The sequence below is a fragment of the Aulonocara stuartgranti genome, assembly GCF_965226115.1.
Source record: "Aulonocara stuartgranti genome assembly, chromosome: 7".
Taxonomy (NCBI): Eukaryota; Metazoa; Chordata; class Actinopteri; order Cichliformes; family Cichlidae; genus Aulonocara; species Aulonocara stuartgranti.
This window is the reverse complement of record NC_138945.1, coordinates 26,756,945-27,045,302: the sequence shown is the minus strand read 5'-3', so window position 1 is coordinate 27,045,302 and position 288,358 is coordinate 26,756,945. Positions and strand designations below refer to the sequence as shown.

General features: G+C 39.5%; 4 protein-coding genes and 1 long non-coding RNA gene across 11 annotated transcripts; 3 read left to right on the top strand and 2 right to left on the bottom strand.

The window, feature by feature from the left end:
• Nucleotides 1-29,307: 29,307 nt before the first annotated feature.
• sfswap (splicing factor SWAP) lies at nt 29,308-85,112 on the top strand. 3 transcript variants are annotated; one of them, XM_082542408.1, is made up of 19 exons: nt 29,308-29,711; nt 31,190-31,353; nt 41,437-41,568; nt 44,039-44,115; nt 46,976-47,201; nt 47,387-47,487; nt 48,310-48,448; nt 51,495-51,747; nt 52,057-52,209; nt 52,382-52,475; nt 57,841-57,907; nt 58,726-58,829; nt 58,954-59,083; nt 62,038-62,234; nt 70,502-70,911; nt 71,786-71,917; nt 72,911-73,051; nt 74,740-74,812; nt 84,427-85,112. In XM_082542408.1, the coding sequence occupies exons 1-19, from the start codon at nt 29,518-29,520 to the stop codon at nt 84,490-84,492; spliced, it is 2,853 nt and encodes a 950-aa protein (XP_082398534.1). In that variant the 5' UTR covers nt 29,308-29,517; the 3' UTR covers nt 84,493-85,112. The 3 variants fall into 3 exon arrangements, with proteins under 3 accessions (XP_082398534.1, XP_082398535.1, XP_082398536.1); XM_082542409.1 differs by having other exon boundaries at nt 29,310-29,711; nt 51,498-51,747; XM_082542410.1 differs by having other exon boundaries at nt 29,596-30,771.
• Nucleotides 67,336-69,316, bottom strand: LOC309711882. Its single transcript, XR_014278127.1, has 3 exons — nt 69,029-69,316; nt 68,742-68,829; nt 67,336-68,034 (listed from the first exon to the last, which is right to left on the bottom strand). It is a non-coding gene; the product is annotated as an uncharacterized lncRNA (long non-coding RNA).
• A 23,939-nt stretch (nt 85,113-109,051) lies between the features above and the next one.
• On the top strand, nt 109,052-112,185 carry LOC309710698 (uncharacterized protein). The gene is made up of 5 exons (XM_082540395.1): nt 109,052-109,127; nt 109,378-109,481; nt 109,873-110,614; nt 110,913-111,131; nt 111,781-112,185. Exons 2-5 carry the CDS (start codon nt 109,385-109,387, stop codon nt 111,977-111,979), a joined length of 1,257 nt encoding a protein of 418 aa, XP_082396521.1. The 5' UTR covers nt 109,052-109,127; nt 109,378-109,384; the 3' UTR covers nt 111,980-112,185.
• A 120-nt stretch (nt 112,186-112,305) lies between these two features.
• On the bottom strand, nt 112,306-118,966 carry LOC309710697 (G2/M phase-specific E3 ubiquitin-protein ligase-like). Of its 5 annotated transcripts, none has more exons than XM_082540390.1 (14): nt 118,833-118,962; nt 118,320-118,512; nt 118,127-118,239; nt 117,266-117,575; nt 116,949-117,028; nt 116,723-116,778; nt 116,584-116,611; nt 116,477-116,496; nt 116,040-116,129; nt 115,633-115,943; nt 115,301-115,488; nt 114,791-114,963; nt 113,359-113,574; nt 112,306-112,869 (listed from the first exon to the last, which is right to left on the bottom strand). In XM_082540390.1, exons 2-13 carry the CDS (start codon nt 118,510-118,512, stop codon nt 113,361-113,363), a joined length of 1,776 nt encoding a protein of 591 aa, XP_082396516.1. In that variant the 5' UTR covers nt 118,833-118,962; the 3' UTR covers nt 112,306-112,869; nt 113,359-113,360. The 5 variants fall into 5 exon arrangements, with proteins under 5 accessions (XP_082396516.1, XP_082396518.1, XP_082396520.1 ...); XM_082540392.1 differs by having other exon boundaries at nt 115,633-115,691; XM_082540393.1 differs by lacking the exon at nt 112,306-112,869 and having other exon boundaries at nt 113,453-113,574; nt 114,861-114,963; nt 118,833-118,961.
• A 53,312-nt stretch (nt 118,967-172,278) lies between these two features.
• On the top strand, nt 172,279-282,562 carry mmp17a (matrix metallopeptidase 17a). Its single transcript, XM_082542414.1, has 10 exons — nt 172,279-172,777; nt 239,815-239,947; nt 241,622-241,757; nt 256,809-257,095; nt 267,828-268,004; nt 268,533-268,635; nt 269,822-269,904; nt 271,791-271,943; nt 272,094-272,351; nt 280,512-282,562. The coding sequence occupies exons 1-10, from the start codon at nt 172,643-172,645 to the stop codon at nt 280,835-280,837; spliced, it is 1,791 nt and encodes a 596-aa protein (XP_082398540.1). The 5' UTR covers nt 172,279-172,642; the 3' UTR covers nt 280,838-282,562.
• Nucleotides 282,563-288,358: the final 5,796 nt, after the last annotated feature.

Here is a 288,358-nt window from a genome sequence, read left to right as displayed (position 1 = left end):
AAACAGCTGGTACTGGTAACCTGATTAAGAGGTTCAAGATAGCATCTCGTGTGAGGATTGTAAGAGTGAGACAGGGATTGGAATGATAAAAAAGAAAAGATAACTAGAATGATAAATGTCCCGCAGTACTGCTATTTGGTTCCTAAGTCCTTAGGTACACACAATTGTACACATGTTGGTACTGATAACCATGCTGAAGGGCTGTACACAATGAAATAATAATGCTTGTGCAGTGGATTTTTCACAAGATGAGGTGAACAAAATTTAAGCTCATAGCATTGTGTTCCAGTTACTCTCCTTGTCTCATCTTCATCCCATATCTCTCTGCCGTCCCTTCATGCTCCAGATTAAGCATGATTGCTCTCGCCCTGCTTTTCATCCTTTTTATGTTGCAGACTTCACTGTGCTCTCAAGTGTTTATGGAAGCTTCAAAGGATAGAGATCTTGATAAAATAGGGTGTGTGTAGCACAGCTGACTTGTGATACACTGATTATTTAAAAAAAAAACAAAAAAAACAAGAAAGATTTTTGTGGTGCGTGTGCAATAAATAACAAATTAAAGGAAAGAAAATCCCCTAATCCTACATTGAGGGAATTTGGTGATCAGCTTTGGTTATCTAGGGCATTTTGCTGGCCTTATAGATTCTGAAACAATCCAAACTATTTATGATTAGTTGGGCATGACGAGGTGATATGGGGACAATGTATTTATTGTACAGCATAACATAAAGATTTTTGTGATTTAGTCTTCATATGAGGACACAGGGTCCTAGGAGGTTAGGACAAGGCTAGCCTATAAAAATTTCCTACATTGGACATTAAAAACAAACTACTGCAGGCTCACTGAATGCAGGGAGGTGTTTCTAGAGCAGTGGTTCTTAACCTGGGTTCGGTCGAACCCTAGGGGTTCAGTGAATCTGTCTCAGGGGTTCGGCAGAGCCTCCGCCATGATATGCATGGCTCATTTTGTGCACCAGTAAAAAAAACATATGTCTTGAATTTGAAAAAAATCATATTTTATTTTTCACTAAAGAGGGGTTCAGTGAATACGCATATGAAACTGGTGGGGTTCAGTACCTCCAACAAGGTTAAGAACCACTGTTCTAGAGTTTAGGAGCTATAAGCCACAAGGGTATGGTCTCCTCTGGATTTAACATAAAAAAAGAGAGATGGACATTTAAAAGGTCTTAACATTGATTAGACTGGAGAGGCTGACTCGTAAGAAGGTCTCAGAACCTCTGCTAAATAGATGGGCAAGGCCACGTAATTTCTGAATTCATTTGGAAGAAAATCAAATGGAGCCAACAGCAGGGGAGATATGGGATGGCTGGGAACATCAAGAAAGAAACTACCTCTGACAAAACTGTGACAATCATGGCATTCATGAGCTCATTCAGTATCCAAAACCATGTTTGGGCAACAAACTGGTTGGGTCCACACTGGTTGTACTATTGCAAAAAAGATGCATCCCCAACCATCTGTGGGAAAAATGTATCATTTAATATCTTTTGATAGTTTTTAATCAAGCTTTTTTACTTTCCTCCATGTGTGACACTTCTGAGTTGTAGGGAAAGATAATCTTCTCCTCCACATTTACAGTATACTGATGACACTCAGGTTTATCTTGAAGTCTGGCCATTTCTGAGTGTTGAACTCGCATAAGAATCATCCTGTAGAGGTCTTGCTGTCACCAAGCTTAAGACAGCTTAATAATTTAAAAACTCAGAACAATTTTCCGTCATCCTGTATGCCTCGCGAAGGCTGTACAAAATGATTCCCTGGGCAGACTTGCCAATTAATCAAATCCTTCTACTGAGGTCTGCTCATATTTTTGTTAAGAAATTATAAGACATGTCAGTCAGTCAAGGGAGTTATTCACGCTTCGATTCCCACTGGACAAGACTTCAAGCTGTCTACACTTCCCTCTAAGCAGCAGCTAAGACCAGCAACTGCTTCAAATCGTGGCTGACAAACTTCTACATTTTACAAGAAAATAAGATCACATTGATCTTGTGAAAATCATGGTTTGATTTCGTCATATTACTTTCCAATTTTTAAGTATGTGGGGTTTTTTTTATTGTTGCTCTGGTTTCTTCCACAATTTCTTTTTCTACTTAAATTAGTTTATCATACCTACTTCAGGGGGACTGGAGGAAAAATGATAAGAGGTAAACTGTTTCTTAATGGTTCCCACTGCAGTTGCTTGATTTCACAAATAGAACATACCTTGGGAATTAACTGTTGCTTCATGTCCTTCATTCAAAAATAACCAGTAAAGCTGTGCCAGATTTTTGCTGGCACAGAAAACCTCCATGAGTTATTCATTCCAAGATCGTTCCTCTGAAGCGGTGAATCATAATTTTACACTTCAGTGGTAGAAGGGATTTTAACAAACCATCATCTGCTTGATGGTAGGCCGATACTTACATGCCAGCCAAAGGTAATTTACAAATTAGCCTAAGCTAATTATCTCCCTGTGTTTGCAGGTGAGCTCCCTGGTGTGTTTATTCAAACCTATGTTTTTGGCCATTGTTTTGCTTCATCTTTGTTTTCTGTTTGACAGTTCAGCTCTGCCTTCGCCATATCCAGGTCTTCTTGTAAGCAACCAGATCCTATGATGGCATAATGAGACTGTGCTGGCCGTTGACTTAAAGTGAGTCTGGAAACAGTAAAAAACAACAGGGAGGGATTGGGGTACAAGGGTTTTGTGTCTCTGCGTGCCACCATGTTAGTTCCTTAGTGACCATGATTATTCACAGTTACAGTGTGGTAAAAAAGTAAAGTAAAAAAAACACCCACCTACCTGCCATACCACTTCTAGAATTATTTAAAAAATAAAATAAAATAACAAAAGCTGAACAAGAAATAAAGTGCTGTACACTCAGTGGAACCTTTTCTTAGGTCTACTTTGCTAGTAAAGGCTTTGACCTTCTGCCATATCTTCAACCAGAGTTCTGAAAACACTCTTCAGAGATTTTGGTCCATATTGACATGACAGCAAGACACATCCAGGTACATCCATGATGCAAATCCAACACACACCAAAGATGCCCTATTGGATTGAGACCTGGTGACTGTAGAGGTCATTTGAGTACAGAATACAGTAGTTATTGTCATGTTGAAGAAATCTGTTTTAGATTATTTCAGCTTTGAACACAGTGCTGGAAACAGCCATCAGATGATGTGTGTACTGTGGTCATAAAGAGATGGATATGGTCAACAACAATAGTCAGGCAGGATGTGGCGTTGAAATTATGCTCAATTCATACCAAAGGCCCAAAGTGTGCCAAGAAAAATGCCCACACTCTTACACGTCACCTCCAGCCTGAACCATTGATACAAGGCAGGATGGATCCATGTTTTTATGTCGTTTATCCCAATTTCTGACCCTACCATCCGAATGTTGCTGCAGAAATCAAAAATCATCAGGCAACATTTTTTCCTATTCTCAACTGTCCAATTTGTTCAGCCTATTCAAACTGTAGCCTCAGTTTCCTGTTTTTAGCTGACAGAAGTGGCACCATGTGCGGCCTTCAGCTGCACATCTAGTTCAGTAGCACATGTCCTTCAGCAACGTGTTGTGCAGTCAGAGATGCTCTTCTGCATACATTGGTTGAGTTACTGTTGCCTTCCTATTATCTCCAAGCAGTCTAGCCATTCTCATCTGACCTTTGCCATCAAGAAGGCATTTTTCGATCTGAGAACTGCTGCTCTTTTTAGACCAATATCCGTAGTTGTGGGAGAATCCCACTAGATCAGCAGAGTTTCTAAAATACACCTTTCTTTGCCATTCTGTTGTTTAGTAAACTTCAGCAGGCTGTGACATTGCCTACATGCATAAAAGGATTTAACTGCTGCTATACAAATGGCTGATTAGATATTTATATTAACAAGCAGTTTAACAGGTGTGCCTTATAAAGTGGCCAGGGAGTGTAGAGTATAGTGACGAAAGATGGTGGAAGTAGCCCCCTTATCAGTAACAACTGAATGTTGTACTCACAAATCAAACCTGAACTGCCTTCTGTGTGCCATGTTCAGTATGTTCAGGATACCAGTCCAGTCAGCATGTCTTTTCTCACAGTCCTCATAATTCTGAGGTCCTAAGACATGGATTTTGAAATGTTTGTGCACCTCACATAGTCAGCATATAGTTAAATGTAGGAGATATAGTTGAATGTAGATGACCATGAGCATCCTAATATTGCATTCAGATACATCTGAGCTATCAATGTAAAAAAATTTTTAAAAAAACCCACAAAGAAAACCCCAAAAGTAGATCTGCAAATGAAGCTGGTACTTTTACGCAGCAGGGGTTGCAGAAAGAAACTGAATGCCATGCTCCTAATTGCTATTTGTACATTCCGGTATCCTGTCAGAACTTTAAAGATGAGAGAAGGAACTCTTGTTAGAGTTGCTCCTTGCCTCAGCTCTGGCAAAACAGCTATTTCTTGTCGACATAACACACAGTGTGTCAGCATGGGGATCCCCCTAGACAAGCAATTTGAAACTCCACTATGAGTTCAACCTGACGCTGAGAGCCTTAATCAGCATTGTTTCAAATCTTCTGGCTAAAGCTCGAACCTAACTTATGCCAGCTTTTCGAATATGTATCATCCTGGAATCAGGTTATATGGATCCCCACCCCCCACTGGCCAGCTACAAACTTATCTTGGAATATATAATATAAAACTCAATGTTTTAGAAAGAAACCAAAAGGACCATAATAAATGAATAAAACAACAAAGTACTGCGAAAAAACACAGTTGGGAAGACCTCGTTATTTATTTTGTAACCAGCAATTTAAGTTATTTAAGTTAAATTTAAGTCATTTTTAAAAAAAAAGGGGGGGGGGGCTAATAATATAAGCAGAGTGCTCTGTCCCGGAGGGGTTTGAAATCTATAAACTTTTTTCTCACGTCCCTTGCCTTTATCATATGATGAATTACAATGTAGCCACTTGTCTGAAATAAATAATAAATAAAGTGGCTGAAAATCAATATCTGCCAGAAAAACACCACCATTTGAACAAGACTACAAACAGAAATGGTTTTTGAAGTCTCTGGATTCAGCTGGAGAACAAAGAGGCAGGTTGAAAAATAAAAACCAAATCCCAATTGGGCTGATTAAAAGGTCCAACAAAAAAGTTCACAATGTTATGAAATCCAACACTCCAAGAAACACCAAATCTATCTGGAAAGCAGAGGGAATACAAACATGGGAGCACAGAAGATTCAATGACAAATGGTGGGGCGAAATTGTCAAATTTGCTTAGGAAGGTTGCTAACTGAGTGAAGTGACCTGACAGTATCTATGTGGCAGCCACAATGACAACAGGTCAGCTTCTTAAAAAAATGTTACCTTGATTATCTGCTTCTGCATAGAAGGAATTCAGGCTGTCGCATAATTCGTAGGGTAATTTAAAAGAAACAATCAAGATAACTCACAAGTGGCAGAACATGTAAAATGTTAATAAATATTTAGCTTTTGGCAATGATAGGTGAAGGGCTCGAGAGGCTAAACTGAAGATATTCTGTGAGTATGCATGTTCTCTAGTGTCTCGCGCGAGTCTCTCAAATGTGTTACATTTGTATTTTTTATTGTTTTGATTTGTGGTCTCTTTTCTTATTTTCAATTTCTATGCTTCATTGTGTACTGTGTTTTATTATTAAAGTTACAGTCTATGAAATCTCACCACTAGGTGTGGGTAGACTGCAGATTGGAGTCTGTTTTCTTATCCCTCCCAATTCAAGTGCATAATCCCTATAATGGCTGCTGTGGGACAAAAAACTCTGGCTGTTGTTCTTTGTAGTAAGTGTCAGCTGTCTGTCTGCTGTTTACTTCAGCTGTCAATATTGCCTCTTTTCCACTTGCCACCTTTTACCTGGAGATGTTTGAAGTGCTAAGGAAGAAGATGACATTTTTTCCAGAGGTTGATTCTATTGTCTCTTTCCTCTGCATTTTCGCTTTTTTGAGGGAGGCTACCCCTTCTCAGATGATAAAACACTAGCATGATTCTTTTTATTTTGAGTCTAGAGGTGCAGACACAGACTAAAATTTGCCTCCAGATGCATACCAGTTCTCTTCTCCTTTGGTATGGCACGTATTTATAGCTTTCTCTAGCCACATGCCGTTAGGCAGAATGGGGATATCCAGCTCAATCACTGTATGTAAGATGACAGGGGAACATGACAGCTTTCACTGCTATTATGTATTTTTAATAGAATAATTTTAAGTTTATGAGAACACATCAACACACACAATAAGAAAACAGATAAATGTGATCATAGCGTTATTGCTTTTATTTTTTTCTTAAAGTTCTTATAGGGGTTGGGAAGCGCATCGGTAACTGGAAGGTCGCCGGTTCGATCCCCGGCTCTCTGTCCTGGTCATTGTGTCCTTGGGCAAGACACTTCACCTACCGCCTACTGGTGTTGGCCAGAGGGGCCAATGGCGCGATATGGCAGCCTCGCTTCTGTCAGTCTGCCCCAGGGCAGCTGTGGCTACAACTGTAGCTGCCTCCACCAGTGTGTGAATGTGAGAGTGAATGAATAGTGGAATTGTAAAGCGCTTTGAGTGCCTTGAAAAGCGCTATATAAATCCAATCCATTATTATTATTATTATTATTATTATTATTATTATTATTATTATTATTATTATTATTATTATTATTATAGATAGCTCAGTAATATTGTCAGTGAGAATTATTCTTACCAATATAGTTTTGAAGTGAAAATCTATGGAATCTTGTATCTGCCAGTGGGGACAAAAGGAAAAGAAAAAAGTTTCCTGATTAGCAGAGCCAACTCACAATTTTGAGTTATCTATAAATTTTCAACTTCATTTTTTTTTCAGTGACAGAAACATGTTTCCATTAGACTCTTTAATGTAGATGCTATGCAAACTTTGATTTGCATTTAAAATGTGAGATATAACCAAGAGATCTGTTTGGACTGTGACAGGTCATGGTCTGCGTTCTTTAGCAAGATTAATACCTCATTTTAGTGTTCAAAGTTGATATTAAAGTCTTTTTCATTTTAAAATAAACCATGTTAAGATGTTGCTGTAGTGCATACTACTGGATCTAACTATCATGAAGCCTATTCACAGGGCACATTTTGAATGCTTTTTGTAACCTGAGGTCAACTCTACACTGTGTGCAATATGAAAACACAGAATGTCGTGTCCAAAATGACAGAGAATAAAGACATGGCAATCTTGTAAACATGTTGTATACTGTGACTTTTCAGAAGAAAAGAAATCACCGAACCGCTAGTAACTTTTAGTCTATGTTTTAATGGTGATATATATCACGGGTATTATATCACCCTACCCTTCTTTAGACATTACCACAATAGTTCTCTTTTCATTTTGGATTACATATTAACCTGTGGAAGCAGCAACACTGTCCCTATTTCTGAGCAATTTATCAAGACTGTAATGGTTCCTGGTATTTATTCAGATACACTAAGAAAAGGATTTGACTCTTCAAACAGGTTTTTGTCCAACACGCCTAGGCTGCTTATGTCTTCCAATCATTAGGTAAACTAGAGAATTTCATTTCATTGTGCAACAGTGAACAGAGAAGAAAGCGAGAGCAAGAGATTGATGGAGCATTGATATGCTGCTGATATCAGAGGGGTTTTTTTAGGAAGCCTAGGACCAGAGGTAATAGTAACACTACCAGTTTATTAATTCTGTCTGTTTTACAATTGACTGCTTCTGAGAAACCTCCAGTAAACAAAACCAAAATGCAATTTAATCAGAACCTGTAGGAATAGACTTATATATCATAAGTCGTTTTAAGAATTCCTTTAAACATGCAACTTCACAAATGCATACAGCAAAACTTCCAATTGTGTTGCAAGTGAATTATTCATTACAAAACATGTGATGTATTCCTGTTCCTTCATTACCGAGTAGAACCGCTGCTCCTGCACATTAAATTCCAGTCAAAGACACATTAACATTTTACCACCTACAAATCCTCAGTGTATTTTTTTTATTCAAAAACAGACCCTAATTGCTGCTCTGTGGGGCAGACTTCTTACTGTCTAAGCTATCTCACTCGAGGCTTCCACCAGCCCTTGGCACAGAGGGAGATCTGCTTTAAAACAGAACTATTAAATGAGATGCTTATTTTGTCTTCCGGCATCCTAGGGAGGCACGCCACCGCATGCTGCTCCCCAGCTGCACAACTCAGTTATGCCTTTCTTTTGCAACACGAGGAGTAGCTGTTTACATTTTGACATCTAGTATAGATTGACACAAGTTATGGGATTTAAAAGTTGCACAGAGGGCGTTAAGAGGTTTAGCGGTAGTTGCTGGTATATATGAGGCTGGAAGTGACATGAATATTTAGAAATGTGTCTGTGAGCATCCATTTGGAAAAGGCATGGGTGGATGCATCCAGATCCTAATGAAGGATTTTTCTTGTGAAACAGAGCAAGACTGTGGCTTTGTGGAAATCAAGGACCTAGTTCCTAGAATGAACTGCTTGTTCAGCTAAGATATAAGAACGGAGGTAAATTTTTTAAAAGGTTGCTATCTTGGAAGACTGAAATACAAATTAGGAAATGTTAAGCTCACCCTCACATTTTGAAACTGTCTCATCTGGCTTTTAGCTGGGAATGTTGCATACCAGTTGAATTTCTTGTCTGTGCTAAGAGTCCTAATGTGTAACCCATTCTCTGACAAGATGAAAATATCTTGATAGTCACAGCATAAGGAAGTAGCTAACTCAATATTGATCAAAATTAGAAGCTGTGTAAGAATGTGACTAGACAGTGACTATGTGCAGCAAAGTTTAACATATGCTGATATTTCATTTAAAATCATACCCATCACCAAATGAGAACAATGAGGCTACATGCCAATCATGATGAACTCACTGTGTTATAACTGACACCACAGGCTCATTTTTATCTGCCAGTCTGACCCAGTTTTTGAACCATCTCTGGCACTCACTTATAAATGTTTGATTACGCCTGCAGAAAATTTACATTGTTCTTATACTGTCAGATATGTAAAGGCGTGTTTTGCACTGACAAGCTGAATGGGCTTGCAAGAAAGGCAGAAGAGATGCAAAACTACAAAACAACACATCATCACAGCTTAATACTTCGAGTAAACCAATTCTGCCTGCAAAGACAATAGACATCCCATGCTGCACACATTTCTCTGGGCCTCCATTGCTTTGTTTCTTTTGTTGTGCAGGTTATTGCATGCAAAATCAATAACTGCTTTCAGACACTGTTCATTAAACTGGGTTTCTTCACAGCTCAGCGAGAAACAAAGTCATCTTTTTATTTTGTATTCATTTGAGGGTGCGATATCACAGTGCCTCAATTGCCAAAAACCATCCTATATATTTTATTCATATAATTAAGTTTTAAAGCCAACTAAATCTCATATTGAAATAGTTGTAAGGTAATGTATTACAGACTGCTTGCTCCAAACCTGTCTTTTACAGAAGCTCATTAAATAGATGCAGTGGAAACATGTTTGGGGTTATTAGATAGGTAGTTGTTTTTGACAGTTTTGACAGTGCTGCTTTTTGATGTGCTGTTGATGTGCTTCTCCATCAGCAGGATGCCAGGAGAGTCATGAGTGTCTGTGTGTGTGGAAACTAGATGGAGTGCTCTGTACTGTAGCTCCTAGACCGAGCATTTCAAAGGCTGACAGCCATCATTTTGCTTAAACTGTGAGACAACTCAGTGCTCATGTGAGCACAAAGTTGAGTTACATGTGTGCGATGAAGCAAGTTGTCCAAAGACTATATATAGCCAGTAGTTGTGGCTCTTGCATATGAGCCATCGATCCATAGTTTACAGTCACGTGACCAACTCACTACCTTGGCAGGTCGGTCACATGTTGTAGAGAATCGCTGACCTAATACTGCTGCCAGGAGGAAAGCTTTCAAAGTATGCATTGTGCTACCGGGCAGATTTCCTCCTGCCTCCAAGGTGCACCAGGGTTACAGTCTAATAGTCAAAAAATGACCTCCCCTTCCTATCACTTTTCTTTGACTTCCGTGGAAACATCACAACTTCAAGGGAGCATGAGTTTAAGGTAAATGTTCAGAAGTTTGTTTGTCTTTTTTTGGGGGGGGGTACAACTGTACCTCTGGCCTTGTGTCCTCTCCCTTGTTCCTGTTGTGGAACGGCTGTGTGCAGGCAGGAGAAGGACCCAAAGTGCAGACTCCGGAGACAGAAAGTAACTCAAAACAGGACAGCTTTAATGCTGAACTCAAAAAGTAACAAAACTGAGAATCCAAAATAAACTTACACGGACAGACAGAACACACATACAGCAAGATGAGGGTAGATCGCGACACTGACAAACTGAAACACAAGGCTTAAATACATAGAGGGAGCAATCAGGGAATGGGCAACAGGAGGGAGACACAGCTGGTAAACTGAACACACTGAGATAAGACAGAGACCTTCAAAGTAAAACAGGAAACACATAACACAGACTGAACAAAAGACACAGACTCACATGCAGGCACTACAACAGAGGGAACAGAGACGTGGGACCAGGGCAGACACAGACACTGACTGGACACGGGGATATAGCGGACAGGGGAGACAGCAACTAAGGATTACACAGAGTCAAACCATAAGACATAACTCTAGCAAAGAAACCAAAGACTAGAAATGATAAATAATATAATAAACCCAAAAACCCTGGGTCAACGACCCAGGCATCCTAACAGTTCCCAGTGGATCGTACACCGGCAATCCATCAACTAATCCCCTCCCCCCCTAGCAACATATAAAGACTGGTGTACTTTCTGTCAAGTTGTAAACTTCTACTATCCCATTCTAGTTCATGTATGTCTTTAATTTTGTCTTTGATTTGGAGCACTTACAGTGGTCTCTCTCCACAGCCAGCCACATTTTCTTCAAACAGTTCTCTCTGGGAACTAACTTCTGGGATTCTCACCTTCCTGCTGACTCACTATCGCTTCATGCCATTCATCCCCAGACTTCTTACTGGTCTAACCTGACTCTGTACAGTCTGTTGTTTTCTTTTTACAAAAACAAAAGAACAACAAACAAAACAACTTTGAGCCGTGATTCCTGAATCTGTAGTCTTCATTATGCTTGAGGCCACAAGTTCTGGCAGAATTTGTCTTCACACAATAATAAGATACAGGTTCAATTTCAGGATCTCAGTTTAACTTTAAAAAGTATTTTGTATTTATCCATCCTACAAAACAAAAACAGGGCCAATTATATGCATTTCTACAAATCTAAATGTAAAGAATTTTCACAATCACCAACAATTTTGGGTTAATAATGAACCAAAAAGACGGTGGCTGCAAGTAACCAGAGTCAAGATTTTTGTTTTTCTCTTATGCTACCATAATAAAGTCAAATTTAAAACAGACACTCATTTTGCAGAAAATAAATAAAGTACCGTGCTGGAGAAGTTTAAAAAAAAAAAATGTATCCAGCTATGTTGCATGATGATGAAAGATGCTGAAATAGTTTATTGTGTATTGTGCTGCTATATATAAACAAGGTGCACTCATCTTTTCTAAGTTGGCAGGATTTAAATCCCATAAACTTCAGTGAGGCTGTTACTATGGAAACTGAATAACATGCACTTACACAAACATCTATGTGCACACAAGCTGACAGGTTTATTTGCTTTATGGGAACATAGCTCATGTTGTGATTTCAAGTAAGTCACAATGATTGATCATAAAGACAATGATTCACAACATTGCAAAGCTTAGAAGAAAATCCAAGTTTCATTTTCAGGTATAAATCCTTCATAATAATTAGGTAGTTGAACATCTATTACTCAGTATTAAATCTGTAGTTTGTTCATGGACCTTGTGAACACTTGTCAAGACCAACCTACTTATGACATTCAAAGCTTAAGTATGCAACCATTCTTGCTTATGCAAGATATTACCATGTGCAGTTCACTGCTAAACCGAGCATAGATTACATTTCTCTTTGGAAATGTAAATATATTATGTAAATTAGGCTCCTGAAATCGCTCCAGCAGGTCTTATGATGATCTCTTAGTGGTGTGCCACCCACAAATACTAGTTGTGTTCACTCGGGCAAGCAGAAAACAGTATTGATTGGAATTTAACCAGCTGATGTCTTAAAATTGTTAGTTTGGGAATCCTCAGAGAGAGAGAGAGAAAAAAAACCACAGGAAAGAAAACGATTTTGGATAACATATATGGTAAATTGTATGCCTTGAGAAATTTGACAGTTGAAATTTTAAAATATTTTGGGTTGTTTTTTTTGTTCTATTGGCTTCTTTTGTTGTTGTTGTTTGGAGGGGGTTAATGATGTACTGTTTCCAACAAGTTTAACACAACACGTATAACTGTTGGGGTGTACATCTTATACAATTTTAATGATGGCAAAGAATAATGAAGCATTTGTTAGAGTGGGTATCCGTTATGCTGTATGTGCTTCATAAATGTTTCATGATAACAGCAAAGCTTTGAGAAAGTAATAAACACAGCACTCATTTAAAAGTAAAATATTAATGTCTTTAGCTTTGCTATCTCTCATTACTTTTGTTTTTTTCCCACACACAAAAACAGATGGCAATCACATTTCCATAACACATGGCAATGTTGAGGTAATTTGAAGTCTTAATTACACCTTCAAAACAAATTAAGGTTCTCATCTGCATTGGCTATGCTCCGGATTGAGAGGTGAACATTAAAATAATATATATATAATTATTTAAAATGCAACTGCACTCTTCCCAGATCTTCACCTGTCTCCACCAATTCCTTTCTGAAGAATTGTAAAGTACTTCTATAGTTATCCATATTGGCTATTTGGTGATAATTCCTAAATTAAACAACAAAATAAATCATTCATTTAATAAATGTAACAACAAAACACTCACTACACCTAGAAATGGACTGAAAAAACTCTTGACAAGGATGAATGCAAACAGGTGAGAAGCTTTAAAACATAACCTGTTTGAGAAGAAAGAAGAGAGTTTTTTCATTTTGGTACATTTTAATTGATATTTACTTTTAGATTTCACTAGATTCTGCCCCCTCTCCCCTCTCTCCTCCACGGTCTCACTGAACTCTGTCACACACACACAAACACACACACTCTCTGACTCACTCACTGGCCTGCACCAGTTACCAGTCACTTTGTGGAGCATTGGACTGCCATTACCTCATAAGACTTTGTTGTTACACTTTCTCTTACCGTATATCACTAAATCTCCATTTGCACTATTTGCCTATTTGCACTACTCTGCCTGGTTTACACTCAATGTCACTTACCCATTATATTGTATATTATATAGCTTTCTTGTTATATGTAAAATTGTATTTATTTAAATTTTTACTTTTTAATTATTTTACTTGCATTTTTAATCACTTTTATATTTAAATATATTTAAATGTTCATTTGCTATTTATCTAGGGATTGAGAGTAACGCAATTTCTATTCTCCGTATGTCCTGTACATGTGGCAGAATCGACAAATAAAGTTGACTTTGACTTTGACTTTGAGAAACTTGCCTTGCTTGCTCTGATGAAATGCCACTGCTATAATGTTTTGTGCATTTGTATACTTCTATAATTTGTACATTTCTTGCTTGTCGAGCATATTTTGAGAGTTCTCAGTGTAAGTACTAAACTTACATTCACCAATGTAGCAGAGGAAAATTAATCTTAGCATACATAACTTGAAGTGTTTTCTCAGCTGTCCTGATCTAAGATGTATTACTTGTCAAATATAGGGTGCATACTCATCACTACTTTATGCTAGGCTCCGGGTCTGCCAGCAGCCTCCCTGTAGGGACTTACCATATTTCCACTGTTTGGTCACTCATTCCATGTTGATACTTCAATATTTACACTGACATTTAAAAATGTAATACATTTGTGATTCTTATATCAGGAAACAATATCATTGTCACTGTAAGTGTCCTAACATATAATTCAGTGCTAATTGGAGAGTTGCTTTTGAAAGCATCCAAAAAATAGAACATGTATACACCTCATAATTCTTACTGTAGAAAATGCAGAATGCAAAAACATCTAGCTGCTCCCTTCATCTCTTGTAGCCCACAGCAGATGCTCCTCTGTTGCCTGTGGGTCCAGTGGGGACTTGGGAAGTAGGATCATTCAGCACCATTATTTTTTTCTTCTGCTGTTGTTTTTGCCTACTTTTCAACTTTCTTCAAACCCTTCACAGCTGAGGTAAAGTGTGGAATCATATCCTCATTATTGGCTTGTCTATATGGTACCTCACAGCATCCTGCACCAATCCACACAAGTGATAATTTCACACAAACTGCCAGGGATTTAAAAAAGAAAAAAACAAAACAAAACAAGACACAATTGTGAGAATGATTGGATGATTGGAGCTGGAGGTTTAATCCTTTTGAAACATCTGTTCCTATCAGAACTCCTCCAATAGAGGCAGAAAAATAAGTTGACTACATTTAATTAAAAATGCTTTAACTAAGTTTTTTGTATTTACTCATTTTCTTTAAATCAGGGGTCCCCAATCCCAGTCCACGAGGGCCGGTGTCCCTGCAGGTTTTAGATCTCACCCTGGGTCAACACACTTGAATCACATGATTAGCTCATTACCAGGCCTCTGGAGAACTTCAAGACATGTTGGCTGTATCCCAATTCAGGGTCTGCAGCCTTAAAGGCCGCATTTTAAGGCCGATTACGTCACAGCGACGCGACGAAGGCTGTCCCAATTCGAAGGCTGCTCGAAATGCGGCCCTCAAATGTGTCCTTCATTTCCCTGAATTTTAAGGATGTGGCGGTGTAGACTTCGTGGCCCAACATATCCCAGAATGCATAGCGCGGCGGTGGGTTTGGATAATTTTACTGAAACAAAACGGTGGATGAGGGGCGCCCGAAGAGTAAACTTTAAGTACTGAATATTATGCCACTTGTTTATGTGCAAATGTTTAATAACGAAGAACATTAAAACATTACTGTTGGCCACATGTCGGCAAAGTTATGTGACATTAGTGACGTTTGTACTAACTTAAAGCCTTTACTTTAAAATATACGCCGTTCAATAGCTGACCTTAATCTTACAGAGAATGATCAAAGCTCATGTAGAAACAAACAAACAAATGAACAAAAGATTTTCTCCTTCATTTCTGTCAAACAATGCTGTATGAAACGTTTCCAGCTGTTAGTATCATGGTTGCTAGGCAACCTGGGCAGCGCGACGGAGGCTAGACCGTCCCATTTCACAAGCCTCGCACTTCCAGCCTTAGTGGTCTTTGAGTACGCGGCCCTTGTGGACCGTTGAGGCTGCGTACTTTAAGGCTGCAGACCCTGAATTGGGATACAGCCATTGAGAAGGTAATTATCCATTTAAATCAGCTGTGATGGATCAAGGACACATCTAAAACCTGCAGGGACACCGGCCGTCGTGGACTGGGATTGGGGACCCCTGCTTTAAATGCACATTTAAACATATTCGTGAAACATTTAAAAGGCTTCTTTTATTTATTTTGACACACACTTTGCGTTTATTTTCTTCTCCTTTTATTGGAAATACAAGTGCATGTACATGCATATACTGGTAGAGTATTTAGATATTTGCAAATTTTAGTTCTTCCACAAATGATCAAATGCTCCACAGAGTACCTTTTAAAAGCACCCCGTGTGGTCACCAATGGTGACCCAGTACTGTTTACATGTTGTTATCACACTATTCCACTAAAGAGAGTAAATCACACCAATAGGGATCCTGCATATTTAAAACTTCAATTTTTTGATGAAGAGGGAAGTGTCACAGTCTGGCTGTGTTGTAGGCAGAGAATGGACTCAAACACAGGACTCCAGAGACAAAATGTAACTGACAAAGGCAGCTTTATTGCTGTATTCTCAAAATACAATATGCAATAACTCAATAAACTGGGAAACTCAGAGAAATAGATGGAACGCACGCAGCATAATGGAAGGTATGACCACAATGTGTCAGAGAACAGAGAGAAACTGAGGACTTAAATACACACATGAGGCAAGGACAGAGTGGAGACACCTGGGGAACACAGCTGAACAGAATCTAACTAATGAGATGGCAGGAAGCAACACCGAACACAATGCAGACAAGAGGAGGGACTATCAAAGTAAAACAGTCCGACAAAATAACACTGAGACAGAAACCGAGACTTAAGACGTACAAACTAGATACGGGAAAAAGGTAAACAAACACAGAGACATGACTAACTGCGGTGAGCAAGACTCACTTGACAGAACAGGGAGACCAGACAACCACAGAGACATGAAGGAGGAACAGTCAGGGACCACAAACGGTAACATACAAAACCTAGAAGACTAACTGAAATATAAGCTAACTACATATAGAATATAATAAATGTCAATGGAAACCCTAAAAACATGTTAATTTACAATAGAGCTGAACAAAACATAAGTGATTCTAAAAAATAAGAATCACCAAAACCCAAGAAGAACACAAAGCCCTGGTCCCAAGACCCAGGGACAGGAAGTACTCAGCATGTTTATCAAATCTAAAGAAAATTCATCATTTTGAGTAACACTTGAAATATAAAAATACAAGATTTTTTTAACACCTTTCATTTTAAACCATTTTATGTCCTTTGTACATACAATGTTATACAAATATCGACATCTTGCATAAAGTAAAGAGACGGCAACCTTTGTTACTCCATTGCAAGAACACACAAAGTGAAGGAAAATATGCTCGCACTGGACACAAAGCAATTGCCATCCAATTGATTGGTTCTAAACAAGAACCTTATTACATCGGCAATATGATCAAGTTGCAAAAATGTACTGGAGTTATTCAGTAGTTTCTTTTTAGAATATTTCACCCTTGGGTACAAAACATGCTTTCAAGCCTGTCACAAGAAGATGAACCAAATTAATTCTTCAGCTAAATATTCCCTACAGCAGTGGTGGCAGCAGTGGTGCAGAGACACCATATGCTGACTTCTTTATACAAACAGTGTAATTGAGTGTAGATGCAAGACAATAAATCATTTTTCATGACACTTTCAACAGGTAGCTATCTGGAGTTGTTTAGGTGGAGGCTCTTTCTTTGTGTGTTCTCAGAGGAAGTAAGCCTGTAATGTTTATTTTATTGGCTCCAATTACTTCCAACTTATGCGGCTGTGGCTGTACACTGCTTCACTACATTAATAAGCTTTAGGTGTTAATAGAATTGGGGAAAAAGCCCTTTACTGGTGTTTTCCCCCATGTAATCCACAGATGGAGTAACTGTGTTGGTGGTAGTAATTGCACTGAAAATAGTTGCTTCTAAAGATGTCATTGTAAATCAGTAGCTGCATTTATTATACAATATCAGTACCCAGTTAAAATGACATTGGGATGAATAAATTACTTGCTACTGCTAACTGAAGAATAAAAAAGGACCTTCAAGAAAAATATCAGCAAAGATGAGCAAAGTGTCAAATGACACATGAAAAAGCTTAATGCAGGGAAAAAAAATTGTAGCTCAGAAATTCAGTGACAAGAAAAAAGTCACATTCAAAACTATATGCTTTTCAGTGTCAACACTGTGTGGGTGTATTTTGATCAGTTTTTACTGACAACATAATTTCCTTGGCATCACAACAGCTGTCATAAGTTTCTCATAGAGTGGATCTCTGGCTTGTTCCTCGAAATACTGGTCATCACCCTCACCCACCAAGGCCTTGCAAATTTTAACCTTATGAGAGTTCCACAGACAAAATACAAATACAGAAAATACTCTAAATGACTGTTCAGTTAATTCACCCTTGTATAATAGGCAGTATGGTAAATGGCCTGTATTTGTATAGCACCTTACTAGTCCCTATAAGACCCCAAAGTGCTTTACACAACCAGTCATCCACCCATCCACACACACATTCACACACAGTATCACGGTAACAGTTGTTATTGTTCCCATGTAGGACATGCAAAAATATAATTATTATGAATTTTCAAGCATTTTTTTTTTTTATTAAGATGCTAAATTACAGTTATTTACTTGTATTCCTCAACATTATTTTTAGTGGTCAAATGTTGTGCTTGATATTGTGCTTGTTTAAGGTGATTTTCACTCAGATTTGGACATAAAAACATGAATGATGTCATCTTTAGTTTTAAACTTTTAAACTTCATATTTGACAAACATGATTGTGTTCTCTTGCTTTTATGACAGCTGCTACAAAAAATCTTTTCAGCATTGTATTTTTTAGGAAAATGAGAAATATGTGCACCAATTTCTTAAAATGTGCAAAAAAAAATGATTGAAATACAGTAAAAAAAAAAAAAAGGCAAAAACAGGTTTTGTACGGTTCTAATGAGTTTGAGAGTCAATATTTTCATGTGATTTGTTTAAGTAGGCTTGTTGAATAGGTTTCAAGTCTTCCTGCAGGGCATTCAACCCAGCAATGTTAGGGTCTGGGATCTATGACTATTCCACTGTGTTTTTTTTCCATACAAGTTTTTCAAGTTGAAAAATGAAGCTGTTGCCAAACAGCTTTCCCGTATTGGTATTGCAAGGTGAATCAAAGTCTAATACTATTATTTTGTGTTCAAAATTCAATCATTTTTGACAAGATCCCCGACACTGTTGGCAGAAATGCAGCCCCAAACCATGACAAAGCCGGGATTCGTTCTTCCTCACTTGCTAACTTGCTCCATATAAAAACAACAATTTGAACCAAAAATTTCAAGTTTGGATTCATCGCGTCCTAAGACATGCCACTTAATTTCAGACCGATCCTTCTGTAATTTAGCATACCTCAGCCTTTTCTCACTCACTGTATTTCCCTTTCTTAAGAATTGCTTCTTGAAAGCCACTCTTCCACTGATGAAACTTCAGAACAACTAAAGGGTCAGATGTAGCTCTCAGATCCTGTTTCAGGTCTTTCCCTCTTTCTAAAATACTTGACTTTGACTTGACTTTTGATCTCTACTTGTCCAGTTTCCTCATATTTTTTTAAGGATACATTGCAATCTGAGGCCATGGTTCTCTGCCGGAAAAGGGTGGAGTGCCCACTCCGGGTCGGGGATGAGTTCCTGCCCAAAGTGGAAGAGTTCAAGTATCGCGGGGTCTTGTTTGCGAGCGATGGGAGCCGGAGATCGACAGACGGATTGGTGCTGCGGACGCTGCACCGGTCCGTCGTGGTGAAGAGAGAGCTGAGTGTAAAAGCGAAGCTCTCAATTTGCTAGTCGATCTACGTCCCTACCCTCACCTATGGCCACGAGCTGTGGGTAATGACCGAAAGAACGAGATCGCGGATACAAGCGGCGGAAATGAGCTTCCTCTGAAGGGTGGCTGGCCTCTCCCTTAGAGATAAGGTGAGAAGTTCAGCCATCCAGGAGGGGCTCAGAGTAGAGCCGCTGCTCCTCCACATCGAAAGGAGCCAACTGAGGTGGTTCGGGCGTCTGACAAGGATGCCTCCTGGGCGCCTCCTGGGTGAGGTGTTCCGGGCACGCTGACCCAGGACACGCTGGAGGGATTATATCTCTCGGCTGGCCTGGGAACGCATTGGTGTTCCCCCGGATAAGCAAGAGGGGGTGGCTGGGAAGAGGGAGGTCTGGGCTTCTCTGCTTAGGCTGCTGCCCCTGCGACCCAGCCCCAGATATAGTGGAAGAACATGGATGGATGGACATTGCACACCATGCCAAGATATTTGATACACAATTTTCTGCTAGTAGCTCAGTGGTGCACAAATACAATTTTTAATGTCTTTCAAACTAAGTCTTTGGCATTTTTAATGGATTCATCTGAAAATGGAGTTTAAAATTGGTTCTTTGCTAATCTGTCATGTGTAGACACAAAACGGATCCATCCTTAAGTTAGATGCCTTCAGAAAGCCTGAAGTGATATTACTCAAGAGCACTTTAAAACATTAAAAAGCATCTGTAACATAAAGAACAGACAGATGGCTCAAGTTTTCCAGCCAAATTTTGGGTTATTTAATGATTAGATGAGTTAAAGTGTAAACTATAGGTCGTTTTCAGTGTTCTGGTACCATCTGGACTATATTGGATTGGTGGTAAACTGTGGTGTCAAGAGTCAAGGGGATCAGTTTGATTTTAACCTAATGATGCTATTTATTTATATATTTGGTCATTAATTAAATTCCACCTTTATAATAAAAATTCTGCTGTTTAGTTATTGAAAAGCAACCATGATAGCTCATGTCTCATCTGTTTATAGAATGCAGTTGGTTATAACCTCTACTCTACCGAATCTCACATTACAAATTATTTTGTGACTTATTTCTAAGCGAGTCAACGTCTGTCTCAAAATTGTATATATAATCAGGCAATGCAACACCTGAAAAAGCTATGATGTCATGCTACTTAGGCATGTTAATTAAGATGTAAATGGCATTAAATGATATTATACTCAATGATATCCAGTATTTGAAAAATGCCCCTTCTCTGCCCTTCAGTGCTCTCTCTGTCAAAGACTGTCAAGCAGCTGCAGTTCCATTAGACTCCAACCAAGCCCAGAAGAAGAATGAGCTCTTTTGCTGTGCCCTGACCACAGCCCAGTCAGAGCCACTGAAGTGTCCTATTCATCATTTGCTCAGGGATAGACACACAGTTTTTTTGGAGATTTCCCCACAGAAATACTGGGTCACGTCTGAAAAGTGAATTTCAACAGTATCTGTCTGCTGCTTTGTTTGCCTCCAACCATTATTTGGTTTGTCCCAGTCTGGTGAGCACCTTTTGACACCCCCCAAGCCTCTCAGTTAGTTTGTTTTTGCTCTCCTTACTTTTCTGTCTGGGTCATTTATTAACATTTTCTATGAAATGGTCACGAAAATGCAGTGTATTTGTTTGTGTACAAATTGCGCTCTCTTTTGTCATTAGAATCAGAAAAACTCCAGAACTGACCTGTTTTATGTTTACACCAGGTATGTTTTTCAGATTTATCTAAGGGGAGTGCCTATCCTGCTACCAATGAAAACCAAGTGGCAACAGCTGTTTTTGACCAAAACCATGACAATAAAATGTGGCATTTTCTATGAGGATTGACATTTTTTTAATGACACCATCAATACATGTATGTATCACACTTATGCAATTTATTACAACATCAGGGTGTTGCTAAAGTAAGTAAGCTTAATCCTTTGGGGACCTTGAATGTATGTGTGTACACGGTGTCACCAGAGGTGTTTTGGTCACTGGTACGTCCTATCATCAGGTGTCTTTGACCTGTTGCTCAATAAGCTAAATGCCTAGGCCTCGTGAGAGGATCTTTATGTCCAGAGACAGTGGCCAGGATAAAATGCACTTTACTCCTCACTAATTTAATCCTGCTGAGAGCTGTTGTCATGCAGCATTTCACTTACTCATGAGAAAAGGCCACGGGAGAAGGTCAATTTACGGAAGGGGAGGCTGCATTGATTTTTAAAATGTTACTTTTAAATAGTAATACATTTTGACCAGCCCCTAAATAAAACTTCAGAGTTCATGTCATGTTGTCTACTGTGTATTAGCAAAAGACCAATCTACTCATGGATCATGTTGATGAGATCTGTAAATTTTAAGCTAGAGAGCAAAGTCCTACAACGTGGACACTCTCTGTTACTTCCCGTGGCGGCCGTTACTCAAGTGGATTGATCCCCAGCTCCTCTAGTCAATGTATCAATGTTTCCTTGAGCAAGATACCAAATCCTGAGTCGCCCCAGATCCATCCGTTGGAGGGAATGTGCATATGAATGTTACGTAAAAAGGGAATAAGTATAGATAAAAGAGTTGTGATTGGGTGCATGACGATTGCAGTAGAAAGTGCTTTGAGTGCTCAAATTTAGTAGAAAAGTGCTCTGAAAGTACCGGTCCATTTATGAAAGAGTCTAAGACTAAAAGAAACATCAATCAATTTCTGATATACAACTTGAAGTCATAATCATTCTAATCAAATTCAGCACATGCAGACCTTTGATGGATCTTCTGTGCAATCTCATAATGTTCTTTTTTTTTTATCTCATTTTCTGTGGGTTTGTATCAGCACATTTGCTTAAACGCATGTGTTTATGCACATCCTGAATTACTTAAAGACAAATCATAAACACTTTGATGCCAGACCTTTGGTGTCTAATAAAAGCTAAAATCTGTCTTAGGTAAGACTTAATCACAGCATTAATCTGTCAGATAATGTGAACAAAGCAGGTAAACAGCCCTGAAGGTGCCAAACTCAAAATATCTCATTTTCATCATTTTCACACATAAAAAAATCCTGACTATCAGGGTCTCATTTTAGAGCGCTATAAATATTTAAAAAATAATTTCATACTTTGGTTAATCCCACCTGGAAGGGTTTGCTCTGTGTGAAATAATGGTAAGAGCCCAGGGGTCCCATTAGGCTTCTCACTAATCCCAATAAATCCACTTGCCACTGCAGCACAGTCCAACTTTACTTGTTTTGCCTCTAAATAACAGTGACAGCTTCACCACCAAGACATTTGTTCTTGATGCCTCATGCTTTGTTCAACCTGTCACCCATGAAGGTGATTAACTGGATTGATTGCACAATTTTTGACATGAAGAGTAAATGAGACGTGGCGTGTCTCCTCTCACTGAATGACAGTCCATGAAGCAGGTGATAAGAAGAGCCAAAGAGTCATTTCTAACAGTGCTGTCTTATATCTGACACCAGACTAGACACCTCGCAGCAGTTGGCTATAGTCACTATATCAGTCAAAACTATCCCAGCTTAGTCACAAAATGTTTTTTCTTCTGCAAGAATAAATTCAACAAAACCCTTTTTTTAATGCCAGGCTGTCAATGTTTTTTTTTTTTTGTTTGGTTTGTTTTTTGTCTCCAAGTGATTTTTGACATGCTGTGCCAATCATAACAAGAACTAAACAAAGTGTCTAAATGCTTCAAGATTTGCATTTTTCATTCTTGCTGCTATACAATTCCTTGACGCAAGAGGTTATGGATTTCACTGTGGGGAATTAGGAGACTTACATTATTCTCCACAAATGCAAATCTTTATAATATGACAGTTTAATCTTCTCAGAGAACTATCCAACAAGATTAAAGACGAAACTTAGATCATTCAGCGTTTCTCTAGGTTGTTGCCCCTTAGTCATTCTTACAGCCAATTACTGAGGTATCTTCCCTGTTGTTAATAGTTACCCTATTTAGACATATTTTCTATCAGTATTAACTATTAAATGCTTTTATAATTCCACCAAGTTGTATTTAAACAAATCCATAAATTTGCATGGATATATAGTTATAAAGGCTCTGTAAGAACATGCACCTTAATAGAGCGAAGAGCTTGCTTTACTTGGCAAGTCATGAGAGTATGCTAGAATGTGCTTGTGAAACTTTTTTTTTAGAAAGTTGTTCACATAGCATGTCCCCAACAGGGCCCCAAACATCATGGAGACAGTCTCAGATTACATTACATGTCACATAAGCAACTGAGACGGACTTAATCCACAGAAGAACTGTGGCAACTTTTTCAACACTTAAAGATAATTGAGAATGTGTGCAAGTGTGCTTTAGAGAATTGATTTGATTGATTCTGTTCCTTGTTTTTGTTGCACTCTGTAATAATTTTTTAAACTGCTTTTACACTTTACTTTTAGTGCCTTTTGCTCTCTTTCATTGCTCCCCTGTTATTTTCTGAAATGCCATTTCTTCAGTTTTCAAGGAATAGCAGTAATAATAAAAATTACACTAATTCAAGCATGTAATACAGTCCTAAGTACAGACATATTAGAAATCAGTCGTTTGGTAACATAGTTTGAAAGTGTGGCAGATTTTCTGGTCTTTCTCTTTTAAAGCTGCACAAAATTGAACTCACTTTCATATTCCATACATATTAGAGGAGCGGACACATCACTTATTTAGAAATGACTAAATGATTAGCGGTCAGCACAAGATATCGATCACTCCTTAAGCCCCGAAAGCAATGAAGCAATGTGTTTCACTGCAGCTTGCTTACAATGGTCACTCAAATCTGCAGGTTAGAGTTTTCTTTTGCGTGATTTGCACATTTGCAAGAGAAGGCAGTAGCATGATATGTCAATTTTAAAATTGAGAAGTTTTTTTATTTACAGTAGATGATAATTGTGTTGATACAACATTTCTATTCTTTTGCAGTACCATATAATGTTACTTGTAAACTTTTGCATTTTCAATCTATCACAACAGGAGCAGAAATAACAAAAAAAATAAGTTAGCATTCAAATCATTGTAAAAATCAGTAATAAGATGTACTAAACGTTCTGTTACTAAACTGCAATAGAAAATCTATCCAAATATAGCAGTGAGCAGAAATAAGGAGTCATATTTACACGGTAGCAGTAATTGAATCTACACATTTTTCAGCTACTATTGTTTTACCTCAGTTGAGTATTTGTGTTAAAGTTAGTTGTTTTAAATATTCATACCACTGACTTTGCTCTTACTTGTGTTTTTCCCTACTGGACAAGGTTCTATTGCCTGGGAAGATTCTTTCACTGTTACTTTTAAAGCCCCTGAGATTTACAACATCTCACTTATTTTTGGTGTAAGTATGTATTGACTGCCTTTGCAGTCACTAACTTTAGTCTACTAAAAAATTTTTATTTGATTATTGTGCTGAAATATGGTGACCTTAATTTATTTTATATTTTACTAATCTTTTTCTTTGCATGTCATTGCATCTTTACTTTAATGATAACTACTGTCATTAAAAATAAAATAATACAAAATTAAATGAATTCATTTGGATCTTTCTTCCAGTTAAAATTACTTTTTTAAATGCCTGCCACATTGATTTGCTGTCAGTGAAGTGATGGATGCTGTTGTTTTATAGGGTTGCTGATATTAGAGGCAGTTAGTGTAATTTGTCTTGCTCTCTATTCAAAATTACCCACCCTCATTATTTTGATATTGATGGTTTTGATCATGTTATTTATTGTTTCTTTACCAATTTTACACTTCTTTATACCCCTCTAAAATTTGGAACAATGTCTTAGATGTTTACAGTGATGTGTGTTTATTGCAGAATAATTATATCTTTATTTCTATTAATAACAGAATTTCATATTCACTCACTGAACACTATTGGGTACACTTTGCTACTACCATGTTGAACCGTGTCTTCTTCATGGCATCAATTCATCAAGGAAATGAAAATATTCCTTTGAGATTTTGGTCCATATTGACATTATAGCCTCACATTGTTGCTGCTGATTTATTAGCTGTATTAGGGAGATGCTCTACTGGATTGAGATCTGGCACTGTAGAGGTCATTTAAGTAAACAATTGAACTCACTGTCAGGTTCAAGAAATGAGTTGGAGATGGTTTAAGCTTTATTTGATTTTTGGTGCATTATCCTGCTGGAAGCAGCCACCAGGATATGGGTACATTGTGATTTTAAAGGGATCAACATGGTCAGCAACAACATTCAGGTACACTGTGGTGTTTAAACAATGTCCAATTGGTTCCAAGGAACCCAAAGTGTGCTAAGAAAATATCCCACACCTTTACACCACTCTGTAAACCATTGAGATGTTTGTATGGGAAAATCCCAGTAAACTAGCAGCTCGTCTGGCACCAACAACATACCCTGCTCACGATCACTTAAGTCACCATTCTTCCTCATTCTGATGCTCACTTTGACCTTCAACAGGTATTTTGACCACATATACATGTTTAGCCAACCACAGCTGCATTAACAGGTAGTTAAATAGGTATACATCACAAAGTGACTAGTGGATCTATACTAAATGCATTACTTGTTCCATTTTGTACCTGATAATACAGCATAAAGGGAATCTCAAAAGCTGACCTCTTAGGAGGTTAAATCCATAAGAGTATAGGAACTTTGTTACCTAGCTTAACCTTAGCTTGTTCTCTGGCTGTTTTTGCATATAGTGTCCTGTGTGTATTACATTAAAGCCAAGTAATTAAGAGTGGATTAAATGGTAAATGGTCTGTATTTGTATAGCGCTTTACTTGGTCCTAAGGACCCCAAAGCGCTTTACACTATATACAATCATCCACCCATTCACACACTGGTGATGGCAAGCTACAGTGTAGCCACAGCCGCCCTGGGGCGCGCTGACAGAGGCGATTAATGGAGTATTTCCAAATGTGCACAGACCCCTGTGACTAAAATCTAATAAATAAATAAAAATGAAACTTCTCCAGATCAGTATATATAATATACACAAGTGTATCCACTGCAGCCCTCTGAACAATGCTCTCTGCCTTTTTTTTCTCTCTCTCTGTCCTACTTTTTTTTTAGCCTCTACATCCCTGAGAACCTATGGAGAAATGTTAAGAAAAACACACACAGAAGCTGTAAATAATAGAAAGGACCAATACAGTCTTTGTGGCAAGAGCTGCAAAGTAAATGCATCTCTATTGTCTTTGAATGCTGCAGTATAAAAGCTCAGAAGTGTACTTTGTTAAGCTTACTGGACTGCTTTGATTGTCTGTGATAAATCATCTGACTATAAACAAACTGTTCATCTTAAATAGTAAATGATGTATAATAGATGGACACAAATGAGTATGTCTCATCCTCATACTTCTCATCCAGGGGCAATTTTAGCCTATTTTTGGGGGTGCTTCAGCAAAATGGTTTGTTCCAGCCCACCTCTCCCCTACTCTGACTCTAGCGCCGTTGCTGCCAGAGCGATGGTGGCTGAGACGCAGCGGAGCGGAGGTGGAAGTGCCTGGCTTAAAACAGGACATATTAGCTGCATTTAACCTTCAGTTACTCTTTATATAGTTAGGTAGGAGACAGACCATGTTTCTTTTTAGCTGAAAAACATTACACTCAGGTAACCTGCAGTGTTGAAAACTTGTTTTCCGACGATGTTTGCTACCCTACAATCTGTCCTACTCTGTAGTAAAATCAGCAACATTTGACCGTCCTGTTGCTCCCATTGAAATTTATACAGCCTATTTAAAATCTAAAACTTAACATTGTCCGTAGCCTACTGTTGTTACCACTGTCCTGTTTGAAATGTAATGAGAGAAACTGGTTACTTTGTCATATGTGCATGTGCTGATATTAAACCCAAGGTACTGACTAGCTAACTGACTGGATGCCCATTAACCTTATAACTCCTGGTGTGTGTGTGTGTGTGTGTGTGTGTGTGTGTGTGTGTGTGTGTGTGTGTGTGTGTGTGTGTGTGTGTGTGTGTGTGTGCAGAGAGACAGCCAGCTTCATAATGGATATGAGGATGTTTTTTCAAAAAAAGGAGAAACATTCAGGTAAAAGTGTAAGATCAAATGATCCGTCAATAAAGGATAATGTTGGATCAGTGTTTCAATATTTATATCCTTTATTAGATATATATGTGGTTTGGTTATTTGCCTTTTGGTTGAAAGTACACTGAGAGAGGACTTTTTTATTAGTGATCTTAATAGTATTTTTTTTTAATCTAATTGAATACAATCTATTTGTGTATGATTGTCAGTCCAAAGAGGGAGAGAGGAAAGAGGGGAACCTGAGGAGTACAAGATCAGGAAGACCCAGGTAAGAAAACAGACAGGGAGTACTAACAGGCATAACAGAAACTGTTAAACTGGCAAAGAAAAAACAAACAAACAACTAACTAATCTGAAAAACAAACTGGGTTGTCAGCCCTGGCACTGCATTAGTAATGCAGTTCAAAATGGTAATGCAGCATTACCATATTGAACTTCAGTCAGAGGAAGTCACGGTTGCCAAAAACTTTTTGAAGCTCAAGAGTGAGGCTGGTGCCATCCCAGATATGTTAACATTGTACAATCTTCAGGATAATCAGATCTTCCCCACACTGAAAACTGTTATTCAGGTTGCCCTAACAAATCCAGTTAGCAGCCGTAGCTGTGAAAGGTCTTTTAGTGTCTTGACTCAGCTCCATACCTGGCTGAGAAGGACCATGGGTCAAAGCAGACTCCAGCACCTGGCTGTGATGTCAGTTGAGAAAGAGATGCTTGAGAGACTTGACCACCAAAATGTGATAGACAGATTTGCCAACCTCAAGGTGAGGCGACATAGGTTAAAAGAAAAGCAAAGATCTGCAGAGCCATAGGAGTATCTGCAGTAAACATCTTTTCATACATTGTATACATTGTACCATAAGCCAGGGTGTCTCCATTTTTCTAATCTTTTAATAATAATTTGTACATTTCAAGGACTCTTCTATTTTTGGAGTGTATTTTTTTATGTATCTGTATTGTATTATACATACACTTTAAAAGTGAATCTCTGTCCAAAAAATGCACTTAGTTTACTTTTTACTCACTATGAGCATCATTCATTATTCTCCTGCAGTAATTAAGGTTAGGATATGTTTTTTTTTAAAAAAAAATTCCAATCCATTCTTCTTTAGCAGCATTTAAATAACCTTTATCAGATTTGATGGTTTTGTTACAGACTTAAAAAAAAGTGTTTTGCTTTTCTTTCACAAATGTGGGGATTAAGTTGTGTTAAAATGTACAAAACAGTGATGTCATGTTTTGTGACGAGGACCCAGGCACAGAGAGACTTGATGAATTTAAGAATTTTATGATATAATAAAGAAATTTGCAGACTTGCACAGAGAGGGTAAAATTATGATGACTGATAATGGAGATGAAGACAACAGACGATGAGGACAGGGAGGAACAGGGGTTTAAATGCACCAAGGAGACAGTCAGAGGGAACTCGGGACAACTGGAGACATTTAAGGATGCAGGGACTGACAGAGACAGGGAAGAAGTCTCATCGTGACGAGTAAAGTTTACCTTGCCTGGATGGGCAGCTCTCTGGGTGCTCAGCACCCCCAAAGCTCTGATCCTAGAATTGTCCCTGTTCTCATCACAAAGTGCTTGACATCTCACTCATAATTCATATGTAAAAGATGTCTCTAGTAAATCCTTGAACTACTCAGCATCATGTGATTTAATCAGGTTATGCAAATCCAAATTCATTAAACACCAAAACACATGGCTTGCAACACAGTTTTCAAATTTTTTAATTAATATATTTTAATAGCTTTATCAAAAATAATTAACAGCCTGAATAATTACAAATCTTAAACATCCAGCTGTGCTGTCAAATCCACTTTAAGATTATGATAAAAATGTTTTGTTTCCATATATTTAAAGTAACTAACTGTTGAATTACCTTGAACACAGGAATTTATCTGTTGAACAAAAGCTTAATATAATAGGGTATTTCACAGCAGCACTTTCGATAATTTGGGAACCACAAAATGTGGTTTATATACAGAGTACTTTAAAGCAAAAAAGTATAACATAACAGTGGACATGTTTAGCTACACATTAGGACGTTTACTTACTGAACATTAGTGTAAACTTTAACTGTGCTCTCGTGAAATTGTCGTAAGTGCCGACCGGATACACAGATGCATTTACTCACTTTTCAACATGGCGGCTCTTGGCGTGTAGTGTTTTGTTTTGGTGCAAAATCCCACGGATTAATGTAACATTTGGAGGACCTGGTAGCCACCTGGTAAACAAAAAGCTATCACGATACCGTCATTGTTGTTACGTCCTTTAAGCTAATCTATTCCTTCGACTATCTGGGAGATGTATCGTCGCGGAGCGGCAAAGAAAGACAGCAAGCCGGTGAAGAAGGATGTGAGTGACAGTGATAAATACGCCGATCTGTTGGTTTTCGGCTATGCCTGCAAACTCTTCCGAGACGACGAAAGGGCTCTTTACCATGATCACGGAAAGCATCTTATCCCATGGATGGGGGACAAGAGCATCATGATTGATAGGTCGGTTGAACAAACTTAGACCGAAACATTATGCTAACAATCTCTCCTGTCCGCTAGCCTGTCTCAAAATTCAAGGGACCACGTTGGAGTTGTTGCTTGTTGAAGCTTGGAAACACCTGCAACTCGCGACGATTGTTTTATTTCTTGCCTCCTAACGTGTCTTGTTGGATGTCCTGAACTAAAAAAGAAAGAAAATTGGGGGGAAAAGAAAAACACCTGGTATCTAAAGTTTCTTCGGTAACATGCTAACTTGCAAATGCCTGTCAGTCTTTGCTAATGTTAGCCATGACTGACCTATTTATGCTTTTTGCTGTCAAGTTATTATACACTCCAGCTTACATTATAAGAGAACATTGGACAAATGGATTGAATAAAGTTTATTTGAGACTGGTTTAAGACCACATAGGCCTGCATAGTTCGCGCTAAATGTACCTCTTAAATTGGCAATTGCAGTAAATATATAAAAATACTCAAGTTATCTGTGAAATCGGCTTTGCATCTTGGCATGTTATGAGAATTTCCTCTAGAAGCTTTTTTCATGCTTTACACATGAATAATATGTCTAAGCTATAACATGTCTTTTTCCTGTTCTTTTCAAACGGACGTTTTCTAATATAAAGTGGTGAAGTCCCTACAAAACTTGGTATTTTACTATGCTTTTGTTTGCCAGAGCAAATTCTAGCAAAGACAAAAGTTACTGTCATTAAGGTGATTCAGTGTATCATTTTGACTAATTTTTTCCACCTTTTACATAGAAATTGTCCTTGTTGCAAAGTCATTGTAAACCTCCTTGAGTCTTGTATTTCTTTAAACATATTAAATCAATTGAATCACCTTAGTGTTCAGACCCAACTTATGTTTCATTTGTACAGCCTTTGTTTGTGTGTCTTTATTACATAACCCAGTTTTTCCACAGCAAGGTAGGCTAAGGGGTCCTTCCAAACCCCGAATGCCAACCTCAGCTCCAGATTTCTTTGTCTTCATGAAGAAACTGCAAGTGAGAGATGGCGTAGAGGGACGAACCTTGGAAAATGTCGTCCATTTGGGTTCTTACGGATAGGTATTTATGTGCTCGGGTTTGTGTGAATGTAACTTTCTTTGCAGATTTAGAAGTAATGATGAGTGTTACAGGGGATTATTGAACCCTGTAAGGTAAGAAGCGAGTTGCTTTGTTTGTCTTTTTTTTTCTTTTTCATTTCTAATGTTGTTGGCCTGTAAAAACAGGAAGAAAATACAGACAGAAAACTTGCTAGGTATATCAGAGCTCTATCCAAAATAATTCCCAAAGACTTAATTAGTATCATTATTGTGATGTATCCATTTTGAGAAAACATTCATGGAGGACTTACAGAGGTAGACCAGTTTTATATCTTTTATATTGTGGGTTTTAGGTTTTACAACCTTGGTAAGTAGGCCCATGTTCTGTATGAAAAGTTTTGTCTACTTCCTTTTCTCTAATCCTTTTTATCATCCAACAGATATGATGGACGTGGTCACTTACATGACCTTTCAGAGTATGACAGTGGGTCATGGAATACATCCTACCAGCTGTCAGAGGAAGAGGCCAGGATTGAGGCGCTCTGCGATGAGGAGAGGTACCTGGCACTGCACACTGACCTGCTGGAAGAGGAAGCTAGACAAGGTGAGCAGGATGCTCGTTTAAACATTTAGCAGTAATAGTTAAAAAAAAAAAAAGAGTGATATTAAAGGCAAGGAAAAATAATTTCAAAACATCTTATATACCTTAAATCTGCTGGAGCTCTTAAATAGGATATCATGACCTTACTTTCGTAATCTGTTTTCAAAAGCTGACTTTGTGTCAGTAGCTCAAACTTGTTTTCCGTTTGTAGTCAGGCCTTTTTAATAAAGATGTAGTTGCATGGGCTCATATGTCAGGGGATGCTCACTTAACAGCATTTTTGCTGTCTTCATCTTTTGCTCCAGTAGAAATTTTAAGGTAATGTCTACTGCTTCTTAGGATTTCCCATTTGTGATGAACACACTGACATTTACTTATTGCTAATGCTGGGCAGACACTGTGCGATTTTCTTTTTTTTTCCAGTCGCACGATTCAGTTCCTGCTCAAACTCAAATTGGCCCATTTTGAGTCCTACGACCGTTTTGGCGATCGGCCCGATTTTGGCCTTCATCGTGCGTCGTGCATCGTGTAGTATACGTGGGGTAACGAGAAGCGATTAACACCTCACGACCAGCTCCCGATCATCAATCGCTTGGTCGTGAGGATTTCAAACCTGTTTGAAATCCTCGCGACCGTCGTGAGGGTGTCACCGCAGTTTCTCACACTGCGCACAGCAGTGCAGCATGTGATCTGGACACAAGCGATGGAGGCACAAATTGTAGAACTTTGGAAAGCTCATCCGAGCCTTTTCAATGTGGCCTCACAAAATTATCACGACCACAACAACCGTGAAAATAGTTGGATTTACACTGCTGCTCAATCACAGCTGCCTGATCAATGTTTTTCATTAGCAATTTAGCAAAGTTGATGGTGGTGGTGTGTCTGTGTGAGTGAAAGACAGAGAGGGAGAGCGAGCGACAGAATTTCTGTTATAACCTTCATTTTATGGACGCACAGTGTGAGCACTCAGGTCGCATCAGAGCATCGGACCGTATAGTGTGAGACCCTGCATCGTGTCCTATGAACTTCTAACCCCTGCGAGTCAATCGTGCCGTTTGAGCAGGAGCTGAATCGCGCCACTGAAAAAATCGCACAGTGTCTGCCCAGCATTAGTTACAGCTTGTTGTCAATACGCTGGGGGCAGAAATTAAGTGATCCTCTGCTGAATTTGTAAATTTGTTTGCTTCCAAAAAAATGAACAGTCAGGTAAACGGGTAGCTTGATTTTAATGGAAATAAACATAATATCATCCAAAACTCCAGGGAAAAAAGTTATAAATTAAATTGCATATCACTGAGTGAAGTAAATATTTGATCCCGAAGCTAAATATGACTTGTTTGAAATACCTTGTTGGTAAGCACAACGGTAAGATGTTTTTTGTTTTTTTTTTGTAGTTATTCACCACATGTGCACACGTTTCAGGAGGGATTCTTTGTTGAAACGCTTAAGTCCTTTGGCTTTAGAGTTGGTGTTTGTCAACCCAAACCTTCAGCTCCCTCCACAGATTCTGTAGGACTCACGAATGGCTGGTCCTATCCATGACCTTAATGTGCTTCTTCTTCGGCCACTCCTTTTTTGCCTTGATCGGATGTTTATGGGTCATCGTCATGCTGGGAGATCTATCCATGACCCATCTTCAGTGTTCCGGCTAAAGAAAGGAAGTTCTCATCCAAGATCTTATCATACAGGGCCCCGCCCATTAGCCCCTCAATGTGGTGAAGTCGTCCTGTACCTTTAGTAGAAAAACAGCCCCAAAGCATAATGCTACCACCTCTGTGCTTGGCTGTGGGGATGGTGTTTTTTGGGTCATAATCAGCATTTCTCTTTCCCCAAACGCTGCACTTTGGGTTGACCACGGCACTTTCTCCCAAGCCTTGGAGATGTTCACTGGCAAGCTTAAGATGGACCATCGCACGTGCCTTCTTTAGCAGGGGGACTTTGTGGGCTTTGCAAGAATAATTGATGCTCATTTGATTTCTTTCGAGAGTTATCAACTTCTCATCAAACAGTTTGCTCATTCCAGCCTTATGCAGGTCTATGATCTTGTCCCTGGTGGAAAAGTAGGAATGAAACAAATTGAGTATCTTCTGTGTGCTACATGGACACAGTCTGTGGAAGCCAGAATTCTTGCTGGGAAGGAGTTTAAGTCTCTGGCTAGAACTGAACCAATGATCTTGATGTCCTTATTTCTACTGCGACACTTGGATGGTTGAATCAGAAATTGGTGTAAACATCATGAAAGCTTGGATCCATTACTTTTGTATCAGCAGTTCAGGCTGGCGGCACTGATGTATTGGTGTGATATATTTTCTCGCCACACTTTGGGTTCGTTGTTACCAACTTTAAACAGCAGAGCCGACCTGAGTGTTGTTGCTGACCATGTCCATCCTTTTATTACCCATCTTCTGATGGCTTTCCAGCATGATGACGCATGTGTGTCACAAAGCTCAGATCACCTAAATCTTATTTCATTAGCATGACAGTGAGTTCTTTGCACTCAAATAGCCTCCACACTCACCAGATGTCAATCCATTAGAGCACCTTAGGGATGTGGTGAAACGGAAGGTTTGCATTATGAAAAACTACTACAAACTTAGTAGGTTAATGTTTATTGCTGCTTCTGTCATGCCTGTCATATTACACTAATTCAATTTATCAGGTCCTCTTTTGAACTCGTGTCATGCCTGTCTTGCTTTTTCACAGTTTAGAAATCTTCACTCTCTTCAAAGGCAGTCTGTGACAGTGTTTTAATTACTATCCAGTGCGTTTTAATTTCAGGCATGCATCATCTTATGAGACATCTTCTGCAGACTGCCACTGCACATAAAACTTGGATTTTATCCCAACAAAAATTGACAAGTCACATTTGCTAAAAAGTTTAATCTATGCTTCTTAACAAAATCCCTGGATTTTTTTTTCCCAGGCCAAATCTTCAGAGTAGAGTGACGCCCCCTTTCTAAGGCCTTTTCAGCTTTTAGACTCTTAAAAAGGGCTGGCTTTAACTCTTGAGTTGAAGAGCTGCAATTTCTATGGAAATCACATTTGACTCATCTAGGATACTTGCATCTCACTCATTTTACATAATATAATGAAGCTGGCTGTTTTGATGACAAAGCATCCTTCCAAAAGACAGACGTAATGACTAATTGAATTTAATAAGCCACAGTTTTAAGTGAAATATGGTCTCTTTTGCTCAAACTGACAGGTCAGAAGGAATCAGCTAATGGTTTGTGTAAAACACACACACACTGCAGAAGGTGGATCTTGCAGTCCGGTTTGCCCTTGAATTTGGAGATCTGACCCCATTTTGCTGAGGCGATTACCCATCTGTCCACTTAAGGGGCAGTGGGAAGCATAAGAAATATTTATAGAGTTCAATGAATTTCAGTAGAAAAGGGTTGCCTACAGGGTCCAACATGCATACTTCCTGTCCCCTTTTATATATTACATTGGTAGCATTATAACTATTTGTATATCATAATGATCATGAGTTATTTGAGATTAGAGCAGGGCGATATGGCCAAAAATATTTATCACGATATATATTTGAAAATTTGCGATAACGATATAACTGACGATATAATTGATGCGAGACAAAATACAACTCCACAACATTACTAGCGCAAAAAGACAACCTTCCATTTATTTTCACTTAAACAAGAAGCTGGTTTTTATGTACATTAAAGCTTTATAAAAATGTAACAGTGCAAATGCAAATTCCTTGCTGAAAGTTTAACCAAAAGGCATTTCCAGTAGAAATGGGCTGACATATCCTGAGCATAACCATGTATAATATCCACTGAAGTTAAAAAGAGGTGCTTTGCAACATTAAACTGCAGTGTGCAGTACGCATTTTTCGGACCATAAGGTGCACGGGATTATAAGGCACATTAAGCGAAACAAAGCAGTCAGATAAATCAAACTTTATTCAACTCATTCTTCTTGCTTCCTCCACTTCTGTACCATTGATTCATTAATGTTGAATTCTCTGGCAGCTGCTCTATTCCCATGTTGTTGCAGTATAGTAATGACTAACCTTGTATTGTGGATGGATCATCTCAGTTGTTCTCCTGACTGAAGTTTGGTCCGTTTACAGCATCCTGCCATGCGACTGCATTTGTCTCTAACTATCAGGAACCTTAACGTTAACTTTTATAAGTGGAAAAGTGTTAGTGTTCGTCCTCCAGCTTCACTGTTTATGTTATGCTAACATAGCTGTGTCGCTAGCGATCACATAGCACATCATTATATACCAGCTAGCCCAACTTCAGTAACCTTACAAACGTCATTGCTGTTTAGTTTCCTGTCTTCATTTATGTTGGAAGTGATAGCAGAGCTGTACGTTTGATTTTTTTCAGAAATCTCTCAGTCAGAACATGCTATATCATGCTAAGGTAACTAGCAAAACTAGCGAGCTAACTTCCGCTAGCTTCCTGCTAACTTCTAACTCCGTTAAATGTAATAAATTTTGTTTTCATGGATGCCTGGAAGTTAAACTTCATAGTTACACCTGGTAAAGCAGCAATGCTGATCGTTTTATTAAAGATGAAAGAATTTAGACAGTTTTTAACTCTCAGTGATGCTGCAGTGTTGTTTGACCTGAACGATACGGAGTTTAGGACCCAGATTACTCCCAGATTTAAGAGCATCTTAGTCCGACAATAACGACGGCCGCTTGCATGTTCTGCAAAAAAATGTGCTTTGTCGTGTATCTGAAGGACAAACACCAAACCAGTTCCACATCACTGAAGTTGCACCATTTTTACAAACCAATTCTGGTTCATCTGTTTCACTCAACAATCAGCCATGTGCGTATGAAAACAAAGGCACTGCGCATGCGCGTTTTACTCATATTCTATCGCGATATTTCATTTTCCTATCGTTGCCTAACATTATACCGGTATTACCGTGAACGGTATAATATGGCCCAGCCCTATTTGAGATTACATATATATATATATATATATATATATATATTAGGGGTGCAACGATATTCGTATCGATATTGAACCGTTCGATACAGTGCTTTCGGTTCGGTACGCATATGTATCGAACAATACAACATTTGTAATTTATTTTATCAATTTTCCTTCTGACGATGCTGTCTGTGTTGAGCGCTCAGTGAATCTGTGTTCGACTACTCCGCCTAGGCTGCACTGTCGAGCGCAGATCCACTGAGCGCTCAACACAGACAGCATAGTCAGAAGGAAGAGCGCAGGGCAAGCTAGCGAGACAGAAGTTAAGCTCTCCTTGCAACAGGCAAATTGAACGTCATTCAGATCTGGCGTTTGGAATTATTTTGGTTTTCATGTGACGTATGACCCTGAAGGTAAGCGAGTCATGGACTAAAGTAAAACAGTATGTTGAATGTGCCATGCAATGCTCAATTACATTGGTGTGAACTAGTGTGTTAGCGCAGTTAGCTCGTTAACGTGTTGGCCGTCTAGCCCCATGCACGGAGTGATCGGCGGTAGCTCGTTAACGGAGATTTGCCGTGTTGTGGCGTTAAGGTAATTTCAACGAGATTAACCTGAAAGCACTAGTGGGAACACAACGAATATGACTGCACATTTACGCCGACATCATCCTAGTGCAAAGACAAGTGGAAGCAGACAAAAAAAAGCAAGCATGCTACTAACTTTAGCCGAGTCATTTAGACAGCTGTTAGCACATGATTCTCCTTATGCTGCTGAGAATATAGCCCAGAAGAAGCGGATAGTATAGCTTTTATTTTGGAAAGAGACATTTCTCTGTAATAAACTCTCTTTTCCAAAGATGAGTGATTCCTCAATCAGATACAGGGCTTGCAATATCGCTAGCCCGACGTCCCGGAGCTAGCGATTTTTTCAGTCGGGCTACCAAAATCTATCTCTTCCCTGCCCGTCGGGCTATTGTAGGAAAAATATATGTCAATGCTTTTGCATTCTTTCGGAAATGTAGCTGGGTAATTATGTCATTGGCATCGGTGAGCCACTGTCAATATGTGACATATTGAAGTCGCGTTTGAATTTGCGCTTGTTTTTTTGCTTTCACTTTGCAATCGTGCGAACTGTGTATAGAGAGCGACAGCACTGATCTGTGAGTGATGATAATTTGTGCACCAATTCCTCTGACATCGTCTTATTAATCGTTAGCTTACTATGCAAACATGACAAGTGAAATCTCCCGCAGCTTAAACATGTGAGAGGTTGATCGCGCAGAGAATCGCTGAGCTTATGTGAGTGAGTGTGTAAAAGCATTTCAGTTCTGCTGAGCCAAATAAGACAGGTCAGGGTGAAGAAGTGACAGCCAAAGAAAAGCTTACCACAAAACGGAGAAGTTATGACAAATCAGACTATAAGGCAAAAAGAAAGTGCAGCTTTATGGTTTCATGGACAAAAGAATTTCTGTGGCTGCGATATGACGAGCTAAATAACCAGGGCTGCACATAAGTGGTCCGCAGGTGCGCATTCGCTGTCAAAATAAAAAACACGCACAAGGGTTAGGGTTAAATTCAAAAACTGTACTTTTGAGTTAAAATATATATTTATAATTTTAATAAATGACAAATTAAAAATGCATGAACATTTTTTTGTATCGAAAAAATATCGAACCGTGACACCAAAGTATCGAACCGAACCGAACCGTGAATTTTGTGTATCGTTGCACCCCTAATATATATATATATATATATATATATATATATATATATATATATATAAAAAATACAGAGGCTACTGAGAAGTACAGTCCTTCAACAAGCCATTTGTGCACTGCTTGCCAGCTGTATGTATGTATAGGTTGTTGCTTTCATCTCGGAGTGGAGTAAACGTTCTTCAGTGGCTTTTAAAATGCAATTTAGTTCATATATTTATTTTCTGGGTGAAAAGCAACCAAACTAAGGGAAGATATGTTAAGTTTTCAAACCAGAATAAATAAACATTAGGCTTTAAAGGACAATTGTAAGAAGAATTTTGTGAGCCTGTGAGCCTGTTAAAGTTTTCTATATATCTGCACGAGTATGTCCTAAAAGTACACAAAAACAATTAACAACAGTATCGTACAACCTTACGAAAAATATTAGCTCGTTTTGAATTTGATGGCAGAAAGGCATCTCAAAAACGCTGGGAGAGAGGACACAAAAAGCTAGAGAGGACACAAAAAGCTGGAGAAGTAAGTGGTACTAAAAAAAAAACAGCTGGAGGAACATTTTGCAACTAATTAGGTTAACTGGTAACAGATCTGTAGCATCGTTGGTTAGAGAAAGAACATCTTAGAGAGGCAGGATTTCTCAGAAGTAAAGATGGACAGACATTCACCAATCGGCTGAAAAACTCTCTACAAATTGTGGAACAGTAATGTTGCAATGATGTCTCTTAACATAAAATCATAAAAGACTTTTAAAATCTTATTATATACGGTAGATAATATCATTATGAGAATCAGAAGAAATCTCTGTGCGCAAGGGACAATGCCAGATATAAATAATGGATGCCTGTGATCTTTGGACCCTCAGGTGCCCCTGCATTAAAAATAGACATGATGTTAACGTGATCCGGAAATGCTGCCATCTCCCCTGAGCCTAAACTCAGTTCAAATGGACTGCCAGCATTCAGTCCAAAAGCCTGTATCTCTGAAGGGGGCGGCTGAGTTGACATGTTGCACATCTGAAAGGCACCACCAGTCTTGGAAGTTATATACAGGTTTTAAAGCAAGATACGCTCCCATCCAGAAGATTTATATTTCACCAAGACATTCCTATAGCGCAGACTGCATCTATTACAATAGCATCGATTTGTAGTAGATGAGTCTAAGCGCTGAAATGCTCTGTTTGCAGTCCAGATGTTTCACCAACTGAAACATTTAACGTGTCATGAAATGGAAAAAATACAACAAAGATGATCCAGGACTGTTGAGTTTTTAGAATCCTCTATCAGACAGGAATGAGACAACATTCCTCTCAGAAGTCCGACGGTCTGCTCAGTTCCCAGTTGTTTACGGGCTGCGTTAAAAGAAGAGGGGATGCTGCACAGTGATAAACACAGCCTGACCCTAGCTTTTCTGATATACGTCATTTCCATCAAATTCAAAGTGACCTTGTTTTATTCTTAGGCAAGGCAAGGCAAGTTTATTTGTATAGCACAATTCAACAACAAGGTGATTCAAAGTGCTTTACAGAGACATTAGAAACAAGAACAAATAAAAAGCATGATTTAAAATTGAATAAAACAAGCAAATAAACTAACTAACTAATTAACAAACAAACAAACAAACAACAGTATATAAAATCAAAACAGATAAAATCAGAACAGTAGATAAAATCAGTAGTTAAATGTAAGTTTTGAAATTTAAGCTTAAAGTGTGGATTTGGTGCTTTATTCAAATGCAGCTGAGAACAGGTGAGTCTTCAACCTGGATTTAAATAAACTGAGTGTTTCAGCTGATCTGAGGCTTTCTGGGAGTTTGTTCCAGATATAAGGAGCATAAAAGCTGAATGCAGCTTCTCCGTGTCTGGTTCTGACTCTGGGAACTGATAAAAGACCGGATCCAGATGACCTGAGGGATCTGGATGGTTCATACTGGGTCAGGAGGTCATTGATGTATTTTGGTCCTAAACCATTCAGAGCTTTATAGGCCAGCATCAGAACTTTAAAGTCTATCCTCTGACGGACAGGCAGCCAGTGTAAGGACCTCAGAGCTGGACTGATGTGGTCCACTTTTTTGGTCTTAGTGAGGACTCGAGCAGCAGAGTTCTGAATGAGCTGTAGTTGTCTGACTGATTTTTTTAGGTAGACCTGTAAAGATGCTGTTACAGTAATCAAGCCTACTAAAGATGAATGCATGGACTAGTTTTTCCAGGTCCTGTTGAGACATCAGATCTTTTATCCTTGATATATTCTTGAAGTGATAGTAAGCTGACTTTGTTATTGTCTTAATGTGTTTTTCTAAGTTTAGGTCTGCATCCATCACTACACCCAAATTTCTCGCCTGGTTTGTGGTTTTTAGATGTATAGATTGAAGTTCTCTGGTGACCTGTAATCGTTTTTCTTTGGCGCCAAAGACTATTACCTCAGTTTTGTTTTTGTTTAGCTGGAGAAAATTGTGGCACAACCAGTCATTGATTTCCTCAATGCATTTACCAAGAGCCTGTACAGGGCCTCGGTCTCCTGGTGACATTGTGATATATATTTGTGTGTCATCTGCATAGCTGTGATAGTTTATTTTGTTGTTGTTTATAATCTGTGCCAGTGGGAGCATGTAGATGTTAAACAGAAGGGGTCCCAAGATGGAACCTTGGGGAACTCCACATGTGATACTTGTCTGCTCAGATGTGAAGTTACCTATTGATACAAAGTAAAATGTAATATTTTCTCAGTTAAAACATCTGATACTTTTTTATATTCTATTATTAATGAAATATGTGTTTATGGAAATTACAAGCTATTGTGTTCTGTTTTTATTTATATTTTATATAACATCCCAATTTTGGAGGGCAGTTGGGGTTGTACTCACTCCAATTCATCTTTTACCTTTCTTTGTACAATTGATTTGTGTGCAAAAGGTACCTTTCTTTGTGCATGACCAACTCTCTCATGAGATTCAGCTCAGACAAGCATCCTGACATTTTCTTTTAGTGTTCCTTGGTGTTATTCAGAATTCCCTTTTCTTTTCTATTAATGATGGTCTGTTGTTTTGGCCCAAGCGTGACACACAAAGATCCATACGATGACACTTCTAACCCCCTCTGTGTTTCAAAGATGGGAAGCAGGAGGTTCTACCTTACCTTACTACCTATGCAGTAAATAATGCAAACGAATGCTTCTCATTTAAACCACAAAGTTTTATTTTGGTCTCATCAACACACAAGACAGGACTGCGTCATTGTTTTGTTTAATTTTTCATCCACTACACGTCTGTATACTGTATATCTAATTAAAACTGACACAGTATCAACTTAAAAAGAGTAACATTCGTTATCTTCACAGATAGATGTCCTTCATCAAAATCAAAAGTCATCATCAGTTTGTGCAGACTGGTTTAAAGTGTTCTTCAACATTGCAGTCTCTTTTTTTTCCCTGATTATGTGTGTTTCCTAATCCTTCACAGAGGAGGAGTATAAACGTCTGAGTGAGGCTCTGGCTGATGAAGGCTCTTACAACGCCGTGGCTTTTAAATACAGCGCTGACTACTATGACCCCTCTCAGCCCACTGAGGAGGAGGATGCTAACAAGGAATCAGGTGAGAACTCGTCACAACTTCCCAGAGTAATGTAGTTACCGTGGGCTCTGTGTCACGTCTAGAATTGTAGTTGATTGTGTGTGCTGCAGTCAGCTGTGAAGAACACAGCAGCTCTTTCTGATATATAACATTTACAAAAACCAACTTTTTTTAATCCAAACAGCCATCTGCCCATTCATACACTTGAGGCGTTTGCTGAAGTTTATTTTTTGCCCAAAAAAAAGCTCATGACAAATGTGCAAAAAATTCAGTATTGCACTAGAATATCACCTCATGTAATCACCTCGCACCATCTGTGTTACTTTTAGTCCTCTATCTGTTTGTGACTTCTTGTTATGACTTATTTTGTGAGGAGCCTTCATGGATTCCCTGCTCCCTTGTGCAAACCTTAACCTCCTAAGACCCGAACTCTTCCACGGCATGCATTTTTGATTTCTCTTTGATATTTGGGCTGATTGGGACCCAATGAATGTAAAAACAAAGAATGACCAGATTTTTTTTTTTTTTACCTGATTTTTGTTTCTAAGAAAAATGAGAGCCACATATGAGGATATTTGTTTAAAATTTTGATAGAAGAGTAGCAGCATAATGTCCTCGTAAGTGGATCTCAGGCCCTTGTAGAGCAAAATTGAGTATTTTGGTCTAAATAACCCAAAATGTGATGTCCACATATGTGGACGCCAGGTTAAACTAACAGTCTTTTTCCCAAATGTCATCTAAACAGACCCTTTGCCCTCCAACACACCCTTGTCATGTCTGGAATGACTTCCCAAACATCCTCATGCTCAAGAAAAAAAAAAAATAAGACTGCTTCCTAAAAGATAGACACTGACCCTGACACAGTTACTTCTGCTTTAAATATCTGATATACACACAGACTAGTTAAGCAGACTAGATGCCTCTCTGTGTCTCTGGTGAATTTGTAGAGCTGACCCCATGGTATTCAAACATCTGCTAAAGATTCAGATGCCTGCAGAGGGTGACTTCGTGGAAAAAGTCAGAAAGGTCTCACATTTGATCTAGTTTGAGTCGAGCTCTATTTAAACTCTGAAACATTAATAAAAAAGTGGTCAAGAACTTCCCTCTTACCAAAGAGAGCATTAGCGCTTAAGGAAATATATCACAGTAATATACCAAGTTCAGTCATTCAGGTAAGGAAATCCCAAACAGTTGATTGTGTTTGTGTTGATTGTGTTTCAATGTGAGAAACATTTCGTCACTCATCCAAGTGAGTTCTTCAGTCTCAGCTGACTGCAGGTTTCCCAACCTTATAAACCGTACAGTTCCATAATGACTGAAACCAGCCCACTGACAAACAATGGGCTGTGAGGTCAGTTTCATGACCATTGATTAACAGCCACCGATCAAAGACCATTGATCAATGACAAATGGCCATGATTACCACAAAGAGTTGGCTGATCAGTGGTTTCACCTGCAGTCAGCTGAGACTGAAGAAGTCTCTTGGATGAGTGACGAAACATTTCTCCTTCTGAAAACGCTACGTCCACATGAACAGAATCAATTTTTTGGATTTATATTTCAATTATTTGGTTCTGATTGATAGCCAAACCAGAAGGTTAAATTCAGTACAGTTTATTACGTGTTCTGTCAAAACATGATAAATGCGTCTTATTGTTAGCCTCTCTGTTAAACCCCACACCAATCATTAGCCAGTCATTTCACAATATACCAATTAGTTTAACATCCTGTCAAAATAAGGAAGCTAATTTGAATAAGCAGTATCTCTTTGCTGAGGTTATTTAAATAATTCACTCTGTCTTCACTGAGTAGCTACTCTGTAGTGTGGCTTTAAATAAAGACAATGCTGGACTTCCCATTAAAAATGATCCGTTTCAATGGTTTTTATTTTAATGTGTAATTACCAATGAGATTTACTTTATATAAGATTTAAGAACAAGCTATATTATAAAGTTGCAAGTAGTTTAACCCTGATAACAGTGCTATTATATAACTATATTGAACAGTATTGCTTTTTTATTGCTTTTACTGTATAGCCCTTTATAAGCCTGTCGATTACATATTGTTGCCATGGCACACCTTCCACATGCACCCAAGTGGAATCCATAAGCATTGCTTTTTTTCTTTTTTAATTGCTTCAGAGATGCCTTTTGTTAATATAAAGGACCCCTTATTGGAGCAAACTCCCTACAGTACCTGGTTAAATATTTAAGCTCGTTTCCACCTGACCTGTATGTTGTCATCAAGATGAAGGTAAAGGCTAGAGTGCTGTTTTGCTTTGATGTATTTGTGTAGTGGGGAGGTTGGTAGAGGGCATGAGTTTCATCCATTTTTAAAATGTTTTAGGAGTTCAGAAATAATCTTAATGTTATTGCTGAACTGGGTAGATATAAAGTGGGGTTTGTTCGTTTTTTGTTGCCGATGATTGTCAAAAGTTAATCTGTTTATCGGTATATTTATTTTCCATTCTCATGTCCCTTCATTTGTGTAGAGGAGGCAGAGCCTGAAGAGAGTGAAGAACCATTCGTTGCTCCCGCAGGGCTTTCTATCCCTCCTGATGTGGAGTTGGTGAGTGTTAGATATTCTGCTTCGTTTCTTGAAACTCTGACTTTTTCTGTCTTTTTAGGTGGATCTTTAAATGAGTTCAGTTCATGCTTTTCTTTTTCTCATTCTCATTTTCTCACAGACCAAAAAACCATTTTCAAAATCCTATTATCACAATATTTAAAAAACAAAAATACTGTACACACTTAACAAATGCTCGCTACTTTCACAATAAGTAGTGAGCTCACAGATGATGGCGTGTCAGAGTGAAAACCAAGCTGGGGTTAGGTTACTTTGCTTTAGAAAACAAAACAAAATCAGAATACTAGCTAATGTGATGAGCTGGAAATGTAATTCATGTGCCGATTTGCAACCTTGTCAGACATGCTGATCATTCGCTTTTGTAGATGATCGAGTGGTGGTCACTTTGAATTGTATCTCCTTTTCCTTCATGAAGAATAGGCTGGTGCAGCCTGTGCTAAAGGTGCTAATAAAGAAAATACTGAAGCGCCTTTCTTTTGTATTCAGAGAATTCAGCTGCCTCTTATTATGGCTGCCACTTACTTACTAGTTGAAAACACTTCAAAATGAGAAGTGTGCCAAGCTTGTAGAATCATTCCCAAGAAGATTTAAGTCTGTCCAAAATCCTTTAACCAAGTAATATGGGAAGGATCCGAATACTTCATATAAAAACAAATTCAGGCATTTATTTTCAGTGAATAAACTAACTATGCAGAAAACTTAATGATCTGTAGACTTTCAAAATGAGCTGTATGTACAGTGTGCTCTATGTTTAAATGTGATGTCACGACATTCTACATGTGTCTTAACTATAGATTTATGTTGTGTTGTCTGCCTTTGTTTTTGAATCACAGATTCAAATAATTTCTATATAACACGCAAACCAAAGCAACAGAAATGACTCTGCAATAAGTTGAAAATCTGTGAGTTTCACAGGGGTTTGCTGAAAGGGGATTTTGTCCTAAAATTGTATGGCTGTCCAGCCTTACTCTGAGGCAGAATGCCACATAGTTTTTGTTTGTGAAAAAACACTTCTGTGCCAAAAGATAATGTTTCACATTGACATACCATCTAAAGAAGGAAACAGTTGAAGTAATAGAAAAATATAAGATTTTCTGTTGCTTTGTTGTGTCTTATATCCACGGCCAGAAGCCTGATGATTCCCTGTAGCCACTGTCCTATGCAAAGAGAGTCGGTCTCTCCTGCCGTTGTACACAGATGTTGAGAAGTGATCCATCCCACTTAGGAATTAGTGACAGTGTATAGGGAGAGTCTTTTTATGTGAAAGCAACGAATGCGTTTTTCCTGCTTTCCTTCTTTCAAAGATGAATATAAAAGAGTCATTCTCCCCTGTCAGGGATTAACACATGTCGGGAAGCATAACACCTCCCTAAGGAAATGCTACGGCAAATGTTGCATGTGAAAAAAGGCATGCTTTAATGCCAGTATTATACCATGGTGGGTATATGAGAATCAAAACAACCTTGTGTTTGCATATATACAAACACAGCATAGCTGCTGCTCTGTATGTTTTGCATATATTATCAATCTCTACTCCTTGGTTTGTAGGGAATATCACCAGGAGAAGCCCTTGAATATTGGGCAAATTCACAACACAGCCTGATGGGATTCTAATATTTTCCTGAAGGATAGATAAATATGTCTGTGACACACTAAAATAAGAGCATGGCTCAGTTTGACGTGCCTTATTTCTCACAAGCTTCTTAATGAAACTATTCAAGGCCTGGTTCAAAATTATTAAGCTGGTAAAATTAAATTATTCATATGCTATGAAAAAGACATTTTTATTATAGCAGCTACCAGTCCATTAATTGGATTAGTTCTGTTTTAGTAGTCTTAAGGTGGACTTTTGCCACTTTCATTCGCCGTTATTAATTATTTTATGATTATTAGATTTGCCCTTGTTTTCACAAGTATAGCTTAATAATAGGTAACACTGAGAGAGAGCAGAGCAGTTTACCTCAAAAGGTCCTTGGCCAAGGATGTCTTTGAGCATTTTAGATAAGGTCAGGGTGTCACATTTTAGTACAGCTCTAGTAATAAGTACAGGTGCAAATTAATCTCTACTCACTAACCTTTGTTAACTGAGAGACAATATGGTTGGAAACATTACATATTACTTTCACATTGGCATTCCTAATGGCTATTCTTTGGGTAACAGTGTTGTAGAATAATAGGTGCGAGACACCATGCTCTTCTCTTTTTTTATGAGATAAAATAAGTACGTAAAAGTTCCAAACACCCTTTTCCCTTAATTGCTAAGTTCGTAAGTGGAAGTGAGAAGGGATTGTGTATGTCAGAAAGTCCTTGGCAGCTTAAAAGATAATAATGATCTGTTTTTGTTGGACGCCAGTCTTTTTTTGGCAGTGTTTTGAAAGGTGGTATTTATTATGACTTTCAACTTGATGGGATATGTGTATTCTTTGGAAGACTGCTGCACTTCTCTGTACTCTCTAGGTATTGGCAAAGATTAATCATTGAAAGCACACAAGGCGACCAATAATGAATGAATAATGGACCATTTCTTGTTCCACTGATTTCCACCCCATGTGTATTTTCAGAATTAATGTCATCACAATGAGCATAAGAGTGCTGGGCATGAAAATGTTTCTGTAACAAAATTGCCTCTGTTCTTGGTGTACTGTGTGTTGCATCTTAATGCCCCGTCTGTGGTGCCGATGCTTATTTGTCACAAATTTTTCACCACGTGTCTTAAAGGAGAAAAGTTTTCTCCTTTGCAAATTGAAAAAAAAAAATGTGTGTTTTTCAGAAACTGAAATATAATAATAGAAACTGTCTGCATTTTTAAATGCAATTTCTTAATTTCTTGACTCTTTTGTAGCCTGCAACCACCAAGACCCACAACATCATTGAGAAGACGGCCAACTTTGTCTGTCAGCAGGGGGCTCAGTTTGAGATAGTGTTGAAAGCGAAGCAGTCTGGTAACTCCCAGTTTGACTTCCTTCGTTTTGACCATTACCTGAACCCTTATTACAAATACATCCTGCGGTCCATGAAGGAAGGTCGATACAATGTTGCCTCTGACAGCAAGAAGGAGCAGTCGCAGGGTGAGTTACAGAAAGCATTCACTGGATCCACCACATTGCATATGCATGTGTCTCGTACGGTAACTAATGTGTAATTGTTAGATTGATCACAACGTATAAGTAGACAAACAGTGCGGAATACACTAAAAACATTCATTATTGGCAATAATTTGTTTCATCTGTACATTGTTTTTTTCGTTCTGCAGAATCTGATTCTGATGATTCAGATGATGATGGAGATGGGAGCTACCTCCATCCCAGCCTTTTTGCCCCTAAAAGGAGCTCTCGCCTGGAGGAGCTAATGAAGGTATTGTAAATTTTTTCTTTCTTTTTTTTCTTATAGTAGAAAGTTTTCCACAAACAGGCTTGTTACCACAGAATTCTTTTTAGGTCGACTGGAATATTAATAGGAGAAATTTCTCAGCCAAATATAATGCTGATATTTTTCTGAAAAGATACTCAAATGTTGAGCTGCATAATTTTATTTGTGAACATAAGTTAATGTTTTGGGTGGGGTTTTTGTGGGGTGGGGGGTGTTCTGTAAGACTGATCCGTTTCTAACCAGTAGCACCATCTGGCATCTAAAATTGATTTACATGCCTTTAATGCAACCCAAGTCTGTTACTGAGACTAATATCTTAGAGCTTTACTCTGTTTCCCGGTCTTCATGCTACTTCAGTTGTTAGTGCTTTCATGTGCCTTGTCATTAGAGCCATTAGTCTTTGTGCAGCAATAATGGGAACATGCCTCTTTAAAGAAACATAATGAGCTTCTTTTAGTAGAAGCTGCCTAACAGTTGTCTCCCATCAAGAGGGATTCGTTATCAGATTTTCCCCTGTAATTTTCTACTGAAGACTCATATTTTAATGTTTAAGGTTTCATGGGGTTAAAGCTTAAATCTTGTAGACTTGTAATACCACAATAAGGACGATTAATGTGTATGATTTGAATAATGCAAGATATTTAAATACATGCCATTTTAGAGGGCTTTGAAGATATTTTAATGCATTAAATGCTCCTTTCTCATGTAATGCTTGCAGGAACTCAAATGTTTTAGTATCGCTTTGCAACAAACAACATAATGGTGTGAAATGTTATTTTCACCAGACTGGCCTTTTTTGTCTTGTAGCCTCTTAAGGTGTTGGACCCAGATCATCCCCTGGCAGCACTAATTCAAAAAGCCCAACAGGAAAGAAATGGGACAGCAGCAGTGGCAACAAACCAAGAGGAAGCTCCAGCTAGTCTACCAACACAATACAGCGCCGACCGTGAGTAGAGTCATTCTGATAGAAAAACGCATTTTGACATTTTTAGTTTTTCAGTCATGGTCTTTACATGATGGGTCCCTCTGTACTATTTTGTTCAGCTTTTGTCTTATACACTGCCAGTTATTCATCAAAACTCCCTTCAACAAATACTGAGTGTAGTCTATCATTGAGGAAAATGGTTTCCAGTCTCTGCAGCGAAGAAATACTGAATTCAGTGGGTTTTTTTCCCATGGTAGGCCAAGCGTACTAAACGGTTAACCTGACCTGAGCCAGTATTCAGATCCAGAAAGACCTTTGGCTTGGGGTCATGACAGGCAAAGAGATCGAAGGCTTGATAACATGATAAACGTGTACTGCAGTGCTAATCTGGGTATCAGATGAGTGTTTGAATGAACTGTTTCACATGTGATTTTAAAGTGATTGCTCAGACTTCATGTATAAATAAACACAGGGAGATTATATTGTTCGATGAAATCCTTATCTTGCCAGATTCCATTAAAAAAATTTCTACTATAACAAAATAAAAATTCTAACAAGATAAAAATAAATAAAATGAGTATCCTAGAAATTTAAAGAATAGTTCAAGTAATGAATGTGCAAACAATGAAATGAGTTAAAGAGTTTTAAAAAAGCTCGAGTTGTATTTTTTTTTTTTAAATACATTCACTCTTTTTTAAGTTAATCTGATAACGTCTAAACATGGCTTCGTGCTTGAATGCCACCCTAGTTCACTTGACCGTCAGGTCAGAGCATAATGGGATTTTACTATAACTTTCAAGGTAGCACAAGACTTGAATGCATCCTGTGACTTAAACTGATGGTTTTCTCTTGATAACACACTCCAGTATCTTGAGTTTCAGTTCTGATTAAGATCCTTCTTTTAGATGATAGCAGTAATGTCAGGGTGAAAAAAATCTAATCAATTTCTAATGTTCGATGTTCAAGGTCTGAACATCAAGACTTTTCCATATTTCTGCGCAAAACATCAGACTACTGAGGATGTTATTACGCCTAGCTACGGGTATTCAAATATAATATTAAAAAGAGGGATATCTCTCTGAATTTAAGAGCGAACATCCTTTCATTGGGTGATGTTGTGCAACAAGTCTTTTGCATGTAAGGGTGAAAACCCCAGGCAATCTGTCAAAACGCCTAAAAACACTTTCAGTTTTCTTGATAGAGAAAATTGGATATGTCATTAAAGTCAACCAGCTTAGTGACTAACGTGTTAATATATCCCAGCCTCCACTTTGACACTGACCATTTATTTTGTCCTCGTCCCTTTATTGCACATTCTTCTTTCTTTTTCAATAACAGTCTTTGTGATATAAACCTGCTGATGACTGAGAAACTTTTCTTGGACAGGGGCCACACATTGACTTTTATAACCCAGTTGCCAAAATAGCTGGAAGTCTTTGTAAATTTGCCAGTGATTTCAATTCTGTATTTATTTAACAGTAGTACGATGATGCAGTACAGAATTTTGACAACACTCTGGGAACATGGAGACCAGTTGCTATCAATGCTTTCAGTTGATGACACTAAATGGGTGTCGTGGCTGCACAGCAGGCAGGCCAGTTTAGTGGCTGAACTATTTTTCTGCAGAGCCACCCTAACCTGAATATGTACCTGTGTAACCTGTAAGTTGGGACTAGGTAAAACAGTTAGAGTTCTGTCTGCAGATGATTAGCAAAAAATGAATTAATTAATAAAACTGGCTAAAAAGTTTTATTGTTTTACATTTATTTTTGCAACAGATCTTTTGTGGAGTTATTTTTCTTGTTTTTAAGTTTTTAATTAAGGTCCTCTATAACATTTGCTCACTGTTCAGTTCAGTTCAAGCTAAGATGACTGAAACGGCTCACTAAAAAAAAAGTAAAACTTTGAGTTTTTTCGATAAACCTGATGCAGGATTATTAACTGCAGATGCCTTTGTATATGGATTGTTCGAGATCTCTCACATGGTCCAATCGAAATAACTGCATGTTGATTGTTTAGTGAACTTATAATGTTAAAAGAAGAGATTATTTGACTTTGACAGAAGTTCCTTAACACTGCGTTCTTTTTAAGACGATCAAGTTTTGGTACCTTTGCAAAAAGAGATTTCTGGTCCTGCAGAAGTCTGTGGAAAAACATGCATTTGTGATTACCTCTATAAACAATTTAAATTCATTTGAATTTCACATCAACAAATACATAAAATATATAGATACCTTTTATTTATATAAAAGGTGAAAAATGTTGGTTTAGAAACAATTTAAACTTGAAAAACACTCTTGCTGTGATCAGGAGGCTGTCTTTCTCCACCTCTCCCATTTTCCCTGCCTTGAAAATCTTGAAAATGTATCAGTTATTTAAAGGTTTACCGAACAAGCCTGGTGTGACAGTTTCCATATTCAGTTAGAGGTGACTTTTGTCTGACCTGTGGTTGTTATTTACCAAGGTTAAAATGAAAAGTTTGCACAATTGAGTCTGAAATGAAATACTTCATCATGTTAGAATCTATTATAATGCCCCATCAATTTATATAAAATCTCAACAGCTATTTCACAGTTCTTCACACTTTTCACTTTAGCTGCACATGAGGTGGACACAAAACAAGTGCTCCACACTCAAGGACAAGTTGGCTGAGTGGTTAAGTGTATCCTAACTAAAGCAGAATCTGGTTATCCTCCTAAAGTTATTATTTATTGGATAAGTGTGGAAATGGTTTGAATTAGGTCATGCAGTTTGGTCAACAGGTGGCAGCATTTTAGCAGTGAGTGTGTGAGGATGTTTTCAGACGTGTGCTGCTATTTAACTTTTAATAGTTTATATTTGCATACCAGCGAAGCTTTTCCTGGCTAAATAAATGTTCATATGACTGGCTACAGCATGTTTGGGTATAAATGTGAAAGTTGTTTCTTAACAAAGAGGCATCAACTTACAATATATGATATATTTAGTTCATTTTGGTGGGGGTGTTGTTTCTGTTTTATCACACACAGTTAAATAGTTTCTTGGAGGCATGTGTATTTGATCTAATTCCTGCCTCAATTGTTTTCAGCAGCAGTGTACTATGGATATTACATGCTGCCAGATGGATCGTTCTGCTTAGCTCCGCCTCCCCCAGGTATAGATGCCACCTCATACTATAATAATATGACCTCAGCTGTCATGGCACCACCTGCTTCTACCGAGGCCGTGGCTAATTTGGGCTCTGCACCCACCCCTGCTGAAACTGTCACAGTAGCAACAGCAGCTACAGCCCCCACTCAGGACTCCAGCTCTGTTCCTCCAGCAAGTGTACCAGAAATCAGGTGGGCTCTGACACTGCATGGAAACGCTTTTCACTTTTCTTTATGGTAGCCTTGACATCAGTTAGTTTAATTTTGCCTTAATCAGAAATGATTAAATGTGTTTTCTTTAAGAACCTTGATCAAGCATAATGATGACTGTTATTTACCCAAAAAGCTAAGTTAGTGTTTTGCTTATCTTGTCTGAAGTTACATTTTAAATTCAATTATTACATAGTGTATTTAAATACAAGAATGAAAATGATGCCATATTAAAAGTTGAAACTTTCAAAGATAAATTGTATTCACATCTTAAATTTCCCCTCCAAACAGTTCAAAAGCTGAACTTCCAGTTTCCACCCCATCAGCAGCAGCCATCATTCCCCCACCACCCGACATCCAGCCGGTCATAGACAAGCTGGCTGAGTACGTTGCAAGAAATGGTCTGAAGTTTGAGGCGAGCGTCCGGGCCAAGAATGATCCGCGGTAAGTTTTCTTACCAGAAATAAACCTGCTGTTCCAGTCAGGTCTCACTTTAGGAACTCCTGTTAGTAATTTTGCCATCAGATATGGCATAACCTCTTTATCATCCCCCGGCTCATTTTTCTGAGCGCTCGCCTCTCATCTTTGTATGTTTTCTTCTCTCTGTGCACTGTAGGTTTGAATTTCTGCAGTCCTGGCATCAATACAACACCTATTACGAATTTAAGAAGAAATACTTCATGCAAAAGGAAGGAAAAGGCTTGCCAGAGGTAATATAAGCATTGCGCTGTATACATTATGCTTCTGTGCGTATTAATCTAACTCTCTTTATCTTTCTTTGCCATTTAACATTAATGTAACAATGGTTCCTTCAATCAAAACTTTAATTACTTATTTTTTTAATACCCTGCAAGGTGTGTGGTTTGGTTAATGGTATATGTACATTTACAGACATGAAACTTCTAAGTATTAAATATTGTTCCTACATAATGAATAATAATGAATTATAACAGTTAATAATGACTGCACTGAAGCAGTTCTCTCATTTGCATCACTGCTACAGATCCATAAATGATCAAGATTACTGCATAAAGCCCTTAAGAGCTTAATAAAGCTGTGGCTCACAAGCAGCGGTGCTGTCATGGACACTGACTAGAAGCAGTTTTACAAAGACTGTGAAGAAATGTTTCTTACAGAAAGATCAGTGTGACTAATTTTTCAAAAATCACTGAACCAAACCAATGGAAAGTTTTTAAATTTCATCCAGAGCGACGACATTAAATGCACAATAGAAAGTACCAAAGAAGACATTATGTGCTAGAGTAGGGACAAATGCTGCACAAACAAAATAAGATTGATAATCAATTAATCAGACTTGACTTTAAGCGAAATCTCCTCAGTATGTGTATTATCATTTCCTTTTTCTTATTATTTCTTCCCCATGTATTGTTGATCTTAGAATTTTCAGCTGCGCTTGAAGGATGGGCTCCATATGTGATATTTTTAGTCTGTCTTGCCCTCAGTGTCTATAAAATCTGCCTGCAGATCTAAAGTTAGAGCTCTGGGGAGTCTCAGCTTGTGCTTCTTGATGTAGTTCATGGTTTTCAGGTATGCTTGGGATTATTGTCATCTTATTTGTAGTTTCTTTCTTAAATTAATGCTTTTGCAACTTTGAAATTAGTTCCTTTTGTTGCGTATCCACTACAGATATCTTTAACCAGAATTTGGAATTGATAAATGAGGATAACGCAGGGAACAAGGAAGAGATTAAATGACAAGAGGTGGATCCAGGGTTGGACCGTGGCTCGGGGGGTTGGGAATCGCATCTGTAACCGGAAGGTCGCCGGTTCGATCCCTGGGCTCTCTGTCCTGGTCATTGTGTCCTTGGGCAAGACACTTTACCCTACTTGCCTACTGGTGTTGGCCAGAGGGGCCGATGGCGCGATATGGAAGCCTCGCTTCAGTCAGTCAGTCTGCCCCAGGGCAGCTGTGGCTACAACCGTAGCTTGCCTCCACCAGTGTGTGAATGCGAGGGTGAATGAATAGTGGTATTGTAAAGCGCTTTGGGTGCCTTGAAAAGCGCTATATAAATCCAATCCATTATTATTATTATCCAGCCATCCTACTGAGAAGCAAAGTAATACACTAGCTCAGCAGCTTAACTTGTCTTTCAGTCTGTACCTTCAACATTTCTAAAGCTCAAAGTTTTGCTGCTGAGATAATCCCACCTGTTACCAGAAATGTCTCCCATGTTTTAGAAATTTGATTCACTTTGAGTTCATCTGGTACTTTACAGCAATCAAAAAATAAGATATTAAGTTGAGTTACTAAGAAATTGCTTAACATGCTCGGTGTCCCTCAGCTTGGGAGCTTTTCGAGTTTCCGAGCCGAGCATTGGTGTTCTCTCATCTGTTTGTAAGTCAGATCGCTACCAGTCCATTTTTTTTTTTGCTCCCGGGAGGTGCCTCTGTGATGTCAACAGTGAAATGGATGGATGGAGAGATCCTTCATACGTATGAATACATAAGCATATTTCATATACTATATATTGGCTTTATGTCAGAGCTAGAAAGAAATGGTAAGAAGTAAGTGAATTTTGTAAGGAGCGATTTGTTTTATGTCAAATCAAATTTATTAGCTTGTCAGAGTGCAAAGAAGTGTGGTCCATTATGACACAGCACAGGCTGTTTCAACAAGCAGTGCTTGGCTTTTTCTATCAGAAAATCTGTCTTGTGTTTATTTTTTGCTGGCTAATGGGATGAGGTTTGCTGCTCTCAGTCAGTGCTATTATTTGTAGTTTCATACTTGATGAAAAAAGTTAATGTTGCTTCATATAGTATCAATAAAATGTTTAATATTTGAAATTTTCTTCACTTTATTAGTGTATAAATATAATTATATTAAAAGGAGTTTTTTTGGTAAATAGTCCAAACCTTCCTCACACTTTTATGTTGATATTCTAGGTTGAATGTGACACCTTCTGAAAGCCCAAGCTTTCAATATTTGAATGGATGCTTTCATTTTTGCATCAGTTATAGAAGCATCTTATAATTTTAAAAAATAAATACGTAATAAAACATTGGAGTATCTCAGTGACGGTCTAACTGGGATTAGAATTTGCACCATGAACAGATTATTTATTTTTTTTGAAATAAAACAAAACTGAAGTCAGATTTGTAAGGATATTATATCAGGGTTACAAGCTGACAGGTTGAATTTACGCATAGCACTTGACACATACACATGTAAGGTCTACAGCACAGCTGTTTTCATTCCCTCTGATTTATATTAACCATGATTTAATCAATTTTGCGCCTCAAGTACAATGTTCTGTATTTGCTAGAAAACTATAATGTGAGATTAAATTCATTTAATTTTCAAAAACAAAATGTCACAATAGCTGTGCCTATTTTCCAATTTACTTTTATATTGAGTTGACAGTTTAATCTCAATAGGGGCTAAAGTGTTTTTTGGAACAAGTCAGAGAAATGAATGAAAGCAGGGACCTCAATCTATTTCGTTTGGCAAAGGGTCAATTGTAGGCTGTGGGAAAGTATGAAAATGTGTTGCTATAAAGCTCTATGAAATCCAACCAAATTCCTTGAGTAGCCCAAGTTTGGAGCGCTGCACCAGAAAAGGAAGGATTATTACCCTTTTAACTGTTCTGTGTTCAAGAGTTACCTGCAGATACGTTTACTTAAGGACGTAAAAGCTAAGTTAAAGGTGTAATTGTGAGAGCAATCAAATTCCTGCATTTTACAATTGAGGTTATTCCAGAATGTTTTAGTGTGCTTCTTCTGTAAGCTTTGACTTGAAAGTTGTTTTTTTTCCCCTAAGATTTATTCTCTGGGCGTTTCACAGTGCTTTGACTGTTGAAAGCACTGTTCAATTACAGCTGAATAGTAGATAGTTGCCTTTGAAGCATGATAAAATGTTTCTCCTGAGGGTTTTCCCTCCTGTGGCATTGGCTTCATCATCAATTTTCCATCTCATCCCATCAGTAGTTTAAATTTGGGATGGCAGCTAAGAGCACTTGGTCCACAGGTATTACTACAGAGGGTTTCTGTTGATCTGGTCTGTGCACACAAGCCTGTTAAAAAGGCTTTGTGAAGATACTCTGTTGATTTGAGTAACAGACCAAACAGAGGAATTTTAGAAGGCAACGTAAGGGTGTAACTTCGATTCTAATTAAGTACATGGGAGTGAAAACGGAGAACGAGAAGTGAAATTAAACTTGTAAAAATGATATTAATTGATCTTGAGTTATAAAAAGTTATCATTCAGAGAAATGAGTGCTCAATGAAATGCCTAACTACTTAAGGTGTATCAGTTAATATTCAAAAATCTGTTTTTAATTTTTTCCTGCTATAAAACAAAAAGAAAATGTTCGTTACAGTTTGCAGTGCAGAAGGTTATGCTGTGATGAATACAGCTTCGGAAGTTGATAGAAAAATTGAGGAAATTAAATTACTATTTATCTAATGAAATAAACTAAAAATAGTTAAAAGTGAATTCTTTGTTAAATCACAGGCTTTGTCTTCTAATTTATCTAATTTCTTACTATAATTTTTTTCCTAACAAAAGTATTTGAAGGATATGAGTCAACAGTGTCTTTCCCCCTCAAACCATATTCAAGGACCAATGATTTTCCAGTAAGTGCTGTGTTCTCTAGTTAGATACAAGAGGTGCTGATGTTGACATGAGTGCAGGAACAAACTCTCACTTATCTTAGGGGACTACTGCTGCACACAAGTTAATGATTTCCTTCTTCTTATGCACTTGCTCAGTGGGAAATAAAAGTTGACATCTCATCACATTCCCGAGCTATTGTCAGTGGTATCCTTGAGCTACCTCTCATTCTTTTATATTTTGCTTCCACGAAATCAGACTTTCTTATAATTGTTTAATGTGGTCTTGAGCAATAGTTCTGCAGGCTGTCTTTGAAAGCTTTTCTTCATGCACTGGCTACCCGACCATTTTCAAAGGAATGTTGTTTTTGGTTTGTTAAGCCACTTAACACTGACCTATGAAGCATTCAAGCATTAAAAAAGGCACCTAACTCAAAGGATTAACGAGTTTTCTGTCTACATATAATAGACGACTTCAAAAAAGAGCCAGGTTTCAATAGTATTATAAAAGTAACAAGATGATTGTCATGAGAGGTCCTGCAGTGAGTATCTAAAGCCGTGTATAAACTGGTAGCTGCTCTGTCATGGTTTGGAGCTGCATTTTAGCCAGTGGTGTTGGGGATCTTGCCAAAAACTGAATCATCAACACAGAAAAATACCATCATACTTTGATCCACCGTGCAATACCATCTGGAGAGTGTCTAACTGGCAACAACAGCTTTATTTTTAATACTGACAATGATCCCAAACACTGGACAGAAAAACAGGCCAGTCATGGATCGGGCTCCCCAGAGCCTGGACCTCAACAGAGAACAGAACAAAAGACAGCCAACATCCAAAGAAGAGCTTTGAATGTCCTGCAAGAAGCCTGGAGAACTATTTCTAATAACTACTTAAATTATGTGGAGAAAACGTAATGTGCTCTTTCAGACTTGTCAAGTTGGTTTTACTTTATAATACCCTGAAAAAAAATAGTTAGCGCACTGTGAAAGTCCCTGCAGATGGATAATTACAATAATTATACACAAGAGTTATTGTTTCATTGGAAACCACAGGAATGACTCATTCAGTGATCCATGCATCATTGAATTTATACCTTGACTATAACATACACCAACACTAAAGGTTGGTTCTTTCAACCACCCAGCCAATTAAATATTGTTTACTTGTACCGACAGTGGATAGATGGTATATCTTTTAAAAACTTTCCCAGCACTAACTTTTTTTTTTTTTCATTGTGCTGCTTTACATCAAATCTACAGTATCTTTTATAAAAATGAAGGCATGCAAGTTCCCAAGAAATACCATTTACAACACCATCTGTCTCGTGTTCTACTGGTTTACCCATAACGTGGACTCATTGCTGAAAAATGCAACAAGGTTTAGACATACAGAATTTGTGAAGCCTCTGGAAAATGTTAATGGCTTAGCTTTTAACATTTTAAAGAAAAGCAGGATGATCCTTTTCTCATTTTCTCTCCTTATTCTCTCGTGCTTCATCATCTAGAGCGAAGAGGTAGAGGATTCTAAGCTTCAGTCAGACAAGGCAGCCAAGGAGTCCAAGTTGACAAAAGGTAGGACACAAACTCATGCAAAAATAAACTCATTCTCAGATTGCAGGGCTGCTTGCACTTTTTGTTTTTTGTTTTGTTTTGGGCGTTTTTTTTTTTCTCCCTTTTTTTAAATTTATTACTTCAGTGAATGGGATGCAAAGCCTTTGGGGAAATATGAGTATATTTGCTCTGGTGTGCATGTGGATGTTTGTATGTGTCATATGCTGTTGTCTCTGCATTGCCGCCTGTGAGTCTGTTGGTATTTATGCGGGCAATTTCATTTGGTAATATCAGGCCGGAAATGGCTATGCAAAGATGAAAGAGCCTGCTTACCACTACGCTGGCGGGAGCCGTAAACATGCACGCATATTCAAATTAAGGCCCGCATTCACAGACTCCTCAGACGCAGTATATCAGGGTGCACGCAAGGCAAAACTAATAACTAGTTGGATTAGTTGCACAAGTAAACTATCCAGCCCTCCACAATAAGAATCAGGATCTTGTATTAAGGTTATGTGGGGGAATGGGAAACAATAGATCTCTTTCATCTCCAGTAGACCACAGATATTTGATTATAAAATGCTACCTTTCATTGTGCATGTCAGTCTTTCTCATGTTCACCTGTCTTTCTGTGCTCTTATTGTCTGTCCCTTATTTTTCAAAAGTCTTTTCTCTCCTGAATGTTTTCCATGCTTCACTTTTCTTTTTAACTTGGATTTGTCAAGAAAAAAATCCAGTTGTGCAATGTTTTTTTTTTTTTTTTCTCCAATATCAACTCACCTGAATCCTTTTTGGTCTTTTCTCAAATCATTTTAACTCGTGTCTTTGTGCCATTACAGCCTCTTTTGCGCCCATCTCTTTTGCCATCAAGGCAAAGGAAAATGACATGCTGCCACTGGAGAAGAACAGAGTTCGACTGGACGATGACTCGGATGAGGACAAGGTCTAGCTCAGCTTTGTCTGTTTATTGCACTCACTTTAGATCTTGGGGTAGTTTTTGCACATTTAAAACTCATTTTTGTTTTAGTACCATTTTTAAGAATAAGTTCTGATGTGTTTGCTTGAAGTTGTTGGAAGAGGAGGGGCTGGAAGCTGTGATGGGTGGAGCTGAGATGATTGATAAGGAGCCTCCTCCAGTCAGCGTACCAGAAGAGAAGAAACCCACCCTCAGTTTGGAGGAGTTAGAAGCAAAGCAAGGTAAAGGTCTAAAAAAAAATGATAATGCAATGACTGTATGAAAGCTCTGTAGCTCTTTAAATGCTAATTTTAGCCATGTCTGCAACAGAAAGCAGTATAAAATATATTTGGAGAATAATTTTGGACAAGTCATAAAATATTCTCGTGCTCTCAAACTGCCCCACTGCCTGTACAGTTGATAGGATATTGGAAAAACGGGATGATTTCCCCAGCTCGATGACGATTTAATGCAGGCCTGCTAAAAGTGAGGTTTTTGTAAATGAGCTCAGCTTCCAAGTGATTTCTCTCACACCTTCTGGCTTTTTGGGAGGGTTGGTAGAAAATAAATTTTAAAAAAGAAGTGAGAAGATGCATAAATCCACAAAAGTCTAAATTATGAATTCCCTTAACAGGGTGTACCCTAAGGTAAGAATCTAGCTATATAGTATAGTAAAGTGCATGATATACATCTCCCCCAAAGGCATAATGGAATTATAGATATAGAGTGTCATCATGCTGGCTCAGCAAAGTCTTCCAACAGAAAATATGTTGCCTAAAATATAGAAATACTGCATCCTAATGCATACACAGAAAATCCCCCCTTTGTTCTCCAAGAAGTTTACACTGTGTGGTCCGATCAGGGCTTTGATGATAGTTTTTACAGAATGTTCTTCAAAAACGATTGAAAGATTTTAAAAATCAAAAGAAAAGAATTTGCCCATTAAGTTTTCAGGGTTAGTCACATATTCAAAAACTTTTTATCCACTCGATTATTTATTTTATCTATTTTAAAGCTGTATCGTTTATTTATGTATTTATGAATTGATTTTATTGGAATCTGAAAACAGATTGTACTTGAAGTTCTTTTGTTTTTTTGGTTTTTTTTAATCTTGTTATAATTTGCCAACTTCAGAAACCTGCAATCGGTGCCTAGCTTCAGCAAAACTGGACACCTTCCCTGATGACTTAAACCTGTGTTATTAAATGTCTATCTCCGTGCTTGTCAGAGAGATGTGATTGACATGCCGGCCTTTTGCCAGTTAATGCCCAACAGACATCTACGTCTGTAAGAATGCCGCATTGATGTCTGATGATAGAGAGCAAGAGTAATAATCTCTTAGCTGCAGAACGGAGCCTGAAACGATAGACGGACAGACAGTCAAAGACAAATGTGTCACTTTTCAGCATCAAGATAGTTGACCGGTGCCGTTTAGGTTCAGTGGAACACTCTTTGAGTGTGATGGCCTCTCCTGGAGCTGACAGACAAAAGAGAAAGACTAGAAGACCCTAATAAAAAGCTGACTGAATTGGTTTTGCTGTATGGCAAAGTGGCTGTCAGTCAGCAGGCCTAACTTGATCAGATAGGAGAAATGGTGGCAGGCTGCAAAACACTAATCTGTGTTGATGGCCTGGAACAGCGCCATCATGTCCGGTTTTTAGGGAGAGCTGCATAAATTGTTCAGACTGCCATCATTTTCGACTAAATGTGTGTGTTTTTAGTCTTTGTACAAACACAATTTTCATTTCATTATTTTATTTCATTCACATGGAATTGGTATTGACTAAAGATGGTGAGTGCACCCCAACACTCAAAAATGCAGCGTAACCCATTTTGTGCTTGATATGAATGCAGTAGTTGCTGCTAAGAACGGGCTCTGTGACGAACAAGAGCGTGTGGGGTAGAAGAAAGAGAATTTTTCTCCACTTGAGGTACTTTATTTGAAATGCCCGAGGAAGGTGTTTGGCAGAACATATCGATTGCCGAGACATTTCTTAATTTGTTGGAGGAAATAAAAGATGACCTGAAGCCTCCAGCTAGGAGAATTCAGGAAATGCCTGCTGCCTCACTTTTTGGGCTTCTGGCTCTTTGCAAGAAGTCAAGAAAGGCTTTAATAAACTTTTATTTTAACAGTCACAAGGCTTCATGTCAACATTTTAAGCGTTAAACCAAGAAAAACAGTTAAAGGTAGATCATGTTTGACGGTTTACCTGATACATGACTGAAACAACGACTTGACAGAGCTCCAAATGATGAAGTGGAAGTAAACGGAAGTAAGGAGTTTGGTTTAGTTTTATTGTTCTATTACATTAGTCAAATGTATCTATAAATACAGGAGTCAGATTGAGGCTAGGCAGGACTATGTCAGTGTCTAGGGTACCGATTCTGCTCCACTTGACTGTTGTTCATTGTACTCAAATATGATTTGCCTTAGCAGCTAGCCTATTTTTAACCCCAAAGAGATAACAGTAGACCCAGAGGTTGCATATGATGAACTTATACAACTTGTTTTCCGCAAGCAGTTGCTTTTATACTGTCTTGTCTTCCCTATTTTTTATTTTTTTTTGCTCGCTCATGCCGTTGCTCCCTGTGCCCCATTACATTAGCTGTGCTCTTCTTACCTATGTATCCCCTACCCATCTGTGTCACTTCATCTCCTTTCCTCATCTCTCAAACCATGCATTTTGTTCCACTCCCATTGTCAGTTAGATGCCTGTCTTCTCTTCTCCACCCACGTTCCCTCCTACTCTGTACAAACCTTGAATTGCATGAAATTATGCATCATCGGGGATTTCGTCGGGCCTTATCTTTTAGAGTAGAAACTTTGTCAGTCTTCAGCACTTGGAAAGTCAGAAAAATGCCAGACATTACCTTAGTTAGGGCAGAAATGTACTCTTAAAGTCTTTGCTTGTTTTTCGCTTCACAAATGTGAATTTTTCCCCGCACTGTTTGTCTCTTCATGTTTCATTCCGTGTCTCTCTGCTCTCTCTTCTTTTTAATTCTTTTATTTCCACAGGGAATTTACTTGTGACCAGAACAAGCTTTCCTTTTCTCTCACTTTTCTCTCAGAGCAAGTCAATCCTTTGTTCCCGCCATTTAGTAGCTGCATATCTGGCAGTGAGAAAAACAAAAAAGGGACAATGCCTGCAATCCAACCATGTCTCCTGTGTTTACCCTCTCATCTCTCGTCACTTAGCTAAGCAGAAACTGGAGGATCGTCTAGCGGCGGCAGCCAGGGAGAAGCTGGCCCAGGCATCTAAGGAGTCTAAGGAGAAACAGCTACAGGCAGAGAGGAAGAGGAAGGCAGCACTCTTCCTACAGACTCTCCGCAGCCCATTCGCTGGAGAACCTGAGGCAAAGAGAGCTGAGCTAGATGCATGTGCTCAACTCGAGGTAGGTACATGGTTGCAACGGTTGCATAGTGTTCGTCACTGTGTGTTTCTATTTTTAACAAATGATAGTAAGTGTAATATGAATCATTATTCATGTTACACATGTCTACATTAACTCAAAAACTAAAATGGCATAAATATAGTGGGGCACATACCCACCATATGTAGTCACCACATTTTGCATGCATATTTACACAGCCACGAGTCCTAAACTAAGCTTTGTTATTCTTACTCAAAGTGTGGGAAATGCTACTTTCTTTGCATTTTGTTCTAGAGTCCTTGGTATAACTTTATAAATGACTGTGGTGAAATTGAATTTCTCCTCAGTGAGCCTTTCAACCCCAAGAACACTGTACCAGCTCTTAGGCGTGGTGGTGGTAGCATCATTCTCTGGGGTTGTTTTGCTGCCAGTGGTATTGATACATTGCACAAAGTGGATGGAGTAGTGAAGAGAGACGACTACCTCCAAATTCGTCAACTTCACCGATAAATGGTAGAAACACCAGTATCAGGTGTTCCACCATAACAATGATCCCAAATATACATCAAAACTGATTTTGGACTGTATAAAGCAGGCCTTCATTAAGCTATTGGGATGTCCTTCCCAAATCCACAACCTCAACCCTGTTGAAAATATGTGGATTGATCTTAAAAGCTGGGCCCGTGCTGAAAAACCAACACATTTCGATAAACTCTAGCATGTAAAGTGCTTTGAGGGGTCCCGAAAAGCGCTATATAAATGCAATCCATTATTATTATTATTATTTATGTCAAGACAAATAATTTAAAAATCCAAAATACACAATACAGTACAAAATGCACCCAGTTTTTTTTTCCTAGTCATTAAAGCTGTCTGCTGTACACTCATTCCAGCCGGGGGGAAAACTGTTAAAAAAGAATTAAAAGCCCAAAATTAGGCTGACATACATGCCTGTGATGAATGTATGTAAATTTCTTAATGCAGCTGTAGTTACCTAAATTGTTGATTCCCTAAAATGTTTATAGACTCCAATGGAGAGGAGCAGAGCCTATCGGCATATCCCAGTGTCACTCTAAAGATACAAACTGAATTATAGAAAACTTCTTTTCTTCACTCCTTTGTTCTATTTCTCAAATCTCCATACCTCATGTAGGGTACGGAGATTCTGTTTTAAAATTCTCCTTTGTGAAGTACTACGAAGGTGTTGCAATAATGCAAATTTTTAAAGCCTTTTGTCTGTCACAAAAAGGCAGCAATACTTTATAGTGTAAATAAGTCTCTGATAGTGGTCATTTGATGTGTAGATTGCCTGTCTGTGTGATGGATGTTGCATGTCAGCTCCTCATGTTAGCCCAACTGATTTGTGGTGAACTGGAATATTGCCTGTTAGACCAGGTGGCAACGGACAGCCTGCTGTCACTACTGTGCCAGCTCTTTCTTTCTTTACCAGATGTTCTCCGTCTTCTGCAGTGGCTATCAGAGCGTAAATATCCTGAGGAAAGAGTCAGGCCAATAGCCTACTGTAAATTAGCTGTGTACTAGTTAAATATTTGAAAAAAAAAGGTTGAATTTTGTGTGTATTCAGTCTTCAAAGTATTTTGTTTCAGTGGTGGGAAAAAGTAGTAAAATCTACGTAATGCTGGTATGAGGTACACATTGAATAGGACATTGTAAAAAGTCACACATCCTCAAGGCAGACAGTAGTGCAGTGTAATTGTTCGAGTCAATAGGTTTTTCAGTTTCTATTAAAGCTTTTTGCAGATTAACCCCCTTTAAGTAAGACATGTTCACCAATTTATTAATTTGGAGAGTCACTTTGAAGAACAAATTTTACCTGAATTTGTTGCAAGTGTATGGAAATCGAAAGGGATTAATGTGATTAACACGAATTGTTGTGAATATCCTAGGGGCAGTAATTTGGAGGGTCACAAAGAAGGATCATCCACTAGTACAATTTGGTGGAACTCTTAGTAGCTTTGAGGACAGATGTGATTGCTGATGCGATGCAAAATGAGCTGACTTGGAACTGTTGATGTAAGCGCTCCATGTTTCCCATAGTACCCATCATGTTGATTATCCTGCAGCAGTGTAGTGGATAGTGTAAACTGACATGAGTAAACAGATCCCGCTGGCTAAGCGTTTCAGGCCCAGGCAATTTATCCTTTTCCAAGTGACACTTTCAGTGTTGTGATTTGCTGCCGTTTTAGCCATTTCTTATTACATTTTGGCTGAAATGGTGACGTGGTGGATATGTAGCTTTGTGTTTCCTGCAGATTGATATACTCAGAGATTGGTGCAGATTCAGTCTGGCTTTGCTTGTGTCATTTATCTGTTCAGCTGATTTGGTGTGTTAATTCTGTACACTGTAGCTTGCTATCACCAGTGTGTGAATGGGTGGATGATTGTGTATAGTGTAAAGCGCTTTGGAGTACTTAGGACCAAGTAAAGCGCTATACAAATACAGACCATTTACCATTTTATTTCAATTCAGCTGCTCTTACAGCTTCATTCGAACATGTTAGTGCTAAAGATGGCACCTTTTGGTTCTGTTGGTAAGAGGAGTGAAATGGAGGGCAATAATGAAGCAGTGATATTGTTTTCGGTCCCCTAACTGGCTACCAACAGTAGCAGATAATGATTGCTCAGTAACTGACAGCTTAATATACGACCATTCTCTGTGTAAGAGCTCTTCTCTGTTGGTCACATGGTTTAGGTGATAAATGCTTTCTTTATTATTATATACGAGGTCATTTTTAGTATACGAGAAATCTCGAAGACTTGGAAAATGTAGTTTCCCTTTGCTTCTGTTCCTTTATGCTCCCAGGACAGTACTTTTCTTTCCCGCGCCTCTTACTGTCTGAACTTCTATATCTTGCTAGAACAGGTGTGAGAGGGCAGACGTTTTGTGTGCCTGGTGTTGGGATAAGCCTCCCATATGCCAATCCCAATTTGAAACCATCGTTTCTTCCTATCATTTCATTATCTTTCCCTCAAGCTAGACACCAGATTGGGTGTAAAAACTGCAGTGTAATAAATATCCTCCATTTCTCTGCTTCTGTCTGTTTTAAGACACTTCTTTTCTTCTGTCATGAGCACATTTTCTTTCTATTTTTTTGGCTTCTTCTCTCATGTTGTTTCATCATCATCATCTCTCACCCCATATTTCTCTTTGTCCCTTTCTCTCTGTTTTCTTACAAATTTTAGCAGATGGGTGAGGGGAATTAGATCCATGAGACAGCTCTGTTGATACTAAGCTGAAGTTGGAAAAATTTATTTGGATTGCTTTATTGCAGAGCTCATAATCTTTTTTTTATCTCACCACATAAAGGATGCCGTTTGATGTTCTTTTTCATCCAGATGCCCCTTTAGTACCAGGAATATACACAAATTTAAAATTGGCCGTCTCAGGAGCAATCTAAGACCTAACCCTGTTAGATAAAGTCTGTCCTTGGAAAATCTATTGCTATATTTAATCCGCTGATGGACTGAAGCCAGTTTTTCAGTGTGAATCCAGCAGCTGACCAATCTAAAATGAACAGACTGACTCACACTGGGGTAATTAGAGGCACTTTGCAGCTGACAGTTGTAACTCAGTGTGTAGCCAGAGGGCTGCACTGTGTTGTGTAACCACAGTTTTCCTTCTGTTTTAAAGGAGAGAATATGAGCAATAATTTCCCAGGAGAGTAAGAAACTTTCACTTTTCCTGAGCCAGCCTTGTTACAATCCCTTGTCCCTTTCAGTGTGCATATGACTATTTATAGTACCGTCTCTAAAGAGAGAAAAAAAAAACCCTCAAGTACATTTTTCTTCTTCACCTTTTGTGATTTTAGACACTGTGCAGCTGTAGGCCTTAGAGCAGAAAATAAGTCAAGTTAGAAAATTAAGAAAACAATCAAATTTATCTAAAGCATTTTTAACCACCATACGTGAATACAGACTAGGCATATTTTACCCTTATATTTCCCGTGGTAGCTCCGCTATCTATAGCATAATATAGTGTAATGCAACCACACCTCCAAAACGTTTGTGTGACTGTGTAAATGTGGATAAAAATAAAATACAATCATTACTTACAATATAAAACAGAGAATATATCAAATATTTCTAGGAGTATATGTCCTTTTTCTTTTTCTTGTTTTTTAAAAGGGCATATTAAAATTGATGGCAGCTACATGTGTCAAAAAACGTGGGACAAGGCCACTGTGTAGCAACCCCCCCCCTTTGAGAGAGGCCTATTGTCTCATTTAGGGCTGCCACAAACGATTATTTTGATAGTCGACTAGTCACCGATTATTTTTGCGATTAGTCGACTAATCAGATCATCATCCACTGGACGTAAAACTACAGCTTATATAACTATCATTAGCTTACAGCTTTAAGCTTTTAAGGTGCTAACTAAAAATAAAGACAAGATGATAGTTTATTCAATTTTAATGAAATTTGCAGATTGTTTCGGTAAAGTTTAATAAACTCCTTGCTATCTAAAATATAACAGGACACCAGGGTATATTCTACAGCATCTCACACTTCTGATAATCAGCTGTCTGCTTGACGTTTATTCAGCTGTCTAAAAACTATAACTTTAATCTCAGCCAAACCGATTTACTCAGGAACAAATAAAATACTAAAAAAAAAAAAAAAAAAAGGCCAAACAACAACATTTTTAATTTATCTAAGTGACTCATATATATTTAACCTGAGTCGCGAAAGACGGCGGTGGGTTTGAAAACAATTTGCCGGGAGTCCGGTGTTCTCACAGCGCTAGTGACCTAGCCCCCGGCTAGCTATCGAGCTAGTGGGTAACAGACGTCTCCGAAAACTGAGCCGATATTTGAGGTTTACACAGCTACATTCTCGCCTGAAAATATGTTAAACGTTTATTTTGTGACCCAGAAAGAATAATAAGAGTAATATTAAAACTAACTAGCTACCGCCATTGTTGGAAACTAAGCTGGGCCGCGCTATGAATTCTGGGACACAGCTACTTCTTCTTCTTCGGGGTTTAACGGCAGCTGGAATCCTTGTACATGCAGTGCTGCCATCTTCTGTTTCAGTCCGTTATTACACTCTTAAATCCTGCTATTATTCCTGCGTCTTTTGCGATCTTACAAAGCTTCAAACCAGAGGAGGAGCCAGACATTTGAAACACCCGGGGCTTAGCCCTAAAGGGTAGTATGCATGTGGGATTTTTTTTTTTTTTTTTGAGGGGGGGGGGTGTAGAAATGACTGAAAGATTAATAGGCTCTGTTTTGAGTTTTGTTCAAAAAAGAATGACTTCATATAGGGAAATATATATATCACACATGCAGGACACCTTAAACTAGTTTTTTAATTGAGCAGCAAGACAGAACGAAGTCGGGGCTGTATCAAGACACAGGGACTAAACCCCAATTCAACCAGACCCAGAACTGATCCAGAATTAAAACAGGACTACAACAGTTCAAAAGCAGGATTACTGAGGACTTAACCAAGACATAACCACAATCAGAACTAGATGATAGTAGCACTAAAAATCATCATAGACCTGCACTACACTTATTTATTTAATTCTACCAAAGTACAATATTTAGATTGAGAAAAGTTTATATAATTATTTAGCCTTGTTGTGCAAACAAGCCTGCAGAACTTAATAAATATAGAATTTGAAAAATAGCAAACCTAAAAAGAAACACTAGGTACGAGATACATGAGTACCTATGATACAGTGATACTTTTAGTAAGCAACCATTTGACTAACATGTGTGTCTCACCTGCTCTTGTTCATCTCTGTTCTGTCCTCATTCTCCATCTCAATCTCTGTTCCTCTCTCTCCCTCTTTGTGCTGACAATCATCAAATATACAGTTGAAACCAGATATTTACAAACTCTTCAGATCAAAACACAAACACTTTTTTAATTGTAACATCAAATCAGACTAAATGTTTATTTTTTTAGATTGATAAATATAAAAACATATTTGTTAACTTTAAGAGTAAAGAGAGAAACTGTCTGTGTTTTTTAATTGCAAATGGCACCAAATTGTATTCAAACTGAGCCACACTTATGGAGCTCCACAGTTCTTTTCCTGGTGTTTTGGTTGATATCTCTTGATTTTCCCATGTCAAAGAAACAGACTCTGTGTTTTGCCTTATATGCATCCACAGCTGTGCCACCAGTTTACTCACATGGACTCTACTAACCTATCAGAAGCTTCTTCAGCTCAGAATGGAATCGTCTGGAGTTTCTTACTAATTAACAATAAACTTAGTGTACATGTACTCCTAAATTTAATGAAAGTGATAAAAAATAGACAGCTCTGTCTCTCTTTATTCTGACATTTAACTAATTCAAAATATATTTCAATATTTATCTAAAACAAAAGTTTACTCTAAATTGATGTTGTACAGTAAAAATGTTTTATGTTTTCTCCCTAAAGTGTAAATATCTGGTTACAAATGTGAATATCCTGCTGTGTACTGAAATCCCTCTTGTTTTGCATAGAAATATACTGAACAACATACAAAGCATAATATATAAAATAACATTTACCTGAGTTTTTTCTTTGAAAGAACCCTCTAATGTCCATTCTTATATTTCAGTACATAACTGAAACCGAATTAGTCGGGGAGGGTAAGAACTGAAAATATGAAATAAACACACGCAAGCTAAGACTCTCTAAAAAATAGCATTTGTTCGGCTTTTCATTTCGCCATTTGTTGATTCACTTGAAGAGCAAGTAACGTAATATTGGTCAAGTGATCAGTTTCATATCAATCTTTCGTGATGCACCGTCATATTTACATTATTTGTACGGTACGAATGATTTGCTTTGGTACCTGCTCAAACTTAAGCTCTCCTTAGTATGGCTGGCTCCGTCTCTCCAACAGCGCACTCACGGGCAGCAGCTCCCCCCGCCCCCTCGCTCAGTCGCTTAGTGCCTGAGCTTGGATCATACCAATATCAGGGGGGGATTCACGCACAGTCGTAAATTCCCACAGTGTGCACTATGTGCTTCGAATATTGTGTGTACTTTTTGTTTTATACAGTTGTCAGCCAGACATCTAACTATGAAAAAATTACACTCCAAAAGACCCCGGGCTTCTGACAAAACAACCCGGGCTTAAGCCCCGTAAGCCACCCCCACGCTCCGCCCCTGCTTCAAACGACACGTCGACTATTAAATCAGTCGTCGACGATTTTGATAGTCGACGTAATCGTGACTAGTCGACAAATCGTGGCAGCCCTAGTCTCATTGTTGTCTGATAGTAGCCAACTGCTCAACAATTGTGGGACTTCTGGGATTGTAAATTTAGTGATACAACGAATGCTGTCAGCTGGTCCAAGGTGTGGACTGCAGGCAGCCATGCTGTTGGAATAGATGCAGTATGCGGTTGAGCAATGTCTTGCTGTGAAAGGCCTCATCTAGATGTAAATATGGAATGATATGAAATATGCAACACCTTCCCTGAAAAAGTTGTTGTCTGAATTGGAGCATATGTTGCTCTAAAACCTGTATATACCTTTGAGCTTTCATGGCACCTTTCCAGATATGCAAGCTACCATCAGAGATGCAGGCTTTTGAACTTTGCTTTGGAAAAAGCCACATCCTCCCTCTCCTCTTTAGTCTGGAGGACGGAGCATTCATGTTTTCCAAAAAGACATTTCACATTTAAATTAATTTGACCAACAGTTTTCCACTTTGCCTCAGTCCATTTTACATGAGCTTTAGCCCAGAGTGGCATTTTTGGTTCATGTTTATCTGTGGCTTCTGTTCACGATAAATCTTTCACCTGCATTTGTGAATGTCACGGTGAGCTGTGTTCATGCAGTGATTTCCATAACAGAATTATGCCTGTTTTTAATGTAGTACCACTCAAGGCCCTGAAGATCACAAGCATCCAATACTGATTCCAGGAATCTTTTGATGTTATATATTCAAAGTCTTCAGAGTTGTACAGAGAAACATGGATTTTAAAATAGTTCCACAATTTGTAGACATATGTGTTTTGCAGATTGGTGAATCTCTGCCTGTCTTTTAGAGAAACAATGGCTCTCTAAGATGCTCGTTTAATACCCGGTTATGTTACTGATCTGTCACCAGTTAACCTAATTACTTGCACAGTGTTCCCCCAGCTAGGGTAAACACATTCCAGCCAGGGTTGTCCATTGCCTTCATCTTTTTAAGTAGACAAGCTTGTTAATTGTCCACAATATCAGATATAGGAAGGTACTGTGCATGTGGGGGGAAATAAACAACAAAATAAAACTGACGTTTGTTTGCTCTCTGTCCTCATTTTGTCTTTCTTTAGCTGCAAGAAGCTTTTTCTGCTTTTGTGGATCCTGCACCTCCTCAAGTATCCCCTGCACCACCTGTTTATGCTCAGGATCAAAGATTGTCTGTGGAGAACCATAGAAGCCACCACAGCAGGGAGCCCCCATCCGTCTCGTCATCATCTTCCTCGTATATTACCTCCTCCAAAGGTCCAGAACGCGACAGAGATCGCGACAGAGATCGCGACAGAGATCGAGATCGAAACAGAGATCGAAACAGAGATCGAGACAGGGACAGACAGAGAGACAGAGACAAGGATAGGAACAAAGGGAGAGACAAAGACAAAAAGAAGAAAAAACACAAGAGGAGGTCAAGATCCAGGTCAGCATCGAGATCAAAGAGCAAACACTCCCTTCCCAGTGCCTACAGGAGATCCCGCAGGTCCAGGTAAGACGCTCCCACTGAAAAGTCAGCCTTTTTTTATTTCTTTTAATCCACCACAAAAAAGTCAGAGTGAATGCAACAGTGATGCTGCTCACTCCAGCCACAGGCGGCTGAAAAGAAGCTTCTGTTATTTCTTTTTTGTCATTATGTTTTGCTTTGAGTTTATGCTGCCTTTCTACAGATTTGTGGGGTTTGGGGATTTTTTTTGTTTGTTTGTTTTGAGCAAGGTAACTGAACTGAGAGGTTCAACTATTAGAACATTGTGATAGGAAAGAGACGCACACACACAGGCTGTATTCTTAATCTTATCCTGGTTGTTTCATTTTCCAGCCTTGCTATGCTGTGTTTGTAAATGGCATGCATGTTCTGCATATTAGGCAGTGGGACAAAATAAATTTGACTGCCCTTTATGGAAAGAAATCTGACAAGGTTATTAATTTCTTAAAATATTTATGAATACTTAATGCTTTTCTGCCTAGTTAAGAATAAAAGTAGTATTTCCATTTTGTGAGTCCTTTTATATAACTTGTATTAAAGTAATGAACTGAATAATGATTTTTTTTCCTGTTCAGTTCCTCAGTATTTAAACAGTGTTTATCTGTAAATTGCACCACGTTCAGGTCTTCCAAAAGTTTACTGAAATAATTGAAAGTCTTATTCAAACCTATCTTTTCTTCATTTTCAGTTGTGCAAAGCCCTCATGTCGCCTTTTTTTTCTTTTTCACTTTAACGCCATTAGGCTTATCATTTTGTTTTTGCCTCACTCTTCTCCTCTTTTTCTTTATTTCCAATTCATTTGCTTCTCTCTCATATTCTGCCTTCTGATATTTAACGATTTCTTCCATCTTTCATTCTCTTTGTTCCGCTCTCTGTCCAGATCCCGTTCACACTCCCCAGGGAGAAAAGACAGAAGAGGCAACTCATCAGAAAGGAGACGCGAGGAGAAAGAGCGGGAACACCATCATCCCAGCAGCAGCTCCAACTTGCCCAGGGGGCTTTCAAGATCCAGGTAAATCTAACAGCAGGTGTCTTCACAAGTCATAGGTCCTCACATGCAGCTTTGTTTTCACACTAAAAACATTGATTTTTGCTGCCTTTAAAGCTGAGAAGGGGCACTAATGATGCGACTCTTGGGTGGTTAGTCCATATTTTCTTGATATTCTTCAGTTTTCTTTATTTTTACAAAAGCAGCGGGGGAACCGTTATCAGTGTTCAAGGTTTTCCATGTGTCATTAAGGCCAACTTCATGTAACTCGAAGACAGTTTGATTCCCCAAAAAGGGGAGGGCATGAGGAAGTTTTGGCAAATGCATTGCAGAGTTCATCCCAGTAAATATAGTTTTGTCTTTATAATTGTACAACAGTCGCTTGATACCGACAGATAAATAGGCATTGTTACAAAAAATAAAAGTACAGTCTTTTTAAAAAAAAATATGCTCACTAGCGTTTCACTGCTTTAGGCACTGGGCAGCCTCCTGTCATTGATTCACCTGGGAAATCTGCAACATACCAAAGAGTCTCTAAAGATTTTTAAGGCATCCGTCCAAAAGAAAGAGCTGAACCAGAAACAGACCTCTCATCACGATAATGATGAAAGAATGAAGCCTTATGAAATGGACTAGTTGTTACCACAAGGCAATACTAATATTACAATATTATAAACAAACAACAGCACAAGCAAGAAAATCCTCAAAAATCTTGTAACTGAATGAAATTTGCAGGGAATTGTTCAAACCAGAGTAAGAGACTGGGAATAACTATGCAAAATGCCTCTTAAATAGAGTTTAATTGGCCTGTGAAGTTAAGGGTGTATATTACAGCAGTTCATATGCTCAGTTAAATTATAATTAAAGACGTTTATTTTGTACATTTTGTTTTGAGTACACCAATATTTCATGCAAGGCTTGGCAGATACAAACCACCACTGTTTATTGTGCAGTGTTAATATCTGATTGAGACGTTTTAGTTTTTAGCTCCTGCTGTGCTCTTCTTGCGTTTGTCAGGTCTCCTCCTGAACAGCAGAGGAGCTCCTTGGCATCCTCAGGACAGATGCAAATTGCGGCCTCCTCGTTCTCACCATACTCTTCACCCGGCAGAGTTTTGTCTCCATCAGCGAGCCCCGCCTCCAGCCTGGCTCACTCAAGGTAACCCCTCCAGACGCTTGTCAATAATCCAGCTTGCATCCAGCATGTAGATGTAAATGAAAGTCTCTTTACTGAAGGCTTAAATGTTTTGTTTTGGGGGTTTTTTGTTTTTGTTTTAGCTTCAAGTAAATGAGAAGATGTATTCTTGCATTTAAATCTCTCTTATTTGCAACAATAGATTGTTCCTTTAGGTCTGATAATCGAACACTCCAGCTGCTGCCGATTTAAGAACCTAACAGAGGTTATGCTGATGCACTCTTTTTCACTGACTAATGTTTAGAAATGTTTATTTTTATGTTGTTGTAGTTTTTTTCTGTTTCTAAACTCCTTCTACTGAACAGTGTTTGCTCTCCTGATATCACAGCGCACAGCTTGGGTCTTTCAGCTTAAAGGTCACAAGGGCAAAAGCGCATTAATGATCTTGGCCACAGACTTGATAAGACTTGCAGTTGGTAGTCTGCCACTTTAGCAGCGTGTTGACTTTTCAATGCAAGAAGACTAAATGTTGGCCAGGCGCACTCTGTTCACTTCAATATCTTACTAAAAGAGAAGGACTCATTATGAACTTGTGGCTTGTTGGTAAATAGAGCCTGTTAATTACAAAATAACAATATTTTAAATTCCACCTCTTTTATTTCCAAAGTTTTATTGCAAAGTTTCCAGATTTTAAGCGTCATGCCTTCTAGCTGATACCAACCAGTGCGTTTGTGGATGTTCACTTGTTTTGTAGTTTAAAAGTTTAATTTTTCAGTCTTTAGTTTGTGTAACCCAGCATAACTTTTAAAATCTGCCGTCATTAAAAAACAGGCTTCTGGGAAAACAGGAAACAATGTAAATATTTTTGACTTCTGCAAAATTGGAAAAACACAACAGTTCCTTTTATGTTCAAACTGAAGTATTGCATGCACCATAATTTAATGTTTTTAAAAGCTCTGCTTAACCAGTATATCAGCCGTCTCATGTGCTTTGTTATGAAGGAGAATGCTTTTTCTTCCATAGATTTAGTAAATGCTCGTCTTTTCATGTGGGGCGCAATTATCCTGGCAGATGCAGGAGTCATTCCAATAGAAGACAGTCTTTTGTTGCCCTTCCTTCCTAAACTGTGGGTGAAAGCATGAAAGGTTTTGCTGTTTACTTTCTCCGGGGAAAGGAAACTAGATCATGATGCCATAATAACAGCGGGAGGGGCAGGTAGTACTTTATACTGAGTGCCGTGCACACACACAAACGTTTGAAATCTTCCATCTTCGTGAGAGGAAGAAAAGCTAAACTTTTTATCATGAGCAGCGGTCTTTTCTGCAGTTATGTTCACCTGTTGTGTTCAATCAACTTGTACATGATTTGTTCCTTTTTTTTAATCTCTTGATGAATTATGAAATGCTGGACTGTAGAGACATTTAAGCTTCGGAAGGAGCCGTGAAGCTGAACTTGAGGCCTGAAATTTGTCTGCATGATTAAATACTCTGTCTGTGTTTGGTCTTTTAACTCTAGATGGAAATTTCAGTGTTACAGGACACTTCTTTCACCTCTTTCCTTCCTTCCATCTTTTCTTTCTATCGCTCTCAATGCCTGTCGAACTTTGGGCATTTCAGAGAAACATCATAAATATTGAATATTCTCTCCTGTTTACATGATTGATTTTATGCTTTTTGACTCTTTTGTGTCCTTCTCCTCTGTTTTCTTTTCAGGGGTGGTTCTCTGGAGAAAGACAAGGCAGTGTCCTCATCCATAGTATCCTCTGTTCAGTCTAAAATAACTCAGGTATTGTTCTTTGCTCTTATCCCAGATGCATCCCCTGCTGAACTTTTCCATCCCATCCAATGAAAGTACTTAGTGGTGTTCTTTGTTTCCATCATGCAAAGAGGAAGGATGGAAAGTGCTGTTCTCTTTCATACACCAAAATATAGCTAGTTTTTAGAGCTTTTGACTTGAACTCATTTTATATTTATCCACTTCTCCCGGTACCTTCTGTGTGTTTTTACAGCACGTCGGTGTGCTATATTTGTTTGTTTGAACCATGGGGAGGCCGATGTCTTACATTTATATGTGGTGCAAATGTGATAAAGCTGCACTCTGTATTCAGTGGCAGTGTAATCCAATCTCATGCATCATCCCTGGAGAAAAACTGCCGGTCTGATTTTGTTTCTTGACAGTTTGAAACTGTTGTTAAGAAAACTGTGCGGACTCCAGGTTCACTCGGTTTCAGCCATATTGAATGATCATCCGCAGCAAATTGAATTTGGTTCGTTGCCACCGAACGACCGATATTAAACCGTCATGATTTTGCTTGCCTCTGGGACTTGTCATCAATTTTGATTTGGATAAAAATGTAACTTAACATTTCTCTCATAACCTTGGAAGTAACACTTGTCAAAACAAAGCGGTGAGAACGGATTTGTAGATGGCCTCGATTTGTTAAAAGTGTCTGCTAAGTTTATAGTCGACTGATGGTTGACCGGTTGATGGCGCAGGTTTCTAATAGTGTTTTGTTGGATAACATTGTTGAACCGTGTTGCTGAGGTCTTGTTTACCACTGTTTGGGGTACATGTGCTCTTATTTTAATAAACAAACAGCACTTCTCATCGTGGCAGTGGATCTTGGCTCCAGATTGCTTGGCACTAAACGACACACGTGATGTGTAAATAAGCGAGTGTTTGCTAAGAAGTTGCCGCTTCAACTTAAAAGCTGAACCTTGTGTCAGTTTTGCTTCTCATCACTTCTCGTCGTGGCAGTGCATCTTGGCTCCAGATTGCTCTTCGGCCCAGCGCATCTCATCCTGGGAGCGCAGGATGAGAAGTCACATTCCCCAAATTGCTTAAAAAAATTAATTGTCAGGCTTTTCTTTTCTGTTTTAATAAAAAACACCCAAAGAAAACTTACTGAAAAGGTTTGATTGGATAGTTGCCACTGTCGTCATGCCCTAATGCAACCCATAGTCTCCTGTTGAGTGATGAGCACAGCATAGACACTTCCAGCTGTAAAATTACAGTAACTGCACATAGAGCTCTGCGTGTAGCCGCTTTCTGACAGTTGACTAAACCAAATGTTAAAATACTGTGTGTGTGTGTGTGTGTGTGTGTGTGTGTGTGTGTGTGTGTGTGTGTGTGCACGCGCTTGAGAGAATTTTACATACTGCTTACATCAGTGCCATGCATTTAACAGTAATCCAACATTTGCATACAATTGTTTCTGATGCAGCCTGATAAGGTGGCACTGACATGGATTACAGCAGCTATCCTGTAGTTTTCTAGACGGGACAATGCCAGTTAGTCCACCCTTTCATTTTGTGGCTGACAAATAGGCTGCATGGCTGAAAACTCTGCGAACACACACAAAACAACACAACAGTAAAATTAGCGCTTGTGCAGCATCTCAGCATTCCCAAAAACTGATGGCGTTGTGTTGCCAGAACAGTTTCCGGCTCTGTGCAGACTGCTCATGTTCTTCCAAGACAAACTCTGATTACTGGAGTTAAAAATGTCGGTCTTGTTTTATGCAACGGGGTATTTGTTCCTCAAGCTGCTGAAGCACAGAATGCCTCAAAATATAAAAGCACATCGTAGCATCAGGTTCTCCTTTGATTTTGACAGTGAGAGGCACCTCCAGACCAAAGGAGAACCAACGTGTTTATTGGTGTCACATAATTATTGCTGTATTGTTATAGTGCGTCTGGGTCATATTGGGCCTGTTTATCAGAATCAGAATCAGAATACTTTATTGATCCCTGGGGGAAATTATTTTTTGTTACAGTGCTCCATTTTAAACCAACATTAAGACAAGACAGACAATACGCTAACTAAGAATAGTACAATATATACATATATATACATACATACATACATAAGTCACTTATAAATAAATATTTGGAAAAGAAACATGTGTAGTTTAATGTAGATAAGTGGCAGGCTGTGTTGGTGTTTTGTCTCATTTGGGTGCGAAAAATGAAAAACAGTTGCATCTGAGTAAGTGCTACACACCCGTAACTCACAGTGTAACCTCACACACGGCTCGCCAATAAATTCTGACCCCGGCAGGCACTGTCCTTGCCTGCATGTTTTTAAATTGCTATAGACAATTTATAGCCACTATTTTGTTGCTTTCAGAAGTGCACCTCAGATTAAGTGCATTCACGCGTATCACTTCTACAGACGAAGCGTTATATAATCCACAGAGATCATTGATATTCTTAAACACTGTCTTTATTAATGTCTGTTTAATGATTCTCCTTAAAATTGTTGTAAAATCCACAAAACAAAAGTGCAAAAACACGAGCAGTTACTGTTGAGTCCTGTCAGTCCTCATTTGGACATTGTGCTCATTTAGATTCATATTTATTATGTAGCTTTTATCTCTTTCCTGAAGCTTCTTTGTTTTGCTCCTAATCTACTTGTATTTGACTGCTGTTGAAAACCTTAGGAGAACTTTGAGAAGCCTAAAAATGTCTGTACGTACTTTGATTTTTAAGTCTACATCACCATAAACCTCTCTGATTAAATGTCAGTAATTTAATTTATACTTGCCTCTGCAATGCATTATTTTGATACACGGATTCTCCTCCAACTGAGCGAAATAAACCTAGCATGCAGGTAAACATAAAGTGTCAAACGTGGGAGTACAGCCCTGTGCAATATCACCTAAAAGACTGATTATTCAGAACTGTGTCACCTTACTGGGAATGTGTTTCTCTAAGCTGAACAGAGCGTTTACTCGCATGTAAACTTGGATCTTTTATTTCTTCCGTACTTTGTTTGTCCACTGACTTTTCTTTTTCTTTTTTTAATCGTCTTTCGCATCGATTTTTATGTGGCGCCAAATCTGGAGAAGTGTTCTGCCATTATTCATAAACAGTCTGGAGGGTTTATGTTGCTCTGCCTTTCTTTAAAATCTTCCAAAGGTATATTGGATTGACATTAGGTGACGTACTTAACCACATCACAGTGTGTCTGCTGTGTGCTTTAGATTGTTATCATGCAGGACTATTCCTCTGTTGCCGCGCTTCTGGAGGCTGGAGGTCATCTCGTCTGACGGGAGTTTGTCATATCCTCAGGCATTCACGGTGACATCTGTGTCCTCTTCCAACACTTTTTGTGTCCGTGCAGCCCATCTCATCTTTATTTCCACCTCCATTCTTTACTCTTATGACTATGCATTCACTGTGGCAGTCTTGGGCAGGTTCATGTGTAGCCTGCTGGATTTCATCTAGGGCTGCCACGATTAGTCGACTAGTCACGATTACGTCGACTATCAAAATCGTCGACGACTGATTTAATAGTCGACGTGTCGTTTGAAGCTTTGTAAGATCACAAAAGATGCAGGAATAAGTAGTAGGATTTAAGAGTGCAATAACGGACTGAAACAGAAGATGGCAGCACTGCATGTACAAGGATGCCAGCTGCCGTTAAACCCCGAAGAAGAAGAAGTAGCTCTGTCCCAGAATTCATAGCGCAGCCCAGCTCAGTTTCCAACAATGGCGACAGCTAGTTAGTTTTAATATTACTCTTATTATTCTTTTTGGGCCACAAAATAAATGTTTAACATATTTTCAGGCAAGAATGTAGCTGTGTAAACCTCAAATATCGGATCAGTTTATCAAGACACCACATATTTTCAAAAGCGCTCCGACGTTTTCGGAGACGTCTGTTACCCACTAGCTCGAGTGTTAGCCGGGGGCAAGGCTCACTAGAGCCGGTGAGAACCCCGGACTCCCGACAGATCGTTTTCAAACCCACCGCCGTCTTTCGCTACTCAGGTTAAATATATATAAGTCACTTAGATAACTTAAAAATGTTGTTGTTTGGCTTTTTTTAGTATTTTAGTTGTTCCTGAGTAAATCGGTTTGGCTGAGATTAAAGTTATAGTTTTTAGACAGCTGAATAAACGTCAAGCAGACAGCTGATTATCAGAAGTGTGAGATGGTAGAGAGTTTACTCCGGTGTCCTGTTATATTTTAGATAGCAAGGAGTTTATTAAACTTCACCGAAACAATCTGCAAATTTCATTAAAATTTAATAAACTACCATCTTGTCTTTATTTTTAGTTACCACATACCTTAAACACTTAAAGCTGTAAGCTAATGATAGTTATATAAGAGCAGATTCATGCTGGTGCAATAAGCTGAACGCTGTACGTCCAATGGATGCATGATCTGATTAGTTGACTAATCGGTGACTAGTTGACTATCAAAATAATCGTTTGTGGCAGCCCTAATTTCATCAGAGGAAAATATCAAAAATATTCCCATTTGACTGAAGGAGGTGCTCCCAGTGTCAGTCAGGCTTCTTTTCTGGTACTTTAGCAAAGTGTAATCTTGCACCTTTATGTTGAAGAGCAAATGGTATTTAGGGGGGGGGCACTGTCCATAGAAGCTGATGTTATGCTATTTTCTTCACACTGCCTGAGCCAACACAGAAGCTGTAATTTCCAGCGATAACCCCTGTGCCCAGGGTAAAGCACTTGTCCGTCTGTTTTCAAAGATGTGCAAGTAGTTCAGTGTGTTTGGCAGCGAACAGCCACTCTGATTCTGAGTGGGACCATGGCTTGTTCTCTACCTCCTGATTATTGCTTCAACTGTGTTTAATATTTGTTTTTCTAATGTATCATTAGTCTCCCTGAAGAACTGTTAGATCAGTGATGATTTTAGACAGATGCAGCCCATTCAGTGCTTTTTCTCTTTTGCATATAAGTCACACTTTAATAGCTCCTCTTGTTAAGGTCATGCCAAGCATGTCAGTTGGTCCAGACTCTCCAAAGCCCCTCTGTGTGTGTGTGTGTGTGCGTGCGTGCGTGCGTGTTGTGTCCTTTTTGTATGTTTTGGTCAGCAGAGTGTTTTTCGCTGTGAAACTCTCCCATGGATGCCATTTTTACCCAGGCTCTTTCTTGTTATGAATCGTGAGCTCTGACCTTAACTGAGACAAGCGAGGCCTGTGACTCTTTAGATTTTGTTCTGGGCTCTTTTGTGACCTCCTGGATGAGTCCTCGATGGGAAATGAATTTTAGTAGGCCGGCCACTCCTGGGAAGGTTCACCACTGTTCAAGGTTTTCTCCATTTGTTGATAATGGCTCTCTCTGTGGTTCGCTGGAGTCCTAAAGCCTTAGAAATGTCTTTGTAACCTTTTCCAGACTGATAGATGTCAGTTCCAGCTGCTCCTTTAGATCATGGCATGATGAGTTGCTTTTAGGATCTTTTAGGCTTTACTTTGTCAGAAAGGTGCTGTTTAAGTGATTTCATTATTCACTAAGTCTGACATTAATCAGTCCTGGGTGTGGTGAGGGAAATTGAACTCAACTTTGCATAAATGTGAGTAATCATTTAATTCATACTTTCACAAGAGGATAATTACTTTTTTACACATGGCCAGGTAGGTTCGGATTACTTTTTTCCCTTTAATAAATAAAGTCCTCATTTAAAGCTACATTTTGTATTTACTCAGATTATCTTTGCCAAATATTATAATTTGTTTGAGGATCTGAAACATTTTTAGCGTGACTAAAAGCTTTTTTTCACCTCACTGTAGGTGTAAAACTGGACACGATATAAAAAGATGAGCCTAGAGCAGAGTCAGGAGTGAATGGGCATGCAGTTTCACATCCAATTTTAAAATACTAAGACAGCGATGGTGAAAATGTTTATCTTAAGGATTCAAGGTGGTCTTCACAAGTCAGCGGTTCACATCACGATATCCACGCCATTTAAAAGGCGAGATACTCTTTTTCCGGTTGTGACTAATGCATTAATTAAGCGGCGATACAGTTTTAAGTCATTTAATAAACACAGCGGTGCTCTCACATGTATTGAATACTGTACATACTAGACAGCATCTTACAGTGAGGCTGCAGTGTGCTGGATTTCTAGAGCTTCTGGGAGTTGATGTAATGCAGGTCGATACTGTTGCCTCTGCGTTCACACTAACTCTTCTATGAACACTGGAATAACTTCAACTGAAGTGAAACTAACTCGCTCACCTGGCCGTGTGTGTGTGTTCCACAATGAACATCTCTTGATTCTTCTGTCATCAGCAACAACAAAAAAAAAAAGTCCTATTTCAGTTTCTTTTTCATTATCTCGTAGTCGCTTCTCCCACCTTCATCTCAACATAGCAACACAAGCTAGCTGGTGGAAACATGCTGCTGCAACATGCTCTGATTCAAAACTGCTAACTACTTATACCCCATCTGTGATGTTTTACAAACACATCTTGAATAATTCAGCACATCCTCATCTGCCTAATGGGCTCTGCTTCCCTCCGGGTGCCTAGTTGCTATTTGCTTCATTCCAGCTCTTATTTCTCTCGTGTTTGTCTGTATTCCTCTTTCTTCTTTCCCGTCTTCCCTGTTGCTGTACATTTGAAAGATACTTTGTTCACCTTTACAGTGAACTGCACTGGGACCGGGAGTGTTTTAAATTAGGAGTGTGGGTATCTCAAACACTGCATAGTTTCTTAGGGGGGGGGGGGGATCTAATGACAGAAAGGCAAATCAATACATGTGGCTGCTACATTGCTCCCTCAAGATTTTCCTAACAGTTTTTTTTGTTTGTTTAACGGTTGTTGCCGTTAAAAGCAAACATGTGACACCCTTATTTCTGTAATCTCACTTCCTAACTTGACCCACTGGTTATAGTTTTAAAACTGTCTTAAGGGCCCAGTGAGAGTTATAAATAGTGCTTCCATGTTAGTTTTTTCAGGCCTAGTGTTTGTAAAATTAGGTTTCAATCCTAAACAGGTAAATGTGGTTAACTGACAGCATACAAGGAAAATAGTTTGTCCTAATGAGGAAAAAAACCCAACATCCCAATTCAGTGAAAAAATAAAGCTGTCCTTGTAATGTGTGACATTTCCTTTTGTTTAATTTCATGACAGGATTCTGGCACAGCTTTATCAGACATACAACAGAAAGGCAGGCGTGATATCTGTTTGCTTCCAAACAGTCTCACATTGTTTTCTAAAGAAGCCGGTCAATAATAATCGCAGCCACAATCTGATTTCCACCCCACACACAACAGCAAAACCGTCTAAATAGAGGCCGTGTTCTTTAGCAGATGAAGGTGTGCACCTCGCACGATCTATTCCTTCAATTTCCCCACTATTACCAACATACAAATGTTACGATATCACAAATGTTCACATTTAATACTAAAGCTTCCTGTGGAAAAGTTTTTTACATTTTTGGTGTAATTTTGCAGTCAAATAAGGAAATACTGTGCTGTACTTCTCAGCTTAAAGCCAGACGGCATTTAAAAGCACAGACACACAATTAGAAAGTAGCTTTGTAGTTGCGTTGTGTAAAGCGACCAGTGTGTGTCTTCAGGCCTTCTTATAGAACAAAATGAGTGGGTGTGCGTCAGAAGTTAGTCAGGGTGGTCTCTTCCTCTGCTGGTACCCGTGTAAAAACCCAAAACTGTTCTAGTGGTTATCAAACTGTATCTTTATTGATGTATACTGAGGTGCGGGGAGGTCGTTAAATGTCGTCTATGTTGGTGTAAAGTGTATATGTGGTGGGGTTGTGGAGTAGCAGCTGCCCGTTGGTCTTTACTCCAGTGTAGATGAGACAAATATAATAAAATGATAAGGACTTAAATTATGCACAAGTGTGGAGAAAAAAAACATGCTTTTCTTACAGGTATCCCTGTTCATTATTACAGAGGTATAAGTACAGCTGGCAATTTAACTGTCACACTCAACTAAAACTCCAGCATCAAACAAAAAGTCGAATGTGAACTTTATGAAAAGTTTCAACATCAAACTCAGGTGTCTGTCTTTAATTAATTTAGTAATAGGAAAGCGTTCCAATTAGACGACTCCTGCTGGTTAAATTTAGCTTTAGATTTAGATTCCAGATTTAAACATGCCACTGCTGACTTACAGTGACGCGAGCAGAGTGCTGTGTCTCACTGATGCTGAGCAGCCTGCTGGTTTTTGGATGTTCTCAGATTTTATCTTTGTAATTTTTTTTTTCTTTACAGAACGTGGGGCAGTGCAGGGACTGTTTAGGTTAATACTGTATCGACTGTGTCTGGGATAGGCTCCAGCCCCTCTGCGACCCTGAACTGGATGAGTGGTTAAGAAAATGGATGAATGTATTGATTGTTTACTCATGAGCAAACTTTTTTTTTTTTGGTCCCAGAAGTCATGCAACATGGTCTCATACATGACGACTGAAGTGCAGCACGCAAAGACCTCCAGAATTTAGCTGCACATTAGTTAGACGGGACACTTGTGGCTGTATTTAGAGCACACGTCCAGCCACTTGATGATAATTCTGAGCGTTGTCATTGTGCGTGTCCGTTATCTGTGTATATCCGAGAACATCAGGGTTTTGAGAGAAACGGCCTTTAGAGCGATTTGATATGACAGCTTTCCCCCCTCTTGTGATTATAGCTGTTAATTCGTCTCATCTGTCAGGAGAGCTCGAGGGTGGATATTTGTCCATGCGTGCATGAATCGCTCGTGCACCGCGATGCAAATTAACACTTCCTATTCTGCAGCGTAAGCACTTGCCCCCGTGGTGTGCAAAGTTTACATTTCTACCTGAAGAGTGAAGGAGGAGAAAGTGGAAATGAAAAACTGCTGTTTGGCAGTTTCTTCCACTTTGTTTCTGTTTCCCTGCTGTGCACTCTCGTTGCAACTTCCTATTAATTATATTGTTTTAAGTAAATAACCTGTTTACAGTTGTCAGGGATATGTGTGGGTTGGCCGGGGAGTTCATATATGTGTTTTCTAATTGCCTTTAAGGGGATTCTGTTGTTAATCTTTTAAAATGTATAGCAGTGCAACAAAACTTTGAGGCTGGTGTAACATTTCAGTGACTATTTATACATTCCTGCATACTCGTTTTCTTCCTTCCTTCGCTTTTTATTTCTTCTATGAAATGAATGAAAGTGTTGCCTTCATTCATCCCACACGCAACAACAAAAAAACAAACGGATGAACTTGTGTGTCTGTCAGCCGCATGGTTGATTCTCAGTGGGAACACCATTACTAGCAGCTCTTTCGTACTGCAGGGAATAGTTTGCTGAAGAATTACAGGAGAAACTATTCCTCTTTAAGGAGAAGTAAAACACTGTGACAAGAAAAGAAAAGCGTTGGCAGATCTACTTTTTCCATTTTGTAGTTCTTTCAAAATAAAGTGCTTTGTTTTGTCCCCTTCCAGTGCAGTGTGTTTGCTCCGCTCCTAAATTTTGATCGGTTCTGTTTGATTTAGTAGATCTGCTTAGATCAAACTAACTGACTACTAGTTGTATTGTTATTATACCCACCGAGGCATGGCATATCTCTTGCCATGCCAGTTGCAACATTGTACTGGGGGTCTTAGTGGGAAAGCTGTACATTAAAACTCATCTCATGTTTTGTTTTTCTCTCTCTTCTTCTTTGTGCAGGATCTGATGGCCAAAGTGCGAGCCATGCTTGCCACCTCCAAGACCTTCCAGCCTCCCAATTCTTAAAAAGGACGTTGCTTTCTTCTGGATGTGACAACTTTTGCCTGCAGGCGAGTGGTATTCTCCGATTTCCCGGAGATTTATCTGGCCCGCAGCTGTTTCAGAGCCCTCTGTTTATCCATGATTTATCAGTTCATCAAGAATTGAGCATCGACAGTTTCAGTTTGATTGTGTTACGTCTTGTGCCAAGTCGTAAGTGTGAAGTACGCTGAAGTGAACCCTGAGCACCTGGTTTCACAGCCGGTGTGAGAAAACCGCTCATAACACAGGAGATTAAGTCACAGCTATGTTTTTGGTGCACGGAGAATCAAATGTGAAATAATGTTTGCCTCCTGTTTTGAGATGCTTTTCTCCTACGAGTCACTCTTTGCAGCATCAGCTGCAGGAAATCTGGAAGCTCTCCTTCTATGAAGGCTTATGTTTGGATAATTTAATTTTCCCATCATTTTTCCTCATTTCCTTTTTCTCTTCAGCGCCTACTCTACTACCTGAGAAGTAATTTGTTTTTACTCTGTCCATCAGCTGCAATGTGCAGCCTTTGAATTTTGGTTCCTGGTTTGTACTGTAATGAGTAATGCAGAACAACTTTCTAATCCAAAATGAAATAAAAGTTCTTTTATGATTTACGTGTGGCCTTCAGTTGTTTTATTTTAACAAAAAATAAATAAACCGTCAGGAGAAGAAAATGGATACAATGCAGGTTGTTATAGTGCATTAGATATTGGAAAAATTGTACTTGTGGCTAAAAAAAAAAAGATTACATAATTGGAACATGAATATTCAAATATAAAATGATTAGAAACTAATGATGCATTCTCAATCATCCAGGAAAGTAAATCTCCAAAAGTTGATTCTGTTCATCTGGACGTAGCGTTTTGTGGGAGAAACGTTTCGTCACTCAACACAGAGCGAATACCATCCCCACTGACACAGCAGCCAGGGAGGCAGAAGAACAGCACATCAAGAAGGCCCTGAGTAAATGTGGTTATCCCAGCATCTAAAGGAAGCTCCAGCCAATCCAAGAGAGAAGGACAACCGCTGCCCCAGCAAAAACCTGTAGTGATCCTGTATGTGTCCGGAGTATCCGAGCAGTTGAGACGCATTTTTTCTAAACACCGTGTCTCTGTGGCTTTTAAACCCCAAAACACACTGTGCCAAAAATTGGTCCACCCCAAGAATCGGGTCCCCCGACGCAAACAGAGTAATATAGTGTACGCTGTTAAGTGCCAGGAGGGTTGCCAGGATTTATACATCGGGGAAATCAAACAACCTCTGGCGAAGCGGATGGCACAACACAGAAGGGCTACCTCGTCAGGCCAGGACTCTGCAGTCTATTTACACCTACAGGCCAGTGGACACTCTTTCAAGGATGAGGATCCTGAACACATCCTGGACAGGGAGGAACGCTGGTTTGAGCGGGAAGTCAAGGAAGCCATTTACGTGAAAAGGGAAAAACCATCTCTGAATCGACGAGGGGGCCTAAGGGTACATCACCATCTTACAATGCTGTGATTGCAGCCGTTCCCCAACTCTCTCTGAATGGTACTCATGGCCATTGATCAGTGGTCTTTGATCAGTGGTTGTTGATCAATGGTCATGACAATTTGCATAATTAAGATTAAGGAACTGACCTCCCAGCCCATTGTTCCTTCAGTGGGCTGGTTTCAGTCATTATGCAAATGTACTGTTTATAAGATTGGAGAAACAGTCAGCTGAGACTGAAGAAGTCACTTGGATGAGTGACGAAACGTTCCTTCCACAAAACGCTACGTCCAGATGAACAGAATCAACTTTTGCAGATTGCAAACTAAGTAGAAGTGTCATAATTTATTCTTAGGATGCTTTCCCTCTTCACCAGCTGGGATAATGCCCTTGGTATTTGTTTCAAAAACACTTAAAATGTGTTTCACAGAATTAACGAAGGGAAAAAAGACAAAAGATCCATAGTGACATGACATGTATTATTAAAAAACAAAGCCAGTCTATTTCTATAGAAGTAAATTAATATATATAGAGGGAGGGGAAAAAATCAAACTGGAGCTTATCCCACAGCAAACCCTCAGCACAAGTATAACTCCCCCTTTGATTTAAGCACTCTGCACTCTGGAACCTCTGATGGTAACTGATTCTCTGATCTGAGGGGTCTGAGTTCAAAATAAGGTGGTTGATCAAAATCTGAGTGTCGAGATATAAAGTGGAGTCGTACTATGTAGTGATCAAAAGTGATCAATAAAATTTGAAACTGGATTCTCTGTGAATGGGAAGACACTTCTAATCGCCACAAACGTGGATTAGACGTGGTATTTGTGTGTGTCTGTGAATAGATTCTGTCTGTATGTTGGAGCAACACAACCTCCTGTGCACGTGTATCATACACTGAACAAAAATATAAACGCAACACTTTTGTTTTTGCTCCCATTCCCCATGGGATGGACGTAGAGACCTAAAATTCATTCCAGATACACAATATAACCATCCCTCCCAAACAGTGGTCACAAATCAGTCCAAATGTGTGGTAGTGGGCACATCTGCTATATTGAGATAATCCATCCCACCTCACAGGTGTGCCACCTCAGGATGCTGATCTGACATCATGAGTAGTGCACAGGTGTACCTCAGACTGCCCACAACAAAAGGCCACCCTGGAATGTGCAGTTTTTTGCGCTATTGGGGGTCTGGGGACCCAGAACCGGTCAGTATCTGGTGTGACCACCATTTGCCTCATGCAGTGCAACACATCGTCGCATGGAGTCTATCAGATTGTCAATTGTGGCCTGTGGAATGTTGGTCCACTCCACTTCAATGGCTGTGCGAGGTTGTTGGATATTCGTGGGAACTGGTACACGCTGTCGTATACGCCGGTCAAGCACATCCCGAACATGTTCAATGGGTGACATGTCCGGTGAGTATGCTGGCCATGCAAGAACTGGGACATTCTCAGCTGCCATCTGCCCTGAACAATGTGAACCACGATTCATCCGTGAAGCGCACACCTCTCCAACGTGCCAGACGCCATCGAATGTGAGCATTTGCCCACACAAGTCTGTTACAGCGACGAGCTGGAGTCAGGTCAAGACCCCGATGAGGACAACGGGCATGCAGTTGAGCGTCCCTGAGACGGTTTCTGACAGTTTGTGCAGAAATTGTTTGGTTGTGCAAACCAATTGTTCCAGCAGCTGTCTGGGTGGCTGGTCTCAGACGATCTTGGAGGTGAACCTGCTGGATGTGGAGGTCCTGGGCTGGTGTGGTTACACGAGGTCTGCGGTTGTGAGGCCGGTTGGATGTGCTGCCATATTCTCTGAAACGCCTGTGGAGACAGCTTATGGTTGAGAAATGAACATTCAATGCACGGGTGACAGATCTGGTTGACATTCCTGCTGTCAGCATGCCAGTTGCACGCTCCCTCATTGCTTGTGGCATCTGTGGCATTTTGCTGTGAGACAAAACTGCACATTCCAGGGTGGCCTTTTGTTGTGGGCAGTCTGAGGTACACCTGTGCACTACTCATGATGTCAGATCAGCATCCTGATGTGGCACACCTGTGAGGTGGGATGGATTATCTCAATATGGCAGATGTGCCCACTACCACACATTTGGACTGATTTGTGACCACTGTTTGGGAGGGATGGTTATATTGTGTATCTGGAATGAATTTTAGGTCTCTACGTCCATCCCATGGGGAATGGGAGCAAAAACAAAAGTGTTGCGTTTATATTTTTGTTCAGTGTATATGTAGCAATGTAATAATTTCCCCACGAGTCAAATGTAACCTCAAGGGACGAATGAGTGCTCTGTCTACATATAACAGGCAACAAAGAACCAATTTTAAATTGTATTTTTACAAACCAATATCTTTTGTTACAGCAGCCTGTCACAAAAACACATAATCTGTCACCATTTCTTTAGTAAAATCTTTGAAAAATGTCAAAGCTAACACAGTTCGACAGGGATAAAATAGTGGTTTTGCAACAATAAGGTGATTACACAGAGCCATTACCCAAAAACTCAGCATATTTTAGCTTGCTGTGTATTGTGTACTTAAGATACTTGTCCTCCACTTGTCCGCCTGGAAAAGTGGAGGACAGAAGAAGTGTCAGGCCTGAAAAAAGTTGTCATTGTCCAAATATATGTGAACCCAAGTTCTTTTTGTTTTTTGTTTTTTACCTGTTCACTGAAACATATTTCAGTTATAGTCATATAATGGACATGGTTATAATGTGTAGACTCTCGGCTTTCATATGAGAATATCCACATTCAAATTGGATGAAGGGTTTAGGCGTTTCGGCCCCTTAACATGTGCCACCCTCTTTTTAAAGGGACCATAAGTAATTGGACAATTGACTCAAAGGATATTTCATGGGGCAGTTCCTTCATTATGTCATTATCAATTGAGCAGAAAAAAGGGCTTGAGTTGATTTGAGGTGTGGTGCTTGCATTTGGAAGATTTTACTGTGAACAGACAACATGTCAAAGTGGCAAAAACTGCAGTTTGGTACAGCTTGAGAAAACAAGAAAGACAGGAAGCACTGGTGAACTCAATAACACAAAAAGACCTGGATGTCCATGGAAGACAACAGTGGCGGATGATCTCAGAATCATTTCTATGGTGAAGAGGAATGCTTTCACAACAGCAAACCAAGTGAACAACACTCTCTTGGTGGTAGGCGTATCGATATCCAAGTCATAAAGAGATTACTGCATGAAAGTAAATACAGAGGATTCACTGCAAGGTGCAAGCCACTCATAAGTCTCAGGAATAGAAAGGAAAATTGGATTTGGAACAGCTCATGATCCAAAGCACATCACATCATCTGTAAAACACGGCGGAGGCAGTGTGATGGCATGCATGGCTGCCAGTGGCACTGGAACATTAGTGTTTAGAGTGTTTAGTGATGACGTCTCACAGGACAGAAGCAGCCGAATGAATTCTGAGGTGTTCAGAGACATACTGTCTGCTCAAATCCAGCTAAATGCAGTCAAATTGATTGAGCAGCGTTCCATAATACAGATGGACAGAGTTTAAGACTTCGGTCTCATTGTAAGCAAAGGGTTTTCAGCCAAGTATTAGAAATTGTCATTTTTATTTTCAGTTATTTAATTTGTCCAATTACTTAAGAGCCCCTGAAATGAAGGGAGTGTATTCAAAAATACTTTAGTTCCTCACATTTTTATGTAATCTTTTTGTTCAGCCCCCTGAATTAAAACTGACAGTCGGGAGTTCAGCTGTATCTGAGTTTCATTTAAAATGGTCATTGGGGCCGCAGCCAGTGGTGTTGGAGATCTTGTCAAAATTGAATTAAACGAAGGTCAAAAAGTATCATCAGATTTGAAGTTGCAAAACCAGCTGCAAAGAAAAAAGCACAAACACTGGAACAGTACCAGTCATGGATTGGACTTCAACATTACTGAAGCAGTGTAGGATCATCTTGACAGAGAACAGAACGAAAGGAAGCCGACATCCAAAGAAGAGCTTTGAATGTCTTCATGAAGCCTGGAGAACTATCCCTGAAGACTTCTTGAAGAAACTACAAAAGAGCTTCACTAAGAGAGTTCGGGCTGTGTAGAAGAATAAAGGTGATCAAACCAAATATGGACTTTCAATCTTGTTAGAATTGTAAAAATATTTTTTGCCTTGTACACTTTGCATTTTTCTAGAAAAATACAAAGACATTTGGGGTGGCACAAGACTTTTGCACAGCACTGTATGAGCAGCAACTACCAACAATCAATTTCAGCTAAGAAAAAGAGCCACGGTGGTGTTCTTGTCTCTATATTGATTGAAACAAACCACTGAACGGCGTGGCTGGTTAGTATGTCACTTACTGCATGAGTGGAATTAGTGAAACAAGTCTGAAAGTTTGTTAGAGCTGCCTTAGCTTACTGAAAACACATCTTCAGTTTGATCTGAATTATCTGATATCAATCAAAAAGGAAAGGTCCCACCACTAAGTACTACAAAGTAATTTCAGAGATTTAAAGTATTTATTTGTCGACATTTATAACAAAGGAATGAAATGCTGTAATTGTCTGTGTGTTATTGGGGATTAGGTGACATTGTTAAACTAATTAAAGCAGAGAAACAAGTAATTCTAAAGGGGTTTTGTTGTGACTCCCTCTCCATTAAGACAGACAGGTGTGCAAAGCTCAACAGCACATTTACCCCCTATCTAAGTCTTTCTCTTCTTCTCTTTATTTGGGGTGCCCAGCTTATAAGGAAAATAAAAAAGATTTCCTGCCCCCAAGCAATAACCTCTATTGACTGCATAAAGTTTACTGTCACAGCAGCATTGCAGCATAAACCTTGAAGACTGTTGATTGCCTCATACCCTCCAGGCAGCTGCTGCGATGGCCCTTGCGACCCAGTGCTCACTTAAACCAGGATGCAGAAATTGTTGGTAAACTCCAGCTCGAATTACTGGGGTGCGAGCGCTGGCTCACCGGTGATTAAATGTTCTGAACCATAATCCATTTAAAGCCATGTCTTTAATCACTAAAATGTAAAACCTATTTTCAAACAGGCAACTAATTACAAAATCACTGATGCTTCTGTTTGTTCTGCTCACATTTAAAGGTTTGCTCCAGCAGCCTGAGCAGAGCGCTGCAGAGCCCTGCAACGCTGTGGCAAGGTGATAATAATCCATTACATTAACTGTGAGTTACAGCTGTGTGCCAGCATGGCAGTGTTTTCAAGTTAGGCACACTTGAGGGATATTTAGCGCAATAACTCAGATGACCTGACGCGATAGCATCTGGAGGACAAAACTTCTTCAGTCGGAGAAACAAAGTGCTCTGCCATCCAAAGTCAGCATGTTCCTGTGCTCTATATGCACCATCACACACATCCTTAGTGCTCCTGCTGATGCAAAATCTCTACAGAGAGCAGTTCAAAACCTCCTCTGACTGCATTAATACTCAGTTCTGCCCCCGTGCCACCAGGGAAACTCTACAGAAACATAACGAGAATAAAGGAAGAGCTGCTTCAAGCCTCCGGCCGTGAAAATGTTTCCTCCCTTCAGAAAAACATGAACAGATGACACCGACACACTTTGCTTTTGATGGTTTGTTTGTTTTTTTCCCTTCTATAGTAATCCCCTCTTATGAGCTTACCTGTTGTCATTTCCCTATTTGGTATTAACTCTGCTTCCTGCTGTAATGCTTAGATTATTAAAGAAGACATGTTACCACTTCACCAGTGTCAAACTATTACAGTAAGCATTGATACTACTGACTGCATTATCTCTTAACTTGTATCCCTGCTCCCTTTATGAAGTCTTAAAATGTATTTCAGAGAAAAATCTACAGCAAGCACTTTTAAGGGGGTAGCTGTAGCTGAGGAGGAAGAGTAGGTCATCTACTAATCCACCAACTAAAGGTTGGTGGTTCAGTTCCTGGCCGCTTTATTCTCCAATGGGTTTATTGGAGCAATAGCAATATTTTCTAAAAACTTGTCCCTTTAGTTCAAGCCCAAAAATGCTGGAAAGATTTTGCATGTGTTCAATCTAACTTTAGCACTCTGCTGTCCAAAGAGGGCTCGGGGGTGTTGTTATGTTTGGTCTACTCAACTGGAACTACTTTGTCCAAGTTAGTTGTCCAATTCAGTTCAGTTCAGTTCAAGTCAACTCTATTTATATAGTGCCAAATCACAACAACAGTTGCCCCAAGGCGCTGCATAAGGTAAGGACCCTGCAATAATACAAAGAAAACAGATATACCCAACAATCAGATGACACCTCCGACCCCAATCTCAATACTTACTATTTAGCATATAGACAATTCATATACATATTTTTTCATTGAAATAATAAATGTAAAAATGTAAATACATCTGCCAGAGTAATATGACTCAAAACTTTTTCCTTCCAGCCTCTGCTTCTATCTGGTCGATAGAGGTTTTTAATCACATTTGCATTGCATAATGGAAACAGCAACAATTGTCTCCTAATGAAGTTAAAAAGCTCTTAAATCTTTCTCTGCAAATGAGACTCTTAAAAAAAGGCAAAAATAATCTGTCGATAATCAACTAAATTTAATTAAAATCACGAGTGTCTATTGAACACAAAGTCTTGCAACCCAAATGTTTATGGGTAGAAATAGATTGGAAGGAAATTGCTTCTCTAATAACACCATGTATCCAATTATGTTGCAGACTTTTTTTTATCTAATCATATAAAATCTGTAAGGAGTGGGGTTGGAGGGGGGAGAGTCTCACACAGTTAAGGCAGGAAATGTTTTACAGCAAAAACAGCAATATAAGAAGAGTTCACATAATTTACAGCAAAGTTAATTAAATCCATTCACTGATGAAGTTGGTAATATATTTAGCATATTGCAATAGCTAGCAATATATCCATCGATCACTACAGTTAACATTCACAGAGGCTGTGCCATGCTGCAGGGAGTGAAAGTGGAAGGAGACATTTGTTTCTGCCATCAGGCAACAATGAGCTGCAGCATCTCAAGACTGGTGGGGTCATGTGGTACAGACTGACATCACGCTGACATGCTCTGGTAAGAAACAAACCTGAACCCACACTCCACTTTTCTTCTTTTTCTTCTTCTTTTTTTGCTTTAAGGAACTGAAGCCAAACATTTGATGGAAAAAGTCAAAGGAGAACAGCAGTAGGTACTGAAAACTAGCCTTTTTTTTTTCCAAACTCAAAGGTTCTTTATTGATTTGAAACTAAACCTTTAGCTGAGTGCAGAAACGTTCAAGTCAGGTTCAAAAAGAGATAGTGGAACAGGTCCAAATGACGGACTGCAGTATGTCAGTGAAGTGTGAGCCTTAAGTCAAGTTACAAGTTCTTCAGTCAAGTCTGAAGTCAAGTGCAACCCCCTTTGTGCAGACATGAATGGTTGCAGGTGAAAAGACATCAACACCACACTTGTTATAAAACATATCGCTAAAATACAAAAGGCAGCTTAACTGCTCTGTCTTCTACACTATTTGGGGAGTCGTGATTTGTGATCACATTCTTTTATACCGGATCTAATCAAATAAAGATTTAATTAAATAATATTTACCTGAAGGTGCTCTCACATAATAATATGTGGAAGTGGGAAATAAGTGGGAACATATATCATTTTAAGAAAAATGTTTTGAATTTGATGGCAGCAGCAACTCTTGAAAAAACATTGGACTGGGGAAACAAAAGGGTGGAAAGTAGAAAAGTGAAAAACTTCTCTGGCCAAACAATTTTTTTAAATTCTTCTTTTGGGACATTCCTCTCCCAAATGTCCAGCTGCTGGTCCCTTTGGTTCTCAGATGTTTATGGACTTTTGTTAAGAAGAGAGGATCCCAGTGGTGACAGTGGTAAACCTTTAGGCATGTCCCAACAGGTGTAGGCCCCATGACGGACTGGAGACATGACAGCTTCCAACTGGCTTGGAGAACACCTTGCTGTCCTCCAAATTTACCTTGTCTCAATTTCTGCTGCTTCATCTAGATGGGAGAGTCAGAATTTGATGTAAACAACATGAAAACATAGATCCATCCTGCCTTGTATCAACAGTTCAGACTGCTGCTGGTGGTGGTGATGTGTAGGGGATATTTTCTTGGCGCACCACAGCCTGCCTGAGCATTGCTGCCAGTCATGTCCACCCCTTTAGACTGCTTTCACCAGTTTCATCTGTACAGTTTATAGAAGACAGACAACAATCAAGGCAGAACCATAGATTTGGCCCATTTCTCAGATGAATAACGAGACTGTTTGTTACACGGTTGAATGATCTAGAACTGTTTTCCGTGTAAATAAACTACCATGTAAAAATAAATGCATTGGGGTATGACTGAACTAAAGTCAGTAATAACTGATAAATAATTTAAACTCAATTTTTGGCATTCTATTATTTCTATCAGCAAGTGTCTCGCCTTGATTTGTACAACACACAGGTCAGAATTTCAGCAAGAAGTTCATCTGGCCAATCCAGTGTGTGTGAAAAGACACTTATTTTATTATTTTGGTTCTTTATCTGTCTGCACAGCTGCGCTGCCTTTGATAAGGAAGGCGAGTGATGCCTTATGCAGCATTTTTCAAGGGGTAATTGTACGCTGCCACTGAGGAATAGATAAGTATGAGTCAAACAGAGTCTAGTGAGGAAGATTTATGTGAGGGATGAGCCTGTATCCCTTTATTACTAAAGCAGATAGTCTTATAGTGCTTCTAAGCACGTATAAAGTTTTGGTAACTCTCAGCTCTTTTGGCCTATATTACAGATGTCAAAAAGAGACAAGAAACAAGTTGCTGATACTATAGACTATTTCCCCCTCATCTTATGCCCTTATTTACTTTATATATTAGCATCTTACTTTCCAAACAAAGAGGTATTGGTTATTCTGTAGCAACAGTCACATTAAATCACAGCAGAGACCAAGTAGAGTTAACCTGTAGTTAACTCTCATTCTGTTAAAAGGCTGCAAAAATCATGAGGACTGGGATGCATAAGGTCTTCTGGACCTCCATTCTTCTCCTTGGTGTCACATTTAGCACTTTTTAACTTGGATAATTAAAGTGTGGACTGTAAGGCGTGATAAATAGCTGGAATAAAGTGGCAATACGTGTGTCTTGTATGTGGATGTGTCAGGTTTTCTTTTTTTGTTTGTTTGTTTGTTTTTTTAAAACAAATAATATGATTGCAAGTAAGTGATAAATTCTGCTTAACCAATAAGACAATCATGAGTCAACAGGGGTTTGTGAACTGCAGAGTGTCTCCACAGCGGAAACGTACTGCTGGTACATCAGAGGAACAGCTCAGTATGAGCAGCTTGGAGACAGATTTAGAGAGGAGAGGCTGAGAAGGTGTGGGCATGTGCAGAGGAGGGCTCGTGGATACATCGGGTAAAGGATATTGAAGACGGAGGAAAAAAGGACCTCCACAGAGAAGACTCATGGGTGTGCTGAAGGAGGACGTGTGGCTCGCCGGTGTGACACAAGAGGATGCTAGGGATAGAGTGAGATGGAGCTAAATCCCTAAAGGGATCAGACAAAAGAAAAAGAACTGCAAGTGCCCATGACTTTATGTAAATAATACACCACAACTGCCATACATGTGAGCCAGTGTTGTGTTCGCTGACTTCTGATCTGCTTTAAATGGTCAAAAATTCATCTTGAAATTCAAATGCAGTATTTTTGATATTTTTATTTCTTTACTTAGTGGTTATAATCTAACCTTGTATAGCCGGAACTGTTTGATAATTGACAGAAAATTAACATTGTTGGAAACTGGAGTGTTCATTGAACCATCCATCCATTCACTTCCGCTTCTCAGGGTCGCGGGGGGCGCTGGAGCCTATCCCAGCTGTCATAGGGCGAGGGGCGGGGTACACCCTGGACAGGTCACCAGTCTGTCGCAGGGCCAACACACAGGGACAAACAACCGTTCGCACTCACATTCACACCTAGTGACAATTTGGATTATCCAATTAACCTATCCCCACAAGCTGCATGTCTTTGGACAGTGGGAGGAAGCCGGAGTACCCGGAGAGAACCCACGCAAACACGGGGAGAACATGCAAACTCCACACAGAAAGACCCCGGCCTGATGTTGGAATTGAACTCAGGACCTTCTTGCTGTGCGGCAACAGTGCTAACCACCGTGCCACCGTGCTGCCCTGTTCATTGAACCTTTTCACACATTTCAACACATTTTTTTTTTTAACAAGAAATTGTAATAATGTAAATTTGTTCATTGAACCTTTTCACAAATTTACATTATTACAATTTCTTGTTAAAAAATGTGTTGAGCAATTTATTTAAGCTTTTCAGGGGGGAAAATCACACTGATGATGCAGAGGTCTCAAAAAGCTGCAAAAACTCATGTATCAAATATGATATACTGGACGTTACAGGATTAAAAACAATTATGATACCCCACATATCCTTATTGTAATAGTGGGATGGATATGAATACTCCCAACTTATACGTATCAAAGTTTGTGAAGGTATTCATTGCATCGCATTTAAACTCAGAGCAATTTTTTAAGGATGTGAGGGTTTGTATTTAACGAAAGTGTTTCAACTTAAACTTTAAAGTATAAAGTATTTTATTTAATAATTTTTTGGTATTATATGTGTTTTTTTTTTGGTCTTTACACCTCACCAACAAGTATGAATGACGAACATACAAAACACAAAGCACAAAACTCCAAATACTGGCAGATCAATTGTGATGTCATGGCTGGCAAACTTGTGACTTACTACACTGGCACTCATAAAGCACTTTGTAGTGAAAAGAGGTCCATTATCTCTGGGCATCAGATCCCACACATGCCATCTTAGAGCATCAAAGAGTGACAGTGGAAAACAGCAAAGCAGTCATGGCTTATGACCCTATGAGCTCATTTTGAGACAGATGCACAGCAAAGGCACAAATCTGAAGCTGTTGCTCTTGGATCAGAATATTATGCTCATTTTTTTTTTTTTCAAACATCTGCCATATTTAGAGGACAATGACAAACTTTCAAAAGCCTTCAACCTCACAAAAGGGGCAATACTAAAGTCTTATTATCATGACACATTAGTGCCAATAACCCATCAAAACAAAAACAAACAGGTCAATAAGTCATTTAAATAGCTACTCCAGTCTGCCTGCTCAAACCCCTGTCAATGGTGGCCATAATAACCACAAGACCTCAGCCAAACATTAAATCACAATTTTATATGTAATCAAATCAAGCTCATCACATCTGCACTGATTGATTCCAGACTCGATTACTGCCTGGCATTTGCAATTTCATTAACTCATACTGGCAGAGAGAGACCGTGTGTGTGTGGGTGTGAGCAAGACACTGAAGCAGGATGAGAGTGTGTGCAGGACAAAGTGACTCAGGCAAGCAGTTAGAGAGAAACATGAGGGCAGGGGAGTGATTTGTTTGCTTTACGGGACCTGAATGCATTGTAATTCAGTGAGACATGTGAGGGAAAAGGGAGGAGGAATAAAAAAGAAAGTTGGCGGTGAAATGGAAGTGTTCGATCTCCAAGTGCATTTCATGTCTATATTCTTAATTTTATGGTGAGCATTAAGATGATTCAGTCCTCAAGCAACCGTGACAGGAGAGAATTTGACATGGCACTGATGTACCATATGACTTTCTTTTTTCTGCGCTTGGCTATTTGGTGTTTAATTTTAAAGAAATACTGCAGTACTTTAGTGTAATCATGGTTCAAAGTTCCAATATATTTCAAGTGGCTGTGACAGATGTGGTCTGACCACCAAGTAGAAGGAGCTACAGCAGAGTCAGGACTCGGAGCACCTTGGCCACAGATCCAGACAGAGACACAGTGGTCTAATTAAGACATGTGGCAAGAAGAAAGAGAGCAGACTGGCTGAAATCCCAGTGGTAAACACGGTCGAGGATGAGACAGATGTAAAGATTTTCTCTGTGTCTGTTCATATTCTATCTATCTATCTATCTATCTATCTATCTATCTATCTATCTATCTATCTATCTATCTATCTATCTATCTATCTATCTATCTATCTATCTATCTAATTCTACAGTCTGTTGATCGCTGTGGAAGCTGAAAAATCAGAGACTTCTTTAACGTCCCTCCTTTCCGCCTTGTTGCCACTGGACTTAAATAGACCACTGTGTCTCTGTCTGAGACAAAGGTGCCCTCGCTCTTTGCTTCATGTAGCTGCTATAGTGAAGGCGGTGGTAGTGGGGGCTTGAAGTCTGTCCCACTTAAACCGAACAGAGCAGACGATCTGCTTCATGGCCCCATCCGATCCACTTAATGTGATTACTGTCCTAAATGCTTTGCCTGTGTTCAGCGAAGCTATCCTGGATATCTTTTCATTACAGCTTGAGCTAAAAAAAAATAATCTCATTTTAGTTAAAATGCATTGATCTGCTGCAAGTTGCCAGTGTAATTAACAGGATTATTAAAATGATATCTAATTGTTGGTTGAACTATCAGCATTTAAATGCAACAAAGAGAGAACTGGTCAGTCTTGTTTCAGTCTATGTGGATTGACTATCCTTCTGGGGCTTGTTGTAGTTTGTATTCTACAGTACCTGTATCTGTCTGGGGCTCTGCAGTAAGCTACATGTTTTTAAGATGGATTGAGTGGACAAGCTGATGGCTGACCGGTGCCAGTGTGGCATAAAATTTCATTTGTGTTTCTCACTAGATACGTGTTTAACTTGCTTATGCACGTAGAAAATGCCTTCTTCCTTTCTCATCTTGCACCCTTTTATTCGTTCGCTCACCCTCGCTGGCTCTAATTTTCTTTTCCATCATTCTCTCGGACATTTTTCAATCATGTTGTGCACTGAATGACAGAATGGTTACACATAGAAAGATCATAACCAAACTGAAACTTGGAAACAAAAATACAAATATGTACTTGTAACCAAACATCATCCAGTCGAGCCTTCCTCTTGTGTTTGCATTACATGGCTTCGGACAAAATATAATGGGTTTTTGGTCTAACTCAGCCGTCAATCACTCCTTCACGAGCCTTCCAGTATAGGCCTGTCATCAGTACCAGCTCGATTCCTGTGTTATCTTCATCCCTTATCATTTCAGCTGTTCCCATCTGCTATCTTTTGCAATTGTCAGAAATTCTTTTTGCCTGATTTGATTTTGACGTCCAGCCAATCTGCAGACACTCTGATTTTGACCTACGTGTCTGGTCCCAACTGTTGCTGTAAATTGCCTGTACATCCACCTGGTGCGTACCAGCGCCTACATTCAGGTCCAAGTACCTCTTGCTAGTTAACCCACCCTGACCTGAGTTACAGCCAATTTTGGAGAACAGACTGAATAAATTATATTCCTTTGGGTAATTTTTCTTTTAAAGCACACACGTTTATTATCTGTGACAATGGTGAGTCCATCGAAAATGAGAATAACTCAAACGGCACAGTAGAAAAATGACCCTCTGCACGTTCACTACGAGACACAACAAGAGAAAAAGAAGTGCAATTTTAACAGTTTGTCTCAGTTTTTGTACGTGATGAAGAAATGCTGCTGTAGTACATGAAAGAAACCTGTCAGTATGACTCTTTGGGCTCAAAGAGCATAAATGGGTAAAATTACAGAAGAAACTGTGGCGTGTAATTGCCCAGACTGTTCTGTAATTGTACAACAGAAAGGTTTTGTTAATTCATTAGAATTCCCTACATTAGATAGTGGGAAACTATAACTTAATTACATTGTTGAGGGAGGAATAGCCATGAGGGAGGTCTTTATCATAAAACTTATGATGATACATGTATCTATCCCCTCCTCGCGTTTTCCAATCCAGCAGTCCAGATTGGAGTCTTTGTCGGCCTTTTCTGGTCCCCGGGTGTTATGTTTGACAGAAGTGCAGAGGTGTCGTGATGGATAGCGATTACGTTCTGCTTCTCCATTCCAGATTTTCTGGCCCATTGGTGCTGCCAGAGTTTTGTACTGTTTTTAGAGCCAATACAAAAAGGCCCATTAGCTGCTCCGTGTCTTCAGTCCTAACCACTGTGGTTCTGTGGTTTATATCTCTGTGAGTATTATTCAAACATAAATGAACTTCTTCTTTTCAGCACAGCATTTGTTAAACACTCAAGTAGTAATAATCTACTAGTAATCTTTAAACCTCCAGCTTTGCATCCACCATTCAGCACAGGCCACTTTGCATTGTATTTGTCAGAAATGAAAAAGAGATTTCTTTATGGAAATTATTTGCTTGAAGATATTTAGAGCCGCAGATTATACATTTCACTACTATCAGTTTGACACGAAATATACCCACTGACAAATGCATTTGTCTTTTTATTTAGTCATATCACATCCCTGTCTCCATGCTGCAACAACAGGATAATAGCCCCTGGGGGATCTGAAAGTCAACACATCGTAGTTTTTTCTTTTCTCTCTCTCTCTTTTTTTTTCTTTTGTTTTTTTTTTCTCTTTTTTTCCAGATGGGAGAATCAGGAAATAGACAGAAAACCGCAAAGGTGAAAAAGAGGAGCGTTTGCCAAGGATCTAAGTCAGAAACTATTCTTATCTTTGAATGGGCGATTCGGAGAACTGTCATCGCCTCCATAGTTCATGGTGTGTGGTGCAATTACCATAACTTGAATCGTGGCCTGAATCCCGTGATCTAATCTCGGCTCTATTTGGGCTGTACAGTTAGAAGCTATTGTCCACAGTGTCGCCTGCTATCATTACAGTTCAATTGTCTGTTTTCTCAGCAATATGAATGTGAACTGGAGCTGTTACTGACTGTATCCAGGTTTTTACTGGTTATGATGTACTGGTATTATTGCATGCAAGTGGCACAATAGAGCGTTTGTCAAAGGCGGTTAATGGCTGAGCAGCTCTGGTGTGAATCTTACGGCTCTTATACTGCATATATATGTAAATTAAATTAAACCCTCCTTGTTATTTCTTTTTGTCATGTTTATGTGCTTGATGTAAACAAAAGCATTCAACACAGCACATTGCATTTTCCCTTATATTTGCCAAAGAGTGACTTACACAGCGTGTACAGTCATGGTACTAAGAAAGCACATCATGTATGATCTGTCTAAGATTCTAAGGTTTTACATATCAGGACATAATCAGAAACGATCTAGTCTCGCGAGGTCTTAAAACGAGGCAAGAAGAATCTGAGCTGAACAACATACGATATATTACAGTGTTTCATTATTCAGTGGTGTGTTAAAACCTAAAACACACTGCATGATTCAGTAGCTTGTAGACACAACTTTAGCAGCAACAACCTGAAGTATTCTATTACTTCGATTGCTTTCAATCAGTAAGTTTCACGTGTTGTCTCACAGGAATTTTAGCCCACTCTTTTTTTACATTGTTGCTTCTCTTCATTGAAGTTTCTGCACATCTCTGTTAAGGTCCTGCCATTGAATTTAAATCAGGTTGTGGTCTGCACTATTGTCACATCTTTATTTTTTCTTTTTAAGCATTCTGTTGTAGATTTTTCAGCTGTGCTTTAGATCATTGTTCTGCTGTAAGGACCAGTTTCAGCCACGCTTCAGCTGTCGGATAGATGAGCCGATGGTATACCGAGCAGTTTACTGCAAAGCCCAAATCATCACTCCACCACCATGCTGACAGTTGGTATCAGGTGTTTGTGCTGATAGGCTGCGTTTGGTTTTCACCCAATGTTGTGCCGCATTAAAGCGGAACATCTCAGCTTTGGTCTCATCTTTAGGAAATGTCTTGTGGTTTGTGCAGATTAAGCTTTGCTGCCATGTTCTTTTCTGAGGAGAAGAGGCTTTCTCTTGGCAACCCTTCCAAACAAGCCATATTTGTTCAGTCTTTTCCTAATTGGAATGAGTGCACGGATGGATGAACTTTAACATCCTACCTGAGGCTTGTAGAGTCAGAGAAGCAGCTCTTAGGGTTTCTAGAGTTTCTCTGAACATTGCTCAGTCTGACCTTAGGGTAGAGGAAAATCCACTCCTAAGAAGATTGGCAACTGCCATAACTATTTTCCAGTACTGAACAATCTTTCTCACTGTAGAAGAACTTGACTGACTTACATTTTTTCTTGATGTGTACTCAATCATCCAGGTAAGGAAATCCCAGAAAGCCGATTCTGCGTTCGTGTTTGTAAATTCCAGATTGATGGATAACAGTGCCTGCTCCTCTGAGATCACTGCTGATGTCTTTCCTCCTCGCCACCGTATTACAGTTTTTCTCAATTGCATCAGTGTAGTCCTCACATCAGAAACATCATTCTTACTGCACTTAATGCAGTTCGCAAATCAGCAACAAATTTTCCATCCACTCCAGCCTTTTTCCATTGTTTTTGTGAACGCTGCTATTGTTTCTATGCATACTGCACTACTAAAGACATTTGTTATTATGTCGTTCTATCTGAACTCAACTCAACAAAACAGTTTGTACTTCTGTCAGCCAGAATTCTGCATTTCTCCTTCACCTTCCTGAATACCGTCTGCAGTGTTTTCAATCAAATTACTTTAAACTTTTCTGTTTTCAAATACATATGACAGAGCAAGACCAGTTACACGCTGTCAGTGGTAACAGTGAAAGTGTCCTTCAATTGAAATCAAATATAAACACGTTCTCAGAAGAGGTTTAGTTAAAACAAATAGAAGTGCAATCGCAGACTAAATGTTTCAGTTCAGCGATCTGATACTCAGCCACTGCCTTAAATAGTGGCTTCGTCAACCAGGTGATCAGGAACAGGTGAAGCTTCAACATGTACTGCATTGGTCTCCACAGTCGCCAAAACTCAATCCTTTAGAGCACCTTTGGGATGGGGTCAAAGGGGAGATTTGGATGATTTGAATTTGCAGCTGGTAAATCTGCAGCAACTGTGTGATGCTATCATGTCAGTATCAACTAACATCTCTGAGGAATGGAACCTTGTTGAACCTGTGCCACAAAGAATGAAGGATGCTCTGAAAGCAAAAGGGTTTCAGCCCAGTTCTAGGAATGTTTACCTTACAAACTGTGCTTTTGTGTAATTAGCAGTGCCATAACATACTCAAACTACCTGACCCTCTGTTTCCCTGTGCACAGGTTTTTGGCATCCTACCCATGGTGTGGTGAGCCTGACCCTGAATTGGTGATTGTGAGCACCGTACACGTTGAACAGATTGGACCCCACTTCTCTTGGAGCACCTTCTCTTGCACACCTTGTTTGTAATAATTGGTTGATTGAGTTACTGTTGCTTTCCTATCAGCCTGAAGCAATCTGGCAATTCTCTTCTGCCCTCTGACATCAACAAGGCATTTTCACTCAGAGAACTGCTGCTCACTGGATATTTTCTCTTTTTAGGACCATTCTCTGTAAACCCTAGAGATGGTTGTGGGGGGAATCCCAGTAAACCAGGAGGTTCTTTAATAGTCGGATAAGCCTGACTGGTATCAGCAACCATGCCACGTTCAAGCGCTTTTCTTCCTCATTCAGATGCTCATTTTGAACTTCAGAAGGCTGCCTTGACCATGTCAAGGTCAAGGTAGTTTCTGACAGATTAGATATTTGCATTAATGAGCAGTTGGACATGTTCTTAGACTGCATGTATTTTCTTTGTCTGTTTTCTGATGCACTGTTTCATTTATTCTCCTTTTCAGGATTTCAGCGATTCTGTAAAGTATGAAATAAACTCTTCACATTTCATTTTTTGTCTTCACATTTTTTTCTTCTTTTTCTTCTTTTGCATTCACTAATTGTCTTTGCAAAGTCACTTAGGTTTTGATAAAAGTAAAAACACAATGATTGTCTTAAAATGATAGTGAAGGGTTTTTATTCTTTGGTCACATAGTTGAAGCGATTGACTGACGTTTGCATGTTTTGACATATTTGAAAGGGTTTTGTTTTACTGTCTTTCACACAGTTTTGTTTTATGAAACTGCCTTTAGTGTTTTGAGAACTGCATTAAAACTGGTGAGAATAACGTTCCTGATGTGAGAATTGCATTGATCAAGACAAACTGTATCACGCAAACTGCCAAAACCTTTGCAGTTATAGAGGTGGTCACACTTGCTGATGATCGATTAACTAAGTGTAATGAATTAGCTACACCCGGCTGCTACTTAACCTCTTAATTCCTATGAAAGGAAGCATGTGCTTTCTCTCTTTCTGCATCTTTGCTTAATTTCCATTAAACAGATGATGACACTGGGTAATTTATTTAAATATGAGTCCTGCCAAAGACCTGATTATTTTTATAATGTACTAAAATGTAAAACTAGAGTTTCCAGAAGGTGTCTTTCCATTTTCCCCTCAACTTATAAAGCTGATATAGTGTAAGATATTAAATTTGGCCTTAAATGATCCATTCACACTAGTTTCTTGTCACAGGTGACTTTTGGTGATAGGCAAACATCGCTTTTCTGGAACATTAGATAAAGAAAATAAGTTGTCAGTATCCTCATTAGCACTTAGGAATGTCCCCAGGTATTCTTTTTCATCTCTTTTTGCTCACAATAAATTTTTCATTATCGAGCAATACAATATTTTTTACATTTCCCCTGATACACGGGGACAATTTCTGGGTTGGTCTTTTCCTGCAGAGAGTTGGACTATGCAAGTTTAAGAAAAAAGGTTCAGCAGAACATCTGCAGAAACACAAGAGATGAGAAAAAAACAAAAAACATATTCCACCCTAATCTTTTGGGATGCCACATTCCCAGTTAAAATTATTACCCTGAGTAAAGCAGAATTTGTGTTTTAGAAGATCTGTTTTCCCTTCTATGCCCTTCGTAAGACTGAAAAAGAAAATCCATTCCTGACATTTGAAGCAATAGTCACCAGCACAGCACCACCGAGGTTTATTTAGTAGCTTTTTGCGCTCTCTTCATCATCAATTATAAGGTTCATTTTTCATTTGCACTTCACGTCTGTTGTTTAGCTTGTTGCAAAGTTGAAAAATGATTTTGTTGAAAATTTGATCTGCTAAATGCATGAGAACAGTCAAAATCCGAGAAAGATTATGTAATTTTATCAAAAACGCTGAAATTACATTTGGTTTTCACCCCTTGGGAGGGGATTGCTTTGTTAACTCATGTATAGAGTTTTAGGTAATACATTTTTTTTTTTACTTCTGTCATAGCAAAGATCTTTAGTTAGTGTTACTTTCACTTTCTCTGAAATTTCCAGGCATCCCAAGTTGTTCAAACACTTTCTTTTTTGTTTGTTTGTCTTCAGACCCAAATTTACATTTCATTGGGTTTGGCATAAGTCACAGTCTCAGAAAGTTTAGTTTTCACAGAAGAATTTGCTTGCACAAGTCTTTGACCGCAATTTATTGACAGGAAGCCAGACACTAAGCACAGGATTAATTTTGTCCAGCAAGTGTTTGACCTTTTGTGTTTTAATTTAAGCCCTCACAGACAATTCCTTATCAGACATACGATCCGGCACCCCATAGATGAGACATTCCCAGAGCAGAGAATTTCTCTCTGCTGACCTGCAGAGTTTCCATCAGCCATGGAAAACTGAAACCAAAGTGAGGTATAAAAGAGAATTTAAGTCCCATTCACAGATGAAAGGCACTGATAAAGAAGTCAGGAAGTGTAGTCTAGATTAGCGATTGTTCTGGTGGGATTTATTTATTAATTACAATAATACTTGATGAACTGATGAAGTGAAAGAAAGAAAATGTTCCAATGGTTATTCTGTTTTTCACAGCTGAGAGCTCCTGTTGCTGAAAGCTGACAGTAGAAAGTACCCTGATATTTGGAAGCTTCGGACAAAGCGCTAAACAAGATTTGAGTTTGGCCATATTCTTATTTTCTCTTTGTGACAGTAAGCTTTCCGTCAAGCTGCCCCCGCATTCTTACTTTTCCTTTTTGAACTGTGCTCTAGTTTAGGCTAGGTCATTCCTTTAATGGGGATTTTCAAGTCTTGCACCTCCAGCAAATTCAGATTGTTTGGTCAAGCTACTCAGCCCAAAGTTAAAGGCTGGACTGACAGAGCCTTTGCTGGAAAATATTGATAAGTGTATGTGCTATGCTTGGTATATATAGAGAAATATATTGAATTTCCACATTCATGTCATTGCAATTATATAAACTCAGTGCTTGAGTACCCATTGCATCCTCTTTTGTAACCAGGAGGATGCAGAGGAGACTCTAATCATGCTAAGAAACTTCAAAGCAAGTCATGATGTTTCCTGAACATCGAGGTAGTTAGTTCTCCATGGGGCGCATTTTGATATCAAAGATACAAATTGGAACACTGGATGTTTTCATGCAGAAAAAAGAATTGCACTTCAAAAAACATCAATTTCTTTAACCAAGCACTTGAAGTAGCACATTTGTGTATTTTCTGATGCATTACACATTAATCTCTATTGATAAGTAACATTTCATACCCAGCTGTTGCTCTCAGACAACATGCTATTGTGTGTGTGGAACACAAACACGGCTACATCATCGTGTCATCAAATTAGCATCTCAATCCATTACAATCAGTGTTGTTTTCAGTCGCCATAGCCTTCTCCAATCCATGTTTTTTTTTATCCTTACAAGCATGCACATACACACACAAGGACAGGCATGTTGACCAGCACATAGACACACACGCACACATACAACAACCTCCCTGCCTATAAAAATTGAGGAAGCATTCCTCTCAACAGAAAAACACATCCACACATCTTGTGTGGCAGTTTAAAAAGGTCTTAAAGCAAAGATGGGACTGCCAGCTGATGAGAGTGATGATGAGATGTCATAGAGTGAGGAGGAAGATGAGGTTATAGTAGATATCCCAAAGGGAGAGGATGGAGGTGAGGGAGACTGAAGTGCCACAGCAGTAGAAGATAAACAGGGAGAAGTTCAGAGTGAGGATGAGGAAACCGTTAACGATGAAACAGGAGGTACAGAAGCAGACTTCAGAGCAGGATGATTGGAAAATTCATTCTTAGGTCGTGTTTGCTGCTGGTGGACTTCTGAAAAAAGGGTCTGAGGATATTCTCACTCTCTTCTTGCAAGATTGGCACCATCTTTCCACATCAATAGATGGCATGTCATCATCACCCTCATCACCTGGCAGCACCACCTCCACTTTTTGAAGTGACTTACGAAACCTGCGGATGCATTTCTAATATGTGTGAAAATAGGATGTGAATTACATGTTCTTATAAATGCATTTCAATAAGGAGAGATCATTTGGAAGAAATGGACCTGATTTACTGAGAAACTGAAATCAGTTCAACTATACTGCAATTAGACTCCAATGACCTATTATATCAGAACAGCATCTCAGCAGAGATAGGAGTTACGATGGTGGTTGAGAAGATGAAGATGTAGATAGAGATGGAGGCTTGGATGAAATTGTAACTGACCAGGGTGAGGTGGAGATGAGGAGGAGGAGGGTTGCACGAATGAGAGTTCGAAGAATGGAGTGACATAGGAGGATTGAAATTTCAAATACAGAGAATGGAGGCTGACTGGTTTCCAGAAGAAAATGACTGGCCTAGAGTAATGATGTCAGAACTGACTTTGACAGCGTGAGAAAAAGTTAAATAAAGAACAGACTAGCAGATGAGTAATTACAGATCTTTCTTAATGATCTTACGCATAAGCTTCATTACAAATCATTGTATTGATGGCAAAAACATTTAGATCCAGTGCATCCAGAAAGTATTCACAGCGCCTTATTTGTTCCACATTTTGTAATAGTAAAGCCTTATTCCAAAATGGATTAAACAGACTTTTCATCACAAAATTCTACAATGTGCCATAAAGACAGACTGAAAATGGTTTGCTTGAAATTCATGCGAGTATATTGCTCAAAATTGAGGTCAGGTGCATCTTGTTTCCACTGATCATCTGTCAGATGTTTCTACAACTTGAACCATGTCCACCTGTGGTAAATTCAGCTGATTGGACATGATTTGGAAAAGCACACAGCTGTCAACATAAGGCCTCATAGTCGACAGTGTATGTTAGAGCACAAAGGAAGCTGTGAAATCCAAGGAATTTTCTGAAGACTGAGACGGGGGTTGTATCAAGGCACAGATCAGTCCGGGTGGAGGGAAAGATCAATGCAGCAGTGTACAGAGATATCCTACAGAGACATCCTGATAACCTACTCCAGAGCACCCTGCTCTTTGGACTGGGGCGAAGGTTCATCTTCTGATAGGACAAGCCTAAGCGCGCAACCATCATAATAAAGGAATGGCTCCCTGAGCACACTGTGAATGTCCTTGAGTGGCCCAGGCAGAGCTGGTCACCTGTGCTCCTGACCCAACCTGATGGAGCTCGAGAGGTTCTGCAAAGAAGAATGGGAGAAACAGAAAGAGGTGCGCCAAGCTTGTAACATCAAACTCAAGAAGACTTCAGGCTGTAATTGCTGACAAAGGTGCTTCAACAAAGTATTGATCAAAGTTTATGAATATCTGAGCACATGTAATATTTTTGTTTTATTTTTAATAAATTTGCAAGAATTTGAAGCAAACTTTTTTCACTTTGTCATTTTGGGATTTTACATACAGAATTTTGAGGTGAAAAATGAATTTAATCTACTTTGGAGTAAGACTGTAACATGACCAAGTGTGGAACGAAACACTGTGAACACTCTCTGGATTCACTGTAATTCTAACTCTTTTCCTTGAAATAAAATAGACTTGTGCACTAACTGTGCACCATGCTTGCATTCCATCCTTGTATACCTGCTTTGGGCTTATGCAATACCATTAGAGCACAGTGTGTTACCTCGGGGCAATGTTCTTTTTTTTCCTTTGATAATATGTCATGTAGATTGTTAGGTGACTCATATTTTCACATGATTATTTGGACCAAAATGAGTGCAACTTTCATGTAAGAAAGTACTGGAAGAGGAAGGAATATAGGCCCTTTTGTACGGTGGCCCCTAGAGACAAAGCACGTGCAAAATACAAAACACATGCAAAATCCAAAGCACATGCAAAATACAAAACACATGCAAAACCCATAGCACATGCAAAATACAAAACACATACAAAATACAAAGCACATGCAAAAGACAAAACACATACAAAATCCAAAACACATGCAAAAGACAAAACACATACAAAATACAAAACACATGCAAATGACAAAACACATGCAAAATACAAAACACATGCAAAAGACAAAGCACAACGGAAGTGCTCCAGGACGCTAGGGGCAGTGTTGAGTTTTTGTTACCTAGTGGCTACATAAGCCATGAAGTTTCTAATGACCGGATTTGGTGTGTGGCAGTAAAAGGTAAATGAACCTTTTTTTTTTTAATTATTTGAATATATATTAGTGTTTGTGTATAAATCAACAACTAATACACATATGCTCTCAATTGTGTAATTTAAGTTATCTAGGTAGTTGTGTTTTGGAAGTTCAGTTTTACGCTAGCAACGTAGCTGTTGTGTTGGAAATGCGTTTGTGTATATACACTTTAGCTTAGGTCTGCCCTTTTCCGTTTTAATACTCCATTTTAAAAGAAAAATGCTGTTTGTTTCAGGGTAAGAATGTTTTGTCCATATTGTGGCCATAACGTGAGAGAAGTTGTCAAGTTCTGCGGTTCATGTGGCAAACATATTGAGTTTTTGGCGTTTGTCAACAACAGTAAGTATTTCACAAATAACATATATAAAAAAGGTTGTCTGAACCAGTTCACAAAGCTGCCATTTGGCTGTTTACAGTTTATTTACATTTGAATGCAGTCCTTATTTACTATATTATTTTTATGTTATATAAATTGCATACACATTATTTTGCAATCATTTAAACCAGTAAGGTATATATCTGTGAAGATTCTTAGTTGTCCAGGTTAGGGTTATAGTTGTAGACTTTATTTGTCTTGAATTTACTGAGGCCCAAAGAAGCAACATATTAATTTCGTTTAATAATGAGACAATACATTGGTTTTTAAATGTCATTGTTATTTAAAACTGCACATTTCTTGTCTGATGATCTATTTTACCATTTCCCATCTTATTTTTTTTCTGTTTATAAGGATCAATTCAAGAAAACATTTCCATTGAAGACCTCATTCAGAAATATTTCAGAGACGGTTACTCCTATAATGAAACATTGGACATTTTGGCCTCAAAACATAAACAGAAGATCAGTCTGACCACACTTAAAAGTAGATTAAGAAGTTTATCACTGTCCCGCAAAAAACATTACTCAACTCAGGCCTTGATTTGTGCTGCAATAATAGAAGAGCTGAAGGGACCTGGTCAACATTATGGATACCGTTCAATGTGGCAGACACTGCGTCAGAAACACCATCTTTCTGTGAAAAGGCATGATGTAATGGTGATGATGGCAGAGCTCGACCCATCTGGAGTCCAAAAGCGCTCAAAGAAAAAGTTTTTACGAAGAGTTTACGATTCACCTGGACCAAACCACACTTGGCATGTTGATGGATATGACAAATTAAAGCCATATGGTTTGACTATCAGTGGTTGTATTGATGGCTATTCGCGGAAGATATTATGGTTGGTTTGCGGAGCAACTAACAGCAACCCAGAAGTCATAGCTCAACACTACGTTCAGTGTGCTTCAGAGTTTGGAGTCATACCAGTGCGACTTCGCACAGACTGCGGCACTGAAAATGGGACGATGGCAGCAATGCATTGTGCCTTACGGTCATCTCATCAGGATTTTTTTGCAGGAGCTGCCAGTCATATGTATGGATCTTCAATAACAAATCAAAGAATTGAAAGCTGGTGGTCGTACTTCAGAAAACAGCGGTAGGTTTTAAAATTTTTCAAGAAACAACTATATTAGGCAAATAAAAGTGTGGCTGTAATATATAGTCTGTGATGCAGAAGCCTTGATTTGTATTACACCACCTTTCCTTTATAGCTTCAATGTGTAGCCAAGTATAAGATAGAAAATTTAAACTGTCAATAAAGAAAGTGAGATGAATAGAAATCCAAAATGCACGCACTTTACATCAACTCAAGAAACAGTTTCATAAACGTAAGAAATAGTGAGGCTTTGAAGGATAGTGATTTTGAACTGATGGTATGTTTTTGTCTCTTCTAGAACACAGTTCTGGATGGACCTTTTGAGTGACATGAAGGAAATGCACCTCTTTAATGGTAGTCATGAACACATGTGCTTGGTGCACTTCATTTTCATGGCTGTGCTTCAGAGGGATCTGGATGAATGCAAAAGAAAGTGGAACACGCACCTGATCCGTTCAGTTAGCCAGTCACGCTGTCCATCTGGTAAACCGGATGTGATGTATTACCTGCCTCATAGGTTTGTATCACTCTTGTCAATTTAAAATGTGAAAAATCAAAAGTCTGTAATTTAAGTAGAAATCACAAAAATGACATTTTTTTTAGCACCTTTTAATCTCTAAATGGTAAATGTCCTGTATTTGTATAGCGCTTTACTAGTCCCTAAGGACCCCAAAGCGCTTTACACAAACAGTCATCCACCCATTCACACACACATTCACACACTGGTGATGGCAAGCTACATTGTAGCCACAGGCACCCTGGGGCGCACTGATCTATGCACTTGATCATATAGTCTTCTTTTACTGTATGGTCATAAAAAACAGACACCACAGTGTTTGTACCACCCAAAATTTGGACTAAATAGGTCTACTTTTTTCACATGTTGATTCCAGTGCTAAAATTTATGAAAAGCCGTTTTATATTATCTCCTTAAATACATGACAAAAATCTGCCAATGTTTTCAGCAAGTCAATTGTTCAAGACAGGTAGTTACAGGAACTCTGACCACCTTCTAGTCTATTCAATGCCATAATACAGCCAGTGGTCTTAAGTAAAAGCATATGTTCACTTTAAGCATAATTTCCCCCCCCCCCTACAGAGACAAGGATGTTGTAGTGTTTTCTTAGTATTTTAATAGTAAAAATTTTCCTTGTACGAACTTTTAGGTTTGGTGGACGCGACTGTGGCCTTGCAGTTGGACATCAAGAGCTGAGCCAGTTCAGGATGAGTTCAACTCCCGATTTCTGTGGAGACCCTCACCTACAGGAATATTTTGAAGGACTAAACAGTGGCTTCAGTTCATCACAGACATTGGAATCTTGTGTGGAGAACTACATCAGACTAAAAGGACTTGCTGGGTTGTAATGCCAAGGTTCCCACACATCCCAGAACTGTGGATTCCACTTTGTGGTTATAATAATGCACCACCTGCACTTTTGTTAAGGCAAAAAAAAAAATGTTTTTTGCTTCAAGTAGATCACAATTATAGTTCATCAGTTTATAGTCACTTAAAAAAATAGCCTTTGTGTTTTTCCAAATAAGAATATCAGTTGTGACGATGAGATCAAATAAATTATTTATCCTAACAGATGATATTGTGAAGACTCTCTTAACCTCCACCTTAAATGCAAGACACGTGTTGGTATTATTAGCTTTATTAATACAGGTTGATATAAAATAAAGGAGTAAAAACACTCTAATTTAAGTAATAAGATTTATTGTTAACGTTAACAAGGCAAATTACACTTTGCACTGAAATAGAAATTGTGTAAAATGTACAATATCTATGAATATATCTTTTCTAAATGCTGGATAGTAGTAAAGGGAATTCTAAAGCTAAGGGTACTAAAAAGTAATCCTTTCAAATCACAGACATTTACTTTAGCATTGTAACTAAAACAAAGGCCTTGGCCCAACAGATATCTAGCCAATTTCTTTAAACAAACCTTTTTGTATAAGAACAAAAACACAGTTGAAATGAGGACTATATTACAGTGTGAGGATCAAACTGTAAGTCGATCAATACAGACCAAAACCAGGAGAGTTTAATATTCCAAAGTCCATATCATCCTGGAACTGCTTATATGACTGAGCCATTGGTATCACAATGGTGTTTGCACATGTTTTCCCAATTGGGAAACGTGATGCATCACCAAACAGCAATCTTGGTCTTGGTTCCATTCCAGCTGGTGGAATGCTGTTTAGGCCCGTGGCAAACATCAGGATGTCTTGTAGGGAGACTGCTGTTTTGGTATCTATAATTAAATAGAATGTAGCTAAAGATAATTCTTTATTTTATAATAATTCCAAATACAAAGCAGAATATCAGAAACTTGGATCCTCAAATGTTCCAAAGTGTTATGTTTTTACTGTTTTTCCAAGATTAATAGCACAAACACCCATACCAGTTCAAACAGCAGCTCTGTGGTGACTTACTATTGCGGTACAATTTTTCCATTTTAAACAGAAACTGTAAAGGTGATAATTTGACTCTGTTATTATTGTTTTGTTCATGCTAGGTAGCTCCCCAATAGCCACTGCTGGCAGCACATTCATCCCCCAAGGGATGAGATTCAACTGCTAAAAGACAAAAAAAGTGCTTCTGTTCTATAGCAGAAATATCACCTGACAGTTTAAACTTAAAAAATATATATCATAAAAGTAATATTCATGAAAGAGCTGCTTTATTGGTTTTCACTGATCGTAGAAATTTGTTTGCAGTACAAGTTTTGTATTAAACAAACCTTCAGCGTCTATCAGATAGTCTCGCCAGAATCCAAGCACCCTGGTTTCTTCCTGCCGTCTTGAACTGCCAGGTTCGCTCAGGACCACAGCAAACATGTCCTCTAAAAAAATCAGATGTCAGCGGCTCTGGTCTTGAGCACATGAAGGGTTGGAACAACAAAGGATGCTGCTGCAGGGCATGGATTACACCAAGTGTTGCGAGGCCATCCTTAAATCTATAAGGGGAAAATTGTCATCAGCACTACAATAAAAAAATGAAAAACACTTTTTGAATGTTTTATTTTAATTATTCCGAAAGCACAATGAATTTTACAGACTTTATTGATCCTAGGGGGAAATTAGATCTCAGCATTTAACCCATCACCCTTGGGGTGAGCAGTGAGTTAGTGCTGGCTGTCTTACTCAAGGACACACCTGGTGTGTGGGCTCTCATCGAACGTGCTACCTTCTGAATCCCAGTCTGATGTTTTATCCATTGCTCCACCATGCCACCTTCCGAATTTATATTTTACCATCTGCATTTCTATTCATCAGCAAGTGAATGTTGGAAACTGGAGCTTAAGTTACTTCAGCCACAATGTTGCAAATGCATTTTCAGTCAGTACAGTACTGTAACAATGGTTAAGTGTTACTGGACAGTGACATGTTGGTTTTCTCTGCACACTGTTGTTGTTCCTTTAAGATTCATGTTTGGTTGGGCTGCAGGAAGTAGTGAGGGTGGTGTACAGGAAGGGGTGGGGTGACCTGGTTGTTCTGTGTGTGTGCCAGGCTGAAGAGAGGTGTAGTTCGAGAGCGCTTCCCCCTGAGTTAACAACCCGCTGGCTTATGTGCCGAATAAACGGACAAACTGAGACCCCAACCGTCTGGTTCTTGTGAACGTTACAGTACGGTTTATTCTCAATAAAATCAATAATGTAAAAGATCAAACCACCTGCAAAAATCAAATTTGCACTGCATTTTTTTAAAGTACCTGCCTAAACATGGTCACTGGCTGAACTTGTGTTTGCAGCTTTATCCAGTTTTATGCGGGGACTGATAAGTAACAAGAATTCTAATAGAATAAGTGTTTAAAAGTTTGAAATTTGATCTCTGTCCTCGCAGCTTCACATGATTTTTTCCATACTGAGTAAAGCACATGCATGATAACTCAAAAACTTTTTGCAAACATTAGGCTCAAAGTATAATTAACCATGGAAACTATAAGTAAAAAGGGAAGATGCAAAACTGTAAAATTAAGCAGAAACATACATATTATTCGAAAAAAAATTTGGTCAAAAGAATAGGCGGCTTCTGTAGCTGTGGTTTGTTATCAATTCATTATAGTGTTGCTTATGGTTTAAAAAACAATTTTGTTAAAAAACTATTATTAAAATACTGTAGCTACATTGCCCCATTATTTAGTATCAGTCCAAATACTTACAAATATGTTACCTTTGGATTGAGAAGTGGTTGCGGTATATGATGTACCACTTAAGGTAGTCCTTAATGATGTTGCCTTTACCATCTAAAGAGTCCGGAAATACATAGCAGCCAGCTGTCTGCAATAAGCTGCAATGCATTTCAATGCACCCATGGAGTTCCTTCAGCGTTGCAGCATTGGATATCTAGTGTTTACATAATAAAAAAAAGAAAATTGCAGTATCACAAGGTTGTTGTCCATGACGTTCACATCAAAATCATTTTAAATATAATTACTAGTGCACTTCAATGTTTGGTCTATATTTTAAAGCATGTTATTCTGGTATTGTTTTCTACTCCTCTACTTAAAGTCAAACATTTATCTTTGTTCATAATTAACAAACATTGGTACACTTAGCATGTTGATTAAAATTACAACTACTATGGAGCACAGCGTTACAGTCCAATGTGCAATTAACACATCAAGCTTTGTGATAACAAAGGAAATTGTAGTTTTACAATCGAATATTTAAATCAACATACTTCCAACAGAAAAGCTTTTGTAGCTTCATCAGTTACATCTTCAATCGTGACCTCCACCACATCAGACTTTGTTGTCCCAATCAGATGCTGGTAGAGTGTCTTGGAGAGGAAGGCAGGCCCTGGACCACCATGTACCAATGATGTGGCAATCATTCTGCCAGTAAGGAAATATTCATCCTCTCTTGCAGCTGGTAATGGATTTATTTAGTTAGTTATGCTAAAATAATGCTTTAAATTATATGCCTTTTTATTTTAATAAAAAATTAATCATCCAAGCTTAACTTCAGAATGTATTAATTTAATTTTATAGTCAGATGGTATAAATTTCTCACCAGCGCTGTCAAATGTAAGAAATTTGCTGTCCTCAGGTCCATCAAAGATTCGTCGCGATCTAAGGCATTTCATTAATAATGTCAAAAATTCACGTTTAGGACCACCATTATCCATTCCATCTTCACGCTGTCCTGCATCATCGCTGAACTTCACAAGTATATCATCAGTTGGGTTGTAAGACACACGTCTAAAGCCCCGAGCTGCTCCATCCCAAACATTTGCCCTGTTTATATTAAATCTGCTGACAGATGTTTTTATTGTCTTAGACGCCAGCTCTTCGAGTACTTCTGCAGCAGACAGGCCATTTGTACTAGAACATAAAAAAATTATTAAATATCACATAAAATGAGGATGTTATTACTCACTTTTATCATATTTACATTCTCACATTTAAATGTATACTTACCTTTGTGTTTCACTCTCATCCTTTTCGATGAGAACTTCTTTGTCTGAGTCACTATCAATTACAATCGGTGCATAAACACTTGTGTATGTGCTGCAATGAAAAACATTTAGTGGGCAAAGTAGAACATTTCTTAAAATCTAAAGTTAACTAATATTTTATTGGTCTAGTGCAGTGGTTCTTAACCTGGGTTCGATCGAACCCTAGGGGTTCGGTGAGTCGGTCTCAGGGGTTCGGCAGAGCCTCCACCATGACATGCACGGCTCATTTTGTGCACCAATAAAAACATATCTATGTCTTGAATTTGAATTTATTTTTTTTTCACTAAAGAGGGGTTCAGTGAATGCGCATATGAAACTGGTGGGGTTCGGTACCTCCAACAAGGTTAAGAACCACTGGTCTAGTGTGTCAATACACAAATTTCTGTGTCCAAAACATACCTGTAGCAGGGACCTTGAGTCTAAATATCAAAAATATATGAACAGTTAATATAATTTATGTTTGTAGCCTGTATGATAATTATTAATGACATTTTTCAGAGTCTTACTTCAGAAGAAGTTTGCAAGTTTGACCCCCTGTAAAGAATTTAAATAATTTCAGAATTTACAATATAATACACAAGAATGTATTTTGGCTCCACCCTATTCACGGTCGCCGCACTGTATTCTTCACAATACAAAACTTACCTATTTCTTGAAGGTGCTCTTTCCGGCGTGCTGTGATTATCTGGAAAATCCCATACCTGATAAGTAGTAAAATAAGATTAACAGCACTTTTTAAAACTTTAAACTTTTCTTGATTATATTGGTGTATACAAACACACACACACACACACACACCCACACACACACACACACACACACACACACACACACACACACACAAAACACCGTTAAAAAAAAAAAGACTAACCACAGTGTCCGACAGTGGGCTTTCTACTACTTTTACTTGAACTTCATTGTCCTCTTCAGATTCACACTCTGTGTTGCAATCTGCAAATATTCAATGATTCAAAAAATACAGTCTAATTTAAATATATGTATGTATTGAAAGGTATATCTAACAATTAGCAAACATATACAACACTTTGGCTATGCAGCACAAATTAAATATATTTAAAATCTGTGGCAAAATCATGTCACTCTCTGATTAACATTTTTTGGAAAAATCTTGAATTATTTTTAATATCTAAACTTTATGATTGTCACTGCTTTATCAAAATCACTTACCAGTATTAAAGAAGTCATCATGGTTACAAATGTAGAGAGTTACTCTTTGATAGGCCTTCCCTATGGCATCCTTGTATTTTTGGATGGTGAAAGGGGTGTTGGTTCCAGGAATTGTGCTAACTTCCCTTGCATCAGGGTATAGCAGTACATAGGGTCCATCGGCCATGGCCTGGTTAAAGTCCTTATGTTTTTTCACGCTGGCAGACAAGATTTGCTCAGTTGACCAGTGAGAATGAACATCAACCGGAAGTGACTTTCCTCGAACAGGTCTTATACCATCACTGGTCCTTCTCATGATGCCAATCTGTATCTAGAAATGAGATTAACAATAACATGTTTTTACATCTTTGTTCCTACATGGTCTTCCATTTTATTTCTGATCTGTAGTTGTGCTCCAGCTGTGCTATGACTCAAAAGACAACATTAGCGACTAAATATAGTTTTAACAGGGGGCATATATTATTGAAGGACTGTTGACCAAAGGCTGACAATTAAGAAATTCAGATCAGGTTAAAAATTGTAAGCCCTGTATCAGTGGTGAACTACAACCCCCAAGAGCGGCAACTAGATCGTTTCTAGTTTCTTCGACGTTCCCCGAGCAACACTAATGTCCAAGGTTGTGATTAGCTGAACACACCATATACAGGCAATGAACAGCAATCAGCCTGAAAGTAAATTAAACAGAGATAGTACGGGGTGTCCATAGCTGTAGAGGACATAGTTAGCCACCCTTGCAATATATACAGTTCCTTTCATATGCATATGGAAGTTTACAGTGATGCCTTGGCAGTGCTAAAGGTAATTTGGATTTTGTATTAGCAACAAAAGTGGTCAACTTCCACGTTCAAGTTTATGACATACCTTCACTGGTTTCTGTTCCTTCTGTTCCTGGTGTTTCTTTGAAAAAAATGCCTTTCTTTCCCTTTCTTTCACATCCCGAAATTTTATGAATGACTCCACTAATGATTTCCCAGCTATAAACAGAAAAAAAAGAGTTATAATTTTAGGGAAGGGACAGTTAACAAGATTTATTTAATACAAATATGTTTTTTACCCTGTGTAGACTGTATAGTTGTGCCAGTCAGGATGCTGGAACTGGTAGATGGAAGAGCTGCTGCCTCTTCACTAAGGGCAGGATTTCTCGACACAGTGCTGGTGATGTCCTTTAAAAACTTGATGTTTTTACCACATAGACTACAAAAGGCAGGACTGTCTGCCAAGAGGTGTCCACAGAAGGGACAGTACATCTGTAAAAATGACCCCATCAAATGTTTTACAAAATTAAGATTCACTACAACCCACAGAAAATACAAGTATTTCACATCTTACATTAAGACTCCTGAATGCACAGGAGATTACATATTTTATCTTAACTTTCATTATATATATGTATATAAAGTGCACAGCATGCTACTTTGGATGTTTAGCAAAGGACAGAAATCGCTAAAACATTACGTTTTCATACTTTTATCCATTTTTTAAAACCAGTTGTCTATGAGCAAAGCATAAACCAAGCGTTCATATTAATAAAAACAAACAATCAAACTAACAACAGTTTGCACATTACCTTTATTATGAGGCGTGGTGACTATCCTTGATGGTGTTTTCCGCTGGTATCCGCTGGTTTTCAACAAAATTGCCGTTTATTTTGCAAATCTAGCTCAACACTGCCCCTAGCGTCCTGGAGCACTTCCGTTGTGCTTTGTATTTTGCATGTGTTTTGTATTTTCAAAGTCAAAGTCAAAGTCAACTTTATTTGTCGATTCTGCCACATGTACAGGACATACGGAGAATAGAAATTGCGTTACTCTTCACTCCCTAGATAAATAGCAAATGAACATTTAAATATATTTAAATATAAAAGTGATTAAAAAATGCAAGTAAAATAATTAAAAAGTAAAAATTTAAATAAATACAATTTTACATATAACAAGAAAGCTATATAATATACAATATAATGGGTAAGTGACATTGAGTGTAAACCAGGCAGAGTAGTGCAAATGGCAAATAGTGCAAATGGAGATTTGGTAATGTATGGTAAGAGAAAGTGTAACAACAAAGTCTCTTGCATGTGTTTTGTATTTTGCATGTGTTTTCTCTTTTGCATGTGTTTTGTATTTTGCATGTGTTTTGTCTTTTGCATGTGTTTTGTCTTTTGCATGTGTTTTGTATTTTGCATGTGTTTTGTATTTTGTATGTGTTTTGTCTTTTGCATGTGTTTTGTATTTTGCATGTGCTTTGGATTTTGTATGTGTTTTGTATTTTGCATGTGTTTTCTCTTTTGCATGTGTTTTGTATTTTCTATGTGTTTTGTATTTTGTAAGTGTTTTGTATTTTGCATGTGTTTTGTATTTTGCATGTGTTTTGTATTTTGTATGTGTTTTGTCTTTTGCATGTGTTTTGTCTTTTGCATGTGTTTTGTATTTTGTAAGTGTTTTGTATTTTGCATGTGTTTTGTATTTTGTAAGTGTTTTGTCTTTTGCATGTGTTTTGTCTTTTGCATGTGTTTTGTATTTTGCATGTGTTTTGTATTTTGTATGTGTTTTGTCTTTTGCATGTGTTTTGTCTTTTGCATGTGTTTTGTATTTTGTAAGTGTTTTGGATTTTGTAAGTGTTTTGTATTTTGTAAGTGTTTTGTATTTTGCATGTGTTTTGTCTTTTGCATGTGTTTTGTCTTTTGCATGTGTTTTGTATTTTGCATGTGTTTTGTATTTTGCATGTGTTTTGTATTTTGTATGTGTTTTGTATTTTGTAAGTGTTTTGTATTTTGCATGTGTTTTGTCTTTTGCATGTGTTTTGTCTTTTGCATGTGTTTTGTATTTTGTATGTGTTTTGTCTTTTGCATGTGTTTTGTCTTTTGCATGTGTTTTGTCTTTTGCATGTGTTTTGTATTTTGCATGTGTTTTGTATTTTGTAAGTGTTTTGTATTTTGCATGTGTTTTGTATTTTGTATGTGTTTTGTATTTTGCATGTGTTTTGTATTTTGCATGTGTTTTGTATTTTGTAAGTGTTTTGTATTTTGCATGTGCTATGGGTTTTGCATGTGTTTTGTATTTTGCATGTGCTTTGGATTTTGCATGTGTTTTGTATTTTGTACGTGCTTTGTCTCTAGGGGCCACCGTACTTTTGGGTCATGAGACCAATCTTTCTCATTTTCATTTCATATATAATTAATTAGTATGGCAGTGTCACTGGTTAGCATGAATTCCCACTTCTGAGAGAGCACTGATCCAATGAAATGGGTGTATCAGTTCATTCAAAAAGTGAGACAACCTCATCTCTCTACTGGATCCAATAAAGTTCAGATGCTGGTTTAAGAGCTTGGTGATCACTTTGAGATCTCTGCATGGTGAAATGTGTCCTTACATAAGGGAACTCCTACATGTGTATGCAATGTGCAGGTCATTGAGGTCCCCAGACCAACACCCGTTGGTGACTCCTGGTTCTAAAAAAAACTAGAGGAGACTGTGTTTTCTAAACTATGGCGAGCACGAACATTACATTTGAAATACATCTGTGGACTCTATTGAAGATTTTAGCAGCTCAAGTCTTATTTGTCATTAGTTTAGGGTTCCTTTTAATTTGTGCATATCATTGCTGCACATTAATATTTGTATTTTTACTTGTTGCTAGTTGTTGTGAAGCACTTGGTCATCCTTATGTGGAAAGATGCTACATGAATACATTTTATTTACTTTAAAAAAAAAAAGAAGCTCAAATTGACTATCGTGCCTGGAGAAAACACTAAAACTGATTGCACCAAAAATGCCAAATCGCAACACACACAATCCTATCATGTTGCTGCAGCAATGCATGATGTAAATGAATGTGTCATTTGTGCAGAGCATTGTTTCTATCAGCCAGAGATGTTAGCCATGAGTAGTAAATTTTGCAACTTATTTTCTGTTAAAATCACCACTCTTTGATATATATATATATATATATATATATATACATGTATAATTTTTTTTTTTTTGCTTTTGTTGCTTTTTGTTACCAAAATGTCACAGAATGGCTCCAGTGTTGTAAAAACGATAAAATACAGCAGTAGCGCTTTATAGTATAGTAAGGTATTAGCAGCTGCTTAATTCATCATTTATTTAGCATTACTCTTATGTAGTATACCATTTATAAATATAGCTGTGTTATTATGACTGTGATTCTTACTAGGAGTGAAATAGTGGCAGTGATGGCTATACACAGTTACACCATGTACTGCACCGATAGCTGTACATGGTGTAACAGTAACAGAAGGATAAACATCTGCATTTATAAATTACATACTAAGGAGTAGTTATGTATAAATGATGAATTAAGCACTTGCTGATACCTTAATAATGCTTAATACTGTGACACTATTATAAGTGGTACAGATACAACCAGTGTTAGCTTGTTAATACATTCATCATTTATATAGCATTACTCTTATGTAGTATATGTAATGTCTAATTATACTGATTGGGATTCATCATCTAATTTAGTTTTTGTTTTTTGTTTTTTTAGGAGTTGATCACGAGAAGCAAAAAATAACAAGACCTGGAGGATGCTGGTGAGAGTATAAAATCTGCCTTTTAATTTTGGTAGTATCACACAGAAATAAAGTGTGTATGAAAGCATCACTTTATATATAAATGGAATACACAAACACTGCATTGTCATGAAAAGAGAGCCTAATACGGAGAATATTTTTGACTTATGCAGATGTGTTGTCTGATGTGCTAATACACCAAGAAACTGTGGGCACATGTCAGACAGACTAATACTGCCAGTAGACGGTGATTTCTCCAAAAAGAAACAAACATCTATCCCTACCACTCTCTTATCAGGATGTCTTGCGACCTCAATCTGTTACCCAGGCACATTCACACATTCTGATGCGTATTATACATCCAGACAACAATCACTGTCAGTTACAGTGAACGGGGAGGGGAGCAAGCCACATTCACATGCCAATTTTCAGCCTGATTTTTAGAAAGTCTGCTGATTGCAAAGCAGAGTTGCACATAATTTCACCCAAGAAGGCTTTGCATTGTGCATTGATTTTCCCGTCTTTAGTCATATATAAGGACGGAGGTAAAACAGAAGAGGAAGCAGGGGAAAAAAGAGGTTTGTAAAAAGGGTGGAGTGGGTGGATGGTGTAGACACACAGGACAAGCAGAGAAATCTGCAAAATGTGGGAAAAGGACAAACAGAAAGAAAGCACAGCCCTCATTAGCATTGCATTAGTACATTAGGTTTGTACTGTACCTCATTAGTCAGAATCAACTTAATGTTCACAATGTACGGTAATTTGTCTTGATGTCATTGCAGCAGGAGTTCTGCTTCCAACCCTGACGTCCTGACAAGAAACCAAATGTAGCTTTAAAAAACAACCAAAAAGTATGTTTTATTTAAAAAAAATATATATATATATATATATATATATAAAAGAATAAATTAGGTAATTCAATTAATACAAATTAATTAAATTACATTCTTGCAAAGGCTTTAAAGAAGTAACTTGGAGTTGGCTACCACAGAGCATGACTTCAAGACCAGGGGCTGCAGTTCATGTCCCATCCATCCTCTTCCACTTATCCAATTCAGGGTCACTGGGGCGCAGGACAGGGCTCCAGTCTGTTGCAGGGCTAACACAGAGAGACAGACAACTGTTCACACTCATGTTCACATCTATGGGTAATTATGAATCACCAGTTAGCCTAAACCCACTAACTGCATGTCTTTGGACCGTGGGAGGAAGCCGGAGCACCCGGAGAGAACTCAGACTCCACACAGAAAGGCCATAAGCAGATGTTGGAGTCAAACTCTGAACCTTCTTGCAGTGAGGCAAGTCTTTTAAGTTAATTAAACCTAAGTCCAATCAAGGTGTGACTATATGAGTGATTTTTGAAGAGGGCACATTCCCCCTTTTTTTGGGTGGCAACAAAATAAAAGAAAGAAAATAATGTATTTCATTGTATACTGCAGGTGCGAGGACCCTTTGTATATATTTAATTCAGTTCAGTTTTATTTATACAGCACCAAGTCACAGCAGCAGTTATCTCAGAGAGCTTTACATTATTGAGGTTAAGACCTTAAAAGATTGCAGAGAGAAATGAAACGATTTCCTATGACCAAGCACTTGGTGAAAGTGAGGAGGAAAACTTTAGTTTAACAGAAGAAACCTCTCAGCTCAGGGAGGGCAGCCATCTGGCCCGACCCTCTGGAGTGAGGGAAAAGTAATGAGAGATGAGGAAAGCACAGATAAACAACAACACTGAATCATGACATATACAGTTAGGTTCATAATCTGTTGGGCAAAGACACTATTTATGTAATTTTCCCTCTGTTACTTACCGCACTGGGCTTTAAATCAAATGGGTTGAAATGCAGTTTAGCAGGTTTCATAAAGATTATGCAACAACTGTTTTGAACTTTAAGCCCTTCAGTATTTTACTTTTATTATAAATATGTGCCCCAAAGACAGAGTGAGATAGGCCACCATTAGCCTGGAAAACCAAAATAATCCTGTCAGATAGGCAGGAGAAACTGCCGGAGTGGCAAAAACAATGAAGAAAGATTTGAAGATCGCAGAAGACAAGTAAAGCACATACTGCCAGAATGAGCTCAATGCTAAAGAAAAATTACTGTCCAACATTTAACTCGATCGAAACGAGTCTTAAACGTATAATTACCAAAGTCTAGAGTCAAAAAAACGTCATGACTTTAAACACAGAGAGTTTCCAACAAGCTCCAAACCACTGGCTACACTCAAGAGATGGGAAGAAAAAAGCATGAAGAGGGGCAGAGACATGTTAAACATGGTGGAGGTCGTGTTGTGGCCTGAGCCTGTGGAAGCGGGTTACTGATGATGTGACTGCTGATAGAAGCAGCAGGACGAATTATGAAGCATACAGGACTCTGCTCAGATTCAGCCAAATGCTGCAAAACTGATCAGACAGAGCTCCACAGAGAAAATGGATAAAGACCCAAAGCAATACTGTAAAGACCTAGAAGAGCATGTCAGGGGGAGAAACACAGCACGTGTTGAGGTCCATGGATTCTAGACAAGGATTTTCAACCAAGTAAAAATAATTTGTATGTTTGTCGAATTAATTTTGAAAATAGAAGATAGAGGATGAGGTATAAAAATGGATGAGATTCCAACACAGTTAATGCATTTTCCTTAAAATCCCTTGAGTTAAAGCTAAAAATCTGCACTTTGATCAGATATGGACTGCTTGATTTTAAATCCACTGGGCGGTGTACAGAGGCAAACCTACAAAGATTGCATCTTTGCCCAACAAGTTATAGACCTAGTATGTTTAAACAGATGTGCAGGAATCCTAAAAGGGACCAAATATAGGTGCCAGGAGCGTCCTCGTTTCCATTTGTAGTCTGTATTCCAAGTAGCATTGACCAGTGGTTGTTGAGCGAGTTTTGGCTACAAGCAGGTAAACAAGTCTGTGTGGAGAGCAAAGAAGAACATGTGCCAACATGTCTTCTCTTCTCATATCAATGTGGTCATTTATAAGTGTTTTTTCTTTTTTACATGAAATTCTTAAAGTCAACACTGAAAAATGTCTCTGCCTGGATATATCTGGCTACACCGGAAGAGGCTGTCATCGGCCAATAGCCGGACTGGATATGTAACAGTTCCCAGTTTGGATATATCCACTCCCACAGGTTTAAACTGTGGGAATACTTGAAGCTGCCAGGATATATGCCGCAGCTGCCCTTCTCTTTGCTCACAATGCTGCCAGTGCTTGGCATGTTTACCTATCTGCCCTCATCCAGCACACCTCGGCTGTATTCCCACTATTCAAGCTGTGCCAAATTACTTCTAAGTAAATTGCAACTAGAATACTGATGTTGAAAAAATGTGGTAAGATAAATACTTCAGTTTTTGAAAACTGAGATAAAATCGCTAAAAAGTCCATTTTAAATGAGGCCACTGTGTTACGCTAAGGATTTTTATAAATTTTGTGTAACGCTTTTCAAAACATAAAGTGCTCTGCACACCAATCAAAATCTGAAAAGAACCTAAAGAGTTTCAACAACAGGAAAACCTGAACAAAAAAATTCCAGTAAAATAAGTCAATAAAGAAAAAGCTAAAGAGAAATAAAACCTGATTTCTGTGGAAATACGTTTTGTGGAGTGATTTAAAAGTGGATACTGAGTTTTTTAAGTTTAGTTATTCTGGTAAAAAAGTTCCAAACCTCTATTTCCTTTTGTGATGCGGCAGACTTTGGGAAAGGTTAGGACCCGAGGAATGGCAGAGAGTGGTTCGGTTCATGAGGTGCATAAGTGTGTGTATGAGCGAGGCCATGTAAGGCTTTAAAAGTAATTAATAAAAGTTGGAAATCAATAAAAGTAGCCGATGTAGTGCAGCAAGGATGCGAGTGATGTGGTCCAGTCTCTTTGAATTTGTTTAAAGTCTGGCAGCTGAGTTCTGAAAGAGCCGAAGGACGTTTGACCGAGACCTGAGCAGAGGGAATTCTAACAGTCCAAATGTGAAAACATGGAGGACTTTTTCAAGGCCTGCTGGAGGTTTTTTTTCTTTTTGACTTTTTCAGTATTTCTTAGTTTGAGAAAGCATTACAACCTTGGTCAATTGTATGTGGACTGGTATACAGCAATTTTCTGCTCTAGATTAACAAGTGTTTTTTAATCTAGGATTCACACCCACTTTGGAGCCAATGATCAATCCACTGACCTCCGGTTCTCTGCAGACCCTGGATTTACTATGTGAATACTGAGTGCTGTAAATTTAGAGCAGTCCTGTTTTGTTTCGTGCATGTTTGGAAAAATTCTAATAAAAATAAAGTTAAAAAAAATCATGCTCAGAGTCAAAGATCATACCTAGACTCCATTTCCAAATGCTGAAGGACAGATTTCTTAATTTCAGGTAAGTTATAGAGGCACTGAATAAAACAGGATCAGATTTGGAAGCACTGACCTGCAGGAAGTATTGTGACATCCAGCATTTACTATCAGAGAGAGCGAGACTGACCTTATGTTACGAATTTACTAAAACACTGTATTTGATTGAGCCAATGGAAGTATACAGACGGAGAATAAAATAAGTAGAGATGGACCGATCCGATATTACGTATCGGTATCGGTCCGATACTGACCTAAATTACTGGATCGGATATCGGAGAAAAATAAAAAATGTAATCCGATCCATTAAATATCAGGAAAGCACCTCACAAAACTTGCAACACGCCGTAACTCACCTCAGAACGTTAGCACGTCGGAGCAGTATGCATCACGTGATAGAGCGGCTGTGGCATGCGGACCTGTCGGTGGTCTGGATAGCATGTGGAGCTTCGCTAGCAACCCGGCATTTCATCTCCGACAAAGTTATCCCGAGAGAAGTAAAGCAAGTGTGTAAGTCCATCTCTGAATGTTTGTAAAGCATTCCTGCGTTAAGCTTAACAAGCACTCCTCTCGCTCTCCTGCTGCTACTTCAATCATGAAACTGCTTAATGATCAGCTGATCGGCTTTTCTGTCGCGAGTCCTTGTCTGTAGTTTGCTTTTGGCCCACTTTGCACCAGAAAGAGGAAACCAGCGGCTGAACAACAGCAGCACGTTTAAGCTTGATCAGCTGTTGTTAGAATTTATTTAATATTACTTTCTACTCGAGGATCTTTTTCTAGTAGCTGACGGCTGGTAACTGTGCAGGGGCGGATCTAGCAAAGTTTAGCCAGGGGGGCCGATAGGGCATGAACAGGGAAAAGGGGGCACAAAGACATACTTTTCTTTCTTATTCTCATTTAAAATGTCTAGCTTTTAATAAATAATTATCTGACACCCAAAGTTTTAATTTGATGTAAAATGTATAGAAGTCAATTACTGTATATAGTAACTATTAAGTCTAATATATATACCCTAGTAAGCTATAGTACTTTTTCCTTTGTGAAGGTACCATCTGTGCAGTCTGCAATTTTGTTGAAGAAAGATGTTGAATCTATTTAATATTTCTTGAAAAATAATTGATTTCTGTGTATTTTTTTTCACACTGCATCAAATTAAGGTTGATTACGTCGATTAAGCATCATGAGATGGAGCATGAGGGGTGGTTCCCTATTTTTTATTTATTTATTTTTGTTGTTGCTGGGAGTTGGAACCCTATTAGTTAGGTTGCTTAATATTTACGCTAAGTACTCTTTAAAATACCAGAATAGGGAGGATGGTGTAGGTTTAAGTTTATTAGATTGATCAGTATTGCTGAACTATGAAACATTTTTTTTGCATACAGGTATAACAGAATAGCTTTAGTGTAGTTGTTGTTTTAAACTTGAGTATGAACTTATACAAAATGCAGCAAGATATTTAAAAAACAGCTTTGTTGATTAAAAAACACTATATCGGATTCATATCGGTATCGGCCGATATCCAAATTTATGATATCGGTATCGGTATCGGACATAAAAAAGTGGTATCGTGCCATCTCTAAAAATAAGACCAAGAACCGACCCCTGAGGGGGCTGAGCATGAGGAGAACTCTTCCATTACAACAGAAAAGGGTCTGTCTGATGAGGAGGAGTGAAAGCAGGTAAGAGCTGTGTCCTTGATGCCAACACAGCAGCATTCAAGAGGGTTTATAAGGATTTCATGGTCGGCGGTATTAAATGGAGAACTCAGATCCAGAAGAGTTGGAAAAGAACAGAGCCCATAGTGAGTAATAGATCACATACTTTGATAGGAGGTTTTTCTGTGCTGTGGTGTGTTTCCCAAAAATGCTGCTGTTGTTCATAGTCCGGATTGATTCAGTCACAAAAGACTAAAAATGGTAAGTTTCAAATAGCTTTTGTATCATGTGTATGTGTGCTCTTGGCTGCTTTCTGCTACTAGCACTATCCAATAACAATACACTGACAAATTCACTTTGTCGTAAAATATACTACGCATAGATTCAGATATGATTTCTGTTACCTATCTGCACTCAAATGCATTTGGTGATGTAAGTACAGCTGTGGACCATAGAAATGACTGAAAGATTAATAGGCTCTGTTTTGAGTTTTGTTTAAAAAAAAGAATGACTTCATATAGCGAAAAATATATATCACATGTGCAGGGCACCTTAAACTAGTTTTTTAATTAAGCAGCAAGGCAGAACAAAATCAGGGCTGTATCAAGACATGAGGACTAAACCCCAATTCAACCAGACACAGAACTGATCCAGAATTAAAACCGGACTACAACAGTTCAAAATCAGGACTACTTAGGACTTAACCAAGACAGAACCAGAATCAGAACTAGATGATAGTAGCACTAAAAATCATCATAGACCTGCACTACACTTATTTTTTAATTCTACCAAAGTCCACTATTTAGATTGAGAAAAGTTTATATAATTATTTAGCTTTGTTGTGTAAACAAGCCTGCATAACTTAATGAAAACAGAATTTGAAAAAATAACAAACGAAAAAAGAAACACTAGGTACGAGATACATGAGTACCTATGATACGGTGATACTTTTGGTAATTTGGAAAAAAATTACACTCCAAAAGACCCCGGGCTTCTGAAAAAACAACCGGGCTTAAGCCCAGTAAGGCTTTTGCCTTCTTTTTTATTCTGCACTTCTTTTACATCCAGATGAAAATGTACTTTGTGCCTTCAAGAGCATGCTTCAATTGTTTCACTCCTTTTAGTCTTAGCAACTCAGCAGGGAGAAATCTTCCCTAGTGCTTTTAAAAACCACTTACCAACTTGAGCACTCCATACACACAAGTGTAGAACCTGGAGAACCATTAGTTTTAGTCTTTCACACTGACTTATTCTTTAGTTACATTATGAATAATTTTTTTCTCTCTGTCTTATCAAGTACAGTGGCTTTTCAAACCTTTGTCTTTTTGGCTATTCATCTCTCTGGGGCATTGTTTTCCAGCCCCCACCCACAAACCTCTTCACCACTTTCAGTTCGTCTAAATGTGATCCTCCAAGGCTGCGCTGTGCTTGTCTGTGACCATTGTTCTAAAGTGGTTCAGGGAGGCTTTATTTTTTTCTTGTTGTCTTTCTCCTCCCATGCAAGAAGGTCACACAACTCTGGGAGACCACAGTAAGAGAGGAACACTTGGCATTTTTGCCTGTGTGTGAGGACAACAACAGCAGCCATGTTGTTCCCATTTTTAGCCCACTTCTTTTCTCTGCGGGTGTAGATGCAGATTCTTGACCCATTGTCATAAACAGCAAGCCCCATTTCTCTGGACCCCACTCAGTGTAGAGCAGCCATTGTTCCCCCAAAGCATAAACTGGTTCGTATCCGTCCTCTCGGGCTCCAAACTCTGGAACAACACAGGCAGAGCTCTCTAAACAATAGCCCCCTGAATAACCGTGAAGCTGGATGTACAGGCAGTCCCTCTGTAATTGGAAAAGACCTCTAATGAGTGACGCTGAATGCCTGACCATGGGCCACCAATCCTGAAGCCTGGGAGTATGCATTGTATTTCTCCTGTGAAGGCTTTACATGGGACTGTTTTGGCATTGTCTGTGCGTGTCTGCTTGCATACGAGGATTTAGTGTGAGAATATCCATTTAGGGAAGCAGCTGATTCCCACAGTGCACATCTTATCCTTTGGTCTTGCCTGATTTGCATTCACTCTAAAGGCTATGTCCTGCTCACCGACGTGCTCAGTGGTCTCTCTGTGCATCCTAAGTACCTTTCTTGGAAAGCAAATGTAAAACCTTTTCTTTAAATTTTATCAAAGGCTTTCTATATTCCCTTTCTATTTCACCCCCTTTTCCCTCTTCATGAATAGACATGGTTAAGGACAGCTTGCTGAGGTAATGCAATTTTTTTGATAATGAGCTTCCAGTCAGCAGAACAGCCCAGTCACATCTAATATCACCTAATAAAAGGAGAGTGGTTGCTTCCCTCTGCAGGGAGTGCTACTCAGCTCAAACTTGTTGGAGTGGAGGGTGCGGAAACCTCTTAATTTGGGGCATTATTACTCCAGGAGGAACACTAAGGAGCCGAAGGGTACCATATATTCATGTCTTCCGTTGACCTCTGATCCTGACTATTGTAGCGTCCCATCGATTTCCTCAGATAAATCAAGACACGAACCTTCTCTCATCCTCATAACAGAATTCCATCCTCTCCATGCTCCAGTTCCTTTCTCTCACTGCAGAGTTGCAGATGTGTCTTGCTCGCCCTGATATCACACACCAGTTTTTCCAGATTCAACAAAGAGTGAGGTCATCGCCTGTCTAGGCTTCACACTGACTGGCAGGCATGATGGCTTTCCCCTTAATGGTAGTAGTGTGCTTTGGATCTGGCTTTTGACCACCCAGTTGTGTGTGTGTGTCTATATAACAACACAACCTCTACCACCTACGTAGCAACAAAGCAATAACAGAGCTGTGACACAGAGACCCTCAGTGTATTCTAACAGAGAGATTTTCTTGTGTTTTTTTTTCTTTCTTTTTTTTCAGGCTGATGACAGCCATGTTGACCTGATCACCTGCTTCACTCCCCAGCTTTATTATAGTATAAGCACACTGTGTTGTGGAGCGGTTAAAATGTTATCATTGTAATAACGAATCCTCTGCATTTCAGTGTGAATGACAAAGAGAAACAAGCTAAGAACTGGGGGGAGAAGTCCTTCAGAAAACAGCTGTGGCTGCACCACTGAGAGTTTAACATCTATGGCAGAGCCTAATTAGAGGGCCGGACCATAAGAAACTGCTCATGTTCCTTGTTAAACATGCTGAAGGCCATAAGCTCACTGCACAGACTGACTCGGGGTCAGTGGGTCAGACTAGGACGATGAAATTTCCCCTGCAGGTTTCCTGAGGCTGAGTGAGGTATGTGTATAGCCTGTCTTATTAATCACTGGCTGAGTTTTTGTCTGCATTTACCTGAGTGATGAATTGTCTGGAATCGACATGAGATACATATCACTGTGACCGTTTAAGACTGGCCCTGCATAGACTTTAAATCATTATATCGTTACCAAGTACTTTTTTAATTATAATGAATCATTTTCATGAGGTCACTGTTTTGCCAACCCCTAAATTAAACACCCACAGCCTCGCTTCTGTCTTAATCAAATTCACATGGATAGATGGATTTTGTGATGTATGGCTGTAATTAGTTTCTCTACTGTGCCCCTCCTAGTTACCATTCTGTTAGTCAAAGTGTTATTTGTGTCCTATTTGCGTGCAGCTGAAAGTCTGTGGCTCATAGTTACACAGAAATGTTGTTTTTATCCCGAGCAAACTCCAGGTGCAGCTGGGAAATTATGTTTTTATAAAGTCATCATAAGTGTGTAGCCTCTCCTGAACACAGTGACTAACTGCTTGCTACATTAAAGCTCATACAGCTGAGAGGTTAACTGCTAATACAATTAGAGTGCAGGCACGGCTCATTTGTGTATAAATTTTGCTTACAAAAGTGTCCTTAAACCCAAAAACCTGAAGTCAAATACAGTCATCCATAATTTCACAATGTAAGTTGAGCAAAGTATTTACTACTTTCACTACATGTTGGCATCATGGCCACTGCCATGTTGGATTTATTAAGCAAGGAGATATCCTGTTTGGACCGCAGGGTGAAGTGCTAAGTTATCAGCTAACACCTGCAAGCCTGGCTGGCAAGCTCCATCCATAAATTGTATGTGTGCACTGCACAGACACAAGTACCTGATAATTAGTTCTGTAACAGACTAATAAAATACCAGAATTTCACTCGACACAGCGGGACCACAAATATGTAGGAGGGGCAGCACCACAGGCTAGCTATATTATGTGCCAGATGGTTGCATTAGAAATGCTCCGAATGGCACCAAAAGCACAGAGCAGATACGTTCAGTTCCATGATTCAAATCAGCAAAGGTTAAAATTAGTGTAGCTATTGACTGCAGGTGTCGTTCAAAGCAGTCACTATGGAGGGGAAAATGTTTTTCGAGGAATGAGAAAGTCCTGTTTCTAAAATTTAGCTTTTTAAAAATCAGCTTGTTTGCAAAACTAGAGCGAAAATGATTTTGTAGTAGTGACACATTTATTTTCTCACAGTTTACCACTTCAGTCTTATTGATTCCTTTTAGGTTGCTTGGAGGGCCATAGAGACTTAAAAAAATGTTGATATTGGATAGCTTTGTCACTTATTGCCATGACAACGGGGCCAGCATTCCACATCACGTCCTTGTACCAGTCAGGCTCATCCGGCGTTTGCACCCGCTGGCATTTTATTCACAGTCGTTTGTGGTAAAGTGACAGAAACACAACGCAGTGACAGAACTCTGTTCATTATTTAAGCTCTTTGTTAATTAGTTTACTCTAGCTTTTCCTGAAAATTCACTGCTGCAGCTACATGCGCTTTGAACCGCTTCTCTTTCCGGCTCTTGGTGTCCTTGTTCAGTTTTCATTGTAGCACTTGGATAATGGAGCAAGCGGCTCCTTTGGTGTTCTGAATTGAATTGCAAGTCTTCATTCAATGTGACAATAACACAGGCAAAACATTAACAGAGTCTAGGCCGCGTCAGCTATTGAACAAGCGCACAGATGCAATATAAAACACACACGTCCCATCATTAAATGTGAGACAGTGAAAATAGGAAATACCCCCAATAGAGAAAACATGCTGGAGTTTAATCATACACAGCTGCTTTAGAGCCTGTTGCTTCATATTGAGAAGGTTTTGGGGGTTTGCTTGTTCCGCCTGTGTGGCTTCCATCCAGGGGTTCCTCAAACAGGCCAATCACATGCTTGCTAAGTTGCTTAGTAAGTCTAGGCGCCCTTAAGTGTGGATGTGAGACTGTATGCTCTGTTTCCCCAGGCAGGTTGCCAGGTGCAGTTGGAGGTGCACTGAAAGTCAGCAGCTTTTCAATAATTTAAACATAATTTGGTATCGATGGCAATGTTTTAAATGAAGTAAAACGTATGCAACTTTATCAGAAAGGGGTTAAACTGAAGGATAGAAACGTGAACCATAAAGAAGAAGTGGTCTTCCTTTGTGGGCTTGGTCATTCCGAGCCAATGGCTGAATGTCTAACCGGGACGCTGCGGAGATGCTGGGAGGGAATTGTGATTGTGTGAATTTGTACTGTTTGTATCCACTGTGCAGTCTCCCATTTCACATACCTATTAAACACAGAAACACTTCCCTTAACTTTTGTTTAGAGGGGATCGGTCATGTGTGAAAAAGCAAATAAAAGCAGCATTTTACTTTGATATTTTTTGGCACAGTTTGTTTCAGGAATAAAGACAGTTTAGGATGAAGTTTGAGCAATGACAAAGAAACACATCCCCCCAAAAAAGCTACGTTTTTGCTAAAGAGTGACCCTGCAATACACCCACACATTTACCTCACCGATAGCAATCCGCCACTCCAGCTCCACAGCCCACAAGACAATTGTTGTGTGTAATGACCCGCTGTCCTGTTACTCTTGGCTGATCCCTTTCTACCATCCCTGGGGTGTTTTATTTTGCCAGCCTGATCAAGACTGTGCAGTCAGTCGAGTCTGCCAGACAAACCCAGACAAAGAATCATAAAACTTTAATCTGGGGTGAATTCATCTTTCTTCTAAAACCACATTTTGAAAGGATGTGTTTAAAGTGCTATCTATCTGTCTGTCTATCTATGTATCGATGTATCTCGCTATCCTTCGATCCTTCCTTCCTTCCTCTGGATTAATAAATTCCGGTGGTGTGGACACTTTAAACATCGTTCTGCTGTCAAACCTGATGCTCCTAATTCGTGTTAAAATCACAGGAGACATTTAGTCTGCCAAAAAAATCCATTAATTATTTAACTTGCAGTTGACTAATGACTTGAAAGATGGCCCTCATAGGATTTAACACAAAAACTCTCCAAAATGGTTTGATGGATTTTCTCCAGGGGGAAGCGCAGTGGTGCAGCACTGTCATCTCACAGCAACAAGATCCACCTTTTATGCAGCTGGAGTTTGCATGTTGTTGCAGTCCAAAGACATGCACATTAGGTTTTCTGGTGTTTGTAAATTAGCTGTACATGTGAGCAATGAATGCCTGTCTCCCTTCTTCTTCTTCTTGTTCGTATTATTATTATTATTATTATTGTTGTTGTTGTTGTTGTTGTTGTTGTTGTTGTTGTTGTTGTTGTTGTTGTTGTTGTTGTTATTGTTATTGTTATATGAAAAAGGAAGCTCACATGGAGCTCAAAGTAGCTCTGTGAACAGGGTGAAAAGGTTACATTTCTTCTGGAGACACAGATCATCATCCAGAGATTGCGAAGCAAGTGGATGATATTAGGACTATAGCCTAACCCACTGAATCCATCTTTCTATAGTCTGTGGACTAAGCCACAGGCTACAGAAAGAGGTATGTAGGTTTTGTGAAGTCTCCTGGTAGTTTGTCAACAATCTGTCAAGTCTGTTTTTAGCCAGAAGTTACAGTAGTTAGCAGCTAGCTGTTAGCAGGTAACATTTGCTGGACTTACAGCAAAGCCCACCTGTGGGTGGGATGAACAAACGGAGATACTTAAATGCCTGAAAAGATATATATGCTAAGATATAAATAGATATATACTACAATTCAACACACCCAAAAAACATGAACACACACTTCTTTGACAGCCTGATTCATTTGCTACAATAAAAGTACACAGTGGCTCGTGGATTAGTGGAGGTGAAGCCTCAGCAGAAGCCTGTGTTGACCTCTGCCTGTCAGTCAAAGCGGCCGCTCGCCTAATAACGCACAACTTTAGCATAATTTAAAGAGCTTTAGAGACCAAAACCATTGCATTTAAATCAGGCAGTAAAGATATTTACATGGCTCTGCTGTAAACCTTTGGTATCGGCTTCAAGTGGCCATTTGAGGAATTCCAGTTTTTTGCACTCTGGCTCTGGCTTAATTTTTCACCTCTGGATGGTTTGCACTCATTCTGTATTTGAAACAAGAAGCAAGTGGAGCAGGGATGCAGTAGTGACATGGGAGGGTAGAAGAAGCTGATGTGCTGTTTAGGAATGGAAGTTACGGAATTGAGTTCAAGACATCAGCTAGGTGGGAGTTACGAAAGAAATGGGAGATAACACAATGATGACTAAAGAAAGAGCTAGGCAGCATCCCCGGTGTGATCTCATTTCATTTGTGGCAAAGTGTGCAAACACACAGAAACAAATCAGACTGCAGCTGAAATCTGGGGCTGAATTACTGTTTGCACATCTTGACACAAACACCGATGGGAAAGACATTCAAGCTGAGCTCTTATATGTACATATAAAATCAAAACCTACCACAGAGAATATTACCGTTAATTTCTTAATTTTGTGAAGGAAAAGCATCCCTCATGGGGCCCAGCAAAGGTCAAGACCCAATGTGCTACAGACTATAATTCATAACATGAATGGGATAATGTATGATGCCAGATTATGTTATTTTCATAAGACTTTACCAAACTGAACATGTATGACAAGGCTGAAAGTTGCTTTTTACAATTTCTGAGCATCAGAGAGGAAGAGCCGCCTCCTTAATGTGGTATGAGACTAACAGCGAGATTGGAGCATAAGTTGAAAAGCACAAAATTAAGCCATAATACATTCAAGCCATCTTATAAAGTCTATATTTTGTCATAATCTGACCGGATAAAGGAGATTATCTGCTTACAGCTGGTTGTCACAGATTTTCACAGTAAAATATTTGAAATGATGTATGGTTTCATTTTACATTCAGGGCATTTGAATCTCCCATTTTGAACTTTATACTGCGTCTTTATTCCAAAGTCTTCCCTGCTAATGCCCCCGCTCCCCCACATCCTCTTTTTTAATCCTCTCTCCATCTTCTGCAGTCTCACTCTCCCTCTGTGTGCAGGGACCTCAGAGGGCCCTCGTGCTGATATTCCCTGATTAGACTGACTGTTCCAGTCTCTAACTTCCATACGCCACAGTCCATACAACATAGCGAGGGAATTTTCAACCTGTCACCTTATTTCTTGTTTACATGTCTCCCTCCGCTAACCTGACAACCTCATGTGACATCATCAGCTGCATGTCGCCTCACGACTCCAGGCTATGAATGAATGCTTTCCTGTAATTTCGGAATTTATGCTCATATATAATTTTGCAACTTTCACATATTTCAGCAACTATTTCAAAGCAATTTCCCATCCCTTCAAATTCCCCTCGGGTATTATTAAAGCTCTATTTCTTCTGTAAGGAGTGTTATTTCTCAGTTAACAAGACAAAGTGTCAGCCAAGCCAGGACTTCTGTGAGGATGTCCTTTGGCACAGCAGTGCATAACATGCTCACACTGACAATGCTAACCTGCTGAGGAAGTGGCTTTTTTTTATTAGAGAAACAGTATTTGTTCTAAAAGCCTGATGGTGACATCAAATTTAAACTCATATGAAAACACGATTTAATCATTTTTCAAAGTAAGCAGCCTCTTCCTGGCAGAATTAGAGGAAATGTCAGGGTATCCTCCAAGTCATAAGGAGGTCTAAGCAGCGGGAAATTCTGTATAATATTTAATGGAAATCTGTCAAGTTCATGAGATATTTTACTCTGGCCTAAAGTTATCTGACTTGGTATCTTCACATCTCAATGCAAAAATCTCAGAAAACACAAGAGCACGTGTTCTTAACAGGCTGCATTATGTTGCCTGGCTTGAGGGGGAACTACTGCAGATCCGGCTCCGGTTGTGTTTGCTGGCAGGCAAAAGGATAGTATCATTTTAAATTCTGAATGGAAATGCAATCAAAAGATAATGAAAGCATCACAAGTCTTTGTGCGAATCAATCTGCATTCTGCATCAATTCTGAGTTCACAGTGCTTTGCTTTAATGGCGCACTTAGAAGAAAATTTGTGCTATTTTTCTAATTCAGCTTGCGGGTTTTGTGAGAACAGCAGGCAGCTTGCTTTGAACTGCACCTTAATTAAAGCGTTTGGTTTCTGGTAAACAGTCAGAATGTTAAGTGCAAAGCCTAAAGCAAAGGCAAATACCTTGCTTTTAATGCAGACACTATAGTACATCTTTATGTGGATAGCCCTTGGAATGTCCTTGCAGATGCATAAGGCCAATGAATCGCCTTTTCCACAATGGCTCTTATCTGCTTTGTGAAACAGGGCTGCTGCATACAGACGTTGGCTGCCACAAGATCCGAGGGAAGGGAGAAGAGCAGTCAAATCCTCCCCTCTGATTCCATTGATGTCTAAGCTTAACTCTAATTGAGGGGGTGCTCACTTGACAGAGCACGAGTCCCACTTATAATACTCGCTTAAGCAGCTCTCCTTGGGCTGGAAAAGATGTTCTTTAACCTGCGGTGTCCCGCAGTCAGCTTTTAAAAGATCAATTATAATTTCGGCTAAATAACCTCAATGACTTCTGATGGATTGCTCACATGGGCTCGTGGGGATCATGGGATCAATACGTTTTAGAAAATGAAACAGGTGAATGAGTGTTGTATGTTCACCTCAATCGGAGTGAAACGCATATTCTATATAGCTCGGTCCCTGCTGAGGCTGGCACTGAGTTACAGATGAGTGAGTTTACTAATGACGCTTTAGTATAAAGGCATGGCCGGTTCGTGTGGGGATAAGGGGATATGGGAGTTTATGCTGGTAATTGATGATTTTGAGGTACTGCCTGTTGACACTCATGATGATTTGGTTCGGTTGTAAGAAAGAGCCTGTAAAGCTTCAAGGAGTTCTGATGCTTTTTCGGGTTTATGATTCATGGAGGATTGATTCCTAGCAGGAAAGAGAAAGGCAGATCCTTTTTTATAACTTTGGCTTCATTTTGAAAGCTCTGGCCTTTGGCGCTGTCAATTATTATAACAGTGTAATTAAGATCAGAAAAATGATTGAAGATGGCAACAACACAGAAGTCCTTTCTAAAGTCTGGGTTCTATCTAGAGAGCAGGGAAAGCCATCATCATGGGTCAACTGCAGGGTAACCTGTCACCATCTTTTGCCTCACTGTTACTCCCAGCTGTGATGAATGCAGAGTGCTATGCAAGTCACAAACTAAGCAGATTTTGGTGGAATATGATGGAAACAACCACAAAGAAAAATGCAAGTGGTAATTTTTAAGGTGGATAAATCTGCTGAAAGGTGGTTCTCAGAGCTATTTTTTAATTTTCTGCTGTGATGGAGTGACACTGTTTATGCAAGAAATATGTGACTCCGACCTTGATAACAAACAGGAGTTTTAAATTGCACCATACTTTTTCTTTTTTTTAACACGTATTGTGTTTACTTAGGTATCGGTCACACAGACCTAGGGATTGATTGGTGACCCCTGGCGACCACTGCTCACTAGGTTGGTTACAAATTAGTTGCAAGGAGGTTTAAAACTACTGTTTCTCCTCGCAGTTCCTTTGGTGGTAGCAGGTTGACGCTGTTGCCTGTAGTTTGCAAGAACGATAACGACTTGTCTCCAAACATCAACCAACTCGCCAACCACTCACCGAGAGACCGTGTGAAACTTGTGGAAACCTTCCAAGTTTCCAGTTTGCGTTGCTCTTTTTCAGCTTTCACTACTGATCAGCAAGTAATTGATAAGTGTTTGCAGACACGTTTTACTTCCAAAGTTTTACTTTGAAAGTCTCTTACTCTTTACTCTACTTTAAAAGTTATATTTAAAATTTTACTTTGAAAGTGAAATTATGTCAAACGTGTATATATCATTCTTTCTGTGTGGGTTAAAAATCAGTGCAATATAAACCAGCACTTTTCACAGTTTGATTAAGACTTAGAGAGTAGTTGGGCAATGTTTGCAGACAATTTGCCATCTTCTAAACTGCAAGTGACCACAGAAAACTGCTTGTGATGAGGGAACTTGTAGTGCAGCATGAAAATCTGACCAATTTCACCCAAGAAAAACCAGCAGCGCCTCACAAACCAGTAGAGGAGTCTACATTTTTCTTTAGCAAACAGTGGTTGCCTGGCACTTACTGACTGGTCTGTGCCTACCTCGCTGAAGCCTTAGCAAGGGAGTTGGGCCAGTTGAATAAAAATATAATATGCTTGTCATTCGTTTAATAAAAGCCAAATGTTCTTTGTTTGTTTTCAGAAGAAAGACATGAAAAGAAGATGCTGCACATTTATTTTTCATAGATCTGCCCCCCCCCCCCCCACACACACACACACACACACCAAAAAAAAAAAAAGAAAGGAAAATTATGACCCAAACCATCCACTTTCAGCCACAGTCAGCTTGTCCTGCTGGCAGTTTATTCACTAATTAGTTTTGGCTTGAAATAAAATGCTTTCGATAATACAGTAAAATAGACATATTTTTTGGAGTTTGCCTGACTGCTATCCTTTGCTGTTCAGATGGATTAATTTTCTGCAATTTTCCAAAGTTGAAAGATTTCAGTGTTTACAGAAATTACTACACGCCTCGAAAGAACTGACTGTGCTATGAAAATGATAATAAAGTATAGCTGTACCTTTAACCCATGTGGTGATAAGTCTGAAAACAGGCTTGAGTAGTTTGAGTGTGGTTACTGTCCTGTATGCTTCCTCACATACAGTACATGCCCTTCATATGGAGGCCCTTAAGTCTGAAAATTCATTAAAAAATAACATCTATCCATTGCTGCTTTTTGAAATTTCCATTCATAATCACTTTAATCTCCATTTAACTCATAAGAATACTTATTGCGTGTGATGTGAGTAAGCAAGTGAATTATTAAAATTTTAAATCCCAAATCAGTTTGATACGGTTAAGCAAGACAACATTTTGACTACACTTTTAAAAAATGACACGTTCACACAGCAGTTTACTGTTGGAGTCCTCCACTGGGCTTCCTGCTGAACATGAATATGTGCAGTACAGGAACAGCAAACTCTCCCACACAAGTCAGAATATCCTCTACTTCACAGCTACATAACTGACGCAGCTTCACTGAACAGCTTAAGCAAGAGATTTTTGTGTTGTTGCCCTCAGCTGGAAAAAGAGCTCCTGGACACTGATGCTTAATCACAGGATGGCACATGCTACAAGACGAATGTCCAGCGAACTTATTACCACACAGATCAAAGGTTATGTGTATGCATGCAAGCTAGCCTGCTCTCTGTGGCCTTAAGCAGCATCTTACTTCTAACATTGCCTTATTATATTACCAGCACAACACAGAGACTTCTCTCTCTGAGCTTTATGGATCTATTGATAAATTATCTCCAGTTTAATTCTCAGCAGATGTGCCTTGCAGCTGCTGCAACTACATCGCAGATTCATTCCACCCATGGCCAGTGATGTTAGACTGCTGGTGGAGTCACCGGCCCATTGCATCAATTATTCAAGAAAGCCGTGTGTTAGCATCTGTTCTGACGCTCATAGATAGAGAGGATACAAGTTTAGTTGTGATATGATTTGCACTTTGGGTACGGAAGTATGGATGCAACAGAGCCCATCAACACTGAATAACAGAGATAAAGAGGGACTGATGAGCGCAGATGCATCCATTTGTAGACGCACTGCCTTGTTTTGTCGCATGTGAGAGAAATGTTCTCGTCTGCGTTTTATTTTTTGTCTTTTTTTGTTTTGTTTTTTAGCTGACTCGTGTGTTAATTGATCACATCTCAAATGATTAATCCATAACATTTCATAACCCAGAAAACTGAATGTGCAAGTCAGCAGACTACTGAGGCAATTGAAACACTTCGTTGTGCTCTAAATAAAGAAGTCACATTCAGATCCTCGCAAAAACAGATTATAAATGGAGAGTGCAAATTTAAAATTTCCTCTTTGTGTCTCGGCTGAACCTAGCTTCTTGGTGGTGTGTGATTGGAGATAGTGCTTGGGACCTGTCGTTGTCCTCCAGAGTGTGTTTCAGTGATCTTCCCTCATCTCTTTTAACTCCCTGTGTGTTTATACACCACTACTGTATTTAATCATTAGTAATTATTAAACTCTGGCTGTTTATCCCACACTGTGTCTTTGTCCCATCTCTCTCTACTCTCTTCTCTTACCCCTCAGCTCCAGTCGAACCCAGCGGATGGCTGCCCCTCCCTGTGCCTGGTCTATTCGAGGTTTCTTTCTGCTAAAAGGGAGTTTTTCCTTCCCAGTGTCACCAAAGACTTGCTCATACTGTAAGAGGTTGTATGATTGTTGGGGTGTCTTTCCAATGTTGTAGGTTTTTTTTAACAATATAAAGCACTTTGTAGTGACGATTGTTGTTAATTGGTGCTATAAAATAAAGGTGATTTGATTTTACATGATCAGGCTTTATAACGTTCAGTTTTCCTAAAAACATAGATGCCAAGCTACTAAACTGGAGGCTCTAGTGAATTATTAAATCTTACATCTGTAAGGGATCCACATGGGATCTCTCCTGTAACTTTTCAATGGACCAGTTTTTCCCCTTATATGGTTACTGGTGACATGACAGAGGTTTGTTGCATCTGAATGTGTTTTTAATGAACATGACTTGCAGCCATGTCCTCTGAATTTTAGGTCCCATCGCCATTGCAACCAACCATTTAGATGCTTAACTCCTGGAGGGAGAGCCGTGTTTAGTTTCAGCAGTCAAGCACATTAGTATGGAAAAGTATGAAGTCTTACAAGTGTGGGTAAAATGGATCATGCAGGGCAGTCTGAGTCTTGTATCAGGCACTTAGTGAATTGAGAGAAGAGTCTGAGAATGAAACTCTGAAATCTGTTCAAACTCTCTGTTGTGGTCCTGGTTATATTAGCTGGTTTCTTGTGTTTCCTCCTCTGTTCCTCTACCTTCAGTGTCCCCCTGTCTCTGCAATCACATTTTGTGTTAGTGATGTCACGGCTGTGTTAGTGTTTTGTCTTTTGATCACTTCATGCTTTAAAGGTTGGGGTTTTTTGTTTTGTTTTTATTATAGTTTCATTTCTGACTTTTGGACTTTTCTTTTCTCTCCCGTCCTCAGGAGATTCACCTGTGTCTTGTTCTGCAATCAGGCAGCAGTGTACATAGAGTGATATGTTCCACCATGTTTGTCTCTTCTTTCTTGTGCTTCCTGTGCTCCATTTGTGAATTTTTTAACTCTTAATTTATCCAACAAAATGTTACATTTATGTTCAATTTGTCTAGCCCTGTAGCTATCTGGCTATATTTTTAATTTAAATCACTGAAATTGCCAAATGAAATGAAATTTGATAAGCCACCAACTAAAAGCTTCCTAGTAAGAAAATTCATGGAATTATGAAGTTTTCTATGAATTTCTCCTTAAAATTAGGGGGAAATCTTTGCATTAGTAAGAAAGATTCATTAAAAGGACTTTTACGATGCTTACGAGTTTCGTAACCAGAACAAAAAGTGATGGAGAGACAAAGAGGGCGTAGGAGAAATCCTTTCCAAACGCTGAATGACACTGAGTTAATGAAATGCTACAGATTAGATCATGCAGGGATGATGTTTGTGGTTGCAATCTCATTACATCTCCTACCCAGTGCAGTAATGCTGTAAAGCCTGAAATGAAAGTGATCACAACACCAAGATATTTGGCAAGTGGAAAAATGCAGCAGTGTAGCAATAATGATTTGGGTCTGTCACAGCTTTCCATCGGCAGAGTGATCATACAAATGATTACAGCTCTTTCACATCCTCACATTGTGATGCATTTCATTTAATTTCCACTGGACGTCCACACCTTGCACTCTCACAAAAGGCTATTCATGGGCATGGCAGGCTTGGGCTTGTTGGGTGTAATTGATGGGATTCACATGCGCATCATAGCACCATCACAAAATAAACACATTTTTGTAAACAAGAAGCGTTACCACAGTAACAGTGTGCTTTTTTTTTTCTGTGTATGAGATTTTGGACATCGCTCCAAGATGGCCATGCTCAACACATGCCTCCAGAACACTTTCTGAAAATGGCTTAAGAAAGCGTTTTGAATCACATCTGCCAACTGGTGAAAAGTCAATGTAAATGTCTACAAGGAGATTTTAGAGCCTCTTCATCTGCTGATAGGTTTTATGGACATGCTGATTTCCTTCCCAGCAAGACTTAGCACCACCCCACAGTGCCAAACCCCTACCAAATGGTTTGCTGACCATGTTATTACTGTGCTTGACTGGCCCGCCAACTTGCCTGACCTGAATCCCATAATGAATCTGTGATCTACGGGGTATTGTCAAGAGAAAGATGAAAACCCCTGACCGAAAAAAAAAAATTATTAAAAAGGCCACAAAGCAGAGCAACCTGGGCTTCAATAATACCTCAGCAGTGCCAGAAGCTGATCACCTCCATGCCACGCTTCACTGATGCAGTAATTCATGGTAAAGGAGCCCCAGCCAAGTCCTGTAGTTGGACATTTCTGTTTTGTGAACCTTTTTCATTATTATTTGTTTTGTTTTATCCTTTTGATTTTTAATATTCTTATGATTTGAGCTACAGAATTTCTGTTTTACATGAGCTATAAGCTAGAATTACTATTTCAGTTTAACCTGTAATGAATATAAAATATATCAACGTTTACCTGTTTGAGTTGAATTAAAAAAGATGGTCCAAAGTGAAAGCATGGGTCATAGCTGAACAGGGACTTGGCTAACTAACGAGAAGGTTTTGACATGGAGAGCTGCAGCTCACACCAAATTAGGTTCACAAAGTCATTATTAAAGCTTCTGCAATACCACACAAATCCTGGAAACTTTCAAGCACAATTATAGTGACAGTGATGAGGATGATAATGAAGATTGTCGCACTCCACAAGTGAGGAACTTAATCCAGAGTGGACGGCTGTATACAGAGCCCAATCTTTAAATTTGCATTTCACCCAAGTTACAAGCCCAGTTTTGCCTGGATTGACCATACGGTTTGTGACGCGTAAACGGAAACCACTCTGAAAGAAAGAAACACAAATGTATAATATCTAGGTGTTGGTTTATTTGCATTTAGAGGCTTGATGTAACTCTGTAACACTGCTCCTGTACTCTTTTTTATTGTTGGAGGCCATCCATCCACATTTCTTCTCCATCAGGTTGATGCTAGAGCAGCACCAGTATCCCAGGGACTCTCCTCAAGGTGAGATTTGCTCACCATCATACAGAAAACTAGAAAAATATTTGTCCACTTTATCATTTTTTCAGTCATTTCACTGAAAACCACAGTGACAACATGCCTGTGGTTATAGTCTTCTGTGAGAAATCATCTATGTTCTATAGCAGACAGTTACATGAAATCTGTTCCTTATACATCTTAAGCTGCTTATTGTTGTAAACCAACTTGATCTTTGTTGCATTTCCATCAGCTGAATCATATAATTGTCTCTGCTATTTCTCAGCCTGAAGATAAATGAATGTTTCTGAGTATTTAGGGGATTTTAACACAGCCTTAATGATTCCGGACATTATAAATTATATGTCTTCACTATGTGACTATAAAAGCAGTTGTAGATTAAAGTACCACTAATTATGGTTTATTACTAGTTACTGAACATTGCACATACATTGTTTATAATACCAGGATTTAACAGAGATTTAACTCGGTGCAGTTAAATCCTACAAATTTAACTCTACATTGAATGCACATTATTTCAGATTACATTTTTATTTCCGTTTTTCTGACAGAATGTGTCACACCTACAATACCCATGTCAGCCACACCTCCTCACTGAGGTAAATATTTTAGTTTAAAGGGCTCACAAGGGGTCACATACTGTACCACCCCTGCTTCAATCCTTAATAAATGTGTGAATAGTATCTGGCATAATCATCGGTGTCAGGGAGGAGCCTAAAGCTGTACACTTTTGTGCTACTGAAGCTAGATTTTGGAGCTAGAATTTCACTGTTAACCTCATAGGTATGTTCTGATTAGGTGAACTAGTAAAGACAAGCCGCATAGATTTTAAAAAAAAATCACAAAAGTCAACAACAGTGAAAGAGTCGAAAGATAAGAGCTACTGAATAGCTTTGACTTGATATCTTGAAGAATTTCTCAAATAACTATGATAAATAAAGTATTTTGTTATCTTGTGTAGATGACACAGCTTAGGGAGCTCGGAGACGAGCCTTGACACAGAAAGGAGTCGGTTCTGAAAATGATTCTTTGGGTTTTACAGATACGCCCAAGGGATGTCTTCCTTGATCCCACTTCTGAATTCCCCAGGAGGAGCACAGAGATTTTCGTGTAGCCTGTAGCCTTGTATAAGTTCCAGCAAGTCTTTCTCTCAAAACACTTGTAAACTAAATGAAAGTTCAAGTGCCCACTACAGAGAGATGACATCAGAAAAGAGACAAATGATAGAAAAACTCTGCTCGCTGCTTTTTGGTTGTGGACGTTATTACACATGCTCTTTGATCCAGCTCATGTCTCCTCAGATGCAGGAGTTAATTATGGGAAAAGGCTCAGCCCCTCCCGACTAGTCCTTTATGGTATACTCCACCCTGCCATTTACTTGTATCCATCTGCTAATTAATGAAGTGCCATGAAAGGGTTACCCAATCAAATCACTGGACACATAAATCAAAGACTTCCTTTCTTTTTGGTTGCTGTCAGTATTATTAGAGGAAAAGAGTGATGACTACTATTGAAACATTGTGCTGGGTCATTTACCTATGTTTGAATGTTCCTGTTCGTGACCTGAATGCTTCCTACTTGCAAAGGTGCCTCCGGCGTGCGCCAGCGCATCACTGTGCATGCGCGCAGACGTGCAAAGACACCTTTGCGCGTGTTTTTGTTTGCAGATTGGTACGTACACATTTATGTGGCGCTGCTCAGTTGCACAGAAGCTGGGCTCATTAAGCAGATTAATTTGAAAGATTAAATGAACGTGGGAAGGATGAAAGAAATGAGAGGGGACAGAAGCCATGACAGCAGAGAGGGAACGAGAAGATGAGATCGGCAGGGAGAATGATGGACAGCTGTGTGGGATAGTAAAGAGACCTGAGTGGAAGAGAGAAATGGAGAAAGAGAGGAAAATAAAGATAGGAGGAGGCTTCTGGGGAGCAAAAGAGAGCGAGAAAGTGAGTGAAAGCAGGTAGGCGGCAGAGGAACATTAAAAACTGAGACAGCAGAAAGGAAGGGGATATGAATGTGTGATCTTCTTGTGGAGGATAATGGCTCCCCTCTACTCTCTCCTCTATTGCTCACTGAAGGGCAGAAGTATCTGTGGGCAAATATGTATCAGACTCTGGGCAGCTTAGGCAATTTCATGGCGCTAAGGAAGATGATGATAATCCAGTTAAATTGAAAAATGGGAATGACGATGGATCCTCCTTCATCCTGTAATTAATCCTTTCTTACATTCATGCATCCAGATAGTCTATGTGATTAGGATTGACTGAGGATAATACTTACCCTCAGTGTCGCCCTGCTGAGAAATTCCTCTCTGGCCTGTGATATACAAAAGAACGTTTATTTCGAGCTTTATGTTCGGCGAAACAGGCCTGAATTTACATAGCAGGATTGAAAATGTGCTTCGTGATGCTTGGTCATAAATAAATCACTACATTTTTGCGGGCCCTCTAGTGTTTAATGGAACAGTTAAATGGAGAGTCTGTCACGGTCCTGGGTCGGTGACCCAGTGTTGAGTTGCTTGTGTCTGAGAGTTTTTGTATTATGATCTTAGTTCTCTTTGTTGTCTTAGTTTGGCTTTCTTGTATTCTGTTTAGTTCACTGAGTATTTAGTAGCTGCCCTCTGTGTCTCTTTGTTGGTCTCTGTGTTTCTTAGTTGCGCTGTCTCCCCTAGTCAAGTCTGTGTCTGTGCTACTTCCTGTTTTACTTTGAAGGTCTGTGTCTCATCTGAGTGTATCCTACTTTGCTTCCTTGTCTCTTCCGTTCTGATGTCTCCCAGCTGTGCCCTCCCTCTGTGTCTCATTCCCCTCATTCCTTCCAGTGTATTTAAACCCTGTGTTTCTCTGAGTCAGTGTTGCCTCGTCCCTCAAGCTGTGTGTTTCCTCGTGTGCCTCTCTGCAAAGTGTAAGTTTATATTTTCCCAGTTTAGTTTTGTATGCTTTTCCCCTGTCAGCAAATAAAGCTGAGTTTTTTGAGTTCATCCCTTGAGTCTGAGTGCCTGCATCTTGGGTCCAACTCCTGCCTGCCACACAGCACTTCCTGACAGAGTCATGAGGACAGGGAGGGGAAGTACAGAGGTCTCGCCCTGTTTGTGTGTGTGATGAAAGAAAGTTTCATTGGGAGGCAAAAGCACATGTCCAAAAGGCTAGATTACTTTGATTTGGTATAAATACAAGTATAATGTTCCTTATTGTGGTTAGATCAAACATTATAATGCAGAGAAGGAAAAATTAAGTGAAATATTTGTTGAGAAATACGCAAAATGAGTTATTCCTTTCAAAGCCTTTAAATAATCCCAGTAGGATTCTTGGTTTTGTTAGTGTGGGAGCTGTTTGTAGAATAAATTATGGTGTCACTTTTTTTTCTTTTCTAAATGACATTTAGCCCAGCAGCTTATTCATTTGTGTATCTAAATGAATTATTTTTCTCTCAAGAACATTGCCTAAGATGTATTTAACCCTTTAAAGCCGGTCGGAGCGGACACGCTTCGTTTTGCTTAACTATTTTTAAATCCCGGTAGCACTGCAGCCACGTAAGCTAGCGCAATAATTTTTTTTTTTTTTTTGCATATGAAACCAGAGGAGTTGTACTTACATCTTATGCCATCAGCTTGTCCTAGGTCACAGTTTCCTTCCACATATAGCTTTGCAAAACTGCATAAAAAGCATTTGTAGCAACAAAAACATAATATTCCAGAAACACGCTTTGCCGATCCGATCAGCTGTTTGTAACACTTCATACGTCCATCAGCGCAAACTATCGCGAACTATTGCGGAAATGTAGGGTTTTTTTTAACCATCAGGGCCTTATGAGCCTATACTGGTGTTTTTAAAAGTTATGTTTGACTTTCTGTGTCGTTTCTGGGATACTTAGGACTCATATTGCACTGCTGGAAATAGTTTATTTTGATGCATATGCTGTTATTTTGCAAATTTGCATTATAATATTCATTTTTGTTTTTCCTGCAGTATATGAAAATTGGTGTATTTAAAAAATAAAACTATGAAGACACTTAAATACAAACTAAATTTCCTGTGGTGGGAAACTATTTTGTGCAACATTTTTGTATTTACAGTTTTGAGGGATAAGCCTCTTAAATTTCCCTAACTAGAAATATATGTTAAAAAACAAAAACGATTTTCAATTTTTTTGTAGGTTATTGCACTGTTTTGCAATTTATGTAAGTACTATGTACTTAATGCGTAGATTTTATTAAAATTTGGGCTATAATGGTTGTCTTGATGTATATCAACTTGAAATGCGCCCAAAAATGGCACTACAGCATGTAAAAATATAATATAAGCTCTGGCGGACTTGGTTCTATGGTAGGGTTAATTTTCTAACATCTTTGCATTTTTGAGAGGACATGTCTATTTATGCAAATGTGAAAAGACTCAAATTCACACAGGGGTGAGCCAACAACATGTTTTAAGTGGGGAAAGAATATCTAAGCCATCCTTCAACCATTAATGCACACACACACACACACACACACATACATACACAAAGGAACAGGTCATAATGAGAAAATAAGAAAGCTGTTAAGCTGGTATTAAAAGATCACAGATTAATCAGAGCTGTGCATGTTGTGTTACTTGATGCTAAGTAGAAATTAAGAATACATTAGATCGTTAACCATAAAGTCTTTACATACTGTGAGCTGGTCTTTTTTGTGGATTGTCATCTTTTGTGGTGAAGAAGCTCGTGTGGTCCTGAGATCCCAAGAGCAGAGCCATCCAGAGTTCATGCTCCTGGTAATGTCACCCACTGGAGTAAGGAAAAGAAGGATGCTGACTTTGTGGGTGCATGAAAATCACTAGGAAGGTGGATGAAAGCTACAGCAGAAAAGCGATCCAAGTCTTCTTGTATTCCATGCCAGTGAATCCTGGGCCTGTTCTGGGAAGGATCATGCACTGATTTAACCCAGCCATGGTTGGACCACGAGCTTGGATACATGGGGAGGGGTTGCATGAAGGACAGTTAAAACAAAACATTCGGATCATCAAAATTTAGGCTTATATTCCAAATTGGTCGGGGCCCGGGTTAACGACTACCACAGGCAGTGTTGGTCAAGTTACTTGAAAAAAGTAATCAGTAACTAATTACTGATTACTTCCCCAAAAAAGTAATCCCGTTACTTTACTGATTACTTATTTTCAAAAGTAATTAGTTACTAAGTTACTTAGTTACTTTTTAAAAACACAATTTACAACCTGAATAGGTGATAAAGCGATAGATCTTTCAGCCCAATTCTACTTTTTCTACATAATCCATCATACAAAATGTAATCAAATGGAAAAGTCTCTTTTTAAAACTTGTTTTATTAGTTTTAATCTTTTAACTTTATGCATCAAGCAAAAATTTAATTATATGCACCATTCTCTGACTTGAATAAATTAGTTTAACATTTAAACCTATTTTCTGCACATTCCAGCAGATAAAATAAAATATTTTTTGTGTTTACACTCAGTCTTTCAAATAGATGCAAGTAAAACACAGCAGAAAATAAATAAAGTCAAAGACTCAGCGGTCCTGTTGCTCTATTTTCACCTGTAAAGCAGGAGTGGGGTAGGCGGAGGTTTACCCTGGTGCAGGTGTGCCGCAGCGGTCAGTTGAAGAATCCACGAGTTTCTCTGTGAGTTTCCCATTACGTCGTAGTGCACTCGGTGCTTGCTCGGAAGTTTAGGGGTTTTTTTCGCTGTAAAAAGAAGTTTTCTTCCCACGCAGTGATCAGCGGACACTAATGTTTTTGTCACTTTTTATGGAATCAAACTCAAAGTAAGGTCAGTACTTCCACACTTTAAACGCTGCACGCTCATACTCTCTCCTGCACTCGATATATGATCCATTGTTGATCTGCACACAGTTGTTGCCACGAACGGCGCACTCGCTTACGTCACTGTCGTGAGACATTCTCGCAAAAAATCGCGGTTTTAGTAACGCAGTAACGCAGTGTTCCTACGGGAAAGTAACGGTAATCTAATTACCGTTTTTGCGATAGTAATCCCTTACTTTACTCGTTACTCGAAAAAAGTAATCAGATTACTGCCCATCTCTGACCACAGGTGATGTTGGGGAGCCGGGTGCTGGAAGAAATTGATATGCAGGTTGATAAGTGAGATCACTCTACCTGATTTTCAACACAGAAGCCGATGCTGTGTGTATAAAATCACTATATATTCTCCACATGTAGTTTCTCCATGAGTGACCTGAATAGTCGTCGTTAGAGGAAAATACTATTTCAGGTTTTTAAAAACGTACATGTCTTTTAATGACATGGATAACACGGTAGGTGTGCTTTAGTGGCTTCGCCCCCTCTAACTTGTTTTATTGTATCTCAACAAAAACCTTCACCTTACCTAATGTAGTCCTCCTCCTCTCATTTGTGTCTCAAAGAAAGCACAGTGGACATTTTCTAGATTTATGAGGGACAACAACTTCTTACAGGCACTGCTTAAAGATTGCGAGTGGGATATGCCTTACTAAATCTAAGAAGTGACATTTTGAAGGTCTGACCCTTCTGAAGGGTACATTTATCTTTCCAAAAGCACCATGCTATTGTGGCGCTTTCTATCTTGAATCAGCCCACAGTGGGAGCCTCTTAAAAAGATGCCCTTTTGTTGTTTTTTGTAACAAAGAATTGGCCATTCAATTTGGGTTACAGTTCAGATGTTCTATACACTTTGACATGTCCCAAAAATGGCACACTGAATTGATTAAATATGATTTAGGAGCACGTATTGAGACTCAAAAGTTCATCCATCCATCCACCCATTTTTTTAAACTGCTTATCTAATTCGGGGTTATAGAAGGATGGAGTTTATCCCAGCTGTTATTTTTGGGAAAGGCAGCACACGCCCAGACAGGTCACATGTCTATCACAGCCTCAGCTAAAAAGCCATTGTTGTCTGTGCAGTAAAAACAAGTCCTTAAAGACAAGCAATAAGTTCGAGATCTATGCATATTGTACATGTACATGCATATGGATTTGTAGAATCTGTAGGCAACATTTTAAGCACTGGAAGCTTTCTGGTTTCTATTCTGCTCATGTCTGAGTGCTGTTGACTGGTCATGTTTGAGCAGACAATGTATGTATAATCAGTTTAGTGAGCAAATGTGGAATAACATTTACCAAAATGCAATCTCAGAACCACTGAATACTGACTGATGATGACATAGGCTTTTATTAGCTTGTTAAAATGCATCTGCATTGATAAACAATGACAGATGGACAAAACAGAAAGTCTTGAAGTGAACGTCCACTGTCCAGATTTCTTGGCTGCATTGAAAGCATCCTAAAATTGCCTATTTCCCAGAGAGGTTAAGTTGGCAGACTGACCGAATGATTTGCTGATCGGAAGATCTCTGACTCTGCCCCTGAAATGTTATCAAACACACAGCAGACATAAATAGTCCAACATATGTAATCATTTCAGTCCACCAAAGCTGTTGATGGCTGTCTGTTTTCAGACCAGGATAATAAAGGTGAATAGAGAGGAAACCAAGACCCTGATGGTCACACTTGCGTGATAATGCTGGTCCTCTGAAGCGCTGCAGCAAACAAGAGACTGAAAAACAGAATTTGAAAAGCACTTTTGTCGAATGCCAATGATTGTTCATCAGTGACCTGTAGTATAAAAATAAAAACTACACAGTCCAGTTTGTGAAATCCAGGCACACATGACTTAAACCTGCCTAGAGAACATGCTTAATGAAATCTGTAAGTATATGTTCAGATGTTAGGGCCTTTACCTATCAGCCTATCAAAATGAGAAAAAGATGCAGCAATTTACTGAAAGATGTGGAAGCAAAATACAGAACATAAAGCAGAGAGTCATTATGTGGAGGCTGCCTTCATTCTGTACCACATCCTGAACTTTATTAGGCAAAATCCGCCCTTTGGGTAGACTTTGGGTTTGCTTTGGCTAAACTGAAGCTACATTACTCAGGTCGTTGCTGGATTTTTCATATTTCTTAATAGCATGACTTTCATATGCTGTAGATTCTTCTTTTGTCCTCCACTTGTCCATTTTCCTTTAATTTCTTTAAGGATGCCCTGCACACCATGCAGAGATAGAGGGTGAGATAAAGAGTGTTAACTGTGGTATTTTTGATCGATTCGGCTAAAGAAATAAAAGCAAAAAATGTGTCTTTCTGTGACAGGCTGGAAGGAACAGTGCATAAAGATGCCATTTAAAAAGAGTTCTTTGCTAAGTTGTGTATTATGTGTAGACACAACACTGGTTCACCTCTTAGGTGCCTCTTTTGCAAATAAACCCCTGTAACTCCTCTCACAAAGTGAAAGAGGAACAACTGTGTGAGCACAAAGAAAATACAGCGAAAAAGTCCGAGAATCTTAACTCTTTCCAGATTTCTCTCTTACTACTATTGACTGAAACATCTAAAAATATCTCTGCACTTCATTGCATTTACCCTGAACAAACACATCAGGAAACACGTGGGCAGAATTTACACACTGGGGTGTAGAGTAGCATTACTTATTTATCAGGCCAGATGGAATTTCAAAATGAGATGCTGAGAGCACGGTCAGTCAATAACTCTAGTTTCCCCGAAACAAAACAAAAAAAGGAAGAAAAAAAAGAGACAAATAAAGATAGTTGTTCAGCACGTAAAAACAGAAAAATGATAGATACATACTACAGTGCCGCAGAAGGACTGGGACCAGACCCGCGTGCACTCCAGCGGCTCAGCAGCACTGCACTCTGTTTACTTGCAAACTGATGATTCCATTCATGTTAATTTAAAAGGAGAATCAAAAGAGGAAATGGAATATTTTCAAAAGCCCAGAGCAGAGCACACTTCTCTGAACTGTTCTCATATGAATAAGTAATCAGGGAAAAGGTTAAGATGTGTCATTCTTATGCTCATGGGATGAATCTCTAACACCAAAGCGACTGATTTCTGAGCCCGCTATTGTATCGGTAAGAACTGGGAGAGCACCTTCTTTTTCCACTGAGTTGTTTTTATGTATATCAGTGAGTAAGAACAAGGTCAAAACAGGACTTTGACTCTAAAATCCTCGCGTGACAGACTAAAGCAGGAATTTTGCATTTGTTGTTGTGGACCCAGATCCGTAAAATTTGCAATTGTGCAGCAAAAGTTTCAAGTTCCATTTTATTAATTAGTAAGCAACAATATAAATGTTTAATTGAAAAAAAAACTAAATTCATAGCTAGAGTTGAGCCCCAGGTGTTATATTATGTTCCTTTGCGATAATCCTAATTTATACTGGGCCTCTCTTCAGTTCACATACTGTCTGAAACAAGGCATTTCATCTCTCTTCAGTCTTCTAAATGGCTGCGCTTAGCAAACAGGAAGTTTTGAAACGCTCGACTGGTGATATTTGTATTTGAGCGTCACCCAAATTATGTCACTCTTCACTGTGCAGCTTATGGATCTTAAGTGAAGCTCCGTCATTCAGTTTAAGCCCTCTTTGTTTTTCTTTGAAATGTGCTTTATGTCAGGAGTTAACAGGTTTTGGATTCGTCACATGTGTGGAACGTCTTAAGGGATGTGTGCTGTGATACAAAGCTTAATGTAGCCCATGATGATAGAGACCCCCTCATTAAATCTCAGACATAAATATCACAGGCTGTGCAGGATAGCACTCCCTGTAGTCTTACATTTCCACCCTATGATCCGCTGACTGATGATGTGGGGCTTTGGGACTGTGATTCGCTATGCTGGAGCTCCTGTTTGTAACACAGTAGCAGGAAAACAACATAGCAATTGAAGAAAACTGAGTAGAGTGCGAGCATTGATAACATAAAATAGCATAAGGATGTCCATCCATTTTCCTAACTGCTTATTCATTTCAGGGTCACCGGAGGGCCTGGAGCCTGTTGCAGCTGTCGTAGGCTTTTAGATATCATTATAGTGATTAAAGAGGCTAAACAATGAGCTGGTGCTTACTGGTGGGAATACTTCTGGGAGGTAGGAACAGAATCTTCATCTCCGGTGCAGATATGAGGATGAACGTGGATACTGACAAAAGACGCAGACTCTACGGCTCCATCTTTGCTTGACCATCTTTTCGTAAAGATCATGAGCATCTGATTCTATCACAACCAGCCAGGTCTAATGATGGCACGCGTTAAATCTGTTTGCTTCATGTATTTCATGTGTGATATCTTTTTTGGGAGGTTCTAAAGGATGTACTTCACTAATATTAAATGTAATATTACTGTGTACACTACACTTCATTTCCCCTTCTTGTTTTGTTCAGGTGTTCGATGAAAGAAAATCAGCTGGCTTGATGTTGTGCACATCAGGACTGATTGCTGTTATCCAAACAATCACAAATCTATCAAAGAACAGTCTAATCTAGTCTTCTTTTGTCCACGAGTACTGACAGGAATGATGACAGACAGCTATAGCTAAAAAAACAAAATAAAAACAGTTAAAGTGGCTTTTGGATAAGAACTTTTTGTAGCTTTAATGTAATGGCTTTAACAGGTATTGCATTACAGCTGTTTTAATATCTAGTCCCCACATACAGTTTCCAGAGAGTTATTTGGATGCTGCAAGGCCAGAAGAAAACTAGTCAATAAAATATCAAGTCAAATCAGTACATCCTCAGTGCTGCTGTGTGGTTCCAAATCATAAAGCGAGGCAGCTTCGGAGTGGACCTCTGCATCCACTGCCTGCCAATGTCCTGTGCACCCCGAGGTAACTGTAGCATGTAGCTATAACCACTGCTGGATAGCAGGAAAGATTAAACATAAATCTGGAGAAAATTTAATCTGGACTTTACACAGTATGCACATTGTCGTTTCTGTTGGATGTGCTACAGCTGGAAGTTCATCACACTCTTGTACAGAACAGTGTTAAAGAACTGTGGATGAAATCTGGAAATCTTATCAGACTAAATGATGAGATGATGCCATCAATTGGAGCATAATTTTCCATTTCTTAGCCAATAGCAGACAAACTGATTAATGGATTCTAAGAACAGCAGAAACCTGTCCTCTTCATTTAATTCTGTTTAATCATTTCAGAGTACTATCACAGTTTCTCTTTATGTGTGGGCTTTGCCAGATTCCAGATTCCCACATATGCAGCAAAAGGACTCTGTAGGGGATTTTATCCTAATTTCCCACTAAATGAGAAAGCTACAGCAGAACTTTGGCTTGTTTTGCTTGTTTGTTGGTACCTTAGAGCAGCGGTCCCCAACACACGGGCCACGGAGTCTTTTGGTACCGGGCCACTGGGTCTTTTCCCGTGTGTTATGAATAAATCTTCTGTGTTTTTTGGTACCGGTACTGGTTTTATTTTGTTGTATTTATCCGCGACACCTTAAAGGGCAGTCCACGAAAATATTGTCGGACATAAACCAGTCTGTGGAGCAAAATAGGTTGGTGACCGCTGCCCTGGAGGGCTTTTTCTCATGTTTGCTGTCCTATGGGTGTACCTATAAGCAGTTTGTTTTGGAGGTCACTGGGCATTAAGCCAAATATGTTTAATGTATCGGAGCTTTACTATCTTGCATGTCATTTGCATCTGATTTACATTTAATCTTAGCTCAGCTGTGCTATAGGTACAATGAGTGTCCCAGTTTTAAGGCCTTATTTCATACAATGTGTTTTCTCAGATATTTTAAAACTGGTAACAATACCCATCTACTAGTGTCTGTATCTGGGTCTTCTCTACATTATGACACAAAATTTCTAACGTATGATTACCACAGCGTGAGTCACTGGCTGTTTTTTTATTATTTATACAAATTATTATCAATTATTTATCTAATAATTTGCGACTATTCAGGTGGGAGCAGGTTACAGCAGATCTAAGGAGTATGAACTTTGTCCAAGATTTCACTTCACGTTGTTCTAGTTTCAGAAACGTGTTTGTATTTCCACTGAATAGCTTTAATGTCTGCAAAAATAATAGCATTAGCATTATTTTTACCCCACCTATTAGGAAAAACAATCAGAATACACAAACTACCTGCAGGGGTGTATGCTTATTATTGATCTTTTAAAATTAATAAAGTGTATTTCCTACAATTATCCACAGAGTTAAACTACTGTAGGTGTTGCAGCTGTTTTTATGCATTTGGGTTCGTCTGGATTCCAGTCTCTCCTAATGCAGGACATACCTTTTTAATTACTGAAAAGTTATTGTTCAAGAATGACACTCCTGCAACTCTCACTGTGGTCTAAAGGGCACAGTTCAGTTTGAACGTCCTGCTGTATTTTCTGTTATCAGCATTTGTTAAGCTTCCAGAGCGCCGAGCCTTTAAAATGGCTTGCAAAACTGTCAGCATCACTACCGTTGGCCCTGTAAACTCATCCAAGTAATGAGCAATGCCCTAATGGCCCACTTTAAACTCCTCAAAGTATCTCTGAGGTTGTCTTTACCTTTCTCTTTACATTTAATGTTATTTTTTTCAATGTATAATACCTTCCTTCCACGCAATGATAATAATAGAATCTGGTAAAATCGTAACACTTCATTAAATCTATGTCTCATGCACCAGGATAAGAGACAATGCACCTGACAGAGCCTCGGGTCTTTCAATGCACTACTTTGCAAACCTGGGATTTGTAGGACTCACAGAAAGCTGCAGGCTGGTAATTAAGCTGGATAGCTAAATAGCTATTAACCCCACTGTTTTCACTGTTACTTGCTAATATTATAGACTTTAATTGGACTCCTTTGGGTGTTTTCATGGCCTAATTCTGTCTTTTCCATGGAAAGTAAGACAGCACTTTGGTGTAGCAAGCTACTATCATAAAGCCTCTTTAGGAGACTCGAGTTTAGTTCTCTGCTGATAACAAAACAAGTGCTTTGTGTTGTCTTGTTTTACTCTCTATGTATTTTTCTGTATATTCACGGTTTGAGTGGCTACTTCTATAACAATGTCACCTAGAAAAATTCCTCTTATTCTTCTTCGTATATGGACTCAGGCGACAGAGCTCCTTTACTTGTAGAATGACGTGCAACCTTGTAGCACTGACAGTGCCTAGCAAACAACGACTATGCAAATGAGGAAGGATTGATCCTTTCTTTGAACTGCTCTACCTCCTAAACACTACTTGCCAATGTTTTTTCATTGTTTTCCAGGCGAGACACAGCGGGCCTTCAAAGACGAGCAGCGAACACCGACAAATACAAATTACGGGATTGACATGGGCCATGGAATAGCAGAATGTGTGAAGAGCAGATGAAAGGAGAATATAGAGAAGATGAAGAAGGGATGGGTGACAGTTCCTTTCATGATGCATTGGTTTGCCGCATCCCCTATGGTGCAGCTGTTTGTTATCTGTCAGAGTCACAGCACCATGCAACTAGGGAGTGCAAATGATGCAAACTCATCCTCACTGCATTGACACTTATTAACATTGAACTGGAAAGGCACTCGGAGAGCACATTCTCCTCCAAGGCTAATGCCCGTTTTAGTATTTACTTTTTTTTCTTTTTTTTTAAGAAATTGATCTGGAGCACCAACTGAACTTATTGGCTTCTTCCATCACCCAAGCTTTACAGTACCTCTCCATCTAGTTTTGGTTTGTCTGACTTGCAAATAAACAGTGTTGCTTCTCAACTTGGCAGAAGAAAATCAGTAATGGGGATGATGATTACCCCTTGATTATCACAAACAAAGAATGGCAATGATCACATAATTCCAGCTTGGATCTCTCCTGGTGGAGAAATAAATGGAGCTTAGAACCATGTATATCGAAAATGATCAGCTTAATTGCTCTGAATGACACGTTACCCAAATACCAGTCAGAAACTAAAAAGGCTTAGATTCAGGTCAAATAAAGCAAGGAGTGAACAAATAACTATAGTAGTGGATGGTATAAAAGTCAAAACACATTTTTATTCAATTAACTCAGATTTATTAATCAACTTTTATGCTTTACATTATTAGGGATGGGGTTGTACATGTTTTGTGGCATTACAGCAGATGCCTATAAATATCATCACAGGAAACTAAACTCAGCACTCTAACATGTTTCTGACAATCTATAAAGCGCTGTGCAAAAGTCTTGAGCCACATCTTAGGTTGGGGCTTATCTACAACTGATAGAGGTCCATTGATAGGTTTGTAGCATAAACCTATTCGCTGGAACGTTGAAGGCAATATAATTACACTGCAAAGCAAGACACAAGTAAGCAAGCTTCTTCATGTTTCTCGTGCACGGGAGAGAACCGGACAGGCGCCGTTCCCTCGCCTGACCCCAGTTGCTCTCGTCCGTTCTCCCGTACCACTGCCCTTTTATTGAGGTTACATGAATATGCATAGGTTCATTAACATATGACGTCTACATACAAACAAAGAGTACCTTGCCTGTGTGTGTGTGTGCGTATGTGGTGGGTGCGTGTGTGTGCGTATGTGGTGGATGTGTGTGTGTGTGTGGTGGATGTGTGTGTGTGTGTGTGTGTGGTACTGCTGATCAAAGGGTCATAAAAGCACGCAAGCAAACATCCCTGGTCAGGAAGAGGGTAGACCCCCCCCCGTAGACCCCCCCCCCCCCCCCCCCCCATCCTAAATAACACCGTGAGGAAGTCCAGCAGTTCATTTATAAACAAAAGCACTTAGACTAGAACAGACGCAACTACGTTAATCCTACCGTAAAACAATAAGACAAGGCACGAACTCTCGTGCCCTCAGTGTGCTCTCTAATACACACAAAGTTTGCAGACTATTAAGTATGATCAGACCTCTACCAATCTACAACTAATTATAAACTCTAAGCATAAGTAAATATTTCTAAGCATAAATGACAATCAAAAATACAAACTCTAACATCCATTGTGCATTTTTCTGTTCAAGCATACTTGTGCATCGGCAGTGTGTTAGGGGTCATTGTCATGCTGAACAATGACGATCACCGCTGGCCTAAATGTTTTACGGATGTTTTACAGATGTCTGCAGACACTCAGTGTTGCACCACTCTCTTAACCTCCTGTAACTTGAACAAAACACCTAAAATTGTAATTTTTCAGTCTATAAGACCTGTTGTCACTGATTTATTTATTTTTTTCATCCAGTTCTTGTGTAATGTGGCATACCTCAGCCTTTTCTCACTGTTTCCTTTCTTTAAGAATGGCACTTCTGATGAGGCTTCAGTGAAGAGGAAATGGATCAACTAAAAGGCCAGATATATTTCTCAGGTGCTGAGTCTGTTTTTTTTTTCTTCTTCTATTTCTTAAGGATATGACTGTCAGATACTTCAGGTGTCGTTCATCTGCTATAGCTATTGTTAGGCCAGCTACTTCTTCTTTTGTCCTACAATTGTTGAGCTTCAAGACATATTGCACATCAGTGGGAACAAACCTTGTGTTTTTGCCATGCTGCTGGTAACAAAACACCTAAAGATACAATTAAAAATTGGTTCTGTGCTAAGTGGTTTGCTATGTGTAGAACACTAGTTAAACCCACTGAGTTAGGTGCCTTTGCATGCCTGATTGATTCATAGGTCAGTTACCATATCTTTTTAGCTCCGTATTTAGTCATTAAATATTATTAATCTCTGGCTCTCTTCCACAGCTGCTTTTTGTCTTGTTTTGCTCTCCTCACCTCCAACAGTCATAGCAGCTGGCTGCCTCTCCCTGAGCCTTGTTCTGCTGGAGGTTTCGTCCTGTTAAAAGGGAGTTTGTCCTTCCTGCTGTCACAAACTGCTTGCTAATGAGGGTCATTTGCTTGTTGGAGTTTCTTTCTATTATTATTGTCTTTACCTTACAACATAAAGTGCCTTAAGGTGATTGTTGTGATTTTGCAATATATAGATAAAATGGAACTGAACGGACCTGAACTGAATTAAGTGGCTCAACAATTAAAACAATATTTCTCTGAAAATGTTGATGCACAAGGTCTGGACTGAAAATGATTTTTAAAAAAGCAGGCAAAGTCCAAAGGAAAGCCTTGAAAGACTTGGAGAAATATTGATGAAGAACACTTTTAAAAAGTCTGGCTCTTTGCAAGCAAAACTCTCAACACTTTTACACAATACTGCATGTGTATATTTTAACCCAAATCATCAACTTTCCATTACCAAACTTAGAAAACAAAATCAAGTGGTTGTGAGACTTAGAGAATAGAATAAAAACATAGATGGTCTACGTTGCTGTGGTTTTCAAAAACACCCTTCACCTAAACAAATCGCATTGGTTCTTCTATCACCTATTTAAGCATTCCTGAAACAACATAAGTGTTTCCACTTTTAAGGGCAGAGAAAGTGTGCGTTAAGATGCAGGAGGTGTGGTGGCGGCATAAACACACGAGACGGATGACTGGGAGCCTGGAGTTAAGGACTCGTCTGGGGCCGCTTTTAATGACTAGAGTAGAAAACTCTATTCTACTACCATCCTCTGGTCATGATGACCCACTGGAGCAACACTAAAGTCTGATTAATATGGAAATGTGAAAAATGCATATCTACATCTTGACCCTGTCTATTTGAGTATTCAGTTCTTGTCGGTTACAGAGAGGCTACGGTAGAGGGAACGGTAGATGTTAAAATTTTGGACATTCATCTGTTTTACGGTGGCGGTTTCTGCACACTTTTTCAGCCACGATGTCAGATTTCATTACCCTGTGCTGCGACCGGGCTGTAGTCACAAATTGAATAAAGTGTGTAATCGTACTATCGCCACTAACAACAAATGGAAATGCATTCTTTGATCAATATGCATGTCATGAAAGTAAAATAATGTAGGCACACACTGTAAAATCTGTTCTGTGGCTACGCTCTCAGCAGTGGGGATTAACCCCCCTTTGCCTTAATGAATTTCTCTTGACAAGTGAAACAGCAGTGATTTTGGTTCGAGGGCACACCTGTGTTCACAGAGTGTCACTGCATAACTAGTGTCTAGTTTTAACAAGGTAGACCCCACAGGTCTTTAACCTCAGATGTACAACAAATCCTATTAATATTAACTGCTGCCACTAAGCTAAATCGAGCTATTTAACTGATCTCACAAACACTGGTCATCCCTCTGATCTAGGCTCCTTTCTCACAACCACCTACTAAGATCAGCCCCTGGTGTGCAAATTCTATGAAAATACTCAGAATTACGACATTTTCCTAGAACTTCCTCTTAAAGTTAAGACTAAATCCTGGTAACGATAAATTATTCACTGCAATCATACGAAGAAAGACTGTCAGGAGAGGGGAGGGGAAACTAAGGTTTAAAAGTTTTTAACAGGAATGAGAAAATAATAGAAAACAAAGTGTGGCATTACAGGAGCACCAAGGGAGGAACTACAATGTGCACAGTCTCCATAATCCTGTTTATTCTTCTTTCTAAGCGCTAAATCAGGTGTGGGCGATTAATTTTCCCAAGGGGCCATGTGAGAAACTGAGACTGTTGTGGAGGCCTGCACCAGTATGCTTATTAAAAGAAAATCAGTCACCACTGTGACATGCAGGAGAGCCAATAAAAACAAACCAGTAATTTTTAAAGAGTGTTAATTGATTCACAGCATCAGCTCACACACTGAGTAACATGCAAGAAACCATTCCATCTTGTTAATTGTCAGTAGCTGCCACTTTGAGCCTTTGAGCAACACAGTAAATTTTCTTTTGTGGAGTCTGTATGCTGATGAAGACATGTTTAGATGGTGATCATGTACATGTATGTACAGAGGGGCACTCTGGGATTATAACGCTTTAATGAGAGAAAATGATCATTACAACGCTAAGATGTGGTAAAACTGGAAAACGTGTAGTTACAGTGTTTCACAGTTTCATGTTGTGAGTCCCTTTTCATATCTTTAAAAAAATGGCACTTTCATGCAGCAATGCTAGTGTCTTTGATATCAAAGAGATTAAAGACATCAGTGTGGTAATTAAAAATGAGCAAAAATACAACTCTAAATGTGGGAACCTGTGCACGTCTGCATTTTCAAAGACTTTATGTGGTAGCTTTGGCTTTTGATCTATCCACAGAATCAGTTTCTAGCTTCACCATGTTTCAGTAGAGTACATTCTCCCCTGTGATTTGGGATTTGGTAGGTCAATTTCATGTCCATTGTGCTGATTGTCACTAAGTTGGCATTGTTTCTTCTTTTATCAGGCACCAGTTACTTAATACCTAGCAATGGGGGCAATGACACTTGCTCACTGAGGTCAAACTTTTGGTCCCTTTCTTACTCAGATTTGCGCTGAGATCCCTCCATCCATCCAGGGGGGCTGGAGTCCATCCCGGCCGTCAGCCAATGAAAGGGGTACACCCTTGACAGGCTGCCAAGCCTAACACAGAGTGACAGACTATGTTCACACTCACACCTACAGCCAGTTTAGGTTTGGTAAAGTTGTACACATCCTGTTTATTCTTGCAGCCGTGCAGGGATCATATTTAATACTGGATTGAGTATCTCAGGTTCACCATTTAGAATTGAAATTAGAAGCCAATTTTCTTCTTTTGCACACAAAAAAATGAATTGCTAAAATTGACCTTAAAAAAAATAAAATAAAACTTGCCTCTTGAAAAGGGCTGTACTGTACTGGTTGTGCAGTCTCGAAACATGTCCATCATTCACACTTTTATATTGTCAGTATTCACAGCTGCCTGCGTACATGAAAATAGTGACATATAAATAACACCAAGATATGAATGTGAGTTATTATAGTTTGTATTTTCTAATTAGTTTTTATTTTTATTTCACTGTGACTTTTTAAAAAATCCTGTTTAGTCTCAGTTAGTTGAAGTGGATTTTCTTGTTTCACAATCATTTTTACCCGTCTGCTATAATAAGCTGATGGGGTGGGCGGGTGTGCTTGGGCTTTTTAAATTTTTGTTTTAGTTGACAAAAATGTTTTTCATATCTAGTTTTAGTTTTAATAAAGGGCAGAATAAAGATTGTAACTGTAACTGTATGATGAGTTTCAGATAAACTGGATGTCTGGGTTGAGCTTGTGGGTTATGCATGGAAAAGAAAAGAACCGGCATGGTTCTTCAGGTGACTTTCAGAGAGCTGACTCACAGAGGTCGGGATAGGCATTAAAAAAAAGAAGAAAAACTTCCCTTTAACCACAAGATTAATTCCAGCATGACGGACAGGTAATGGTGTTTTCATGAGGAATATCAGCGATGACTGTGGCATCTACCCAGATAAGATTATTAAAGTGGTATTTTGCCGTATGTGCTGAAGTCGGTGTGAAGGATGAGTCTTTGCTGAGATATGTGGATCGATAAACCTATTTAGGTGTCTGAGGGTTGGTGAGTACCAGATCATTCTTTAAGATAGTACTGGTCTTTGATGGGATCAAATAAACCAACATGAGAACATGAGAGAGAAGAAGAGTTAGCGTCGCCTAAATACGTAGGGGCAGTAACTCTAGGGTGAGGCGAGGTCTTCTTACTGAACTTGTGTTTTGATGACTGAAAGATTTGCATCTGTGAAGTTGGGGTGGAAGAGAGGAGGTGTCGTAAGAGGAGAGACTTGGAGGGGTTACTGTTGAGTTCATGTTGGGGTGTTTTTGCAAACATTTGTCTGAGCATTCATTTTTGTATGGACATTAGGCTTCAGGGGTTAATAAATCCAAATGGTCTTGAATACCTTACAAAAAAATCATAATAGTCATAATAAATCTGTCTGGATGCTCATGTGGAAAGGCTGTGCACTTTTCCTGTTCTCAGTTGTCAGATACTTACTCTCTATGGAAGCCAAATACAAGCAAACTGCCAAAAGGTTGCCCAGTATGACAGAAATCTAACCAATAGGGTTATTTTCAGAAGGATTTCTGTGAATTATAGCAGTGTTTATGAACGATAGAGAGAGACGTTTACACGGTGCAGGGGAAGCAGAAAGAGAGAAAAAGGGTGTTTGCTTAATCTGGATGAGAATTGACAATATTAAAGAGATGATTGATTGCGGCCCCACACCTGCAGATCCTGTTAAGGAGTGAGGAGAGCGCTTAATCATTGATGGCTCCCGTGATGGCTCACGCTGAAGTCCTACCAATGAAACAAGTTCAGTGAAACAAGCTCTTAACGCAGAGCACATTTTCTATTAGGGCAGTAACTGTGACGAGGTGGGAGCAGGACTGGGTTTCTCTTTGCAGTTTCTACCATTGTAACACTGACATTTACAGACAACAAGGAAGTGTGTTCTTTGGACAGGTGGATTATTTCACCTGGATTATTTTTTGCAATTAGAATTTGTATTTTTTTTACGTTCTTTATGTGCTGAAAGTTGCAAAATATCAAAATGTTGAGCCGTTTGTTAATATTTATTTTGGAGCAGAAGTAGATTAAAGTATCCATGTTTTAGGGTGGGCTTTGCCTCCGTTAAAAATATAACCTAGACTTTAAAGGTAAGGGGTCTAATGGATGCTTTGGTGTTTCCAGGGGACAGGAATATGATGAATACTTTATTCAGATGTTAAGAAGAGGTATAAAGTTTCGTCATTGTGGTAATGGATGATGCACTCAGATGGTGGGGAAAAATAACACATAAATACTCTCCCTGATGTTACACGTGTTAAACAAATTTGTGGTGGAACGCAGCTCTGGAGAGACTTTTGAAAAGAGGAGTACTGTGCTCCATATATTAAAGTGGGACCTTTCTAACCCTGCATCATTTCATCTTTTCTTTCTGAATAGAGCAGATTTAGCAGGACTGATTGCTCCAAGTCTTACAAATACATGTCAGATTCTCAGCATTAACATCAATCCTTGCCTAGTAGATAATGATTTACTGTATGGCCTTTCACCATGTAACATTCATTACTTATTTTCAACCCCTTTTTCCAGATACACTTTTGAAGGATGGAAGATTAAGTAAGGTTTTCCACATTCAGGCTTCCCCAGGGTGACGGATGTTGGATTTGCATTTAACTTCCCAGGTCCTACTATGGATGAGTGACCTCACTGGGGTGTTTCTCTTCATTCTGCACACAGGAACAAAATATAGCTGTTCTTCTTTTGTAGAAGACAGGAGGAAAATGACATTTTAAACAACTGAAGAGGACTCTTTTGTATAAGAACAATATGTATTTTTTCCTCTTTCCTGCTGCACCAGACTGAATGTGAGTAGAGCAGTAGACTGACAGAAAAAGCACTCTTTTCCTTTTTCCTGCACTTTCCTGCTATTCCCATTTTTAATGTTGTTTTGATTGTTTGTTTTTTACTCTTTTTACTCAACAGACAAGGTATTTTATTATAAGGATCTGAACTGAATACCTAGTTGATTGTAGTTTGCGACGGATACTTGGTGAATAATGAAGATAAACTTTATTTAAGGATCTCTAAGTGCATACATGTGTATTACACTGTATTATGCAGTATACTGTTTCTACATTGTAAGAACCTTAGAAGTTTAGTTATAGTTTTATTCTTTGTATTGTGATACATTATTTTCAGTAATACAGGTGTGATATCAAATAAACTATATACTTAATCAGTCTTTTTATAATTATATTGTGATAAACTTTAAAATGTTACATGGTAGCTGAGGCCTGTAGAGTCTGTTATATAGTTCTTGGGTTTTTTGCTGTTTCTCTGACCATTACACAATCTTACCTTGGGGATAATGTGCTGGGATATCCCCTCCTGGGAAGACTGGGAGCTGTTTTGAATGTTTTGCCCTTGTGAAAAAAATTTTCACTGCCGACCAGTGGACTTGAAATAGTTTGGAAATGGCCTTTTAACCCTTTGATGTACAGCAACAATTGCTTCTCTAAGATCACCGCTGTCTTTTCTCCTCGGTAATATGCTGAGACACACCATGTTTCAGCCCAGCAAACTGCCAAAATGTCTCCTTGGTTTTGTTTTGTTTTTAGAGGTGCTCACACTTGCTCACTAGTCAGTTAATGAAGTGTATCTTATTATTAGCACCTGGCTGCCACTTACCCTCCTAATTCATGTGGAAGCAATAAGGGTGTACTTTCACACACTACTTCTTCATTTTGGCTTAGTCTTGGTTTCTGTTAAATAAATAATAACGCCATGTAATATATTATATATTGTGGTTCATACGAGTTTGCTTACCTGAGATTCTTATTCATCTGCCTAATTTTAACACTTGGTAACTTATCCTGATGCCTAAAACCTTAGAAATGATGGTGGGTGAATTTTTTTCCTAGACACCTTTCAGAAAAGATTATGTTCAAAGATATTTGTCCAGCATTTATACATTCATACATTTATTCAGTTGTTGACCGAATAGACAAAGTAAGAATTATGTTTAAAGAGATTTTTTTTAATGAACTTTGAGGGAGAATTAATGAGAAAAGTAGTTCAGTGGCCATAGGTTCACTAACACTCCTATGGGATTTAAGGATATGGTTGTGTTCTCATGAATTAATTACATTCTTTTTGAGGCATCTCAGCCACTAACAGATGCACGCCCAATGACACACACACCACACACACACACACACACACACACTAAGGAGAGAATAAAGCCCAAGGCCAGATGCTTGTTCACAAACACCTCTTTGTCTTTGAAAGGCAGGTGCAGGTATATTTTATTCAGAAAACTGGCTTGTTGCGTTTAGTCGCTGTCAGTCTTCCAGACAGCCACGGGGGAAGGAGTCATTTAAGTGAGCTATAGCTAATTCTCAACAGGGAGGTGAATGAATTGGTAACTTCAGGGGAGAGGGAGAGGGCCTCCATGGGAAATTATGTCATTGTTTATCATTTGTAAATATTGAAAACAACATTTTGGTGTTTTACATTGGCCATAGGCATTGTTATTTGTCTCTCTGTGTTAGCAAAGGACTGATGACAGTGATGTCTTACAGCTGGTGTGGCGGGAAAGACCTGAGACACCCAACGAGCCCATGATACATCACTGACGATGCATCTCAGTGCGCCCCAGGAGACATTTCTTGTGTACTGTATACAAGGCAACCAGAGAGACAATTTGCCTCTGCTGTTCCACCCTTAAATCAATAAGTATATGTGTGCCTCTCTTCTTTATGTGGCTACTATCCAGAAATAGTTTTAAAATTTTAATATTAATATTCTGCCAATAATGTTTAATCTAAATTTTCCAAAAAAGATGATAATGTATTCATAATTTAAATCCTTACATCTGCACTGACTCTTTGCTCATTCTTGTTATAGCATTGCATAATCTTCCTTTTTTAAAATGCCTTTCCTGATTCAATCTGTATTTTGGTATTGCATATCCTATTGTGGATTTTTATCATTTCAACAAGTAATACTTCATGATTTGTCAACAGCGTTTTCACTCAGTCAACAATGTCAAAGGGCCATTCTGATGATAAAGTTATTGAGAGCACTGACCTGTTTGTTATGAATGATCTCACTTACCACTCACGAATAGACTGCTTGTAATTGACCCACCAATCATACCACTGTATGGGGTTATATAACTAATAATAACAGCTTTTCACCACTACAGAAAAAAGCAATAAACATTAAATAAATATTTTGGCCCCTGACCTGCAACCTGTAATCTAAAATAAAGGATTATATACCCATTTCATCCCCTCGTCAATTACACTTGGTGTCACCTGGAACCTTTAAAAGGTGCTCTGGAAGCCTTGGGGACTCTTTTGGCCCGAACACCTTTGGGGGAGCAAATGACGATAAGAAGCACAGCTGTGCAGTTAACATATTCCACTCATTAAATTATAAATGAGCTTCCCTACACATATCCTCAGGTATACGTTAAAATTATTATTTTTTGGACAAACCAAAATTGCCATACTTATCTACACTTGAGCCAATCCTCATTTCTTTATATTTTTCTTCAAGAGAGCCAGGCTTTCTTTATATTTTTAAAGTTCTCCAGGCTTTCCAAAAGTTTTTCTTTGGAGACTAACTGATTTTTCACTCAGTTTCAGTCCAGTTGTTGTACCTGACCACTTGTCACTGCCCTAATTCAAGATATGAACCAGAGTTGAGTCTAAAAACAACAAATAACTTGGCAAAGAACCACTTTTAAATTGTATCTTTAGGCACTTTGTTGATAGCAGCCTCCCGCAAAACACATATTTTGGGGCATTTCTTTAGTTGTATCTAAATGAAAGAAAATGTAAGAAAAACACACACTATTTAATAGGCATAAAATATTATTTTGTGCCAACAGCTACTAGCTGAAATTCTGGCATATCTTGGCATGGTGTGCAGTGTTTCCTTTCTTGAGGAAAAATGGACAAGTGGAGGACAAAGGATTAAAAAAATTCCTGATCTGTCCGATGAAGCCTCATCAGAAAAATTACCTTTCAATGGAAAGGTGGCTGTCAAGAAGCCACTCTTAGGAAATGAAAATGGGGAGGGGAAAAATGAGTTACTGCAAATTATGCAACAGCTGGAGTGAATTTGAAATTTCTGGCTCAAAAATTGAGGTGGTCAGTGAGGTACAACAGTGAGTCTTTACAGTCATCTATAGATGACGGTGGACGCCCTGTCGTGGTTTGGGGCTGCGTTTCAGCCAGAGGTGTTGGAGATCTTGTAAAAATGCAATTATAAATGAGGAAAGTACCGTGCAATTTTAATCCACCTGGGAATGGCAGATTTGATTGGCAGCAGCTTCATTTTTCAATGACAATGATCCCAAACACAGTGCCAATAGAATAAAAGCCCACTTGTACAGAGAAGCACATAATGCAACTCTTATCAGTCATGGATTGGCCTCCCTGGAGCCATTATTGGCGCAGTGTGGGATCATCTTGACAGAATAAAACAAAAGGCAGCCAAAGAAAAACTTTGAATGTTCTATGAGAAGTCAGGAGGACTATTGCTGAAGACTGCTTAAATAAATTTTAAGAAAGCTTCGTAAGCGAGTTCAGGCTGTGTTGAAGAATAAAGGCGGTCACACCAGTTATTGACTGTGAGGATTGACCAAGTGGTGGAGGCAGAAATAAATTGTTCAGAAGGTTGACAGTCCAGTCTTTTTATTTTTATTCTTTATTCTGGCACACACTAGTCCTCTAGAGGCTTTGCAACCCCTGATTAAATAGCCAGCAGCCCCTCCCACTCCTTGAAGTAGCAATTAAATACTGATTAATGATTATTATATACTGTATGTCCATGTGAGTTTGCACATTTTTCAATAAATTGTTGCACAAATTTCCAACTTTCCTATCAATGTATAAGGCTTTAGCACAGCCTAGTGCATTGTAATTCCTGGGGCAGATCTTCACCAGTACCTTAAACACAAGTCAATAAAACATCATAAACCTTTTTGTGTATGCGTATTCTTGTATCTTGAGCTAAGTTATCCATGTGCAAAGACGAGCTGTTTGCATAAGTACTGTGAAGACTCTTCATTTCAAACAACACCGAAAGTAGATGAAGCAGAGGCATTAATGAAAGCTTCACGGGTATTAATACCGCAATGTTAACTTGACTAATGGTAAAGCCCATTAGGTAGAGCTGAAGGTGTGAATACAAAACACATTAGGTGTGAATTATGTTATTAACATTTACAATCAAACACTGTCATCATATTCAAACAGCATCTCACTAAGTCCCACAATAATCTGCTCATCAATTCTCCGTGACTTTGCCTGACATTACTTGACGACATAGAATTCAAGTTGACATTTATCAATGCAAAAGGCATCGCAGCCGCCAACTTGGCACAATATGCCTCAACAAATATTAAAATACATGCATTACAATACCAGCCAATTCCTCCCACGTCCACACTGGGCAATAGATTTTTCTATAATTGTACGATCTGACCAGAGAAAATTAGCTAAATTTCTCTGGAAAATAGTTTGAAGGTGAAAGCCAGTGCCCACAGCAGACTGAGACAAGTAAATGGGTACTTTAACCTTCTGTTAATATCAAACTGAATGACTGAAGCTTCTTTTTGCCAACAGACATGCTGTGAGACAATATTCAGACGCTACAATTATCATAATGTTGTCGCAATGAGATGTATGTGACTAGCACAGAAATCACTCTGTCGTCGAGAAGTTTTGAGCATTTAGCACTAACACAGCAGAACTTAATGCTGATAGAAAAAAAAGTTTTCTTTGTGAACCAGTGATGAATGACTGCTGGAATGGATCTGAATGAGACAAGCAACTTGCCAAGAAGATATTGACCGCTTCTGTCACTGGTCATTTATTTGGACCAATTGATGGGTCAGTTGATAGTAAAAGTTTCCAGATTAGCCGGTGGGTGTTCATAATATAATATTATTAATAAATCAATCCATTTGTCTTTCGTCAAATGAAGCAAAGCTCAGGCAAACTGAGCTGTATTGAGCATTTACTGTCAGTGTTTTCCACATTGTAATATTTGCAGATTATCTCCCTGATTTCAGCACATTTTATGCTCCCCCGTTTTGCTTTGAAAACAAACGAAAACATTAGTGTAATGAAGGGAGCGAAATCTTTGCATCTCACAGGCGTGCACATTCACCACTTCAAGGAACAAGCTTGTGCTGATATGTGTTCTTAATTGGATGTCAGTTCCTTCCTGTTTGTTTCCCTGCACATTCTGGGACTCTAATGGCACCAGTCGACTAGGTCTGCCAGTGAAAAAATAATGATATATCTATTAGAAAATGTACACAGAAAAATGGTTTGAAGTGGTTACAAGCACAGATCAATTGAATAAGCTTAATTTGTGAATGTGTGCGCCTGGCAATCATTGTGCATTTCTTTGCAGTCGAGTCATGAGGCCGTGGTACAATAAAGGAGAGCTGTGAATCATTAGTGACACTGTGGTTAGGTTAAGGAGACTGTCTATCAAAGTAGACACAGAATGATTAAGACGCTTGAATATGGGCGCCTGGATGTGGGTGGCCACCGAGGTGTGCACGTATATCTGCATTATGATTCACGTTTTAAATGCACGATCCACCCTGACGATAAAGAAGCCACAGTGAGCAGTTATTCTAAGCAATAGCACAATAGAAACAATCATGTGCTTTTTAAAACTGCTCCAAGAAAATGGTGTTGTTGTTTTTTAAATGCAGGAAGGTTTCAGTGCTGTTTTGTTGGGTCATTTTCAGGTCAACACCTCTAAACCTAATAAGGATTCAATGTCTAGCCTTAGGACAATTCATGAGAGTGAACAGCTTTCATATTGGGATCTATACACCAGAAGATAAAACGGTAAATATCACGTGTGTTTTAATGTTTTTTATTTTAGAAATTTCTGATGTTTATTCATAATTAATAATTCATAATTATTCATAATTCACAATTAATCTCTTTAAATCATATCCAACCCCCCTCACTAAAACTTCTGAGCAAAGTAGCCTGGGTCTGGAGTCAGAAGTATTTTAGTCAGCAGTGCTCACTCAGTGATGTTTTTCGGCATCATGTTGCATCACATTTTAACTGATCTTTTAATTGCTTTCTTCGGGGCACTGACCTTTCACTTTCTGATGAATCACGATTCCAGTCAAAAGAGATTGAATGAAAGGTGTCTCAAGCCAATTCAAATTTTCTCACAGCTGTTTAAATAAAGTCACAGGAAAGAAATATAGCAGCCCAAAGGAAATTTGGGAACAGAATTCCAAAATAAAAGCACACATGAAAACTACGTAAAGGACATTGTAAATGTGAGATGACTACGTGGGAATTTTGTTACCATGGAGGCGGAAAGTCGGGCTTGTAAACAAATAAATACATTAATAAAATAGAGTATTTTGTACAGATGTGCATAGACCTTTATGACAATCCTGAACAAAAGTAAAACTAGCAATGACACCTTGTTAATTAGGCAATCTACTTTTAAAAAAAAATTATGTTCACTTATTAGAATCAAACATATATAATTTGTTTTAGTTGATTAGAATATTTTGTTGTTCTGCTAATAAAATGGAGACTGGATGCCATATATATCACATTTAGCATTACACTAAATTAAAGTGATTCTTTTCATAAATGTAATTGAATAAATTAATAGTACGATTACGTCATGAAAACAACATGTTAAATCTGTCTGTGAACTTTGTGTAACTGTAAACAAGTAAACAAACCAAAGATAATATTACCTTGCATCCTACCTCCTTTTTTGTCGCTTGTGTTTTACGTATATTTTGTACTTTTAGATTCGGGGCAACGTGCAGTAAAATTACGCTTGTATTTATAATTCCCTCCATTGACTTTTACTTTACAGGGCTTTACGAAGCCGTGGGACTTTTATTTTGAAACTTTCACGGAAGCTCAATTGGTTGTTGCGTCCGTCTTGAGACTGCTCGAGTCTCCTTGAGGCAGACGCACGCAGCTGGCAGCTGCTTCAGTGCGCGAGACCCAACCATCGAACGGGGAGCTCGCGCTTCTCGCTTCACCTCTGATGGACTTGAGATAAGAGGAGATCAGTCAGCGTCTCTCATTTTTGATGCCCCGGGTGTTAGTAACACAGCAAGACACAAACTGCTCTGATGCTCTCAACTGTTCCTGCGCCCATTTTAATGTGTTTTATGTGTTTGCGCTCAACAGTGAGGTAGACTTTTATCCGGGCACATTTTAGAGTGTCAGCGTGTGATTTATCCCGTGGATGCGGCTGTCGGAATCCATGTAAGCCCTGCAGGATCAGCCTGTCACAGGGCATCATGGTGCATCAGGTTCTTCACAAGTGGATGAGGAATATTTCTCCAGAGATGCTGCTCCTGGTGCCGATACTGTGCTCCTTTCGTCTGTCAGGAGCGGCTCCCTCTCTGACTACCGAGCAGCTGGACATGGGGGTGGTAAGTTTTGAACCTTTTCTAGCTACTTACAGAGAACCGGGCTCGGAAGTTTTTCTGGATGGTGCAGGGAATATGAAGTGGTGTGTTCTTTTTTGTGTGTTTTTTTTAGCTTTGGTGTGTGAGAGAGCTGGAAGACCCCAACACCCCCCCCCCCCCCTTTTTTTTTTTTTTACTTGGGCTACTCTTGAACGTCCAGCGAAGAGCAAGTGCTGGCCTCTCTAAATACTTGCTCTGAATTTTAACTGCGCTCTGCAGTCCACTCCACAAGGCAGAGTGGCAATAGCACACTGCTTGATTAAAAAAAAAAAAAAATAAAAGACTGTATAGGATTTTTTTTCTCCCGAGGAGGAACCGCTCCATTAAAAGAATGAAGTTGTGATAAATACATGTCTTTGCAGGGGGTTGCTTCGATGTTGTATCGACCTCTTCCAGCTTATAGTGAACGACAATCCACGAAGCATAATTTATTAATGCTTTTTTTTCCTCCCCTCCCAGTAACGCCTTTGAAAGAGTCCAGAGGATTGCTGTGTTTAAAATAGATGATCCAATACTGTAGTCTGGCGTGGCTCAGTAGACTTGAACTAAATGCAATCTCTTAAATAGGCAGCACCATTGGTGGAGGATACAAACAAATCGATCAGAGCTGTGACTGCTTATGAGAATAAATTTAAGACCTTTAATAATAAGCTTCAGTGAGCCTTCATGGGTTTGGAGCTAGAGCAGAGTAAACTAATCATTAATGATTCTGTTACATTATATTTAGGTGTGTGTGTTTGGTATTGGTGATGCATCTTGAAATATACACAGCCTGTAAAGTGGTAACTGGCCTAATGCTGTATGTCATCATCACTACTACTACAGAACAACAGCATGAATGGCATTTATTTAAGACTGCCGTTAAGAAAGAAAAGAGACCTTATGTTTACAAGATCATACTGTGTGTTTATAGCCACTATAATGACGGCAGGCATAAAATTACAGTATGCACCATTTACTTTAAAAAAAAGTTTGTAAAAGCTGATTATCATCTTCCTAAAGTAGTCCCCGCTGAAGATGCATTTTTCTCCATATTCCACTCCTTAGGGCAACTTCTTTCATTCTTTCATTCTTTCTTTCCTTTTTATTGTTTTTTTTGTTTGTTTTGCGGCTCATCCCAACTTCAGTCTTCCTGTCTCACTTTCTTTCAGCCCTCAAACTCTTCTCTCTCTATCTAAAAAGAAAAAAGAAAAACACACAAAAATCCCTACACATGGGATTATTTTTTTGCTTAAAGACAAGAACAAGAGAAGAGATAAGTTTAGATTTTTTTTTTTATTCATGTGTTACCTTCTGAGCGCTGCGTCATTCAGTTTTTGATACTCTGTTCTGACACATCTGGCACGGCAGACGATCTTATCGAGATGATATGCAGGCCGTAATTGTTGGCATGTATGAGCAACAGAAAGACAATCTGAACACGAAAATTCAAGATATGTAGGTTAAAAACTAGGCACAGATCTGTAGCACAGAGCCTTTTTTTAAGCTCAATGTCCCCACATATGACATATGAGTGTTTAAGTAGGACATATACACACTTTTTCCTTGCTGCATTCCTATGAGTAATGAAAGTAATGAAATGATACATAACAGCAAAAATCATCATATCAGATGTTTTCCTCTTGATACCAATATCTCTCTGTCCTCTGTTATTTTTTTGCACAATGCTATCCTCCTTTTTTAATTGTTATTCATTAAAGAATAGGAAAAATAAAAGCAATGTGCTTTTCGGGACCTCTCGCCCAGGCATTTCTTTAGAATTGCATGAACTGTGACACAACAAACAGTCCAGTGTCACCAGATGAAAAGCTGTAGTAACAGCAGCAATTTTCCTCCATTTACTGTGTCACAGAAAGAAATGCTCAAGGTGGAGTTTTTCCTGCATTTCTAGATAGATCTGTGTGTGAAACACTCAGCCTCTGTGCAGCCTGTAGACTGAAGGGCTTAGCTTTTTGATGTAATAGTTGGGATGCTTTGCCCAGCTTTCTCTGCCATTAACAGAAGGGTGACACTGCAAAAAACATGCTGCTTGGTAAACCTGAAGCAATTAGTTTAATGGAATGACCGTTTCTTTTATGTTTGAATAGTTTCCAGCTCGATGTGTTGAGGAAACCTTGTTTTGGTTATCAGCCAGGTAAAGTCTTGACTTTTAATTGCAGTCATGTGAAAAAGTTTTCATAGGACGTTCTGCAGTCCTGTGAAAATCATTCAATAGTCAACAGCCACCTTTAGCAGCTATAACTTGAAATAATCTTTTCCTATATGACTTTATTATTCACATCATCGAGGGGAAACTTTGGCCCACTCTTCGTTACAGTTTTACTTCAGTTCGTGAGGTTTTTCTGGCATTCATTTACGGCAACAACTCAAGAGAGGACCTCTCTCGGTCCTGCCACGGCATTTCAGTCAGGTTGAGGTCTTGACTTTGACTGTTTCATTACAACACCTTGATTATTTTCTTTTCCAGCCATTTGGTCCTGATTTGGTGGTGTGTGGGGGGGAACATATTCCTGTTGCTTGACTCAAATGTGAGGCCATCTGTCTGGCAGTTAAAGCTTGCCCCAAACTGACTCTAGAACACTTTGGTATACAGAGACTTCATTGCCCACTCAAGGACTGCAAGGTGCCTAGGTCCTGTGCCTGCAAAACAAGGCCAAAGCATCACCCCTCCATGTCTCTACTTGACAGTTGGTATGAGGTGTTCATCCTTAAATTCTGTGTTTGGTTTTCTCCAGACATGGCGCTGTGCATTATTGCAAAACATCTCACCTGTGCGAAGAACATTGATCCAGAAGTGTTGTGGTTTGTTCAGATACAAATTTGCAAACCTAAGCTGTGTTGCCAGAACAGGGCAGGCTTTTCTCCTGGCAACCCTCCCAAATGAGCCATGTTTGTTCTGTCTTTTTCTATTTGTAATGTCATGAACTTTAACATTTAATATGCTAAGTGAGGCCTATAGAGTCAGAGATGTAGCTTTTGAGTTATTTGCAATTTTCCTGAACATTGCGTAGCAGTATGTTTTTGCTAGGATGTCCACTCCTGGAAAGTCACTCTTAAATGTTTTCCCCTTGTGAATTATAATAATAATAATAATAATGGATTGGATTTATATAGCGCTTTTCAAGGCACCCAAAGCGCTTTACAATACCACTATTCATTCACCCTCGCATTCACACACTGGTGGAGGCAAGCTACGGTTGTAGCCACAGTTGCCCTGGGGCAGACTGACAGAAGCGAGGCTGCCATATCGCGCCATCGGCCCCTCTGGCCAACACCAGTAGGCAAGTAGGGTAAAGTGTCTTGCCCAAGGACACAATGACCAGGACAGAGAGCCCAGGGATCGAACCGGCGACCTTCCGGTTACAGATGCGATTCCCAACCCCCTGAGCCACGGTCGCCCTGTGATCGCTTTCTCACTGTCGAATGATGGACTTCAGATTGTTTGCAATTGGCCTTATAACCCTTCCCCGACTGACGGGCAGCAACAATTGCTTCACTGAGATAATTGCTGATGTCTTTCCTCCTTGGCATTGTGTTAGCACACAATTGAATGCTCCAGCCCAGCAAACTGCCAAAACTTCTGTATTTATAGAGATGGTCATACTTGCTAATGATCAGTTAATGAAGTGCTTTTGATTAGCAGCACTTGCCTCTACTTACCCTCTTAATTCCTGTGGAGACAGTAGGGGTGTACTTACAGTTCTGTGAAAACCTTCTTTTTCACATGACTCTTGTGGATGTGGGAGTAGATACCTGTCTCCCTGTGTTAGTCTTGTGATGTCTTGGCAGTCCAGTGGTGTATCTTAACTGTTGCCAAATTTTATCTGGAATAGGCTCCAGATAGTGGTTGAGAAAATAGACTGATGAAGTTTATACCTATAGCATCTGCTAAAGTCTTGATTGGGATTGAAATATTTTGTTTATATATATAGTCCAACCTTTGTAGTCCTCAGTGTTTTGGCAATAGAAACCCAGTCTCGCAGATGGTAAAAAAAAACAAAACAAGACAACTGCTACCGATTTAAGTCCATTTTCAAAGCAGTTCTGCTTTGTTTTTGTTTGTTTGTTTCGATTTAGTCTGTTTAATTAACTCTGATCACATATGCAGACATGCTGATGTCGATTGAAGTCATTTCTTGGCTTCTTCATGTAGGCTGTACTAAAATTTGTTTGATCACAGTGACAGTTTTTATAGTGGTGAGAGCAGCGTCTTTGTAGTTTCTTCTCTTCATTGTGGAAAAAAACATCTATAGACACTTTAAACAACTTTTGCAACATGTTTGCATTGTGATCTTTGAAAATAAGTGTTGTTTCTTCAAAATATGCATACTTCAGTTGGGGTTTTCTAAGGGTATGGCGTAGCCTATTAGTTGTATTGAGATGTGAATTGTCTAGTTTAAGGAAAACATGCATTCCCCCGGACCAAAGCATATTTCTTACTTTGAAAACGGGAGTACCTGAAAAGGAATGTGATGTCCTCTTATGGCCAACCGCAAAAAGCGAAATGTAGAAAATCTCTCTGCTCAAAAAACCACAAAGACATGAAAGTGCCTTTCAAGTTTATATTTTCGAACCCCTCTTGACCAAGGATCTTTGCCTGCAAGTCTGGGACAGATCACATATTTCTTTCTTTTTTTTTTGGTACTAAGAAATAGTTTGAGGACAGAAGAAAAAATATGTATTCCAGAGTAGGGCTGGGCGATATGACCCAAAATTCATATCTCGATATTTTTTAGCTGCATGGCGATATAAGATATATATCTCAATATTTTTTTTTAAAAAGCCATAAGTTAAGAACAAAAAGAGAGTTCTTAGTCACACTGTGTCCCAGATGTCACACGGGCATTTTCTTTACATACAGCGTAGATGTACATGAAGAAATTACTCATAAATAAATTATCAGCATTTATTAAATAATCATGGTCCATAAATAAAAGAAAACAATGTTGTTTTTGTGCATAACAAAAAGCTCACAATTGTGCAGTCAAAATGTAAACTAATAGAAGCTGAGCATAATAACAAAGAGACAGATTTCACAGCTGCACCACGTCTCTGAACAGGTGCCATTTGTGGTCCTTATACACACACAGTACGGTAATATTACGTTGAAGCACAGTACGTATCACTCCGCGAGGCGGCTCCATCAAGCGGTGCAGCTCCTTAGCTTAGCAAAGTCATATTAAAACATTTTTTGACAGATTGCTGAGCGCTGTGCACCACATAAAATCGGTTCGCGGTCAGTAAGCACAACCAGAATTCATACATAAGGCGCACTGTCGAGTTTTGAGAAAATGAAAGGATTTTAGGCCGTGCAGCCCCTTCGGGCTGCATGTCGTTAGCGCGGTTAGCTCGCTAACACGTTGACGCCGTCCAGCCCCACGCACGGGGCGATCCGCGGTAACTCGCTAACGGAGATTTTCCGCTTTCATCTTGTCATTGCCTGCAGGTGAAGCTATGGGGGAGGCGGAGTTGTGTTCAGTGAAGGAGAGGCGAGGCCGAGTAACGTTTCGTAGAGACAAAAGTGGACGAAAGAGAGGCAAACCTGCGGCTCCACAACGTAACATAGACTATATCGATATAAACGATATTGTCACATCTTATATCTCGTATGAAAATATATCGATATTTTTAAAAAACTCGATATATCGCCCAGCCCTATTCCAGAGAGGCGACATGAATAAGATGTCTTTGGGGAAACTCCTGACGCTCCAGGGAAGAGGTGTCATCCTGCAGTTCTTTTTTTCAGAGGCCTTATGTGACACCCTCCTACTCTAGGGATCTGAGCTAGATAGCAAATTTTAAGTTCATAGTTTAATTTTCCCAGTAAAGTAAGTGATCATATCATTATGAAAATTACCATATGTGAAAGCTTCTAGCTGAAGCTGGAAGCCAGAAGATGATTTTTAATCCTGCAAAGCCCTGTTAGAGGCAAAAGCATGTGTGAATTACGACTTTATAGCACCTTATACTTGATAAAGTAGAAGAATGTGATTTAGACTTTTTGGAAGATTAAAGTTTCCGGCTTTATTCATTGTCAAAAAAGAGAGAATTCTCACATTTGATCTCACACAAAAAAGTAAATGTAAGCAGTATAACCTTACTTCATCTTCTAGGTTCATCATGAAAGACAGAGAGTGCTTATCAGTGCAGACAGCTGAGATGAGTATTAGTTGCCCAGTGACTGATTTGTTGTCACTGGGGAGCCAGAGTACACACAGAGGACATTATTCACTGGAAGGACTGTAAACTACAGATATTATCAGATGATTGTAGACATAATTCTCTTTCCACAGTGGATACAAACCAATGAGCCACAACATTAAAACCACCTGCCTAGAACTGTTCTTACAGGACAGGACATCTGGGGGCGGTCCACGTCGTGTTTGGCATACAATAGGATCCTCGCAATGGGCCCTTGGGGTCTTGTAGGTTATAAGATGGGGCCATGTTGGGCCATATGTAAATATTTTCCATCTGGCGACTGTTGATAATTGTGTGGTGTTCCATATACGCAGTGCAACCTGTACTTTGTGGCACTTGTTAGGTCAGAAATGTATAGAAAAAGTGAACAGTACTCAATATGAACCATACAATTCCAGGTCTTTATGGTGCTACATATGCTAGCTTTGCTTGATGAGAATTTTCATCAGGGTCTGTGTAAAGCTTTCGGCTTTAAAGCCTAAATTATACTCCATTGCAGAAACAGGAGAGTTGGGGAGACACGACAGCTGAGTAGCAGTTATAGTCATTCCTGTTTTATTTTGACATCTGCCTTAAGTCAGCCGTATAGGGAGCATCCAAAGTTTGTGGATTGTAATGTAAATTCTCTCCAGACGAGTTGGCACGATCACAAAAAATTAGGCAGGCATGCAGGCATCCAGTGTCCCTCGTGCTCACCATCGTATGAGGAAATTTAAGTCACTGGGACATTTGAACTGACTCCAATAAACTTCCAGATATAGAAAGTATAACTGAACTGTTAACAATTTGCACCTTCTAAGTTAAATATTCAAACAATGTAATTTCCAAGCAGTAAAACCACCAAAACCGCCAAAATAATGCCTAACAACCTCAAACACAAAAACTGTCCCCAAAGAACAATTACTGACAGACTCACCTGATATGTGTTCAGTCATCTATCCCATCAATAATGGTGTGGGTGCTTTTCCTGAGTGGTATACACATTGAGGTTCTTATCCTGCAGAGGGAGGTCATGCTTAGCCTGCCACTGTGTACACTCACCCGCCACTTTATTAGACACAACTATTTAAGTGCTCATTAACTCATATGTCTAATAAGCCAATCACATGGCAGCAACTCAGTGCATTTAGGGATGTAGACACGATCAAGGCACCCTGCTCTTGTTAAAACCCGGTGTAGAATGGAGAAGAAAGGTGATTTTAAGTGATTGAACTGGCATGGTTGATGTTGCCAGAAAGGCTGGTATGAGTATTTCAGTAACTGCTGATTGTCCAAAGAAGAGAAAATAAGTGCTCTTCTTTGATGCCAAAATAAACAGTAGACAACTCTGGGGTTCCACTCCTGTCTTTTAAGAGCAGGATGCTGAGATTTCAAATCACACCATTATTTGTTGTAAACAACATGAAAACATGGATCTATTCTGCCTCGTATCAATAGTTTAGTTCAGATGGTGGTGGTGTAACAGTATGGGGGATATTTTCGTGGCACTCTTTGGCCCCTTTTATACCAACTGAGCATCATTTAAACACCACAGTATCATTGGTGATGATGTCCATCCCTCCATGACCACAATGTATCCATCTTATGATGGCTGCTTGGATATCACAAAGCTCAAATAAGGTTAAACTGATATGACCTCCACAGTCACCCGATCTCAATCCATTAGAGGACCGGAGAGTGATCTGATGGACTGGGAGATTCACAACATGCATGTGAAGCTGACAGATTTCCATCAAAGATTTCCACATCATGTCAATGTGGACCAACATGTTTCCAGGACCTTGTTGAATCCATGACACAAAGGATAAAAGCAGGTCTGAGGGTAAAAGGCAGTTCTACACGATACTCATAGGATATATAGCCTGTATTTGTATAGCGCTTTACTTAGTCCCTATGGACCCCAAAGCGCTTTACACTACATTCAGTCACCCACACATTCACACACTGGTGATGGTAAGCTACATTGTAGCCACAGCTGCCCTGGGGCGCACTGATAGAGGCGAGGCGGTCGGACACTGCCGCCACCGGGCCCTCTGACCACCACCAGTAGGCAACGGGTGAAGTGTTTTGCCCAAGGACATAACGATGGAGACTTTCGGAGCCGGGGCTCGAACCGGCAAACCTTCTGATTACAAGACGAACTGCCAACTCTTGAACCACAATCGCAACCATATACCTAATAAAGAGGTCCATGAGTGTGTATGTGTTTGATATAAAGTACTCAGTCACTCAAGATTTCTAAGGAAACACTCACCTAACCACAAAATAAACCTTTGAATCCTGTAGTAGTGACTCTAACAACCAAATACTGAGTCCTTTAGAAACACCCCACACAGCAGCGATGAGAAGTGTTCATTTTATAGCTACGCTTATCTAGCTTGATATATCACTGAATAGCTCCTATTTGCTATTTCAGCACTTGAGGGAAAGTAGTCATAACAAGTAAAATATAATATGGTATATGTTTCTTGCTCATCATATAATCTTCCTTCTGAGGTGTATTTTCTCCACTGAAACATAACTGCAAGCTTCCCAAAGGAACTATCCATCTGAACGCACATTTCTTCCCTTTGGATAAGCGAGCCTGAGCTGGCCAGATTAGCAGCTGATAAATTACCTAAATTACTGTATATTCAGCCACCTGTGGAATTTTATTCATGAAAAAACACAACCATTACACATTTGAATAATGATCCTAAAACCTTGAGACTGCACTTGTATGTGTGTGTGTGTCCATGTGCCTAGAAGGACAACCACACTCCGGCTAGTCCATTTCTCACCTTCATTTTGCTACGTAATTTCTTAAATGAGAACACCATCTGGCATCAATTCCTCTGGAGCAGTAGGTGCTCCCCTTGTGCTCCCACACTGCCACCACTTACTATCCTTCCCTGCTAAAATCTAAATAATTTAATCAAGTCTTGAAATTGCATCCAGGAGCAATGACAAGAAGCAAAAACGAATGTATTGTTTTTTAGGATCGAGACAGAAGATGGGCTTTAAAAAGTGAGGCTACGTATTTTTTTTTTTTTTTTGGGGTGGGGGGGTTATTATAACCAAAAATACATTTTTGATATAACCAAAAATTCTTATTCTTCTATTTTTAGTGACATTTCTGATTGACTTAAAAACCTTTTTTTGTGGCCTTTTCCATGGTTAACAAATACATGGTCTCTGGGAAGAAAATGTAGCTGGGACTCACTATTATAGTATGTTAATAGGCGATCAATTTGCAGCTTGTGTTCTTAAGAGACCTATAAGCATGACTCAGGAAACATCCAGAATACTTATGCAACAATATCCACTCCACTCATTCTCTGCTGGTTGAATCCCAACCAATTTTCTTCAAATGGTGCTAATCCTCTGACCAGCAGCAGAGCTTCAAGATGCAAATGGTATTTTTAATAATTCAGTTTTTGTTCTATAGGGTATAATTGGGTTTCTCAAACAAGCTGCCTGGCCACCACCTGTAGCACCACCTTTACTAACGTCTGGGTTTGTCACAATACTAGAACTTAAGAAAATGCTGGATACCATTTGATACAATTTTTGATACCACGTGAAGAAAGTGATCAAATGAAGAGGCATAATTGTTTTTAAATAAAAATTATAACAATACTGTTCTGTGCAAAAGCATTCAGCTGCAGCCATATCTATTTCCTGTTTTTCTGGTGACTTGGTTTCATCGCTGATCAAATATGTCACAATTTCTGTCTGGTTGCTGGCAGTTTTCTCAGCTTCAATCAGGGACTTTAGGAGGACTATTACACTTTTTACTGTCTCCATATTGTTTTCTCCACACCCTCCTGGTGACATCATCAGCCGCATACATTTATGCTCACCATTACAGAGTGGATATCCCCTTCAGTATTCACCTGAAAAATGGGTCTTGGCACTCTTGCTTCTATATCAGCAATGGTGAAATAATTCAAAACCAGAAGCAGAATACCTGCAGTTTTTTTTTTCCAAAGTTTTTTTCCACAATATTCCATCTTTTCAAACTGTTCCAACAGCTCCTGCAGTATAATCTGCAAATCTCTGAGCTTCTGTACCGATATAGCATTAAAAAAGCAATAAAAACTGCAGCTGCTGTGGCAGGAGCACACCACACAAGGTTACAAAAATTAAGAGGTGCCCAATGCACAGAAGTGGTGACATCAATTTCAATTCAGCTTTGTTGTACGGTGACGTTCATGAGGCACCGGACAACAGGTATAATGGGTCCTAAATGTTAACCTTGATAAAATGGCTAACATTAACATGTCCACTGACTAAGTTAATATTTAAGATAACTTTAGTATTTTTAAACTGAAGCTTTACTGACCTGCAAAATGTCTCATAAAGATAGGTTTGTGCATTACTGTTTAGCTGCTAGTGGCATGTTTAGGTGCTAGTGACAGGAGGAGCTGTTTGCTGTGAAGTTGTGTGTCAGGTTTTGCAAATGAGTGTCTAATCCAATAATAGTTACTAATAATTAGAATATGAGTAATAATTTATTGAAGACCCTAATCGGTACACATGCTGCCAACTGCTGAAATTTGTTTCTGTCACTGAAAAAAAATTGTCATCCATAAGTCAAAACTTTTGGTTATTATCCAAAAGTTTCAGCTTACTCAGAAGTTTGAGTGAGCACATAGACATTTTGAGGTAATAACCCAAAATTTTGATGCTGGGGGGAAAAAAAGTACCATCAAGTTGTCTGTACTTGCACTTCAGTACCTTTCACTTTCTCCTTGAGTGTACCCCGTTTCAAATAGAACACTTTCTTTTGCACTTTTTGCCAGCACATCTTGGTTTGTCTTATTACTCCAAGAAGTCCAGGGATAGAAGGTGCTCAAAGAGAAAATGGGAAGCTGTGACAGTCAAGGATTGCTGCACTAACTAATAGAGACAGGTCAAGAAAATAAGACGTATCCCAAATGAGCATTCTGCCCACACAGAATATGATTTATCAGCAAGCATAATTTACAAGTAGTGACTGTCTGGACAGTGTATTGATATGTATTTCTAAAAATTTACCTTAGTGAGTGATGAGGAGTCCTGAAATGTTAGCCCACACAAAAATAACTGGATGCTAGTTTCCCTGTAAACCTGTTATTAGTCTCTCACCCTGAATCATTAGGATACTTTTAGCAGTGCTGTCCCATTTCATCAAGTGTGACCTGCCGTCTGTAGAAAGGTATCATGGGGCTTATATTGAGGGCAGCAGATTATTTCAGGAACAATGACGTGGGAGAAGATTTTAATGTTGGAGAGAACATATTTCTCCATAAAGATTGACAGTCAGCTTGTAATTTAAGCTTCTCAGTAAGACGGAAACCAGTCCTTCAATCCACTCCTATCCAATCTGTCACCTCAGCCATGATAAGATTAAAAGTTCTCTGGAGACATGCAAGTTTCTGAGAAGACTGTCAGCATTATTGGGGAGTTCATTATTTCCTCAGAAATCAATTCAGAAATGGTCTCAAGAGCTCCGACACCTCATTGGCTGCCACTGTAGCATGGTGGTGTGGGACTGATGTGTGGCAGCTGTAAGACTTCTCCATGGCATGTTTCCAGACAATGATAACATTGATTTCCTGATAAGATTTGGCAGCATGTGTTCACAACTTGATTTACTGCAGGCAATATTTATGTTGATCTATGAGGAGACTAAAGTATTGGAGTTGTAAAATAAAGCTTGCAATTTCAACCACGTATTCCATTGTCTGTGTTTATTGAGTGTAAAGAAATTCTAGACCTGAGGATTGATTAGGATGTTTTTGTTTGTTTTTAATCAGTAGCTGAATGTGTTTCATACAGAGGGTATTTATGTCACATGTCTAAAATAATAGACATGTTTATTTTCATCAATCCAGCTGTCTACATGAGTGTCATAACATTTTGGTTGGTGCTATATGCACGTCAATGTGACTGGGAGCATGGTATTTTGTGTATATTTTGTAGGGCTGCACGATTAATCGTTAGAAAATCGTGATCTCGATTCATACTTATGTGCGATCTCATTTCCAAATGACAACGATTTAAAAAAAAAAAAAAAAAGACGACGTCGATTGTACCGCATTTTGATCCGGGACGTAATCTGCATGAAAACAAGCGCTCACTCTTCCTGCTCAACAAATGACAAGGGCGGAGCCTTATACCACGTGATACAGAAGCTGTGCCGTGTGATGCTAAAATTAGCAGGGAAAAAACAACGGAGAGCATGTCAGGGATGACGAGAAAGTGACAGGAGAAAATCCGTCCCGGTCAACCACCCAAACATCAATAACGGGAACCTTATACAAGCAGTACAACATGTTGCAGCAACCACAAAACATGAGACATTTGTTGTTTTTATGTTTATTTATTGTTTTTATGTTCAGTCTCAACTGTTACGAAGTTGATGTGCAGTTAATAAGTGCAATAAATATTTATACTGGAAAAGAAAATCGTGAGAGAATCGTGATCTCAATTCTAAGCCAAAAAATCGTGATTCTCATTTTATGCAAAATCGTGCAGCCCTAATATTTTGTCTAAATTGCGTCTTGTCCTTTGCTGTGTTCCTGTATGTGTGCTCCTTGCTTTGTTTTTCCTGAGTTTCCTAATTGTGTTCTAGATGTTCAGATTCCTGGGCATGGTTCCCTGTTGGGCTGTCTGGTTTTGGACTTTGTGATTTTTCTGGTCCAAGATGTGTTAAAGCTTCTTTAAAGTTCATTCCTGACTCAACAGTCCTGCATTTGGGTCCATATAATTTGTCCTCCACACAGCATGTCGAGACACCAATCACATTAAACCATGCTTGCATTGGTTATAATGCAGCTTCCATTATTCTTTCTTAATTTATCTATTTCACCCTTTTCTCCACTGGAAACTGCAAGAGCCCATGTGTGCAGACAAAAGCTGCTGGGTTCTTAGATTGGAGAAGTTATAACAACAACTTTTTGTTAACCATGTGTATCTGCTATTTGCTTTTGCTGAAAGCTAATGTGCTTCTTTGTTCCTTATCTTTATACTTTTGTGTTTTAATGAATTAATTGTCAGTTTGTCTTTCATTGTTATAGGTCAAATTTTTACATGACTGGTAGAATTGGATGACATGTAGGATGAATCCATCTTTAATTCATTCAAATTACTGACTGAAAATTCACTACACCTGTGTAGAGTCTGACAATAGAGTTTGTCAGTTTGTCATTGCCTAGCCTATAGAGATCAGTGGTCTTCCCTCCACGGATATCTCTCCCCAGACCATCACTGACCCATCACCAAACCGGTCATGCTGAACAATGTAACAGGGAGCATGATGTTCTTCACAGTTTCTTCAGACCCTTTCATGTCTGTCACATCTGTTCAGGGTGAAGCTGCTGTTATCTGTGAAAAGCACAGGGTGCCAGTGATGGACTTGTCAGGTCTGGTATTTTATTGCAAATGCCAATCGGGTATACAGAAGCAGGCAGCGAGCAAAAGGCCCACGAGAGCAGATCGGGCCCTCAGGCCAATCTCACGAAGTTTGTTTCTGATTGTTTGGTTAGAGAATTTACACCAATGTCCTGCTGGAGGTCATTTTGTAGCTCTGGCAGTGCTCATCCTGTTCCTTCTTGCACAAAGAAGCAGATATCGGACCTGCTGATGGGTTAAGGACCTTCTACAGCCCTGTCCAGCTCTCCTAGAGTAACTGCCTGTCTCATTTGAATCTCCTGCGTGCTGTGAGAGACAGCAAAGCTTCTGGCAATTGCACATATTGATGTGTTGTCCTGGAGGAGTTGGACTACCTGTGCAAGCTCTGTAGGGTCCAGGTATTGCCTTATGCTGCCAGTAGTGACACTGACCCTAGACAAAACCAAAGCTAGTACAAAAAACAGAAAAGCTGAGGAGGGAAAAATGTCAATGGCCTCAACCTGTAAAACCCATTTTGGAGATTTTGTCTCATTGTTGCCCCTCTAATGCACCAGCTATTAATTTCATTAACACCAAAGCTGTTGTAACTGATTATAAAACCCCCTCTGCTGCTTAACTGACCAGATCAATATCCCGGAAGTTTAATTGATTTGATGCTATACTCTGATTAAAATGTGCTCCTTTAATTTTTCTGAGCATTGTACATCTAATCGTACACTGTTACTCTTAGTGAAGTTGTAAGTAATTAACTTGACATCCTAAACAGATATGAAATGTAGAAAATGTTTATGCCCACATTCTGACTCGCTGTAGTGATGGCAACATACTTCTTTTTATTGTCACGCAAAACATCATTGATGCCAATGATAATTTTCATTTGAATCAGTAACTTCTTCATGAGCGAAATGATTGATTATTTTTATTTTAACCATCCAAATTTGAATTCTCAATAGAAAAAGAAAAAAACAAACAATTGGTGCACTGAAATAAAAATTATTGCAGCAACTGTCAACCCAGTCTCTCTAATATAGTAACATTGGTTGCTCATTTGAATCAGAATTTTTTGGTCTTTGGCAAAAAGATTTTCTTCAAGTAGGATTGATATTCTGGTTCTTGTATGCTCTGCAACAAAACTTTAAAATTGCTGAAAATACTGATAATAATAGTAGATATTAACATATAAATAAGTTATGTAGTAGTAATGTACGAGATGATGAACTACAGCTCATCAAATCCACTATCTTAAACAAGCAGAATAGAGAGATGCAAAAGAATGTGTGTTTTGCACAAGATTGAATTAAAACAAATAGTTATGTGTAATCTTTCAGTGCTTTGTCACAGATCTTTTGAAACTGGAACTTGTAAATTAATCAAAATGTCAACCACATTAGCAGACGTATTATGCCCGCTCCACCTTGGTATCTTTGTTCTGGACTGAGCTACACACTGGAGTAGCTTTGCAAAAAAAAAAGAGAGAGAAAAGAAAGAAAAATCCCATCTCATCTATACTGGCCTTTCCGGGCCCATTAATTAATTTGCTGTCTATTAAGGGGTCCCTTCTGGGGGGTCCCTAAACAAAACTATTATTCAGTTTGTTTACTGACTTCCTCTTTAGCACAGCTTCAAAAGATTCCAGTGGTTTTCCAAATACTTGTGCTCCTCCCCTACGTCATCAAGTCAAGTAGCCGTCCTCGATCATCTTATTCACATTCAGAAGCAGATGATTCCCCCCGGACCACCATCCATCGCTGTAATGCATTTAAGCAAGAGACTCGGCGAGAGAGTATTTCTGTTTTTCTGTCAGTGGTATGACCCGAAGTTATACTGAAAGTCTGAGGGGCACAAGGTCAGCAGGGATAGAGACAGCACAGTCCCAACGTGGAGTCAGACAGAGCACCGTCCAGTCTCATATACTTCATCCTGTTTGTCAGGTAGTGAGTGATGACCAAATCAAATTAAATAAAAAAGTGATGACTTGGAGAGAACCACAGCTGCTTTTACTCATAATAAAAAAATAACAGCTTGCACGATTAAGTGAAGCTTTAAACAAGTTATCAAGGCTACAAATTCTATGCCAACTATCTTCCGTGGATCTAAAGTGTTTTCTTATTCAGTAAAAGCAAAGAAAAAATTCTTTAGACCCAAGAGTAGAAAAAGAACTGAAAACACGCATTTAGTGAAGTCTGAAGCCTGAGATTTTGGCTCGTAGTGGTTATTTGTACAAACGCTAACCTCATTATTTGAAATGCAATATAGGCCCAGTTTGTTTTTGATTTAACGCAAGTACTTGTTAAAAAAAAATCTTTCGATTAAAGTTGTTTAGCTACACATTAAGCTTTCCATCATTTCTGTGTACCGTATTTTCACAACCATAAGACTCACCGTACTAAAAGGTGCAGTCTCAGTTATGTGTGCCATTACTGTATTTAACACACACATAAGGCGCACCTGATTATAGGGCGCATACAAGTATGCGTGTTTAAAAATAAAGCGGGAGCAAAACTGAGTTTGGTACTCACATTTTTATTACCGGTAATTGTCATCATCATCAGCATACAAACATACAAGTATGCGTGTTTAAAAATGAAGCGGGAGCAAAACTGAGTTTGGTACTCACATTTTTATTACCGGTAATTGTCATCAATCAAACCCATCGAAGTCCTCATCCTCTGTGTCTGAATTGAACAGCTGTGCTAAATCTCCATCAAACATTCCAGGTTCACTTTCTTCACCGTCAGAGTCACTTTCCGTGCCGTGCGGCTCCTCGGAAATGATGCCGGCTTTTGCGAAAGCTCGAACAACAGTGCCAGCAGACATGTTAGCCCAAGCATCTACAATCCATTCGCAAATTGTGGCGTAAATCGCCCGGCGCTGCCTTCCACTCTTAGTGAAACTGTGGTCCCCATCGGTCATCCATCGCTCCCACGCCGCTCGCAGCCTTACTTTGAACGGGCGGTTCACACCGATGTCCAGCGGCTGGAGTTCCTTTGTCAGGCCTCCCGGAATGACAGCAAGCTCACAGTTCATTTGTTTCACTAGCTTTTTCACATTGGCTGTGAGATGGGCACGCATAGAGTCACAGATCAACAGCGATGGTGATGCGTGGAAAAAACCACCTGGTCTCCTTACATACACCTCCCTCAGCCAGTCTTTCATCATTTCCTCATCCATCCAGCCCCTTTCATTTGCCTTAATGATGATTCCTGCTGGAAACTTCTCTTTAGGCAAAGTCTTTCTCTTAAAAATCACCATAGGCGGCAGTTTCTGTCCATTAGCATGGCAGCCAAGCACAACAGTAAAAGAAGACTTTTCGTGCCCCGTTGTGCGTATCGCTAGCGTGCTGGTCCCCTTCTTCTCCACAGTGTGACTCACCGGGATGTCAAAAGTGAGCGGGACCTCGTCCATGTTTGTGATGTGGCTGGGCTGGATGTTTTTGTCGGCGATGTGTTTGCTGCAGTAGGAGCGGAAGATGGCCAGCTTTTCATTACCGGTATAATCCGCTGGAAGTTGCTGCGCTATCGTAGTCCTGGTCCGGATGGAAAAATGGCACCGTTTCATGAAACGAAAGCACCAAGACGGACCTCCTCGGAAATGTTCAATTTTAATTTCTTCTGCTAGCGAAACCGCTTTTAGTCGAATGGTGACCGTCGAAACGCTTCTCCCACTCGTTCTTTGCTCGATGATCCACCGCTCGAGTCTTTCCTCCAACTCGGGCCACCTCGCCTTATGTCCGCGGAAACTCAGCTGCGTCTTCTTGACCTGTCAGAGCTTGTTTTCCAGCTTCCTCCACTTGCGAACCATCGATTCATTAATCTTAAATTCTCTCGCGGCTGCTCGATTTCCATGTTCCTCCGCGTAGCTGATGGCCTTCAGTTTAAACTGTGCTTCATAAGCGTGTCTCTTTGCCATTTTCAGGGTTGTTAAAACAACGATGTTCCACATAATGCACATACCTGACCTTTTATACAGGTATGTGCGATTGTCCGGTATATACGATCAACGCCCACACTTCACCCTTTAGCGTTCTCATGGTGTTCTCTACTACGTCCTCCTTACAACACACAGGGCGCACTGCACTATAGGGCGCGCCGCACTTTTTAAAGAAAATCTAAGGCTTTTATGTGCGCCTTATAGTTGCGAAAATACGGTATCTGCTGTAAGCAGTTTGCTCAAAATAATCAAATCGGTCTTAGTCGGCTTTGACACAACCAAATTTCCGACTTTACAGAAGTAATGGGCCCTACTGTGTCAGTAATTTAGCAGGAATTGCTGTTTTCCTCAGTTAAATATGATCCTACCGTCTCCCTCAGCCTTTCACTGGCTTCATGGTTTAGTTTAACTGTGGGTTAGAGGAAAGTTGGCTCCCTTTCAGGCTCTCCTTGTAGAAAACCCTAAATCAAGTCCATGTGGCTTTTCTATTTTAATGCAGGCATCCCGCCTCCTTTTAGTCATGAACCAGATCAAATTTTTGGTTGCAAGTGGTATTCAAAGGCCTTGTAATTATGGCGGTATCTGGTGTTGCTCCGATTGCTAGTTGAAGTTTAATTTTCAGGCACATTTTCCCCACAAATTGAACTGGAAGAAACCTCAAAGCATCAACAGAGCTATTCTGAGTTCACTGTCCAAAACTGGCAGAATTATAATAAATGTGCATTCCTATTTGTGTGGGGAAGGAAAAGCTTAAAAAGTGCTTCTGGATCAAAAAGCATGCTGATATTTATCTCTGGCATTGGCAAAGAAGTGATTGGAAGCACTGTCTCATGGTTTACTATATATAAAAAAAATAGATGGGAGAAAATAGGTTTCTGAGGGAATATTTGATGTGTGCTTTGTAATTAACTTTCAGTATTGTATGTTCTCAGACTCCATGTTCGCATCTTGTCTGTTCATCTGAGTAAAATGGGATAAAAGAACTAAAGCCAGATAGACAAAGTGTTTGCCCAGTGTCCAATGTGATTCTTGGAAGATGAATAAAAGCTTGATTGAAAACAAGCATTAAGGCATACAAATCAGACTTCTTTTACAGAGAGTAGACTCACTTAGGTCCATAGCACACTGCGCAGCCACATTAATTTGGAGAGGTTCTTTTATATTCAAGATTGTATCTGGAGGTGCCTGTTAGCTCAGTAATTATTCGTTGGCTAATTGCATATTTGCCATGTTTATTTCTTTCTCCAGCCCATGAGAGACAAATAGAAAGTGTTATTTCTCAGTGAACCTCTACCTAAGTCACAACAAAACTAATTGCATATCCTCGACAAAAGAACAAGTAATTTCGTGATTGGGCTGTTTTGTTTTTAAAATCTGTGAACTCCTCAAAATTCAGCTTAAGGGCAAAGAATAAAAGAGAAAGATAGAGCTGCAAATAAATGGATTACTCCTTGATCTTAATGAAGTATCTGTCAATTAAATCTGTTCAGATAAAGGACATGGCAAAACTCAACAAATTTTAAGGGACCATTGAAAAGTAATGATCCATTCAAATAGTCTCAAGACAGGGCCAGAGTAAACAGGAAGTCCTTCTTGGAAACTGTTCGGAAAAGGCCAGGTCCTTTTTCTAAATGAATACTGGTGGCGGCTTTGATGAACCAGCATCTAGCATGGCTAACATCAACCAATCATTTCAATGACCTACAGAGCCGTACGATATAGAGAGCACCGAGGCAAGGTACAGCATTACAAGCTTTGAAAATGGATTTTGTAAGGAAGGCAGCCACTCTAAAATATATTTGCCAGGTAATTAAGTGAACACTTATAGCATAACTTTATTGACAAGCAGTTCTGCAGAAGATATTGACCAAATAGTAAAATGCATGCTTTCAAAGGTTCCATAATAAAAGCCCTGTTAAGAAATGGAGAAAATTATGTGATGAACACTGAAACATTTAAGCTTGACGTGCATGAAGCATTGAGATGTGTCATTTTTGTCTTTGCGTACAAAGATTACGGCTGTTACACATATTCTGTCAAAGTTCTCAGTCATCAGGGTCAAGTCAGTCTGAAGTGCTTGAACTCAAGCCAGCAGGACTTTTTATATGTTAATGAAGATGTTTATATCTCTCATCCAAAAGCCTTCCTCAGCTCAGAATGCTGATGGGCAGTACCAGAACCTCTAGAGAGGTTATCACAGTGGAGTTCATCCTGAGAGCCGTTCACCCACGCTGTCACCATGAGAGACGTTATGGTCACATCAGTCAAGATGGCAACCAAGGTGGTCACTGGGGCCCTAACGAGTCACATGACAACAGGTTGGGTCAGCAAATCTCAGGACCACTTCCAGGGTAACAGTCCCGCCATGAAAGTGGTCCTGAGATAGAGCGGGTCTTCTACTAATCGGAAGGTTTTTGGTTTGATTTCTGGCTCCTTCAGTCTGAATGCCAAAGTATTCTTGGGAAAGATAGTAAACCCCAGGTTGTACTGATGCATTGGAGTGTGTGAATGTTAGTTACGTATTTAAAAAAAAAGCCTGTATGAATGGGTGAATAAGACATGTTGTATCAAGAGCTTTGTGCGCTCAAGAAGAGTAGAAAAGCATCATAAAAGAACCGGTTGACTTGAATTATAGGTCAAACATCTGGTACCCCCCATCAGCTCTGTGGATGAGAGGTGACAGATTGTATTTTATATAAGCTCATGTTTGATTAACCAATGTTTGACGCTATGAGTGCTAAGAACTGGTGGATACCTCAGGACATCTTCTCTGTGATACTGGGTAGCTGATTTGATTAACCTTCTGATGTTGGGGCAGATGAGTGCAGTGATGCTCTCCTCAGTCGCTTCCCATTCACGTCACAGCGTAGCACACATTTCCAGGTGGAGCTGGAATATTTTTTGATGCCAAGCAGGGTACCCCTTGAGCAACTGTCAAAGCAGCATATGGTTTTGTTGTTTTATATTGACACTGTTGTTGAAAATGCTGACTTTCTAACACAGGCGGCCTTGAAAACAAACTCTTTGGTGTGCTTTAGGATAACAATGGAAATGAAGAGTTGGTAGAAAGAACAACTGTGGACATTTCTCATTCCTAAGATACATTAATGAATCAGTGCAATCTCTAGACATTCACGTACTGATTTAAATGCAAAAACACAAAAACTCTCATAGTTCTTCATCTTTTCATACAAATTTAAAAGAAATCTGAGAATGCAATGACTGCTACAGCTCTGCATTGATTTTATTTTAGATGCTGACATTTAGCAGACTTGGAGATGCAAAACAAATCCTCTCATCTGACAGCCTGTCTGTAATCCAAGGCTGATTTGACACTCAGAGCCAATATATGGAAGCAAGAGTGAAGCTACACTCAGTGCAATTCACAGTAGAAGCACTGAGCAGGCAATAGAAGTGACAAGACTAAAGATGTAAGCATATGTTAGCATATTTACGAGCATTGTCTGTGAAGAAGCCGATCACCCTCAAGGCCCATGCACATATTAGCCAATATTAGCCAAAATGTGTTGATTTAAATGGATTTCCACTGTAGGCAGCTCTGTCAGTGCAGGGCCAGTATAGCAAGTTATTGAATCAAACTGACTTTAAATCAAATTTATCAAACAATAGATGCTGCAGTTGAATTCACTATTAATTTATTCTCTAGTTTAAGCACTTTTTTTTTTCACAGGGAATTTTTTTGTTGAGGGGTGGGGTTGGGGAGGTTGTGGGACTCTGACTAACATTAAACATGGAAAAAAGAAGAAGCCAAAAATTTCTTTTTATGAAATATCTAAAAGAAGTGAGTCCCCTTAGACTCCAGTGTTAAAATGCAAAACCTTACAGTAGATAAAAACATATTCAACACTTTCAGTGTCTTTAGCCTCTTTGTGACTTGCCTGACTAGTGCACATATTTGAATCACCTTGTTGTTGAATTGTGCTATACAAATAAACTTGCCTTGCCTTGCCTTGCCTAGTCATTAATGACCAGTTGGAAATTGGAAATCAGGGCCTAAAATTACACATCTGTGAGTTTTATGGGTGCTGTCTTGTTTTCTGCAGAATTCGGTTGCACTAAAGGGCAAAATCATTGGCTGTTAAGCTCATCTGGCAATTTCATTTTACATTAAGAGTGTTGGGACAGATTTGGGTCATCCCAAAAAACAACTACCGTATTTCCCGGACTACAGAGCGCACCTGAATATTAGCCGCATAAGCTAAAATCAGGGGAAAATCCTGTTTTGTACATACATTAGCCGCACCTGACTAAAAGCCGCAGGTGTTTCAATGTTGACTCATCATATGTAAGAGAATATGCACAAAGGGAATTGTCAGGAAAGAGATGGCTGTTTGGAGACACACCCCTTTTATTAATATTTTGAAAAACAAGTTATGGGTACATATTTGCATAACTTTTTAGGTATATGTACAAGTAGCGGTAATTACAAGTACGAAACATGTACTGTGCTTCATAAATGAGTAACAAATGTAGTACATAGCAATAACCTACAGCACACCAGAAAAATAGATTCAGACTACCTTTTAGGCTCAGGTGCAGTGACACGGCTTTAACAAGAAGAAAAGTCAGTCATTCACCATCTTTCTCTTCTTCCTGCGCACTAAAACCACCAAAGTCCTCTTCTCCAGTGTCGGATACGAACAGGCTCAGGATGGCTTCGTCATCCACTCTCCGCTTCTCTCCTTCGTTGTCACTTTCAAAACCAAACAAATCCTCGTTGTCAGTGTCGGAGTCGAACACCCTCAGAAGGGCCGTGGCGGTGTCCTCCTCTCCATCATGCAGCAGTCCAGCCCTTCGAAATCCGTTGGTGATCGTGGATGTTTTCACACTTTTCCACGCTGTCAGAATCCACTGGTGGAGTTGAGCATAACTTGCTTTTCGCAAGTTTACCGCCGCTCATCATCCACGCCTCCAACTGAACACATAGCGCTACTTTGAAGTTTGTTTTTCCCGCTACTTCGTACGGCACTACGTTGCCTGGCAGACGGACATGTGACCAACATACCACTCTTGAACCCCGATCCTTCCGCCAGGCAACGTAGTGCCGTACAACAGCAGAACAAACAAAACAAATCCTCTTACGATATGACAAAAGTCATGGACAATCCATAGAAAAGCCGCACCTGACTAAAAGCCGCAGGGTTCAAAGCTTGTGCAAAAAGTAGCGGCTTATAGCCCGACAATTACGGTAGTTTGTTACCTTTGGTGTTGTGGCAATAGCTAAGGATTCAGTAAGGCTTCAAAATGGCGACTGTTCAACCAGCTGGTGATGTCCCCGTGTCTAAGGTCATCTTTTATGCATTCTGTGATTCCTGTGTATGCTTATTTTTCCAAGCAGTGCGTGCTGTAGGGCATTGCAATCATTATTGCATATTAATGCATGAACCTACCAAATATTCTGTTACCTTGCTTGCTTATAGGCAGTCTATTCTTTGAAGTACTGCTGGACACAGAAAACAGAAACCCTCTAGCTCCATAACTACAATTACACTACTTAGATTTCTGTCTCAGTCATATTTCGTCGTGTTATCAGATTCTGTTAGCATGATAAAAAAAAGTCATTATATTCCAGGACTATAGGGGTTTCTCTCCTCTTTATCGAACTTCCTTTATCTTTGTTCCAAGAACACAGACTCTGTCTAAATCTTTGCTTCTTTTTTATCCTCTGTGCACTTATCAAGCAGATTAGGAATTTCTACCGATGGTGATTTTTAGCCGACAGTTCTGTTATGACAGTGTGAGTGTACACGATTATGTACAGTATGTCTTCTGGTTCATTATCAGTGGGTCGGGTGTTTATTTGGGTTAGTTTTGGCTGTTTTTTTGTTAAGTTATTTACTCATTATAGGAGCTTTAGCAAGAGGAAGCAGCAGGGATGACTGATTATTAAAGTGCCAATACGACATGTGTTGCACTTTTTATAATGTGTTGAGCTTCCCTGGAAAAAAAAAGGAGCTGAAAGACCAAGATTTCAGTCTTTAATCAAGGCTGGCGTGCTCAGCATAGGTATATGATCGCTGGTTTATTTAACGTTTACATACAACTGAACCCGAACACTGGGCAGATGTCATTAATCACCACAGGGAGCCTCAGTGATGGTGGCCTGTTGCTAGTTAATTTATATGCTGTTCTCAGTCATAGACTGTGTGTAAAAGATAGACTTAGTTTCTTGGCCTGAGAAATGAAGCCAATATGAAAATGCCTTAAACCTCCATCCTTTCTGATCGCAAAGTGGACCTGCTTTGATTGCTTAAAGGCTTTTGATTATTTAGAAATTGAGTGAGAAATGACCATATTGCTCCCTTATTTTTTGACCTCAACAAACACTCTGTCACACATACACACTCGAACCCACCTAACAAATGTAACGCAAAGTCCAAACATATCATACATGCAATAATTACTACAGTATGGGTAATGACTGGAACTTGGATCTGTTGCAGAAAGGCTAACATCTTGTTTAGACCAACCTACCTACAGTGCTGTGAACAAGCATTTGTCCTCTTCCTGATTTCTTAGTTTTCAGCACATTTATTGCATTTAAAATGTTTCTGAACATGAAGCTAATTTTAATATTAGACAAAGATTAACCCGAGTAAATATAAAGTCCAGTTTTTAATTGAGGACCTCATTTTAAGTGGAAAAAAAAATAGTTATCCAAACTATCCTGGCTCTGTGTGAATAAGAGATTGCCCTCTAACCCTGATAACTGGTTGTGCCACCCATTTGTCTGATTTGAACATTGGGTTGATCTAAAACATATGAGTGTGGCAAATATACAAAAAACTAAGAAATGAAGATGGGCCAAATACTTTTTCACAGCACAGTAGATCTTGCAACACATATAAGGTGATCATGATGCATGTAGGTTGTCATTAATATCACTTGCAGTGTTTAAATAAGAGTTCATTTGAAAGTACATGAAACTGAGTTATGTGCTGAACCTGAAATTCATTGCGTACCCACTGTCAAATACCCAGGATTGTGATATCCCTAGCAGGTAAGTTAATAAACAAATATGTCATAACAGCATTTTTTTTTATTTTCTATGGCCAAAAATACAATGTTTTTCCTTGACCACCAGACTGTCATGAGCACAACACAAGCTCCACTTGTATTTCTTGCCTACGCAGTTTCAAGCTTAGCTTTGCAGCTGGGCTGTGCTCTGTCAGACAAGTATCTTATTACCTTCTAGCACGCTGGTTTCATCCAGGGGACGTGAGTTGAAAAAAATTCTACAACTGCCATCTCCTTGACATCCAGCATGGAGAAAGAGATGCATTAGGAATGAAGACAGAACAGTAACAGCCGGGGTATGAAATAAATTAGTTCAAACACTGACGTGCATGGAAATGCTGCTGGTGTCAGTCTGGACGTGTGGCTGTGTCACAGAACCCCATTTTATTCCCATGCCAGAAGTATTGCTGGAGTGTGAACTTTGACCCTATTTCCCAGGCTACAGCTGTGTCAAATTGCAAAGCAAGAAAACTCCCTCTGCTCCTCATTTTGTCCAATTCATCTATCCATTCTTCAGGACTGAAGTCGGGCTTTCTTTTGATATGATCTCAGCTATGCGGGTTTGAGTGTCTGGCGGTGGAGGTATCAGCTGACTAACAGTGGGGCTGTCATTTCTGTTCCGCAGTATTATTGCTATGAATACAGTGCAGCTCCCCTTTCCTTCTCTAATGAAACAGCACGTATCCCGAAAGTTCATGTTTTTCCACAGGTGCTGCACTCATACGCATACATGCACACAGCAATATCCCACATTGTCTTCCCTCCTTGTTATACTTCTGTTTTCTCAGATAACTTTTCAATGTTGTCAAAATAACGGCTTATCACCACGAGGTGCTGGTTGTATTTTTCACAGCTGTGAGCTGTGGGGGGTTTCTAAATAAAAAACTGAATTCTTAGTTCTTAAGTGACCTTTTTTTTGATAATGCTGCACTCTAACTCTCAAAGTTTCTGTAAGCTGGAAGGTGAAGTAGTTTCGTGCATGAAAATGAACCAACAAAAGTCTGAAGCCTTTAATGCTCGACTTGTTTTGACAGATAAGGAGCTGTTTTGCTTTTATTATGCAGTTGTACATTTCAGGTTCCAGATTACTTTGTACCATGTATCATGACTACCAGACAGCTGTGGCTGCCATATGCATCACAGCTTAGCCAAGGAAGAAAGGAAGCAATATTTAACCTAAAGTAATTGATTGTTGGAAAAAAAAAAGCAACTTATAAACAAAAGAAGCAAAAGCTTCAGCGTGACACAGTCTGTGGGTGCTGCCAGTTCAAAGAAAGAAAACCAAATGCAGTCTAACAAAGTTCCAGCTTGCTCTCGAAATCATAAAAGAAAATATAAAGTAAAACTGCCGGCACAAACCAAACAAAGCAGCAACACCCCTGCTCCCGGTATATCTAACAGATCAGGAATGTGCTGTTCTTGTTTTTGTAGTGCCTGCTTAAGGCATTCACAAACGAAATCAGCAGAATGCAAGTTACAATGAGACTTTTCTCTCAGTGGTGTTCAACAACAACAGGCACAGAGGTGGGCTGCTTACTTTAAATCAGCCATCGAGTAATGTCCTTGTCACCCTTAGGCAACTCAGCTATTGGGGTGGTCTCTCTTTTCTCCCGATTGTTTATGGACCATCTCTTGTCCCATCATGAATTGTTTCTAGAGCACACTGTGCTATGTCCCATGGCTGAGTGCTGCATGCTTCCAGTTGTTCAACTGCATCGTAATTGGAAGCAATGTGTTCATCACATATCGCCTTGAAGCCGACAACTGGTCACTTGTGGGCATTCCCAGCTTCAGGTCCTGAGGTGAGCTGCTAAAGTATTTACTACCAGGTCATATATCAATCAACGATACTCTTCGCTCTTATTGGTAGTTACCAGGAAGTTGAAAAAAGTTTATGTAAGGTTCCACCTAGTTCTGTGGTATTTAGTCACCCCATTGCTGCAAATGGTTTACAGTGTGTATGTAGCTTTAGTGTTGATGTGCAGACCTTTCATATCATGCTTGCAAGCATCTTTGTAGTGCAGCTGGAGGCGGGCAAAAAGGCTTTAGCTGGAGGGTATTTGCACAGAGAACATAGTTTGGTATACAGCCATTTTCCATATAGTGTACTTGGCCAAACCAACACAGTCTGTGTAGTCTGAGCAGCATTGTGAGAAGAACATCCTGTACAAAGACCTGACACTTTTTTACTTTCTAGCCTGTTGCGATGATTGCAGTCTGCTTGTCAGCATTAACTTAATTCCCATGGACCCAACGAGAAAGGCAGACTGTGGCATGAAAACACTAACGTGAGACTGATGGTAGCTTTCCAGTGGGATCCAAGAATCCCTCCAGAATTAGCCCCTGGTGCCACACGCTACACCACTGGAGCACAGTGGATTATCACGGGTTAACTGCTGCTTCCCTTATTGGGTTGACGCTGTGAGGCAAAGCTGGAGTGTCCTCTCCAGGCTGTGAGCCAGGGCAAGCTCATATGGAGAAGCAGTTCTACCCCGAGTAACAGGTTCCCTCTTTTCGCACTGCTGATGAGTGTAAAGGAATGGCGAGGGCGGATATAGTTTGACAGCCTCTGGGACTCCAGATGTCAGTTTTTCTTTAGGGTTAATTCTCAACATAAGATTTCAAAACAAAGACATACTGCCAAATAGGGCTGCACGATTTTGCATAAAATGAGAATCACGATTTTTTGGCTTAGAATTGAGATCACGATTCTCTCACGATTTTCTTTTCCAGTATAAATATTTATTGCACTTATTAACTGCACATCAACTTCGTAACAGTTGAGACTGAACATAAAAACAATAAATAAACATAAAAACAACAAATGTCTCACGTTTTGTTGTTGCCGCAAAATGTTGTACTGCTTGAAATTCCGTCTCCACCGTTGCTCGACGCTGCGTGTATAGAGCAGGTAGTGCAACAATAGAAAAATAGTTGCGGGACGGCACTGTGTAGCGTTTGTCTAGGGTGTTGATCATTTTCCTAAATCCCTCGTTTTGCACAGTGTTGATGGGAGCCATATCTTTGGTCAGGTGATAAGTGATAGCCTCCGTAATTTCTTTGTGCCTGCGGGAGTTCGACGGGTATAGGGAAGCGCTGTATAAGGTTCCCGTTATTAGTGTTTGGGTGGTTGACCGGGACGGATTTTCTCCTGTCACTTTCTCGTCATCCCTGACGTGCTCTCCGTTGTTTTTTCCCTGCTAATTTTAGCATCACACGGCACAGCTTCTGTATCACGTGGTATAAGGCTCCGCCCTTGTCATTTGTTGAGCAGGAAGAGTGAGCGCTTGTTTTCATGCAGATTACGTCCCGGATCAAAATGCGGTACAACCGTCGTCGTCTTTTTTTTTTTTTTTTTTTTAATCGTTGTCATTTGGAAATGAGATCGCACATAAGTATGAATCGAGATCGCGATTTTCTAACGATTAATCATGCAGCCCTACTGCCAAATATAAATACCGTAGACAATGACAATCTTCATTGGACAATGGTGGTCTTGACTGAAACACTGTTGAACATTTGGTGTGGAACAAGCATGAACCTTCTTTGTCTTGGCATTGGTTGAACTGGTATTTAATTTTTTAAGGTTCCCTCTAGCAACATATCCCAAAACCCTTTTTTTCCCACATGGTGCTTTTATGTTGAATATTTTGAGTTTAAAGAGCAAGGAAAATCCATCATTTCCCTTGCCGACAGGAACCTACATTTCATTTACTGTCGATGCCTGCGTGATGAATACCAGTTGGCACAAGCTCTCTGCATGTGTTCTCATGTAGCTAAACCCTCAGCCCTATAAATTACATACAAGAGCCATAAATACACTCACATGTATTCCTACAGCTTATTTGAACTTGGAGCCGACAGAGATGCCGTCTCCCGTATGCTGTACGAGCCTATAAAACCTATAAACGGGACTAAAAAGAAAAGGCACAAAGAAGTCATCTTAACTGTCACACATTAAAATTTGACTGACTGAAATCCACTCACACACTCTGAGACCCACACTTAAAAGTTTGAGATTATTTCTGGCTGAGAGCTTCACATGTTGACAGTTGGGGAGGTCTGTCAAGCAATCAAGTGTGTGTGCGCTTGTTTATATGCATATCTATATGTGTGACTGCACATATTTCTTTCCTATTGTGGCATACTGGATGAATGCCACAGCAGGGGCACTGGGCCGGCGTTATTCAATCCCTCTGTCTGTGGGCTTTGGCTGGGTGCCATGCCACATTACCGCCCACGGAGGGAGAAACTTCAAAGAAGGATTGCGGGCTTTTTCCCTGAGTGGAGCCACTGAATCTTATGCCTGTTAAAATAAAACTCCAGTTACAGGGCCATGTCCTAATTGGCTCCAAAAGCCATCAGTTGTTTATCTTAAAACCTAGCCTGCTGATTATTTTTACTGCATGCACTCTGTGTGAATCCCCCTCCAGGGCTCACATAAAATATGCCATTCGGTGGATCATTTTGTCCAGCGTTCATAAGAAGTCTACAGGACTATGACAGCTGTGGAAAGACTGATACCTTTGTAATGCGGTGTCTTGTTGTAGAGCTGTTCTCCACGCAAGAACAAATCATACAGACATAAACAGACGTCTGGACACACAAGACATTTCATGGTTTAATCTTTTCTGCTGCACTTTTTACATTTAATGAAATGCATATCCTCTCAAAAGGGCAGGTTTTTTTGTTCCCTCTGGTCTTCAAAACAAACGCAGAATGATATTAAAGAAGGCAAACATGAACTTCACCTTTTCTGCAAACAAAAGATTTATTGAAATGTTACATTAAAACCACAGCTACAGCGCTCGTATAGCAAAATGTTTGTTTAATTCAGCATACAGAAAATAAAGAGAGGGTAAAGTTCTAGCCCCAGGTGCTGTTTGAAACAAAATTACTTGATTGTGAAAAGTTTTATGATAGTTGCTCTGTGACATCTTACATAAGTCCAAAAGATGGATTTTTACTGCTTATAGCACTGCAACACTGGCGAGAATGACCCAGCTTTTCATCGTCTTTACTTTCATTTGTTCAGGGGATTCTTTCTCTTTTAATTCAATATTTATTGATTTTCTTTTTTTGTTGTTGCCCACAATATGGAATAAAGACAAAAAAAAGAACAGTTGCACTGCGTGTGGTTCTTCCCTTTCCACTAACACGGCAAACATCAATAGAAAAATCCTACAGCTAGCAAGCAGGTGGCTGTAAGCTGGTGTGTGGTGTGTCGAAGTGTCCATGAGCAGGAGGATGGAGCTCAAATTGCTCCCTAAGAGGAGGCTACCGCCTTGCATAGTTGCTGTGCATTTTAAAGTGTTTTTCCACAGCAACTTTAAAGATGTTTGCTATTTACTCATATGTGGTTACAGATGAAAGTAAGTTTCAGAAACCTATAAGGGGATAAATTTTTTAAACTAGCCTATAAAAACTCTACCTTTTGGTGGTTGTCTGTGGTCATTACAGGTTGTTGCAGGCAGGTGAGCGATGCCTAATCAGAAGCAGGTAGAGAAAACCAAACTTGATCCACAGGTACAGATGGGTGATACCTTACATTTCCTTTCCAATCCAATACCAGGCAAACCCAGTCTGGTGTCCCTGATATCAAAAGTGATACACGCGCTTGTGTTGTACAAAAATGAAATTCATTCAGGAAAAAGTACATGTTTCATATTCCAGGCATCTTGTGGCAGTTTTTGGTGTCACGGTCCTGGGTCGGATTGACCCAGCATTTTGAGTTTTTTATGTCTTGGTTTATTTTTGAATGATAGATTGTTCTTTATGTTTCTCTGGTGCTTTGTTGGGTTTTATGACAAATCTGTGTTTCAGTTATTTTGGTGTGTTTTTGCATTATGGATTGTTTTTTTTATTCTCTTGTAGGGCTTGTGGTGATGATGATGATGATGATTATTAGTTTCATGTTTCTGTTTATCCATGTTTAAGGATTTGTTGTTGCATGTATTGTTTGAGTTGCATGTGTTATATTCTGTCTGCCTCTTTGTTTAGTGGTTTCTTATTTCCTGTTTTATTGTGAAGGTCTATGACTCATGTGAGTGTGTTCAGTTCTACTGCTCCCCTGTCTCGTTAGTCCAATTTCTCCCAGCTGTGTCTCCCTCCTGTTTCCCTGATTACCACCCTGTGTATATTAGCCCTGTGTTTCCCTGTGCTCAGTGTCGTGTCGTACCCTCAGAATTATGCCTGTGTGTTGCAGGTCTCTGTTGCCAGTAGTCTTTGTTGCCAGTAGTCTTTGTTCAGTTCATGTTTTGTATTCTCCAGCAATGAAGCTGAGGTTTTGAGCTACAATTCCGTGTTTGAGTCCTGCACTTGGATCCACATCTCCACCTGCCCGCACACAGAGCCCTGACATTTGGAGAATCAACAAAACAAATACCCAGGACAAGCTTTACCAGAGTGCATGCTAAGTCCTTTTTTTTTTTTTTTTTTTTCTAAGCTTTATCCATGCATGCAGCATCTCAAAACGTCATATCCACATTAAGAAGAGCAGAGGAAGTGACTGGTTTGGTGTTTTATACAGTGCTATGTTAAAGGTTTTTTTTTTTTTTTTTTAAATCAAGCATCTAGTTCACTAGATTCTTGATAGTGCACGGCCTATGCACTCCATGTTGGAAGTTATTTCCTGCACATAGATGTGAAGAACGTGAATTAGTTATTTTATAAATACTCTTTCCAAATCTTTTCAAATCAAGCATGTCTCAGTTCGATCCGGTTTGTGCAGAAGGAAGTAGTTTAATATGGGTAAAATGTTCAACAGCGCTAATCGTTTACTGTTACTTACAAGATGGTCTTGGTAACCAATAGGTCACTCCGCCCTGTGTGTACGGCTCGGGAGTCATTAAATTACATTATATCAGTGTCTCTGACGGTTACCTCAGCGCTGCTGCCCTTCAGATCAATTCCCTCTATTACCGAGTCTCCTTCAATCTCACCATTCTTCCCTCTTTCACCGCTCCATATTTAACAAGATTGAACAAATGGCACCCTCCATTAACCAGGCATGTCTAAGTCATTTAGCGTTGAAGATCTAGGAGAGAGGTGTACCATTTTTTTAAACCTACCTCCTTTTACCCCTCTGTCTCTTTCACTGTCACTTCTTTCCTCTCCTGCACAGCTTCGGCCAGCAGATGAGGCTTGTGTCTCAGCTCTCTGTCGAACCAGCTGTCTTTAAGCCACGGATTAAAGGAATCACTTACCAGCCGCATTTTAATCCCTGCTGTCACACTCTTGCTCTCTCTTTCACACACACACTTTGTTGCTTCACGTGGGTCCATTAAATTGAATTATATTTGAATTCTATCTCAAAGTTAGATATATGTAATTAAACACTGACATTCATCTGTGAACAGATACATGGTGTTAAAGTAAGCCCATCCATCAGAACATATTCTTACAACATGTCAGCCATGTGTTCCATTACAAGCACATTAGATGGAAGTACTTGTCTAATGAAGTGATTGAGTGCTTCAGCAAGCTGGGGTGTGTGCCATCTGCTTGCTACATAGTTGCTTCAAATCCAACAGATGAATTTTAGTGCATTTGTCTTTCCCACTTCGGTCAGTTGCAGTGAGTGTAGTGCCGAAACAGTGTTTTTATTTTAAGAAAAATGCCAAATATTTTATGGTTTTATTTTCTTAAATTTGAGGATTTAAAGCTTTGTGTGTGTGTGTGTATAAGGAAGTGCAAGACTTTTAAAAAGTACAACAAAGCACAAATAACTCAATGAACTGCAGTCCTAAAGCAACATGGGTGAAAACGGTAATGTTGTATTACATATTGTGACAATGTGTACATGAAGGCAGCATATCACATCATCACAGTTCTTCCCTATTGCACTTTGAATAAATATTTTCTTGCTGAGACAGTAGCTAAACATCACACACCTACTCGCTGCAAGGCTGCTGCCAGTGCTGGCTACCACAGTGTTTCTGGTGCCCTCGTTTGTTTTTCGTTTCTTCCTATATTTATTTTAACTCTGTGCTCTTTTTTTTTTTTTTTAACTCCTTCAGTATGAGCTTTTGAATATGCCATCTTGCAATGTTCTTGATTTTCTGTGATGTCCCAAGGATAGTACCTTTCTAAACCCAGCATTTGGTGTGGAGGAATATAAGGTGAAAAGAAAAAGAAGGCAAGATAGCTCTGTAAAGACATCTCTGCTGGAGGAAATCTGGAGGTCTTTACAGCTTCCTGTTCATCTGCCACATTAAGAGTAGCCAGCTCTGCTGCACCACGGGGCCGTCTATCCTTGCTTGCCCCTTATATTCTACCGATTGTACTTTATGTCTGGCAAATTTTGCAGGTGACCCATCCCAGTGGGGATCACAGATGTGAGGCCTGTTTGGCTATGATGTGCTTTAGAAGAAAAACTCTTAACTCGAAACACTTGAGTTGAGAATTCAGTTCTGAGAAGGCCTCTCACCTCATTGTTCTCTGTAAATCACCAGAACAGCTGTGAATGTGGCATACTTCCATTGATTCCTGTATGCTAGGATTTGTGGACATGCCACCATGTAGTTAGTTTAATTCGTGATTTCTTATAGTATGCATTTGCTATGGACAAACTACAGCATGTATTGTTGTTCACAAGAAAGAGAGGGTAACCATCCAGTCGCTGCTCTTAACTGAAAATATGCTTGTGGGCAGAACCAAGAAATCAACAAGAAAGTTCTTGGCTGACCCTTTCCACCCAGGAAGCCATCTGTTTCTCAAACCCCCTCAGAAGAATGATACTGTTCTTTCTCAGCCAACAATATCTATTTTTTTCTTCTACTTATCACAGAGGCATCAGCTTAAGCACAGAAGCCCAGACCACTCTCTCCCAGCCACCTCTTCAGGCTCATCTGGCAGAGCACTGAGGTGTTCCCAAGCCAGCTGAGAGAGATAATCTATCCTATCCTGGGGCTTCTTCTCATAGTATGTGGCCCAAACACCTAATCTAGGATATGCCCTGGAGGCATTTTTGACATATGCTCGGACCATCTTAACTGGCTCCTTTCTATGTTGTATACCGAGACTGTAACCTGATGTTCTATGATTTAAACATCCATCAACTCAGCAGTCTAAGCAGAGCAGACCTCCCACTTCCTATCTACTTCCTCTAGCTCTTTTGCAGGGAACATCATTCCCAAGCCAGCCAAGAAATGTAATTTCTCCATCATGCCTGATTGAAAGAGTCAAATTAAAACCAGCTTTGCAAGCATGCTGAAAGTTGTGACATTATATCATTTCTGTACGCTTATAATTGGAGGCTGAAATGAGAACTGGAGATGTGACAACAGTGATCGGTGACAAAATTAACAGTTTACACTGATTACATTGGTTTTTGTTGCATGCACATATTTATTTTAGTCTGAATGAGAATTTCATCTCAGCAGATAAGCTTAATGTTGTGTTTGCATGCGTTAATGCATTCAATCAGGAAAAGTCAGCAATGTGTCGTGCATTTGTCTTCTATTCACAAAGACTGAGATCCATCATTTGTTCAGTGCATTAGCTGGTGTGAATTGCATTGTTCTGTTCTTCGAATTAAAAAACAATCTTTCAGCAAGGCACCAGTTCAGCTTAGTAGATGCCATTTTCAAGACGCTACGAAATGTTTGATGGTATACATTTAAATAAATAAAAATGACATTGAGCTGAGGGCATGCATGGGAGGGAGTGAAGGCCATGTAATAGTATGCAGTGATGAATTTTTGGATTTGAGTCCATTTTGGAAACGTCAGGTTAGTGCAGAAGTCAACAGTATATTACAACACTGGTCCATATGCTTTCATTTTAATGCGTAAATGTTGGATAGACCTTTAAAACATGTTAGCAACCATGTTAAGCAAAGTCTTTTCAGTGGGGCAGTAGTTGGTCTGAACGTAATGTGGCTAGCACAGCACACACAGATAATTGCCTCCCACCTCTGTTTTCCATTTAACTCACTGGAAGGAAGCGACAGTGTTGTACTGGCCGCTGTACTGTTAGTGATTATCTGCTCTCTGGTGACCACTTTTAAAGGGACATAAAAGCTCCTATGTATCATCTCTGATGGCTGCATTTTATTAGATAATGACTGCAATATATCAAATTCGGACCGTGAGAGCACCACAACCATAAGCACTGTGTATGTGCCCTCTGTAGAGAAGGCTGATTGTAAACAAAGTCACCCCAGTCTACTCTTCTGTTAATGTGGGTAAGCACACTTGAAGAAAATACCCTACTATGGAAATCATATGGTTTTTATGTAAATTCATAGTATAGTAGGAGGCAATGTTTTATTTGTTTTCCTTATGCACTGTTACTACATATACCACTCATCCTGTGACAGCTGGGATAGGTTCTAGTCCACCTGCAACCCTGAATTGGATAAGCCGACGGAAATTGATGGATGGATCTCTATGTATGAAAGTGCTCATGCATTTACATAAGAAGTGAAAACAATAGCCTGAAGCATGTGCCAGCTCAGTCAATTGAGCAAAACTATGCATGTCATCTGAAATTTTTAATTAAGTGCAAAATTATTCCCAAGTAACTTCAGTAAAAGCTGCAGATGTTGGTATTATGGAGTTAGTAACAAACTAAACACAAAATTTGGGAGGAAGAGGAAAAAATGGACTAACCATCCCTACAATATGAGTTTTGTTTTTGAAAATTTTTGCGTTAAAGATGAGGATCTATCGCTCGCGTTTGGCACAGAAAGATAATAAAGAAAAAGATCTAAACTTTTTACAAGTTCAATGCAAAGAGTGAATGCAGACACTTGGCAGGCAGCAACAAAAGCAAATATTAACCTAAAACTTACAGGTAATAATGCATACTTACACATGAGAGAGAACTACAACCATGTTAACCACTGCAGCACTGTGCTCTCCAGACTTACTGCATTAAAACCCCAAATCACAACAGAAATACTAGTTCATGGGATACAAATCACCTAAAGATGGTCAGTTATTAAATGTGTGTCCAGCTGTAGTACTTGTAAAAAAAAGTTTGAATATCATTTTGTATTGCATGGATGTGACGGGTATCTTTAGTAAGAACGAGTGTTTTTGAACCTAAAAAAGGGCAAAATGTTTACAGTCAAGTTGAATATGTTTTGGTCTTTAAGTCTGATGATTATCATCCTATTAATCAACTCCGTATTTAAGGGATTATGTTAGAATCACACCAGATTTGTTTCTAAATGAATCCCTCAGTCCATAACCCCCCTCCATTGTGTTTGGACTTTTTCAGTGCCAGAAATGCTTTCCCCTCAATCTGTTGCCCACAGGCTGTGTTACTTCTTTTATTCCATTTCCCCCGCATTTCACACCAAATGGATTTTTAATGTTACTTTATCTACAACACAAAACCTTTCACACACTGCATTCCTCACCAGGTTCCTCACCATGAAACCTTTTACTCGTGGGAAACGTTTAGAAAAAAATCAAAAGGATTTTCTGAGAGGTAGCTTCAGTAAGTTCTGTTAAAGTTTTGGATGTCAGGTTAAAGAGATTTTGAACTTGACTGTTGTTATTATTTATTTGCTGCACTACAATGGTGGACTACTAAACAAGATTAGTGAGGTATGTGCAGCCTAAAAACCAGAGTTTTGAATGACCTGTTTTCTGTTTTTCTTTAACCTGGCGAGATCACAATGCATGGAGTTTGCATGTTCTCGCTCTTGCGGGGGTTGTCTCCTGGTACTCCAACTTCCTCCCACAGTCCAAAGACATGCAATTAGTAGGGTTAGATTAATTTGTGATTCAAAATTGCCCATAGGTGTCAATGTGAGTGCGGATGGTTGTTTGTCTCTCTGTATTAGCTCTGCATCTATCCAGGGTATACCCTGCCGCTGGCAGCTGGAATAGGCTCCAGCACCCCCGTGACCCTAAAAAGGATAAGTGGAAGAAGATTTTTTGGACATGTTCCAAGTGCAAAATAGATTTTCAGTTGAGGGCATGTGTTTTACATCTGACACTTGCTGAGATTGTTGTTAGTGATGTTTCTAATATAAACTGGAATGGCACAGTAGTGAAAACTGGATGTTGCATTGTCACGAAGATTTACTTGTTTTAAATATGTGATGCAGACCTGTGAAAAACTAATAATACCCTCGACTGCCTCCAAAGGAGTTAAGAGGTTAACTATCAGGCGCTGCCCGTCAAATGCACTTGATTACTTGATCATCTGCAAGTGTGACCATTTTTATAAAAGAAGAAATTTTGGCAGATTGGCGTTTTGGAGCTTTTAGGTAAATGAAACTGAAAAGAGCACAAGGTTCATGACAGTACAGTTAGAAAAAGACTAAACAAGGGTGAATTGTTTGAAAGGGTTGCCAGGAGAAAAAGCCTCTTCTCTCTAAAAAAAAAAGAACATGGCAGCACGATTTAGGCTTGCACAGCTGCGTCTGTAAAAACCCACAAGAGTTTTGGAACAATGTCCTTTTGATATATAAGACCAAAGTGGAGGTTTGGCTGTAAGTCACTGTTGCTTGGCAAAAACAAAAGACAGCATATCAGCACTAACCGTCATGCACGGTGGTGGGGAGGTGGTGAATTTGGCTTGCTTTGCAGCCACAGCACCTGGGCACCTTGAGTCTACCATGAACTCTCTGTATATCAAAGTATTCCGATCAATGAAGCCTCAGTTTGACCAAAACTGAGTCATCCAGAAACAAATCTGCAACAGAATGGGTAATAACAAAAAAATTAAACGTGGTCTAATGACCCAGTCAAAGTCCAGACAGTCAAACTGTAGCAGGATCATGAAATAGCTGTGCATAAATGGCCACAAACCTCAGTGAACTGAAGTCATGTTGTAAAAAAAAAGAGTCATAGAGATAAGGATTACTTTATGTTATTGCTACTAAAACTGTTTCAACAGCCTACTGAATTACTGGGTGTTTTCCACAGGGCTGCATAGAGTCCTGTGGAAACTCTCTTTCACAATGTATATAAAATGCTAATATATAGGATTTTGTTTGGGCTCAAGCTGCCAAATCTGTTGTGTAAATTAGAAAAACTATTAGGCTTTTGGAGTATTACAGACAACATAGTGTTATGGAAATAATAATAAAGTAATCTGGGCAAAAAAAAATCATGTCCTTCATTATGGGACAGTGTCACACTTCAGTACAATCCCACTCTGTCCACTTCTTAAGTAAAACCTTTAAAGGCATCAGATTTAAAGTTTAAGAGCTGTTAATCTGTGCTGATAAAAACAGCAGCACTGAAAGCTAAAATGAATATAATCACTTATGTATTTATATACTTGAATAAATGTATATTCACTTAACGATTTTCTGCCAGCATTCCTTTCTCCTTACTTACATGTAGCACCAGTTCTGCTTTTTATCGTAATGATTTTTTATGTTCTTTAAATTTCTTCACCCGTTGACTGAAAAACGACAAACAACAAATGACGCACAAAGTGCTTCCTTTGTGTGAACACACACAGCCTGAAGCAGGAAGCCTGGTTTAACACAGTTAACAACCACCAGCTAACACCTAAAAAAAACAAACACAAAAAACCCAACAACACAAAACGTCTGGCTATTTTGAACCTCCCTATTAGTGGGTGCACATCTTAGGAAAGACGGATAGATGAATAGCACCCCACCCCACTTTCAACGGCTGCAAAAATGTTCTTTCAAAAGTGCTATTTGATTTTAATCTAAGTCAACAGCTCGACACCTTCCTAAAATGGGCCAGCAAGACATCATGGGACTCACCATTTCTGAACAAATAAGTGATGTAAAGGTGCAGAAAGATAGATTACGTTCTCACTCAAGTTTTGTTGGCTGTTCCAAGTTTATGTGAAGTTTAATATGTCTCCAAGGCAGCTTCCACATCACCATTTCAGATGCTAGAAACTGACAGTTTTCTGTGTATTTCTGTCAATTCATGGTGCCCTTCAACATCTAAACCTTACTGACTACACTTTCTTAAAAAAATAATATAACCATCTTTTCTAAAAAGAAATGGAAAATATTCGGCAGGGTCCTTGTGAAGGTTGCCCGGTAAGAAAAATGACAGTAGGTCATATGTGACTGAGTCTGTAGTTTTATATGATATTCTGCTGTTGTTAAATTAAAGTATTTCCACGTAATGCGTTGCTGCAAGTACTGTCAAGACACGAAGTTCTTTAGAAATATATCTTTCAGTATTAAAAGCTGTATTAAACACAGATTAAACCGATTTTAAATATTAAATTTAATTATGTCCTCTTCTCTCAGTTTTTTTTAAACTACCCTAATTTCGTGTTATCCACAGTGAAGAAGAGATAATAATGTTGAGGAATAAGACAGTCTGTGATTATTGCAGCAACTAGATTAAAAAATAGAAGAATAAAAAAAATAGACTGCTAATGCTGATAAAACTGGGATCTTATATCTATTATTATATCCTGTCAGTTCACATCAGCTAAACCGGAGCCATTTCTCTTATGCACATAAAATTGCCTTGCCAATATACCCACTGTGTCTTGACCAAGGCTGAGTGCTTCTCCATCTTGCTCGCGGTCTTTCTTGAGCTTGCGTATATATCTCAAGACAATGAATGGAAGGTCGGCTTCAATCTCCTGTTGATCTCTTTCACCTTCACACCTTTTGTGTTCCATTTTGCCTCCCATTCAGTTTCAGTCTTTGTCCTGTGGAGAGGCCAGCACCAGGACTGGCTGGAAACTGAAATGGAAATTGATTAAAGCAATGGAAATGTTGCAATAATTGATTTTTTTTTAAAGGCAAAACACAGAGCAGCAAACATATGCCCACGATATCATCACTTTAAAAAGACGTGATCAAGGTGTCAAGCCATTGTCCATTTACACATCCAGCAGACAAAGGCCTGCATTGGCATTCAAGCGCTGCTGTTTTTCAGGCTACGAGATGAATGTACAGTGGGGCAAAAAGTATTTAGTCAGCCACCGATTGTGCAAGTTCCCCCACCTAAAATGATGACAGAGGTCAGTAACTTGCACCAGAGGTACACTTCAACTGTGAGAGACAGAATGTGAAAAAAAAATCCATGAATCCACATGGTAGGATTTGTAAAGAATTTATTCGTAAATTAGGTGGAAAATAAGTATTTGGTGTAAAATAAATACAACTCAATACTTTGTAACATAACCTTTGTTGGCAATAACAGAGGTCAAACGTTTACTATAGGTCTCTACCAGGTTTGCACACACAGTAGCTGGTATTTTGGCCCATTCCTCCATGCAGATCTTCTCGAGAGCAGTGATGTTTTGGGGCTGTCGCCGAGCAACACGGACTTTCAACTCCCGCCACAGATTTTCTATGGGGTTGAGGTCTGGAGACTGGCTAGGCCACTCCAGGACTTTCAAATGCTTCTTACGGAGCCACTCCTTTGTTGCCCGGTTTGTTGCCTGTTTTGGATCATTGTCATGTTGGAAGACCCAGCCTCGTTTCATCTTCAAAGTTCTCACTGATGGAAGGAGGTTTTGGCTCAAAATCTCACGATACATGGCCCCATTCATTCTGTCCTTAACACGGATCAGTCGTCCTGTCCCCTTGGCAGAAAAACAGCCCCATAGCATGATGTTTCCACCCCCATGCTTCACAGTAGGTATGGTGTTCTTGGGATGCAACTCAGTATTCTTCTTCCTCCAAACATGACGAGTTGAGTTAATACCAAAAGGTTCTACTTTGGTTTCATCTGACCACATGACATTCTCCCAATCCTCTGCTGTATCATCCATGTGCTCTCTGGCAAACTTCAGACGGGCCTGGACATGCACTGGCTTCAGCAGCGGAACACGTCTGGCACTGCGGGATTTGATTCCCTGCCGTTGTAGTGTGTTACTGATGGTGACCTTTGTTACTTTGGTCCCAGCTCTCTGCAGGTCATTCACCAGGTCCCCCCGTGTGGTTCTGGGATCTTTGCTCACCGTTCTCATGATCATTTTGACCCCACGGGATGAGATCTTGCGTGGAGCCCCAGATCGAGGGAGATTATCAGTGGTCTTGTATGTCTTCCATTTTCTGATGATTGCTCCCACAGTTGATTTTTTCACACCAAGCTGCTTGCCTATTGTAGATTCACTCTTCCCAGTCTGGTGCAGGTCTACAATACTTTTCCTGGTGTCCTTCGAAAGCTCTTTGGTCTTGGCCATGGCGGAGTTTGGAGTCTGACTGTTTGAGGCTGTGGACAGGTGTCTTTTATACAGATGATGAGTTCAAACAGGTGCCATTCATACAGGTAACGAGTGGGGGACAGAAAAGCTTCTTACAGAACACGTTACAGGTCTGTGAGAGCCAGAGATTTTCCTTGTTTGAGGTGACCAAATACTTATTTTCCACCCTAATTTACGAATAAATTCTTTACAAATCCTACCATGTGAATTCATGGATTTTTTTTCACATTCTGTCTCTCACAGTTGAAGTGTACCTCTGGTGCAAATTACTGACCTCTGTCATCATTTTAAGTGGGGGAACTTGCACAATCGGTGGCTGACTAAATACTTTTTTGCCCCACTGTAAATCAAATATTCACTATTTCCGTTTCCATATGGGTGCAGTGGGTTTATCGCCTTTTTTTAAGCCAACTCTCATTACACATAGCAGTTTGATTTAGTGCTGGTGTCAATTTCATTCGTAAAAAAAGGAACTCAAAAAAGAAAATCAAATGAACACAAGAACATCAGTAATATTAAGCAGAAGTCTGGGCACTACAGGCCCTCAAACCAATTTTAATTATTCTTTTTGCATAGGGTCTTCTAGGATATACATACTGTTTCATTATGAGAAAAATTATGTTACTCTTAATAAGTCTGCGATCCTTATCCTTTTGGACATCATATGTACTCAAACTGCTGGAACATCTTGGATTAAGGATGACGTGCTAGTCAACATATGCTGCTAATGAGTGCACATGCAGGGCTTCACAGTTTCAGTTTCTCACTCAATATGCTCCTCACACCCTCAATAAGAACATAAGAAATATTCAGAAGGTTTTTGGGGGGGTTTTACACATATTTACATATTTAATAAATGCCTTATATCATTCCCAGTATTTTTGTAACTTCACCAAATAACAGGAGATTGACCCTTTTCTCTTTTTCACTCATCTCCATAATTTTCCAAGTAACTGCTTTGATCTTTTGCTCATGCCGAGGCTGCTGGCTCGTGGCTGGCCCTGAGCTCTGGATAGCATTAGCTTTAGCATATTTTCCTTTCTTAGCTTCTTTAAACTGTCTGTGTCCAGCTGGGTGTGTGATTTACTTTTGTGAACTTTGTGTCTTCACTCACAGCGTACTATATGTTAGCATGTAGCTAACATATGTGTGTGCCTCTGACTATTTGTCTGCACCACTGTCTACATGTTGGTTCATAATTAGACCACCCGGTCATCGATCATGGCCAAGTATGCTGGAAATCAGCCAATTCGGGTCCCTGCCCAGTCGGTGCATTTGTATTCAATTTCATACAGGGTTAACATTACCTCAGTATTCTGTTTAATTAACGTTTTTCACAACCTTTCACCTTTTTGGAAATAGAGCTGTATGCTAAGGATTACTTAGAAGGTGACAACAGGAAAAATGACATCTGCTGCTGTTACAGCAGGAACTAATGATGGTCATTATGGAATGAAAGATTTCCAAGACATAAGTTCAAAGGATATTTGTATTTTAATAAATAAAAGCCAAGCTTGTATCAGCTCCATATATTTAAACATTTAAGCTGTTGACCTTTAGTTTTTTTTTTTTTCCCTCATGTGGCTTTGAAGTAAAACGACCTTCATTCAGAGCAGCAAAATACCAGGAAAATCTCCATTAGAGTTAAAGCAGCACATTTCAATACATTCAAATAACCTGAGCAAGGACCAAGAAACAAAATCAACGTACAGTGATGACAATATGACAACTACAGGAAATAGCATCACCATATATGGTGCATTGTGTGCACAAATAGCTAGCTCATCTTGCCATTAATCACAGTCAAACCATTTGCAAGCTTAGTGGTGAGTGTAACATTATACTTTAAGTAGTGTTAAAAAAAATACACAACACGTAGTTGGCCCCCTAGATAAAAATAGTACTGTGGTCTCCAGTGAGGTAACTAGTGGTGACTAATGTGGGTGAATCTGTAGCTGCTGCCTGTGAAAAACACAAGGCAGACATTACCATCATTTTTAGTGGTCATGTTATTGTCCTGTATATTTTTGCACGAACATTTTCTTTGCAGCTACATTCCTCAGTCTCTTGTTCTGTTATTGTGCTTGTATGTGTTTATTTGTGTGTATCTAAACCCTTTACATACAAACAGGTTCAAAAGTCAAGTCAATGTTATTTAGCGAGACAACTGTACCGTTTTTTTTTGTTTTTGTTTTTTTTAATTATAGGAAAATCTTACTATTCAGAAACCACAAAAAGAACATGCAAATTCCACACAAAGAGCCCTGCCTGATGGTGGAATTGAACTCGGGACCTTCTTGCAATGAGGCAAGCAACCGTGCCACCATGCTGCCCTTCTATTCATCAATCACCAGAAATTACTTTCTGCTTCGCAGTGTTTTGAAGGGTTGTATAAATTCTAATAAGCCTAGAAGGTTTAGCCATATCCGTTATATAATATTAAACATATTAATGATAGACATGAACAAAATACAAAAAAGAAAAAACATAAAAGTAAGAAGCCACAGAATATAAGAATTTGCTCAGTATTCAAATAAAGGTCAAATCAAACCTGGAATACAAAACTTCAGACAGAGGAGCAACAGAAAAACCTGAAACAAGAGCCAAACTCAAACATATTAACTAAAGAATCTAAATTCAAAAGCATGACCAACCCCAGGGAACATAACACAAAATACTTAGTTTTTGAGGCATAGTTAAAAAAAACCAGTTGTTCTAGTATTGTGGTTTTTAACTATACAAAAAGATATGACGGAGCCACAAAATCAGTCGACATTAGAACTCACATGTATAAACAGCTGGAGTTACAAACGGATGTCTGAGACTACTCTGGAAAAGTCTCTTTAAATTTAAACATTTCTGTAGTCATATAAATGTTAAAATGAGATGTGAATACACACAACTGTGTGTTTTCTGTGGGAAGAGAAACTTCCAGGCCATTCAGCCAAATATTGTACATATACTTTTTTTGATGTGCTCTTGGTGCTGGACTCCAAACTGCACACAAATATCAATCTGTAAGTTTTAAGTTTTAAGGGTGTACTTAAAAACCATAGAAGAAGACCTTAACTACCTTGGCTGACATTCATCCGCAGATTGTTATCCTCTCGCCTACTGATCAAATTGGATCCCTTGGATGTGTCCAGTACAGTATAAAAAAAATGGCCACTGCAGGCAAGAGGAGGGACTGTGAAAGCTTGTAAAAGTAAATTCCATCCATTGCAAATCATTTGTGGTCGAGTGCACAAACCCATGGGGGTGACACTGAAGTGTTAAAAGAAAGATGGGTATCGGTATTTCAACATGTTACAGTTCGACACAAATGGCCATGAACAGACACTGACACAGATGGGCTCATGAGCCCCTTGATGAGAAACGTAAGCTCGGTTTAAGGTCAGGATTTGAAGTTCAAAATCTAATGGGGCAAAGTCCACAAGACATTTAGAGCAAGACCAGCTGGTGTTGAGAAGGACTGTGCTGGCAGCAGAAGCTCTCTCCTCTGTGTCAGATTTCACTGAGGCATGGGCATGAGAGCGAATCAAACACGTCATTGCTCTACAGTGGAGACCATTTAGATCATAAATAATGTTTCAACTAGTCACGTCATCACAAAGAGATAATAAAAACACCAGAATTGGTCAAATCGTCCGTTTTCCCTTTAAAATCTATTTGAGAGGCTTTCAAGAAAAATAAGTAATTAAGCGAAAGAGAGAGGCTAGTGAAAATTAGTATATGATTTTATTTAAATAAAGCAACATTTCTATCCCTCCATCCACCTATCTATTTTCTGCTAATTAACCTGGTCCAGTGGGTGGGAGGGTGGAGGCTGCTCCAAGGCCAGCTGAGAGATATAATCTCTGCAACGTGTCCTGGGTCTGCCCCAGGGCCTCCTCTCAGTAGGACATGTCTGAAACACCTCACACCCAGCAGGCATCCTAATCAGATGCCTGGACCACCCTAACTGGGTCCTTCAATGTAAAGGAATACAACTTGAGGCCATATGTGAGCGTAGGAATGCAGATCATGTGGTAAATTGACAGCTTCACTCTTGCCCTCACCACAGAAAAACGTTACAGCACACGCATAAGCACTGAAACCATAGCAATCTGTCTATCTAGAAATGCAGAAAACATCCTCTAGTGGGTCTTGTTCTCACTGTCAGGCACAGTGGAGCTTGACTGGAGTTGGCCACCACTGGTGCCCTATGCTCTTCACAGATGAGAGCTGGTTTACCCTGAGCACATGTGACAGACGTGTAAAGGTCTGGAGAAGCTATGGAGAACATTATGCTGCCTATAACATCATTCAGCATGACCGGGTTTTTGGTGGATCAGTGATGGTTTGGGGAGGCATATCCAGAGTGACACACAGATCTCTACAGGCTAGGTAATTCCCCCCCCCCCCCCCACAGCCAACAGATAGGGATGAAATCCTTGGGTCCATTATCAGACTCTACACTGGTGCTGTGGGCTGGGCTTCTCTTGGTACACTACAATTCTGGCTTCATGTGGCGAGAGTATCCAGGTAGTTCTTGGAGAATGAAAGAATTGATCCCTATATATATATATATATGTATATATATATATATATATATATTCAATCCCCTCAGTTCTGACTACCTTCCCTCTCTTTGTTACCATCCGACTACACTTCTCCAGTCCGAACGACATTCCAATGTCATTGCTGTATAGCCTGGTAGTGTGGATCAGTGAATCGATGTCTCGTTCACTCTTGGCATACAGCTTGATGTCATCCATGTACAGGAGGTGGCTGACAACTGCTCCGTTCCGTAGTCGGTATCCGTAGCCAGTCTTGTTAATGATCTCACTGAGGGGGTTCAGGCCTATGCAGAACAGCAGTGGGGACAGAGCATCTCCTTGGTAGATCCCGCACTTGATGGTGACTTGTGCTATGGGCTTGGAGTTGGCCTCTAGTGTTGTACGCCACATCCCCATTGAGTTCCTGATGAAGGCTCTTAGGGTCCCATTGATCTTGTACAATTCTAGGCATTCCAGTATCCAGCTGTGGGGCATTGAGTCATAGGCCTTCTTGTAATCAATCCAGGCAGTGCACAGGTTGGTCAGTCTGGTCTTGCAGTCTCGGCTGATTGTTCTGTCTACCAGTAGCTGGTGTTTTGCACCTCTGGTATTCTTGCCAATTCCTTTCTGTGTCCCGCTCATGTATTGACCCATGTGCCTGTTCATCTTAGCCGATATGATGCCTGACAGGAGCTTCCATGTAGTACTGAGGCAGGTTATTGGTCGGTAGTTGGAGGGGACCGGTCCCTTCTTGGGGTCCTTGGGGATCAGGACCGTCCGGCCTTCAGTTAGCCATTCCGGGTGTCTCTCGTTAACTAGCAGCTGGTTCATTTGTGCTGCCAGACGCTCGTGGAGTGCAGTCAGCTTCTTCAGCCAGTAGGCGTGAACCATGTCGGGCCCTGGTGCTGTCCAACTCTTCATACTGGAGAACCTTTCTTGGATATCTGCCACTGTGATGGTTACTGGACCCTGTTCAGGGAGGTCGCTGTGGTCTGCCCTCAGATCCTCTAGCCACTGAGCATTGCCGTTATGGGTTGCATCCTTCTCCCATATGCTCTTCCAGTATTGCTCCGTCTCCAGCCTTGGTGGTGCTGTTCTCTTATTGTTCCCTTGCCACTGAGAGTACACCTTTGCTGGTTCTGTGGAGAACAGCTAGTTTATTCTCCTGCCTTCTATCTCTCTGGTGTACCTCCTCAAGCGGCTGGCCAAGGCTGTGAGTCTTTGCTTGGCAGTTTCCAAGGCCTCAGGTATGGACAGCTTGCTGTATTTCTTAGGCACCTTATTTGTCGCACCTTTCTGCAACTCTGTTAGTTGGCTAACCTCCCTCCGTGCTACTTTGATCTTGCCCTCTAGCCTCCTTCTCCATGGAGGGTACTGCCCCTTGTGGCTGTTCAACTTGTAGCCAAGCATCTCACTGATCACTGCTGCCGTATTGTAGATCAGCTTGTTAGTGTCGGTAATCGTGGTTGTAGGTATTGCCCGTAGTGCTGCATTAACATCATCTAGCAGACCTTCTGAGGGTACTTCACGTAATCTTGGTAACCGGCTACGGGGGATCCAGGTTTCAAGCTTGGCCATGATCCTATTTTTCAGGTCAGTTCCTCTCGCACTCAACGATCCTTCTCCTATCGCACTTGGGGCTATGTACCCAATCTCGGGTGGGGGTGATGATATCTCCCCCCCTGACCTGGCGTCCTGACTCCTCCTTGCCATAGCATTTGTGTTGTACCTCGTCAATCTCTAGCTGTGAGAGCAGTCCCTTCTTTCGAATGTTGGAACACTGAGCTACTAGTTGTTTCGCCGTCATTGTGGATGTTGGGTATCGAAGAATCCATAGGTCCCTCATCCTATTCATGTAGCCCCTTCCGCCGGGGTTACTTGCGTAGTAGCATTCCAACAACGAATCGAACTTGCGATCCTCTGTTCCAAAGGCGTGTAGTTTAACCACTACGCTATCCAGCTGCTTATATATATATATATGTATATATATATACATATATATATATATATATATTTATTACATATGAATCTTCAAGTTTTTGACGAGACTGTTCCGAAACAGCAAGTGTTTAAGCTGGTGCTTGGGCATTTTGCTCCTGACGTGGCGCTGATGAACATCACCTTCCCCTCTGAGGTTTTGACTATAGCACAGTGCCATGCCAGAGGCTTTAACATCAGAGAGCATGTGTCCCCTAACAGCAGCTTGAAAGTCTTTACACTTGAAGTGCCCTTCACAGACCCTGCCGTGCTACAATCGAGAGGAATGGTATTTATAGTCTACTCTCTGGCTGGAGACGGAGCAATGCTGGAAGAGCATATGGGAGAAGGATGCAACCCATAACGGCAATGCTCAGTGGCTAGAGGATCTGAGGGCTGACCACAGCGACCTCCCTGAACAGGGTCCAGTAACCATCACAGTGGCAGATATCCAAGAAAGGGTCTCCAGTATGAAGAGTTGGACAGCACCAGGGCCCGACATGGTTCACGCCTACTGGCTGAAGAAGCTGACTGCACTCCACGAGCGTCTGGCAGCACAAATGAACCAGCTGCTAGTTAACGAGAGACACCCGGAATGGCTAACTGAAGGCCGGACGGTCCTGATCCCCAAGGACCTCAAGAAGGGACCGGTCCCCTCCAACTACTGACCAATAACCTGCCTCAGTACTACATGGAAGCTCCTGTCAGGCATCATATCGGCTAAGATGAACAGGCACATGGGTCAATACATGAGCGGGACACAGAAAGGAATTGGCAAGAATACCAGAGGCGCAAAACACCAGCTACTGGTAGACAGAACAATCAGCCGAGACTGCAAGACCAGACTGACCAACCTGTGCACTGCCTGGATTGATTACAAGAAGGCCTATGACTCAATGCCCCACAGCTGGATACTGGAATGCCTAGAATTGTACAAGATCAATGGGACCCTAAGAGCCTTCATCAGGAACTCAATGGGGATGTGGCGTACAACACTAGAGGCCAACTCCAAGCCCATAGCACAAGTCACCATCAAGTGCGGGATCTACCAAGGAGATGCTCTGTCCCCACTGCTGTTCTGCATAGGCCTGATCCCCCTCAGTGAGATCATTAACAAGACTGGCTACGGATACCGACTACGGATACCGACTACGGAACGGAGCAGTTGTCAGCCACCTCCTGTACATGGATGACATCAAGCTGTATGCCAAGAGTGAACGAGACATCGATTCACTGATCCACACTACCAGGCTATACAGCAATGACATTGGAATGTCGTTCAGACTGGAGAAGTGTAGTCGGATGGTAACAAAGACAGGGAAGGTAGTCAGAACTGAGGGGATTGAACTACCAGAAGGCAACATTGCAGACATAGAGGACTGTTACAAGTACTTGGGGATCCCGCAGGCGAATGGGAACCATGAAGAGGCCGCTAGAAAAGCTGCAACCACCAAGTACCTGCAGAGGGTCAGGCAAGTCCTGAGGAGTCAGCTGAATGGTAAGAACAAGATCCGGGCCATCAACACGTACGGCCTGCCCGTGATCAGGTACCCTGCTGGGGTAATAGGCTGGCCAAAGGAGGAGATAGAAGCCACTGACATAAAGACAAGAAAGCTCCTTACCATGCATGGAGGGTTTCACCCCAAGTCCAGCACCCTGAGGCTGTACGCTAAGCGGAAGGAAGGGGGCCGGGGACTGGTGAGTGTCAGCACCACAGTCCAGGATGAGACAACGAACATCCAAGAATACATTGGGAAGATGGCCCCAACTGACCGAGTGCTCAGTGAATACCTCAGGCAGCAGAAACCCAAGAAAGAGGGGGGAAACGAGGAACCATCATGGAAGGACAGGCCCCTGCACGGTATGTACCACCGGCAGATAGAGGAGGTGGCTGATATCCAGAAATCCTACCAGTGGCTGGACAAAGCTGGACTGAAAGACAGCACAGAGGCACTAATCATGGCAGCACAAGAACAAGCTCTGAGCACAAGATCCATAGAGGCTGGGGTCTATCACACCAGGCAAGACCCCAGGTGCAGGCTGTGTAAAGATGCCCCAGAGACAATCCAGCACATAACAGCAGGGTGCAAGATGCTAGCAGGCAAGGCATACATGGAACGCCATAACCAAGTGGCCGGCATAGTGTACAGGAACATCTGTGCCGAGTATAACCTGGAAGTCCCGAGGTCAAAATGGGAGATGCCCCCAAGGGTGGTGGAGAATGACCGAGCTAAGATCCTGTGGGACTTCCAGATACAGACGGACAAAATGGTGGTGGCTAACCAACCGGACATAGTGGTGGTAGACAAACAGAAGAAGACGGTCGTAGTGATCGATGTAGCGGTTCCGAATCACATCAATATCAGGAAGAAGGAACACGAGAAGCTGGAGAAATACCAAGGGCTCAGAGAAGAGCTCGAGAGGATGTGGAGGACGAAGGTAACGGTGGTCCCCGTGGTAGCTAGGCGAGTGGCTCCAGCAGATCCCGGGAACAACATCGGAGATCTCTGTCCAGAAGAGCGCAGTCCTGGGAACAGCTAAGATACTACGCAGGACCCTCAAGCTCCCAGGCCTCTGGTAGAGGACCCGAGCTTGAAGGATAAACCGCCCGCTTTATATATATATATATATATATATATATATATATATATATATATATATATATATATATATATATATATAGGCAAATTTTATGACTTGACTACTTCATCATGTACACTGGGGTTCACACTGAAAGGGCTGTAGGACATTGTAGTCCATTTACCACCGCTGTCCACACTGCTTTGTGATGTAAACATTAATTGCGTCCTACAAGTAAGGATTGGGTTTGTTTTATATTTTTTTCAAATTTAACAAAAACTAAGAAATCTGCTGTATTTTTATAAGTTGCTGGTAGAAATGTTGCTTAGTCAGTGTACCTTTTGGAAGAAGGAATTTCACAGTAATGCTCTAGCTATAATTTTGTCTTGAATCTAGACTTTAATGATGGTTTTAATTTTTTATTATTTTACTTTATCATTTTATCATTTCATTTATTTCACAGATTTCTATAAATCACTTAATTCCATACTGCGGATGGATTGTTTTACGCGTTTCGGATCTAGCAGCAGGTTTATAGATGTGATTTATTTTGTTTGATACAGACATTAACAGCTGTGTTTCCTTCCCAGAAGGCACGTACTGAGGTTTTACAATTGTAAGAGAGGAATGCAGTTTCTTAACTCTTTTATTTATGCCACTTGCTGACATGCAGGCTAATTTATACATGAATAAAGTCCAATAGTGTACTATAGTACAGTAATAGTAGTATAGTCACCATTGTCAGGACAGGATGTGGACCCAAATGCAGGGCTCAGGAGACAAAACATAAACATGTAAACTAAAGGGCAGTTTTCTTTCAGTTCTTGCCAACAAAAAATACAAAACAAAGACGTCAGCAGAGCCTGGGCAAATAATGTAGAGGACATGAGGAGACTGAGACATTGGCTGTATCCCAATTCAGGGTCTGCAGCCTTAAAGGCCGCATCTTAAGGCCGATTACGTCACAGCGACGCGACGAAGGCTGTCCCAATTCGAAGGCTGCTCGAAATGCAGCCCTCAAATGCGTCCTTCATTTCCCTGAATTTTAAGGACGTGGCGGTGTAGACTTCGTGGCCCAACATATCCCAGAATGCATAGCGCGGTGGTGGGTGTGGATAATTTTGCCGGAAAAAAACGGCGGATGAGGGGCACCCGAAGAGTAAACTTTAAGTAAGTACTGAATATTATGTCACTTTTTTATGTGCAAATGTTTAATAACGAAGAACATTAAAACATTACTGTTGGCCACATGTCGGCAAAGTTATGTGACATTAGTGACGTTTGTACTAACTTGGTTTTAAAGCCTTTACTTTAAAATATACGGCGTTCAATAGCTGAGCTTAATCTTACAGAGAATGATCAAAGCTCATGTAGAAACAAACAAATGAACAAAAGATTTTCTCCTTCATTTCTGTCAAACAAAGCTGTATGAAACGTTTCCAGCTGTTCCAGTATCATGGTTGCTAGGCAACCTGGGCAGCGCAACGGAGGCTAGACCGTCCCATTTCACAAGCCTCGCACTTCCGGCCTTAGCGGTCTTTAAGTACGCGGCCCTTGAGGATCGTTGAGGCTGCATACTTTAAGGCTGCAGACCCTGAATTGGGATACAGCCATTTTATACAAACACAAGATAACGAGAGGATGGGTAACAGGAGGAAACACAGCTGGGGATAATTATTGAGAACGAGGCAGGGGAAGAAGAACTAAAGTTGAAAGACTAACAAAATAAAACAGGAAGTAAAAGAACACAGGAACAGAAATGCACTCTTGACACAGAGAAGACAGGAGGGCAGGATTAATAAAACACAAGGACCCAAAAATACAGTCTACAAAAAAGGTACAAACTCAAACACACAATCAAAAAACATCATTAGAAGAACATACGGAAATCATAAGAACACTCTTAACTAAGAGGTTTCTTCCTGTTAAAAAGAAGTTTTTCTTCCCCACTGTCACCAAGTGTGTGCTCATAGGGAGTCGACTCATTTTTAGGGTTTTTTCTAATATTGGAAGGTCTTTCCTAGAAGTCTTACGAAATCAAGCGCTTTGAGGCGACTGACTGGCAATTGGTGCTATTTAAACAAAACTGAATTAAATTGAAATTCATTGAATTTTCTAATGCTAGCCAGAGCTCAGCTTCCCATCTTTGTTTGAAATGTGGACTAATGTGGTATTGTGAGCATCTCTAAATGTCCCTGTTCTGTAGCCATAGAAAACTAACCACCTGTTAAACTCACAAAATGACTGTGCATTGTTTACAACATAGAACAATACACAGTATTATAATATGCGAACAACTTCCAGTTAGCTCTGATTTTCTGCTTTTACTAGCATTTTTAACTTTTTTATAAATCTTTTTTATGCACAGATTGGAAATAATTATCACTACAGAGCTCCAAATATTTTTTAAATATTCATTCATTTGAATTTATTAATCAAAAATGATAAAAATGTTTACAGCTGCTCATTTAAATACCCTGTTTTGTTTCCACGGGCAGGTTGCCATGTGGTGCTTTGGTTCGTCAGTGTTCTAAAACATGCTTGACCTTGTTAGTAATTATTCCTTCGTCCTTGGCCTCTGTTGCGTCTAACGTGTGGGTTCAGGCAATGTGTCTTTTTCAGCTCCAGTCCTTTCAAAATAAAGCATGTGCATATTAAATTTCACATGGAAAGTGAAGAAATCTCCTTAAGGTAATAAATCATGCTAAATGACTCAGTTTGCCACTAATTGAAGTTGCTTAACTTTTGCTTAAAAATTAAATTCTTTCCAAAACAATTCTTCATTGAGCCAATTTTTTTTTTAACCTGAGAGTGATAATATGATCATTTATGGGAATATGAGCAACTTTCTACTTACAGTGAGTGAGGACCAGTGAACAAGCGTTTATATTTACACCACACAAAGAGTTCATCAACTTTGGCTTGTAAGAAGGTCGAGCCAGTGATCAACAGATGGAGCCCCTTTGGGTTTAAAATGATGTGGTCTGGCTCCTTAGCGCTGGTCTAGTTCCTCGTTCTGTGCCAAATATATCTGGCTCTCCAAGGAAGTCCTGTTTGTGAGAACTGAGAAAACAGATGAGCAAAATGCATCACAGGAAACGGATGATGTCAAGGTTCGAGTTAATTCTCACTTTTTGCTACCAGGCAATCTAGCAGCAATGTTTTTGTTTGCTATCAAATGTGTTTCTAAGGCTGTGCAACTATCCTTCTACCTCGCCTGCAATATCTCTCTGCTTCTATTTATTATATCCTGCTTCTTTCACCTCCTCTGTTTGCACAAGGACTAAATATTTCATTTCTAAAGGAAATACTGTTTGCTCAAAGTGTCTGCCACTAGTTGTGGATTTTTTTGAGCTCCTTAGTCTAACACACATGCTGTCATTGCCTGGCAGTTATATCATCCAAATGTAATGCTTTAAGTAAATGATTTCAGTATAAACCTGAGAAATAAAACGGAAAGCTGCCTCAACTGCTTTGGAGAGTGATAGCATCACCGTTGCTATGGCATACACTGCCGGGGCGTCGTTGAAAGAAATGGTTTAGAGAAATGTGCTTGGCTTAAAGCTTTCGATTGTTGTGCCACAAAAGGGGCAGGATTTTCTTTATAGACTTTTAGTGTAATAAGAGATATGTTTGACGACTGCCTTTCATATGCAGAACTGTGGGTATTTGTTTGGTAATCCACATATTTTTTGTGCTCAGCTTTGAACTATCACCATTATCAAATTGGTATATGAAATTTTGAATTTCAACATTGATCCATCAATTTTCTTTTGCTTATCCAACTCAGGGTAAAGAGGTGCTGCAGCCCACCCCAGCTGTCACAGGGAGAGAGGCAGGCTCTGGACAGCACACCAGTGTGCCGCAGAGCTACCTCACTGCACTGTTTTTCTTGGTTGTTTTGGTTTGGTTTTGTACCTTGTATTAAAGTTTACAATTAACCATTTATGTGTAAATGCCTATAAATTTACATTTAAAAATGGATAATGTACTAGCAGAAAATTGCCAGCACATTTTGTTTTGTTTTTTTTAGGTATTTATTTTTTATTTTCTTGTTTGTTTGTCTGTTTGGTTGTTTTGTTTTTTTACACCTTCTGATCTTTATCTTGTAAATTAGGGGGCCGTGTCCTCGGTCTCCTAATCAGATTAACCTAGCGGTGCATCACTGTTTAAAAACACCATGACTTTTGTACAGTCAAAATGCTGACCTTGAAGAACTGACCTTAAACTAAAAAAAAGAAAAGAAACAGGAAAAAAGGTTAACCGTTGGCCTCGACCATCTTTTATGTACAGTCTATCTATGGTGGCGTGGTGGTCAGAAATCGTCTGAAGTCTGTTGACTCAGGGTTTTGTATTTATTAATATTATCCTATGTTCTTGTTTATTCTGGTTATGTATTCTGTTAAGATTTGCTAGTTGTTAGGTTTTGGCCCTGCGGTTCAGTCAGTCTCTGTGTTTCCTCCGTACGTTTCTCCCTGCTTATCATACCCGGTGTTTGCTTGCTCTCCATCTCCTTCAGGTTTGTTAGTTTGGTTCTTAGTTTTTCCAGTTTAGGCTCTTTCTTAGTTCTATTTTTGCCACCTTCGTTTTTTGTTTATATTTCTGTTATCATAAATAAAGATCACTCACATCTAAGTCAGTGCCTTCATCTTGGGTCCTTCATTCATAACTCCACACGGCTTGCCCCGCAAACCGTGACAGAAATGACCTAATACTGTATAAAATCACAAAAGGATTTACAAAAGAAGGACAATGTGGCAGTAGTAGGTAACATACTAGATGCTGAAAGGATTGAGAAGTGTGATGATTTGCTGGGAACTAAGGACTCTTTAGTGCTAAGATGGATTTCTGAACTACCTTAGTTTAGTAAAGCTATCTAAACGTAAGAAGACTGCAGTTTTCTACTAAAACTTTACAGTTAAGCATTTTCTTCAAGCGCTTCATAGAATCTTTTAGCGGAGAGGAAAATAAAAGTCTTCCTGTGTCCCCGAGGCATTAAAGAAAAATGTAAACTCTAAAGTGGCCCCCGCTACTTCACTGAACGTTGAGAGACAGTGAGGTTGTGGGGTTAAGCGTCTCCCGATGACTCATTTCTTGTCAATAAGCTGTTCATCAGGGGAAAACAGGGAGGTTTTGTCAGATGGAGCAGCTCAGAAGCAGAAGGATGAAGCAGCCTGAGCTTTATATAGAGGCTAAGGGGATGGATATTGACCTTTAGTGGAATCAAGAAGTGGATTCTTCCCATTTGACAGGACGTATTCTATGGTGTTGGAATGACTTTAATCTGTTACAGGAGGATGGGGGAATTTATCTGAGATAAATACAGAATGCCTCTGTCTTTTTGTCTCAGTGTCCACTTTCTATAGTTTTGTGTCTGTGGGGAAAATCCTTCTTATTTTCCTCAGAACATGCCACTCTATACGAAGCATTGCCCAAACAGGCAAAGAATAAAAGTGAAAATCGGGGAAAAAAAAGATATAGAAGTATAAAAATAGAGCAAAGCAATAGAGGGACACATGATACTGAACAAGAAATGACTTTTACATTTACATTGTGTTTCTTTTTTACTCCTGATAGGATTACCGTAACCAGGGTTCAGAACAGAGCAAACCAATTTTATTGCAAAGATAAGGAGGTGTGAAAGAGAACAAACATAAGCTCAGAGGATTTAATATTTACTTTAGTACTTAATGATAATTTGTCTCTAAGAGAGCCTGAGAAGCACAGAAATGTGTGAATGCCTAAATGATTCAATTACAGCGGCACAAAAGTGACATCGCTGTATAATATAAACAAGTGTGGATTCAGTAAAACTACAGTAGAGTGCTTTGGAGCCATGTCAAATACTGCAGAGTGGTGTTATACACCCCAGTGACTTACTTGCTGCTTTGCATTTTGTGGGATGTTTACATGGGTGAGAAGTGGCATTATGTGTAATGCAACAGTGATTAACAGTTTTAGACCTTCCACTATAAAGCAAACGAACATCTCCTCACAGCGCCCTGTGACAGCATGCGCAATATGTAGTATAGTTCCCATCTCACATTGTGCTATTTTAATACTTTTTGAAGCCAGCAAAGGTCAAACAATCCAGTATTTCACAATGACCAGAGAATTTGTTTTTTTATTTCTTACTCTGTGGTGATAATCATCTTGTGACCTTTCATTTTTATCTTGCAACCAGACTTTAATCTTGCAATCCAAGGTACTTTGAGTCCTAAATTTGAAAGGAAAAAAGGACTATAGCACTACATTGCTGACATGCACACATTTCTTTTTGTTTTCAGTCTTTTGCTGGGTGTAAGATACAAAACACTTAAATGGCCTTTATTGCAGTCTCTTGGAGGCTTTGACGTGAGTTAGAAGCGTGGCTTTAGCTCATGAACGTGTAAGTTTTTAATTAGTTTTAATAAAGTTTGTAACAATTTACACTGTAAAAAGTGACTACCAGATTTACAGTCAAGTCCATAGGTTTTTACATAATGATACATGTCTTTTCTTTTCTTTCAAAGTGTTGCACAAAGGTATTGGGAATTGCAGCTCCTCTTACACACGGCATCGCTGTTTTTTTCTCTTGTTATTCCATGAGAAATTAAGCTGATGTAAGATCTGTTGATTTCAAGTGCTGAAATGGCATTTGGTATCTTTTCACATGAATTCCCAACATGAGAATTGTGCAGATGCCAGTGAAGGAGGCTTTTAAGCTGAAAAACCAAACCTGTCAAAGAGACAGCCAAAATGTTAGGGGTGAACAAATCTTAAAAAGAAGGAATGACAGTGACCAGCTCAGCAACACTAAAAGGCTTGAAAGGCCACAGAAAAACCATTCACAACATCTTAACAAGTCAACAAAAAAACTTCAGGAGGTGGGCTTACCAAAGAGCACAATAAAAGAGATGCTGTGAATGAGGTTTAACAACATGGTGCAAATGACAGGTTACACTCAAGAGCAAGATTAGATTAGACGTTGCCAAAAAACGTCTACAAGAGGCCAAATGTATGGACAAAGAAACGAGGTTTTCTTTGCGAAGCAGTCACCTGATTTCAACCCAGCAGAGCGTGCTTTTCAGTTACTAAATTCAAAGCTGGAGCCAAGAGACCCGCAAACAAGCAGCAGCTGAAGGTGACTGTGGTAAAAGAGTTGTCAGAGCATCTCAAGAAGGGAAACGGCTTTCGGTGATGCCATGGGTTCATGAGTTTGACTGCAAAGGATCATCCGAGCATTAAAAACAGAGTTAATTTTATTGACCTAAAATCTGTGTCATAGTTTTCATCAACAACCATTTTATTTCTGAAAAAAATACTAAGCTAACAAAAGATAATAAATAAATAAAAACTCCTGCACGAGGACAAAAACTGTGCTGAAATGTATTGACACTAAATAAAATATTTTGCAGCTACACGAGCCAATGCAAAGTAATTAAGTTGTTTAGAAAGGCAGGACAAGTTTGGAAGTGATCCAATATCAAGTAATATCCTTGTGCAGTAAGGTTAGAGGCACACATTAGCTCTGGCTGCGGGGAAAGAGTGCGACTTTCCTGTTTCTCATGAAAACGTGCCAAAACATCAACCTTAGGTTCAGTCTACTATAATCTTATGTAGTCAGCTAAAACAAAAAGAATTTAGACGTCTAAGTAATAATTAAAACTACATGAAATTTTAGCCAAACACTAAAATTAAAAAAAAAATGCTGTCAAAGTTAATACTGCTTGAAAACAGTCCTAATGTTTAACGTTGTTTGTCAGTCCAGTTATTTTTGAGCCTCTGGAAATGAAAAACCATGAATGAAAGTGGCTCTAAGTCCTAAACAGTGACAGACAATCCTAACAGTACTTTGGTGTTATTATTTTTGATTTACCTTTAACCGTGGCAGTCTACAGGCAAAATTATGAACCTAAGTGCATCACGTGAGGCAGTGATTTTGGAATACTAAGATTACTTCACTGGTTAGATGTTGGTTTTCATTTTGGGGATGCGAATATTTGTTAATTGTGGAAAAATATACAGTCTCAGCTTGGCTGCCTGCCTACCTATCCCACATTGATCATCACCCTTCAGTTCACCCCACTGAATGAACGCAGCTCTGTTGTTACTTGATTGAGTGAACTAAAATCTTGCTCTCCAACCCCCCGGGCACACCTGCCTCTCTCTCTGTCTCTGTGTTCTTGTTCCACTGTCTAACACTGTATCTCCCACTGATGCAGTTACAGCTGAAATAACAGCACAGCCCTCAGCTTTAACTTCTGTGCGTGGTGATTTTGTCAGACAACTTTGCAGTTATAAAATCCTTGAATGTTCACTGTTGATTACTACAGATAAAAATTGTATTTGTGACAGCCGGTCACATTAAAAAAAAAAAAGAAGAAGAAGCATCTCAAAATCACAGTTCCTCCACAGTTTGATAAATCAAGGCTGGTTTTATTTTTATCATGTGTGCCTTGTTTTCATGGAAGATTGGAAGAAGCATTATCCCAAAGTACAACAGCAATAATATTAAAAATGCAGTCAGCCACATCCCGGAGTGGGATAAATGAGAAACTCCATGCAGGATGGCCCTGACGTTACCTGTTAGGGCTTTTGCCATTTTCACAGCATGCCTCCTGCACGCTCACCGAAGTGTAATGTACTGTACTAAACCTACAGACTCGGGCCCCGCAGTCTGCTAGGAGAGCTGTGAAAAGCATGATTAAAAGTGCACCGTCGTAGTGAAACAGTGAACCGTTTGTTTATAGATGAGACATATAATTATGTTACATAATCACTATCATTATCAGTGAACACATTGGGGGGGCGGGGGGGTTTAACAGAAGTTAGTTTTTTGCCTTAATTTGCTGCTCTCACTAATCAGTTTGAACTCTGTGTATCATCGCTGGCTTCTTGATCTGGCACATAAATAACAAAACATAGTGTTTTCATTTTGTGTAAATGGGAAAATTGGGAAGGTCTACTGTGCAGGCGGAATTGGTAAATCGCATTATGAAAAGGATTGACGATGACACAAGGTGATGCACTTACCTATCTGTTTCTGTTTGCAAGCTTTTCTGTTTAATAGGTTGAGTCTGTGCTGTTGTGCATTTATTCTTTCATCTCTACTGTGTTGTTGCAGAAGTTCCTCCGTACTGCTTCATTTCTAGATTAAAACAACTCTGGGGGATCAAAGACTCTCATTAGGAGGCAGATACAAATCCCACAAAAATGGCTATATGTCAGGAAGCCACACATTCGAAACAAATTGCACAACGAGTCCAGAAGGATTTTCCAAGTTACTCAATGTGCACTGCCCTTTCCTGCAAGTAAATCACATTTTTTTTAAGTAACAGCCCTTGAGTGCTCTTAACATAAAGTAATCTAAACGCAGCGATTTCCACATATTGTGAATATCACCGTGAATGTATGCTTCCCCTGAGCACACGAAGTATTTCCTGCCATTTGTTTTCTTTAAACCGTGCAACATTACATTCACCTCTACCTCATCTGTCTCCCACACCCATGCTGCTTTGGTCCAACATCTAATCTTTATTTTGCTCATCTTGACCTGGGAGCGATAAGGACAAGCTGACAAGATCAGCTTCATGTTACTGTCTGTTAACTGCTCTCGCTAACTTGCTGCTGTGTTCTCATCAGTGTGCCCTTTTTTTCCCACTCTGTTGCTCTTCTATCCCATGCGCCTTCTGTTTTGTAGGAAACTGATTTAAATCATGTTCACTGGCTGACCTCATGTCAAGATATGCAGGGGCGACGCTGAGTCGGTGTTAGAAGGGGAGACGGGGAGAGAGCATGAGGGAAGGAGGTGAACGTTAAATAGACTGAGGGCTAAGGTGCAACCAGAAGCATAGACTGTCCTGAAGCTCTTAGCATATTTGAGTACTATGGCACAGTCCTCCAACAATATAAAAGACACAAAAACATACTAACAGGCAGAAGGCGAGATCACTATACCATAGAAAAGTGACTCACTCAGTGTGTATAATCAAACCAACAAACCAGTAATGAATTAATACGTAACAGGGATTTAATTATATGAACATGTGTGCATGAGTCACCCCTCTTTTCTTTACATTTTGCACAAAACATGGGAAATAGATGCAGTAATTTATTGAAACCATAAAACTTAAATCCTTTTTGTGCCAATTCCTTACCATTGTTGCCTTTTAAAGGGCCTGTCTGCTCAGTTTTGTAAGCAGAAGCAGTTGTGTTCAGCTTCAGTTCACACTGTTGAATTAGAAACCTGATTTAAAGCAATGGAAAAAGCAATGAAAGGGTCACAGGAATTTATACAACTGATTTGGTAAAAGCATAATAAAAAATATTGCTGTAGCTCTTACTAACAGTTTGCATTCTGTATGACTTCACTGGCTTCCTGATCTGGCACACAAATAACAAAACAGAGCATGTTCATGTAAATGGGAAAATTGGGAAGACCTACTGTGCAAGAGGAATTGGTAGATTGTATTATGAAAAAGACTGACGATGATACAAGAAAAAAAAGATATTTTTTGTGTTTGCTGGATGATGTGTTTAAAAGATTGAGTCTGTGTGCAGTTATGTATTTATTCTTTTATCTCTTCTGCGTTGTTGCAGAAGTTCCTCTGTACTGCTTCGTTTCTAGATTAAAACAACTGGGAGATCAAAGGGTCTCATTAGGAAGCAGCTACAAATCCCACAAAAAGTGGCTATATGTCTCCATAATAAGCTCCTCCTTTGGCCATTTTTATCTAAAATCTGGTATATTATAACTGTAAAACCATATAACTGTAAATGTGCCTTTTTAATGCCAATTCGTTGCCACTGTTGGCTTTTAAAGTTCCCACTTTGTTCATTTTTATAAGCAAAAGCTATTGTGTTCAATTTGACTTCTCATTGTTGAATAGGAAACATGTTTTAATGGTGGAAAAAGCAGTCAAATGGTCACAGGAACTCATAAAACCAATCTGGCTAAAAACTTTAAAAGCTCTTTCTTTTTTGGATGCAACTCACACATGCAGTTGGTATTAAAACACACATCGGGAGATGCGGTGCTTACCTGACCTGCTCTCCTACCTCGTTCCATTTTTAGGACGGTCAGATAGAATAAGACTAATAGGTAACACAGGATGCCCTTTATGTGTGTGTGTGCACATCTCTGTTTTAGTGCCTTTGCTTTTGGTCAATTTTATTCATGCGGCTCATGCATGACTCATGCATGACTCGCATTTACACACTCCCTGTCTCTCTTGTGGTGTGTGAAATCATAGTCAGTGGTTTGGTTTGATGTTTACAAGGCTGTACAACAGAAAGTTCCCTAGAGCATTAGCAGATCTTAAGACTTAAGACGTCCTTTTCATCAGTGGTCTCCTTTGTGTTGCTATCTTTCTCCAGTTTACCATTTACATTTCTTTTTCCAGTCTTGTCTTCATTTTTTCCTACTGTGCTTTTCTATTAAGTGTTTTTGCTTTGTTAAGTTCAAACTTTATTTGACCTTCACACAGTTCTGGTCTTATACAGTGGGGCAAAAAAGTATTTAGTCAGCCACCGATTGTGCAAGTTCCCCCACCTAAAATGATGACAGAGGTCAGTAATTTGCACCAGAGGTACACTTCAACTGTGAGAGACAGAATGTGAAAAAAAAATCCATGAATCCACATGGTAGGATTTGTAAAGAATTTATTCGTAAATTAGGGTGGAAAATAAGTATTTGGTCACCTCAAACAAGGAAAATCTCTGGCTCTCACAGACCTGTAACATCTTCTGTAAGAAGCTTTTCTGTCCCCCACTCGTTACCTGTATGAATGGCACCTGTTTGAACCATTCATCTGTATAAAAGACACCTGTCCACAGCCTCAAACAGTCAGACTCCAAACTCCGCCATGGCCAAGACCAAAGAGCTTTTGAAGGACACCAGGAAAAGTATTGTAGACCTGCACCAGACTGGGAAGAGTGAATCTACAATAGGCAAGCAGCTTGGTGTGAAAAAAATCAACTGTGGGAGCAATCATCAGAAAATGGAAGACATACAAGACCACTGATAATCTCCCTCGATCTGGGGCTCCACGCAAGATCTCATCCCGTGGGGTCAAAATGATCATGAGAACGGTGAGCAAAGATCCCAGAACCACACGGGGGGACCTGGTGAATGACCTGCAGAGAGCTGGGACCAAAGTAACAAAGGTCACCATCAGTAACACACTACAACGGCAGGGAATCAAATCCCGCAGTGCCAGACGTGTTCCGCTGCTGAAGCCAGTGCATGTCCAGGCCCGTCTGAAGTTTGCCAGAGAGCACATGGATGATACAGCAGAGGATTGGGAGAATGTCATGTGGTCAGATGAAACCAAAATAGAACTTTTTGGTATAAACTCAACTCGTCGTGTTTGGAGGAAGAAGAATACTGAGTTGCATCCCAAGAACACCATACCTACTGTGAAGCATGGGGGTGGAAACATCATGCTATGGGGCTGTTTTTCTGCCAAGGGGACAGGACGACTGATCCGTGTTAAGGACAGAATGAATGGGGCCATGTATCGTGAGATTTTGAGCCAAAACCTCCTTCCATCAGTGAGAACTTTGAAGATGAAACGAGGCTGGGTCTTCCAACATGACAATGATCCAAAACACACCGCCCGGGCAACAAAGGAGTGGCTCCGTAAGAAGCATTTGAAAGTCCTGGAGTGGCCTAGCCAGTCTCCAGACCTCAACCCCATAGAAAATCTGTGGCGGGAGTTGAAAGTCCGTGTTGCTCGGCGACAGCCCCAAAACATCACTGCTCTCGAGAAGATCTGCATGGAGGAATGGGCCAAAATACCAGCTACTGTGTGTGCAAACCTGGTAAAGACCTATAGTAGACGTTTGACCTCTGTTATTGCCAACAAAGGTTATGTTACAAAGTATTGAGTTGTATTTTTGTTATTGACCAAATACTTATTTTCCACCCTGATTTACGAATAAATTCTTTACAAATCCTACCATGTGGATTCATGGATTTTTTTTTTCACATTCTGTCTCTCACAGTTGAAGTGTACCTCTGGTGCAAATTACTGACCTCTGTCATCATTTTAGGTGGGGGAACTTGCACAATCGGTGGCTGACTAAATACTTTTTTGCCCCACTGTATGTGGAAACATGCATTCAGAGTAACCTTTGTGAACAGTTGGTAAGCAGCCCTGACAGTGAGATGGATGATGGATTTGGGGGTTCTTGACAGGATAGGACAATGATATTGCTCTGTGCTCAAACACACACACAAAAAATGAAGTACAACTTTGTAATAAACAGGTTCCCTGCCAAATAATACCAGGATATTCAAGTTTGGGTTTTTTCTTCCTCTTTCATTTTCAGAATTTCATCCTCTTCATTCAAAACCTCCACACACTTATTCGCCTTTGTTGTTAAGTACAGGTCACACTGGTTTCTACTTGCTATTCGAGACTGGCAATGGATGTTTGTGGGCAGGAATGTTGGACAAAAAATTATTTCCATAGGTAGTTGGCAGTAGATTTTTTTTTAATTAACAAAGGGTTTATAAATTGCAGCTAAAGCCTATTATAGATATATAGTCTAAATGCACAATTAGGGAACATTTAGGTTACCAAGCCTTTAAAAATTCATATGAATGAAACAGAGTCCAGGGGCATGTTCAGAAGGGGGGCATAGGGTGCCCCCAGCCCTTGGCTCTGTCGACGTGGTGTAAGCATGTAGCTGAGTTTGCTTGCAAAGCTGCAGAGTCATGGAAATGGCTGTAATCATGTTTTCTCTGTGAGGCACCAAAGCTAAAATCCATTCACAGTATTATTAGTAGTATTACTTACTTTTATGCTCATGCTAGTCTGATGTAGGGTTAAAAACTTCCTGAATTGGTAATAGTTGAGGGATTGGAGGGTTTGTTATATTAAATGATCTTAAAGGTTAGAACTGAGATGGACACAAATTGAAAATACATGTTTCTGTTACTGTTGCTGGAAATGCAATACAGCAGTACACGGGCAGTTATCTTTCTGTGTGTTTCAAGTACATTTGTACTATCTCCATCTCTCGTGTTGCCCTTAAATAAATCAAACAACCTTAAAACCAGTTCTTTACTTGTTCCTCAACTTGTTCTTTCTTCTTCTCATACAACAGAGACAAGAAATTTCTGAAATCTAAACTTTCATGCCACCCGCAGTGGAGAAACTGTGAGACTACAAAAACCGGATTGTTGAGACAAAGAGCCCAATAAAATGGCAGCAGGCTTGGCAGAATGTGTTTTATGCTTTTTGTGCGTGTGTGTTTCTCATTTGAGACCAAGAATATGGGGATGCAGACATTGTTTTGTGCCGTTGCTTCTTTATATTTGCATTTTTTAATAATGCACGATTAAAGAACTGCAGAGTCTCCTCCATCTGCATGAGCCCCTCGTGCTACAGTCAATCACAGATTTAGAGCGAATAAACTCATGTGGCTGGTCTCATTCCTTTCATCATATATAACATTTTCTTTCCCAGCAAGGTTTCTCTCTTCTAGTGTGTTCTAGTGTAATCAAATGTGGCTTTTAGTGTCATTTATTTGCCTACGTACCTTCACATTAGCATTAGTGAGTTTTTGGCTGCCACAATGTGTAATGTGTAATACTTCCAAATACATTCCATATATGAACTGAAAGGCAGAAACTGCATTTCAGGAGTCTTTTGTAAACATTATAAAAAATCTAATTATGCTCACCCAAATTGTCATTTTTTTTTTCCTGGTGTTGTTTTATTTGATTTGATTAATGCTCATTTTCCTCTTCAGTGGGTCCATAAACGCTCTAATGCATTTCTGTGATTACTTAATGCACACTGAACTGCTTAAGTGTGAAATGTGCGGCACATATTGCCTTGGCCTTTAACTGCAAAGTTAACACTTTTGATTGATGCTCTTTCAGCGAAAGTATAGCCAAAAGGTCCACTAATGCATACAAGGCCAAGTACTTCTGCCGCCATGTTTTTTTTCTCACACAAAACATTTACAGTGAGTGCCTCTACGTAGCAGCTGTAGGGTGATGCAGTGAAGTCATTCTTTTACTAGATTTACTAGGATTAAGTATTAGTAAGGTGGACCTCGAGCAAGTTCCTGAATCTATAGTAGCTGCAGAGGTGTTATTATATACCTGACCTTGTGCTCTAGCTGGCGAGACTCACACTGACTGAAACGTAACAACAATACAGTCTTATATCATTATTTTCCTGCCAGAACATTGAGTACGCTGACATTTTCTTCAGTCACTGAAAGGTGGGCCAGGTTGCTTTTGAACTTTAAAGTGCTTATCTAGAACCTCCTGCTCAGCAATACCTGCCCCAGAATCTCAATTCCTTTCACCCAGGTGACACACATATTATGTGTCAACTGTATCAAGCCAAAGCTCATATGCCATTCAGTATTCTGAATCAGCTCTTTTTTTATGTTTATTTTTGCCTCTCATCTTTCTAACCTTTGTACCACAGCAAAAGTGAACATTATGTCTCAATAGCAGATCTGCCCTCCAATATCCTTTTATATCCAGTTGCAGCCACCTGCCGTGAACACGGGTATTAAAAGCAACAAAATCGAACACAGTTGCTTCAGTTTTATTGGTAATGAAAAGAGGGCTGTCTGCCCGACATTTGCCAGGACATAAAAATATAAGGTAGCATTTATACGTAACCTTAAATTATAATGTCCACATAAGGGTAGGGTCTAAATATGGGAAGCATTCAGATATTGTAAGCAAACACATGAACAGCTTGTTTCCTCTAATATAGAAAAAAAGGCTTTTATGAAACCCAAGCCCTTGACGACCCCGCCTCAATGTGGGTGGGGTCGTCATATAACATTGACAGAAACACAACACAATAATGGCGATGGTATACCTGCTGCTAAACCAATGGTAAACGTCTACATCTCATCATTGGACCACAGCGTTGCCTCAATGCCAGGTTTCAAAAATGGCAGGTTTGATTCCTGTGAAGGAGTTGCTCTCAAGACCTATTGGCTAACGTCATTCCCTGACCAATCAGTGAATTGCAGTCTAATGAGGGGACAATTTCAGCCAATTTCCCATAACTATAGAAAACTCTAAAAACCAAGTCAAGTCAAAACCTTCCTTTCCGAGTGGAAATACTGGTGGAAATAAGAGATTGTAGAATCAGCGGAAACACCCTTCAACATTATTATGAGTATTAATGTTGCATGGTTTGTCCATCACAGGGACAAGTTTTTGGAATGGCACAAATATGACAGCCAGCTGATCCGAGCAGAGTCAGGCAAACCATTTTATATATTACATGTCTAAAAATATACATCTGAATATCAGATTTTTACATCACCAAATATCAGTCAAATGGGTCTTAAAAATCCTGTTTTTATGTTTTACCTTGTCTTGCTATAGCTCCTTGTTGCTCCTTTCTGATGAGTAGTGATCTAACCATTAAAACCGTTAAAAAACAGATTTGTCAGACCAGCCATCAGTTCACGGAAATTGAGGGTTTGAGCTGAAATGGATACCTGAGTGTGACGCACTGAGAGAAAAAGGAAGAGGATGGATTTAGCTGCAATTTAAACTCATGATACACAAGATCAAAAAATAACCTTCGGAAAGTTTTCATAATAAAATTGACAGAGCATATCTGAATTAATCGTGGTACAGGACTCTTGCAGTGCATGTTTCGACCTGATTGCATATAAATAAGAAACATCCAAGATCCTAATATTGTGCATACTGGCTCATTGTCAGCGAACAGCTGTTAATGATATTTGTTTTATTACAAAACAATGAGGCGGGGCGGGGATTCCCCACATTGTCGTCTACTGTTGTTTCCACCAAATACAGGGAAATTAAAGTGAAATTGCAAAAATCTGCCCCCCCCAAAAAAAATTTTTCCTGCAAATATTTAATATTTCAGGCTTTAAGGGGTTAATTTATATATATTACATAACATTTAAATTAATTATTTCACACCTGACTTGGTTTAGTCAGATGTTAGCAAAAGAATTAAAGTTTGCTCTCTGCCATTCAAACATCTTGCAATTAAAAAAATGCTGACAAATAGTGTCTAAATTTCTGTTAAGAGAAGGAAAACGGTTTTTCATTTGTTGGACGCACAAACAGTTGCACAGAAGCACAAAGCTCTTTTTGATCCTAAATATACAAATATGATTCAGTAGAGATCAAACTGAAGACGGTCTCAACATCTTTAGGGCACTTGAATATTTTCAGGTGCCTGGAGTGACGACTAAACTCTGTGTCTTCTGTTTCCCTTTCAGGACTGGCTGAGTAAGTTTGGGTACCTCCCACCGCCTGATCCTGTGACTGGCCAGCTTCAGACCAAGGAGGCCCTGACCAAGGCCATCAAAGCCATGCAGAAGTTTGGAGGGCTTAAGGAGACTGGAGTCTTGGGTATGTGGCTAGGTTGATTGCGAAGCTCTGCTCTACGGAAGGAGCACTATGGCTGGTTTTATATGTTCACTGATACCAGCGTATGTAAGAGTAAACGCCTGCGGAGGAAAATATAAGGTATGCCTTACAATAGAACGCATTCCTACCAACAGAAAAGCAACAGAGGCGAATCAATAACGCTTTGACACAATAACCACCGAACAATAAAAAGGTAGCTTTTATTTCAGTTCTTATGTACTGAAAAGCATTATATTGCACAGCTGTCTCCATGTCATGAGACACCTTGTAAGCATAAATCATTCTTGCTGCCGCACCACACAAAGCAGAATTACAGTACTGCTATGTACCTACTGTACTGTATGTGATTGATAACACTGGTATGTCTGAAGCGGAGCAGTATATTGATTAGTGTGGGTTTTACTGTTCGCTCTCATGTGAGGCCCTCATAGTTTCCCGCGGTGCATATTGGCAGTCTCACTCACTCGCACAGACGGCAATTCTCCTCTACAAACAAAACTCTTTACAGGCTACTCCCTCGCACATACACAAATATAGAAGGTAGAGAACAGGATACTGTATGTGAATAATTTGCTAGCCTAAAGCGCTGCTTCTCAAACTGTGGGGCGTGGACAGCCATCTGAGGAACATGATGTGATGCTAGGGTGAAGCTGAACATATTTAATGAATATTTATTTAAGTAAGACTCAATTATTTGGGGTAATTATCAGTAAAATGACCCTTTTTTGTGCTTCTGTAGTGGGGAATGCCAGAAATAACTGTGGATTTGGAGGATGTTAAACTTCTTCCTGGGATGAGATACAGTCAATCAATCTTTATTAGAAACTCAAGATCCAAAAAAATGTATAAAGAAAAGAATCAGTGTCCTAGAAAAATACATAAAGTTACATAATACTGTTCGGTAACTTTGTGGTGATCTGTTGTTCAGACAAAGCATCACAGTTTCATTCAGACATACCCTCTACTTTATCAGAGATAGCTCCAGCGCAGGCACAGCATTTCCTATACTCGCAAGATTGAACAGATGGTTCAGGTATCAGCACAATCCATTTTAGTGTCTCGTCACTGTGCAGAAATGCTGCTGTGGTTGTGGTGGAATAAAAAGAGAAATGGGGTTCAAAACGTCTGTGACAGGTGCCTTCTCCTGGATGTCCATCCGAGTAATCTCCACGGGCCGCTCCAGCGTCTTGGCTCTGAGTCCGGGCAGCCTCTCTTTCTTAAAGTGGCCAAAAGGCCGTACAAGTTCTTGGAGGCCTGCTGACTTCTGAAATGCAGATCATGACTGCGCTACATGCGTATCCATAAATATCACTAGTTCTGACATAATAGGTTTGCTATCACGACTTTTACTCAGTAAATGCCTGAAGGGGAAGTTGGGGAGCATGTATATGTTTTGGCCCAAATGGCTTCTTGCAGCCTTTTGTTCAGTCAGCTGTGTACGTATATGTGCTCATACAGTGTAACATGACTCTCAACTACTGAAGCATTCATTTTCAAACAGATGTTGAACAGTGATGGATCACATGTCCTTATTCATGCGCAAGCATAAAATGCATTCATACACTAGCTAATTAGTTTTCTCTAAAAATAACATGGTAACTGTGCCATGTATTTGAATTAGTTTATATATGTGCATGTATCTCTTCTGTCCTGCAGACCAAGAAACACTAGGGCTGATGAAAACACCCAGATGTTCTCTGCCTGACGTGTCCGAGACAGAGGGGACAGTGGGACGCAGGAAGCGAAGCTTGAACCCTCAGAACAAATGGAACAAGAGACATCTATCCTGGAGGTAGGGAAAATTAACAGGACGCTTTAAGGTGACACGCAAGCGTTGTCGCCCAGATACAATAAAACCAGCGAGTCCACAGACGGTGAATCCTTATTTTCATTCCCAGTGAGAGTAGCTATGTTAAGGCAGTAATGTATAATACAAATATGAAACCTAAATAGGAATCATCCTAATGAACAAAATAAATTCCCTCTTTCTTCAGATGTGATGCTTTTATCTGTCTGTAACCATATAGATAAATATTAGCTTTAAGGGATTTTTAGAGGTTTGTATGAATTTCAAGTCCTGCAAATGATGCATGATCCTTTTTTTTAGGACCTAGACCTTATTCTGTAAACCAGGGGTCCCCAATCCCAGTCCACGAGGGCCGGTGTCCCTGCAGGTTTTAGATCTCACTCTGGGTCAACATGCCGGAATCACATGATTAGTTCATTACCAGGCCTCTGGAGAACTTCAAGACATGTTGAGAAGGTAATTTATCCATTTAAATCATCTGTGATGGATCAAGGACACATCTAAAACCTGCAGGCCCTCGTGGACTGGGATTGGGGAACCCTGCTGTAAACGGTTACAAACCACTGAAAGCTTAGAAGTGCACCCAGCTCGTGAGGCTGGAAGGAACATGCCACTGGAAACATTTGCTACTTATATTTGACTGTTTTAACTATAATATAGTAAAAATCCTCTCTCAGTCTATTTAAAATGATTTCCCATCTGTGCATGCTTTATTAGAACAGATTAGATGTCCCTTATTAAAGTGGAAAACTTTGGTGTTTTTAATTGACTGAGAGTATTTTGTAAAAATAAATAAATAAAAAGAATACATCGAACTTAATATAATCAGCAAACGTGTCTTTCTTATTAGATCATACACAAACCTTTGTGTAAATTATTCATAAAGTTTTCATAAATGAGACAGGGCTTTTATTTTTTTTAAGTCTTCAGATTTAATACCGATGCCTTTTTTATAATTCCTAAAGAGAAGGGTCACAGTCTGCTGTTTATACAGTACATGATAAGATAATATGGGCATGTTAAAAGCAGCTGGGCCATCTGTCAGGGATCCAGCTTAGTGTTAAACAGCAGAGGAGGAGGCTGTGAAACATATGGTTGGCCTGAGCTGGTTCGCACACGCCATCGGGAGATGATCTAAGGTAGGTGGTGTGTCAGCCGGTTTGTTTTAATCTGTGTGTGCTGTGCAGCAATAGACATCAACCTAAAGAGCAGTGCAGGGGAAGAGAAAACGAATAAATAAACATTTTGGTACTACATATGCACACATAAATAAAGAGTAACACCCACGCTCTTCACTCCCATGTGTGGCTGGATTTTTTTCCCTTTAGAGATGGGAGGTCTTTTGATAAATATCCCCGAATCAACCTCTGCTTATTGTCACCCACTGATATTGCTGTGATATTGGCCTGCAGTGAAGCTGCTGATGGAAGGAGTCAGCCAAATTATTATTTTATATATGACATATTGGCAACGCTATACTTTATTATATAGGGTTGGAATGGAGGTTGTGGAGTTGCTAGTCTAAGTATTAATATTTTAAAATGGAAGAGAATAACAAATAAAAATTTGTCACAGTTTATCAGTAGAAATGTCTTAAAACTGCATTCTGTCTAATAGCCTGCAGGGGGAGACTCTTCTGTCACTTAAGTCAGTTTGTATAAAGGTCTGAGGGAAAATGACTCCGCTGCTCTCTTAATCTATTATTAATGCATTCGTGTCCTCTGAGTTACAAAGCTTAATTGACACAGAATGAGATTCAGTTTGTAAATTGTGGCCCGGTTTAGGTAAAAACAGATGAGAAAGCAGGGTATGCTTTGTGACTAAGCATGCTTTTCCTTCCCTTGATGGCCTAACTGCTCAAATCAAGGCTTTTCAAAAGATTCACACACCAATGAGCAGCAGCAAGGTGTCTGCGTGAACTTAAAATACAGTCTATGCATGTAGTACAAGTACAGATTTTACACTTGATTTTAGACATGATTTTACGTTTGCGTTATAGAGCTTGAGAACAGGCTCAAAAACAGTTGAGGCTGGTACTGCTTTGTGCTACTTTCATAGGATTTTGCAGGTACAAACTGTTTTTTGACAGCTGATTTCTAATTATTTGTAATAATTAGATAAATACAACATAAATATCAGTATGTGCATATGAATAAAGTAGCAAAATATATGTGAATGTTAATCAAGGGTTTACACAAAGGTTTCTTTGTGTATGATCTGTTGGGTAAACAACTATTGGTTGGCCAAGTGTTTTTATGTCACTTAGCATACAGTAGTTATAAGTTTTGCTTTAGGGAGAGTGTGGCATGCAGGACAGATGGGCCACAGCATCCTGCAGAAGGATGATGAAACAGGCAGGGTAATAGATCTAAGGTAGGACAGAAGGAAAGCAAAATGAAGCAAGAGGTGGTTGGAAAGCAGGACATCAGGGCACTTGAGGATTGAAGAAACAGGTCGATAAGCAGGAATTTTCCACTGGTGGGAGGGCTGAGCGCGCAAAAGGGACTGTGGGTGAGCCGTGATACTTAATAGCAGAACAGAAAGTAAAGCAGTGTGTAAAACGGAGTTAGCAAGATGAAGATGTCTGGGTAATTGTGAGCTGCACAGTGAAGTATTTGATTATAACCAATGTCATCCATCCTTTTTCTTAGCTGTGTATCCAGTTCAGGGTCATGGGTGGGTGGATAGCTCGTCAATATAATAATTTTTTTTTCAAAGATTAGCTTTTATCTAAACTTTATGAAGAAAGCTTTATTTTCACCGTGTGGTAGTGTGGCCCTAGATGTAGACCAGTCGATCCATCGGCCTTTCGACTACGCCCACAGCAAGGCTGACATTTGTGTTTAGGAAAGAATTTTTTGTTTGTTTGTTTGATTAGAACACGAACTATGATAAATTTAGTGAGTCATTAATTTCGATTCCACCAGTGAAGTAGTGCTGCGTAGCCAGCCCACATTTTAAAAGGTGTGAGAGCCAAATGTGACGTAGTGTTACATTTCCAAAAAGTGAAAAGTGTAATTTCCGTGGAAGAAAATTGTGCCAGGAGCTTTCCACTTTGCTACATTAATAACAGATTACTAACTCAAGTTGATGTTGGAAAATCATCCAGACTTTATTCCCAGGGATTACAGGTCAGGTTTATCCAGCCAGAATCAGCTGAGGAAAGTAAGCTTCTTCAGCAGGTTTGTGGCAGCAAAAGCAGCTGCTCAGACTGCAAGACGGGTGAGTTCAGGTGGATGAATCACTTGTCACCGGAGGCAGAAAGGTTACAGCTTTTTGATAACAAATTACCTGGTGACTTTGTCCCTGTGGCATCTCCTTGTTGAAATAATCCTCAGTTCACTTGGGGCTTTCGGTCAGAGATACAGCCTTTTTTTCAGGGGTGGGGTGGGTGAGGATGTAACTGCACATGGGTGGGTGGTTTAGGGGGACAAGTGGGGTGGGGGTGGTCCGCATAAGGTCTCAGATGACCTGGAAAAAGCAGTTGGCCGCAATCCAGCAGCACACCGCATTGAAACCATGGAGTCAACATCTGCTTCTGGGGACCGGCATGCACATAGCTGTGAGGTCCTGCTGTTTTATGACTGGAACATTTTTGCTTTTTTTCATATCACTCAGTCTCTCTTTTTACTCTGCTTCTCTCCATCCTGCTGCTGCAAACCTTCTGCTGTCAATCACCTGCTTTATGCTGCCTCCAGCCTGGCCCTAGTTGGCTCTGTGAAATAAGGCAGCTTCTTTTTCAGTCCAGTGAAGCCACCTTTCTACTCGCAGCTCTCACATTTGTGTAGCACCATAACGCAGCCAAGATGTACTGAAAATTGAGATGTACAGACTTGGTGTCTTTTAAAAAGAAGAGGAAAAGAAAAAAGAAAAGAAACAGCCTCTGGCTTCTGCCGAGAAACAGATGGGGCAATTATTCAGGTTTTATTATAAATGCCTGTGGATTATTTGTTGATTTCAGATTCATTCACATCTAAAGAGGCTTCCATATTGCATGGTTTATCAATAAAGCTACACAGTAAATTGATATAATATTCTATATAGAACAACTGCCTCAGGCATTGGAGTTACCACTGACATTTTTCATCCAGGTATTTAGCTTAATGTAAAAAATGCACGGATCACTGCTTGCTTCTGTATTGATTTGTGTGCCAACTTTTTCTTTTTTGCCGTGATATTATGCTTCGTATAATTATCCGACTTGGAAAATCACAAATTCAAACAGTCTGGTATTTTTTGCCATCTCTGTTTAGCACCAAGGTCACCGTTTTGTTGACTCGAGAACATTTAGGTTCATCGCCAATAAATGAAGCAAAGAGTCACTGTCCCAGTCACTTGTTCCTCGATGGGATCTTAGACAATTAAAAACTCTAAAACACTGTTAAAGCAGAATCTCAATAGAAAAAGGCAATATATTGTAATTGAACTTCCTTTTTTCTCAGTCCAGTATTACTCTGGGACAATATTGCATAATGGAGTTTGTAATGGCAAAACTAATTTCCTTCCTCATTACATATTTATGACTTAGATTCGCTAAAGACTTTGAAGAAATGCTATTTCACAGCCATTTTTCAAAGAATGAAGTTTTCCGTTTGCTAGATGAGATGTAAAGCTTGAAAATGGGAAAACATCTTAAATTCCCTCAACCATTTTATTTACATGGCATCCAGGAGGGTGATCACATTACTCTGCAATGAGTAACTTTTCCATTTTCTTGTCATTATGTCCATTATCTTAAATTATGAGAAGTTCATCTCACTGCAATACACATGGAGCCAATTAAAAATGTTAATGTATGTATAATATATCTGTCATGGTTGGTGAATGCTTTGGACCCAGGGTGCAGACCTGAAGCCAAATTAACCCTTTATTTAAGTGAAATTGGGACGATCCAACAAGCAGCAGTAACCCAAATCAAATACTAATAGCAGGGATAATTAGGTAATTAGTTAGTTAATTAGTTAATTAGCATGAGGCAATTACGAAAAGAAGACACAGGTGAAGAGAGTCAATGAATGAGACAAGGAGAAGAAAATCCAAACACAATGCACAGAAGATTATCTGGTAAAAGACTGAAGCAGGAAGTAACTAAACAGGGGACACAGGAACGCAAACTTGACAAGGAAGGGCGGGAAAAAAACCTCGGGGAAAAAACAATAAGGAAACTCAACCAAAGAAAATAGAAAATAAGCTTAGAATATGAAGAACAATATATAGAACAGAGCATACAAGGAATATAATAACGCACAAAAATAAAATATTAAACTCCAAGCTTGACTCCAAGCAAAGACCTGTCAGTTATTTGCTGTTTTTCCTCCTTAAACTACTTTTGAGCTGCTTGTGTCTTACTAGGCAGGTTTAAATTAGCCCAACTAAATGCGTTTACCACTAATGCAGAACTTAACAGTCTTGTTACTGATTTACAGGGGAAAAGTGTAACACTACAGGGGAATTACACTCAGGGTGTAATTAAATTGTCTTTGAAATTACAATGAAATTAAATTTACTTACAAATACTTACAGGTAGGTAAGCTAGAGTAAGGGGCTAACAACTAAGTTTATTTCACAGGAAACAATTTGTACAATTTCATAATGATTTTGCAGAAAATCAGTCAGTGTTTTCATAAATCACATGGTAAATATGCTATACTTTTGGGCTAGGTATAGATATGGATGATAATAGTTATAGGATAATAGCTATAAAAACGTCTGATTAATCCAATCCATAATACAACCCAGACCCGGAAAAATGCAGTGTACTTAAGATGCGGAAATATTGTTTGTTTTTCCCCAATATTACCAAGAAACTGCACAGTACTTAAAAAACTACTTAAATTTACTTACAATTTAATTATTTTTTATTGCCTGTAAAATACATGAAGTTATGTGCTACTTAAAAGTACTTAAAGTGTGTCTTTTTTATTTGTTTCCTATTATTATAGCTACCAAATTTACATATTTGTAGATGAAAATAATAATTATTATAATTTTATATCTAATCCATTGAAATTACTTTTAATTACAGGGAAATTACACCCTTTGTGCGGGCCATACTATAAAGTGTTACAAACTGAGCTTTATATATATATATATATATATATATATATATATATATATATATATATATATATATATATATATATATATTAGGGGTGCAACGATACACAAAATTCACGGTTCGGTTCGGTTCGATACTTTGGTGTCACGGTTCGATATTTTTTCGATACAAAAAAAATGTTCATGCATTTTTAATTTGTCATTTATTAAAATTATAAATATATATTTTAACTCAAAAGTACAGTTTTTAAATTTAACCCTAACCCTTGTGCGTGTTTTTTATTTTGACAGCGAATGCGCACCTGCGGACCACTTATGTGCACCCCTGGTTATTTAGCTCATCATATTGCAGCCACAGAAATTATTTTGTCCATGAAACCATAAAGCTGCACTTTCTTTTTGCCTTATAGTCTGATTTGTCATAACTTCTCCGTTTTGTGGTAAGCTTTTCTTTGGCTGTCACTTCTTCACCCTGACCTGTCTTGTTTGGCTCAGCAGAACTGAAATGCTTTTACACACTCACTCACATAAGCTCAGCGATTCTCTGCGCGATCAACCTCTCACATGTTTAAGCTGCGGGAGATTTCACTTGTCATGTTTGCATAGTAAGCTAACGATTAATAAGACGATGTCAGAGGAATTGGTGCACAAATTATCATCACTCACAGATCAGTGCTGTCGCTCTCTATACACAGTTCGCACGATTGCAAAGTGAAAGCAAAAAAACAAGCGCAAATTCAAACGCGACTTCAATATGTCACATATTGACAGTGGCTCACCGATGCCAATGACATAATTACCCAGCTACATTTCTGAAAGAATGCAAAAGCATTGACATATATTTTTCCTTCCTACAATAGCCCGACGGGCAGGGTAGCCCGACTGAAAAAATCGCTAGCCCCAGGATGTCAGGCTAGCGATATTGCAAGCCCTGTATCTGATTGAGGAATCACTCATCTTTGGAAAAGAGAGTTTATTACAGAGAAATGTCTCTTTCCAAAATAAAAGCTATACTATCCGCTTCTTCTGGGCTATATTCTCAGCAGCATAAGGAGAATCATGTGCTAACAGCTGTCTAAATGACTCGGCTAAAGTTAGTAGCATGCTTGTTGTTTTTGTCTTTGCACTAGGATGATGTCGGCGTAAATGTGCAGTCATATTCGTCGTGTTCCCACTAGTGCTTTCAGGTTAATCTCGTTGAAATGACCTTAACACCACAACACGGCAAATCTCCGTTAACGAGCTACCGCCGATCGCCCCGTGCATGGGGCTAGACGGCTAACACGTTAACGAGCTAACTGCGCTAACACACTAGTTCCCACCCATGTAATTGAGCATTGCATGGCACATCCAACATACTGTTTTACTTTAGTCCATGACTCGCTTACCTTCAGGGTCATACGTCACATGAAAACCAAAATAATTCCAAACGCCAGATCTGAATGAGGGTGGGGGAGGTGCCCTGCGCTCTTCCTTCTGACTATGCTGTCTGTGTGGAGCACTCAGTGGATCTGCGCTCGACAGTGCAGCCTAGGCGGAGTAGTCGAACGCAGATTCACTGAGCGCTCCACACAGACAGCATCGTCAGAAGGAAAGTTGATAAAATAAATTACAAATGTTGTATTGTTCGATACATATGCGTACCGAACCGAAAGCACTGTATCGAACGGTTCAATATCGATACGAATATCGTTGCACCCCTAATATATATATATATATATATATATATATATATATATATATATTTATATATATATATATATATATATATAATGACTTTCCTTTTCTTACAACTTGGTAAGTTGAAAATGTTCTTGTTAGATGGGGAAATAAATCTCGAGTGAGAATACTTGAGTGCCGGATTGGTGTTTGAAAAGCTGTTTTTTAAGCAGTAATATTCTGTGTGCTTTTATGATTTAAACATGATCACATCTATAAATCTAATGACTGAATGCCTGAAGATAAGCTCGGCTACTTGCATATATGATTTCTTCGCTTGCTTACACTCGTTTCTCCATCATTCGCTCCCCTCTCTTTGTTTTCCCTTCAACTCTATCCTCTGCCCGCCACTTAAGCTCCGCAGCAAAAGATCCACAGCCTGTCCAGCACTGCCTGCTCAGTGTGCACTTTGATGTTAGCAGTTCTTTCTAAACCTGTTCTGTTTGATTGATGTGTAAACGTCTGACAGTACACTCCGTTCTCAGGTATTTATTTGTGAGTCGATGATGCATACTCAGGAGCTCTGTTGCTGCTAAACAGCCCTTCAGCCGCTAAGCCTCTGATGACTACTGTTATACGCTGCTGCCAAAAACTCTTACATCTGCACTTTTTGTTGTTGTTTTGTTTTTACAAACTGCTGGCTCATGCGCTTATCACTCTGTAACTGCTCGTGAGTCACGGTCTGACGATTTCAAGAAAACAGACATTTACGGCACGATCACACGGCCGTTATCTTGATCATCCACAAGCTTATTTTTTCAATGCTGACCTGAAAAATCCTTCAGTGATACGTGTGATTCCATTACTGCCCTTAAAATCCCAACCTGATGCTTTGAACACATTACACATTGAACAACTCGGGCGGAATGGATCGTGGTTATATGTGAATATAGATAACACTATATATTGCACCCAGGCTACGACCTTTTCTTTTCTCAGATGGTGCCATTAATCTTAGCACTGCAGGGATTGGAAAGTGATGATAATAAGTCCTCCCTAAGGGAGACTGATCTCTTTACAGGTGGATGTGAGAATTGAAGTGTGGTTTAATGAGCAGCTGCGGCAGAATTAGTAATGAGTGTTGGCATAGCTTTCAGGTGGTGTTTGGGGCCATGTGGCAGCAGATATGATGCCAAAAAAAGTCTGTAGACCCCACAGCTACAAATAACAGCCAGACTCAAAGTGTGATTCTATAATTTAATATCCTCCCTGCAATTAAAAAAAGGGAAAAAAGGAGGGCGAATGAAGAGTTTTTATCCCAGCTTATCTGGTGTTGGAGACATGCATGTGTGTTTAATTTGTATGAAGATATATTAAATACTTTTAAAAAGTGTATACATTACACATTTCTAAGGTCCCTATAATGCCCAGGCTCTTTGTCTACGGTACTGTCACTATCAGTTTCAAAAACACACGAGTTGATCCTTTTGTTTTTTAGTTGAATCTATGAAAAGTGTCAAAGATGGTTTAACAGGCATAAAATAGTATTTTTTCACCAGCAAGGTGATTCCCAAAGATATGTTAGTCTGCATATTTCAGCACGGTGTGCAGTGTGTCTGTAAAAAATATTGAGACAACTGGAGGACAAAAGAATTCGTAGCAGATGAACAGTAGCTGAAAGTCATATCCTTAAGAAACAGGACAAAATCCAGCAAAGACCTGACACAGGAACTGAGAGATGCATCTGGTGTAACATTTCATCCATCTACAGCAGATTGGTGTCTCTCAAGAAGCCATTCTTAAGAAAGGGAAACATGGAGAAAACACTTGGGTATGCTAAATTACAGAGGACTTGGACTGAAAATCAGTGGCAACAGAGAAATCCCAGTTAGATTTTTTTTTTCATCATTGTCAGCATGTACAGAGGAGGTCAGGAGCAAGGTCTGCAGATATTTGTAAAAAGAATAAATAAATAAAATAAAAAGACTGATGCGCTGTCAGTGTTTAGGGTTGTATTTCAACCTGTGGTGTTGGGGATTTTGTCAAAATTGATGGAATTATGAACACAGAAAAGTATCATCTGATTTTGATTCACCATCCAGTACCATTTGGAAAGCATCTGATTGGTATTGATCCCAAACACACTGTCATTGCAGGAAAAGCATACCTGGATAGAAAAACACATCATGGAGCTCTATCAGTCAAAGACTGGCCTCCCCAGCTCCCCACAACAGAACAACTGAAGCAGTGTAGGATCATCCTGGCAGAGAACAAAGAAGGCCTGGAGAAGTATTCTTGAAGACTACTTTAAAAAAAATTACAAGACCTATACTGCAAATGTGTCAATAAACCATTGCATATATTTCCCATTTCCCTAGCAAAATATAAAGAAATGAGGGGTGGCTCAAGAATTTTGCATACTACTGTGAAAGGAAAATAGTTACCCTCAAATGTTAATCTAAACATACTCAGTCAGTTTACACAGCTACTGAGCAAACTACCCAATCACTTCTGATTTAAATGAAGTGAGTGATACATTAACCCGATATGACTTTACCTGGGTGGAAAATCTGTGAATCTCTTTGAGGTAAATTTTCCAAAAAGTAAAGTTAAGCTTGGGTGTGTTGTAACTGTATCATAAAGCCCCTACACTGACATGGATTTATTGAGGCCAAGGTGTTTAATAAACATCATGAAGGTGTTTACTCAGACAAGATGCACTACAGAGAAATGACAACCGCCTCATTTTTATGCCCCTTTGCACCATACTGTATGTAAACACAAGCATCACCCAGAGACTCCTCAGTTCATCTGAGATGCTGGGCAGGAATGCTCTGACCTTGGTGGACTTACCTGCAATTAGCACATATACACAGACCCATACACACTCACTCACTTACAGCTCGATGCTACGCACACATTTGGATATTTGGACACTTACACACCGTCGCGCTTCCCCATCTTTCATTCTCACAAACATCCACCCAAACGCGCAGACATACACAATCACCCACCCTCGTCTGTTTGAATTAGGTCTAATAAGCAGGTGAATTGTCTGTGGAGGCTGAGCCATTTGCAGTGACCTTGGCTAACTGTGGTTAGCAGTGAGGCTCAGATGCTCAGGCAGCATGAACAAATGGACTGCACAGCCACATTTTCCCAAATAAATCAAGGCAAGAAAAATTCTGCACTACTGTACACTGCAAGTTTCCCCACAGAATAGATGATCCGATTAGATTTTGAGGTGACTTTGCTGCATACATTTGCATATTAATAAGGAAAATCCCATTTTCAAGCTGCTATTTCCTTATTGCTTTAAACATTGTTAATGCCGACCATGTGTTTTGCGACAACATGTTGATATAGACATATTTGCTAATTAATGAACCCATTCGCATCACTGGATGTGTTAAAGGCATTGTGATAACAGCAGAACAGGCAGCTCAAGTGTTCGCTGCAGTGAGGATCAGGAGTAAATATCTCTTGATATGGGCTGAAACTATTAATGTTAGCTGTCAAGTCCTCGAAGGGATTTCATCAGAGAGGTGTGATGTTATAGGTGATAGTTTCTGTTTTAGACTTAAGGGATAAACATGCTCCATATTCATTATTACTCCACTGGATATTTTTTCCCCTGCCAAGTTACAAACCAAGGTGAATATAGGTTTTCATATGTTTTGTGCGTGTAGTATCAGGATCACACAAAAACACTACAAAACCGGATATCGTGAAACGTGGTGGGAATGTGAAACAGGGAGAAAATGAATCAGGATCACTTTTTTTTTAAATGACAAGACATTGGTGTTGACTGAGGATGCACTTTCAGAGCGCCCGTCTAGTTTATACAAGGGTATAAAGAAAAATCATTAAAGAGATTCAGTGCTATTAACCCTCTGAGACTTAAAGCCTATTTTATAGTACTGCAGTTGTGTCCATTTGCGTAGGTATTTGCCTACGCAGATGCTGTGCGGATGGGTACTGTATGCAGCCTACGCAAACGTGCCTGTGTGCAGACCAAGGTCAAATACTGATGTTGAAAGGTTCACTGAGATTTTTTTTTAAACAGCTTGAGAAGCGCAGACTTGCCTGCATTGGGCACTTTTCATTGTTTTTTATCACTCGTATTCATTTCAGCTATTTTATAACTTCTTTCTTCTCCGCGGCTGGTCGCTGTGAATCGCTACAACAAGGTAGACGAAGGTTCGTAAACCAGCGTGTTACGCTATGCATACTTGGGACCAACAAAAAAGCATGCTTAAACCACGAATCTTCGTCATTGATGACCCAATCACAGCATGTGATGCAACATGGGGGAAAAAGTCAAAACCTTTGATTTGTTTAAGCTAAAATTTAAATACATCTAAATTAACATGCGTAACAGCACAAATGCTTTCATTTATTTATCTTTTAGTTCATTTTCTATCAGTTTTGAACTTGATGATGTTAGACTGTATTGTGGGTTAGAAATGGTGCTACTAATCCACAATAGTACAATAAAAAACTTGAATACAATTAAACTGGGTTTATTATTGAAACTGTCAATCAGTCACAATTAGCAGAGCGTTATGGCAACAGGCCAAAGAGCAATTTCTGCTATCTGATTGGCCAGGTCGTTCCCATCCAGCCAGCCAGCTGATCCCAGCCACCACAGGGCGAGAGGTTTAGTACACCCTGGACAATTCACCAGCCTGTCGCAGGGCCAAAACTGTGTGTTGTTTATTTGCAATTTATGCATTTAAAACTGTTTTAGAAATCAAAATGTTCAGACATAGTTTTGAGGTTTGCAGAGGCATCAATTTTGTTTCCCATAAAGGTCAGTTTTTCCTTGTCTCGAAAACATAGGGTTAGGTTTTGGGGGCTAGGAGTGAGGTCATCATCAGTGATGACTTAGACCTCAGGGTACTGAAAGCTTACTTTAAAATGCAAAAAAACTTACCATACCTTAGCCTAACTGTCCCTTCCCTTACTTTACTTAAATTTGGCAGCTGTCCCCTTCAGATTAGTCTCCATGTGCATCTCTTAACCAGCACGACTGCTATTTTTCACGCTGCTCCCAGAAGTTAAAGAACTAATTATAGAGGACTGTAGTGGATTTGTACTGTGTATACTGCAGCTGTCATGACTGTAAGATTGAGAACCTCATGAGGAAATCATTTGTTACTTATACAGCTACCATTTTTTGGTTGAAATTGTGCTTAATTAGGAGGCATGTTTATTACACTTCCTAGCCACATACTCAACTTTTAGCTCTGTTTTGTCCTCCACCAGCTATTGAGAAGAAGTCTCTGTTTGTAATATCTCAGTGCTACTGTTTATGTAGTGGGTTTTTAGAGCTTTCTTTGCTGAAAACAGCTGCTGAAAACAGCCTTGGCCAAACACAACACTATCAGAGCAGAGTGTAAACTCAACAGTAGAGTTGCCAGCTACAAAATAGTTTTATTGAACTAAAACTGTCTTGTCCATCATAGTACAAAACAAAAAATACCAGTCCCAATAAAGACTGGATAAAAGATAGGCGGTGATAAATGAAAACAAAACTGAAACAGAACCTGCACATGTGTCTTGAGAAGTGATTTAAAGGATTAGAGAGACCTCGCTGCTCTGATTGCTGTGATCTCCTCTGGCAGGTGTTCAGGAGGTTGCCTGACTGTAAAGGTCCAGTGACCGTGAGCTATGATCTGAATCGTCTGAACAGCTGCTTCTCCAGCTCATGTGGGGATGAAAGGACTGAATGTAGCTTGAAAGGTTTTGTGACTCAAGTTATCAGAAAACACTTAGCAGGTCCTGAGGAGAGCAAATGCTTTAAAGATGGGTGAAAATAAGCTCTCATGAGGTCACAGTTTCAAACTTTGTTGGATATGTTTCCTATATTGATTCATTTTGAAAGTGTACTTGCTGGGTCACAGGGCATAGTTGTTTTCCTAAGAGTAAAGGTAGCTACAGACCTTTCACACCATAGTGTGTAGAAACGGTACATCCATCCGGCATTCATGTTAAGCACTGAATACTAGCTTATAGTTTGCTTGCTATAGAGAAATATAGATGGGGATAATTTTGCCTACTTTATGTTAGAAATATGCTCATTTAAACCAGTGCAAAAGCACTCGCCCCTAAATTCTCATTAATGTTTGAGTTAATAATGTTTAACCCAATGGAAAAGCACTGCCAGAAATATTAATGGAGCCTCATGAATGACTTTGTTTTGCTGGGAATATTAGCAAAAAACTCAGAAAAACAAAAGTACAATGAAAAAGAGGAAGGCTGGCATTAAAAAAAACAAGTCTGAAAATCACTGCAGCAAAAAAAAAATAACTTTGTTGTTCATTTATCTTTTTTTCCATTCGTAGAATTGTTAAGCACAACCGTAACATGAAACTTTATACCTTACCTGTATATAGACCCCACACATGAGGCTGTTTATTCTTTCAAAATGTTGAAGCATCTCATATCTTTTCATCTCCTTGTAATAAAAAAAGAAAAAAAACTGTTACGTTAATACATGATGCTTCTTTATGTTTGTTGGTATCAGCTGAGAAAGCAGCCAAAATATAGCTAAAAAAACACTATACTGGAATAAATGTAGTGAGATTTCACTGCTGTTATTCTGTGAAGCAGGAAAGGCCAAGGACCAAATCCTTTCATCAGAATTTGATACATTCACTTTATTGATGTAAATTAATGTGCGATATCCTTTGAAGTATATAAATAAATGAAATATGGATTAACTTAAATTTAAGATGGAAAAAAGGAGTGCAGAGTGCTTCATTTGGCACTCACACGAGTTAGATTTAGTGTACTATACTTTCATAAAAACAAGAATAAAATGTTCTTCTTTCAAAGAAGAGAGTTCACTTTCCCAGAAAAATGTTCTAATCAATAACACTAAAGCTGTACCAGAAGTCAGATGAAAAGAGTCGCCTATCTTGGCAGAGAAACTGAGTATTTCTAATGCAGCACTTCTTATACAGTACTATAAAGAGCAGCGACTCCACAGTGAAAAAGTAATGAAATGTTGCTGTAAATCATGAAAGATCAAAAAGGAGATTCTGATTAGTCTGATTAACAGAGTTCATAAAAACTATATTACTTTTCAGTATTTGACAGATATAAATGATATTTCTGTAAAACGTCTTCATGATGTGTAAAAAAAAAAAAGAAAAGAAAAGAAAAGAAAAAGAGGAAAGAAAAGAAATCTAAAAAAAAGTCTTGAAAGGTTTGGTGGCATTTGAAATGAAGAACTCGATCTATACTGTGGATAGATCGATCCATCTATTTCACATTCTTTCTCAGCATATATGTGATCTCTGTTTTCTCTCACAGAGTCAGGACCTTTCCTAAGGATTCGGCTTTACTGGGCAGGGACACTGTTCGAGCCCTCATGTACTACGCCCTGAAGGTCTGGAGCGATATTGCGCCCCTTAACTTTCATGAAGTAGCTGGCAGTGATGCAGATATTCAAATCGACTTCACTAAGGCTGACCACAACGATGGATACCCCTTTGATGGGCCGGGTGGCACAGTGGCACATGCCTTTTTCCCTGGAGAGAGGTTTACTGCTGGGGATACACACTTTGATGATGACGAGGCCTGGACCTTCAGGTCACCAGGTAAGGAACACACTTTATTAGCTACATCTTTCACAGATGCTGCAGATTTGTTGGCTGCGTTTGTTGGCTCTTTCCATCACATCCGAAGGTGTTCTTTTGGATTGAGATCTGGTGACTATGGGGTCCATTTAATTACAGTGAACTCAGTATCATGCTCAAGAAATCAGTTTGAGATGATTTGAGCTTTGTAACACGGTGGCTTATCCTACTGGAAGTAGCCATCAGAAGATGGGCACACTGCAGTCTTAATTAGATTAGGTTAGATTAGATGAAACGTTATTAATCCCTCGGGTGGGTTCCTCCGGGAAATTCTGTTTCCAGTAGCACAGCAGAAGTTGCATGTTACAGATACAATAAAGGGGAATGAGAGAAAGGATATAAGCATAAATATACCACATAATATAAATACAGAATATATAATAGGGATAAATAGGAATACCAGTGGATTGCACATTTGAGTGAGTCTATTGCACAGTGATTATTGCACAGTCGAATATAAGAAAGAATATTACGAATACTGCACAGTGAAAAAAAGCACTAAAGCTCAGTTGTTCCCGCCCTCCTTTGTCCCCCTGTTTCCCCTCCCTCTCTCCTCCAACAAGGAGTTAAACAGCTTGATGGCGTGTGGGACAAAGGAGTTTTTAAGTCTGTTGGTTCTTGACTTTGGGAGAAGCAACCTATTACTGAATAGGCTCCTCTGATTATTCACGACCGTGTGCAGAGGATGCCCAGCATTGTCCATAATGTCCAGCAGTTTCTTTAGTGTCCTTTTCTCTGCCGCTGTCACCAGAGTGTCCAGCTTCATGCCGACCATAGAGCCAGCCTTCCTGATTAGTTTTTCCAGCCTGGATGAGTCCTTCTTTGCCGTGCTGCTCCCCCAGCATAGAACAGTACACCAGCAACCACCGACTGGTAAAACATCCTCAGGAGCTTCCCGCAGATGTTGAAAGACCTCAGCCTCCTGAGGAAGCACAGTCTGCTTTGGCCTTTTTTATACAGGTGCTACATGTTGCATGACCAGTTTCAGAGATATGGGATAGGCATGATCAGCCTTTATGTTGTTTAAGCCAAATTCTGAACCTACCACCCAGAGATAACAGCAGATTTTCTGTTGTCCCATTTTGGTGAGCCCGTGCAAGCTGTTGCACCCAGTGCGGCCTTCTGCTGCTGTACCCAACCTGCTTCAGTGTTTAACATGATGCTCTTCTGCATACCTTGGTCATAAGGAGTAGTTATTTTAGTTTCTGTTGCTTTCCCAACAGCACGAAGCAGACTGACCACTCTACTCTGACAACTGGCATCAACAAGGCATTTTCACCCACAGGAACGGTGCTCACTGGATATTTTCTCCTTTTTCAAACCATTCTCTGTAAACCCTACAAGCACAACCGTGCTACGTTCAAACTCTCTTATATCACCTTTCAACCCTATTCTGAAACTTAATTTAAACCTTTTGACCATGTCTACACGACTAAATGCACTGAGTTTCGACCATGTGACTGGCTGATTAGATATTTGCAATAAAACGCTGATGAGCACTTGAAGCCAACAACATGGCCGGTGAGTTGTATTACTTAAAGAGTGTGCCTGAATGAAAAGAACATAAAAAACTGAAGGATGATCTGTTTCTGTGAGACACTTCCAGAGTACTATGAAATAAAGAGCCTGAAACGGTCTGCGTCAACAAAACTTTAACAAAATGAAAAGTGCTTGAGAACAGTTTTGAACTTCCATACTCACCAAGGTTTTTGTATTCAAAACAAGATTGCTGTACTTTGTACTTGTACTTTGGAACCAAGCTGCGCCTCCTACCTTTTATTCATGTTCCAGATTGTATTATCAATATTTTATCTGTTCGAACTAAGAATATAACATGCTGTGGCTTCAGTGTGGTGACTACAGCAGCATTGACTGTTTTCACAAGCTTGTTAGGAAGCATAAAAGACCTTCTTTCATCTCTTCCAACCGCCACAAACAAAGAATCCACTCCAACGTCCTACCCAAACCGAGGAAATCAGTTCTTTTTTCAGCAATTAGCACAAGCTGTTTATTGTTCACTGTTGACATTTATTGATCTAATTTTACTATGCCATGGGGCTTCTTTTTTTTTTTTTTTACAAGAATTGAGTCTTTAAATTTAAAAGACCAGAGGGAAATAGCACCATATTTAGGGTGATTAAAGTATTTTAGCCGACAGCAAAATGTTTCCTTTTGATTTGTGCCGATCAGAAGCTGAAATAAATGTCTCCACCAGACCACAAAGCACCACTATAATTTGTGATGTCAGCTAACAGCTGCACCAATGACAATCGATGAAAGAGTAATTGCGACGCAATGAAGCAGAGATGAGATTTCTAGGGTTGTGGGCATGCTCTTTTGCGTGGAAGTGCATTTTTATAGTCTTTAACTTCTACTGAGAGGTTTCTATTCCACTCTATTTCATAAGGAAAGGCAATACCTTCTACTTTTACTTTTTGTAAACTATTTATATTTATTAGTCAACTGCAGGATGTGCTTGCAAAATAAGAAGCATAGCTAAATTTGAACTAAAAATGGCTAAAAAAAAAGAATCTAAATCTAATTTATGCATGCACAGTCAATAACACGTATATGCATTTTGAATGTGGTTTATTTTTAAACTCTAATGTCTGACATTTTGCGAGTATTATTTGCCTTCTTGCCTTAGATGAAATGATAATGCTCACAGAATCGTATTTCCCAAAATACTAAACCTTTCTTTTGAAAAAAGAAACACCTGAAGATGTGGTATTAGTGCGATAGCTCCTTGAAACAATCCATTGTGATTGTTATATAATGCAATTTCCTTGTCAAATAAAAGTATATTGAATACTTAATTTAGACAAAAACCCAATCGATAAAGACACGTAGTCCAAGTCTGCAGGCAGGGTGATAGTTCAATTTCTTTGTTTGCTTTTGCCCTAAAACTAGGAAACATATGTTACCGCAACTCAATTTGCTTCAATTACATCTCCCAACAGCCTGCATCAGTGTCACGGCATGATGACGTGATGCTCCAGGAGTTCAGAGCATCGTCTGGGTCAATGTGGTCGTGATTAATGAGAGCAGGTTGCTAAAGAAAAGAGGGATCAGAGGAGCGCTCTTGTCTTCATGACCTCTATTGATCTCTTCAAGCCACACAATTGTCTTACACAGACAAACGCTGACTTAGAAGAGGTAATTTAAGCAAATAAAATTCTCTGTGCAAAGACTCGTGCTTCCAGCTACGAATTGCTCAGCGGTGGTGACGGCCTGATGGAAGACCGCACTAGTGTTAAAAACACAGATTCTTACTGTGAGCAGGAGAGAAAAGATGCTGGCAGTGAATCATCTTACCTTGTTAGATGTTCCAGCCTTCAAGGCTAGTGTTTCACTGCCTGTGATGAAGGGTGAAATGTACATCAAAAAAAAAAAAAAATCACATCAGACTCTTTCATTTGGTAATCAGGCATCTGCCTCTTCTTCTTCGCCTGTACTCCATAAAGGGGGGAAAGTGTCTTATGGCCAACCAGTGCCAAAGAAAATCCCGTTCGCTGCAGCTTACAATGTTTTAATGAAGTTAGCTCAGAATTCAGGTTTGTGTAAATGCTGCTTTTATTTTATTTTTTTTACTGTCTACTTAAATTCCTTGAAGCACTTTAGCACTTCTAGACCAAGATGATTAGAAATTATTGAATTTCAAATGTGCTTGTTCTTTGTTGCATTTTAAATTAACTGCAAAACTTTAGTAATCTAAAGTCTGACACTCAGCTTGTCACGGCTGGCGGAGGGAGCCGTGTGGTGTGGAGGAAAAGGAGGACCCAAGATGCAGCAAACTGATGATACGAGTGATGTTTTATTTACAAAGGTGGCGGTGACAAAAACAGGCAACGAGGTATGAGTACTTTACAAACGGAAACCTAAACTGGGAGAAACTAAATAGCAAACCTGAGACCGTACAAAGGGGGTGCGGGGCAGAGGGACGCAGAGACAGGACACCATGGAACGCAGATGAATGCAGAGATACGCAGAAATACACGGATGAGTGCAGACGAGCCGACGAGGAGCACAGGCAGACACCAACTATAAATACACACACCAGGTAATGAGGAAATGGCACACAGGAGGGGACACAGCTGGAACTTAATGGGCATAACGAGACACAGACCTACAAAGTAAAACAGGAAATCTAGAACCCGAACCGGACACAAGGGGGAAGGACACAGAATAACTAGAACAGAGGGAAATAGTCACAAAACACAAAACGCTGGGTCAACGACCCAGGACCATGACACAGCTCATTTTACAGCAATAAAAATCCATTTTATAGGTAATAAGTGACGTGCTGAATACGCCGACGCTTTGACTTCTCAGTCTGAGTTATGCTTTGGGGTTTTTTTTTTACTTTCTCTTAAACCTAAATTAACTGTTAAACATATTGATGAAATATCACTATGAACATTTTAGGTAACAGCTGGCCTGTTTGCTCTTCTGTCAGACAAAAAAACAGCAACATTATCATATACTCTGCTGACAACAATAAACCCAATATTCTCTCTTCCTGCATCCTCGGGGAAATGTCTGTCTCATTAACTGCTAAATGCTCCACTATGTTCAACAGGTGGTTGTTAACTTTGAGCCTGTTTACTGTGCGGTGCTGGGTAGTTACTGTCAAGAAGCTAAAACAATTGTAAAATAAAGCTGATTTAAGGAGAGTGACGCCTCGGCCTTGGCGTCTGCTTCTTTTCACGCTGATTCAGCCAGCAGCAGCTTAACTATTCAGTGGTCGAGAAGGAAACAGTGGCACTTATTTGGGCATCGAAGTGTGTGTTAGATCATCACTGCCAGTAACTGTTCATACAGATCATCACCCATTAACAGCATATGAAACAGCAACTGGTAGCTTGGTTGTCGTTCCTTCGGCCTTTTATATTAGCTGTAAGCCAATGTAACATTAGATTGAGATAATGTGATGGCTGACGTACTTTCACGAGTATCATGTTCCAAAGACCCTGTTTGTAGGGGGGGTGGGTGTTGGTTATGGATTATACAGCCTTGATGTTTCTTCTTGTTCAGGTCCTCATTAACACCTCCTCCTGCTATCCATTAAAGAAGAGACTTCACCTGTTTTGATGCCTGTATAAGGTGGTCTCTTTCCAAGATGCCGGTCTCCCTCTTCGCAGAAGGCTGGTGCATTTCTGTCAGTTTGCACCCTGGTAAAGTAGTTTCTGTGTGGATCTCCCTTCTTTGTCCCTTCATTAATTAGTCATTATTAAGTTAATGTTGACATCGTACAAGACTGTGCTAAAGTCTTTTTGTCAAAATTTTTATCTGTTGCCAAACCTGTTGCCACTCATTTTTAGTCCTGTTCTTTGTGTAATGTGGCACACCTTAGCCCTCCCTCCCTGGTTCCTTAATAATGGCTTCTTGGCAGCACCCCTACCTTTGAGACCATTTCTTTTCTGAAGATAAACTGAAGGGCCCGATGTCTCTCTTATGCTCAGATCTTTGGAAGATTTCTTAAGGACAGGACTTTGAGGTAGTGTTCATCTGCTGTAGGTTTTTGGTTTTTAGGCCTGCAGTTTTTCTTTTGTCTCCCACTAGTCCAATTTCCTCAAAATCTTAAAGAACCCAAAGCACACCATGCCAGGATATGCTAAGTTTTTGGATAATAGTGCTTCGGGAATCCCATTGATGCAAAAATACTATTTTATGTCTGCAAAATTGCCTTTAATGTAATCTTTACCATTTTTCATGGAATCTGCTAAAGAAATGGGAACATATTTTGTTTTGGCAGCAGTCTGCTAATAACAATGTGTCTAAAAAATACAATTTAAAATAAGTTCTTTGCTAAGTTGTTTAAGTGCCTAGAAAATAATTAAATCCATGTTTTCTGGAAGGGCAAAGTTAGACTGACTAACACAGTCTGATCCATTACAGTCAAACAGATCGTAGGTAAAATGTAAAATAAAAACATAGATAAGCTACAGAGGACTACAGAGTCGGGGGATAAGGAACAGTAGGAATGTGAGCCGTTAACATTAAAAAATATTCTCTCATCTTAGGCACTTGGAGTTTTACATTTTGAGCATTGAATTTGTTTTTATACTGGACCACGAGGAACAGTTGACAAAACGTCCTTTTCTCAGGAGAAAATTTGTATTTTTCGCTTAACCGTGGCTTTAGCCTTTCTCTTCATCAGAATATACTGTAGTGTATTATTAAGCTGGTCCTGAATCCTTGTGCTAGTCATGCTTTACGATGCCTGGGACAACTTTCTCAGTTTTGCTGTTGGCAAGATCTTATTGCAGATTCCCACCTTGGAGCTCATCCCTCTGAATGAGTTACCTGCCTTGTCCTGTTGTCTGAGTTTAATCCAATTCCCACGAGATCTCAAAGATATAATTACTTAAGTGCACCCATCATCTTTCCCCAAAGACACAATTTCAACAAGATTTGTTAAATACTTCTTTGTTAAATAGGTCTCCTTCCTGTTATTTCCTCTGCATTCGCTGGCTTATCAATTAATCAATCAGTTTCCTCTGGGTGCATACATGATTATTTAAGTCTTTCCCTCCCCCTTTTAGCACATTTCTAACTTCTGATTTTGACACCACTGATCGTGCGATTCTAAACCTAGAGAAAGTTTAACTGGACCTGGCATTTCTGCTACTTCACTCAGTTTTATCATATTTCACTGACAGACATTTTAGTATTCATGATAATGATTCGATACCTTCTTCTGCTTCATCTCTCTCCCAGGTGGGATACCTTTAAAGGTCAATCATTGGACCTTTTCAGTTTTAATTTGAAGTGATATCAGGCCATCTGCTTAACTTTCTTTCCACTGCTATGTGAGAAGCTTTACTTCTCTCTCATGACTGTTTGGCTTCTTTTTTTTGCATTTGGGTTTTTTTACAAAGTGGATTTGTTTAACTTTCCACCATCTCAATCCTGGCAAACCTGACATTGTGGTAATCGGCCACAGCTCATTTACTAAGAAGGCCAGTCACTACATTTTCCTCTTAATAGACCACCTCTGAGAATCTTGACCTCCATTTGAGTTTTAAATCTCATATCACTTTTTGTGAACGTTTACCTACTTTTTATATTTCCACATATAATTCAAAATTCTCAGTGTATCGTATATGAAATTTCACTGCAACCCTCTTAACTTGCATTACCTCTATAACCTGTATAACCTGGTCCAAAGAGTAGCGGGTGATCCCTTTTTGCCACCAATCATCTCGCACTAAGACAGCTGGAATAGGCTCCAGCCCACATGCAACCCTGAATTGGATAAGCAGAAGAAAATAGATGGATGGATGGAATTCATTTCAAAATCTGTCATTATTTTACTACCTTAAAAGAATATTTAAGGTACCAGCATGTTGTTCCAGTTCTTCTACTCTGTGTTTAGTCACTCATGTCTGCGAGCCAGATGTTTCTGCTTCTGGGTTTTGTTACAATCTGAAAATGTATTGATTAAACAGTTTTGTATAGCAGCTCTTCGGCCTGCTTAATATAAAGGATCATTTTTGCGCAGCTGCCAGCTTGCCTAATTTAGCTCACTAAATATTCACAAAGGAGCTGATGCAGATCTCCATTTCTCACAGTTAATTTTGACATCATATAATAGCTCTTTGCATACACTTTGCAGCTCAGAAGAAGTATTGTCTCCAAATGCTGATTATGGGATAGGCAGAGTTACATTTATTAATAGAGCCTGACCCGATACATTGAGAGCAATATTATTATTACACTGATTATCTTTGGAGGCTAGTAGCACGAAATTGGAGTAATCCAAAGATATAATTGAGGTCATTTCGAAACCGTGTCACCATTACATGTTTATTTTTGTCACACGTCTCACTCGGAACAGATTTTGATTTCCAAATGAAAAGTTGGGCATGCTTTTTAAATTACAGTACAAGAATCTTACTTCTGTCTAGTTTTCCTTCTTTGGAAGCTCAGCGGGGTTCATGAAACTTTGATTAATACTTAAAAATGTGAGTTTGCTTCTCTGGACACTTTTTCACAGAGTTCTAAAAAGTAAAGTTTATTTATTGATGTCAAGTTTGATCAGCTTTCTATTTGGGTTTTAGCAACGAGAGGTTGCACTGGAGTACTGCAGAAAATTAGGCCTTTAGTATACTTTCCAGTGTTCTAGATAGAAAGTCCGTCGGGGAAAGATGCAGAAGCAAAATATGTGGGTTGAATGTTACCAGAAGACTTTGGATGAAGTATAAAAACTCCGATCCAATACACAAGTACTTCTGCATAGATTCCAACATTTACAATAGGAATGCCTTGATGTTAGGAAGTCCTTCACCTTAAACCATCTTTAACTGCCCGTCCCTCAGCACCACGCCAGTGAATACTTTATAATTATTTTTAAGCTGTGTTTGGTGATTTGCAAGGAGTTTTGTTAGGTTAGGAAATCGCCAGAGTTGCCTTCATAGCCAAGCTTATATTAATAGACTTATTACATTAAATGGTGTAATTTCGAGTGTGGATAAGGAAACAAACAATAGTCTTTTGTGAGAAAGCCCAAGTTCTTGCAACCGTGGGCACTGCCTTGTGTTTCCTTAAACAGACTGTTTTTATGGTGTTGCAATTACAGGTTGTAATAAACTGCTTTTACAGACAGACGTTTTGTTTCTGAGTGTTACAAGTTTGAAAAAACATGTAGTTCATCATTTGTTTAGTTTGAGAAATCAGTTATAAAAATCATTGATAGAAAAAAAGGCCTCGGGAGCTTCTGAATCATCACCCTTCGTTAATTTACCACATGAACCAAGTTTAAACACAAATGTGTAATTTAAACATTTGTATTCAAAAATATATACAGTGACCACCCTGTTAAAGAAAACCTCTAAAACACTTGCTTAAAACTAAAAGTACTGGATTACTGAAAATTCAACCACTGAAACTATTTTTTTTCTTACAGTAAATTAGAAAAAAAAAACATAGATAGCAACAATAATAATTTTTTTTGATTAAAGAGCTGGTGCATACCGGTGGATTCACCATTACAGAAACATAAAGAAAGATTTTGGTAGTTGGCAGTACTACATTAGAGCAGCTGTGACGTAAACCTTACACTGGGTGGTGATCTAATAAATTTGTTAAGCACTGTATAAACCGATTCCAGATTGGCACAAGGTAATGCAAGGTCATAATAGCGCATGGATTGGCGCCAGATGAAAAGGATAGCCCTTGGCTAGTTGTGTACTTGTTTCTTTCCGTCTACCTTATGTTACACCATTCTTATTAAACTTTTAACCAAATGCTGCAGGCCATGTTTGCAGCATTCTGGACTCATCATGTCATATCCAAGAGAGTATTGTACCTTATTGCATTGTATTTACTGTGCATTAAAGTAGTAGCACTTTTTTTTTTAAATATTTTATCTTATAATAACCTGGAATTACACAAATTGTTGTCAGTGATGTTATTGTGCTTACTTTCTTTTCTTTTTTTGTCTGTTTTTTTTTCCAGGCATGGGAGTCTAACTCAATAAGTCTTATTCATCCACGTAAATCTCTCTTTGTCCGCAGGCACGAGCATTTTTTTTGTCTGTCAACCTCAGATGGGTTGTAAATGCGATGACATGGTGCCTACTTTGTTCTGAATCCCTGTTTTCTCCCTCGATCCTTTCATTTATCCACACTCCCTCTCTCCACCTTGTGCTCATGTAGATTAGAGTTGGCATTTGGCTTCTGGAAATCCCAGGTGCAGCAAGCACAAGTGCACTTCTCCAATTGTCCTTTGTCTTTTGACAGAGCACAGCGCTAAGACGTTCCCAAGTCGAGGCCAACATAAGGTTAACAGAATGCTGATTTGATCCTAGTCACCCAGGAACTCTAAGCTAGCTTGGCTCGACTCGCCCGCACTCACATTTTTGCGAATCTAAATCTCAAAAACCAGGTTTTGTCTTGCTTAGCAGAGCCAAACAAGGAGTTTTTGGAAGCGTTGCCGTTTCCTCTTAGCTCAACATCCAGGGAAATGTGTTTTAATAGCCTGCAGCCTCTTTGGGTGTCTTTCCACACTTAGGATTTGATTGGCAGCCCAGGGGCTCAGGCAGTATTACCATAGTTATCTCACTGCACCACATTCCTAACAGCACTCACAGCCACAGGAGCTGTCTGTCACGCTTCTTAACTTGCAACCTATAGAGTTCACTCATAAAAGGGATAAACACGCAAACAGTGGCTATACGGGTTTTACAAAAATCTGTAAGCAGCTAGGTGATCTCAATCAAAGCTGGAGGTGATACAGGCAAGCTATGGTTAAACTGCAGAGAAGAATATAGTAGTTTTCTGCTATGTCACAGTTTCACATTGATAACACCGCTGTTTTCTCTTACTGCCCTAAAAAGAGCGCAGGTTAGTTTTGAAATGTTTAAAGAAAGGAACGAGAAGGTGTTTCTTAGGTAACTTTTCTTGTCATGCTTGTGGCTTAATCTTTCTACCGTGGTGAAGAGCAGCAGTAATACTTGTGTGCAGCTACTTCTTTGATTGAAGTCAGTTCTCTCTTAAATAAATTAAGAATAGTTTCCAGAAGTGCGTCTTTATGTTTTATTCCTGTACCGACCTCTAATGTGCATCATTACTAATGCAGGTTTTTAATAGTCTCACACAGTCTTGTCCACTTTGAGCAGGTATGAGACCAAAAAAAGTCAGATATGCATGTAAGGCTAATGAGTGTTCCCCTCTTTCTGTGTCTGCCTTAGAATCTCATGGGATGGATCTGTTTGCAGTTGCAGTCCATGAGTTCGGTCATGCCATCGGCCTGGTGCACACATCAGCCATAGAGTCTATCATGAGACCATACTACCAGGGTCCCGTGGGAGACCCGCTGAAATATGATCTACCCTATGAAGACAAAGTCAGAGTCTGGCAGCTCTACGGTATGAGGTTTCCATTCCCTCTGCATACCGGGGTGTGTGTGTGCGTGTGACTGAAACAGAAAAGGATTGACAAGTTGTGTAGAGTACTGTTATTGATTAATGAAAACGTGGCTGGAGTTAATTGGACCTCTTTATGGCATATGACCTTATCACACCATTCCCTGATATACAGAGTATCAGTGAGCTGAGGGGAGACTAATGATCATGAGCTGAGAATGAAGTGCAGGAAAGAATGTTAAAGGACGGGACAGAATGGAGGAGAATGAATTGAACTAAATTAAAGATAGACAGACACTAAGACAAGACTGCTATATTTGGTTGTAATAAAAGAAACACGTACAAACGATGAACAACTGAGCAAGCAATTTTTAAAAATGTGCAAAATGTTCAATTCTTTCTGGAAATTGATGATTTTTATGTGACAATATAAGTAATCTTTTTTTTTCCTACATGAAGGAATAAAACAGTGTAATTTTTTGCCACGTTTTGTTTTTCCTCTTCAAATGAAATCACACGTATCCCTCTCAGGTGTCAGAGACTCAGTTTCCCATACAAATCGACCAGGAAACCCCTCCCAGACAGCTGAACCTCCTGTTCTACTGGACCTCCCCGAAAACAGATCCACACTCCTGTAAGTAGGACACCTGGTGTGCTTTCAGCACAGTGCAAATAATTTAATGATTCTGGTAGCCTAACACATAAATGATACACTTCAACCTTTCATCTTCTCTCTTTCTGCTTTTCTGGCCTTCTCAAACACACACACAAACACAAAATTGTGGTTTATTCTTTTTACAAGCCCCCTTGGGTCTTTCTGTTCACTGCACTAAAGATGTTGGAGTGGAAAGTGTAATAAACGTCCCCAATAGATTCACCCAGAAAAGCAAAACTAAGTAAAAACAGCTGCTTGCTACCTGCAAAAGCTGTTTCTCACAGCCCTGCCAATTTAGTGCTTTCAACAGCACAACATATCATGTTCCAGATGTGGTCATTAGATTGCATATTATTCTTATTGCATAATAAATTGCACATTATTTAACCATTTAAACTAATGCTATAGTCCATAATAAAGAATAAATGTTTTAATTGTTAGCCCTTTTAGCTAGATTTTATGTTTCATGCTATATTGAAAGCCGCCTGCTACCCGCTGCTTCCTGACCTCCATGCATACACACAATTTAAAAGCATTTTAAAACCAATGAAGAATAGAAGCCCATTTTCCATCAGTAATATTGGCCTTTCACTGTCCTCATCACTCACTTTTCACCCACTCCATGTTATCATGATGCGTGGAAAAGCTATATCATGCTTGCCAAGGGTCACAAATGCTGACCACTATAGGCAGCAGAGTTTCATTAAAAGAGCTCTGAATAGAGATCTTTGTTGATAACAGGAGAGCTCTCGCCCTCCCACTCACAGTGGCAGGTCTGTAGTGCTATTGCCTTGATAATTGGCAGGCTGACCACGTCAGTGCTTTAAATCACTTATTAGCTTGTGGGATAAATGTTCTGAAAGACCGCACCGTTTCAGTGTGACAGCATTTCACCTCATATTTAGCCCATTTAATTAAAGCACATAACATGCACATTTGTGCACACATTCAGAACATCTCTCATTAGATGAGTACGATCGTGACATTTTTCTATATGCAAACAGCTGCAACTCGGTTGGATCGTTTTGGGTTCCTTTATGTTTTATGTCTAGTGGGTATGCGGCATAGTAGCGAATATGATTGTAATTGTAGTAACTTCTTTACTACAACCTTTTCCATCTTTTGTCTTCATTTCTTTTTTTCTGCTTCTTATTTTTTCACTCAGACTGGCACGGGATGCTCCAGACAGATGCACCAGTCACTTTGATGCCGTGGCCCAAATACGAGGGGAGGCCTTCTTTTTCAAAGGTATTCAAATCTGAAAGGAGAAAGTCAGAGTGTGTGTGTAATTATGATTGCAGGATACAACCTTCCCAGTCCAACAAATGGTTAAATAATTTAATACAGTAAAACTAATTTGTTATTATTCTTAAAAATGGCCAAATATGGAGATCTGAAGTTACACTTATCAAAGATGGACACAGAGCAGCTTTTAAAACATGCTCTTTTCTTAGTTTTCCTTGGTTTGTAACAGTACCCAAAGGGCTGTTGCTGGTTTCCTCTTAGAATTCGTACATAGCAAAAACCTTGAAGATATTTTCAGATCAAGTTGAAGTTGCGAGAAGACATTATGTTTGCATTTGTGAGGGTCTTGTGCAGAAGTCTTCTGCAAGTTAACTGAGTCCTCTGCATAAGGAATGCATATTTGCATACTGACCAAACAAATTAAATAAAAAATAAATAAAGGAAATGGTATATGACAAATGGCCTAGTAGATGAAGGCAAGTCTGAAGCCCCAAAGCTCTCTGTTGAGCTCAAAGAGTTTTCTTCTTCTTCGGTCATGTTCTCTTAATAATGCACACACTTGGTGGTTGATTACTTTCCCCGTTTCTTTAATTGTTAGCAACACAGGAGGGAAAACCATACATTACTTCAGCAGTTCGCGCTTCGGAACAACAGGAACAGGAAGTGAAGTAATCTATAATCACCAAAATAAAATCATTTTCAAAATAAAATGACAATCAGAAAACGTCTTTCACAACATAAAATAAATTAATATATTTACTCATGAGAACACAAATCTAACACTCTCATTTTGAGCACTCCAACAGTCGAGGAGTTGCTTTGTTGCTGGATTTATTTTACATTTCTTTGCGGTTGTTTTGTGTTTCTTTGTCATCCTTATTTTTCTCTCTGAGAGTATCTTGTAGGTCTGTCATTTTAGGGCTCTTTGGGTTCACTTTGGTGTCTCTTCAAGATCAAACTGTGTCTGTTTGTAGTTTTGCAGCCGCACATCTTGATTGGAGAGTCCTTTCTTAGAGTCTCAAACTGATTCGCTCGCTCGCTTGCATTTTCTTACAGTAATTCCCCTGCCATTGCCTGAGTGTCTGAAGCCATTAACTGAACTCCATGAATCTAAATTGAACTAGTGAATGGTCCACCGGCGATTCCACTTAAAGATCAAAGGATGCCTTGCCGTTCTTCTAAAGGGAGAGTGTACTTTATTGTCCAACATCAGATATGGAGAAAAAGTGTTTTCCTGGATGAACTGGGTTTTGATTGTTGTTGCAGTTCAATGTGCAACATTGAACATGTGGCGAAAAACATGAGTTAAGAACATATGGTGAAGTTAGTGAGGCTGGGCGTGGGGCCGAGCGGTGGCGCCAGCAATCAACAGGAAGCCAAATCATGTGTGTTTCTATGAGGTTGAATAAAAGGCTTACACACTATCACAAATTCTCCAGTCCAAAGAAAATGAAGCCCAAACTGGTTGATGAACTGAATCTACTAAGCATAAAAAGTGATGTTTCTGGGGCATTAACCAGTCTGTATGGTATATTGAAAAATCAGTGGAGCAGCATTTTTGATTTTTGTTTTCTCTTTCATTTTTCATAAGCATACATGATGTTTTTTGGCTACGCTCAACTGGATAATAAATTGTTTTCCTCCTAAACTCAAGCCAAATTTTTCAATTTCCAGTGCTGCTAACTGGTTTATCAAAGTAGTTCCAGAAGAATCAACAGAAGGTAAAAAGTGCTGAGTTTGTTAATTAGCCAAATTGAAGGAGTAGCTAGCTTTTGTGATGTGACTACTGAAGATACAGCACACTCTGTGGCTTTCCTTCTAAATAAATCCTGCAGAGTATTGTTAAGAAGTTCTTATTGATCTTTACTTGCTATTTCTGTCCATCATAGGGAAGTATTTTTGGCGGCTAACTCGAGAGAAGCACCTAGTATCTCTCCGTCCTGCTCAGATTCATCGTTTCTGGAGGGGCCTTCCTCCTAATCTGGACAGTGTGGATGCTGTGTACGAGAGACCAGGGGACCACAAAATCGTGTTTTTCAAAGGTAAATCTATGTAACTTTATTCGATTACTCAGTCTGTGTGTTCACAAGTTGTTTTTTTGCTTGTTTGTTTCATTTAGTTTAGTTTGTAATTGTGTGGATACATCCTATCATATAAAAGGTTTGATTTTAACCTCTATGTTCATCACTCAGGTTTAAAATACTGGGTTTTTAAAGACAATAATGTAGAAGAGGGTTACCCTCGTGCAATCAGTGACTTTGGCTTGCCACTGGAAGGAGTGGACGCCGTCTTTGTTTGGCTGCACAACGACAAAACCTACTTTTTTAAGGACAACCGCTACTGGCGCTACGATGACCACTTGCGACGTATGGACCTGGGCTACCCTAAAGACAGCTCACTATGGAAGGGGCTGCCTCCACACCTGGATGATGCCATGAGGTGGTCTGATGGTGAGTAGACATAAAAACCAATGTTTATTTGTATGACTTTTCATCAAATTGACAGAAGTTGGCTTGCTGCCTGTATAATCAGTACTTCAATAAAACAAATCACTGAATGACACAGCAAAATATATACATATATATCTCACTGTTACTGTAGTGGTTAATCCACCAGTATGCACAAGGTTTAAGACTAAATTGTTTTATAAAAAAGCTTTAAAAAAAAGCTTTTTTATATTAAGATGTCAAATTACAGTTATTGACTTGTATTCTCGAATAGAAAATCCCCCAGTCATCGCTGCAGATGGACGCCCCGCCTTCAGCCTGAAGTTTCTTCCTGTTAAAAGGGAGTTTTTCCTTCCCACTGTCGCCAAGAGCTTGCTTATTAATGTAATCTGATTGTGTTTCCTCAACAATCAGATTACCCCTCTTATTGTAGGTCATTTTTATTGTGGCACCTTGAGGTGACTGTTATTGTAATTTGGTGCCATATAAATTAAATTAATTAGAGTTTTCAGAGAAGTCCAGTTTGCTAAGTATAAAAACATGAATTCATTTATCTTTAATTTAATAAGGTCTAATAAAATTCAGATTCATGCACATTTATTAAAAATAATATATATATATATATATATATATATATAAGTATTAAGCGATTTCTTTGCCTGCCATGACACTTAAAGTTGAGTTCAGGTGCATGCTTGTTTCTGCTGATCAGATGTTTCGACAACTTGACTGAAGATTTGGAAATGCACACATCTGTCTATACATTTTGTTTTCTATTTTAAATCTTTGGTTTTTAGTTTTATTATTAACATATCAAGCAAACATTTTTTCACTTTGTCACTATGGAGTATTGTGTGCAGAATTTTGAGGTGAAAAAACAAATTAAATCCGTTTTGCTTTAACATGAAAAATGTGGAACAAGTGAAGTGCTGTGAATACTTTTCAGATGTTTTTTAAAAGAGAGGCTTAAAGAGCTTTTAGAGGCTCCAGAGGGGCTCTGAAACTCAGGGAACATTTGCATTATTCTGTGCATCGTTCTGGAGTCGTGGAGTTTGGGAGATTTGGAGAAATACATACAGTGATATGTTTTATAAAGCAGATCAGCCCTTCAAAAAATAAATCCATGCTCACATGTTCAGACTTTTGTTTTTAATGATTAAAGTAAACAGACACGCACATTCATCTACACAAAATCTCACATTCACATACAAACTGTACACGAAAATGTGACTTACAGATACACCACAACAAGGAGCCAGAGCCCCATAAAAGGTGAGCTGGGGTTATAGTAAATGTAATGTAAACCCATATATTTACCTTGCCTACGGACCTTTTGGATGTTACTTGCTGAAGTTTCCAGACAACAAACTTTTTAGATTACAGACACTGAACCAGGCTACCAGAAACGGCTCGCGAGGCAGGCATCCCGGCTTGCCGAAAACAGCCTTGACCTTTACACTGCAAACACAGCGTAGAGTTGTGTTGGCTGTTATGAATCCACAAGATTCAAGTAATCAGTGCTGCCACTGTGAGCTCGGTGGACATGGTCAGATACGCTGGGAACAAACCATCTGAAAAAAGGCTAAGAAGGGATGACAGGATCTCCGGTTTAATCAAGAAGCTCCAGCTGAGAATGTTCGTGCTGCATTAGCCGCAGCAAAATCACCATCATGCTGTCGATCCTCTTCTGCAGATCCGTGTTCTGATGCCGCTCTGGCTGCTGCTGCTCCAAGATGAAAGTAGAGTTTATCTTTGGAGCGGTCACTCTGTTCGTCTTCTTTAAAATACTTGAAAGGAGGTAGAGTGTGAAAGAAGGCAAGGGAAGCACTGTTGATTTTACCTCGTTTGGGCAGCCATGCATTTCACAGACTGCCCTCATTGCATCAGCTCTCGGTTCAACATCAGTTATTATTCTACAGCCATCGGCCGCCCTGGTAAGCCCTCTTATCACTGAAACAAGGTCTCTTTCTGTCTCACATGCAAACACCAGTATACACAGCATAAACACAGAAGTGCACTAAGGGAATCATGTAAATAGGCACTCTACTGATCTCCTCAGACTAGTAACATCCTGCATTTTTTACGGCACGTTTAGTTTTTTACTTGATGTTAGTTTTTGATTTGAACATCTTAATTTATTTTACTTATCTCGTGTATGCCTACACATTTTATTTAAGTCTTAATTAAGAAGCAATTGTGTAAAATCTGTTAGCTGTGTCACTGCATACAGACAAAATTAGCTTAGTGAACTTTGGATTGTAACATATGCTGGTGGAAAAAAATCCTAGAGGATGCTTTTTTGCTATTTTCGCAGCAGTGATTTATTCCACACTTGTGTGTGATTAGCAACACGATTGGCTGGATTATGTTTCCCAGTTCAGCTGTAATTTAGAAGATGACTATGTGTCGTGCAGCAGCCATCTTTGGCATTTAAGAATCATAAATAACCACTCATCACTTAAACAGAGTGCTCAGTTTCTTTCCCTTATTTACATCTGTGTTATTAATTCTTTCAGATTTATATTATTTTCTTTATGATAGGAATTTATTATTGCAGTTTTAGCATTTGGTAAATTCGTGTGATTTATCATTTTGCCAGAATGCACATACTCACAGTCGATAAAATACTCTTAACTACTGTTCATCTTGTGATGGGAACACACCACCTGTGAGTTTCTTGACTCACAGGTGACTGACTCAGACTGACTGCACTAACTCTCAATTAGTGAATGTTTGGAAATTATTTCCATCTAATTTATGAATGTGGACAGATTGGAAGGTCGTTGCGGACTGTTTAAGGGACACAGTTTATTGTCATATCATCACTCGAAGTCGCTTGAAGGACAGCAGCTGAGTCTGAGTGGTCATACACCTGGTCCTTGTCTTTGAAGGGACGAGACTGCAAGGTCATTGCACACAGTCGCAGGGATTTTGGTCACACCCTGGTCTCCAGCTATTATTTTCACTAGTGTGAATGTAGCATAAGAGTTTGTAGGAGAGTGACCACTTAAGCGCTGTTCTGAGTGTGCGTGCCGTCCTCACATAGACAGCAGCCTGCACTTCTTTTTTACTTACTGGCTTTCTCATTGGCCACAGCCAGTACTCCAATCTTTGGAGAGTGTAAGTGCTCAACAGTTGTCACCGAGTTGTTGAGCATGACAAATGTTTCATTGCAGCAGCACGGGCACTGCCTTCTGTTTGTAGATAATTAGTCCAGTTCCAAAATGCAATTATGGTCTGTGACATTTTCTATTTCCATGCTGGATAGACAACAGAGGTATTGTTTTCTGCTAACCGCCCCAAATTAGCTCCCAGTGTTTATGACATATGGTTAGCCACTAACCCTTCAGAGTCACTTGACAGCTATTTGAAATAGTCATCAACAGTTACCGATGACCTTTTCCCAGACATAGCTCAGCATATTACCAAAAAGCATCATTCCACTTAATGTTTAACCAAGTCAGAAGTGCTTGTTTTTGCAGAGAAGTGCAAGCTTCAGCGACTATTGGGATTTGCTAGACACTATGAGAAATAAGTGTTTCATACTACGCTGTGTATTACACAAAGAGACATAAATATCAGGTGTCAGATGTTTTTGTGACACGTGCGTTGCCTGCCTTTGTTTGAGTTTTAACCAGAAGCTGGTTAATCTAGTACAAGAATCAGTCACAGAGTATTCCTGAAATGTCAGTACCATCGTCAAAATGATGGGGAGTCTCTGCTCTCATTTATAAAAAGAAAAACGTTTGATTACTTTGCATTTAAGATATTCATTTTTAATGCCCTCTGTGTGCAAGGATAGCTGTCGAGCGTCTTTTTAGCTTTGTCATTTTTTTGGTCGTTATAAATTTTAAATCATCGCAGAAAGCCTGATCTAATATTTACACACAGAAATTTAAATGAACGGCTGCTAAACCAAATAAAACAGCTCAAATACATACTGTGTGTGTGTGTGTGTGTGTGTGTGTGTGTGTGTGTGTGTGTGTGTGTGTATGTCCCTCCCAAGCCCACACTCCTGTTAGTTTCTCTGAAAGTGGCGAGCTTTACGCGAGGAGGTGGGATAATGTGATCATTTCTGGAGCATGTCACGCCTGAATGTGCCATGTCAGTAATGTTTATGGACTGTGTGCATCTGTGCCTGTAAAACATTCTGGTCTTTTACCTCCTGTAAAAATGTTGAGTACCTTCTTTAAGAACCACACACGTGAAAATATAAGCTTGTGCGAGCTCACTGCTCTTCCAGCAGAATTATGGTTGGCATTAGCGCGGCATTACCCATTGTGATGAGGCATTATTAGTTTGTACTGACAAAAAAAATCTTAATAAATAGAGAATTCATTTTCAAAAATCTGGTGCTTAGTGTTGGGTATGTATAAAGAAATGCACGCTTTTCTTTGGCTTTGGGGTTTGTAGTATGCACAGAATAAATTAACTAGTAGACTGAATAGTGTGACAAGTTTATTCTAAAAGTAGCAGTTTTTGATTTCACATTGAAAGTGTAAAGTTTTTGTCTGCCACTCTTAAAATTTCTTTCACAATTAGAAAGCGTTTTATGATAGAATTTAATCACAGAACAGCATGCGTGGACAATAATATTAGACTTAATGAGTAAAAGACTATGAAATCAGAAAAGCAGCTGTCAGTTGGACAATTAACAATAAGCCGATTTTGACACCACATCCATGCTTTGATAATTAAATGGAAAAATAATAATAACCTGAAACAAAGCCTATGCTATGTAAGTCTACAGGCACTAGGTACACCCTTACTACTGCCATAGGATTAAAAGGGTAAGTAGCTGCCAGGTGCTGCTAATCAGATGCACTTGATTAATTGATCATCAGCGGGTGTGAGCACCTCAATTAAAGCCGACATTTTAGCAGTTTGCTGGTCTGGAGCATTCAGCCGTTAACACAATGCCAAGGAGGAAAGACATCAGTAATGATCTCAGAGAAGACACTGTTATTACTCATCAATCTGCAAATGGTTATAGGGCCATTTCCAAACAGCTTGAAGTCCGTTATTCAGAAGTGGAATATATTCAAGACAGTTTCCAATATTCCCAGGAGTAAATGCCCGGGAAACTCACTCCGAGGTCAGAAACTGCAGAAAAAAATCCAAGAGCTACATCTCAGCCTCTACAGGTCTCACAAATCGTGTTAAATGTTAAAGTTCATGATAGTAAAATTTGAAAAAGACTGAAGCATGATTTGTTTGGAAGGGTTGCTTTGTTTCTTTTATGTTTGGTCATAAGCACCACATTTGGCAAAAATTAAACAGAGCGTCAGAGCACAAACATCTAACACCAGCAGCAGGACAAAGAGCCCAAGCACATTAGCAAATCTACAACAAGTTTAGCTGTAAAGAAAAGAATCAAGGTGTTGCAATGGCCCAAAGTCCACACCTTAACCTAAAATCCTGTGCTGGGACCTTAAAAGAGCTATGCATGATCATAGAGATAATATTTTAGGTAAAGTTCTCCAGAATCACACCACCAAAGTATTATATTAACAAGGTCCTGACATTTGCTTTGACTAGGCAAACGCTTCAGAGCTACAGATGATCCTCAGATGCAGGAAAAGGGTTGCTTGAAGTTCCTAAATGGTTATTAAAGGTCAAAAGCAAACAGTAATATTTTCTGGTAGAGAAAAAAAATTTTTACTTTTAGTTGCATTGTTTTGGAAGCCTTTGTGAAGCAAAGCCCCCTGAAGAATGTGTCATCCATTTGGCTGTCCATATTAGGCTTTGATTAAGCACTTGTTGTAGTTAAAACTGGCACAAAAACAGCTAATTAGCCAGAGGTACTTGGTTGTGTTTTTCAGGCCACTCTCAGCAGGAGTGAGCAACATTACTGATTTCCCCTGCAGCAACTCCCAGCTGAATGTGTGGAAGCTCTTTTCCCTGTCAGGTGTTTAGAGGTCTGTGTTGCATCTGAGTTGTTACCAGCTTCAGAGGTCCTACACCAAGCTCTGTGCTGTGCATAGCAATAGGCAAATCACACAAAAGGTAAGGCCCCAGCAAATCAAAGCTTCATGTTAGGGCACATAGGAATGTGTGCATTTATATAAACAAGAACACAGACAGTCACGTATACTCTATATACACCTTTGGGCATTGAAACTTAAGCTACATCAAAGCTTTTTATCTGCCTTTAGGCTGTTTCCAATAGGATAAGGAGAGAGAAACGAAGAAGATGGGAAGATAACTCATGGTGAGCAGCAGTGAGAATAGAGTTGAGGAGAGACACAAGCCATGGAAGAATTCACTTTTAAGAGCTAAGAAGAAAAGAGAAAAGACTTGATGTGAACAATGCTGAAGGGGACAAAAGCAGCAAACGAGGAGCCACATCAGTTATACGCTTGTCTATCTCAGTAGATTCAGATTTTATGCTCCCAAGCAACTGTAGAAGCATGTCTGAGGGAGGCAAACTTATCAAATTATTGTGCTGATCGTTACCTTACATCACACCTTACAATGCGTGCTTCTTTTTTGCATAGTGCATCACATTTGATGTAATTCTGGTCACCTAACATGACACAGATATCAGCGAGAAGCAGCTAGTGGGGAAGATGTTAAACGGTGCATAACGTTAGCTCCACGGGTTGAGAAAAATGTCTCAAGTGTGTCAAAAAGTATAGTATGGGTTTCTGTAAAGCTGTGCTTTTGTGTGTATCAGGTGGGGTTAAAGTGGTGTACAGTGTGACCTGAAAAATGGTCCTGAACAAAACCGTCTACAGCATGTGAACAGTATGTCAAAGTCGTGTCCTTAAGAAACAGGAAGAGATATATGAGACATTTGATCCATCTACTGTTCACTCAGGCCTCATCAGAAATGGTCTCAGTGAAAGGATGGCTGTCCAAAAGTCCTTCTTAAGGAAGTGAAGCAGAGTCCACAACATCTGGACTGAAAATCAGTGACAACTGATGATTCCAATTTTCAAATGTTCAAATTTTTTGGTTTATCAGTATGTATGTGAGTGCCAGAACCTCTTCAAAAGTTTACTTTTCAATGGACTGGTGGCTGTCAAGAAGCCCGTCTTAAGAAAGAAAAATTGAGGTGTGCCAAATTACAGAAGAAGTGGATTGAAAATTAGATGAAACAGGTTTTATGGAGTGACGAATCCAACTTTCTGACTCAAAAAGTTGTCGAAGGAGGTCAAGAGAGCATGGTTTGGGGCTGAATTTCAGCCACTGGTGTTGGAAATATTGTCAAATTGATGGAATTGTGAATGTAGAAAAGTACTCTCTGTACTCCACCATTTGGAAAGTGTCTGGTTGGCACCAGTTTCATTTTTCAGCATAACAATGATGTACTGGGAGAGCGGTAAAAACATACCAACAGTATCACTCATGGATTGGCCTCCCCAACGGGCACATTCAAAATCAAAACTTAATGTTCTTGCATTGAGGTCACTGCCTGCTAACCACTACACCTCCGTGCCACCCTAAGTTTATTCTGGTTTCTATGTTTGTATCATTAGCTCAGAATACATTTGATATATGCTTGATTTTGTACATTAAACTTAAAACTCATTATGTATTGCAGCAGTGCACACAGGCAGCGCTTCACTCCTGACAAACTGTCAAGGCTGGTTTTAATCTTTACGTTTGATCAAATGCACATTTTTAAAACTCTGAACATCTTTTTTTAACTTTTCTGGAAAATTATAAGCAAGCACTTAATAAACAGTCAGTTTGCTCCCTTCCCAGTTTTTAATTCCTGCAGCTTTTAGTGCAGAACCTCAGCCTTCATAACATCCGCGTCCCTGACCAGATCACTGGAACTAATAGCCCATTATGTATGAACTAACAGGCACATTTCCTTCTTGGGATGATTAACATTTTCCAGTCATTACTTTTGTGCAGGCTTTAACACAAAAACGGGGTTTTTTTTTTCCTGTTGGTCTCCTCGTAAATTCCAAGTCATTGTGGGTCATTTTGGATTTCACCAGTGACATCACACGGAAACTTCTATAATCCTGCTCATATATTCACTTGCTGTGTTTTTAATACAGTTACTGCAGCCAACTTTCCACCTTACGTGCGATTTAGTATTATATTGTTTCTCTGCTCCATGTGATCTTGTTCTGTTTATTCACATCCAAAAATATAACAGTATCAACCCTGTGTCCTCCCCCTCCCTCCCTCCCACTCTCTCTTAAGGCTCGTCCTATTTCTTCAAAGGGAAGGAGTACTGGCGAGTGCCAGGCAGTGACATGGAGGTGGAGGCAGGATACCCCCGCCTCATCGCAAAGGACTGGCTGCTGTGCACAGAGATGCAGTCGGACTCTCCGGACACACAGCCCAAAAGCACAGAGACGAGAGTCAACGTGCAAAATCACCCAGATCACGCGGAGAACGGATACGAGGTGTGCTCCTGCACCTCGGACACCGCATCGCCTTTAGGCGTCCGCCCATCCCCGTCTCCCGTCTGGCTGCTGCCGCCACTCTGGACGCTGTCACTGGCCCTCCGCTCCGAACTGCTATGATGCTAAAGCATGGGACACAGTTCTCAAGCTGGGTGCAAGAGTTTAATTATTAGTGAAGGGCCAGTGGACACACACTAAAGTACAAACTGGAAATTTCTGCTCATATAAGTATTGATTGGTATGTTTTTACCATTATTTTGTTGTTATTTATTTCACATGCCATTTGATGGTCATCTAAAGCGCCTTGCAGTTTGGGATGTACATACCAGTATCATACTATCAAACTAAGGTACCCCTGACAGGTATCAATGCATCCACAATGATAATGTTAGTGCCGTACTTGACAAATTGTTATATCTTTTTTGTTTTAGGTTTGTTTTTGTTGTTTTTGAATGGCTAAAAAGGCTTAACGCTGAGAAGACTAAATGAGTAGAGATTGTTTTTTTCATGTGCACCAAGTTTACAGCAATAATGAATGGCATTTGTTTGATGTGAAGTGGTTAAATAAAATAGAAACATTTTAATAAGTGACACCATGGAATCTGGTAATGACAGACATTTTTGAGAAATATGCTTCCTTGCTGAGAGTTTGATGAGAACATTTGCTTTAGAAAGACCAGGAAAAGAGGGGAATAGCTAGCTGACCTCAAGCTCATTGAACTAGCATTGTTTTTGTCATTTACAAGTCATTTACTTGCTTCAAGACATTTTTTTTTTTACCTTCCAGCATAGCCATAAATATTTAAACACCTATCTTCGCATCTAACTATCAGCAAGAGAGTAAAGAAGCATATTTGCCAAAGAAAAAAATTGTGCCTGGAAAGTAAAACTTCCTACCAGGCTACTATATGCCTTTCAAAACCCTGTCCGTCAAATCTATTTTTTTATCTTTCGTTTCAGCCTGACTGCAGTTAACATGATGGCGAAGTTTAGGGTTCTGATTCACCTATCCCGGAGAAAAATAGTATTTTTACGCAACCTGATATAAAAACCCCACAGAACGGCTCAAGCCAGGGTAAAGAATGACATCCTGGGATATAAATACTGTAGTTAGACAGTTGACTGACACCCCGGCACATATCGAGGCAGCCTGGCAAAAAAAAAAAAAGTGCCCTGTGGATGTGGTGTAGATAGTTTGTAGATGAATGGCCCCTGTGGGATCCTGACAGCCAGGCATAAATGGCACGCTGGATGGCAACAGGTAGATGAGTGGCATTTGAGGTTGTAAACAGGCAGGCAGGTGAATACCACCTGCTACAGCTACATGCAGGAAAGGGCACTCTGGGATTTGGAAAACAGACAAACGAATGTTATTCATGGCAGAAAGTCTCTCTCACGGTTGCTTAGTGCCATTATCCTTGCTTTGATCCTTTACCTAAACTCCCACACTCTTTGAGGAAATGATGTTCATATATCTACACAAAGTCGTTATTTTCACCAGAAGCATTCCCTGCCATTATCAGAGGCAGCATTTGCCTCTGCTTTGTTGTATTTTTTGTAATTAATATGGATAGATTGTGAGTCCATATTTGCTTTGATCAGATTACAGCTCACGGTTTCAATCCCAAGTTCCTCCTGGTGACATCATTGAAAAACCTCACAAAACAGCAACCAGGTTTATTGTTGCTGGTATATTTACCTACAGTTTAAATATAGACACAGATATATTTCAATGGAGATGTTCCATGGGTACTTCAATCCAAGTGGACTGTGTATATTTCAAGCTGTGTTTTCTAATGTAAAATATTTTTGTAGAAAAAACATTAAAGAATCCGAATGACTTTATTGGATGACTGTGGTGAATTATTTCAGCTACTCGATCATGTGGGCGGAGTGTGCAATTATTGAGCGGCACTTGAAAAGACGCCCAGGTTTGGAGGTTATGCACTAACTGATATCTGCTCTCCATCTTGCTAATGTTCTTAAGCGTGTTGTAATGGTCTCTGCTGCACATTTCAATATAGGTCTGCTGGCAGAGACAGGCAGCTTTATTGGGGTGTGATGGTTACTTTCACTTAGCCACCACAGAAACTGCACGGCACATTGTACTCACTCAATCTTGGCATGTAATAAGCATGTCATAAGCATTTTTATGTAACCTCTAATTCTATGACTCTATAGGGACCTATAAGTTGGAACAACTGGTTAAGAAAAAGGATGGATGTCATCCTCAAAAGTTGTTTGTAGTTGGATTTTTTATGGTTATTATTTTTAAAAAGCTCATAAGAGTAATTCTGGGGCGTTTAAGCTGTTAGAATAGATCCAAGTGGGAACAGTAATCACAGAGAAATAGCATAAAATGTTTTGCTAGAGGTGGCACGGTGGTGCACTGATTGGAACTGTCACCTCACAGCATGAACGTTTTGCATGTTCTCCCTGTACCTGTGTGGGTTCTCTCTGGGTACTCCATCTCCCTCCCACAGTCCAAAGACGTGCACATTAGGTTGTTTCTTAGTTGGCCATAGGTGTAAATTTGGGTATGGGTGATTGTCTGCCTGTCTACCTGCTACCCTGAATTGGATGGATGGATGGATGGATGGAATATGGTCCTGGATCCTACATCCTGGCATGTAGCCCTGAAGGATTTTACTGCTTGTTTTGTGAGCTGACCAGAGGGGTTTGCCAGAGTGTCATCGATGGTATCTGCCACCCTTTAGCTTTGCTCCTGGGCAGATGATTATACAGTGTATACACTTTTTTTTTCATGTGAAGTACAGTGGAGGGGTAACCTACTTAATCCCTCTTTATCCAAACACGTTTAGGTCCTGTTATGCTTTACCCATGAGTGGCTAAGATAGACACTGAAGGTAACTGCAAAAAAACAAAAACAAATGGCTACATACACCCCCGGGCCTCGGACCGGTACCGGTCCGTGAGTCGTTTGGTACCGGGCCACGAGAGTTGAGGCTCAGGTGTGAAATGTATGGTGTTCAGGGTTTTTATCGGTTTTCAGCGTTATTTTGTTATCGTTTTTATCGTTTTTATCGTTAACTCGGTTTTCCTGGGTCTTTTCACGTGTGTTATGAATAAATCTTCTTTTTTTCGGTACCGGTACTAGTTTTATTTTGTTGTATTTATCCGCGACACCTTAAAGGCCGGTCCGTGAAAATAATGTCGGGCATAAACCGGTCCATGACGCAAAAAAGGTTGGGGACCGCTGACATACTGCATACATATAATCTAGGCCATTGGATACATTAGCTTATTAGCTTAGATTACATTAGTTTATCAATAAATAAAAAATAACTTCAGAAAATGGGTGGTGCAGTGGTTAGAAGGGGGTCTCACAGGAAGATTGGGTGCTGGGTTTGAATCTGCCGGCTAGGTAGGAGCTTTTCTGTCTGTTTTCTCTGTACCTGTGTGGGTTTTCTCCAAGTGCTTTGGCTTCCTTTCACAGGAGAGATGAAACACTGTCTAAAAACATGCATGCTAGGTAAACTGGTGATTCTAAATTGCCCTGTGATGGACTCACAGTGACCCTGACGTAAACAAGCGATTAAGAAAATGGATGGGCTCCGACAACAGTTCCAGATTTTTCTTTAAAAGTTTATTAGATATGTGTCCTCACAGTGCCAAATCAAATACTAAGAGCGACTGACCAGAACACTTTGGCCTGGAGGGCTTTGCCACACAGAAAAAAAAAATAACTACATTTCGGAGGTGACCCAGTGAGTGTAATGGTCTCGGTCTGGCTACCAATATAAGAATTGTCTGGCTCTGCCACTGGCAATGAGGCCAGCAATGATGGTGACAAGTTTCACCCTCACCTCAAAATTACAGCTAATAATTTAACCTCCTGGGTACAGATGACCTCCACTAGCCTTCATTCTGTCTTGAGAAAAGTTTTGTTTTCTTGTTTTGTGTAAATGTAGCAGCCATTATTTCCCCCGCAAAAATGTTTCTGCTTGATTATTGTGTGAATTTTCTGTGCTGTGTCCTGAGATTACGAGCATAAACACAATTTCCTTTGTGCTTTGCTGTACACGCTTGAGTGGTGTTAATTAACTAGCGTGGCTCATCAGCCACCAGGAGAGCACCTGCTCCCGGGGGCAAATGCAGGAGCAGCAGGACGGGTCATTTTTTTAACAGCTGGCCCAGCTGACCCAGTTTGAGCTGGAGCCAGATGATGAAGTGATGATGAAGTCATTGCTTTTCTAAATTTACATTTTTATCAGCAATTCTACATTCACTGCATCACAGCTTGTATCGATTGGCCAAACACTAAACTATTTCATTTTCAAGCTTTCTCTGTCCCCTGAGGTGACCGCCTAACTGACTGTATGTCAATCACACATAAAATATAGCAGGCAGGATATGTCTCACTTTATCTGGATGTTTTTCCACAAGAAAAAGAACAAAATAAAGAAATTACAGAAACACCAACACACCAATGGAGGGATGAAACACCGTCCAAATATCATTTTGATAAAAGTGTATACTGTAACTGTGAGATTAATCGGCTAAGAATCCAAACAACTACGAATACATTACATCATCTCTGTCTGATGTCTGTGGCCCCGCGACCCAGACAGTTGTTAAATTCACACATTTCGAGACACCACGCTAAGTTCAAATGCAATACCAATGGTCTGTGTGGACGAACTGATCTGTGGAATTAAACAGCGTGTATATATGTAATTGAGTGTGTCCGCCATGTAAAACTGTTCCTGCAGTCGCTGCACTGTGGAGAAGTGATCCTGTTAACAGGCTTGGCTCTCAGCTGATGCATGGCATTGCAGTTCAGGGGGAGAAAAAACGAAAGAGCCTCAAAAGGAGCTGGCTCAAGCGTGCATGGTGTGAGGGAGAGAGAGGGAGTCATTTGGCAGACCTGTCAGGCTGGGCTGTGGCAGCCCTCTGCTGTCACATTCCACTATAGGTCATATTGAATTCAGCTCCCACACAAGCCGGGGGAAATGGCAGGAAGGAAGGATGCAGCCGTTCATTTCTGCAAAGTCCGAAGTTTGCGAAGAAGCGCCGTCACCGCTGCTGATGTGTGGTGTGACAGAATGACAGAGTGGCACTTGGGAGACTTCACCTCAACTTCGCTGGTGTTTGTGGATGAGAAAATTAGCAATGCGTGAAGACACACTGTCGTATTAGTAGTCTGAGCACAAAAGTCTCAGATGGGTGAGTAACAAAGCGAGAATAGTTTGTGTTTTGTTAGTTTTTGCCTTTGGATAAAACTAATGACAGTATTTTTATGTTTATTCTGCCACAGTTACTTTTAAGAGAAAAGCAGAGCTTATATTAAGGTCTGAGCACAAAATAATAATAATAAGAAGAAGATACAAAAGCAGTGAAAGGGAGAAGAGGCCACCTCATAACAACTGCCATGCGTGGTGGTGGACACCTTGCAGTCATTGAGTCGACCGTGAACTCCTCTTATACCAAAGTGTTCTAGAGTCCAAACTGTCTGGAAGCTAAACCTTGGGTCACGCGGCAGGACAATGATCCTGACCACAGCAGAAAAATCTACAACAGAATGGCTGAAAAAGGAAAAGAATCAAAGTGTTGCAAAGTCCCGACCTTAACCTGATTACAATGCTGTCGTAAGAGAGCTGTGTATAAACAAAGCCCACAAATCTCAATGAACCAAAGCTGCAAAGAAGAGTGGGTCAGAATTCTTCCACAATAATAAAGTCGTACAGCAAACAAACTACAAACTACTGAATCATGGATTGTACTTCGTTTTTCACAGTACTGCAGAGGATCCTGTGAAAACGTTGTTTCATATAATCACTGCAGTCGGTTAGTTGGCCATTTTTGTACTGGGCACACTGTGAACTGCCAAAGCTGATCACATGGCACAAAGTGAATGATGCTGTGTTTTTTAGATGGATTTAATATTGTGCCACTGGTGACGCTCATGACATGTCAGCTCTTTAATTCGGCTCAACTCATCCATATCACTAAGTGCTTAGATAATGAGATGAATGTTGTATTTTGTTGAGGGAGACACGAATCCATCAGGTTTCTTAGTAAATCCAGCATGCACAGTACTTGGACCCTACTACACAGAAGCCAACATAAGCAGTGAATGACTTCTGGAACGTGATGCTATAGAAAAGCTTTACATGCAGCCCGCGAATACCAAAGTCTCACTTGGGTCACTCACTTCTAATAGATTGTATTGAATTTCCTTCAGATTCTCAGTTTAATTATGTGGCCTAACCTATTGGCAGGGATTACAAACTCAAGCACAGCTTTGCAGTATGCAGACAAAACTGTTATGCTGATCAAGTGCGTAGTGGTAGCAAAGATGGATTTAAAAAACCAGTGACCTTCACAGCAAAATTGCAAGCTATCCATCTGTGTGGAAGGTTGAAGAGATGAGCGAGACACAGTGCACATCACCTGATGTTAGCTAAGTGAGGAGAGAGCTTGGCAGACGCACCTGTCCTCTGGCATACAGTCAAGGGAGCATCATGTTAGTCATATTGTGTGATACTGTTAATAAACAAAGGTGTGTACAGCTCAGTATTTCCCAGTCAGAAAAGGAAAGAAAGAAAACATACAGATATGGGAGATATGTGCATCTGATATTTATAAGATCACAGCCAGCATGGTACACAATCACAGTTATTTCTTTCAACTGGTAGGAATGATGTGGACTAAAGGCCTAAGTGAGACCCTTATCCTAAACCTCTAAAGGTAATGCAAAAAAATCTAAGAAAAAAACAGGATGTACTTCTGCATTAGAAGCAACTATCTTAAGAAACATCCTACTCAGAAGTCTTTTCTTTAGTCAGAGTGAACACCTGAAAGCCTGTGTGCAGAACCCTAATGTGGGCCAAGAAGAACCAATCAATCATTCTGTGGGAACCACAGAGCATGCTAAAATATTCAAAAAGAGAGCAAATCCCCGCCGAGGCAACACCTGCGATGGTGGCTGGTGGGTTGCGTGCAGAGAGATACATCAGCTGTCTTGTACACCCAATCTTCTCTGTCACAGTGAAAATACACTAAAGGGGGAGACGAGTCAAAACTGAATTAAGTTTTTCCTTTTTAAAAAAAAAAAGGCAGCATGAACCCAGCTCCAGCGTGCTGTCAGGGGTGCATCATTATGCAGACCTGTACATCTCTGTGAATGTAGATTGTTTTTTTGGCTCAGGAAAACCACCATGACTAATTAATGATTTCATGCAACAGCACTGTTGCAGAGTGCTGCAGCAGCATTATACAGTAACCGGCTGATATCTAGCCAAAACATGTTATAGGTTTTTCCTAGGAAATGAAAATAAATAAAAAAAATCTTTTAAATAAAACAAAAAAAACAACAACATTATTCCTACTATTTCACAATTTTTCTCCACTTCAGCCACCCAAGAGCCATTTTAACAACTTGTTGTTATTTCGTAATAGTGCTATTGACTGCATTTGCTAAGTGAGTGTTGCCATAGATTATTCCACATAAAATAAACGATAGGAATAAAATATGACTTTGTCCTGATGTATTTGTGGAGATGCACGAAATATTAAAATACTGGTCTTTTTTTTACGGTCCTCTACTGCCCTCCTCTGGTAGTTACAAATATGCCTCCATCAATCCCAACACAGATTTATCACTCTGTGCGGTCTGGC

Coding starts and splice junctions, on each gene's coding strand:
- mmp17a (XM_082542414.1), top strand. CDS start 172,643: ATGGTGCATCAGGTTCTTCACAAGTGGATGAGGAATATTTCTCCAGAG. Junction 269,905..271,790: donor GGAGGCCTTCTTTTTCAAAG/GTATTCAAATCT, acceptor TGTCCATCATAG/GGAAGTATTTTTGGCGGCTA. Junction 272,352..280,511: donor TGCCATGAGGTGGTCTGATG/GTGAGTAGACAT, acceptor CTCTCTCTTAAG/GCTCGTCCTATTTCTTCAAA.
- LOC309710698 (XM_082540395.1), top strand. CDS start 109,385: ATGTTTTGTCCATATTGTGGCCATAACGTGAGAGAAGTTGTCAAGTTC. Junction 109,482..109,872: donor TTTGGCGTTTGTCAACAACA/GTAAGTATTTCA, acceptor TCTGTTTATAAG/GATCAATTCAAGAAAACATT. Junction 110,615..110,912: donor TCGTACTTCAGAAAACAGCG/GTAGGTTTTAAA, acceptor TGTCTCTTCTAG/AACACAGTTCTGGATGGACC.
- LOC309710697 (XM_082540390.1), bottom strand. CDS start 118,512: ATGTACTGTCCCTTCTGTGGACACCTCTTGGCAGACAGTCCTGCCTTT. Junction 117,576..118,126: donor AGGAACAGAAACCAGTGAAG/GTATGTCATAAA, acceptor TCTCATTTCTAG/ATACAGATTGGCATCATGAG. Junction 116,497..116,583: donor ACTTGCAAACTTCTTCTGAA/GTAAGACTCTGA, acceptor TTTGATATTTAG/ACTCAAGGTCCCTGCTACAG.
- sfswap (XM_082542408.1), top strand. CDS start 29,518: ATGTATCGTCGCGGAGCGGCAAAGAAAGACAGCAAGCCGGTGAAGAAG. Junction 44,116..46,975: donor TCCCTCCTGATGTGGAGTTG/GTGAGTGTTAGA, acceptor ACTCTTTTGTAG/CCTGCAACCACCAAGACCCA. Junction 58,830..58,953: donor ATGACTCGGATGAGGACAAG/GTCTAGCTCAGC, acceptor GTTTGCTTGAAG/TTGTTGGAAGAGGAGGGGCT.